This window comes from Phyllostomus discolor, chromosome 3 (assembly GCF_004126475.2).
Source record: "Phyllostomus discolor isolate MPI-MPIP mPhyDis1 chromosome 3, mPhyDis1.pri.v3, whole genome shotgun sequence".
Classification (NCBI taxonomy): domain Eukaryota; kingdom Metazoa; phylum Chordata; class Mammalia; order Chiroptera; family Phyllostomidae; genus Phyllostomus; species Phyllostomus discolor.
Genome location: NC_040905.2, coordinates 205061712 through 205302378, shown reverse-complemented (window position 1 = coordinate 205302378; position 240667 = coordinate 205061712). Strand labels below are relative to the sequence as shown.

Here is a 240667-nt window from a genome sequence, read left to right as displayed (position 1 = left end):
CCGAGGAGATGATCCCTGCACTGCGTCCCCTGCAGTTAGAGGACTAGCAGCCGAGAGCCCTAAAAGCCAGGGCCTTTGGGAGCAGCTGAAGCTGCAAACAGCCTGCTCCGTGAGTGGTCTGCCCTGACTGCCGCTGAGCTCAGGCCTGGCCTTGTGCCGGCCGGGGGCGGAGTTCCCTGTGGTCGTCAGAACAAGGAAGGTCCTGTTTTAGTCAGACTCACACTGATGCCGCACCACCCAGTGACCACCACTGTCTCCGTGTCACCTGGGAGGCCTGGAAGGGAGGTGGGTGGTGGGTGAGTGAGTAACGAGCGCAGAGCCAGGGTGAGTTTCAGTGTCGGTGTGAGTGTCTGAGCATCCTGCATCCTGCACAGAGCAGGGGGCGGGTGCTTCTCACAGAGCAGCGAGTCCCTTCCCTTCCAGTAGCATCTTCCAAAGAGTTTTAAGGCAAGAATTTGAGTTGAGTTAGTTGTAAGAATAGATATCCTTTCTCACATTATCATTTTAGGTAAGAGCTAACAGCTTCCATTGATGCCTGAAGAGTGAACTTTGGAGATTTTTAAAATAGCACCCTAATGCAAATTAGGTTATGTAAGCTTCACAGCACAGCTAGAAATATGGAATAGAAACTATGTGGGAATCTGGACCAAAGAATTTCTCCCCTCCAGCAAATTCCCTTGGGGCTTGGGAATTAGGTGAGTTAATACACTGAAGTGCTTTGAATAGTACCTGGCACGTGGTAAGTACCCAGGAACCGTTGACTGTCCTTCCCTTGGTCGGCTGAGGTGACAGTATGTGAGGGAGGCCAGGCTGTGCTGGTGGTTAGCGCGGTAGCTTGGAAACAGGTGTGTGGCCTGCTTGGGGGCAGCTGCGTTTGTTCCTCGGTGCCGACAGGTGTGGGGTGCGCCCCGTGTTGGGCAGAGGCCTGTCTTCACCATCTGGAGCCTAGACAGGAAACAGAGCAAACATTTGGTGGGAGCCGGTGTGAGGAGGTCACTGCGGATCGTGCTGGATGAAAGCGCTCCCTCCTTTCCCGCGGCGGTGGTGAAGCCATCGGCCGGTCTGCTGCCGGGGCTCCACAAATGCCCGCTTCGGGACCGAAGTGTGCTTAAAACGGCTGCGTTTAAATTACCAACTCGTTGATTCCAAGTTTCCTACCAGTGCTTCAATGAGAAAAAAGAGTGTGTTTGGTTACAGCTCGCCCTGGAATCCAGCTTTCAGAGCGCACCAGGGTTTGGCAGGTAGGAGGCAAGTTACTAGAAACCATCGACAAAAAAGAGGAGTTTGAGTGGTGTGCCCAGAAGGCTTTTGACTTGGGTGCTTCTCTGAACAGCATTCCTGCAACTTCTCTCTCCGTTTGCTTCAGCATTTTGAGGGGAAAATCTACACTCGTCACTAAGTAAAGCCTCCCTTCTGTTAAATTTTTTTAAAAAATTTTATTTATTGATTTTAGAGAAAGAGGAGAAAGAGAGAAACATTGATTTGTCATTCCATTCATTGATGTATTCATTGGTTGATTCTTGTGTGTGCCCTGACCGGGGATTGAACCCACAAACTGGGTGCATGGGCATACCGCTCTAACCAACTGAGCTTCCAGGCCGGGCCCTGTCTGTTAATTTTAGGAAAAAACCCATCTTCCAACCTGTACATCTGTCCATTCTACCCACTTCGCTATCCATCTAGGCATTTGGTAAGTTGCTTTTCAGCATAAGGAAGAAGTGGGTAGGAGGTGACGCTGTTGAGTGAAGGGCAGACCTCTCCCTGTCCATTCCGGGCCGGCACGCGCCGTCTGTGGGCTGCGGGAGCCTGTGAGGGAAGGTGCGGAGGTGTGTCCCTGTCTGCTGGTAGAGGCGCTGAGTGGGGAGTGCAGATTGAGTCCCGTGATGCTCTCAGGTTATAAGAACTGTAGATGGGGGCTATTACCTTTAAAAAAATAAGATAGATTTGCATTCTGTTCAAGATATTCTTAAGCCTGAGATATTTGTATAAACTGATGAACCGATAGAAGTTACTCCTTTCCTCAGCTGTGGCTGTTTGGTGGATTCATTGCCTCATGGAGCCAGCGTTGAATGCAGGCCTCTTTTTTACCTCGGCCAGTCAGTTCATATTTTATTATTTGGTCCTTTTAAGGTGGGTCTTGGTCTTTCTTGGCAGAACTTTGCCATTTCTACACGGTGCTGGCTCTGCTGGTGGGCAGCGTGGAGACTGCTGTCATCGGCCTGCCCATGCGGTTTAAGCAAGTCTGACTAGCACGTCCTAGCTGGAGATGTACGATCCTGAGTCACGTTTTTTGCCGCTCACGGACTGCAGGAAGGAACGGGGTTTCGTTGGCAGCTGTGAAGACATCTCTTAGCACCACCTAGGAGCTCAGTTTTTCTCAGCTTTGTTTCAGTTTCTCCTATCTTGATTCTTTTATACAATTTGCATGACTGGTCTCTGCATTCAAATGTCAGCTAATTGTCCTAGGTAATTAAGTTAACAGTAGTCTTCAGTTTAGGTCATTTTGGGCTATGGGCAGTAGTAGACTGAAGAAGTAGGAATGGAAGGAAAGAAGGAGAGGAAAGGAAGATGCTAAAAATGGTCTATTGTGTGCACCAGGCACTTGGACAGTCTTTGCAAACAACCTCTGGAGGTGGTGGTATCCCTGTTTGACAGATGAAAAAACAATGAGGCTCAGAGCTGAACGCTGGAGTCAAGAATGAAGCCCAGCTCTGCTCAGAGCCAAAGCCCCTTTCCAGGAGCGGTGCGGTGGATTACCAGTCTGGGAAGGGAAGTGGGGGCGGGGCAGTGGGCGGGGCCCAGTGCAGCTGCAGCGGGCCGAACACCCTGCAGGGGCTTTCAGGATCTTTTGAGCTCAGGGGCTTAGAAGCTGTCCTAGACTCCTGGGCTGGAACCTAGGCTCTGTCTTCACCCCATTTTACATGAGATGCCCTTGTGTAAAATAGGGTGGTTTTCTTTCAGACCAATTGAGAAAACTTACTTAACAAACTAGCAAGATAGACTCGAAGACTAAGGTGTGGCTGTATAAACTGAGGAAGCTGTTGTATTTGAAGCTTGTTTTTGTTTGAGTGTCAATGAGAAATTGAAGTAGACTTTTATTTAGCTCGTCTCTGAGTACACTCTCTGTGGCCTGAGGTTGGTGACGGGGATGTCTTAAAAGATCTGAGCCAGACTCTGAAGGAAGGCTGGGAGGCTCAGTCTCACTGGGCGAGAGGAGGGGCGTGGAGGGGCAGCCACCCGGGTTTGGGTGGAAGTGCAGGGAGTGAGTGCGAAGGGCAGACCGCAGTGGCCTGTTCTGATGACCGCAGTGTTCCCAGGCTGGCCTTCAGGGCGGGCTGCCAGCCTGGGGTCAGGAGGCTTCCCTCTGGGTCAGCGGTGCTTGGGCGATGGCCTTCGGTCTCTGGCTGACTGAGTGGCTCTGGGGACTGGCCTGCTCTTCTGCTGCTGCAGACCACCCCCCCCCCCCCCACCCGGCTCCTCTGCTGCGCGCCTGCGAGGTCTCCGCTGGGGTTCAGTGGGCGTGGGAACAGACGCGGAACCCTCTTTCGGGGAAGATACCCTCCCTCACCCCAAGTCGTCATCCTTGGCAGCTGGCCTTTTTTCTGAGCCACCTGCCATAATCCTGGAGTGGGGCAAGAGAAAGGAACTTCTTTTTCTTTATTTTTACTGTTGACACTGTTGACATGTTCCCATTCCCCCACCCCCCACCCCTTTGCCCCGGGCCTCCCAGCCCCTTCCCTTTGGCTATCACCACCATTGTCGGTGTCCATGAGTTACAATGTATTTTCTCTTATTCCTTGGCCTTCTTACATCCATTCCCTCCCTCTTTTAAAACCTAGGTGGTACGCAGCCTAGAGCAATGACTGTGTGTGAGGGAGACTGAGTATGTGGCATCTGTATAGGGGACGTTTTAGCTAAGCCCTCTGCTGGTCACCTCTGTGTGTCCGGCTCCACCCCCGAGACCTGGAGGGGGAGCAGCGCACGGACTGTTCCCGCCTCTCGGACAAGGAGATGGAGGCCCGGAGACCTCCCGACCACCCAGCTTGCTTGTGGCAAATTTAGTGGCTCCTGATTGGTAAATTTTTAACCAAATAGAAAAAAGAACATTTCTCCTGCTGTTTTTAGGGTTAACAGAAGCCCTTTCATAGGGATGAGATTTGAACTCCACCACAGTTGTGGGACCTAGAAGTTTCCCTTTTACAGATGAGGAGATGGAGGCTTAGCCAAACTAGGTTGCCCCCAGGTACCCAGTTAGTAAGCGGCCGGGCCCACCCACCGTGGTTTCGGGCCCAGCACTGGTGGTGTGTGCGACTGGTCCGGACTGCAGCCCATCCCAACTTCTGAGCCCCTTGGTAAGCTTCCTCTCCCCTGAGGTATTCTCCTTAACGTCTCTTGACTTGAAACAGAAACAAAACAAGCAAAACCAACCCACCTCGTGCCTTCACCACCGCCCATGGGAAAAGAGAGGATTCAGACGTCACTCAGCTGTTGGTCTGCTTGCTCCTGGGCTGGTCGCCTCAGGCCGGGTGGTGGTGGTTTGGTGCCAGCCTCGTAATCGGTGGGTCCCACACACCGTCTTTGTGCTGCACCGGACCCTGCAGTGAGGTGCAGACCGGGCGATGCCGCCTGGGAGAGCGCCCGGGGCTGGGACGGCGGGGAGTGTGCTTTCTGGGTTCGGCTGCCTCCCCATTTTAGCTGTTGGCTGCCATTTGTCCCTGGCTGGGTGTTCAGTGTGTGCACTAACCAAAAGGCCACCCCCACAGTGACACATTTCCCCACGCGCTCTGATGCTGGGATCTCACTGGACCTTCCACCGTGTAGTCTCAAACTGCTCCCCTTTCCTGCATCCTACCTGCTGCAGTGGCTACACTAACATGGGGGGGCCACACCCTCTGGGGGGTGGCACCTGAGAAATTCAGGAAAGCCGTGAGCCCTTCAGAGTGAGATTCAGTGAGGCCGAAGAGAATGTGGGCCATCAGCTACTTTTAAGGAGTTCTAGTTTGTTGTGTTATGTGGCTCCAGAAGGGTCAAGACGGTCTTTGGAAGCCAGCTGGGCAGTGTGAGCTGCAGTGTGCCTCCCGTGCCGGGACACGGGGCTGCCCTGGGAGTAGGGTGGTGAGGGTGCTCTCCGGGGTGGCTGAGCCAGAAGCACAGAAGCACAGAGGAGTTTCTCCCACGGTGTGACGGGTGATGTTGCCAAGACCACAGGTTCCCTCTTGGGCACATGGATTTATCCAGAAACGTTCCCTGTCACCTATTGCTACTTACCGGGGTGTTGAAGGAGGAGGAACAGTTAGAGAAAAGGTCAGAGTTTTCAGACAACTGAGCAGAAGGTGACAGCACCGACCAAGTTGGAGAACACGGGGTGGCGGGATGGGGGGGGGGGGAGAGGACGCTCAGGGCTTGGGAAAGCTCGGCAGTAGGTCCCGCACTGTCCGGGATGGAGGGGCCCTGGGAAAAATCTTCTGAGCTGGGCAGGGGTCTGTCTGCCTTGCAAGTGGTGAGATTGCAGGAAGGGGCCGTGGCCTCCAGGGGCAGCGCAAAGGGCCTTGTTCACGGAAGCTGTCTGGTCGGAGGGTTAAGCAGCAGGTGAGGTGTGGGGTGTAGGGCCACTTCAGCGATCGTCATCTTCCAAGACGGGGTGAGAATTCGGGAGGGTAGGTTTGGAAGCATCAGAAGGGGGAGGCAGAGGCTGTTGCAGATGCCCAGGTGAGGGAGAAAGGACGACCACTGTGGGCCACTAGGGGCAGGAGAGGCAGGGATGGCGTTTCCTCATGGGCCAGGGTCCGCCCCACACCGAGGAGGAAGGTGGGCATGGCAGCACCCAGCCGGGGGCCGAGGAGCCCCGTGTCGGGAAGCAGGTGCCTGCTCAAGCCCTGCTCCGGAGCCGAGGTTCAGTCTGTGAGTGGGACCGGGACGGGGGAGGCCGGAGCGAGAGATGCTGCCTGGGGCAGGAGGGAGTGACGGGGTGGGGGGATTCTCTATTTGGGCCACCAGTGGGGATTCGCTGGGCCCCACTCTCTCAGGGAGGGGGCTCTTGTGCTCTTGTGTTTTGGCAGCAGGCAGGCAGCTTTGTAGGCTGGTCAGTCAGCATCTCACCCTCTCCCCGAGTTCTGCTCCGCTGAACTCGCCAAAGGGAGCGGCAGGTGCTGGGTGTTCCTCCACGCACGGGCCTTGAGCTTTGTAACAGCCATGTTTTGGTTTCTTGACCTGGACAAGGGCTGGAGCTCATCTGATCCAACATCTGTAGGACGGGGTCTCCGGCCAGTGGGAAGGCAGACTTGCTTTCCAGAGTACTTTCAGGAGGGCAGGAAATAGGAAATTGTGCGGTCACTAGGGCATTTGTTTGGGGATATAGGTGTCTGTCTGGGTCCTGCCCCCATGGGGTCACCCTTGACCAGGCGGGCAGGGAGATCCGAGGAGGGGTCAGGGTGGTCGCCTGCACTTCTGTATTTGCGTAGCTCTGTTGGGGAGCAGGACTGAAGAGGCAGCTGTGGTTTTGAGTCCTTTAGGTTGGACCTATGAAAGGTCCCAGGTACACTGAGACACTGACAACCCATCAGCCTTTTGGGGGTAACCAGAACCCCCAGGCCAGGTGTCTCTTAACTAGTGGCCTTTTTGTTTACCCCTGTGGGCCAAAGAATATCGGGGGTTTTTTTGAGAGCCACAGTGTGGAAATACAGGGGAACACTGCTTTAGACGTGTCCATGGAAAAACTGTTTCTGTGAAGGGCCAGCCGCGCCGGGCTGTGGCCCTGGGCAGCGATCTGTAGGTGCTGCCATGGCGGGAGCTCCTGCCGTCTGCCAGCGCCCACCCAGCCTCCCACAGAGGCTTCCGGACCGGAGTGCGCCCTGGGGGGGGGGGGGGCAGGGAGGCCCGTCTCTGCCTGTGAGGACCGTAGGTTAGATTTTGAGTGAGAGGTGGGCTCCAGCGGGAGGGCTGGCGGCATAAGACAAAGTGCAGAAAGGGTGTCAGGGAAGTCCCAGGTGGCAGGTGTTCAAAGGAGAGGGGGACCGGCTGAGTCGGGACAGCCAAGCAGGGAGGCAGCTGGGGAGAAGGGGATGGGCTGGGGGCCCGGGCGAGGGAGTGCTGGGCTGAGAAGCAAGGGCTCCCATGCGGGGCGGTGAGCCAGCGAAAGGTTTTGCTCAGGATTGTAAAGGGACCACAAGTGCACTTTTGAAATGTCACTCTGGTCATGGAAACCAGGTCTCTGGTTACAAATGGTGTTTTTCAGTTTATTCTGGACTTGTCAGCTGACAGCTCGGTTCCCGTCAGGGTTCAAGGCCCAGAGTTGCAGTGTTTCCAGCCAGCGGTGTTGGTGGGCTGGTAAGTGCCACACTTTTCAACAGGTAGTTTGACAAGATCTTCTGTCTCCAGGTGTTTGTTTTGTCGCTGTCCTAAAAACCATTTAAAAGGGCAAGACAAGTGTAACATTCTGTCTCAAATCTAATTTTGGCTTAGGGTGTTCGTTGATGTGTGAGGGTGAAAATGCCAGGAAGCCTGTCCCTTGCTTCAGACCGAGGCAGGAAAGCTTGATGGAGCACGTGCACTTCCTCTCCCTACGTGGGCAGGCCTGCGGCCAGCACATCCAGAGGGGTGGCGCTCTGGAGTTCCAAGAAATCTACAAACCACCAAGGCAGGGAGCGTGGGGTTCATCTGGAAGCAGGTGTTGCTCAGGTGCATCACAGATGGCTCTAGGCCAGGCTTCCGGGTGAGTGCGGGGGAGACTGAGGCACACCAGACACCCCCTAGGTGCTCGCCCCTAGGTGCTCGGTGTAGTCGGGGCAGCAGAACGCACCCTAAAGGTGTGCAGTGTTCTCCACTCCCAGAGCACTGTGCCTTCCCTCAGTGAGGTTTCTGGGCAAGTGGATCAAGCTCTCCCAGCTGTGTACTGCGAGCCGGCTTCCTCACGGCCTGTGGACACTCGGGGGCAAGCCAGGAGGTGAGGGGTAGGGCAATGCCCTGAGTGGGACAGACAGGTGTACGGAGGGTATAGACAGGTGCACCTTGCTCAGAGGGCAGCCCTCCAGCCCTTGGTGGAGGCTTAGGAAGGTGTTAGGGTGTCTGGGTAGGAAATCACTGAAAACTTAGGGAACTGGATGCCACCTGCTCTGAGTGAAGTTAGGTCTCGTCTTCGCCGAGAATCTGTGCCTTTAAGGTGCACTGGCTGCTCTTGGGCTCGTCTGGCTCGCTCTTACGGGGGATCTGACAGCAGGTGGGAACAGTTCTGAGGAGCAGCACTCCTGGTGTTTCTAGAGGGGTTTCTGGGCTCGTGGGGCGGGGGAAGACCAAGGCTGGGTCTGGCTGTGCTGTGACTCTGCTCTCCCGGGGAGGCTCTGGGGTGCAAGGCCCGAGTCATCATCTGACTCCCTTCCTGCTTGGGGGTGGGGTAGGCGGGGGTAGGTGAAGCCGAAGTATTTCTGCTGCTCCAGCAAGTCAGGTTCTTTTCCTTTTTGTTCATGGAAGGGAGTTTTAGATAGCAAAGACGCCATGAAAACATTCCCTCTCCACAGGGAATTTAATTTAGAAAAGTTGCATTGCAAGTGTCCGGCCTCTTTGCCCCTCTTTGGGCTGAGCGCTGCTCCTGTCCTCCTCGAGAACGGGGATCCTGCTGCACCCCTACGGCTCGAGAAGTGTGGTTGGTGGGTCAGTGGCGAGACGCGGGGATCCGGGTCTGCTCGTGGCGCTCCCCCAGCCTCCTCGGGACACCCTCAGTGCCTCCCGTGCTGTCATTGGACAGGTCCTGTCCCTTACCCTAAAGGCACCTCATGCAGCAGCCCTATACCGTCAGGTGGGGCTCCCAGTGCACCCCTACTTTGTAGAGGTGACACTGAACATTGCTCGTTCCCTTGCTGTTTCTCAGCTGTGGGCCCTGCCATGGCTCTGGGGGAGGTGGCTTAGCTCCTGTTCATTACTGACTTCCCTGGGCAGAAGGACTTGTTTTTCAGAATACAGCTGGGGAGCCAAATCGCAGGCATCACAGGGCCTCTCCCAGGAATCACAGGTGGCTCTGCTGTCTCCACCCTCCAGACAGACTTCCCCTCCAGCAACTGGAGGCGTCCCAGTGAATGCTTGGTCCAGGTGGGCGTCTTCGTCCCTCATTGTCTTCTGAGTCAGGAGCCACCTCCTGTGGCAGACTTCACGCACTTCAGCCCTTAGCATCTTTGAACTCAGGCCTTTCACCAGGGACCCTCCTGCCGGCCTGTTGTGCTGAACCTTTGGTCTGTGTAAGTGGCTAGTCGGGGTCCAGCTGCATCCTCAGAAGACAGGTCTCCTGAGGCTGTCCTCGTTAGGGCGAGGGCACTTTGAGGGGAAAGGGGCTGGCTTGGGGCTTGTCTCATCTGTTAGCCCCGCAGCCTGTGCATCCTGGTCTCCCTGCCGCATAGTCTTCCTGGAGAGGGGCCTGTGGGACTTGCTTCTCACCCCCTCCACGAACAGACAGCTCTGTGTGGGAGGGCGGCAGCCAGCCTGGTGTGGGGCTTGCCTCCCAGAGGAGGAAGGCGGCCTCGCTCAGACCCGGCGGTCGGGGGTGCCGGAAGCGTGGAGGAGACTAGTGGTCCCCTGCTGCACAGCTCCGCACACCCCAGCCAGTGCACTCTCAGCTGTAGCTCTCTCACTCTGGTCTGGTGGTGGCCAAGGTAGTTTTTAGAAATTTAAAATACCTATCTATCTATCTATTTACTGTTTTTTTTTCTGAATACGCAAGTGTAAATAGTATAATTTGCAGTGCAAAGTCCTCGGCAATAACTTTGTTGTGTACTATGTTAAAAAAACAAACGCTGGAAACTGCGAGCACCATGGATGGCCCTTCCCCTCGGGGTAGCGGCGTGTCGGACTCTGAACTGTCAGCGTGGTCGAAGCAGCAGCCTGCGTGTGTGGACTGTCACCAGTGCCTCGCCCAGAGATGCCCGGCCTTGCTGCACAGGGACTCTGCCACCCAACCTCCACAGGCAGCGCCTTCGCACTGACCACAGTGGACTCTGCCCTAGACTGGCCCCATCTGGCTGCTGCCGACTGTCTGTACTGACCTGACGTGTTGCGTTTTCCCCACTTGGATGAGTAAAAATAAAAGCTTCTGTCTTAAGCAGGACCTTCTCTGGTTAAATGAAGGTGCTGATTGAAAAAAGGGTCAAGTGCACGACCGCTTTCCTGGCACTTGGCACTCAATGGCTCAGTCCATGTGGCAGGATCGTCCCTTCAGGCAACGGTGTGAGGGGCAGGTGCTGACTTCCTGTTCACTGCCCTCTATGCTAATGGGCCCTGAATCTTGAACTTCAGAACCAACCAGGTGCTTTTCACCCCCACCCCCTGCATCCTCTCACCCGTTCCTTAGGATTGGCACCACCCAGACCTTACCGCTCAGCACACTAAGGCTCAGAGAGAAAGGGACGTGCCCGAGAGAGAAGCTTCTAAACGGCACCAGCAATTTGAAAGCAAAGCTGAAGCTCTTCCTCCCCAAGCTTCAGCCGAGAGCTGTGTCGACAAAGGCACTGGGTGGCTTTGCTTCATTTTGTAACTCAGGGCCCGCCTTCTCCCTGGCACACCATGAATTTGGACTTCCAACAATGCCAGAACCGATGACCCTGTGACCCCACCTTCATGCCCGCTTTGTGGGCTTGAGGGGGAAGGGGGAGCCAAACTTCCTGATGCTTGGACCCTGAAAGTGAAGGTGGACGTGGTAGAAAAGGTTGAAATCACAAGTGAGCCTTTCACCCTTACAGGATGTTGTACACCTGTGAACACCACCCCAACTCAGAGGGGTGGTCTGACAGCTGGAGGGAGAACACGTGAGAGGAGCAGAGCTTAATGGGAGCTCGGCAACCCCTTGCACAGACGAGGAGGTGTGGGGAGGTGGAGCCATGGGTGCTGCCGGGGCCAGGACCTTCTCTCTGGGCCCCGTTTCTCCACCTGCAAGACAGGGAGAGCTCAGTGCTCCCTCGTCTTGTTCAGGGAGCGAGGGTCTCAACCATCCTGCGGTCCACATCTGATTTTGTCCTCCTCTCTGACCCTCTCCACACCCCAAGTCCGAGAATCTTAATTTGAATCCCAATGTCCACATCAGGCCATCTCTTGAGCAAGTGACTACTTCACACATTCATCAGATGACAACATGAGCTCCCAGAGACCAAGCAACTCCCCTGGTGTAGCCTCTGGTTTTCACAGCTGTTGGCCAAGTTTGGAGCCGGGAGTGCCCCGCCCTCCCTGCTGCTGGGGCCTGGTCAGAGGTCAGCACTCCAGGCAGCCGCCCTCCTAGGAGCCTTTACGGCAGGTGCTGCTTGTGTCGCCCTCTGAGCTGCCTCCTTCCTCCTGAGTTCAGCAAGGCCTCAGAGAGCCGCTCGGGCTCACCAGGGCTTGGGAGGGGTCCCCTCTGCTTGTCATGTGCTCACTTACCCTTTGCGCAGGCCTGAAAGCAGTTGAGGAAGAAAGGTGGCCACGGTCAGAACCAGGATCCGAGTTTCCCAGCACGACACCTTACATTCTTCCCACCACAGTTGCCACCAACCACCCGCCCTCCCCCGCCTTCCCTTCACAGCCAGGCTTCTTAAAATCTACACTTGCTTCTCCACTTCCTCCCCTCCCACCTGTCAGCACACTGCACCCCACCCCGAGCACCAGCGATTTCCCAGTTGCCCAATCCAATGAGCCTTTCCGGTCTCCCCCTCACCCCAAGGCAGAGCTCGCTGTCCTCTGGGAGTCCACAGCCCACTCCCAGCTCTGTGTCCTCTCTTCCCCGAGTGGCAGTTTCTAACCTTACTCCCTTGCTTAACCTGGACACCCCTGCACAGTGTCCCCCACCCTTCAGCTCCTGTGCCCAAGTAGGGGTTCTGAACCAGGGGCATTCGTGCCCCTGAGCTCCACCCCAGGAACACCTGGCGTAACTGGAGACATTCTGGCGGTGACAACTGGCAGTGGGGGCTGTGCTGCTGCCATCTACTGGGTGGGCCCACGCAGTTCCTGAGAGTGTGGGTCCTGGACCTCTCCAGCCTGTATCTCCCAGGTGAGCTCAAATCCACACACTGGAGCTCACTCTATCTCCCTGGTGTTGTTCCCTTCCCTTTCTCTCAAGTTTCAACTCTCCAGGAATTTTTCTCGAATCTGGCTTCCCTAACTTGTCACCTCTTTTCAGACTAAGTTTCTTCTGTTTCCTCCTGAAGGACTGACAGGCAACTTACAAAGATTTTTTTAAAGGAGGTTGGTTTAAAACCTCTCCAGTGGTCCCCCTTCAAAAGCCTCGGCCTGGATGGCCCCGACCTATCTACTGGCCCCGTCTCACCTCCCAATGCACTGCCTCAACTGACTACAATGCGAACTACTGTTCCTTCCACCGAAATACTGTCTTTGCTTCAGAATCCAGCTCTCAGGGCAGGAAACTGTGTCCTTGCCAATACACAACCCTCCCTGTTCCTGCAGGATCCCATGCACCTGCTACAGCATTTAGTGTACAGGTGCAATTATTCTTAACCTGGGTCTCAGTATAACTAGGGGACCTCCCCGGGAACAGGACCCACCTGAGCCACGGGAGGCCCATGGCCCCCGCTGCTGGGGCTGGGCACTGCCGCAGTGGCGAGGACTGCGGCCTCGTCCCTAATTCCTAAACACGGGGAATCCAGGGAGTGGCAATGCCTAGAAGAGGCTGCCCTCCTGGGCTCTTGCCCTGGTTGGCCAGAATGTGGATCCCAGAGATAGACCACCAGCCTAGGAGTGGCAAAAAGATCCCCACGGTGCTCTGGAGCCTCTGGCATGGCCCAGGCCCCTCGCTCGGCATTTGCCCAGCTTCAGGGGGGCTCACTCACCACTTTCCCTTCTGCATCTCAACCCACTTCTATCCAAAGGCCAGGCGTAGCTGGGGTCCTGGAGGGCAGGTAGCGTGGGGTGGGCCCCATGGGGTTGGGGAGCACTGCTCTTCTTCCTGCTGCAGAGAAGGGGACGGAGTGGTAAGGACAGCAGAGGATTTGGGAGCCTCATCCCACTGCAAGGGTTTGTGTGGGAGACACCAGTGAACAGAAAGGAACTTTCTCAACGGCTCTGTCCATGCCACCACTTGTGAAGGTTTTAGCAGAGCATGCTGGGACCCCGGGCACTCCACCTGCCTTTCTGCTCTTCCCCTATTTCACCAGCACATTCACATTTTGGGAGGGAATTCCCACTCCCATCTCAGTCTGGTGAGATGCTTTTGCCTTTTAAGGCTTAACTACACCCTTAGGATTTCCCTAAACCTAAGCCTCAAACAAACAGTGCCTCACCGTGACCGTGACTGCAGAGCTCCCGACGAAGGTGCAGGCACCAGCCTCCCAGGGGACAGCCCGGCTTCTCATCCCACGGACCTGTCTCCCCTCCGCTGTGCGCAAAGGGCCTGAATGGAGGAGCTGCCTGAGGCTCACACACCGCATGTGGCAGCACCGAGGGTGGTCTCTCCTGACTGCTGGGGGTGGGGAGGCAGGAGCATGTAATGATAGAACTGGTTTTTACAAAGCAGTGCTGTTTGTACCAAAATATTTAATGAATATGCTGTTAAAATAAAACCAACAGAAGAAATAGTAATACAATTTTACTGGTTTATATTTCAATTCATAAAGTTAACACACTGTAACTACCCTAACACAATGTCCACGCACCTAGTTTTAGAGGGGCTTATAGCTGTTTTGGTAACTAAACAAGAAAGACACAGAAAGTGGGACGGGGGCGGGACGGTGAACGGAGTAGGGGTTGCCACTTGTTACCTCCTTGTCATCACAGATGACTTCAGCAAGTGTCAGTACAGCCAACAGGGAAAGATACAACGCAACCCAAGTGTCTACATAGAAACCAGCGCCTCCTGTAACCAGCTACCTCCACACCACACGAAGACGACAACGAACCATCTGCAAGACAGCCTGTCAGCACATCACTATATAAATTAAAAATCTTTTTTTAAAAAAAGGTGCTAAAACCTGCATTCCATAGTTTAGAAGTGAGAACTTGCAGCCCATGTGAACAGCGAGGTTTGCAGCTGGCCGCACTGCAGGGAGGGCCTGGCAGGCAGGGACACGGGCCAGCAGGGTGATGCTGACGTGTGCATCCCACACATGTACACGCACACACAGCTCAGGGTCCGTCTCGCTCACACGAGCTGTTGTGCAAAATGCCTGGAGTCTGGAAGTGAGGGAGCTCTGCGCAGCGCTTCCAGTGGCAGGGAGGAGAGCAGAGCCCAGCAAACCTTGAGTGAGATCAAGTGCCCAAACAACCACAGAAGTAAGCTGTGCAGACCAGTCCTCGTCTGGGGTTTAAACACTGTTATCTGGGGCGTCGGGAAAAGGTGCTATATACATATATACACACATACACACATGACACATCGAAGAAAGGAGGATTTGTCCACGTTACGATTAATCCAGTCTCACAGTCAGTCACCCAGCCCAGTCCTGTGAAGTCATTTTGGCCGCTAACACTAAAAAACAACAGGAACCATGAGAATTGCATAGAATTGATCAGAAACGTGAATAATGCCAAAACCAAAAACCTGTGTGTCGTATAGCTGAACGAGACGAGGTGGTTTCAACTGCAACCGTGAAACCCTCCTATTTAAAAAAAGTGCTTCTCCACATCTGCCCGGAGGACCCTTGGCTGGCACTGACGCAGGGAAGAATTACTTGAGTTACTGATCCTCTGCCCTAACCCACCCACCACAATATATATATATATATGTGTATATATATATATGTATGTATATATATATATATAAGACGTCTATTAAAAAAATTAAAGGTTTAGGAAAAAACCAACAGCCTGAAAGGATCCCCACCCCCAACTTGGATAGTGTCAGTCCAGCCTGGGGGCTGGGTGAGGCCTGGAGGTCACCCTGGAAGCGGTTTCCTGGTGCGACCGGCACAGGCCTGTTAGTGTCAGCAGTTAGGAGAGCCTCACCCTGAGGCCGCCTGCTCCGTGAGCTCTGGTCCAATGACCTACCAATATGTTTCTATGAATCGGACTTAGGTTCAGTCTGGTCCTGGGACATGCCACAGAATCACACATCTGGCCAAAGAAGGCAACCAAAGGTGTCGTGTTTTCTGGCGGTGTCTGCAGGCTGCAGCTGCTCTTAGCATGTCTCTTTCCCTTGAACCCCAGTTGCTGTCTTTATGGAGCTCAGTGTTCGGTTAAACCACGTCTTCTTGGCTGCCTGCACCTCATTCAGAGCAAGGCCCAAATGGTGCTCCAAGTCCTGCAAGATGAAGGGAGACTCCATGAGGGTCCTTGGCCTCAGAGCGAGCCAAGGCCAGAATTCCGTCTGTTCACTGTCGAGAGGCCTCTGGAAATTCCCCCAGCCCCAAACCGGCCCAGAAAGACCTGGAATGCCTAAAGCTGTGGGAGCTTTCCTAGTTAAGCCCTCCTCATTTCTTGCTAGTCTTAAAACCACCCCCTAAATGAGCGTCTCTCTCTCTCTCCTGTCCACCCACTACACACCAGGCAGATGGGGCTCCGCCCCAGCTGAGGCTGCTTCACAGATTTCCAGAAAGAACCTTTAAAGTCTCCACTCCCAAGCAAGGCATTTGAAATGTCAGTCTGGTCCTGCAGACTCTTCTAGCTCAGCACCCACTTACACCCCCACTTCCTGGGGCTCTGCACTGGGCCAGCCCTTGGCCCACTCTGTACCGCGCACTGCGCCCCGCCCTGCCCCCAGGAACGCCCACTCTTCTTTCTCTTTGCAGCTGCAAGACCTTCTACTCTTTGACCACAGCTCAGACACTGCTGCCTTGGTGATGCCCATCTTGACTGTCCTGGATAGTCCCGTGAGCCCAGTCTTAGCTCCGCAGCCCCCGCATCCAGAACAGAGCCTGGCACGGAGCGGATGCCCAGTGACCGTGTGTGGCACGAGGCCAGGCCCAGGCTGTAGTCCTGAACTTGGTCCCTTGTGCTCAGCTCTGGTGTGGATGCAAGTAGCCGTGCAGTGTAAGGATGACCAAAATAAGCCCCAGTCCCTGCATCAGGAATGGAGGTGCAGATAAATTAGGCAACATGCCCCAAGTCACAAAGCTAGTTGAGTGACAGGAGGTGGGGCATAAAACCCAGTCTTTGTCAAGTCCTCGGACACTGTGCTGTGGCAGCCCTTTCTGTGCAGCATCTTCAGGCCTCAGGGCAAGTGGGCAGTGAGGGGCCCTCATCTCCTCCACCTGCTCGTGAGGGGCCTGATGGACAAATCTCACTATGAAAAAGTCCAGTCCTCCGGATAGGCCAAATAGTACATGAACATCTGCTGGTAAATAACAAGTAATGGGCTTCTTCCCTTCGGGATCATAGTCCAAGTTTAAAAGGGAAGAGAACCACAACCCATAAAGATCATTCCCGGTGCGACCAGCCCCCACCTGGAAACCCCTCTCACATGGCCGAGTCCCACCGCACTGAGCAGGAGCAACCCTAGGGTCGCTGGGCCTGGGGCAGGGCGGGGCAGGGCGGGCCAGTACCTGTATCTTACACTCGGCCTCCACCAGCTGCAGCTTGGTCTGCGCCAGCTCCAGTTCCATCTCTCTCAGCTGGTTCTTGAGCGTCTCCTTCTCCTCGTCTGTGTCCTCATCTACAGCTTCCTTAGCTGAGCTGCTGCCCTTCACGCGCCCTTCTTTGTTGAAAAACTCTCGGCAGCGCTCACAGTCATCCACTTTTTGCTGAAATTGAAGGTAAGATGTGAAGAGACAAGAAGAAACTGGCCCTTCAGAAGACGCCAGTATCCCCCTCCTGGGAAGCCGAGAGGCGGCTTCTCAGCGGGGCCCTCCAGCTCCCGAAACCTGCTCTTAGCGAGCGGGCAGACAGCCCGTGGGCACAGCCGCCTGCAGCACAGACGGAAGGCCATCGGACTGTCCTGACGTCTGGACCCAGTCATCTCCCATCCAGGAGCCTCGACGAAGAAAGCGAACAGTGCCTAGGTAAGACGGACGCACAAGGGTTTCACTGCAGAATGAGGCCAGGAGAAGGGGGGGAGCTGCCCACCGCCTGGGAGAAACTTAGCACACTGCGCAGCGCTCACGCAGGAAGTGCGCGGCCCCCGAGGTCAGTGCCGAGTCGGTCCTGACACGGCGCAGCAGGAACGGGCGGGCCAGGACACGCACGCACACAGAGAGCAGTTCACGTGCGCGCCCCGGCCGCCCAGCTGTCTGCAAGAAATGCCGTTTTACCTCCTCGAAGGCAACGTGCTGCCAATGATAGACAACAAGCCGCCAGCTAGAGAGCACGCCCCAATTTCAGAGATGTGCGTGAGAAAAAACGCGTCTTAGAATGAGCGAATTTTGCTGTGGTGCGCAGAACAAAGGCGGAAAGAATACACACCGAAGTGTTAACAACAGTGATGTTATCTGTGGGTAACGAGAGTGTGAGGGTTTTTTTTCTTATTTACTTTTTTTTAAATCCTCACCTGAGGATATTTCATTGCTGATTTTAGAGAAACAGGAAGAGCGGGGCGGGGAGAGAAACACCGGTGGGTTGCCCGGCGCATGCTCCCCGACCAGGGGTCTGCCCCGAGACCCTTTGGGCTGCAGGACGACGCTCCGGCCGAGCACCCGGCCAGGGCGTATTCACTCTTATCCTCCAAGTGTCCTGCAGTGAGTATTACTGGTTTTAGAGTCAGAAAATAAACTATATTTAACGAACAGCGACTGCTGGTTGAACACTCCTTATGATGGGGGCCGGGTGTCCTCCCGCTGCAGGTGACATGTCGTCCTGTGCACACACGGCCGTGAGCACGCAGCTCTCCCACTTCCCTGTCCACTGAGCTGTCAATGCGTCAGGAAAGCACTGCACAGTGACTGCCTCATCTTAATAAAATCGGGTAAGTATGGTAAGACAAGCACAGCTTAAAGAAACTGCCAAGTTACTCAAGTCCTCCAATTGGCAACAACTGTACACTGGGAATTCAAGTCCTTGTAGCACCTGGACCATTATGGCAGCAGAAGGAACTGGGCTCTGGGGGGCGTGTCCCCACCTCAGGGGAAGTCCGCACCCCCGACTCCTGTGCTCCGGGCACTCCCTTCCCACATGATGACGCCTGGAGAGCGGGTGGCACTCACCCTGCGGTTTGCGAAGCACCCAGAGCAGGACGCTACCCACACCTTCCAGAACAAGGGCCCTCGCGCTTCGGTGTCCCGGGTCTCTCCCGTACTCCCCCTCAGAGGAGGCAGGCACAGTGCCGGCTGCCCCCTGCTGAGCCAGGCCGTGGCAGGTGCCCGACCAGGTGCTGGGCAGGTCCTCACTTCTGGAATCAAAGCAGCGCCCCCGTCCCACGCCAGAATCTGTTGTGCTGACCACAGCAACAAACTGAGCTAGGTGCTATAGAATTTCTTCGGTAAAGGGAGACTTACCCGAATTTTCTCAATTTCCAGCTTATTAGTAGTCTGCTGCTTCTCCAGTCTTTCACTCAACTGAGAACAAATCTAAGGAAACAGAACGTTTTAAGCAGTGCCACTCCTGCTCCACGGGGGATGGGGACGAGTTCTGTGGGGGCAGCTGGACTACGCTACGCGGGGTGCGGACGGCCCCCAGCAACCGCCACCGCTCAGGAAAGCGGGGCTGCGGGCGAGCAGAGGCTCCTTGGGCTGCGCCACCCCTGCGTGCCTCGGCCGGGCAGTGCGGGAACTGACCAGCCCCACGACTAGCCCCAAGCGCAGTGGGCACCGGTTTCCAAACCCTCGCAGACCCACTCGCCAGAGCGGGAGCCCAGTGCAGGAAGGGACAAGACTAGTTCAGGCATGTCCTTAGAATGCAAACAGCCAGGGAGAGCACGGGCCCGCGTCACAGGACCACACAGGACCCTAACACTGGAACTGGAAGCCGAAGGCCCCCAGGAACACAGTGCGGCCCGCTGAGGTGCCTCCGAGCCTGCAGGGCACGCACCACACCCGGCACTCCGCCAACACGGCCGGAGAGCGGGGCCATTCCCCTCCTTCTGGAGTTGAGAACCAGAGGCTCCTGGGTGAGGAGGGACACATTTCATGTGGACCGGCAGGGCTGCCGGGAGCACAGCCCAGTTCCAGGGTCCATGGACCCACCTGCTTGTAGTCACCGATGATGGAACTGTTTTTTTTAATCTCAGACTCTGCCTTGTCAAGCTCCCGCCGACACATTTCCTTTAACTGCGTGCATTAAAAAAGCAGAAGTGAGTGTTTTAAGGAAAATACAAAGGGCTTTCCAAAAACTGCCTCAGCAAACTCTGGAAGGGCTCCGATTCGCCCCTCTCCCTTCCCTCTGGCAGCGCTAACCCCGGCTCTTGAGGCCAGGAGGGGGAGAGACGGTGGAAGCTTCCAGAAACACCCACCCCCAACTCCAGACCGGGCTTTTGCTGAAGTTCCTCCCTGCCCGTGCAGAGGCTGCAGCACCGGCCGCAGAGGCAGCCGAGCTCACTGAGGCCAGGCTTCTTGGGGAACTGGCCTCAGGCCAGTTCCGAGAGTGCCCTGTGGCCTGGCTCAGCCACCCTGACCAGGGCCAGAGGGGTTACCTTTGTGGACCAGCGAGGGGGAAGGGAGGGGACTGCCCCAGGCACCAGCACCCAAAGCTCCTCCCACGGCTGCGCCTCTGCCCCAGACACGGCAGAGCTGGCTCAGATAGCCTTCCAGGGTTTGCCTGGTGGGGTCATGTCAGTGACAGCCAGGCATTTTAGGTCTGCTTTCCTTCTGCAGAAATGCTAGCCCTATTCTTTGTCGCACTCGGGAGCTGACACACAGGAATTTCTCCTGCCCAACCAAAGACGGGCTTTGCCCCACTCGCCTCCTACGCTTTAATTATTAAGCACCATTATCTGCACACAGTCAATGAGAGAGGCCTCTGGAGAGAAATGGGAGCCAGCTGTCTCCGGGTTCACCAGTGCCAACCACCAGGCATTTGCAAGACACAGAGGCGGAGGGAAGGGGAGGGGCGAGGCCCCCTTACCTGAGCAGACTCTTCCTCCAGCCGTCTTTTCTCTTCTTCTGCATCAATCAGCTTCTGTTTGGTCATAAGCAGCTCCTTGTTCAGTGCATCTGCCTTTTCCTCAGCCTGAAACATTTAAGAGCTGCCGTTACCGAACAAGCATTGAGAACCGGAAGGGGCGTGAATCACCCAGCACAATCCCATTTTAAGATGAAGGGGAAGCTGTGATCCAGTGGGGGGTAGGGGTGGGGGGAATGACACGCCCAAGGTCACACTGAGACTGGACTCACACCCAAGTGCCTGGCCCAGGCTCTGGCCCCGAGGTAGGCAGGGCAGTGGTTAGGGGCACGGCCTCTGGCACCCGACAGCCTGGGCTCCACTGCACTGCTCCCCGACCACGTGCCCCTGGCCAAGGCACTGAGAGGCTTTCCGAGCCTCGGGCCCCTGGCCTGACGGACAGCGTGCGGAAAGGCCTCGGCACGGTGCCTGGCACGGAGTGAGTGCTCACCAACAGTAAGGACAAATTCTGGTTTTCCTCCTCCAAGCTCTCAGTATTTTCTCTGCTTCATCAAACAAGTTCTGCATTTCACTCTGTTACTTGATAATGGAGGCCCCCCCTTTCCAGGCATTCTATTTTTATTAGCTGAAATGGCCATCCTCCACCCGTTTTTTCTAAAGCACACAGAGCTCTGGAGAGCAGATCTCTGGGTCCCAGGGAGCAAGTCCCAGTGATGTGAGTCTCTGACCCGGGACACTCCAGGACAACTGAAGGACAAACGACAGGGGCACGGCAGAGGGCGGTCCAAGAGATGGTGGCGTCTCCCAGTGACAGAGCCCTGGGCACAGAGGGGCTCGGCCGGCTCCTTGTGCACAGCCGCCTTGGACAGTGAGCGGAGGTCTCCCTGAAACGACACCCAGTGACTCGGCGGCACTGAGCCCTGCATTCTCCCCAGGACCCTGGGTCCTCTGATGCACCTTCTCTGGGGGAACAGGTTCCAGGGGGCTGGGCCTTAAAGGGAGAACAGAGAATGGCATGCCATGAAGCTCCAAAGGCCGTTCACTGCTGGCAAACTGTCATGCACACAACAAAACGGGGTCCTGCAGGTATGGCCTGTGTTTTCTGGGGGGTGGCTCCTCACCTCCCCAGCCCTCCAGGAGAAATCAAGAAGGAAACAAAAAACGGCAGGAAACAACTATCAAAGAGAATGAAGTCCTCTTGGAGATCCGGTGTCACTTTAATCCACACCACCACCCATTCCCTCTCCCTCCCCTCCCTGGACTCCATCCTCGCCTCCTGGGGCACCCACTTCTGCTCCCTCATTTACTGGTCGCTGCCACCACAGGGCAGGATGACTAACACGAAGGCTGACTCTGAGAAGAGCGGGACAGCCCGGTCACGGACTCTTCTAACTCGACCTTCCCTGCTCACCCTGACCCCCCAAGCTCTCTCCGTGCAGAGCACAGCAAGAATCCAAGAGCAGGTCAGGCCACCTGAGCTCAGGCCCAGCACTTGGGCCGCTCCTCCAGGGAGGGGGCACAGCACGTGCTGCACAGCCCTCTCCGGGTACGTGAGTGCGAGGACGAACACCTGGTGCCGATGAGCACAGATCCAGGCTCCCACTTCCCGTCACGCAGGACTCACAGGGATCAGGTGTACCCTCCCACTGGAAACGACAAATGTGGACCTGTGTTTCCCAGGAGAAAGAAAACACACAAGGTGAGCCCTGCCGCCGGCCCGGCTGGCTGCCCAGAGGCGCGCTGTGCACCGAGGGGCAGGGTGAGGGTTCCACGCAGAGCGAGCCTCACAGGGTGAAGTGGGCAGAGACGCCGAGGAGGCCGGAAGCTGTGAGACAGAGCTCTGGGGATGAGCATGCTCTGGAACAGCTAGTAATTTAAGGCACAGAGAGTGGTGAATGAAATCATGAAGGAGAAAAAAAAAAAAAGCAAATACAACAAACGGATAACAAATAGCACAGTGGTAGACTTAAATCCACCATATAAATAATTGCATTACATGTAACTGGTCTAAACATTCCAATTAAAGGGAGACAGAGGATCAGACTGAATTTGAAAAGACCCACCATGGCCGGAGCCTCACCCCACACCCCGAAAGGCTGCAGGTTTGGTCCCTGGCTGCAGCACATGCAGGAGGCAACGGATCAGTATTTCTTTCTTACATCGCTGTCTCTCTCTCTCCCTCCCTCTCTAAAATCAATAAAAAGCATATCTTCAGGTGAGAATTAAAAATCCAAAAAAGCAAGACCCAACTATACGCTTGCTACAAAAACCCATTTTAAACACAAAGACACAGAGGCGCCAAGAGTGAAAGGGTGCTCCGTGCAGTACCGCAGAAGTAGAAGTGGCTGCATTAGTATCAAAGCAGATTTCAGAGCAGGGCATCACCAGGGATGAAAAGGGGGAGGGGCATTTCATAAAATAAAACAGTGAGAAGGTGTAACAAGCAGAAATGTATGCGTCGATTCCAATTCTAGGAAATGAAAACTGAGACAGCTGAAAGGAGAACTGTATCAACGCTCGATGGGAACCACGCCCACTGCCATCTCAGCGAGTGACAGGACACGCGGGGAGGGAACAGAGTCCGGGGAGGGTCTGACAACACGCAGCCAACCGCACTGAACGACGTTTATGGAACATGCCACCCAACCACACACACCCACCCACACCCACACCCACACACTTTCCAGGTGCATGCGCGACATGCAACTCGCCCAAAGAGACCCTATGGTTCTCTGATCACAACTGAATTAATCAGAAATCAACTAGAAAAATCCCTAATAGTTGAAAACTAAACAGTACACTCCTAATTAATTCATAGGTCAAAGAAGAAATCACAAGAACTAAATGAAAATAAAAACACAGCATATCAGATGCGGGATGCAGCTGAAACAGTATTTTAGGAAGATTTATAACATAATGCTAATTTCAGAAAAAATGGTCCAAAATTAATGTTCAAGCTTCCTCTTTAAGAAGCTACAAAAAGCAAATTAAACCAAAAACAAAGTAAAAGGAAATAATAAACAACAGAAATAAAACAAACAAAACAATACCAATGAACCCAAAAGCTGGGTTTTGAAGAGATCAAACAGTGGACAGACCCCGAGTCAGAGGGACCGGGAGAAGAGGAAGAGGACACGCCTGGGCAGGGATGGGAGACCCGCCCCCGCCCCGACAGGTGCTTTAGCAGCAGCAGAAGGAGGAAGTGTCGGTGACTCGGCGCCTCTGCATGTGACAACCAAGATGAAACGAATAAATTACTGGAAAAACACAAATTGTTCAAAGAAAAACATGAAGAATTAGAAAATTTGAATAGCACATATCTAAAAATAAACGGAATAAATATTCTTTGCAGAAAATTACTCATAGTTAAATAACTTCTAAGAAAAGTCCAGGCCCAAGTGGCTTCATTTGGGAATTAAATCAAAGGTTTAATCAAGAAAACAATTCCACATGAAGTACTTAAGAAAATAGGAGGGAACCACTTTCCAGTTTATTATCCTGATGTTAAAACTAGACAAAACCATTCAAGAAACTCTAAACCAATACTCCTCATAAACGTAAAAATCTTTAACACAAATGGAAGTCTTTAATAAAAAATGGAAACTCCACACTTCTTAGGGGTGCAAGGGTGGTTTACATTGAAAAATCAATTTATTTTACCATATTAACAGAATCAGGAGAAACAGCAAATAACCACCCCCACGGCTACGGGAAGAGCACCCGAAAACTCCCAGCAAAGAGGAAGAACGGAGGACCTTCTGCACCAGGCCTCTGGAAGAGCCGCGGTGCCACCTGCGAGAAGGCGGAGGGGCCCACTCGTCCTTCCGCATCATTCGGAAGGTCCCAGTCAGGGCAGATGCAAGGGAAAGAGGAACGAGACCCAAAAGGAGGTAAAACTGTCTTCATTCAGAGACGATATGACTGTGTACGTTGGAAACGCTCACACGTAAACCAAAAAGCTCCCAGAGTCATCAGTCACAGCAGGACCCAAGGGCACGAATTCAACTGTATTCCTAGAAATTAGCAATAAATGACTGGAAATGTAATTTAAAAAATTGTTTATAATAGATTAAAGTTATGTGCAAATTTTATAAACTGAAAACTAAAAGAAAAGAAAAAAAGCTAAAATTGAAAATGACCTAAGTAAAGGAAAATTGTACTCATGCATTGGAAGGTTCAGTTACTGTTCAGAGGTTAATTGTCCCCAAGTTGATTTATAGATGCAACCCCACTCAAAATCCCAGAAGACTTTTATTTCTAAATCGGAAGTTGACACACCGATTCTCATATTTATAGAGAAATGCAAATGATTTAAAACAGGTGAACTATTTATTGCAAAGAACAAAGCCAGAGGGCATGCATGACCTGGTTGCTAAGACTGGAGACTGTGGCGCTGGTGTGAGGACACAGGGGCCAAGGGAGCAGACACAGAACTGGGGAGACCTCGTGTGGAGGGTCAGCGGATTTTTGATAGAAAGAAATTCAATGGGTCGAGTCTAGCAACCTGCTCAAGGTCACAGAACGAGAAAGCGGAAGAGGATGCACGGTCACACGCGGGCAGGGGGCTCTCACAGGGCACCGTGCATGTGCAGAGAGGCGGGGCCGGAACTGACACGCTCAGACACGCTCCCGCCAGCCCTGGGCCGGGGCCTTGCACGTGCCTCTCTCAGCTGGAATTTCTCAACAGCTGCTGTGCAGGAGGAGAAAAGTGACAGCTGAGGAATAACAAAAGTGATGTAAAATCGACGGAAAATACAAAGAGTGGTCTGGAAACCCTACAAGCCACATACCAGAGCTTTTCTCCGGGTTGCAGAAAGGGAAGAGTTGAAAGGAATGAAGAAGTTCTTTTAAAAATGTGAGTCCCTGAAGTCAAAAAAAGGTGAGAGGACCACACCCTTCACTTCCCCACCTGGTCCTCAGTGCTGAGTGAAAAGGAGGACGGGACAAGAACTCGCTGGGAAAGGGGCTCACAGTTCCGTTCAGTGTGGGGAGTCCTACTCCTCTGGGCCCAGTCAGGGCTGGAAGCTCCGGTGCTGGGCTTCTGCGGTTCAATCCGAAGGCTCTGCCACTGGCAGTGTTGTGCCCCAGGTGCCGAAAGGGGCGTCATGAGTGCATCCCTCAGACAACACTGGCGCTGTGACGGTTTAGTAAGGGGGCAAACAAAGCACTTCGAGAAGCGCCCAGGGATCGGTGCTGAGGGAACGGCAGCTGTTCCGTGACAGCGTCACTGGTCCCCCGGACGCGTGTTTCTGATGGAGTTCTGACACCGAATCACGCTTCTTGCTGCCCATTTCTTTTGGAGACAGTGTGGCGCTGGAGAAAAGGCCTGGGCTGGGTTAGACCCCTGGCTCTGCTCCTTCCTGGGTGCCTTCATTTCCCCGGGCCTCAAGCTTTCCTGACTGTTAAGAAAATCCTGACCCGTCAATGGGGCTCCTTCCCTGTCCTTACACGGCTGAGGTGCAGGTACGGAGGGTTAGCCAAGCACTGACCAGCACAGCGCCCACACGCAGATCAGCAGTGCGGGGAGACCTGTACTGTTCTCACTCGTCCTCACCCCAACACCAGGAACGTAACCTCGTTCTGACGACTGCGTCCAGGTGACACGACCTGAAAGGAAGGGTCGCACCGCCTAGGGTCAGGCTTCGGGAACAGGGAAGTCCAGGAACAGAGATGCCAACTGCAAACCCACCTGGAACTTCAGCATTAAGTTGCCTTTTAACACAATCTCACTGGGGAACACACAGCTCCTGTCCAGGACCCGTTTTCTCTCTCACCCCCCGCCGCGTGGAGTCCCTGGCAGGCGCTGTGGCCCAGCCTCAGCAGTCCCTGCTGAGTGTGCCCGGCCTCCTCCGCTCACTGGGCAGAGACGCCTGGCAGGTGAGGGAGTGATTCACACCGCGTTGCCACAAAGAAGAGCACAGGGCAGGCTGGGAGTCTGCAGCACGGGGAGGAGCTGCGACCCCAAGGAGGAGGCTGTGTGGAACCAAAAGGCAGTGAGACTGCCAGATTCTAGTTACTGAGTGCTCATGACCTTGAAATGCCCTCCCCGCAGAAACTGGAAAAAGGAGCCTTCCCAGTTTCCCATGGCTATTTGTAGTTGACAATGAGACACGCAGAGGGAAGTGACACTGCCTGTGTGTGACTTTATTTTTGGCGGGGGGGGGGGGGGGGGGGGATGGAGGCTTTTCACATCCACCAAATCCTGTAATTCTCTGTATACCCTGGGACACAGCCTTTATTCTGCACCAACTCCTTGCCAGGCATTTTTCTCTACTTGAAAGCAGAATAGTTGGTATTAGAACCCAGGCCTGTTTAAAACTTCCTACTCCACTATTCTACTTCTAAAGGGAAGTACGAAGAATCAATAGTACACAGTATTTTCACACACACACCTGGTAGATGTCAAGGCCCTTATGAGGGTCGCAGACCCTATGGGGCTCACCGTACCGCCTCAGTCCCCTACAATCCCTCAAGAGCCTGCGCCTATTTCTAGAACCTCAGGAACCCAATGAGCAGGAAGGTGATCTCAGGAGCCTCACAGGGAGATCTAAGGCAGGTGCTGGCACACGACGGCCCACACGCCAAGTCCACCAGTTCCCGGAGACTAGGTCTGGCTCGAGCACGCCGTGCTCACTCGTGCACTGCCTGCCGGTGGCTAGTGCTGTGCCAGCGGAATGGTTCCAGAGTAGCAAGAGAGGCCGTATGGCCCACCAAGCCCATCCCTTTACAGAGGAAGCCTGTAGCCTCTGACCTGAACCATGAGTGAGAGGCTCCACTTCTAAAGGAAGCCTGAGGTGTAGGAAACGGACAAACCCCCTCCAGGAAAGCTGTTACCTACAACGTTTAAGAATCAGAGAAGCAAAGAAAAACAGCACACCTGCCAACAGAAACTACGACACCAAGCTTCTCCGGCACTGAGCTTCCTTACCGTTGGCAGCGCTCAGTCACAGGCACAGAGTACACAAGACAGCAAAGTCTGCTCTGGTTTTAGGGGAGGTTAAAAAAATCACGGTGATTAAATGCCGCTGCCAATCGTGACAGCTGAGAATTAGCCAGAAGGTCCCTTAATCAAGCACTGCTGAGAAAGAAGTTCAAGGACCGAGTGTCTAAGGAGTGAAGAGTGTGGCAAAAAGGACTTCTCGGGATTCTCGCCGATCCGTAAGGGGAAGGAGGAAAGGAATGCCGACATGGGCCGGTCCCAGGGAGGCAGCGAACCAGAACAACAAGCACTATCCCTCACACAGAGCTCAGCGATTAAGAGGGAAGGCCGGTGCTGGATACAACGTATCCCTTCAGACCGACTACTTACGTTATCCAGGTCCTTCCGCAGCGCGATCTTGCTGGTCACCAGCTCATGGGCCAGGTCATCGTTTTCCTGTTCCAACCTCATGTTCGCTTCTTGCAGACGCCTGTTCTCCCGCTGAGGGGTTCAAAGGGACCAGTCAGAGACACATAAAAATCAGATGAAAATGACAGTTTCTCAGGGCTAACCCTCAAGGCTGCTTCCTGAGTCCTATGGGAACTGGGAGAGACACGGCTGTTCCTGATATGCCACCAATCCATAATCTCTTATTTTCTGTCTTCACCGGAGAATGCTTAACTGACTCAAGTGACCCTGTCAAGTTAATGTCTTATTAACTGTGCCAAAAGGCCACTGAACTATAACAAACCAGGCATCTGGTTTGAAGCAAAACACACTTTTTTTTTTCATTTGCAAACTCAAATTGAAACTTGAACCAGAAACAGTGGAACTGAAGTTTAAAAATAATCCGACAAAGCCACTCTGGGCACCATTACAGGAAAGGCTGCAAGCTCTGCCCCTCACATCAGCCACAGACGCACCTCGAACCGCTCGATAGGGTCCTCCTGCTGGGCCTGCTGCTCCCTCATGGTGTGATACTCTTTCTCGTACTTCTTCAGCTTCTTCTGACTGATCTGTGGGATAAATCACAGCACACGTTACAAAGTATCAGGAAGTGGTGGGTGCTGCAGGGTGAAGACTGCGGCTTCCCCAGTCACCATGGAAGTGCTGTTGCCTATTTTTGGAGGGAGATCATCAGATGGGATCAAAGTCCAGGACCCACAATTCTTATTCAATGACTCCTGTGTCCAGGGTTCTATGGAGGGTGATTGAACGGTTCCTAAGGTTTTTACTAACAGTGTTAGAAGGAACACGTACAGGTAGCTCCTCCTGCCTGAGTTCTGGGTCCTACTGTCCCCAATAATCATCATCACCCTTTTATTCAGTACACACCAGCATGGCTGCAAGGTGCTTTACATCTCTGACCTCGTGTCCCCTCTACACGTATGGCACTTTCATCCTCATTTTATGGGCAAATTAACTGAGGAATAAGGCGGTTACATAAATTGACTCCAGTCACTCAGGGCCAGGCAGGTCTGGGATTTGAACCCAGGGAGCTAGACTCCATCCAAGGCCCAAGCGGCAGCCACCTTGCTATCCTACCACCTTTCAACTCTACTAGCTCCTTCTGTGCTGCTTTCAAATAGGCAGGATTCCCTCCACCCTTCAAAACACAGCTCTGCTGTCCACTCGAGCTGGCTGCTCTTCCGCCCCCTCACACTACTGTCCTCTTTCTCCCAAGCTTTTTCTTACCAACCACCACTGCAAACCACACTTCTATACCCTTTGCTTCCACTGCTTCCGCCTCTCTTCAATCTCTCTAAATCAAGCTTTTGCTCTGACTACACTGTAGAAAGCACCCTCTGGAAGGCCACCAGGCAGGTTCTTTCCCATCCAGCGGGTTCTCTCTATCCCCTTAGAACCAAACTTCAAAATTCCCTGACTTTCAAGCTTTAATGTGGCCGGTCCACTCCACTTTTCTCCCTTTCTCTCTTGGCTCTCCTTCTACCTAACACAGGGATATCAAGCTCATTTTCACCGGGACCACATCAGCATCAGCCTCCCGGGTGCCTTCAAAGGGCCAAAGGTAATTTTAGGACTGTGTAAATGGAATTACTCCTTAACTAGGGGCAGGGAGCTCAGTGCTACCGCCAGGCAGAAACTGGGTGCCGGGCCGGATGAAACAAGGTAGAGGGCTGGGTTTGGCCCACGGGCCTCGTGTTTGCCACCCGTGCCCTAACAGGCTGTTCCCCCTCTTTCACTAGTTGGCTCTTCTCGTTCTTCAGTCTGGACCATAACCAAGGGCATCCTTTCAAGATGCAAGTCTTAGTCTTTTGTTTGATTCCTTCCTCTAAACCACTGACCCATCCTCTTGGGTTGTTTTTAAATTACATTTTAAGTAACTATGAAATATAAGAAATACAAAACCGATGAAACAGGTGTGTGCAACTTAAGGAATGGTCACAAAGCTTATGCTCATCCCTTCCCACAGCTTCAATAATCAGTACTACGCTGAGTCACACCCTTGAGGTGCCAGCGGCAGGTGACTAAGGAACTCCGAGCTAGTCTAGCCCAACTTCGTTTCACAGAGGACACGACCGAGACCCAAAGGGCCGGGACGGGTTCAAGTCCGCAGCACCTCCAACGCTCGTCCCCTGACTCCCTTCCCCTCTCGTCGTGCCGCCTGCTCTCCTCCTCCCCCTCGCTCGTCGGGATGCGCCCAGGCCTGCTTCAGCCAGAGCCGGCTCCTGCAGTCTCTGCAGCCCTGCGCCCTGCCTGCAGTCTGCAGAAAATGCCCATCAAGCAGCTGGGGAGAGGCTACACTCGCGAGAGTGACGTCTTCCAACTCAGACCATCCACGGTTTAAGGCCAAAGCCGAGGTAAACGTTTACAGTGTGTGTGGCGCACAGCGAAAGCACCTAAACGCGGCATCTGTGTGATCGGTAAGTGTATGAACAATCCTCAGGGAGCATCGTCGAGAGAAACCGAATGAGGTCTGTGGGGGCAAACACCGCCTGGGTAAGTGACAGGAGGGTGGCGGGGATGAGGCCCCCTTAGTGCTTCACCAAAATCAGCAGCACCTGCACCAAATCCTCCCAAACCTCCTCACGGCTCTTCGGGATCCTCCAGCTTTTCATTCTCAGGCCAGGGGAAGAAAGAAGGAACATTTCCTCCCTGGAAACATACGTTTAAAAAGGCTAATTGCAAAATAATCTCCTCCCCATCTCGCTGCCCCCATCGTAAATGCTGCGTTCCCAGAGCGCAGGGGCTGGCTCCCCCTCCGCCTGTGACCACTGCTCACATACGACGGGCGCCTGACGACTGTGGGCCCCTTCACCCGGCTATCGCATTGGGCTCTTGGGTGCTGGTGATGGGATGTGGGCGTCTCTTTATGTGCTTCTCCTGTTCTCCAAGTGCTCTGCACTGAGCGTAAGCTGCTTTTAGACCTAGGTAGACAAGTCAGCGCTGTTAAAATGAACTCACGCCACTGTGCCAGGCTTCTCTAAGGCGAGCTCTGCTCATCTCTGTGACGGTCCCCACTGAGGTTCTCCATCAGCGCTCATTCCGCCCTCAGGCTGCAGGGACAGAGCTCACTGGTCCAGAGTCCAGCCGTGTTTAGCAGCACCAGCTCCCTCCCGTTTCTCACTGGTTCTTGTCTCTTATCCCCTCCCTCCCTTAAACTCCTTACTCCAACCCCATCACAAATGAAAAATAAATAAAAACAACACTGCTTACAATGGGCTGGCAGCTGACCCTGACTTTCGGAGCATGGGTGGCTGCGTGCTAGAGCCAGCTACTTCAGGCTGCCTCTGAGGCCCAGGCCCCTCGAAAGAGACAGATGCCTGACACCTGAACAGGGACCGAGAGGCGCCAGCAGAAAAGCACCGATTCAAGCCTCCACATGCAGGCGCATCCAGCAGAGACCAGCACCGACCTCTCAGCCCGCCTGTCCCATTATCCATGCCTCCCGGTCCGAGCAGTGTCCCCTTCATTAGCGCCCCCGCCCAGGCGCACCGAGTGCCCGGGAGTGCTGAGCTACGCCGACCACTCTGTACAGCGCCCTTTCCAAGTGAACGCACACTGCAAGCCGCAAGCCTGGCCCTCTGCCCAGACAGGCCCTCGCCCCGGTCACCTGTCACATCAGAGCTCTGATGCCACTTCGGTAGGAACCCTCCCTGACACCTTCCCTCCACGAGGCCCCGTCTTTCCTGGACTACTCTCATAGCGTCACGGCAATTCCTCCATGGCGCCTGTCCAAGGCCACAATTATCTACTTATGTGCTTACTTGGTTGTCTGTCTTGCCACTAGGAGGCAGGCCTCACCTCCAGTGTCCAGCTCAATGCCTGGAACACAACCGGGACTCAGTAATCAGATGCTGAACAAATCAAAGCCAGCAGCCTTCCTTTTAAACTGATCAGAATGCAGAAGGGGCATGAATCTACCCAACAGCTGGGCCTGGCTGTGGGCAGTGTGTTTCGCTAGGCAGTAGCGATTCAGAGATGTGTGGAGACCACAACATGAGAAGTCTACAGGGCAGGAACTCTGATCCACTGTGAGATTCCTAAAGCCTGGCCCACAGTGAGCATGAAAACTCTTAATGAGTAGAGACAAGTCCCCACTCTTCAAAGTGCAAGGGTCATTTTGTCCGTTACTTGCTCCAGTAACACTGTAACTGCACGCAGGAAGCAGGGCAGCTGTGCAGTCAGCCCCGAGCCCTAAATCACACCCACTGCCGAATCACCTCTGTCAGAGGCTGTGGAAACTACAGCTTCACACACAGTGGCACTTCTGCTCTCAGAGAAGATTTTTTTTTTGTTTAAATGTACTTTTATGGAGAAAATATTCTAACAGTTTCCTGGGATAAGACTGAGTTTACAATTTAGATACAGGCGATTCTGGACCCCACTGCAGTGAGTACAGAGGGTCTCAGCACCGTGCAGAGAGCTAAGTGACTGGGCAGAGGAGGCCAACACGGGGCAGGCCACGAGACCCCAGGTGTCTCAGGGATGGTAACGGTCATCGGAAGGGCAGCAGCTGCACCAAAGGCCTCGCCTTGCTGCCCGCCCTCCCGGCCTGCTGTGCTAACCCACCTTGGGCCACGTGGCAGAGGGGGAGCCAGGATGACACCCAAGGTCTCTGCCACTCCAAGGCCTGTGCCTGTAACTACTTGAAACAAATCAGCATTCTACTTGATTTTCGAGCCTTTTTATTTAATTTGTTCAAATAGTTCGGACTCAAACTCCCTCAAAGATCACTAAACAGAATTAGACATTCTGGTCCTATCATCAGGGTGTTTTTCTAAAATGCAGAAGCAAACTGATAGCAGAGAACCCAGACACAGATAAGGACCAAGGGAGACCACCTTACTGAGGACGAAAGTAGTGACCACTGCTACCCTTGCGACACCGAAAAACTGAGGGTATGGTGCAGAGAAAGAGAGCAGCCACTCAGAAGGTTCCTCGTGAAGCCCCGTTCTAAAAGGTGAGAACCAGCCAAGGAGTCGCACTGCAGCCTGGAGCTGCCGGAGGGAAGGCTGAACTCAGGCACGGTGTGCGCGCAGCTCCCGCACTGACACAGAGGCTCAGCCACTCTTCAGCACGAGGGGCTCTTGTCCCATTCATTCAATCCCTCATTCACAGTAAGACACAGTGATAATAAGCATTGACTCCAGAGTCTGAAATTCCCAGGATCTAATCCCCATTCTATCACTTATGAAATTTATACTCTTTGGGAATTTTCTGTAATTTTCTAAGCTTCATATAGACATTTGAAAACTGACCTCATGTGGTCACTGTAGGGTTAATTTGCTATGTGCAGACACTATGGAAAATTCTGGAAACATATTAAGAAGACTGATTAAGTGACTGCAATCACAGAGCTTAAAACCCTTACACACATTTAACTCCACAAATGATCTGGGCAGAGACTGAAATTCACACCAGTGTGGCTTTTAGCTCATGAATAAAAAAACGCCCCAAAGGGCAAATATTCCCAAATGACAAAGTTTTCTCCTTCTCCAAATAGCCAATGATTAGGGTTACATCAATTTGGAGATACTGCTATTTGTTTTTTGTAATAACAACTTTTCTTATAGGTAGTTTGAAGTCTAGCACAACCACTTTATGTTTGAAATAATAAATCCCAATGAAACAGTGGTTGGAAATTATGTTTCACAAAAAAACCACAACAAAAAGGTCAGGTCTTAAGCATGACCTCAGAAACCCACAGAGCCATCTCCTTCCCCACGGCTCCTGCTGCTTCTAAGCTCGCCCCGTACACCTGACTTGTTCTCTCACACACCTGTACAGACAGAAAGAAAAACTGCTCTCACATGCTGCCTGATTTGGAAACTTAAAAGACCTACATGTGACCCTCCCCCAACAAGGGACAGCACATTCATGAGTGTGAAATTGTGGTGGGACTACTGGGGCCATTCACGAACTCCTGAAGCAATCTTTAGAAAAGAAATACCCTTGAGACCTAGTACCAGAAGTGGAAACTATTTTACTATTTCAGGACACTGGCCCACGAAGAAAGAGGAAGTCAAGGGACAGCTAAATGAGTTCTGATGCATGTTGTTAAATTTTAGATGAGGAGCAGGAGATCAAAAACTCCTAAAAAAATAAGTATTTCAGTCCCATAATAAACTAAGGAAAAGGAGGGGAAGGGGAGAAGTAAAAAGGCAAAAAAGAGAGAAAAGATGGACACAAAGATTTTGAGAAAAGGCAGGCACACAGGCAGAGGGGGGAACACGGACCTTTTTGAGCAACACTCCCATCTTGTGGCCATTTTGGGCATTGCCACACAAATTTCTGTTTCTTCTGCAATGAGAAGAGGCCAGTGCAACGGAGTGGAGAGCACCGGGAATGCATACAGTCTGAGGGCCGAGGGCTTGTCACTGCCCGGCCAGTACAAGCTGGGTCAATTACTTGACTTCTATAAGCCTCAGTTTCCACAGAGGGCACAGTGAGGAAGAAATGAGACACTTCTAGAAACTATATAAATACCAGAAATAACAACACTGTAATCATTAAAGCACAAGGACAGGAAAAATAGGTATGTTCCCTGGATTAATGTGTGAGGCAAAGTAGTCCCAATTCCCACCTTAATCGGGAAGTACAACTTTGAAAACCAAGCCACAATTTAAAAATTTAAAATAATAGAATGGACTTTCAGCGAGTTAGAGTCAACGTTTCCTTTCTAAAGTCCACTCCCAAAAGTTCAAAAGCTGGTTTCCAAACCATCCCACAGCAGGACACTCCTCCTCAACCAGAGGGGGCTCCGCACCCCCAGGGGGCCATGCGCAGTCCCCGTGCTGCTGGAGGCTCTCCAAGCCCCCTGCGGCCCACAGCATGCCTGCAGGGCTGGCCAAGGGTTTTCTTATTTTTCAGGGGCAAATCACACGGTGACCGAGGTTCCTCACCAGTAACTGGCTCAACTGTTGCCTGTATCTCCCTTAATATTTGCCGGCAGTGAGCACAGCTGCCAGAGCACAACTACTAACAACTCACTCACTTGTACACACCATACCCCACCTTTCCGCAGAAAAATCGCATTCTCTCATGTCCCAGTGAATCTGTAGGCTTTCCATGCTGTGAATCGCTTTTTTAAAAAATTACTTTTTCTAACCCTGAGGGCACCCCAGCCATGCCGAGTTCTCCAGGGCCAGAAGGAATTACATATCTAACACGACATGTGTGTGCTATGCAGCCGGGTCCACCCTAACTTCTCGAAAGCACAGGCAAGAAAAAGAAGACGTTAGACACCTCCCATCTGGACTATGGAAATAAAGGATCCATATATTATTGAAGTGTTTCAAGCTAATGAAAACCCGAAAAGATAAAACCTTTAGCTGGGACCTACTTTTAAGCCTTGCTCAAATCCAGGTTAACTCTTGTTTATAAACCACGTGGTAGAAATTCAACAGCATATTCATTTATTCACTCATTCAATCAATATTTACATGCCAGACACTGTTCTTGTGCTGGGGAGTCAGTGGTAAACAAGAGATAAGGTCCCCTCTATCACAGGCTTCATTCTAGTGCGAGGGGGAATCAAATAAACGTAAAACAATGTCATACAGCAGCAAGCGGAAAGATAAGCGGGGACAAGAAGATAAGGGTGGCGGGGGTGGGGAGGGCGCTCCTCCAGACACCGTCATCAGAGGAGGCCGCTCCGGCAGCAGGATATCCAAGCCCTAGGCTGAGTGAGGCAACAGCGAAGCCACACGGACACCACAGAGAACAGGACAGGCAGAGGCCGGCCAGTGCAGAGGCCTGCTGAGCGAACACGTCCGCCTGCTGGAGGACAGCCAGAAGGCCAGGGTGTCTGAAGTGGAAAAAGTAAGAAACTTAGTAGGAGATGAAATCAGAGAGATGACTGAGAGCTCAGATGGATGGTGTCAGGCCTTGCAGGCCAAGGCTAAAACCTGAGTTTTATCCTAAGAAGCCGAGTTTTAAGCAAGGGAGAGAGGGGACCGAGAAAAGCGTGGGAGAAAACCACTGTGGAAAGAGAAAGACCAAGGAGTCTACTGACATACTCCAGGGGGGAGGTGACGATGGTGGTGAGATGCGGGTGCCAGTGACGGAGGGAGCGGGAAGTGGTCCAGCTCAGGACACATTTGGAGGACAGGGCGTGGGTGTGCAGTGTGAAGATGCGGAGTGTGAGAGAAAGAGACGCTCCGGATGACATCGAGGTTTTTTTGGCCTGAGCAACCAGCCAGGTACCACGCACTGAGACGGACACCGAGACAGCAGCAGTCTGGAGGGGAAGAGACCACCAGGAAGAGGCAGAGCCTCCTGGGTGCCGCGCCAGGTTGGGGTGGAAAGAGACTCAGACCTTCAGAGCTCACCTGGTTCTCTGCTCTGTGCACAAAGCCAGCATCCTGAAAATGTCACTCAAGTGTTTCACATCGGCTTCAAGACCAGAGAGGCAGTGATCACAGCAGTAGTTAGCAGGCACTGTGGTCAATAAGCACTCCACGAATGCTGTAGCTGACCCTCATACATAAAAGGACTGAACTGTAGTGCCTGGCATGTGGTAAAATATCATTAAAAGCTACCCATGATAGTTGTGAAGTAGGTCACATTTTTATTTGAATGATAAAGTTAATGATCATCTTCATTTCTAGAAGTTCTAGTTCCTTAAAAAAATACCCATTTTCTCTTACGGTTTCTGTTGTTTCTTGGGCTACGAGGTTGTTTTGTACCCCCCCCCTTTCAAAACCAAGCACGGAGGTCCCAGTTGCAGCTGCTGGAGGCACAAAGTCGTGCCGCGTGTCTGCGTGAGCAGCGTGAGCACCGACCACCCACCTGCGCGTCCACACTCCCTCTGACGCGCTGTCAGTCCACACGTACTGCTCCCAGCTGCTCTGCTTCAGCTGCCCGGGCATTTCTGTTTCCTTTCAAATTCATCCAGGTATTTAAACATTTCTTGGGCTGTATCTTATTTAGCATCTCCAGGTGTTTAAAGACAGGTAGCCTGAGTTAGCTCAGTCTGATATATAACTAGAACCAGAAGTCCAATGTTACCGTGCAGATGAGGGAGCCCCGAAATAACTGAGGAACCCTGAATTCAGATCTCCCTGAGGCCATGTCCACACTCTCTCCAGTGGGGGAGCTTCTCGCCCACACCTGCCCTGACACACCAATTCCTGTTTTACCCTCTGGAGTCACATACGGTAGACGTGAGAGTCTTTTATGTTCCCTATAAAACCTGAACACACTATTTATTTCGTCTCCCATTTGCCTCCAGCTGATAATCCCAAACTAAACGCCTTCAATTACTTTCTGTTCTTCAGAACAAAAATTTTATTATAACATGAACACAGGAAATGCTGTTTTTGTTTTACCTTAAAAACTTGTACAAATCACACATGCCACTGGGAGTGAAAAAAACGGTGGGTTTTGTCATGTAGTACCGGTTTCACACCAGGGAGTTTCCGACCATAGCAGCGAACACTGAAAGTTAAGGGGCAGCACAGCAGGGCCCATGAAACCTGCGGTCTGCCGCTAACTACCCGTAGGACCCTGGCGGGGAGGGCGACGACGTCTTTGTGTTCCGGTTTGTCTTCAAAGTGGGACTACGAAAACCTTTCCCAGAGCTCAAAGGCCGGGGGAGGCAGTAAGATTTAATGCACGGGACACGACACATATAAAAACACCTGGAAGGCTGAGGGGGGAGGCAAAGGGAGAGATGCTGGTCAAAGGGCGAGTTCCAGGAACCTAAGGCGCGGCACGGAGGCTGCAGGTAACAAGGCTGCACTGCAGGCTTGCGAGGCGCTCGGAGAGCACGACTTCATCATCGTCCTCACCATCGCAACCGCAAAATGGTACCTCCGTGGGAGGAGGGATGTGTCACCCAGTCTTACTGTGGACACACTCTGAAATAGATACATGTATCATATTGCCACTCCGAGTACTTTCAATCTACATAACACTGCATGTCAATTACATCCCAGTGAAGCTGGAGAAAAACAGATGTGCCCAATCTGGAATCCTGTGGATCCTGGGATCACCTTGGGCCCAGACTGTGAAGGAAAGACAAAGTGTCACAAAATACCCACCACAACTAAGAACTGCTCTGTAGTGTACATCCGGCACTTTAGATGTGTTTGTGGTTTTACTTTCTAATGTGGGAAAAGTTGTTACCCTTAATTATGTTAACTAGAAGAATTCTATTTTCTCTATATTGTATAAGTTAAGAAAGAATTACCCTGAATGAGAAGAAAACCTGTTAAAAAATTTTTTTTGAAAAAAATATTAATACAAAAGAAAACATTTTAATTTTAAATGTATTATAAATGTTGATAACTTTGAGAATAGTGATCTATTTGCTGAGCAAAAAAATTCAATTAATGCAAAAATGATTTTACCTTCATGTTGCAAGCGAGTTCCATTAGCTTCTTTGCATTTTCTTCTGAGCGATATCTCTTAGGAAGCTGAACCCTGAAGAATTTCAAGGCACCTTCGAAGTCCGTCAATAGCAAGTCATCCTTCGAAGTCTTGAAATAAAGAAAATACAACCGTGTGTAGGAAAGGCTCTTGGCTTTGAAGATACCCAAGAAGCATTCTATAATCCCAGCAGCTTTATAAACCCCAGAAGACACTCCTCAGCTTTGCCAGAGTTACCTGCACATCTCCACTCTCAGGGACAATGTCAGAGCACAGTGGCCGCTGAGACCAGATTAAGACCAAGCTATTGCCACAGAGAATGCCAGATAACTCAGCTTACGAATAAATATGTACCTTTAATAATCCAAGGGCGACGTTAAAAATAACACTTATTCCCTGAAAAAGAAAACATAAAACAACATTTTCAATGTTTACATCTGGACCGTAAAGCCATCTGTCTTAGCAATATCCCACACATTTAGAGAAACTGTAACATTAATTAAGAAATGGAATATCCTGAAAACACCCTGGAAAGTGGAAAATGCAGAGCCACCACTGAAACACCACTGAGAGGAGACTACACCTGGCCTCTCGTTCTCGTGGGAGAAGAGCTTTTCCAGCCCCGTCCTCACATCTGTACCATAAGAATGAATGTCTATAGACACAGAAACATCTACACCATATTTCTTTGTTTAACTTTAACATATGCAAAACATGAAAATCCATTAAAGAATTTATATCTTCTACCCAGCTTGAAACAAGAGTGCTCGACAAGAACACTCTTCCAAAGTGCCCTACTCTTCCAAAGCAAAACACGGGAGTCCTAAATGCGTGATCAGGAAACAACTCCTGATTTATTTTGAGCTTTATTTTGTGTGCTCCCCCCCCCCCCGCCCCGTTAAGGTACAGCAGTTACTGGGAGCCCTACGGCCCAGAACCAAATCTGCTCAGGGTTCCTTCCGATCGGTCGTCCTCCATGTCACACCGCTCCAGGAGAGGTGGGGGCGAAGGACAAACGGGGGGAGGCACTACCATCTGCTGATCAAGTTAAACTATGTACCTTCTGGGACCTCAGTTTCTATAACTGATATTCTCCCAAGGGTTTTCTAAGCTAGTTAGTTTGAAGTTTATTTAAATTACTGAGCATGCTACTGGGCTCCTAACTACCAAACAAACAGTGGTCTGTAACAGGGAGAACCAGACAATGCAAAGGTTTGAGGTTAGGAATTGGTGACATAAATTATGATGTATCCAAGTAACAACAGGGTACTTGGCAGCAAGGAAAAATAATGGTATAGTTGGGACTGTCATTTCTTATAATGTTTCAAGCTGGGTAGAAGATATAAATTCTTTAATGGATTTTTATGTTTTGCATATGTTAAGATTAAACAAAAAGAAATATGGTGTAGATGTTTCTGTGTATAGACATTCTTTCTTCTGGTATAGATGTTCTTCTTAATGAAATTAAGAGGTTAACAAATAGTATATATAGTGTAATCATATTTTAAAATAATACAGACCTGTAATATATATTTTATCATATAATATTCCATATGAAAAAATCCTATTCCACATAGAAATTATACATGCACACATACAAACACACACACAAAAGGCTGAAAGAACATATACCAAAGTGAGATTAGAAATATCTTTAAACCTCTTTGCTTGTATTTTTCTACAGTTTCTACAATAAAAATATATTATTTTTGAAATTAATTAATTTTTTCTTAAATACACCCACCTCCCAAAACCCAAAACTATACTGTCATTTACTCTAGTATCTACTTTGTTTTGGGAACAGACCCCTGAATTTATTGCAAATTTCTATCAAGCTTTAAAAAAAAAAAAACTCTCTTGCCCTGACTAGTGGCTCAGTTGATTGGGTATCATCCCACAAAGTGAAAGGCCACTGGTTCGATTCCCAGTCAGGGCGGGCCTGGGCTGTGGGCCCTGTCCTCAGTTGGGGCGCATGTGAGGCAACCAATCATGGTCTCTCTCATACATCAATGTTTCTTTCCCTCTCTCTAAAAATATAAATAAATAAAATCTTTGGGGAAAAAAAATCTCTCTTGCACATCTAAGTTCATTTCCACTTACCAGTAAGAGGTAAGTGGAAACACGGGTGGAACTTCCAGGAAGTCTCTTTTAAAAGAGAGGGCACGCACCCTCTCCCATCCCCTAATCCTTGTAGCTTAAAACACAGATCTGGTGGCTAGAGCTCTCACCAGCCACAAGGATGAGAGTCACACTCAAGGGAAGGAAGTTACTGCCAACCTCTGACTTCTAGCACCTGAGAAGTAAACCTCTGCTCAATTACTGCTGTTTCGTATGTCCTCAAAACATCAGGCAAACCTAATACTAACACAAATGTCTAATACATACATGTCTTTGTTTTTGTTTTAGCAGAGCGCCTTAAACAAAACATGACCTTTAGCTCTGGCCCAAGGAAGAGTCACTTAAACTTGGACTTCCCGGCACTGAAATAAAACTGAGCAGAACAAATTCCATTTGGAAAGAGCTGTCACAGGACAGGCACGGGAACAACCCCGAAGTGCTGTAGCCCCCGATACATACCTCACATAAAAGCAGGTCGATGATGTGGAAGACCATGTAGAGAGGGAATTTTGCAGTAAAAAGGGTGAGAAACCACTGGGAAGCGTACATGTGAGCTTCAAGGCTTATATCCAGGAAGTGGTTGTACAGGTCGGGAATGTATTCCTGAAATAGCGAACTCATTAGTTTTAGGCACATATGCAGCTCTTCAGCTCCCACCCAGGAGGCTCATAAATCTAACAGGAATGCCAAAAAAGTCACACAGTTGTGTTTTTCTAAAAACCCCCGAAGTGCTCAGAACACTTATCGTCTGGCATTGTTTGGCATTCAGCTCTCTTTTCTTATCCACACACCAGCTCTAAAGAGGAATACCCAAAATGGTGACAACTATTTGGAAAGACAGTTTTTCTTTCCAATTATGAAATGTTGGGGAGAGTTTGTTTCACTTCTGTTACACGATTCCTAACCAGTCGGCTTCAGAGCCCTGGCAAATACTGCTTGACTGAGGTGCTGTGTTAAAGGCCCCTAACACAGCCATTTGATACTCTGAGTGTTTTATGAGACTGAAAACCCAGCTCACACCCATCAGGCTCACACCTTATCAACCTTGGCATCATCATCATGCAGTGAGAAACAAACACAAACCAACCAAGCCATTCTTAACCCTGGGTGCTAAGGCAACCCTGGGTGCTAAGGCAATCCCGCTGCCCTGCTCCTCCTTGGCACCATTTCATCAATCTGCGCCTGCCCACACCATGCTCTAATCTAACTGGCAAATGCAAACTGGTTTCTCTTTTTACCTGCATGAGGCGCTCCAACTGGTAAAATTTGCAATGCAAATCTTCAAAGTTTTGCTTGAAAAGTTCCCTGAGACCATAGTCAAACATGATCTTGACCAGAACACTGAATGCCTGTTCTTCAGGCATCTGTTACAGAAAGGAAATGAGAGTGGGGGGGAAAGTCACAAAACACGTACAGAAGTTTTCTCAGTATATTAAATTCATTCTCCTATTCTCTTGTCTGGGCCCCAGGGAGTTTAGTGATATGTAGTGACTCAGGCCCATGGTCATGCTTCCTAACATTTATTCACTCAACAAAGAAATCCTCATTGATGTCTACTCTATGTCAAACACTGTTCCTGTCCTTGAGGAGCCGCCCACACAACGAGACACAGTTACTGTGGTAAGAATTAGGCAGAAAAGCCCTCAGTGGACTGAGCACCGGTCTGCGAATTGAAAGGTCACTGGTTCTATTCCTAGTCAGGGCACAAGCCTGGGTGGTGGCCAGGTCCCCAGTAGGGGGCGTGTGAGAGGCAAATGATTGATGTTTTTCTCCCTCTTTCTCCCTCCCTTCCCCTCTCTCTAGAAATAAATAAAGTCTTTTAAAAACAAAAGAATGAGGCAGAAAGAGGGTGAGAACACAAGGACAGGAAGCCTGCGTCTGCCGGGGGGAGACAGGGACTCTGCAGGAGAACAGGGCTTAAAAGAGCAGGACAGGCCGACACACAGGTGCAGGCCTTGCCTTTCACAAAGCATGAGACCTTGTAAATCACTTTACCTCCTGGCTGCCACTCCGTTCTAGTAAGAATGTCTTTCTTCCTCACAGCTGTTGGAAAAGATGGCTAGAGAAAGCTTACATTTCCTAAGGCTTGCACAAATGCTCAAAGTACTATGGTTAATACTCACAGTAATACTTAGAATACTGCAAAAACCCTACTGCTATTTATAGATGTTACCCATTGGTAATACCTACATCTTCCGTAGCTTTATAGAAAAACATTTCCCCAGGAACCTGGCAAAATGTGTGTCTAGCTTTCAAAATAGAAAGGCAGCACTGGAAATGTTATTTAAGGCTTGGAGTGACTGTAGTAATGTCAAGAAGATGGGCGGGCTTCTGTGGAGCAAGACAATGGAGGTGGGCTGAGCACCGCGATCACTGGGATAAAGCAAAGCTAAAGAGCAAATCGAATTAAGTAATAAATGAGAACGATACGGCATCTTATTGGGAAAGTTAAGGATTTCAGGCAAAGGACCAGACTCCTCCACACGCTGAGTGAGCCTGGGTCCGACCCAGAGCAGCCTGTCTGCCAGGCAGCCCATCTGCCCTCATGCTGGCATTTATTGCACACGATGGCCAACAGCACAGAAGTCAAACTGAGACACTGTGGGTCCAATCGGGAAACCCATTTTAAAGGGCTTGTGATGTAACTTATATGGAGATAGATGTCCTTGGACTGAAGTTGAGAACAAAGACTGCCCACAGAGGCTGGTGAGACTTTCAGATATAAATTCTGCCTAAAACAACAAAACAACACAAAATTTATAAACTTTATCTGCTGATGGATGTGTTAATTAGCCTGACTGCATGTTTCACAATACATGTGTATCAAATCGTCACACTGGATACACACATACACAAACACACTGGTCTTTCTCATCAATCGCACAGCTTTATCCTGTTTCGCCTGCCTACCAATACCAATAAGCTAGGTTCAGTAACATTAACAAGACAGTGGTTTTTGTTTTACTTGTACTACAACCTTGTGTTTTACTTGTATCACAACACAAAATGGCTTAAAACTCTTTCCAAAGCTTCCCCTTGTTCAGAGAAACAAAATCCAGACTTCACGGTCCAGCCCCCATGGGCACACTGGGCATGTCCATCGTCCCCCAGGCCCCTCCGCTTCCCTGTCACTCGTGATGCCCCAGTCCTGCCCTCCTGTCAGTCCCTCCCATCTGCAGTTGCCCCAGTTTCAGTGCTTCTAGATACTGTCCCATTTCCTTTTCCAGGAATGCTCTGTTCTCTGCTCTCTTGATTTTTTGCTTAAAGGCCTGAATCAATCAAATGCAATCCACTGATCTGGGTTAGAAAAAAAGCAACAAAGGACTTTACTGAGAAAACCAAATGTGAACTGTGTGTAAGTCAGTACTGGATCAGTGTGGAATTTCTCGGATATGCTTGTGGTATTACAGTTATGTCCTTAGGACATACATGCTCAAGTATTTAGCAGTGAAGTATGATGATGTTTGCTACTTTCCCAAAAAGGACTATTGATAAAGAATAAAATGTGTGTATAAAAAAATAGGAAGAGAAAATGCAGAGACAGAGAAATCAGTGTGGAAAAATATTAATCTGTAAATTAGGTGAAGAATATACAGATGTTCACCTTAAGATTTTTCCAGTTTTGCTATGGATCTAAAAAAATATCGGTAAGTTGGAGGGTAAAGGTCTTGAATGAATGAATGAATGAATGAAAGAAAAAGAGAGAGAGAGAGGGAAAAAAATGGAATGGCAATAAAGAAAGCCACCTTCTCAGCTGCCCTCCTACCCTAAAAAATAAATCCCAAAACAAATTCTAATGACAGTGGCTACTTTAGAAAAGATGAAATGTCCCCAAGGGTCCAACTAGGACTGAAGTCTACCCAATCATCCTACCAATAAAAATGAAGTCTACCCTTATACCAATTTCCAGCACTGCCACTTATGCTCACCATGTCTCTCTTCCACAAGGACAGTAAGTTAAGGAAAAGGTTTCTAGATACAGGCGTTAAAACTCATGTCCTAGAGTCTGGCCAAAGCCAATAAAAAACCACGCTCAAGTCTAAGGCTAATAAAAGCAGAGGGAGGCCATGTCTAAGCCAAAATGGAGAATCGTTTACTCACATGGAGCAGAAGAACAGCAGCGAGAAATGACTGGCCCTGGCAATAACCAATCTCTTCATCATACACAGAATAAGCCTGAAAAAAGAAATCACAAAGTGTAATGAATGCAGTCACTCGTGGGCCACAGCTGCCCTACAGGACCTTGAACACAACAACCTGGAAGATGCTGCCCACGCTCCACTGTGGCATTCTGATGGTCAATGAATAATGCAAACATTTCTCTTCAATCCCATTTTTTATGTTACAATAAATAAATCTGTCACCACGCTACCTTCTGTTGCCAAGGAGCAGGGAAGGTTAAGCAAACACCACTTCAGTACTAAAAAAAGGTCATCATATTTCCTTGTCTTTGCTCATGGTTTTCCTCCGCCTGAAAAATACGTTCTTCCTTCAGGCTCCAAACATATTCCACTCCCCCAGAATTCTCTGTCTTTTCAGTGCTTCTGTGGTACTTACTACACGTGTATGGCTGGTACAGCCCTTCCCTCACTGCACTTTAAACGTCCATCCTCTCCCTGGATTGGGAGCTCCTTGGCGGCTGGGGTGATGTCCTAATCAGCCTAGCCAGCACCTCACACATAGCAGGAACTCGCTAAACACTGTTAATATTATTCATGTTCTTTCTGGGAAAAAGTCTTTTGGCAAAGACAATAAAATACAATTCTTTCTACAATGCCAGTAATAACTGTTCTGATAAGAGGGACTATTCTGAAACTGTTTGTGGGTTCCTCTGGAATTCTTATTTTATATTTTTTTTGGCAGTGGTATATTACTACCCATCTCTCTGAACATGATCTATAACAGAATATTGACATATAACATTCCTTGTGGTTTACTCTTTGGTTGTTTAGCTGTTTTCCAGAGTCTTGTTTTTATGATTAGTATTTCTAGTTCTCATGTAAGTTGTGGTGGAAAGGGGAATTCCTATAGATTCAAGATGCTATTTCCTGTCTGACAAATTTATTTCTAATAAATCTTTTCTTGTCCACTTATTTTTTCATGCCAAGGTTCCTCTGTGTCCCAAGAAGGCTATTTAGAATTGGGTATGTTTAGAATGCAGATCACTTAGTAAAATGTTATGCTAATAATGAATGAAAATTAAGTCAACATATACATACACAGGTTTTACCATCAGAGTTTGGTGAAACTCTAGCTTTTAAAATACACATGATATAATCATGCATTCATAAATTCAGGTAAGATGCACTATAGTCCCATTATATCCCCCATTTCATCAAAGCATGTCTGATGACAGGCCCACAGAACGAGAAACACGCTTTCCCAAAGACAAGGTGTGCACCCGGCTTAGAAATGGCCTGTTCACAAAACAACGAGGCACCACTCAAATCTGTAAAAATTAACAACTGTCAAAACTGCTAGTAATATATGCAAATGCAGCTCGATGTTTATGAAGGTATCGATCAACTGCTGATGGGTCAAGAAAGGAACAGACTTCAGAGTTAGAGTCGGGCTGACATCCTATGACAGCTGATGTCTAGGTTTAGTTCTTAAACTCTTACTCATGTTCTTTATTTGTAAGACGAGAATAAAAATAGTATTTATAACATAGAGCTGATCTGTAGTTCTCAGCCCTCTCATGTCAAGTGCTTGGCTTAATCAACTGTGCTCTAGGATGAGAATGTATTGACTTTTTATAAAGACTGGAGGGGAACATATTTTCCAGGCTCACAGAAAAGCCTGAAGGAATGCCTACCCACGGAAAGTACATGATACGTCTGGGAAATGTTTGGAATATAAGGTTCATGGAGGCTGCAAAAACACGGAGGAAAAAAGGCATCTCATTACTCCAACATTTGGCGCCGAGCCCTGTGCCACACGCTGCACAAGCTAACATAGGTAAGCAACGCTTCCTGCCCTTGAGAACGTCACAGTTCAGTGGGCCAGTGTGGCAAGTCAATCAACCGGAGGGAGTACAGTGAGAAGTTCAATGAGGTTAAAGACATAAAATATTTAGGGAATAAGCCAGGATATATTGTGAAGTGACTTTAATGCTAACCCAAGGAATTGAGGATTAGGAAATAAACTTAAAAAATTTTTATTTCATTCTGTCGGTTATGGGGAAGCATTAAAGCCTTCAATGGGGGGCCAGTGAAGTAGTTCAATTCTGGGGTCATCAAAGGGAAAAAATAGGCTAGAATCCAAAGGCAGAAAGACTAATGCAAGGTGGCATTTGTGAAAATGCCAGCACCATGTGACAGAGACTTGTGTCAGGACAGTAGGCAGGCAGAAAGGAAAGTATGGCTGCAAGACACATCAGTCACACCAAACTCCACATGGCCAAAGGGAAAACTGAAAACCAACAGAGATGTGACTGTGTATCTCCAGCAAAACCACGGCATGGGGGCAAAGGAAGACTGTTAGGTGTTCTGTCTCTTTGCATTAAAACCATAGTGTGGATATCGCTGAGTCCTGATTCTAACCAAGCTAGAGCCACTGAGGGAAACCCGAATAAGGAGTGGCTACTGGATGACACTCATGGCGACTGAGAGGACTGGGTGAGGTCCCAAGGGGCCTACTTCAAAGGGGACTGGGTCACCATTGTCCTATGTACAATGTTTCTTGTATCTTCTTCCATAAATGTCTCTATTTTTCATAGCACATAGCTGGATACCTTCTGGACAGACCTTGTATTTAATTATACTATTCAACTTTTATATATGTCTGAATATTTTCATAGCATTTTCATAACACAGTTGTCCCTCAGTATCCACAGAGGACTGGTTCCAGGACTCCCGTGCATATCAAATCTGCAGATGCTCAAGTCCCTTATGTAAAACGACACAGTATTTACATATAACCTGCATCTGCATATAGGCCACAGCAGGGTATATCTGCATACCACTTCATTCTCCTGGATTCAGCATGACCCTAGGGGCATGGCAAATTCAAGTTTTGGGTTTAGGAACTTTCTGGGGTTTTTTCTTAAATAACTCTGATTTGCCATGGGTTCAATCAGCAGACGCGACACCTGCAGACACGGGCTGGGCGGCTGAGTGCAAAACTGACACTCTGGGGGAGACAGTGCAGGGTACAGCGATGAGTGGACGAGCACCTCTGTGTCGGGGGCAGACCTGTGTGAGGGGCGGGCAGGCAGGCAGGCAGAGCTGACATAATGAGGGAGAGAGCAAAGGAGGGAAAGAAGTGAGAGCACAACCAGGGGGTGAGAAGTCAAGATCAGAGAGAGCTGCACAAAGGTCACCGTGAGGTGGAAACCACAGCGCAGCGGGTCAGAGGCCGTGAGCACGGGGTTTCCCTTCCGGGAAGCTGGATGAACTGCTTATGGGAAGCACAGGTGAGCAAGGACTATAAAAGGATGACCAGAGGGGAGAATTTAACCAAAACCATAGTTTTGTGCATCTCATGGGGAAATCAAAATTAAACTCAAGAAGCATTTCTCTAAATTCTAACTGCCCTTATAGTTTAAAGCACCTTGTTTACCATTGGAGAATCATCCTTTACTCCTAGCCTGTTCAAAAACTAGTTGTTTCTTTCGCCTTTTCAGTCATAACATGCAAGTTCCTTACGGACATGTCTCGTGCCTTGACTGTGGTTCATATGCAGACATTCAATAGATACTTGATTAGCTCTGGGGGAAAAGACACAGGAACAGTAAGGCTGAAGAACTCTGGTCTCAACTCCTTTTGGCTCTGAAGTTACCAAAATCAACTAGAAAATGAGTTACCGAAGTTGAATGGTATATCATTTCCTTTGCGGTTTCCAGGCACAGACCTTTTGACAGATACCACCAGTGTTTCCCAGCATTTATTACACTGCAGTAGTAAAAGTCCACCTGGGTGGTCATCAGCACTTGCTACTATTAGACGCATCCTAGGTGCCAAGTTCATCCCTTACATTGCATGCACTGAAGAGGAGCTTGCAATGTTACAGAGCTCAACTAGTTCCACGAAACCAGTTTTTGAAAATCTAAATGTGGAGCCAGGGGACTATCATCGAAAGCCCTGATTAAAAGGGTCAAAGGAACCCTACCATTTAACTAACAATTAATTCCTGTTCATTATGGCCTAAAATCGTGTTCTTACCTTTGATTTTACAAAGCCTTTCTCTCCTTTTTTTCCCCATTCTTGAACATCAAATACAAATTACATGTTGTAGTTACCTTTTGCATAAACTTAAAGAACCAGACTGACCATTCAAAACTGAGTCTTTTTTTAAACATGAAATACCTTGCATATTTTATATAAGGAATCTTGTCCATCTCCTCCTGTGTCCTTAAAGTAGTCATGGGCTGGGAATGTCCGGTTAATATCCCGGGTGATAGCACTGTCCTGGGGAGACTCCTGTGGAAACATAAGCAAAGAAAAGGCTTAGTGATCAACCATGTACCTATTTGTTCAGGTTTATACAACATGGGCTTCTAATTCACGTGCTTTAAAATGCTGCAGGAACATACAAGGCAGCATCTGTTCAGAAGGTATCCAGTCATGTAAGATGAAAAATAGAGACATTTAATGAACAAGCTACAAGACACAAGAAACACTGTACACAGCACAATGACGCCTCAGTCCCCTTCAAAGCAGGCACCTTGGGACCTCACACAGTTCTCCCAATCGCCATCAGCTGCCCCATCATATTTTCCTGAATCTCACTGATGTTCTGAAATCTCTTCCCTTTCAAAGGTGATCTTAGTTTTGGGAAAAGTTGGAAGTCACAGGGCACCAAATCTGGGCTGTAGTAGGGGCTGAGTCACCTGAGTGACGTGACGTTTTGCCAAAAAACTCTGAATGAAATGTGATGCATGAGAAGGCACACTGTTGCGATAAAGCTGCCAATCTCCAGTTGGCCATAGCTGTGCTCTCAGGAATCATGTGAATAGTTTTCATAGAGGAACAAAACTTGATGCAGATTAATTGCTCTACCTGCTCAGTCGCTTTGAATGTAACAGTCACACAGTACACATGCTCACTCAGTTGCATCTACCACCCCCCCTGACTGGTACAGTGAAGTCATCATGGCTCACGCATGCACATTCCAGTCCACTCTCCTTGGCTGCCAGGTTACATCGATGTCGCACTAACCATTCTTGCTATATTAACAATGGCTGGACTTTTTCTGGACCAACTACCCAAAAATTATTATGCCCATAGTTATTATGTCTTCAGGGACCAACTACCCAAGCAAAGCAAAATAAAGTGTTATGAGGGAAAAAAAGATTGAAGAAAAGCAACCTATTTTACTCCATACACTTCATGTACACCTCATTCCTTCTGCAAGAAAGTGCAGCTGGTGACCTTTCTATTGTAATAGATAAAATGTGCTATTCAAAACAGAACCTGGGTATAAAAATTGTTGCTTTTAGCCCTGGCTGGTGTGGCTCTGTGGACTGAGTGCTGGCTGTGAACCAAAGGGTCACTGGTTCCATTCCCAGTCAGGGCACATGCCTGAGTTATGGGCCAGGTCCCCAGTAGGGGGCACATGAGAGGCAACCACACACTGATGTTTTTCTCTCTCTTTCTCCTTCCCTTCCCCACTCTCAAGACAGATAGATAGATAGATTCTTTAAAAAAAAAAAACAGAGGAAAACACAGGTCCAGAACTCTTAAAAAAAAAAGTTGCTTTTAACTGATCCTTTGGCAGGAAACCCATATCCTAGGGGTAAATGGCATAAAAATGTACACAGCAACCAACTCAATATGAAGCTCTTCTACCAAGTCCAGGGGATGCAAACAGGCTGTGGGAAAACATCCTTTGCTTTTGTCAATGGAGAAAAAAAAGTTGCCTCTTTTGTCATAACTTAACTGAAACTGAGTAAGTGTCAATAATGTCAGCAATCCTTCATAAAATATACCAAGCGTCCAGCTATTTCTAGTATCTTCCCCTTTGCTAAATTTTATTTGCTCATATGCTAAAGAACTGGAGCACAAAAACACAACCTTCTATTTGCACAATGCATTGTCTTCACAGCCAAGACAACAGCCTTGGTTCTCCTCGAAGAGACTACATCACATTCAGGACGCCATCCAAGAGCTTGACACTCCTGTTTCAAGATGAAAAATGAAAGTGGTATTTCTCTCTTGTCCAGTAATTTTTCTAGTCTAGCTTTTCGGCTAACTATGTTCCCAGGGTCATAAATACTTTACAGCTGTGGGATTTGAACTGACTTTAAAGTCTATGATCTTTCTTAACCAGTAATCTGTTAAAACCTTCAAAGACGTTGCCACACTGCCTTTCCAAGGAGCTTTACTGGCATGTATGACAACTCGTTTTTAATATGTTATTAACGACAGTTAAGGCAGCTCAGAACTGTGGTGATTCCCGACGGGAGGACAAAATTCAAGGTGAGACCTAAGGCTACAGCAGCTACTGCCTGGTGGCAGCTTCCCGGCTACAGCACATGGACAGGGAACAGACACAGATCTAGGGCGGGGGAGTGTCTCCTGAAACTGAGAAAAGAGAGAGCAGAACTTGGGGAGGGCAAGGTAGCTAGCATTTGTAGTTCAGAATGCTGGAGAGAAAAAGCTGAACAGAGGGAGCTGCGGTGTTATCTAGAGGGGTCCCTGTAAGTCATGAATTGTAAAACAAAAGATGATAAACTGGACTTCACCCAAATTTAAAAATTTTCCTATTCAAAACAAACGCCACTGTTAAAAACATGAAAATGTAAACCACGACCAGGACAAAATACCTTTAAAATCTATCTAATAATGAAGTTTTAACCAGAATATAACTCTTAAAGAAAACAAGGAGACACGTGATAAAAAGGGGAGAAGGGTGGTAAAAGATAGAATAGATACCCCACATAAGACATAAGTTAGCAAATAAGCTCAAGAAAATAACTCCACATCATTAGTCATCAGGGAAATATAAATTAAAAACACGACGAGACTCCGCTACACACCCACTGAATGCTAAGATGAAAAGGGTCCAGGATACTAAGTGCTGGCAACGGGTGTGAAACAACGGGAGCCCCCGCACGCTGCTGATGAAGGTGCGCAATGGTGCAAACACTTTGAAAACAATTTGAAAGTTTCTTGTAAAGTTAAACATACACTTACCATACAATTCAATTATTCCAATCCTAAGAATTTATCCAAGAGAAATGGAAATAGGAATACATGCAAAGACTTGAACTGTAATGGTGAGAGCAGCTTTATTTGTAATAACCCAAGCAGAAAACAATACAAATGTGCTCCAATGGGTAAGTGGAATTTTTTTTTTTTTAAAAAGGTGTCATGTCCATATAGTGAAATACTACTCAGCAACAAAAAAGGAAAAGCCTACTGACACTCACACAGCATGGATGGATCTCAAAAACATTCTACTAAGTCAAAGAAGCCAGACACAAAAGACTATTATCTATAATGCCATGTATATGAAATTCTAGAGTGGGCAAAATCACGGTATAGAAAGCAGAGAACTTTTTGAAGTGATGGAAATATTATCTATCACATCTGTGGTTAAATTATATTGAATCATTCACTTAAAATTGTTAAATATCCCCTGGCCGGAGTGGCTCTGGACTGAGTACCAACTGGACTGCAAACTAAAGGGTCGCCAGTTTGATTCCCAGTTGGGGCACATGCCTGAATCGTAGACCAGGTCCCCAGTAGGGGGTGTGCACGAGGCAACTGCACACTGATGTTTTTCTCCTCCTCTTTCTCCCTTCCTAAAAGTAAATAAAATCTTTAAAAAAAAAATAAAATAAAATTGAATTTTACTGTACATAAATTATGTATGAATTCATTTCCAATTATGATGAAAAAAAAGTATAAAAATGGATACTTATACAAAGAGACCCAGGATGATTCAAATGCTTTAGATTAAGAGTTTTCAGTACTACTTCAAGTATATGTACCTAAATACAAAAAATGACATAAATCCATACTTACCTCAAAGGCCTTAAAAACCAAGGGCATAGCTCCCTCAAGGGTGTCCAACCTGAGGGTCACATGCGGCCCAGGATGGCTGTGAATGCGGCCCAACACAAAATCATAAATTCACTTAAAGCGCTACTAGATCTGTTTCTGTGATTACGCATCACAATGTATTTAACGCGTGATCCACGACAAAAGGCTGGATACTCCTGCCTTTTCTTCTTCTTCTTCCAGTGTGGCCCAGAGATGCCAAAAGGCTGGATACTCCTGGATATATCTGAGTTTTAAAGCTGGCTCAGTTTCCTACTAGTTAAACAGCTTTAGGTAAGATTCTTATTTTCTCTGGCTAGCATCATCCACCTTACAAAGCTATACTAAGGGTTACATTAAATGTATGTGTAAATTATTTAAAGATACAAAGACTTTTGGGCAGTACCTGACATGTACATAGATATCACTTGATAGAAGTGAAGAGCAGCAAAATCTCCAGCAATGCTGAGAGCAGGGCCTATCCTCTGCACACACGTGCACGCATACACACACACGCACACAACTGATATATAGGATGCACACATATGCAGTACCTAGAATATATTATTTTTCATGTTTGTATCTCTTATGTTCCCTTTAAAATTATTCACATAGGGGCAGAAACAGTGATTCAGTTTTGTAACTTCCACAGAGCCCAGTCTGGTGCACGACACCAAGTCACATTTGAGAAATGTTCCCCCTGACAGTGCGAGCGCTTCTTTGAGATGGAGCAAAGCCCAGTGCTCACACGGTCAACAGCCCTTCCCAAGCAGGACCTCCAATGCTAACAATTCAGTCAAGATCTGTGTGAATGAGGCACCAAACAAAATAGGAAAGAACCTTATTAACTGAATAATTTAAAAAGACACTCCAACTAAATATCTGGAAAAAAAAAAAGCTGTGATGATTGATTTCATTAATAACTTCCAAACAGTGTGAAATATAGGCAAGAGAAAAAAACTGTCATGAGAAGCAGACCAGAGTAAAGACTCTGAAGTGATGGGAAGATTATATATAACATCTGTGGTTAAATTATATTGAACCAGTCACTTAAAATTGGTGAATTTCATTGTATATAAATTACATATGGAACTCATTTTCAATTACAATGGAAAAAACATAACGTGTCTTTTAGCTCAAAACATAATAGATCAAATCATCCTACAACTGTCAAGAGAAATAACAAGGAAAAGGGGTTACATCAGAAATATATGCTGTACTATTGTGAGTTTAGATTTTTTTTCAGCCTAGCCATAGGATATGTGAATTCTCCTGAACCCAGTTTTAATTTTAACACACACACAGAATGTGAAAGAACTACACACAGAAATGATAACAACAGGCATATACTCTTTGCTAGGGAATTAAGAAATCTTTATTGTCAGTAAGTATGTTTCATGAATAGCTCAACCAAATGGACCACAAAGAGTCCCAGCGTCAATTCTGAAACTTATCTCACCCATCAAGAAAAAATGACACTGACTTCATTGAAGCTTACAATTTTCTGCTGACAAACTTGCTATTAGTTTGACATAGGCAAAAAGAACATATATCTGAAAAGAACTGTATCCAGAATATAGACAGAACTCAGAGAAAAGAACAACCTACTAAAATGGATAAACATGTGAGAAGACACTTCATAAAATAAATTATACAAGTGGCCAACAAGCAAATAAAGAATCAGGGCAATGATGATTACAACCACAACGAGCCAGCCAGCCAAAACGGCTGCCAAAGAGAGACTTCTTGTGCAATGACAGAGAGGGCTCCTACCTGGAATACTCTGAACAGAGTAGTTTGATCAAATGGGTACTTGAAAATCAGAACTACTGATTTCAAAGTCCTGAAGGAAGGGGACCCAAAGCAGCATCAAGCAGTTTCTGAAAGGTTTTGGGGCTTGAATAAAAGAATGGGGATTTAAGGCACTAAAAACAATGATTAAGATAAATTTCACATTGATAAAACTTTCCAGAAATGATGAATAGATGTGTTATTAACTTATGTTTGGAATGTAGTTGTAAGAAATTCTGAGAAAGCTGTTACTTCTTTTTTTTTTTTTTTTAAAGATTTTATTTATTTTTAGAGAGGGAGGGGGGGGGGAGAGACACACACACACACACACACACACACACACACACACACACACACATCAATGTGTGGTTGCTGGGGAGTCATGGCCTGCAACCCAGGCATGTACCCTGACTGGGAATCGAACCTGTGACACTTTGGTTTGCAGCCCACGCTCAATCCACTGAGCTACGCCAGCCAGGGCACTGTTACTTCTATTCTTCAATTATATCTCCACTTGAATTATAGCTCCATTTCTGAAGAGAATTCTGATTTTTTAAATGTCAGATGAATTTACATATTTTATAAAACAAAAATGAAAGCTCTGAAACATGCTAAGAATGATACATAGTGGGTAAGATACACAGGAAAGTTAGAAAAATATATTAAAAATTGAGAGGAATATAGAAAGCTTCAAAATATTTTCTGCCCCGTAATCAGTCACATCAGAACAATTATGGAGATAACTTGAAAAGTATGCACAATTATTAGAGATACACGATCTGAAACTTCAAATGCACACAGGATGGAAAAATAACAAACCAAAAAACCCAGTAATATTCTGTAACTAGTCAGTTTTCATCAATCTTTCATCTCTTACCCACTGATCAATCATAGGAGGCTGCAGAATTCTAAGGGGTAAAATGCCCTTGAAAACAAGTGAATTTGAAAATTCACAGGCCGGATTTTTGATGCTTTCAAGAATAATAAATTTAGGAGCTCCATGTGAGCCAAGTGCTTAAAATATTTGGTCTTAGAAAAGATGTGGAAGACCTTATGAATAAATCCATTTGACTTACCAGAAGCCAAACTGTACAAAAATGGAAAATGGTCCAGAAATTCTAATGACAAATTTAGTAAATACCTTTCAGAATAACGACATCATTACATTTGAAAGACTTTGAAAACAAATCACAGTAACATTATGGATGACGACTCCTTCCTAAGAGGACACCAAACAAAGAGTTTGGTCAAACATGTAAACCCAAGTGCTTATAAAATTTGGGTCTGTACAATACACGTGCCTTCTATTTCTAAGGAGTGAACACAGCTAGTACAGGGAACCTACTGGTACAGTGCATATTGGATGACACTATTCATGGCCAAGCTGATTAAGTCAGCCACATACAGCCTCTCACCTAAAACGGCTTAACAAACGAGCTTTTACAAACGCACCAAAGGCAATGGTACAGAGATGTCAACTTAAAGGGAAAGGGAATGGCAAAACTAGTCAGTTGATAGGTCCTGAAAATTATTGTAGTTATGGTAGTAGTTTTTTTTGATCAGCTGGTTTTGTGTTTTGGCTGCTTCATTTAATCCCAGGAAAAATAGCTTTAATCTCCAGAGGAAAACTAATATGCCTTATGATTATGTAGTATTAACATCTTGCAAATTTTTTCTGTTAAAAGTTAGATAGCAAGTATTTTTGGCTTTGTGGGCCATTCAGTGTTCCAATTACTCAACCCTCCCCTTTGTAGAGCAAAAGCAGCTACAGATAAAATGTAAATAAACACTTTTATATTCCAATAAAACTTTATTTATAAAAACAAGAAACATGCTGAGCCCCTAGACCATGCTGCTTTAAATATACAACACCACAGTAATTTGTCATGTGCAACATGGCTGGAAAGATTTCTGTAATGACTTTAAAATACATTAGCATTCTGCTTCTGAGTGATTCCATACACACTATACCTACATAAATTATGTAATAAGCTGCAATACCTTAAAATGTATATTCCTTTAGACAGTTTTTTTCATGTAATAACAAATGTTTAAAATGCTCATTTTATAAAAATCAATTCTCAAAGTTTGTATACAATATTTCTGTATCTCTTATGTAGTAAAGGTTTAAATAAAACCCTTTAATTATAGTAGTACACCATCCCTTATATTTCAAGCAGCAATATAAACAAACAGTATACATAATAAATAAACACACTGAAACATATCAGACTGGCTAAAATAAAAAGACAATACCAAATGTTGATGAGGATATGAAACTGGAACTCTCAATTGTTGCTAACAAAGTTGTAAAACGATATAAACAACTTGGTGAATTACAAGGCAATAAAGTTAAAATCACACCTACCCAGGCCCAGCAATCCTACTCCTTAAGTATTACCCAGGAGAAACAAAAACATACATCCAAGAGAAACAAAGTATGTACAAAAATGTTCAGCATAAACTTATTTGCACTAGCCAAAAACTAGACACCCCAAATGTCCATCACAGAAAAATATTAAATTATGGTGTATTTATATATTGATAATATATACATTGCTGGAAATACTTTCATTAAAAACCGTACTCTAAGATATCAGCACTTTTAAAATTTATTCACTAAACAATACTGAGAATTAACACCTCACACCAAACTCCAAAGATTTTTCTCCCACCTTCCTATCCATACTCCTGCCAAATGGGACTACTCACTGTTACCCAAACATAACCCAGATCAATGACCTTATTGCATTTTTAAAAGGAAAAATCTAACTTTTTGTTTTCTTAGTGTAACAACAAACCCTTTTTGTTTTCCTATTTTAATAAGACTTTTTGCTTCCTTATAATGATAATACTAGTGGAAATAAGAAAAATAATTGCAGAACTCAGAAATTAGGTAGGCACATGCCTAACTTTTTAGATAATTATTTTTATGTTTACATTGCTTTGAAAATTAACTTTTACTAACTGCAAAATGTTGTGAGCATCTTTTCATGTTATCTGACAGTTATCCTGCTCTAGCATTTTTTTATCCTCCCTGGAGGACATGCATATTGATTTTAGAAAAAGGGTAAGGGAAGGAGGAAAGGGGTGAAGGTGGGGAGGGAGAGAGCAGGAGAGAGAGAGAGAGAGAAACATCGATAAGAGAAACTGTTCCTTCTTAAATGTGCCCCAACCAGGGAGGGGTGGGAGTGAAACCACAACCTGGGTATATGCCCTAACCAGGAATCGGGAATTGAACCCTCGACATTTTGGTTTAGGTGACAACACTCCAATCAACTGAGCCATGCCGGCTGTGGCTCTGCATGAGTATTTTTTTTATGATTATTTTTAAAATATATTTTATTGATTATGCTATTACAGTTGTCCCATTTTCCCCCCTTCACTCCACTCCACCCTGTACACCCTCTCCCACCCATATCCCCCTTTAGTCATGTCCATGTGTCATACTTGTAAGTTCTTTAGCTTCTACATTTCCCATACTATTCTTACCCTCCCCCTATCTATTTTCAACCTACATTCTATGCTACTGATTATTCCCCCTCTCTCCTCCTCCCGCTCCCCTGTTGCTAACCCTCCATGTGATCTCCATTTCTGTGGTTCTGTTCCTGTTCTAGTTGTTTGCTTAGTTTCTTTTGGTTTTGCTTAAGGTGTGGCTGTTAATAATTGTGAGTTTGCTGTCCTGCATTAGTATTTTTAATGCACAGTAAGTAACTTGTCACATGGATATACCATAATTTACTATGCCAAATCTCCAATTTTGGAATATTCAGGCTGTTCTACTTCCTTTGCTGTTATAAACAAGGCTGGAAGTACAGCCGTGATTCTTAAGGGGCAGGAGATGGTTTCCACAACCACTGTATTCCCCTGAAGATCCAGCATAACCCTCATGTTTTGGATTTTCACGTATTCTGCCAACCTGTCCTTCAGAAAAGCACCAATGTAGACACCACATTGGTAGAACCCTCACAGCAATTATCCTGCTGGTTTGGAACAGTCACTCAATGTACTTGTCTCGTCCTCCTTCTGGTCTATGTATCTAAGAACTGTATCCAAAGTTGCAAAGAACTACTTATAAAGTCTATTGACTCCATCCCATTCAAACTTCAATGCACTGTTTGCTTAACCCACGTGCTGACTGATTTAAAAAAAGGTACTGCCAAACACACATTTTCTTGCTCTGTCAGTTGAGATGAATTAAAAGTAGTAACACCCAGTTGCAATAAGCACACCTGGTATCAGGATCTTGGTTTCTAATTTACCAATAAAAGGAACCAGGGCTCCTTAAAGAAATGGCTGATTCTAGGGCTGTTATACACATACAGAACATATAAAAGTGTCAGCGAGTAAAGAAACCCTCCCCAATTTCCCACCACAAAAAATACAATCCCACGACCACAGGAGTATGTCAGAGGGACACAGGAGCTAAGTAGAAGAGTTCCTAGTGACCAAAACTGGGACAAAATGAGCAATAAAATAAATGAAGTAGTACTGGATTATAATCTAAAGCATAAAATGAATATCCATCAGTCCATACTTAGACAATACATGACTGAATAAATAAAGGGGAAAATGAGACAAATCTCCCATGCAGAATTCCAAATGACTTGCGTTGACACCCTGCACTCACGGAGGGTGCCCGTTCCTACGTGGGCTGTGCATAGTGAATTCCTTCAGAAAAGTACAGTGTGGAAAGGGGGGGGAGAGCAACTTGGTGGAGAAATCTGACAAGACCTCAGTCAGACCGTCAAGGTCAACATCGACAGTGGTAAATCATGTTGATAATATGTACCCTTGATACGAGATCATGAAAATTCTTCCTAAAAAATTATAAACCCCATGAGAAAAACATCAGACAGATCCCAGCTGAAGGGCATTCCATAAAATACCTGCCCAGTAAAACTGTCCAGGTCATCAAAAATAAGGAGGGCCTAAGAAACTGATACAGTCAGAAGGAGACGTGAGGACTAAATGTAATGCAGTATCCTGGATGGGGTCTGAAACAGAAGAAGGATATTAGGTAACAACTAAGGAAATCTAAATAAAGTATAGACTTCAGTTAATAATAATGTATCAATTTTGGTTCATTAATTATGAGCATATGACAAACATACCATACCAACGGAAGGTGTTAATAACAGGGGAAAGAGCGCAGTGTATGTGGGAATACTCTGTACTATTCTCACAATATTTCTGTAAATCTAAAATTGTTCTTAAAAATAAAGTTTATTAAATGAGAAAAAGCCATTATTACCTCCTTATTATACAATATGGAAATTTAGGTTTAGTGAGGTTAAGTCACCCAAGTTCACATAATGATTTGCACTTACTAGGCAATCAATAAAATGCTGGACTGAATTTGTGGACAGAAACTGGCGAAATGAACACTGTGTATAAGCTCAACAGAAATCAAAAGTAGGCTGTGTTCATGTGACTGATTTCTAGAGGATTTCTTTCTTGGCTCCAATTCTTATGTTCTTTTAGTGCATGGGATAAGGCAACAGTGAGGTTTTGTTCCTTTTTTAAATCTTAAGGTTCTTCTAAAATAATTTGCTCAGAAAAATCTAAGCAAGAGCTAATGTTTGCGCTGTTTTCTTCTCCCTGTGTTGGTTTTGAAAGTCGGCCATTAGTTCAAAACACAGTGGTACCACATTCTGTAATTTTTCTGGATGACTATTTTTATACCTTACTGTGAGAATTGGCCCACTGGGTAACTTCTCAGGATTAACAAGGTACTGGGAACTGGCGGAAACCCTTTGAATACACACCCTTTGTAAACTCAAGTTGAAAAATAGAAAGCTAAGAATGGCAGGAAGAAAAAGAAAGTACCCAAACAAAGAAAATGTAATGGAAGGTTGCCATGAGAAATAACCAGCGTGGGGAAGATCATTATTTCCACAGTGGTTTCATGCCTAAAGAAGAAGTTGAATCTTAAGACTAGACCGGAATGTTGTACATGCTTTGTTAAAAAGCCATCATGCAATTCTTAAGAAAAAAGAATAAAACGGAAATACCAAAATCCCACTCAAATCCATTATACCATGCCCTATGTTTACAACATGCTTCACAGAAAATAAAATAATCTTTTGGTTACATTTTGCTTTTAAAAAAGTCATCTACAGCTTGTCCGAAACAATTGTGGCATTCGCTTGCCAGATTTAGAAATAAGCAACAGTAACAAGAGCTAAGGCAGATCTGCAATCACTGTGCTGCGCACCTTAGGTACAGATGATCCCACAGATCTGTCTGTTGTAACAACCCTCTGAGGAGGGCTCTATTATTTCTCCCATTTGACAAAGAAGAAAGAAATTAAGTCACTTGGCAAGAAAGTGAGGAGCTGCTACTGGAATCCAACTGGTTTCTTTCTAGCCCACATTCTTTACTCAAACACATACATTGTGAAAGTGAAGAAATTCTCTTGTCAGTAGTCAGTGGCATTTATGATTCCCAATATATTAAAAAATGCTTTTGTTTTCTAGACTCCTGTAACTAAAATCAACATGACACCGATTTTGACAATTTATTTTCTTTTTACTCATAAAAGTGTTTTCTTGGATGAAGGCTGTTCACCATTTATAAAAAAAGCAGAAATCACTAAAACCCTAATGATGCACAGAGAAATATATCATGCTCTTCAACATAAAAACAAAAGGAAAAAAATACCAACATGTGGCCCTCCTAGAAGTCAATCAAAAGGGCATTTTCTGTAAATGCTGGGTGGCCTTCAACATGTATCATAATTATTTCAGATCAAAACGATCATCAGTAATCTTTTATTTATCCTGCGTTTTATTCATTTATTAGGGCTAACCAATAAAGATAGATGTATTTTTAGACCACCATATCCTGGCCCCTCAAAGAACCATCTTCACAAAATCATGCTGCTGGCATGTTTAGAGACCCTACTGAAACACACACAAACACGCCTGCTAGGGAGACCTTGCACTGCATGGGGAGGTAGGTGAGGACACCTATCTCACTCCTCAGTGCCTCAGTAATCAGAAGTCCTGTCTCCCCTACACAAACACGGGTATTTCCCCCCCGTGGACAATGATTCAATGTCCATGTTTGTTCTGGCCTCCAGGAAGTTCAGAACCAAATTCACAGCCCAACTTTAAACAACACAGGATCTCATGGCCTGTATATCTGTGTATTATATTCCTGTTCTACTCTATTTTCCAAATTTCTTTATTTACCTTCTCCTATTTTGTTGAATTTTAAGTATTCTAATAAAGTCCCTCCATACCTTAGTAATGAGAGGCACAGTATATTTTGTATCAAAAGCCCCTCAAGTCCATTCCATAGTTTGATCAACAAGAATTCTATAAATAAATAACCTAACAATGCATAACCATCTTTATCTCAAACTCAGATTTCAAGAAAATAAAACGTGTGCACCCATGCACACATACTTGTCTCGCCCCGGTGTGACCAGCCCCGCGGCTCTTCCAATCAGCGTCCTTTCCGGCCTGCACACTGTCCTTCCACACCAATGCAGTGGCAGGGGCTCAGTGGGGACTGGATTGTGGGTAGATACGGTTTTGTGTATCTATCTTGGAGATTTGCTCTTACAGGCAACAATAATAGTTCCAGTAAAATTGTCACTGAGTAACACTTAATAAAAGACTTCAAAAGTTGAACCAAAAAGAGACAAGAAACTGATCTTTAACATATTTAAATAAATTAAATAGTGTGTAGGTTTTCAATAATTAATGCTTTAAAATTTCCATTCCAAACACAAGCTCTAACACATCGCAGAGAGAGCAAACTGGAACTAGATTTCCACAACTGTGGAAGTAACGGAAGGCATTTCAGAACCTGCCACAAGCATGTGAAGATTGAAGTTGGACTTTTGACACAGAATGAAAACAGAATTTAGGTGCTCTACAGAGATCACACACAACACACTGAAGAGAACTCCAACTCTGGGTCGGGCAGTTCTGTCTCTGAGTACAGCCTCCCCCACTTCAGCTGCATGACCTTGGACAAGTCTCTTAACGAGTCTGAGCCTTAATACCCCTCTGTGAAAAATCTATGTAATGGTCTCTTTCTCACCAAATTTATGAGAAGCAAATGAGATACTGTGGGGGAAGCAGGTAGCATGAGGTCTTGTACATCAGCGGCACCTCTTTCCCATCACACTTGAGATTTATGACGTTGGCATATTTTCTACCTTGGGAGGGAGGCCAAAGGACAAAATGTGTTTGGCAGCTTTTCCCGTGTTTGGGACTCAGTGCCCTGTCGGGGATCTGCAATTCCAGATAGCATGCAATTCAGAAATTCATTGTATTTTACCAACATCATAATTTATCTTATCCAAATGAAATTATAAAGAAAAATCAGGCAACAGAAAGACACAAAATATAAATGGTGCAATACATGTTTTTTTAACCTATGAGCCATGCTAACAAAAACACCATACAGCTCAGTATGAAATATCTTCGTTGATTATCTTAAAAAAGAAAACCCAAAAAACATCATTTCTCAGAGGCAAAAATTTATTTGAGTTTGTCTATTATCTTTGCCTCATTTAGCAAAGAGCTCTTCCATTTCAAGACAATCAAGTAACCATACCAAACCCCCACTGGTACCAATCCTTATTTACTCTCTTTTTACCTTTCAAAGAGAAAACAAGTTACCCCAAGCATGACAGCTATCTATGTATGATAACCAATGCGCTACCAAAGAATCTTTATTACAGAAAGCAGGCTCCAGAAATGTTTGCCAAATTCATGCCACTAACTTTAATATATACTTTAGCACTCTATCAGCCGAAGAGTTATATACCTATAATGTTGAATCTACAGCATACGAATGTAATAAAAAATTAGGTGACTTCTTCAGAAAAAACAGCTCTTTAATAAGATAATGTACTGCTATCACATTGTTTCAGTCCAAATATGGCATGATAGTGCCATTCTAAAAATAAGCCTAAGTCCCATGTGATATGCAGCCTTTTAGCTATGTTCATTTCCTTTTAGGGCTCAAGTTTCCCACAGGAAAATAATTCAATGTTTGGCAAAACTGTCCTAAATCATGTATAGATAAGGCACAAATGCTAACTGCACTGTCAATGTTTTCCTGCTCTGCTATTGCTGATTTCCCTTCACAGGAATCCATCATGGGGAGGCCAAGGAGCAAGAACTACTGGAAAACTGGCCCCTGACAAAAGTGAACACAAGGAGTGTCATTTTGAGTTAAAAGGTATAGGGGAGGTAATTTATGAGTCAGCTAAACTACAAGCCACAAAATTATTACATACAAGGTCATATTCCAAACAAATGTTTCTGATAATTGTGATGGCTTTTAAATATTTATTTCAATAGTATTTTTATTTTATTGAGCAAAATTGCCTATCAAATGCCCTCTCGATACAGATTGTATTATTTGATTTTTTATTTGCTTAAAGATTTTATACAGCATTATGTGCTAAAAGTAAATCTCAAAATCACTCACTCATAATACACATCAATGATCAAGACCCACATTCCTCAAGCTGTATTTTTATGTAAACATATCAGTCAAATTGTGATCTTTAAGAAAGTTTGTTTCATAATGCTTAAGATACTTGGTTTTACTTTAAAAAGCTAGTTTCTTCTGAAAATAAGTCTTAAGTCAGATTTAAGTATACTTATTAAGTAGCAAACATATATAGCAGCTATAAAATGGTTCCATATATTAAAACATGACTTTTATGGAGTTCCTTGCTCATAGAAGAGTTAACAAACATTAAAATGAGAGTGTCACTGGTCACAAACATCTTCAGCAGTGTGTCACTGAACTGCATTTAGAATTCTATACAAGGTCCATGTCCATATATGCATATATATTCACAGGCTATATATAGGTGTATGTTCTGGGTTTCCACCTTTATTTACATTATATATTTTTATATAGATTTCAGGCAAACATTATGTTTCTTGAGCCCTAATATATATTAAAAAATCATGTTTGAGATTTTAACTTTTCTACTTAAAAACTCATCTTAAGAATAAATTATCAAGAAACTAGTATTTTAAAGCTATCTTATGTCATCATTAATGTATCAAGCTGTACTTAGATTTTTCTGCTAATTTAAAAACTTAAAAATTACCAGCACCTAAGTATAATACCAATCAAATCCCCTTACTATCTGTGCAGTAATTCCATCCTACATAGGTAGTAAAAGTTCTCATGGTATTCAATTGTTTTTGTTTCTCTATTTAAATTGTTGAGAAAAAGCAACTTTAAAAGGTAGTGACAACAGTTATCTCTGATTTTATTTAACCAAAAGCCTCATCTGCTAATCTCACCAGCTGTAAAAAACACTCCAGACACCAGTGAAGCTGTTCTAGAGCCACGCATTCATGTCCTTCCCCTAGCACACATTTCTGAGGTGGTTGCCAGTGAGTAAGAGAACTTTCTAAGAAGAAACTTTTAAGTTCTTTCTAAGAACTTTTAGGAGATTTTGCAGAAACAATTTATTTGATGCAAAGTACCAGTGAAAGACTATTTCAACTTATTTAATACACATCAAAATCTAAACTTTTTCTTTTTTCCCAATCCTGCTGGAAACACTCATTTTCTAGGCACTTGACAAATGTTGAACGATCCTTTGGACTCATTTCAGTGGCACCAAGAGAGGTCTGAGGCCTGGATTTCAGTCCCAGTTCTGTGACCAATGAACACTGTCACAACTCTGGGTTTCTCTTTTCCCCTCCGTGTAGGCGGAAGTCTAGATTATGAGCTTTAAGTGGTCTTCTAGTTCTGTCACTTTGGGATTCTGTATTTATGTCATTCGCCTACTCAGAAATCTTAAGCCCATCTCCAATTCCTAATTACACTCAAACCCCTTGGCACTGAGTCCAGGCCAGGCAGACCCAACTTATCTTTGACCCGACCCCCCGTTACACCTGGAGACCTCTGGTTCCCTAGGAAGATGGCAGCCCAGCTAACCCATACCGAGCGTTCACTGAGCGCCAAGCACTGCGCTGAGAGAGCCCCACGTGCATCGCCTCATTTCATCTTCTAACACTTGTACGAAACAGTGTTATTAAGACAACAGAGACTAAGAGGGGTTGCGTATCTTGCCCTAGGTCTCACAGCTAGAAAGTGGCAGGGCTAGAATTCAAACCCAGGTCTGCCTGCCTCTCAAGAATGTACTTTTAATCACTCTAGACTAAGTGGTCTCTTTATTCCTTAAGTATATAAATGGCCTCTCTCCTATTAAGGCCTTTGAAGTTTAAAATACCTTTTGCTACAATTTTACTTTTTTCCCCAACTCTTTTTTTTTTAATTTTTGGATTTACGGTCATCTTTATTGTATTTTTTTCCATTACCATTTAGTCCCCTTATGCTCCCCGAAATACAACTCTTTTTTTTCAAGTTCAACTAAATGCTATCTCTTTACTACTTCGGTCCCAAATTTCCTTTCCACCTCTATCCTGTTACAGTTCTTTACTATAAGCCCAATGACTAGTTCCTTGATGAAGCACATCCAAATACATGTATCTTAATATCCCAGAAATTGCAAGGGACTAATCCTCCTGCAGAACATCTATAAAAGCAGGACAAAATACAGAGACATCAGTTTCTTCAGGGAGCAAATCGTCAAGACAGGACTTAAGGGGTTTCTGATCCTGGAGAGAAGGAAACCCACCAAGCCGCTCCACATCCCTCAGGGCCCTTCCTCTGAGGACAAATGCTGATCTGCAGCAGGCCCTGGGAGTCCCTGAAGGATTCTGACCTTGGCAGCACTTTTACTGAGCTTCTGTGAGGCCACCACGCACAATTCTAAATACTTAAGTTGTGATAGTATCCAACTTTCATAGTAATTCTAAAAGGGAGGTATAATCCATTTTACAGACTAGAAAACCAAGAGCCAGAGATTCATGTTCTTTTAACAACCTTTGTTTTTATATAGGGGGAAAGTGATCCACAGCCTACCATAATCACAGTAACAGTGCAAAGAGCTTTACTATTATACGTCTGATCCTGACCCGAAGTCCTATGCTGGCGTCATCTTCCTTAAAGATGAGTATCCTTCTGAAGTTTAGACAGATCGAGATTACCTAATACACTGTCAGAAGTAGAATCTAATTTTAACTTCATTTCCAGTGCTCTGTAGGGTATAATACACATCGTCAGTATGATGATGTGAACAATATACGATGTTAATATAATCTAAGTAGAAATGGTTTTAAATCCTTATATCTATCATGTCATGAAGAAAGAGAGCTTTTAAAAATGAGAACATCTTTTGAGTCAGATTCTGTTCTCCAAGGGCCAGTGAAGACAGAGACCCACAAATGCCTTTTTTTTTTTTTTTTTGGTTTAGCTATAAATAAATGGCTCTGGCAGTGGGGATTTCCCAGTCTTTCTGGAAGAAATTTCAGAAATAAATCATGCTGTTCAATGCTGTATTTGCTTCCTCCCCAAAATACTGTCTTACTAATTCAATTCAGCAAGTATTTCTTGAAAACTAATAAACACAAAATGTAAAGTTTTACTTTGAAAAGATTTTACTGTTGTATTTTGTTCAAACCGATATAATCTTGTGGTAGCAAACTACTAAATCTTTCATTAAGTGACTGCAGTCATGGTGATCTGACGTGAAGATGTGCTTTTTACTTTGCAAAGGGCTTTCTTATGTCATATATTATTTGATAATTACTGGTCACTTTACTAGGGCCTTCTGTCTACTGATCCTTTGGGTTTCCTCAATCCTGTCCAGCTGGACACCTTATGGAAGCAGTAGGGGAGATGAGGCTGTAGAGAATCCTACTGACCCAGGGCTCAGCCCATCTCACATACTGCTTTCCAGGGAAATCGACCCAACACACATCTCCTTACCTAGGAACACCATACAGCAGTTTGCATTCATCCTGTGATCTCATAATACCAGATCCTGTGTAGCAGTCACTTATGTACACATACTCGTTACACACACATGCACACACCACTCACACTTGTTTGCTTTCGTGTTATTCCTTCCTGTGATGTCAAAAAAGATACTTTCCCATATCTGCCTTCTCTTCATAAAAAATAAAGTGTAAAAATCTAAAAAAATCCCCTGGCTAGTAGCTCAGTGGACTGAGCGCAGGCTGCGAACCAAAGTGTCACCAGTTCGATTCCCAGTCAGGGCACATGCCTGGGTTGCAGGCCAGGTCCCCAGTGGGGGCCACGTGAGAGGCAACCACACATTGATGTTTCTCCCTCTCTTTCTCCCTCCCTTCCCCTGTCTCTAAAAATAAATAAATAAAAATCTCTAAAAAAAAGGAAAAAGGAAAAAAATGTTGGGGTTTTTTTTTTTAAGATTTTATTTATTTATTTTTAGAGACGAGGGAAGGGAGGGAGAAAGAGAGAGAGAGAGAGAGAAACATCAATGTGCGGTTGCTGGGAATCACGGCCTACAACCCAGGCATGTACCCTGGCTGGGAATCGAACCTGCGACACTTTGGTTCACAGCCCGCGCTCAATCCACTGAGCTATGCCAGCCAGGGATGAAAATGTTTTTTAAAAATCTTAAAAAATAAAAAATAAAGAAATCCAACTGTGTATACCTATGAGGCACAGTGACAGAGTGGGTCAGGAATCAAAAAGGTCTTACAGCCTCAAAACTCAGTTTCCACAACTGTCAAGGAGGATTCAAGATCCCCCTTGCCTGCCTTCCCAGGAGGATACGTGAGACAATGAACAGGAAACTGCTCTGTAGAGGGCCGTAGGTAATGCACTGCTACCAGGCCCTCGTTTTCCACCTCAGTAGTATGTTCTAAACCTCCTGATTCTCCACTTCTGCTAAAATTTACCTGCCTTTTCCTAAATGTGGTCTACGCTCTTCAAAAAAGTAATACGCCTGCACAGTTGCGAAGGCCTGTCCGGACAGAAGTTAATAAAAACAGCAGACCTCTTACTCCTCCTGCCCTGCCTGCTCCCTCCAACGACAACCATTTTCATCTTTTTTTTTTTAGCTGTTTGTTTTTTATTTATATTTCTGAACAAAATAATTAAAATGCTATTTTCCATTTTTTTCATTGCAGTTTCCAGTATGTGGGATGACATTGTAGCTCTGTTGCAATCCCCAAGCTCATCCATCCCCCTCATCATGACTCTCAACATATTTCTGCCACAATTTTAAACCAATATTATTTATAACTCAATCATACTATGTCATAATTAGATTTCCTTTTTTAACTTTCTATTTTTCTGAAGTTGCTAACTGCCTAAATTCGTTTTCTTCCCTTCAGTATTCTATGTATCTATCACCAATTCTTCCCCGACAAACCTGAAAGAGTTTTAAATCCCTCCCAATGATATTTTCTTAAAGATACGACTCCTACTGCCCCCTCCTTCCATCTGCTCCCATTGGGACCAGTTGCTTTCCAGGTCTGCTGCACATCTAACTTGCTAGGGCTCTCCTTCCTACCACTGTGGGAACGCCTTCACCTCTCACTATACTGGAGTCCCTGTTTCCTGGGTTCTACATCTTCCTCTTTCTTGATTTCAGCTCTCATTCTGGGGAAGCCCATCTTCAGTCACTTTCTGAGAAAGTATGTAAGTAGGGAGGGTAAGTATTTCAGACCCTGCATATTTCAAAATGAACTTATTTAACTCTCACACTTAAATGACAAGTATGGGTGATCACTTTGCAAAATACTGTCAAAATCACTTTGCAATTTATTCCTTATTATCTGCTTTGTTGTGGTGGAAAGTCTAATGCTATTCAGATCCCTCTACCTTAGTTTGTTTCCACTCTTCCATCCCTACTACAGACCAAGAAGCGCTTAGGATTTTTCTTTGTTTCCAGTGTTATGAAATTTTATAATGATTTACTGTCAAAGTCATATTACATTAAGCTGGTCCTTTTTATTGTGAAAACTCATATCCCACAGTTTTGGAAAATCTTCTACTGATATTTGAGAATTTCCTTCTTTCTTGTTCTCTATTTTGTTTCTAAAAATCATGCTAGTTAGATAGTGAGCCTCTTTGACTGAGCCTCTAACTTGCCGTTTTTAGTTTGCTTGAATCTGTTGTTTCACTATCTGGCCTACTTCAGTTTTATCTTCCAACTTTTCTGAGTTTTAAAAGGTCTGATCATACTTTAAATCTCAGGGGCTCTTTCTTGTTATCTTTTTGTTTGTTTCTTTTTTTTATGGCATTCTATTTTCTTTTAACGAATACAAAAATCTCTAAAAATGTTACAGTAGAAATTTTTTTGAAGTTTTCTTCTGTGACTGACACTGTTTCTGCTTCCCCTGATTTCTTTTGTTCTGGGCTCTGTATTTTACGAGATGATTTTTCTTAAAGATTAGTGATCTCTGGCTGACTGTTAATATTAAAAGTGAAGGAGTAAAAACTAATTAGTATAAAAATAACAGTAACCTAGATTTTCTGATTCTCAGTTCAAAGTTCATTTAGACATACTATGATGTCTTTTGTCTCCAAATTTTGAAAAAAATAAAAAAAGCCAAATGATTTATTTACACTCATAAAAAATGTTTGTATTCCCAGGGTTGAAAAATATATTAATAATATATCCATTCAATATATAATATTTAGCTTTTCTTCAGCCTGAAATAAATTATGCAAAAATCAACATATAGACTGATCAATGAAGACTTTTAACAAATCTCATAGTGCACAGCTCTCCCATCCTTAAACTCCCAAAACTCTGCTCATGACAGTAAGTTTTGGTTTGCCAATAATTTATTTAACAAATCTTTTATGATACAAAACCACATAGTCAGTGAAATTAAAACATTTCGTACAAAACCACTGTGCAGATTTTTTTAAATCCTTGCCCGAGGATATATTCACTGATTTTAGAGAGAGAGGAAGAGGGAGAGAGAGAGAAACGACGACCAGTTGCCCCCTTACATGCCCGGACCGAGGATCAAACCCACAAACGAGGTCTGTGCCCAGACCGGCGATGGACCCTGAACCTTTTCGGTGCTTGAAACGACGCTTCAACCAACTGAGCCAGCTGGCCAGGGTCACTGTGCAGATTTTTAAATTAAACCTGAAAAGCTTAGAATGCTCTCAGAAACCACCTTATTATATGAGAACCTGCAACCTTGTTGCTTTATTTTCAAGTTCAAAGAGGTGGGCAATGCATTCATAGCATAAAAATTCAAGTTTTCCCAACCCTTAAAACACTGAAACCATTATTCAAGTAAAAAGGAAAAGTCATTATAAAAAGGAATTTATCCAGCAATAAAGCCTAAAGAAAACCCTTTCCAAATGGAATTTAGGGTGATTCAATAGATTCATGAAAAATTCAAACATCCATTCTGGTTTAAGGTAGTTCTTCATTAAAATGGAGCACTTGTCTTTTTGTAACTGCTTTTCTGTTCTAACAAGAAAAAAACCACACCTTTGTTAAAATAAATCACTGTATAAAAACACACAACTAATTTACAAATACAACAATTAGTATGGTCTAATTAGTATTAGTATTGCATTTTAAGGTGTACTATTCAACATAAATTTCAACATAATCGACAAAAACTTATGCTTCCTCTGATACCAGTCATATACCATATAAAGTTAAATGTACTGTCTTGCCAAAGCCCAAGGTAATTGAGTCTAAAAATATACTTTTTTTCTCATTCTGATCTAGTCAGATTGGTATTTAACCCAAACGTCATCAAATGTTGCATTAAGTATGCCAGGACGAAAAGATTACTTAAATACAAGCTCTCCAAATGTGTACCACATAGAAACTGCCCCTAGCTACAGAAGATTGTAGGATTGCACCCAAGCATGTCCCCTTCCCCCGACATACACAAGTACACACATGAAAATAAAAATCAAAAAGCAATATAAACAATGAATGTGAGAACAGAGCTGATACTTGGAAGAAACAAACCTTAGACTTTATAGAGTCCAATGAAGACAAGATAAACTGGGAAAACATGCATATTAAGCAAGTATCAGTTGGCAAAAGGGCTGGGAGCTTCATTTTTCTTTAAATTATTCTATCCACTTAGCTTCTACTTTAATTTTAGACTGAGACACTGACAGAGTCTCTAATGTAAAAAGAACAAAAAACAACAACAAAAAAACATCTCTAATAACACCTAAATTTGGCATTAGGACAAAAATGTAAAAACCTATTAACAAAAACTATTATTAAAAGAGTTGCCTTTCCGATCACTAAAAGACCAGTTTGATTATCCATTTCCAGGATGTCAAACAGAAATTTTCTGTTTTCCATGATCACAAGATGGAACCCAACTGGAGGAAAAGATTAAAAGGGTTCTCTCAGCACCTCCCAAAAGTAAAATCTACTGATTTAACTTCAATTTTCTATAAAAACTAAGTCTTTAAAATTTCCATAGTTGCTTCACTAAAAATTCTCAAGCAAGCTGTGCAAATCTGAACAGGTTGCATTCTCCAACATACATGAAAAAAAGTTTTTTTGTGGAATTATGCTACTTCAATAAAGAGGAAATGAGGACACATGGGCAATAATAAGGTGGGTGGAAACAGGAGGGAGGGGTGTGGGGGTGGGCTGGGATGGGGGTAAAAGGCAGAAAACTGTACTTGAACCATTAAAATAAAAAGAAAAAAGAGGAAATGTATGTAACTGTTTTTTTAGAATCTAACAGAAAAGGTTTTCCACTTGAAATGACAATTTAAAGACACTGCTAACTTAACTTGCAATTTCAATATGGATTCTAAATTTTGAAAACGTAGAATCAGCTTTTCTAACACTAAACATAAAGAGCAAGCAAAGTTTGGGGAAAAACTCAGAATCTTAAGTTTAAATATCACACACTAAATCACTTAAAATAAAAAATTTTAAATAGAACACATCTGAGTTTAAAATGAAACTGACATCTAAAACCTAACATAATAAAGCTGCCCTTATTTTAAAAGGGGTACAAACTTTCCCTGTATCATGATGGAAAACCAAAGCCTATCTGCCTATTTTATAAATATCCATGTCCTCCTTGGATTCAAAAATCTACTTTCACCCACGTCCCTTGGGTTTCTTCCATCTTCTGTCTCCCTGAACATCACTGTCGCATTCAGATTACAACTTTTAGCCAAAGGCAGAGATCATGCAAGTCCCCTGAAGACTCCAAAACATTAAAAGCAATAAAATAAGTAGAAGAAATACTCTTGTGCATGGAACTGCTGGGAAACCCTTCTTTCCTTTTAGTAAAATAAGTCCCTTGCTCACTTTAAGAACAAAACATCACTGCTACATATAAATACACAGCATTCTCAATTAATAATTACAGAGAATAAAAAATTCTTATAGATTTTGCTAGTACTTTAGCTTAAAAAGAAAAAGACTATTAAGGAAAGAACTGTATCCTAAAAGAGAATGACAATAAGAGACATAGATAAATAAGAATTTCTCTTATCAAAATGTGGATTTTTTAACACTGACTAAAAGAATGCTTTGAAAGAGAACTACTTGCTACTTCATTAGTTGATTCCATTTAACCACAAAGAGAATATCTCAACTAATCCCCTTCTGTTTTAAAAATGAACTAGTTAAATATACATTTTACTGTAAAAGAGAAATCTAATTCAATTCAAATATTCTCAATACATACATACACAAAAGTATGGCAAAATTACTGCAACAGAATCACTTCCTACGCACACATCTCTTTAGATCTCCATAAAGCATGGCACAAAACAGCTCAGATTTCTGTAAATTGTCCATTATTTGACTATACTTTTGCATCATGGTTCATTGCAAAATTCTAAAATTAATATTTAAGTGTCCTCATTATTCACTGTATTGAGAATTCTCTCAAGAGAATAAGACATAAAACATTTGAATTTCTAAATGACACTGTTCAAACTTGCAGTGTTATACTTTGACATATATAAACAGAATGTTAAAACCCTGGTAATTCATCACTGCATTTTAATATCCCCTGTTAAAAGAAATCAATTGCATATGAAGCCCAAACAACTGGAAAGCACCCAGAAGAGCAACTAGAAAGCGATGACTTTTTAAAATGCTGACGCTTTTCACACCCAGGTTCGGTCGTGCCAACTGGAGAGGTGTTAGATATGACTTTATTCATTTTAAATCTGAGAAGTGTAGTCATTTCCATGACATTACAAAAATTGGAACCAAGAGCAATTTATTTTCACGGTCCTGATTCTTCTGATATAAAAGTACTTTTTAAGAAAATCATTTCTGCAAACTTAGAGGTGTTTTGGATTGATCATTTGTTTCCTATTGCTTAGAGTCAAATTATCTTGTCCCAGATTTTCTAGTGAGCCAGGAATACAAAGAGAGATAAAGGAAACACATGCACACACAGTGACCCAGTATCTGAACTACTTCAGACATGGCATCCATTAAGAGGGCCTTTGCTCCTTACTGTGTAAGGGTCCTTAGCTACGACCTGACTTGCACAAGAAGTACACATGGCCCCTGAGAGGCGCTTTAGTCCCCTTTGAAAGACACTGTTGGAGAGACTATAAATGACACAGTTGCAGAAACTGTTACTAATAGCAAGCCAGGTGGTCAAGAAGGATGCGAAGCGGTTGCTGCGGCCAGTGGAGCTCTCCAACAAGAAGTAGATGATGTACGGCAACCAGAGGATGTAAAACACACTAGTAATCCGAAAGAGGACCATGGCATAGCGCTTGTCGGGACAGGCCTGCACCTCCCCAGGCTCCCCACTTTGGCTGCTGAACCGAGCTTGTCTTTCGCTGATTTCCTTTGTGTGCTGTTGGCAGATGCGAAAGATGTTGAAATAGGTGAAGCACACAATGAGGGCTGCCGGGGCATATAACATCATCACGATGAACAGGGTGAAGTAGGGGTTCGTGTGCCAGGACTCTGCACACCACCGAAACACATCTCCATGATACCCAGGTTTGCCCCAGTGGAAAAAGGAAGGCAGAAAGACCAGTGTGGAATATAGCCAAATGAGGAAAATACACAGGCGTAGTCTCCAGGGTGTAACCAGGGTGTTATAGGTTAAAGGTTTAGTGATGGCAATATATCTATCAACACTGATACAGGCCAGAGAGGTCATGGAGACACTCTTCAGAACTGATACTATAAAACCAAACACCTGGCAAGTCAAGGACTCCTCTATTGGAAGCGGGTAGTGGAGGAGTGATAAAGAAGGAACCAGGCAGCTGACCCCAACCAAGAGGTCAGCATATGCCATAGTCTGGATAAAATAACTTGTAGTGTGGTGATTCAATAAAGGTGCACAGTGAAATACAAAAATCACAATGATGTTGCCAGAAATTATCAATACAGTTAGAAACACAATAATCAACACTTCCAAAAGGCAAAAATGGACAGTTTCCAAATAGCCAAACGCCAAGAGGCAAAAAGCGTGGCTGCTCTGATTACCATCCAAGGTGGAGTTCATCTTGAGCTCAGGAGTGATCTCTCACTTCATGCTGCCCCGTGGCCGTTGCCAACAGTTCAAAGGAGCAGCTGCTGTCATTGCGGTCAGCTTTGTGTGTTTGTAATAATGCCCAAGGAGCCTCAGTCCCCAGGCTCGCGATGCTGCTGCTCTGATGCATTGCCTGCAGTGCAATTCCCCTTTAAGTCCTTGGAATAGGGAGAGCCAGCAGTAGTTGTCTGGCCAGTCCCAGATGCGGCCACAGTACCACGTTTACCGTGTACATAGTGCCAGGGGAGTAAGGCAAAGTCTGGGTACAATGTCTTCAGGCCAGTGAGGGTAGGGGGTAGGGGCAGAAGACAAGGGAAGAAAATTAGCTTCAGCAGGAGTTGTAATGAGTCTCCTCTGAACAGCTGATAGAAGAAAAGGAGAGAGCATTTTATATTTTGCATCCCAATACAAAAATCAAAGATTCTGGCTAGCTCAGGCTGGTATCACCCCTCCCATCTCACCCCACCCCGAACTACCCAGCACCCCACATAACTAATGGGTCCTTACTCTCCAGAGGAGGCGCAGCAACAGCAAGCTTTCATGATCAACATAAAACAAAATCAATTGTAGTCAGATCAATCTACCCCCATTTCCCTTTCACGGGAGCCTTTTGGGGGAGAAAAGGAATCTGCTTATTGCATTTCTAAAAACATTTTACCATAATTACCATGAATAAAATTAACTAAAATAACTTATTTTCTTGGTTCCCGTGTAATATTTTGCCTCTTTGAAAACATCTCAACAGCATTTATCTGTCTAACTCAATTTCAGAGTGTTACCTGTAATTCTGCATGCTGCAATCCAAACAAAAGCCACAAAACATCCTTAACAGAAAGCCTCGCAAAGCAGGAATGTGCCTCAGCCGGGTTTACTGCAGAACTGAGACACAGAGGGAGGGGATAAAGGAGTAGGAGGGGAAATCGGGAGAGAGGGGGCTTGGGAAAGAGAAGCAGCGGGGGGAGGGGAAAGAAAATGCCTATGCAGGCACACGCTCTGGCATCTTCAGCAGCTCATTAGGATTCATCACTAGATTTCCAGACTGCATAGTGGGGGACTAAATGAACACGCCCGCAGTGCAGGGTTTCAAAGCTGTTTCCTCGTCTGTCCGGAATCCCCCTTTTGGTAGATGAACAGAAAGAACTCAAACTGCTAGTAAGGAAAAGAGGTAGTAACTGGGACACTGTGCCAGCCAGGAATTAGACTGAAACACACTGCCAGAGGGGTAGGTAATGCTGAGAGGAAACTCCTATTTTCTTGTAGCATTTTCCCAGGGAACAAAGAGCAATGTTAAAGCATGAAAGCGTGTTGTGCATTAACAGTGCATGGCGACTGAGGAATGGTCATTCAGCAGCACGTGAAGTTCTGGCCAGAAAGCTAAAATTGCAGCATTAATTTTTCTCTCACAATTCACTGGATATTGGCCAATATTAAGAAGGATGACCACAATAGCAAGCAAACTTAAATATCAGTTTTTCAAGAAAAAACAAAGAATCTTACCCATTCTTAGTACTGCAGAAATAGTACACACACAGAAGACATTACATTTTTCCTGCATTTAACACTATCCTATGGTTTTGAGATGCCACGTCTTGCTCTAGTTCCCTGAGACACAGTACATAAATATATAAGTACATAAATATATAATAAAAGATGGAAAAGTAAAGGTACTGTTTCTACCAGGCTTGAAAATAACAGGAAGTTTCATGGTACAAATTAGCCTTTGTATCTCAGAATACACAATTTTGTTTGTGTCTACTTAAAACAATGCAAAGTGGGATTTCATTGTGGCTCTTCTGATAATGTCACAAATGATAATTTTCAGCTAATTAGAAAATGTATATTTTTATTATCTTTTCCCCCAGGTGCCTTTGGATTGTCAATTCACCCTTCTAAATAAAGTTCCAAAGATTCAACATTGCAAAAGAAAATAAACATATGTTGGTTATTTGTAAGCATTCCAGAAGGTCTGCACACCTGGGTGGAAAATGTTATGTGACCCAAGTTGCATTTTTTGTTTCACACACATGCTTTCTCACTGCAGGCAAATGACCATCCATAACCAGAACTCAATACATTACATTTTAAGATCCGAAGCACAACACTTATTGTACAAAAGCAAGAAACTCAAACACCTACTGAGAAGGAGCCCAGCAGCCACGTTTGACAGGTCCCACGAGGATACAGCAACGTGTGGCACAGTGCGAGCAGAGCCACGGCACTGAACTCTCACCTGGGTCCAGCCCTACCTCTCCTGCCACTCCAGCCTCTCTCGGACTCAGTTTCATCATCTGTGGAAAGCGTCTCACACTCCCTATTTCACGGGGTTGTTGAGAAATAAAGGAGATTTACCAATACTTATCGCAGAGGGCATATACAGCTTTACTTTCTTCTCACACAGTTCCAACAGCCTGTGCTTTCCTACCAATCACGCGGCACTGCTTGAGGCTGGGCCCTGAATCCTAAGTGCCCTCTCTCACTATGACCACCCAGTTCTAAGACACGCAGCAGTTATTTAGATACTTTGCTGAGGCTAGCTCAACGGGGATACCTAGAAAGAAGATGATATGGCATCAATTATTCCTTCTGCACAAATAATTTCTCTGCCTGTGTCTCCAGCCATGAATTCACTCCTGAGGTCCCTTCTGCATCTACAATTTGACTGCTAACACACATCTGCCACCCGGATGTCCTGTAGAGACTTCAACCACAGCACCCAAATACTGAATACAGTTTTCCCACCAAATAAGCCTCTCTTGTTTTTTCCCAACATTTTCCCAGGCATTCAAGAATGAAACTTAGGAATCATCTCGACCACTCTCTCCCTCAATGTACTGTTCTTAGGCACCATGCCCTGGAAACCTATTTCTACACCAGCTCTCAAATTCACTTCCACTTCAGTATTTAATACTTTACTTTTGTCCATCATTAAACACAGTCTAGACTTCTGGCCTTATTCCTCTTCCTAATATATTGTTTCTAATATATCTGTATCTAGTACCACATACTTGGTTTCGGTACTCTGCTGTTCAAGGCGAGTCAATGGCTCCCCACAGCCTTTCCAGTCGGCACCGCTGTGCCACATCCCCCAATCACCTTGCCCTTCAGCCAAACCATCTGCTGTAGACTTCATTTTTAAACCCCCATCTTTGAGTGCTTAATAAATAGTAAATGAAAATAAAGAATGATTTCTGACAGTTACAGTTCAATAAACAGGAGAAGCATTTGTCAGAGTAAGGAGCCCAGCCTTTTCCAACTCCTTGTGAATCTGGGCATGTAATTATTCTCTCTAAACCCAAGGTTACTTGTGTTTGAAACTACATAGTTATGCTGATAAAAATATATCACATTGGCTGATAACTTAAAATGTAATAAAATGTAATGGAACCATAAGCTGGTATATTATTGTCATTAGTACAATAACAAGTCTTCCAACTTTGTTTTTATTTGAGTAAAACTGCTCTTGGAACTGTAATCAAAATATTCACATAGAAAACTTTTTTAAAAAGCCCGATAACCACACTTCATAAAATCAGTAAAGAGTTGAATGTTTTGTTTTAAAGAAAAACATTTTCTTCAGAAGAGACAACTTTTTAATAACATGGGGGCAATAAATCTACATCCTCACAAAAATCTATACATTCATTTCCTTTTTAAAATAATGCAGTCTCATAATATATTTGATTTTTATACAAGGGAGAATAACTATTTCTGCATACTTGACTGAAAGGCAATACATTAAAAATCAACTCTAGACCTGGCTGGTGTGGCTCAGTGGATTGAGAGGCAGCCTGCAAACCAAAGGGTTGCCAGATCGATTCCCAGTCAAGGCACATGCCTGGGTTGCAGGCCAGGCCCTCAACAGGGGGTACATGAGGGGCAACCACACGTTGATGTTTCTCTCCCTCTTTCTCCTTCCTTTCCCTTCTAATAAACAAACAAACAAACAAACAAACAAACAACTTTTTAAAAAATCAGCTGTAGCCCAGGCCAGTGTGGCTCAGTTGGTTGTAGCACTGTCCCATGAACTGAAAGGTGCAGGTTCAATTCCCAGTCAGTGCACATGACTAAATTGCAGGTTCAGTCCTTCTGGTTGGGGTGCGTATGAGAGGCTACCAATCAATGTTTCTCTCTCCCTCTTTTCCCCCCTCTCAAAAAGCAATAAAGCACGTCCTCAGGTAAGGATAAAAAAATAAATAAAATTCAACTTTTATTTTTCACTGCATGGTTGGATTATAAGTGATATTTTACTTTCTTCTTTATGGTTTTATTCACTTTATGAATCTCCCAATTTCTATGTATTATTTAATCAGTTTTTTAAAAACCAGCCAAAATAGTATATAACATGTCCCTCTGGGTAAAGCTAACAAGAACACTTGGCAGCAGGATGTCCTCTCCCAGCCTCCCTGAATAGGCGATGGCAGATGAAGTCACCTCCTCCACGGGGCGCAGTTCTACTTGTCCTCATGCCATCTGAGCAACGCTCCTTCCGAGAGTCACTGGTACGCCATCAACTCGAAATGAACCCTCCGAGCCCCAGTTAAAAGTTCTTACAGAACGAGAATATAACTGCATGAAACACATGAGGCTGCCAAGATTCAACTGTTTCATTTCTGGTTAAGTATTTTCCTGATCTACAAAAATGGCAACTTTTACATATACGATTCTACCTAATACTAAAAAAATTAAAATAACAAAATGACAGAACTAAGAAGGAAATAAGGCAGAAAGAGAAACATGAAACAAAAAAGGAATACTTTTCACATTTTATATATATATATATATCTCCTTCTCCCAACTTATTTAGTGGCTTAACTATTAGACATGAGAAAGGGTCAATCTCATTTCTTCAAATTCATCAGATTCACTGCTGGGCAATGTCGCTTATTATTTGGTAAAAGTGGGCTTAAAGTTTATTTAATTCACGTATTATTTTGGTTCAGCAGATGGGGGTGTATTTATAGAAACATTACAAAACCAATTTGAGGTACTTTGATTCATCTTCTACTCCCCCCTCTTCATCTCCCACATTCATTCAGTCATCAAGAACCAAGGATTCCACCTCTGAAATTTCTCTAAAAGAGTCTCTTTCTCTATCCCTTCTGCCACTACTCCACTGCAAGTCACAATCATTTCTTGCCTAAATTCCTAACAGGTTTTGCTGCAATTAATCGTACTCCATTCTAACTATAGTAGCCAGAATGATCTTTCTAAAACTAGAAGTGGTAATACAAATAACAACAGTAACTAAGCAGTAATTCATATTTACGATGGTCGTTATCTATGGTAATTCTAACTCTACAAATAAGATACCATTATCCCATTTTACAGATACGGAAACAAAAGTCTAATGTTAAACCACCCAATGTCAATGGCTTGAATGCAGTAAGTAGAACTAGGATTTGAATCAAGACAATCTTTTTTTTTTTTTCCAAATTTCAAAATTTATTTTTCATTGTTGTTCAATTACAGTTGTCCCATTTCCCCCCCATTATTCTCCCCTGCCCTATCTACCCACCACCTCTCACATTCAATCCTCCCTCCACCCCCTGCTGTCTCTGTCCATGGGTCCTTTATACACGTTCCTTGACTTGACCCCCCCCCACGCCCCCCATTCAGGATACATGCCTGGGTTGCAGGCAACCGATCAAGATATCTCCTTTGCATAGATGTTCCTCTCCCTCTCTTTTTCCTTACCTTCCCCTCTCTCTAAAAAGAAAAAGAAAAATCTTTAGCCCTGGCTGGTGTGGCTCTGTGGATTGAGTGCCAGCCTACAAACCAAAGGGGCACTGGTTTCATTCCCAGTAGGGGGTGTGCAAGAGGCAACCACACAATGTTTCTCTCCCTCTTTTTTCTTCCTCCCTTCTCCTCTCTCTAAAATAAATAAATAAATAAAATCTTTTTTTAAAAAAAAGACAATCTGCTTTTAGATGGACACTCTAAACCAGTTTGCATATTGCCTTCCAAACCTGCCTATATCATCTGCCTGCTTAAAAAGCTTCAGTGATTTTCTATTTGCCTGAAATCTTAAATATGTCTTGTTTAGGCTTTCTAAGATCTAGCCCTTACCTACCTTTTCTGGCCTTATCTCCTTTCCCACACCATGAAATTGCCAGGCTCTTTCTCACCCTTGATCTCAAGCTTTTCCCTCTGACTTCTAACACCGCACATGCCATGCAGCACCCTATCTACCGTAACAGTGCCCCTTCCCTGGATAATTTCTGAACAAGACAGCTTTTAGAACTCTTGGATGAGAAGATTTTCTTGTCATTTTCCACACATCAGTATGTACAGCTCTCATAAAACTTTATTGTAACTGGTCAGTTCACTACCTATTTCCTCTCTAGGCTGTAGACTCCCCCAAACCAGGGAACAGGTATATTTTATTCATGGGCATATCCATGACACCTCACACAGCGCTGGCAAAGAGCTGACTTTCAAAGGTACTTTTTTCCAGTTCTTTTTTGTAATATTAAAAGGTATTTTTGACTAAGTAACAAATCCCTAATAAGACAGCATGTAATTTTGCTTTTAGATGGAAAGATCTTTCAAGTAAAACCCTAGTTTGATAACTGTTTAATTCACATGTAATTATTAGACTGATGCACATGAAAGTACCTACTGTAGATCAAAAATTGTCAAACTACAATTTTAATAGGATCAAATTTATGTTTCCAGTCTCATAATTCATGAAACCTTTCGAACTCTGGTCTGATATGACTTACAGAAACTCACTAGTGGGGACACAACTTTACAGAGATAGGATATGGGGGCTTAAAATTATTTTCACAAGTAACAATTTGAAGAAACCTTGTCTTAGGCTATCTGTGCCACTATAAAAAAACACCACAGACTAAAGGTTTATAAACAATAGAAATTAATCTCCCACAGTTCTGAAGACTGGAAGTCCAAGCATGGTATTGGCCAACTGTGTCTGGTGTGGACCCACAGCTGTCTGTCACTGTGTGCCCACAGGGTGGCAGGGGCAAGGGAGCTCTCTGGGGTCTTTTTCTAGGAGGATACTAGTCTCATCAATGAGGGCACTGCACTCTGGTACTCTTTACTTAATCACCTCAAAGTTCCCATCTCCAAATACCAACATACTGGGGGTTAGGATTTCAACATATGAATTTGGGGTTGGACACACATCAGCCTACAGTACACCTACTACAGCTATTGCTACATGGAAGCAAACAATATACGGTGGTACCTTGGGAACTCGTTGGCTTCAGAGCTTGTCAAACCTTGTACTTGTCACATTTTGATGAGAAAAAGTATTTCAGCATTCAATGCTCGCTTGCTACTCATTGCATTTGCTAGAACTTGTATGGGTCACGATGCCACCTCCCAAGAGAAAATGCTCCATCAATCGTTTGCTTACCACTCATCGGAACGGATTAACGACGAGTACTGACGACTACCGAGGTGCCCTGCAGTTTTAAAAGTCCACTCACAACCTATTTTCTTACAGACTCAGACAGCAAGAGCACTCAGTTGTGGAACAGGAGAATCATGGGCTATTTTGGAGGGCAGGACTCAAACACACTATCTAATCTTCCAGAATGCTATAGCTTAAAGGAAGACGGACCCTTTACTTCAGTAATGTCCCTCCAGAGAAGAGGAAGTGAATGGTCACAGATGCAGAACCTCATCTGAGGTCGCATAAGCTAGTGGCAGAGCTGAAACTAGCACTCAGCCTTCCTAGCTCCAAGGGTCAGTGCTCTTTTGCTAACCTGGTCCCCCACCCTACCTGGTATCCCCAGGCAAGTTCTCATGATTAAGTATTTTGAATCCTTGACTATTATCAAATCTACCAAAGAGATATTTTAATCACATATAAAACAATTTGAATAATGGTAAAATATCATGAGATACATTTAAATTATTTTTCAAGATTGGTGAAATGTGGTAAAATGTGGTGTAGCCCCCAGGGCTCCCCTGAACACTTAGAAATGTAAATATTGGTTATATGGTCTAATTTAGTTTCTATATAAAAGCTAAAAATACATGACAAAAGAGTCTTACCACTAAAGTTTATCGCTAAAACCACTACAGAAAACAATGCAAATACGTTTCGGAAAATACAAAACTGACTGAATGGAAGGAAAGAGAAACATCAGGATATGAGGTCTGTCCAGAAGGTATCCAGCCATGTAATATGAAAATTAGAGAAGATATGAGACACAAGAAACACTGTACATAGGACAATGACGCCTTAGTCCCCTTCAAATACTTTGGGACCTTTGGGACCTCACAAAGTTCTCCCAATCATCATCAGCTGCCCCATCGTATTTTCCTAAATCTCACTGACGGTCTGAAATCTCTTCCCTTTTTCAAAGGTGATTTTAGTTTTGGGAAAAGCCAGAAGTTGCAGGGCACCAGATCTGGGCTGTAGGGAAACTGAGTCACCTGGCTGACACGAGACATGATGCATGAGCAGGTGTGTTGTTGCGATGAAGCTGCCAGTCACCAGTTGCCCACTAGCTGCAGCCTCCTGAATCATCCAAATAGCTGCTATTCTACAGAAGAAATGTTCAAGCTTAACACAAAATGTGATGCAGATTTGTTGCTCTACTTGCTCAGTCATTTTGAATGCGACAGCCACACAGTATACATATGCTCACTCAATGGCATCTACCACTCCCACTGACTAGTACAGTGAAGTTGTCATTGTTTACATGCATGTGCATTCCAGTCCACTCTCCTTGGCTGCCTGGTTACATTGATGCCATGCAAACTATTCTTGTTATATTAACAATGGCTGGACTTTTTACAGACAGACCTCATGTTACTAATTAATTATTCTATTCTTTTTTTTTATTTATCATTAATTAATTTATTTATTTTTAAATCTTTACCTGAGGACATTTTTTCATTGCTTTTAGAGAGAGAGGATGGGAGAGGAGGAGAAAGAGAAAGATCAATTGGTTGTCTTCTTGCACGCACTCCAACCAGGGATTGAACCTGCAACCTTTCAGTCTAGGGACAAAGTTCCAGTCAACGGAGCCACATCAGCCAGGGCTATTTTATTTTATCCTCATCCAAGGAGATGCTTACTGATTTCAGAGAAAGGGGAATAGTGGGAGAGGAACATCTGTGTGAGAGAGAAAAACTGATTGGCTGCCCCCCACACATGCCCTGACCAGGACCTGAACCTACAACCTAGGCCATGTGCCCTGACTGGAATTGAACCCGCAACCTTTTGGTTCACGAGAGGATGCTCCAACTAACTGAGCCGCACTAGCCAGGGCATAATTATTCTATTATTAAAAGAATTCCTTAAGGAAGCAGTTTTGATGTAAATGTTTACTACTAAGCAAAATAAATAAAAAGAAAAAAAGACTCATTGACATAAATATGAAAAACAACCAAAAGAAAGAAGGGCTAGAGGATGAAACTGAAAATTAGGAGATGATAAGGTGCCCTCCATTCTCAACTCCAATTTATTTGATTCAACAGATGAGAACATATACAGGGCTTAGAACTGGGGGTAAGAGAAGACATGGAATCCGCATGGATTATTTATTAGGATTTCTTCTCTTTGCATCTAACACATTCCATCTAGAGATCAAGGTTGAGGAGCCCCTGGTCAAAGACGAAAAAGAACAAAAACCAAAGAATCTAGGAGCGTTTGGTCTGTAGAAACTTACTCCAAGAAGCCAAAGGTAGTTCACTATCAAAAAATCTATCATATGGGGCCCTGGCTGGCGTAGCTCAGTGGATTGAGCGCAGGCTGCGAACCAAAGTGTCGCAGGTTCAATTCCCAGTCAGGGCACATGCCTGGGTTGCAGGCCATGGCCCCCAGCAACTGCACATTGATGATTCTCTCTCTCTCTTTCTCCCCTTCCCTCTCTAAAAATAAATAAATAAAATCTAAAAATAGCACAATATTTTTTAAAAATCTATCATATGTTGATAGATTATAAATCGACTCAATCGATGAATTAAAGAAAATCATAGTAAGTGCTGAGTAAGCTTTGATTGAAATTCAGTAGATATTGTTAGTAAAAATTCAAAGTCAGACACAGAAGAAAATCACTTAAGTAAAATAATGTATCCCCCCCCAAAAAATGAACAGCATGCTTTCTAAAAGATTACAAAATGAAAACCATTTTAATTAATATCAGGACCTCGACAGAGATGCTAGTTATGACCACTGTTGTTTAACACTGTCTTAATGCTTCTATGAAATACAAAAACAAAGCCAAAAAATGAGTAGCTTGCATAAACAGTGAAAAAAGAAGTGAAAGTGTTTTTGCTGCTCATATTAATGCATGCCTGAAAATCAAGATGCTACTATAAAATTAGGAGGACTAATCGATATATCTAGAGGTAAATGGATAGAAAATTTTTAAAAATCAGTGTCTGTTTTCTATACTTCAATTAGCACCTAGAAATGAGAATTGGAAAAATACTTAATTTGCTATAGCAAGAACACTCTGTGATAATTCTTAGAAATAAATTTAACGGAAGAGGCACAAAACATAAATGAAGGCAAGTCTGAAGTCTTTAAGAGACATCAACAGATCTGAACAAGTGAAAAAACACACCACATTCTTCAATGTAAAAAAAAAAAATATTGCTGTAACTTACATCCTCAACTCATATATAAATTAAATGTGATTCCAATTAGAATCCTTATATAACCTTATGGTTGTGATGGTAAAATTGGAGAAAATAATTTTAAGGATTACATGGAAATTTAAATATGCAAGAATAGGTAAAAAAATATAAAATAAAAAACAATGATAAAAGACTTGCTTTACCAGATACTACAATATAACTCAAAGCCACTTTAACCAAAATAGTATTGGTAGAGAAAAACACAAACAGATCAATATACAGAACAATCTAGAAATCAATCCCAGTATTTACAAGAATTTAAGGTATCACAAAGGTGGCAGTTCTAGGAAAACAGAACACCTGGTTATCCACCTGGGAGAAGGTGAAATTGGACCAGCATCATGTGCTGTGTACAAAAATAAACTCCAGATGGATTAAATATATAAAAATATAACATATACAATAAAAACCTGGCAAGAAAATCTTGGCAACTACAATTACAAAATTGGAAGGTAGGAGAGACCTTAAGACACAATTTTCTACATAAAAATTGGAAAATGTGTGACATGAAACCATAAATAAAATCAATTAAAAATTAAGTTTTAGGAAGGTATTTATAATGAAGATACAAAGGATTAATGTACATAACATATAGAGTGTCTACAAACTGACACTTAAAAAAACTTACTGGAAAAATGTACGAAGAACATGAAGAGGTAATACATGCAGGAGCAAATCACTCAAATGTACTGGTAGCCAGGGAGTTGCAAACTACAGACAGGTAGGCATCAGTTACACCCACTGATGAGAAAAAATTAAATACAGTGATAAGTGGGGTCAACACGTCATTTTCCTACACTACTGGCAGAACTGTGAACTATTTCAGCCTTTCAGAGAAGCAAAAAGGATGTAAGTAAATTAAATATAAAAACGGAATAACCAGTTTAAAAAACACGTTACCCTTTGATCCAGCAATCACACTTCTGAGACTATTCCATAAAATTAAAAGATTTAGAACATGTATAAGGATGTTTATAGTAAAACACTATTTAGAGGCTAAGAAATACAAAGTAAATGCTTACCAACAGAACAAGGGCTGAATAAAAGTATTTAAAAAACACTTATATATATAATCAGATTTGTTTAAAAAAAATTCTGTGTGAGAATTTATCTGTATAAAGAAATTACCTTCAAGGAAAGACAGATAGGGAGGGTAATAGAAAAGGACCAGCTTTGGAGTCAGTCCTGAGTTCAAATCCTGCCTCTATCGTTTACTTCCTATTATAGCTGAGTGACTATAAGCAAATTACTAAGCATCATTGAAACCATTTCTCATTTTTAAAACAGAAATAGTGATTATACCAGGTATTTATTGAAAGGTCACTTGTCTCTGGATTACAAAAGCCACATGGAAAAATTCATACATATATTCCTTACAAGACAGGCTTGACAATTAAAGGAAAATTATGACAAAGGCTTTATCAGTTTTGTTTGCAAGTTAATTTTTTTTGGCCTGCACTCTATAAATCATGTAATTCTTTTCTCCTCCTTTAAGTTTAGTCTTTGAAGAAGCTAAGTCAAAGAAAACCTCCAGGGTAATATTACATGTGAAATTTCAGAACACAAAGCATATATCCCAAAGCAAAGAACCCAAGTCCAAAATAAATAACTTCCAAAAATTTGTGATATATATACATATGTAAGCATTATTGTCTACATGTGTATAATACTATGTACAAATCCTGCTGTCTTGGTCTGTTGGGCTGCTGTAACAAAATACCACAGATTGGATGACTTATAAACAGCAGGAATTTACTGCTCCATGTTGTGGAGGCTGAAAGTCCAAGGTCAGGGTGCCAGATGGCTGGGCTCCTATGAAGGCCCTCTCCTGGGTTGCAGACTGTCAACTTCTTGCTGGGTACTCACAGGGTGGAAGGTGGCAAAGGATCTGTCTGGAGCCGCTTTTATAAAGGCACTGATCCCTATCACCACGGCTCTGCCCTCACGACACAATCACCTCCCAAAGGCCCCACCTCCTAATATCACCACCTTGGAGGTTAGGTTTTAACATACAAATTTTGAGCGACACAAACACTCAGACCATAGCACCTCCTATATGCAAGAATGTTCATAAGCAACTTTCTTCATAATAGCTAAAAATAGGGGAAAATATCTACATTAGCAGAATACATTTTTTATAAGTGTGGTTTACTGGTGCAATGGAATACTCTCAGCAATTGAAATAATGAAAACAAAAAAGAGCTACTGATACACTGACAAAAATGGATGAGCAAAAAAAGATACAGAAAAGTACATGCTGCATGATTGTATGCCTGCATTAAAAGCAATACCAATTTGCATTAAATAACGCTGTAGTGTAAGACAATAAAAAAAGCTTTCACCAATATTATGATAGTTAAATAATTTGTATTTTCTGATCATCTACCAGCAGTTGAAACTAACATACACATCATTAGAAATCTTTTTAGGTTCTAGCCATCTGCATGATAGTAAAAGTGTAATGTGAAATATAGAGAACATAAGTACATATAAAACAATCAAATATATAAGATTTTGTGAATAGCTAATCTTTTCAATGTCATGTAATTATCAAGTTCCTACTCAAAAAAGGCATCTGCCCTGGCTGGTGGGGCTCAGTGGATTGAGCGCCAGCCTGTGAACACCAAGGGTGGCTGGTTTGATTCCTAATCAGGGCACATGCCTGGGTTGTGGGCTGGTCCTCCAGGCAAGAAGCAACTGACCAAATCTCTCGCACGTTGATGTTTCCCTCCCTCCTCCCTCTCTTTCTCCCTCCCTTCCCTTCTCTCTACAAATAAATAAAATCTGAAGCAAACAAACAAAAACCTAGACATCACCATTTTCATGGCACCAGAAAAGGAGAATACTTCATGTCATAAAATGATCTGCATGAAGAGCCACACTAAAAACCTTTAATTGGCCGAACATTTCAAAGGACTTCAAAAGAGGAACTAGAAAGATACGAGTACAACTGAGTTATGCATTCGAAACATGATTTTCCAATAAAGGGTACACCAATCAACTAGGTGCAGCTCTGCCAGCTCCACACATTACATACCCTCGTCTTCCATTCATATGCGGAGCACAATGCTCTTCCGTCCTCCCACACCTGGGAGTTCTCTTCTGAACCCATCTTAAGTGTTATGTTTCTGATCAAGACTCTCCTGTTCTCCCAGCTGAATTTATCACTACTTTTGATAGTTCCAACTGTGCGTTTTCATACTATTGTATGAAACATGCCTACCGCATGACAGATAATGCTTCTGTGTTTGACCTCCTAGCTCCAACATTATGGTTGTAATACAGGTACTCAACAGATGCTGGTTAAACAGTTATATCAACATAATAGAGGGAATCAGAATATTAGTTCCTGAAAGAAAAAAATCTGTCTAGAAATAAGATGAGAAGAAATACTAATATTTTGAGCAAATCAGTGTAATTTTCTTTAAGAAAAGATTCAGTTATCATGTTCAAATGCTGTTCTTCCCATCTAAAGGTCTTTAAATAATTTTATAGAGGTACTATTCATTTCTTATAGGGTGTTAATAGATTTTTAAAAAGAAGTCCCACTTTTTGTCACATTGAAAAAGTCACATAACATTATTGAGGGTTCTGAGAAATTTATTCACAGGCCAAGTTTGGGATGTGCATACCATTGGAAAAACTGCCTCCTAAATATAAATATTTCAAGAATTTGAGAAAACAAAAACAAAAATTAAAACCAATAACATAGTTACTAAGGCATTGCCTAACCTTGCAGAAAATTATTTTAAATTCTTGTACAAGGAATAGTTGTTACTTCACTTGCAAAGCCTTGAGGAATGCATGAACTTAAAAAAGGAATACTATACAATGTGAGAATTCTTCACTTTAGAGAAATGAACTAAAAAAGGAAATATGGTTTAAGATAACAGAACTACTGGTATATTCTTCCAACTGTAGAAACTAGAAGTGGGCCTTACCTACCAAGAGTCCATTTCTGTGACATGTGAAAGGGGTTAAAATAAACAAAAGAAAGTGTTTACACACTGCAAAGCACAACTGATCTAACTAAAGTGCAATGGAATGCAATTACTGTGAAAAAGGACTTAGGTACACAATGGTAAAGGACATCCTTTGCCAGAGGTGAAGTCAGTCAAGGGAGAAAACCTAGGCCTTCTCCTCCTTTGTGCCAAGACTAGAAATACCTTTGGGCTAGCAGTATAAAAGTTCTATTCTTATATTAGATAAAGGAATTATAAAAATTCTTGGAAATCAAATAGCCACAATGATCTTCTCATAACAAATTTCTAAGAGTATTAATGGTGAAGCTGAATCATCGTCCCCTTACCTTTGTGATGAGAATTCGGTATTTTTCTACCAGGTGGTCGTTGTTGTGACAACCTGCCAGCAGCTGCCAGACTTCTCCCCGAAGAGCCTCGGGAACACCGCTTCTTACCAAGGATGACAACTGCTTTGGCCTCACACTCAAGTTGAGATGCCTAAAAATAAAGCCAGAGTTCAGAGTACATAAAAGAAGTGTTCTCTAAGAGTATTGTTTTTATGAAAACTAAATTACTAATTTACAAACACTTAATAAAGGTCACATATTAGTAAAAAAAACAACAAACAAACATAAAGCTGTTCAACCAGATGTGGCCAAGATAACTTTAAAAGACGGTGGAAGAAAGAATTCTGCAATCTGACTATTTCCTAAGTATCTTCAAACTATTGTTCTACTTTTAAAAAAAATGAAACAGAAAGCCAAACTGGAAACCATAGCTTTATGGTTGTGGCTTATGTAAGATAAACAAAGCAAAATTCCCACCAGTGGGCACACAGCCAAAGATAAGTGCTTGGCCCTGATTCAAAATTGGCACACTGTACTTACTCTCAGTTAAAATTAAGATTTAAAATAGTATAAAAATAAATGTTTCTAGCAGCTTTTATGAATGCTTCCTTCAAGTGACTTTTCTGAATGACTATGTTGATTAAGAGGGTTTCTACTATATTGTAACATCAAAACAAGTTGTTAAAGTATTTGAACTTCATCTATCTCATCTATGAAGTGGAGGAAATAAACCTTATTCTGAAATGTTGGTAATAACATAGAAAGTGCTTTTGCATACAATCTTACTTGATCCTTGTAACAAGCATCTGAGGTAGGTGGTAGTAGTGTCTCCAGTTTTACAAATGAAGGAAAACATTCAGGGAAGTCAGTTAAATAACTGAGGTAGTCCACAACCTCCAAGACCAATAAATGTTCTATCTGTTGCATCACACCTGCTTTGTGCTTTGAAAGCCTCCATTACTGAGTCAACAAAGCAGGCTTCTGACATGAGAACTATCCTGTCAGAAGCCTCCCGTGACTATCCAATTTAAACAGAGGTTCTGACACAGAATGACCACTATCAAAACATAAAAAGGTCTGAGACTTTTCTCAAATGTTCCTGTAACTGCAGCAGAATAATGCACAGCACATTTAAAAATGGTTAATTCTGTGACGCTAGTACCTTAATGCAAGGGCTAAAGACAATTCAGTACAGTGTTGTCTTTGCTTAGGGAAAAAAAAATACATATGTATGCATGTACGTGTGTGCGCATGTACACACACACACACACACACACACACACTCCTGCACAAATAACACCCTTTTTTATTTTTTTATTACAAAATCATAAGCATGGAACTCTGTATTGTAACACTATCACACTCAAGTACACCATATGACATTTTGGGTGAAATGTTCAAATTAAAACTATAAATTATTACACCCACAGTATTATCCCACCAGCCCCACTCGAGCAGGCCTTACTTCTGCTGGAGCTTGCATACATAAATTGAAGAGCTGACAGCAGAAAGAACAAAAGCAGTTCTGCTACTTAATGCACAGATTGGTACACTACAGCTTATGGGCCAAATCCAGCCGACCACTTGTTTCTATGAATCAACTGTCGCTGAAACAGGCCTTTGTGTTTGTTCCTGCATCATCTATGACTGCTTTCCCACTACAGCCGCAGGACTGGGTAGCTGTGACGGAAACTATTTGGCCACAGAGTCTAATGTATGTGAATCTGGCCTTTTACAGAAAAATATAGACCTACCTCTAGGTTGATTTGCTAACCTTAGCTTAATTTATATTGGTAAAATTTTCAGAATAATTTTATGTCACTGATACCATTAACTTTAACTAACCATATTATTCTGTATTGACATTAGTTCTCTTACTCACTAAGAGTCACATTAAAATGAACTTAGAAAATTAGAGCTCAAAGGTATTATTACTAACAACGTCACTAAAATCGAATGTGACGTGAAATAAACCAGCTTTGGGGATGGTTTTTGATGGGGTTAAAAATTCCGGGCTTGCCATTCACTAACTGGAACTGCTGACTTCATCACTGAGCCAGTTTCCTCATCTGTAAAAATGGATACTAGTCCATCGGGCTGTGACAGCTGAGACAGCACAGTGCCTGGGATATAGCTCATTAGTAATAACTACTACTACAACATCCATTATGTTCAATTAACAGTAATTCTGAATGGCAGTTTTATAGGCTTGGATGTTATAAATAAAGAAACAGACTCAGAAGAGTTAAGTGACTTGCCCGAGACAGCCTGGACAAGACCATACAGCTTGGAAGTAGGAAAGGTAGTCTTTGAAGCCTTGTCTACCAGGCTCTACAACTCCATAATGTTGGGATACCTCCTATCTACAGAACACATATAATCATGATAAAAAAATACAACTGACTGAATTGACTGAACTGAAAATACAACTGACTGACTGTACTATTATTTCTGAAGACATAACTAAAACCAGCAAAAACAGTTTTAAACACTCTGAAGACAGTTTAGACAGATGGAAACTCAATTAATATACCTGAGGGAGCAGAAGAAGGACATCACTTAATTAAATGAATTAACTAATAAATAACGCTTGATAACAAAACAAATTCCAAGCAAGTGTATAAAAAGCAAGTTCATTAAATGAAATCTAGCAGCTAACTGCTGTATCTAAATGATTTTAAACACACTATTATGTAACCATTCAAGACTCAATTACATGTCTATTTTAGAGCAGGAACCTTTTTATACAGATAAAATTCCTGCCAGCAGCAGTACAAACACTCCGAAGTCACTGAACTGAAAATATAATTGTGACGAGAACATCAGCAGGTTTGTCTCCTGATTGCTAAAGGAATAGAAAAAATAAATGAGAACTATTCCCCTGAGGGGCTTTTGCAGAGTTCCTTTATTAAAACCACTTACGGAAAGACAAACTGTGCTTTGGCTTGCATTTATTCCTGTACACGTTTGACATTTCCCAATGTGAAGAGCATTTTACCAAAAGTGTAAGGCATTGTGAGAGTGCTGGGAGCAGATGATGCCCATTTGTAGTCCTATCCCTTAAGGGCATGAAGTTTTTTTTAAATGCTGAGACACAGTATTACTAAGAATAGAGTGAAAGGCTTCAGCAGTTAAGACTTTTGAGAAAAATCAAACCCCAAGGTAGTAGGCCTATGGGGTACTTATATGACAACCTTAATAATCAGAAACTCTGAAATAGAGAAGCGAAGCGATCACTTTCAAGCTCAGCTATTTTTTCAGCATATCCTGACACCCTACACAGAGGAAAAAGGAAACTGCATAAATGTCTCACCAAACTGACTTACCTGAGTGTCTCTGGTTTCACTGATAAATACCTAAAGGTTGTGTATTCTTTTCTGACAGTCTACCGTTGCGAATTTCAAGAACCTTGGCACATATAAACTAATTACTAAAACTCTGTAACACACCGAAACAAAATTTTCTGCCTACCCAACAAAAAAAAAAGTAAGTATAATTTTGATTCATTTACACTGGACAGCCATTGTTGTGTCAGCTGTTGTCATTTTTTAATTTGATAATCTGAGAGAAAAGAGGTCAGTGCCCTTGACTAAATAGTCAGGTTTTTTTTTTCTAAAATTTAGTGACTTTTTCTTTTTAAAGTACTTTAAAAATATTTTATTTATTTTTAGAGAAGCGGAAAGAGAGGGAGAAAGAGAGAGAGAAACATCAATGTGTGGTTGCTTCTTGTGTGCCCCCTACTGGGGACCTGGCTCACAACCCAGTCATATACCCTGACTGGGAATCGAACCAGTGGCCCTTTGGTTCACAGGCTGGCACTCAATCCACTGAGCCATACCAGCCAGGGCAGGTACTGCATGTTTTAAAAATTCTTGTGACACACCAGTTGAAACTGCTGGTCCTAGGATAGTGCTTGTTAACATTGTTGTCAGGCTCTCTTTCTTTAAGACATTATTTATTATCTTTAGAGAGGGGGGAAGAAACATCAATGTGAGAAACATTAATCAGTTGCTTCTCGCGTGTACCCAACTGGGAACAGAACCTGCAACTCAGACATGTGCCCTGATGGGGAACTTAACTGGCAACCTTTCGTTTAGTGGGATGACACCCAGCCAACTGAACCACAAAGGTCAGGGCACCTTGTCAAGCTATCTCTTGAGCTGATAAAAGTTCCTGAATTTAACAAGTATTAATAGGAAAAGTAATTGGTAGAGCAGTTAATATATATCATGTTTATAACATTCTGCTCTGTCACCTTAAGTAACACAGGAAAAATCCCAGCTGGGGTCTCATCTGTGGCTCCATGTGTTGTGTGAATGTCCTCTGTAGTTCACTGATTTATTGCATATTATCTAACTATTGTGTCTTATCTTAACCAGTCACTGGTTCCTAACCTCTTCCATATAAAGGACCTCTGTCCTTATTTATTCTCACTATAGACTCCATCTCTGAATAAATATTTCCTGCAGCAATGAGAATTTATTAGGTTTCTGACATTCTAAATGTTGATTTCAGATATTCACTAATACCCTCGTAGACTTCTAAAACAGAATGTAGAACATGAAATTCACACTTAGTTTTCTATTATTGGTTCCAAAACTGAACATAATAGAATTGCAGGTGAAAAGGAGAATTATTCTATTATAACTTACCATTTCGATAGCAGTTCTCCCCATGTTTCAAGAATTTTTTCTGCACATTCTTTGGATACATCACCAGATCCACTCAAGAGGGGTTCGTCATTATCTTCCATAAACAAAACAAACACAAAAAGATAACAGAGGTGACTATGCTAGCCAAAAGAATGACATGGAAACAGAACAAATTTGAATGACTGTGTTGGAAGCAGAAAGACATAATTTCTCTTCTTTAGAATACAGGTATAAATACCAAGAAAATAAAAGTGGTCCTACATGGAATGTTGCTGTAATCTTTTTCATTCTCTTGCTTTCCATGTAGGTTCATGTTATGTCAACTGAAGAAACGTATCATTTAATCATAAAATGACAGGACTCAAAATATGGTATGTTCCCTCTCCTTTTCCAAAGCAAACAGCTTTGTGCATGAAAATATATAGCAGTCTCATTTCCAGCAGTTGAAAAAATTACAAACCACTTAAGTGCCCAACAACAGAAGAGGAGAGATGTGCTGAATAAATTATGATACGTGTTTACAATGTAATTGCATGTCTATATTTGTTTACATAATGGTATGGCAAAATACCACACAATATAGAAACATCAAGAGCTAAATCTTCATTATGATCTAAACCAGGTTAAAAAATAGAAAATAGTTTGGAATGGACTATACCAAGATATTAATAATTATTGCCTCTGCACAATGGAATTATATTTTCTCTCTCATGATGTGTTTTTTCTCTCCTTTATGTGTTAATGATTTTCTAAATTTTCAACAACGGCATACATTAAACTAGAAAGCAAAAAAATATTAAGAAGGACTAAAATGAGTCATTTCAAATTTAATTCAAGTAATTAGGAAAAGTAAATTCAAATGTGAATTTAAAGATTATAAAACACGGAAAGACATTAAAAAAAGGACACCAGTGAAGGCTGTGAAAGGCCCTGAAAAGTGTAGGGAAAGAAGGGGGAAATAAGGACTCAGTATCTCCTTAATCAATCCTCTTTTGTTGGACACTTGGGGAGTTTTCAACTTTTTGCTACAAATAGAATCAGGATGAACATATCTTGTTGCTTTCATTGGGTATATGCCCAGAAGTGAACTTCCTGGATTTAAAAAAAAAAAAAAGCATACTTTTAAGGGTTTTGAAACTTAAATGCCTTCCAAAATGGTTTTACCAATTTATGTTTCCAGTGGTTGAGTACAATAGCACTTGTTTTCCACCAATGCTGTTTCTACATTTTCTGGTTTAACTTGCCTAAACAAAGTTTTAGAGTTTTATACACCTGATGATTACATTACAAACTGCCTTTTTTTTTTAAAGACTCAGAAATCCATGATACTTACTAAAGTATCTTCTATTAAATTTTCTTTCATTTGCCTTGGGCATTATCATCAATTTTGATGGTGAGATAGGGAAGGGGTCACATTGAATGTGAGACATCTTCTGTGGATGGATGAATAGGAAAAAGAGAAAGTCTCAAAGGCACTAAGATAAACTTGTACTTTACTATTCTGCCAAAATTGGTCCTACTTTCTAACGCCTCAACTAATTCTCTACACATTAAAATGTCAATATACTACAACTCTTTCGGGGAAGGAAGCCTCAAAAATGTACTAAAATTTACAAGAAGTGACAATTCCTTTAAAGAGCTACCCTACAAAACCTATCTATCTTACAAAATTCTTTTCTGTTTTGGATGCTTTCAACAAATCTAAATAGGAGTAGTTTGAAATCTGTGTTTAGAACTCCATGCACCTAAGGATGGGGAGTGAGCAGGCAATCTCAGGATATTTCTGAAAACCCCCTGCTCCCTCTTTATAACTGCTGACTTCCTGCCCTGTAAGCACAAATGCCTTTTGAATAAGGAGCCACTCTAGGGGGTTGCAGCCATTTCTTTTCAGGGAGCAAAAGAGATCACAATGGGACTGTTTCCCTGGTTTGTATACTGGATTAGAGGGAATTAAAAATGACATGCTACACAGTCTTCTCCAGCCCCAGTTAGCATGGTATTACATACCAGAAATTGTATTATACACGAGGGAAAAAATGTGGGGCAAAAAAGGACACTCTCCTCCTGCACAGAGCTCGTGCTCTGGTGTTCCCTGATTCTCCCATGATGCCTTTAGTCCTTATGGCTCCCTAATGAATAGTCAGTATAGGCCTTCTGAATCCCCTCGATTGTATTTAAAAATCTCCCCTGGCTGGTGTGACTTTGTGGATTGAATGCTGGCCTGCAAACTAGGGGTCACCAGTTTGATTCCCAGTCTAGGACACATGCCTGGGTTGTGGGCCAGGTCCCCAATTGGGAAAAGGGCGCACCAGAGGCAACCACACACTGATGTTTCTCTCCCTCTCTTTCTCCCTCCCTTCCCCTCTCTAAAAATAAATAAATAAAATCTTTTAAAAACATCTATGCCTACTACTCAGTATATACTATAACTAGATGCCTGTCCTAATGCTATCGTTTAGCTGGGCCCAAATTTCTTTGTAACTGGTAGATGCTCTTTAAAATCTCTATTGTGAAGATTTGAACATTCACTGTTTTCATAATAAACAGCGTCTTTCTCAGTTTTTTGCTGGTTTGTTTTTATTGCTGAACCTAAGTATAGGAGAGTTCTGTAAACTTTTACTTGCTTTGTCAGGTCGAAGACCACCAGTTAAACAGTGTAGATAATCTCAGGTAGCAGGAACAAGTCCACCTTTCCCAGTTTTAACACAGGACTTGAACGAGCTCTGCAGGGAGACTAAGTTGTCTCTCTGACTTCTCCAAAAACAATACATGTGCTTTCTTTGCACTTCAAAATGCTTTATGTGAACTAAATGCACAAAAGTGATAACAGAATAGAGCTTAGACCTTTCACTCACAGACCTGGATAAAATCCTCCCTGCTATTTTCTAGTTGTGTGACTACAGACAAGTACACTTTTCTGAGAATCCATTTCCTTATATGCGAAATAAGAATAATAATGAATCCTATTTTTTAGGGTTTTTGTGAGGATTACATAAACAGAGTATTATTTTATTTTGTAAACAAAGTGCCTATCTACCACATATTAAGTATCTAGTAATTGGTGGCCATTAATATTACTAATAAATGATTCTAAGTTGATTAGTCATAGGAAAAGTGGAAATTACAGAGAATACGGGAAGTAGGAATTTAGAACTTGCTCTAAACTTGAAAAAAGTACATATAATCATGACTGTTCTTTCTTTTAACCCAATCAATCATTCCTGCCATCTCTCTGCCATTGTTAATGTACTTTGTTAGCCAGGAGTGCCCAAACCAGCCAGACGGCCCTGCTTGAATTCTCCCTAAACTTTCCAAGTCCCAGCTCAAAAACTAACCTTTGTACGCCCCACACCACTCTCCCCACAATAAAAAATGGGTTCTTCTCTATGTTTCTAGAACACTTCTGTGAACTTCCCATGGACACATGCTTCACATGACCTTCTAGCATAATCAGCTTTTCCACCCTTAAAAATAAAGCCTTGGTACAAAATTATAAATTAGAAAATGCCTCCCAAATCTTCACTTTTCCTGTGCTCCTTCCCTCTTTTTCTCCCTGCTATGTAGTATCTATTAACAGGTATCTGCAGACTGACATATTAGTTCATAGATATAACCATTAAAAAAGAGGAAAAAACCCAACTGGTTGATTCCTAATGTTTATCAGTGTAAAAACTCAATGATGCGTAAGTATCAATTTGTGTATTAAAATAAATTGTATATTTTGTGACAGGGTCATTAAGTGGAAGCCACTTCTGGCAAATGAACTTGTCTCTATAAAATGAGCCAATGAGATAAAATATTCAAGTGAAAGCTGTGTAAATTTTACACTAAAAATGTGCTAGTACATTAAGCTAGTGCTAGACTGATTCTTTAAAGAAGAACTAAATGTAAGTCTCATTTTGTCAAACTTGATTACAATTATCTTAAAGAAGGTCCAAAGTGACTGTGTTTTGTCATGTACAATGTAGTTTTGCCCAAATTTTTGAGGGAAAAATAAGGATGTGCACTATACATGGGCAATACTAATTCTGTATCTACGTAAATGTTTTTAATTCTTTCATTTATTTTTACGTGTTAAAAATGTAACCCTAGAAAGCAATAATATCTGTATGTTCAAAAATTAATGCTAAAATTACTTTTTAACACAAAAACAAGTACTTAAACATAAATAATTGAATTAAAAAATTAAAATGGAAGATTTTTCTCCTGAAAGTCTGGGCCAAAAATGTATGTGCACAATATACACAGGAGCCCATCACATGTGGCAAAATACAGTAATCTTTTTTTGATCTCCCATGTCCTTTGCATATAGTAGACTGTCATGAGTATTTACTGAAAGAACTGCAAGTGTCATGTCACATTATCAATTCCCTAATAAAACTGTCCTCCACCCCAAACCACAACAGAAGCCCTGCCTTCAATTTACCTTCCTCTTCGTCATCTTCCGGAGGAGATGGTATCATTGAGCTCTGAGACCCGGACTGTGGCAGGCGGATCGAGGGGCTGGCTGTAGTTTTCCTCCTCTCTCTTTCTGATTCACTTTCCAAGCACACAACTTCGTATAACGTGTCAGTATTACTCTTTCTCTCCTTTTGCTTTATCTTGAAGATGAAAAAATATTATTTTATGAAGCAGTGTAATTCTTTAATAGAACACTACCTTTTTAAAAAATTATACTTTATTGATTATGCTATTACAGTTGCCCCAAGGTTTTTTGGGTTGTTTCTTTTGGCCCCCTTTATCAAGCCCCACCCCACTCACTCAGGTAATCCCCATACATGTCCATGTCCACAGGTCATGTGTTCTCTGACTACTCTATTCCCTGTGCTGTACTTGGCATCCCCATGGCTATTCTGTAACTACCAACTGGCAGTGTGTAATTGCTTTACCTTTTTCACCTATCCTCCCGACTCCCCTCCCATATGGTAACCACTGAAATGTTCTCTGCATCTATGATTCTGTTTCTGTTCTGCTTGTTTATTTTTCTTTTTAGAATTAACTGTTAATAGATATGTATTTATTGTCATTTTATTGTTCATATTTTTTAATCTTTTTCTTCTTAAAGGAGACCCTTTAACATGTCATGTAATACTGGTCTTGTGGTGATGATTCCTTTTAGCTTTTTCTTGTCTGGGAAGCTCTTTATCAGTCCCTCGATAACTCTGCTGGGTAATCTCGGTTGTAGGTCCTTGCATTTCAGCAATTTGAATACTTCTTGCCAATCCCTTCTAGCCTGCAAAGTTTCCTTTGAAAAATCAGCTGACAGCCTTACGGGAGCTCCCTTGTAGGTAACTGTTTTTCTCTTGCTGCCTTTAAGATTCCCTAACATTTGGCATTTTACTTATTATGTGTCTTGGAGTGGGCCTCTTTACATTCATTTTGTTTGGAACACTCTGTGCTTCCTGGGCTTGCATATCTATTTCCTTCACCAAGTTAGGGAAGTTTTCTTTCACTATTTTTTCAAATAGGTTTCCAATTTCTTGCTCTTCCTCTTCTCTTTCCAGCACCCCCATGATGCAAATGTCGGTATACTTGAAATTGTGCCAGAGGATTCTTACAATATCCTCTTTGTTTTGGATTTTTTTTCTTCTTGCTGTTCTGATTGGTTGTTTCTTGCTTCCTTATATTCTACATCACTGATTAGGTTATTGGCTTCATTCACTCTACTGTTGGTATCCTATATATTATTCTTTTTTATTACTGTAATCTCTGTAAACAGTGTGATCTTTGTTTCTGAATGGATTTTTTATGCTGTTGAGGTCCTCACTAAGTTCCTTGAGTATTATGAACTCTGCATCTTATAGATCACTTTCCTCCATTTTATGTAGCTCTCTTTCTGGAGTTTTGTTCTGTTCTTTCATTTGAGCCACGTTTCTTTGTCTCCTCATTTTGGCAGCCTCCCTGTGTTTGTGTCTATGTATTAGGCAGAGCTGCTATTTCTTGCAGGCTTGGCAGAGTGGCCTGATATAGTAGGCGTCCTGTAGAGTCCAGTGGCACAGCCTCCCCTGTGACCCAAGTTGGGTACTCAAGGTGTGCCCACCATGCTGGCTGTGTTACTTCCTGTTGTAGTTGAGCCTCGACTGCTATTGGCACATACAAGGTCAGCCACTGACTGTGTTCTGTCCAGGGTCACAAAGCATAAGCTACAACGTGATCTCAGATGGCTGCTCCTTGTGCTGGGCTTGGAGGTACCCAACAGAAGCCAAACTGTGAACCAAGGCAGAGCTGCTGCTAGTGCCTAGCTGGGGGCAACTTAGTGAGAGGGATGGGGCTCACTGAAGCCAGATGTTGCTTTTTTGAAATAATTTAGGAAAATATGAAGCATGAGACAAGACAAGCCATTTGTATGGAAAAGTCACTGAGAACAGCTTGGGTGGAGCAGGGCATCAGGGAACCACCAGGGTAGAGCAAACAGTGTGAGCCAGGTTGACAAAGTCTCAGATAATGGTGCCCGCCTGCCAGCTCTGTGGTTGTGGGGTGGAGGGCTCAGAAAAGGAACAATGGCCTCTGCCAGCACTCTGTCTGGGAGAAAGCTGTTGCTTAGTTCCTCCTCCTATGTCTCTGATGCTTTTCAATCTGCTGCCCCACACTGGAACTCAAAGGGAATGAATCCAAGTAAATCTGTGCATGGGCCTTTAAAAGGAACTGCCTGAGACTCAGCAGTTTCTGCCTTCCACAGCCTCAATCCCCCCTGGTTGTTACAGCCAGAAATTATGGGGACTCACCTCGGTGGTGTTACAGCCAGAAATTATGGAGACTCACCTCGGTGGCAATGGAACCCTGGGCTGGGGCACATAGTGTGGGACTGAGACCCCTTGCTCCTAAGATATCCCTCCTGATTTTTATCTGCCACAAGTGGGTATGGGACAAGCCTGTTCCGTGTCTCCGCCCCTCCTACAAGTCTCAGTGTGGTTTCTTCTGTAATTCCATAGTTTGATTCTTCTTTAATTCCATACTTGTAGGACTTCCATTCAATTCGATTTCTGATGGTTTTAAATAGTGGCTGCTCTACAGCAGAGTTGTAATTTTGATGTGGTTGTGCAAGGAGGCGAGCCATATTTACCTATGCCACCATCTTGACTCGAAGTCCTAATTGAGCTCTACTTCTGACTTCATAAAGGATGTGAGAATAGAAACTATTACTTTAAATATCTATACTAAACGTAACCTTTTCTAAATAGAAAACTATGTAGGTTTGTATTTTAAAACCCTTAGAAAACAGGACTCTAGTTCTGAAATTTTATTTATTGTCTTAAGACTGTATCATCAAATATCCGACCAATATTTAGTAAGTGTGAACTACAAAGTTAACCATTCTATATCTTCCAAACTACTTTAAGGTGTCCTTCAAGGTTTCGCATATAAACCCCTACATGAAAAAAATGTTTTAAAATACTCTGAAACAAAGTTTAGGACTAAGAAAGTAGTCATTATTTCCATGTTTCCCCCCCTGCACTCCTTCACAGCTTAAAACAGTATAGGAAACTTTTCTTCAACTGAAAGCTACAACTGTGAGGTGGGAGGAGAGATGAGTGGCAGAAAAAAGATGAACAGAACGCACAATATAAACTGTTATATATATATATATATATATATATATATATATATATATAATAAAACAGTTTAAATTGACCTAAGTTAAAAATTAAGAACAGGGAGTATAAAACTTCACCAGTACAATATTTATATATATATATATATATTAACATTCCATATTATAGCCAGTTTAAGGAGCTAGAAGGAAGAGTGAATATACAGAGCAGTAGGGAAAAGCAAACTGTAGGAAAAGACAGAGACAACTAGAAATGTGGCTACACTACATTTCTACATGTAGTGTAGTGGCTACACTACAAAGACGTACACATATAAGGTAAAAATACAGAAAGAGACAGGGAGGAAAATCAGAAGTTCATTAGGTGCAGAAATACCAGGCAGAGACTTTATCATCTCAATTTTCCTTTCGGGTTCTTAAGAAAAATCACCCCAGTCCTGGAAGGCCTAGATAATGCTGGTAACAAGTCCTTTCCATAACATCCTGAAGCAGTGTTTAATACAGGAAGTATTAAACTTTTCTGTCAAGGACCAAATAGCCAAAATGTTAGGCTATGTGGGCCAGTAATCTCTGCCATAACTACTTAATTCTGCTACCATGGTGCAAAAGCAGTCATAGACAGCAATATGGCTCTGTTCCGAAAAAATTTTATTCCAAGCACCAAGCCAGATTTGACCCACTGACTATTTTTACACAGTGTACCGACTTTGTTCCAACATGCCCACCCAAGGATTATTTAGCTTTCTCGATAAAACCAACTTTGACTTAGCTACTTACTACTAATTAAGGACCTGGATTCTGTGAAGTTACATATTAACCTGTAGATTTGTGTCCAGTAGATATGCAAATGATTTCTTTCCAACAGAAAAGATAACCCAAAGGTTACCTACAGGATATTAACCAGTTTCTTTCTAACCTACTCCTCTTTTGCTAATATTTTTTATTGAAGGAAGAACTATATAACCTCCAGTTCCTCTAAACTTACTGGTTCCATCATTACTTAATGAACAAAAAAATAAAATCTTACTGGTTTTATCATCTTACTGGTTCCATCATTACTTAATGAACAAAAAAATAAAATCTGTGACATGTTCATTCTAAATTTGGAATGACTTTTAACTTTTATATACTATACTTCAACAGGAAAATGATTTAGTTTAGTTGTTAAAAATCACTCTGAAACAGCTGAAAGATCACTTAGAGCTCTTTATCTTTAAAAAATTTTGTTGTATTTTGGGTCATAATTAGAAATGCTTTTACCTAGAAACTCTTCTGTCACAGCGACTAGAGCAACATTGCCTTTTGAAGTCAGATAAACTGAGTCAAGAACTAAACCCCAGTTGTAAGTCAAGTAGTCCAGCTATTAAAAATATTGCTCATTGTTAAAGGTAATAAATAGTACAGGGGTTCATATTATTTTTTTATGTTTTCATTTTTGTGTTTTAATTTTCTGAAATAAAATTTTAAAAGTACCCTAAAAAGGCAAAAAAGGTAGACTTAAAGAAATGAAAAGATGTCACAAGTTCTTGTATAAAATGACTGACATCATAAAGATGTCAATTCTCCCCAATAAAAATACCAATAATTTTTTCCAGAGTTACAAGGTGGAAACTGAAATGTATGTAAAAATAAACAAGCCTATATCTGGCAAAACCCACAAAAAGAACAACTGGGGAGGGAAGGCAACCCTGCCAAATATTAAAACCTATTATGTAAGGTACATAAACAGTGTAGCACTGGTACATGAATAACAGAAAAACTAATGAAAAATATAAAAAGGAGAAAGAGGGCTAACTATATATGAAAATGTGATATACAATAAAGGTGGCATCTCAAGTCAATGGGAGAAAATTAGACTTTCGAATGAATGGTACTGAGACAGGTAGATGGCCGTTTGAAAAAAGAATGACTAACATCTGTACTTGACACTATACATGAGAATAAAATACTCATATATAATTCATTAATCAAAGGTCTAAAGGTAGTAAAATGAAACCCAGTAATTTTAAAAATGTGTAAATTCCTTTATTACTTGGGAGCAGGGTTAGCATTTCTAATTATGACCCAAAATACAGAAACTTTAAAGGAAAAACTTGATAAATTCAAGTAAACTAAATAAACAAAAACAGTGTGTCAAAAAAGTCCGAAAGACCATCATAATTTAAGTCAAAAGACAGATGACAAACCAGGAGAAATAATTGCAAATTGTATCTCAAAGTGTTGACCTCTCAAATATATAAAAGGCTTCTAAAAATAAGAACAAAAGGTAAAAATCTAACTGCAAAAAATATGAAGAAACAATTCATTAAAAAGGTCACCCTTAAACATGACAAAACTGCTTATTTTCAATCATCAAAGGATAAATTAAAACTACCATTATACGCTTAAGTTTAATAACACAATCTTAAAAGCCTATGGAGAAACAGATACTCTCATTCCTAGGAATTTGGCAAATAAAATGAAATTACATAAGCAAAATTACCTTACATGCCAACAAAAATCGACTTTAACAGGAATCTACTCTACTCTCAAATGCTCTTTCATAAAATCAAAACAACACATGTACAAAGTTCAATATTGTAACAGTATTTGGATAGCAAATGATTGAGGAAAAACCCCAAATACGCATCAATAGAGGACTAGTTGAAAAGATCATGATTCATCCAAACTACACAATACTATGCAGCCATTAAACAAGAATGAGGAAGCTCTCTCTGAACTGATGGAGAATGACCTTTAGGACACATGAAGTTAAAAAAGCAAGGTGCAAGACAGTATATATAATATGCTAGTTTTTGTTTAAAAGAGGGATTAAAATACAGGGTCAGGTAAAAGTAGATTTACCCTACTTTGTTTGTATGGAAAATATAATTACCCTACAATTGTATTTATGGAAAATAACAATAATAATCCAAGAATAAACTCTTTTTGCATCCTCATAACTATAAACCTACTTCTGCCCCACCCTGTATATCAGTATTTTATTATTTTCACAAAAAGAAACATTGGAAAGATAACCCAGAAACTAATAATCATGGTTACCTATGGGGATGGGAGAAAGGAGACATAAATAAAATCAAGATTCATTGTATATATTTTTAGGTATAATTTGGACTTTTGCACCGTAAATTGAAAGGATGGAGATAAATGAACCTAATTATATGTCAAAAGGTAACATAACTATAATGAAAAAAAAATTCCTATTAACTTCTGAAGGCAATACTAATTTTATTTTTTTTAAGGGTTTTATTTATTTATTTTAGAGATAGGGAAAGGTAAGGAGAAAGAGAGGGAGAGAAACATCAATGTGTTACTGTTTTTCACATGCTACCCACTGGGGACCTGACCTGGCCCGCAACCCAGGCATGTGCCCTGACCAGGAATCGAAATGGTGACCCTTTGGTTCACAGGCTGGCACTCAATCCACTGAGCCACACCAGCCAGGGCTGAATGCAGTACTAATGTTATAATCTTACCTGGAACACTTTCAGAGCACAAAAAGAAGTTCCATGAAATCTTAAAACTTCACTCAATTAATTGTAATACTGATATTTTTTGAATGAACATGAACAAATGGGAATTTAATACTACAGAGATTCAAATAATTTCATATTATATGCCTCTATCTTCATAAATGCAAAAGGAAAAACATGCAAAAATACATAGGTACTATGGTTATATTAATAGATGTTTCTCCCCAAAATCTGTTTATGCATCTATAGAAAAGGTCAGATACATTAAATATCTGGAATCCTTTTCATTTAATCTTTACATACTGATTTTAATATACTGGTATTAAACTATGGGTTTTATTTCCAACTGAAAGAAACTTATAGCCCTGGTCGGGTAGCTCAGTTGATTAAGTGTCATCCCAATACGCCAAGATTGAGGGTTTGAGCCTCAGTCAAGGCACATACAAGAAATAATAAATGAATGCATAAGTAAGTGGAACAACAAATCAGCGAGGAAGGAAGGAAGGAAGGAAGGAAGGAAGGAAGGAAGGGAGGGAGGGAGGGAGGGAGTGGGGGGGGGAGAAAGGAACCTAAGTTGTACATAAGCTTTAGTGTGGCACTGAATATATTTTAGAGATTATGCAAGTTTATTGACTTAATATATGTATTTTAAGAATTGTGCAAGTTTATTGACACTTAATTACCTCTATCAGTAATTATATCAAATTATAAGCTTGTCCCTCTTTGGAATTTTAAATAATTGAAATCTCTATTTCATAAATCCCTATGATAATACCTTTTCTCAACAGATATTTTACACATTTATAAAGACTTTGTTATATTTTTGCTGAGAACAATAAAACAAAGACCGCATATTAAGGGTATTTCCTGCAATACAGATATTTAAAAATTCTTGGATAAAGAATAAATATATTACTGTTGTCATAACTGAAACATCCAATATTTAAAAACATATAAATGTAAAAGAAAACAAGAAAATCCTGTAATGTTCAATTACTAATGAAAATATCTGAATGAATCAACTGATTGAAGCCAGGATCACCCACAGAGGCTGAAACCGTAAGTCAGAAAGCTGTTGAGAAATAGGACATGTGGAAGCTGCCCAAGTCCCACCCCAAAGACTGCTTGGTAAATGCAAAGAGAAAACTCTACTTGCACGAAGGAAAAATCGGTGGTCACCACCTTAATCAAGTGATCACACTTCTGGGGAACAGTGGAACAGCTGATACTACGTGCCCCTGACTGAGCAGCTGAAGAACTCTAGGAGAGCCAGCACTTTCTTACGGTTTATGTTAAGGGGTACAGTGGTTTAGTGTCCACGTGTGTATGTGTCTATACACACCCCCACAGAGCAAACACAAAGAAGAGGCTCAGGGTGCCAGTATAATTACCCTAACTGCTGCCCTGTAAGACACTTGCCACATCATTTAGTCTTTCAGGTATCAGCTTAATGTCTCTCTGGCAATGAAAGTCCCATAAATTCTATAGTTTTAAGAATGCTTAGTCAGTCTCTTATTCACCTTATGTTACTGTTGGAAAATCTAGTCTTTAGGACCATTTTCTTCCTCTTTTAGTAAAATGATATCTGAAAATTTAAATCTAAGAAAGCAATCTTCCTTTCCTTACTAATTTTTAAGTTTCTTCTCTAATATGATACCATCTTAACAGAACAATTCCCACAATTGGGAAGGCTTCCAGGCTAAAAAAAGAGTTACTGAGTCACCAGATAAATTTAGTAAAAGAAAAAAGACCCAATTTGTAAATGTGTATTTTTAAAAACATTTCTATGATTATTTTTCCATACAGCAATAATAGAAACTACATAAATTTTTAAAAATTTGGTCTGTTGTTCTTTCTAATGAGAACTGCAAAGTGGTTAAAAATTTAAATTATGCTTAATTTAAGTAAATACTAAAAATATCTTACAGAGAGACAAAAGGAACATGTTTCCATAGAAAGAACCCTGATTGAGACTCTTAGAAAGCTTAGCTATGTATCTTTTTCACACATCCCATAAAATCTATTATTTTACATCTCTGGATCTATAAAATGAGAACTACCTTTACTGGATCACTAAGAAAATTATGTAAGACAGAAAAAAATGAAAGTGGATAGTGGAGTGATGGCCATAATAGGGCCTCAATTAATGGTAGCTGCTATTACTTTTTTTTTCCTTTTTTAAAAGAACTAATTTTTTCAATTGTAGTTTACATTCAATATTATTTTGTATAATTCTGTATGTACAGCATAGTGGTTAGACAGTCATATACTTTACAAAGTGTTCCCCTGATATTTCCACTACCCACCTGGCACCATCCATAGTTATCACAATACTACTGACTATATTCCATTTGTCATACATTACATCCTCGTGCCTATTTTGTAACTATCCAGGTGTACTTCTTAATTTCTTCATCTCTTTCTCCCAGTCCCCCAAACATCGTCCCCTCTGGCAATCACTTTGTTTTTGTCTAAGGGTCTGTTTCAATTTTGTTTGTGCATTTAATTTGTTTTTTAGATTCCACATATAAGTGAAATCATGATAGCTGTCTTTCTCTGACTGGCTTATTTTATTTAGTATAATAATTTCCAGGTCCATTTGTTCTGTGGCAAAATGTAAGATTTTCTTTTTTAACACCCCACAGTATTTCACTGTGTCACAGGTTTTTTAGCCACCCATCTAGTGACAGGCACTTGGGCTGCTTCCGTATCTTTGCTATTGTAAATACCACCGCAATAAACACAGGAGTGCTTATATTCTTTTGAATTAGTGTTTTGGGTTAATTCAGATACATACTCAGAAGTGGAACCACTGGGTCATAAGGGAGTTCCATTTTTAATTTTCTGAAGATCCTCTATACTATTGCTATTACTTTTTAATGCCTGAATGTAAAGGAGGAAATAAACTTAGCTCTATCTGCTCTAAGACAGCAAAAGTTGTTCAAATGCTTCTCACTCTCTCTCCCCTTTCCCACTTCTTTACCTCTAAACATAAGCACCCCCAACCCCAACAGAACTTACCTAAATAAGGAGAAAAATTAAAGATTATTCTCAGGAATTCCAGCCCTCCTCCCAGTTCCACATATAAACTTCTAGGTTTTGTGCAAAGAAAATACTTACAACTCTGCCTATGTTTAGCCTGCAACCTTCGCTGAGTCTGGAGAGCAGCGCAGCAGGCTAGTCTCAGGTACACCTATCTTTTGCGCTAGTTTACCGCGTCAAGTCATTTGCTAGGCTAATTAGATACATTACTCTAGACTGAACCACAGAAGTAATATTCCTGTAAACCCATGGAGTCTTTTAAATCCAAGGCTGTGTAACATAAGACCCCAAGCGAAAAGCAAGGTCAGAGGAATCTTATTTATGTTCGCTAAGGTAAGATTAAAGAGACAGAACTCTTTATATTCTTTGTAATTAAAGGTATCTCTTTTATACAAATTCATGTTAAAAATATCACATAATTAATTTCTCTTCATCATCTCTTATTCTAGAAAGTGTTAAGAATTATTCTCATTCATTTCCTAAACTTTCTTTTTTAATCCTCACCTGAGAATATGTTCATTGATTTGAAAGAGAGAGGAAGGAAGAGTAAAGGGAAGAGAGAGAGGACAGTGGCATCAATGTGAGAAACATCCATCAGTTGCCATCCGTACACGCCCTGACCAAGGATTGAACCTGCAACCTAGGTATGTGCCCTGATCAGAGATTGAACGTGTGACCTTTTAGTGTATGTGAAGATGCTCCAAGCAACTAAGCCACCCAGCCAGGACCATGCCCCAAACTTTTAAGTGATCCTTACAAATTGATTTTTTTTTCTGAAGCACTCTTCCCCTGGGGTAGATCTCTAAATAATCAATGCTGTTCTTATTCCATGACTTAGTGTGTTCCATTCTTCCTTCATCCCACTGAGATTCCACAGTCCCTCTCAATAATAATAGCTAAAATGTACGAAGAACATACAGTCCCAGTTGTATAGTTTCTCACTTAATGTCACAATAAAGCCATGAGGAAGATTCTATCACTACCATTTTATAGCTGAGTAAACCAAGGCTCAGAGGATTGAAGGAACTTGCTGAACACCATAAAGCTAGCCAATGGTAAGATCTAGACTCTGACTCCAGAGCCAGGTTCTAGAGCAGGGGTGTTAAACTCATTGTCACCGGGGGCCACATCAGCTTCACGGGTGCCTTCAAAGGGTCAAATGTAATTTTAGGACTGTGTAAATGTAACTGCTCCTTAACTAGGGGCAAGGAGCTCAGCGCTGCCATGGGGTAGAAACAATGCAGGGCCAGATAAAAAGAGGTGGAGGGCCTGTGTTCTAGATGATAACCCTAGGCTCATTCTCTGCTCCTCCCACAGTAAACAGGTGGAAGAACGGTACTGGAATTCAGGTGACCTTCTGTCTCTCAAGATGACACTGAAAAAAAAATTTCTATTCCTGTTATACCTGCTACCTTTTCAAACTATAACCAAAAGGATTAACATAAATACACTGAAACCAAAATAGTTATTGCTTACTTAAAGTATACTTAGTATGCTTTCCTATATATATATACTACATACAAAAGTATATATACATATAAAAATATATATATGACATATAACACTGTAATTCTATAAGTTTTATGTAAATAAAATCAATTCAACAAATATTTATTGAGAGCTATGTTTCTAGATGCTTGAGGTAAATCACTGAACAAGACAGACTAAGAAGACTGCCTTAGTAGTTTTCTGATATGGGACACAGATTAACAAAATAAAAACATGTATATTATGTAGTATACTGAAAGGTAAAAAGCCTTATATAAAAATTAAAAATGTTCAGCTGGAGGTGGGAATTGGCAGTACCACAGAAAGGGCAGGCAAATTACACTGTTAAACGGGGTAGTTATGAATTGCTAATAAATAAACCTGAGCAAAGACTTGAAGAAGATCAGGGTTTGAAGGAGGTGAATAATAGCAAGAGGGATCCAGGGAAAGAGTATTTTAGGCAGAAGAAACAGTTAACAGCAAAGGCCCTAACAACATACAGTAGAAGAAGAGGAAGAAGAGGAAGAAGAGTAGTAGAAGAATAACTGATTTAAGATGAAACAGTCAGCAGATCAGGTAGAGTTTTATAAGCCACTGTAAGGACTCTGGCTTTTAAGAAGTAAAATAGGGTTAACAAGGTTTTAAGCAGAAAACGGATGTCATCTGACCATAGGCTACTATGCTGAAAATATATCAAGAAAGGACAAAATAAAAGCAGGGAGATGAGTGAAAAGGCTACTGCAGTTAATCAAGGGAAAAACTCTGATTCAGTTGAGGAACATAATCTATGGTGGTAAAAGCGGTCAGAGTCTACAAATGTTTTGAAAGTAAACAACTTCCTGACAACGGGTATGAGGTGTGGAAAAAAAAAGGCAAAATGTTGGCCTAAGCAACTACAAGGAAACTATGCCCATGAACTGAGACAGTAAAGACACAGAGATAGAGTATTTTAAAGGTGGGAGATGAGATAATGGAACCTTTCTGGATATGGTAAATCTGAGATGTCCTGAAAGCTAAGTGAAAGAAGGGTATTTAAGTAGGGAGTGATCACTGATATCAAATGTAACTGACAGGTCAAGTAAGATAAAGACCCAGAATGAGTACTGGGTTTAGCAATTTAGGTCACTGTAAACTTGGATTTCTTTCAAAGTAATCTGACACAAAGGAAAGCAAAAAAGCAAAACAAAAAACAACAACAGAAAGAAAAAACAAACCTCAGGCAACTTGGACCGAGAAAAACTAAATGAAGGAAACAGATTTTATCTGCAACCCATCATGAGAAGATTATGGAGTTTGACTTTGACTAAACTGACAGATTTAAAAAATCAATATTCAGAAGACTATAAGAGAATCTGTATAATCTATCTTAAAAAATGTCTAATACATAATCTCAAATTACGAGACAAAGAAACAAGAAAATGTGACTCGCTATAATTCAGAATTAGCAGTCAAGAATTTTAAAAATAGTTACATATATAACTATACCCAAGGATATAAAATAAAATCTGTTGAAAATAAAAGAAGAAGAAACATTATAACAAACAAAATCTGTAAAAAAAAAAAAAAAAAAAAGGAAATTTCAAAAATAAAAAATCTGAAATAAACATTCACTGAATGAGCCCTGGCTGGCATAGCTCAGTGGATTGAGCGCGGACTGGGAACCAAAGTGTCCCAGGTTCGATTCCCAGCCAGAGTACATTCCTGGGTTGCAGGCCATAACCCCCAGCAACTGCACATTGATGTTTCTCTCTCTCTCTCTCACTCTCTCTCTCTCTCCCCTCCTCCCTTCCCTCTCTAAAAATAAATAAATAAAATCTTAAAAAAAACATTAAAAAAAAACCCCATTCACTGAATGAGTTGAAGAGAAGATTGATGATCACAAGAGAGACAAGTGAACTTTAAGACAGGTACCCTATCTTGAGGAAAAAACACATGCTTTGAAAAAAATATAGCCTTAGGGATCTATAGAGTAATACCAAAATGTCTAAAATATGTGTAACTGAAATCCCATGAGGAGAGAAAAGAGAGATGGTGCAGGGAAAAGGTTGAAAGCAATAATGGGCCAGATTTTCCCCAAAACTGTTACCAAAAAAAAAAAAAAAAGAGAGACCCAAAACATAAATTTAAAATTTCAGGAAGCCCAGCAAATCCCAAGCAAGACAAACAAGAAAACCACACCCAGTCACACTGTAGTTAAATATCTGGAAACCGAAGATAAAAAATAATCTTAAAAGCAGCCAAACACAGGAACAACAATGTAAGTGCATTCTGACTTCTCATCAAAAACAATGGGAACAGAGACTGTGGGGTGGCACCTTTAAAGCGCTGGGGAAAAAACCCTCAATCTTGCATTCTATATCCAGTGAAAATATCCGACTGGAAAGAGAAATGAAGACATTTTCAGGCGCACAGGTCTAAGAGTTTGTCTTTAGCAGATCTGCGCTAGAAGAAAAGGTAAAAGAATTTCTACAGGTAGAAGGCAAGTAAGATCAGATGGAATCCTGGCTCTTGAGGAATAAGTGAAGAGCAACAAAACTGATAAATGGGAAAAAGTAACAGACAATTTTTCCTCTAAATGTATTTAAAATACACATGATCTAACTGATAGCTTAGTTTAGTGACAAATCAGACTCAGAAGTGGTTGCTCCTTTCTTATCCCCTTCCCCGCTCCATTTACAGAAGAGTATGGTACCTGTTTTAGTTTCAAAAAGAAGTTTTCCGTAGTACTACGTTTGCTGAAGGGCCAGAATAACCTTTCATTAGGTGAGCAAACGCGGACTTTTGTCTCCAGGAGAAATCGAACAGGCTCCTGTACTTCTGTTATTACCAAATCAACAGCCGTAGTCATAAACAGCACTTTATCTAGAGAGAGAGAAGCAAGTAAAAAAATGGAAATATATTCACTCATACGATCAATGTAAAAGTAATTACTCTTATGATAAACTTTTAAGATATCTTAAGGTAATCCATTAAGAATCTAAAATAATCAGGTAAATCGCTGTTTTGAAAAGTTATTTTCCACATGGAGAATTCCTTTCTTGGATAGATTGTTTGAAGTGGGATTAGTATGAAATGCACTGTCAAACTTTTACAATAGTGATATATGGCTTTTTTAAGCCACTCTCACCAACAGTGGGGGTTCTCAACTTTTAAAATCTTGGTGAACAATGGTCACTATTTATATCCTTTATCCGTTTATCTATAATGCTAGGAATAACAAAAAAAAACGAAGGGGAAAAAATATATGCTCAATAGGAGGCACTAGTTAGGCAGATAATGTTACTTTTTCAGAATAAGATATTATACAGCCATTAAATGACATTTGGGGAGAACATGAAATATCTTGAAAAAGGTTATTTATGCATAGAACAGGGATGTCAAGCTCACTCTCACTGAGGGCCACATCAGCCTCACAGTTGCCTTCAAAGGGCCGAATGTAATTTCAGCTCCTTAACAGTTAAGGAGTAGTTACATTTACACAGTCCTAAAACTACATTCAGCCCTTTGAAGGCAACCTCGAGGCTGACGTGGCCCCTGGTGAAAATGAGTCTGACACCCCTGGCACAGAACATTTAAAAAGCTGCACAAGAAACTGGTCACAGTGGTCTCCTGTGGAGTGGAGCCCGGGGTCTGTAGCAGATTTTTACTTTTCTCTATATATCCTCTGAATTTTTAACCATGTGCATATATTACATCTCCACAAAAGTAAATAAAATTTAGAAGTCTGTAAATAAATGAATACATAAATAGAACAGGAAGCAGGGAAGGGAAAAAGAAGTGGAGAAAAATGATACTTCGTTTACACGTCAAATTTAATAAGAAACTCAAAGAATTATTAAAATTCTTTGGTTTCACTAGAATTAGGTAAGCACTGGATACTTGTCAAATAAGTGGTCCTAAGGTTTGGGTATCTTCTTGGGACTCAAATTTCTGTTATGATGTCAGCAACCTGCATTACCTTTAGGAGTTTCTTCATTTACAACTTGAAAATGCGGGGATTTTGGATTCCAGCTCCCAGTGATAACATAAGACTTTCCATCTGAACTTTTGCCCATAGATTCCTAAAGAAAATAAGAAAACAAACATTAATGCCAAAGTAAGGGGACTACAGCTCATCCTACTCCATTGTCTTCAAAATTAGGAGTTGCAAAATATAAAAGTATGAAAGAAAACCAGATTTTTTTTAATGGTAGGAGTATAACTGAATTATAATTAAAGATGTGCCAATTATTTATGTAATTGTTCCTGAAAATTTATACATAAAATAAATGCTTGTAAATCATACCAACCTGTTTAAGCATTAGAGAAATTTACTACCTAAACCTATGCTGAATTCTTCTGTGAATAATTACTACATAAGTTTTAGTTTTAAAAGTATTTCCATATAATAGAAATAATACAGTCTACTTTCATAAAGCTCACGATTCACAACTTTTCTCCTTTCTCCCCTCATCAACCCTATATGACAAACAATTATTCACTATTACCATATTTTTTGGACTATTAAGACACAAATTTCCCCCCCAAATTTGGGAGGAATAATGGTTGTTAATGCTGCTGTTGAGTTCTGTTTACATTTACATCGGTGAAATATGTTATTTATGTTATTAAATATTTACCACATTTTTTGCTTCAAAAATTTTTTTCTGGCCCTGGCTGGCGTAGCTCAGTGGATTGAGCGCAGGCTGGGAACCAAAGTGTCCCAGGTTCGATTCCCAGCCAGGGTACATTCCTGGGTTGCAGGCCATAACCCCCAGCAACCGCACATTGATGTCTCTCTCTCTGTCTCTGTCTCTCTCTCTCTCCCCCTCCCTCCCTCCCTTCCCTCTCTAAAAATAAATAAATAAAATGTTTTAAAAAAAAGTTCAAGAGCAAGAAAAACTCCCAATCTCATTTAAAAAAATTTTTTTTTCTTATTTTCCTCCTCTAAAACCTAGGTGCATCTCACAGTGTGAGAAATATGGCACATAGTCAAAAAGGTAGCAAACACCAAATCAGAAATAAATCCCCTTATTTTTACATATTGCTTTATAGCTTACAAAAACACCTTCATAATGTGCTTTGATTTTAGATTCAGATGAGATAAAGTGAAACAACCTCTATTGAGGAAACAGTGCATAGCTTAAAAAAAAGGCAACAAGAATCCCTACCAAGTCTAACAGGTGCATGTCGCTGTTGCGGACGCCTCTCCCAGGGCTCAGGAGGAGACCAAAGCACCTGCAAGAAAAGAACTGACATAAATTTGGAAAAAGAACACAAAAAAGATGTTTACATTAGGTCACTTAAAAAAATTCTTATTGAAGAATTTTGGGACAAAGGAACATTGAAATGATCAATTAGTATTGCTAAAATAATCCCTACTTTTTAAATTAGATATTAACATATAATAAAAGGCAAACATAGAGATAACAAATTCTATGTCTGCCTTTTATTATCACATTAAGTCAGCATATTTGTGGGAGATTTATGGTAGTTAATGCAAAGTGAATGAAGTAGCCACTTAATAGCCAAAAGAATTCCCAAGGGAACAGAACATTTGTAAATACATTTTTTAACATACTGTATTACACCATTAGATTGATAAAAACTAAAATTTACATTTAAGCTAAACTTACAAAAAATGTTTACCTTTCAATGGCAAGTTCTTTATTAGTTGTTTGTTGCACATAGATGACAATCTTCTTATCAATCCCTTGGCGTAGTTTAAAGCATTGTCGGTCCTTATCTTTAGGAACTGCACTGTAGAACAACAGGTTTCATTAATTTTGCAAAGTATTGTCTCGTGACATGTATTAGAACAATTTTTGTTACGTGATGAAAATCAGGCACAGAAATCACTTGATTTGATTATTTTCTGTGTCTGGTTTTCAGATTTTAACAGAAGTTTAAAAAAACATTTTTTTTAAATTACCACCTGCCCCTTGATGTGAAAATATCATGCTATAGAGAAATTATTTGTGATAAGAGGAGTCAACTGATGCAGCAGACTTCACTGTTGTCTCATTTTAAGAAACTGCCACAGACACCTCAACCTTCAGCACCCCACCCTGATCAGTCAGCAGCCGTCAGTAACAGGACAAGGACCTCCACCAGCAAAAGGATAATGGCACAGCTCAAATGATGGATGGCATTTTATGCAATAAAGCATTTTTAAATTAAGGTACGAATTTTTTTAGACATAATGGTATTGTACACATTGACTATAGTATAGTGTAAACATAACTATAGTATAGTGTAACTTTTATATGCACTGGTGAACCAAAAAAATTATGTGGCTTTTATTGCAAAATTCACTTTTCTGCAATGTTCTAGAATGGAACCTACATATCTCTGAGGCATTCCTGTAATTATAAAATTAATATTAATGATACAGTTTAAATCAGCTTAAGAAGAAAGCTGAAAATATTCTTAAAATGACATTTTACCAAAATAATCCCCTAATTTCCCACACAACACTTTTTTTTAGCTCCGTTGTTCTCAGAGGTAAACATCTTCCTATGGCAATCAGCCAGTATGCAGTAAATCTAAATTGTGTCTTATTACTATGCAATGTCAAAATTATGGCAACAGAACCATTAGACGATACTATAAAAGGCTACATGAGCGCTCTGAGTACCTACTCAAACTAAACAGTGGCTCTGAAGACATTAGTTTGAAGCGCCTCTACATTTATATAGCAACCAATTAAAGAACATTTTAAAAACACTGAGATTTAAAAAATTAAAGAATCTTGGTAAAGGAGTCTAGAAATGACAAACATGTACAAAGAAAAACTTTTGCATACCAAACTAATTATTTGTGGCTGACAGAATTCTCATCTATAACAATATACATAGGTCTCAATTTTTCAACTAGTAATCAATACACTACTTCTCTATGTTCAGTGGGTACTGAAACATAAATATTCAGTTGACTCCTGACCAACATGGGGGCTGGGGGCACCAAACAACTATCCCCCAGTGGAAAATCCATGTAAACTTAAGCTGACTCTCTGCATATGTAGATTCCCAAATATGGACTGAAAATACTGTTTTTCATCCACAGTTGTTGCACCCATGGATGCAAAACCTGGCAATAAATTGTGGGCTGACTGTTACATGTACTGAAAAATATCTGCACTGTTCAAACCCATGTAGTTCAAGGATCAACTATAATCTCAGCTGCATTTAAAATATCAACAATGGAAATAAAGTTGTCTATGGTGTTCTGAGTCTGAAGGGGAAGGGAAAAACCACATTAACAGGAAGCAGAATGTAGAGTGTGTAAGCAGGGGAAGTTTACTCACTGATCTCGGGATCTAAATTACATTCTTGGTCTTGTCATTGTACCATTGAATGGATTCAATCAGGTAATTCTACATTTAATTTCTATTGTATAAATTAAGAAACCGAGGCCCTGGCTGGTGTAGCTCAGTGGACTGAGCACAGGCCTGTGAACCAAAGCATCACCGGTTTGATTCCCAGTCAGGGCACATGCCTGGGTTGCAGGCCATATCCCCAGCATGGGGTGTGCTAGAGGCAACCATACATTGATGTTTCACTCCCTCTCTTTCTTCCTCCCTTCCCCATCTCTAAAATAAATAAAATCTTTAAAAAAAATTAAGAAACTGAGGTCCAGGCTTAACTTCTCTGGGTTTCTTTATACATTAAACAAGGACAATATTAAATAACCCAGCCTATGGAACAACGTTAGATTAAATAAGACGAAGTTCTCTGAATGGTATAAGTGAAAACATTCCACCTTGTAAGGGCTAAAGTGAAAGGCAGATGTCTGATTTTAAACATGTAAGAATTACACTTTTTCAGGCATGGAAAAAAGAGCATTAATCCTTGCCACAACACTCCGCCTATACTCATGTTATGGTAAAGCACATGGTAGAATCACTGGATAAAAGGAAATGCATTTGACAGGCTCAGATTTGACACAGAAAAGAATGCTTTTCAATGATTTCATCACAATTATGCTACACAACACTATTTTCTTCTATAACCTACAAATCTGGTAAAACCATGGGGGAAAAAAGAAAGCAAAGGCCTAACAAACATGAAAGCAAATCTGACCATGCAGGCATTTTCTGTATAGCATCTCCTTGGCACAAGGGTGAATATAACAGGGGTGTTTCTAATTGTGATCATTCTGCCTTGATTATGCCTCATTGCAGAAGGGAGTTATTCTAGTGCATCTCTTCTGAGATATCTTAGAAATCTTTCCTGTTATAAATGGAAATCACAATAGAATCTACATAAATATCTTCAATAAAGGAAAAAGTAGTAAGAAAACTGTTTTGTTTCTTAAAAAGGAAAAAATATATTACAAAGTTTACAGGGCAGGAATGCATACTGGGGGAAACACTAAGCCACAGTGTCCCCCGGCCAACAGACACAAGGCTAGAAAGAAAGCACAGAGCACCATGCCTTCTTCACACACTTCAGTGCACAAAGCAACGATGAAGCTGCATTATACACTAAACTGGCCACAAGATGGCATGACAACTCCAAAATCTTTGAAGGGAGACTAATACGAGTTACCAGTTTCCAAACAAGTTAGAGCCATTGTGCCTTTTGATGTAAAAGCAAATATTAGAAATATTTTGATGTAATTTCACATTATCTATTTTATGAAACAGTGGTATAGGAAAGAGACTTCTATATGCAACTATCGATTACAATCCCAAGAAGCACCAATTCTGTAAGACAGACTACGGAGGAAAAAAATCCAATCATCACAGTATTTCAGAGTTAGAAAAGAGCTCAGTCCACCTACCTTGTTTGATAAATAAGGAAACTACGACCAAGAAACATAAAGAAACTTGAAAAAGATTAACTGTTAACAGTAGCAATAATTAAACTAAACCTAAGTTTTTATTTCTATTCCAGAGTTCTTTTTCCTACAAGAAAGTACCATTTTACTTGAAAAACACAAACCATTTATTTCTGACCTTATATACAAGATCAGACTTTAGACACAGACTAAATTTCTCTCATTCTAATATGTTCAGATAAATTTTAATGGTAAAACTTGATTTCAATAGCCTTAAGATTTTAGATTAAATAAATAAGTAAATAAATAAACCAAACAGAAACAAAACACCCCCCCCAGCAAAACAAACAGAGCTACAAATCCAGGTGACTTAACTTGTCATCATTTCATATCAGTTGCCAGTGAATTACTTTGAGTCTGACTAAAAGAATATAGTATGACATTTTCCCACATAAAATTTTAATTCTTGAAATGTTATGGCTTACACTAAAAAAAAAACCACCCCACCAATTAGAGCAATCATTTTATAGTATGCAAGTTACATAATCTGACCTGGCATTTCCTTTGAACCCCAGATAATACAGCATGGTAATAGAACCTCAAAAAATAAATAAGTAAATAAGATAAGATGCCCTACCTAAAATAACCTTTACCATCATCTTCTTTTATTTCTAAAGACACAGAGAAGGTAAAGATGTCACTGTCAGGAGTCTGGGGTGCAGCAGTGGCTGAAAGTGGGGTCTGCTTGGCAGAACGGCGGAAGGCAGTGGCAAAACTATACAGGATCCGGCTTACCTGCAACCAGACGGTTTAGGAAACGGGCTGTTACCGCAGGAAATAAAATACTTTTATTAAGGCTGAAGAGGTTACCTACTTTGTTGGGAAGGAGTAATTCCTTTTTTTCCTATTGATTTCTTTTTTAATTACTTTACTTCAGCTTTGAGATACAACTGACATAAAATTGTAAGATATTTAAAGTGTATGTTGTGGTAATTTGATAAATGTACACATTGTAAAAGGATTCCCCCACCAATGAGTTAACATATCCATCGCCTCACATTATCTTTTTTTCCCCTGGTGAGAACATTTAAGCTCTATTCTCTTAACACTCTTAAAACAAATTTTAATTGTACAATACAGTGTTACCCACATGAGTCATCTTATAGATGGAAGTGCGTACTCATCTGCCAACTTCTCCCTGTTTTCCCAGCCCCCAGCAACCATTCTTCTACTGTTTCTATGAGCTTGACATTTTTGTTATTTAGATTTTGTATTGATTTCTTTTGGTTAATTATCTGATTTGTTATGCCTAAAGCGAGCAACACTAAACGGCCAATGAAGGAGTTTTTAAAAAGAAAATGGTTTTAAACACTAAAAATCCAACTGAAAAATTATTTTGTAAATTGTTAAGAACTATCTGAATACATTTATTAAAATAAAAGTAATTCCAAAAGTTTAGGTATAAAAGAACACTTTGCAAATGTGTCCTTGCCGAAACCAAGATGCCTATCTGACCCAGTCGAGAAGCAGCCAACTGGTCTCCTCTGACACTCTTAGCAACAAGGTTTTGGTTAACCAAACTTTTAGTTCATTCATATTTCAGTCCACCAGGCTGGAATAAACAGAACACTTGCAGAGAATTTCATTTTGCTTTAAGTGGCCATAACAAATACTGCAGTAATTCCAACACAGGTGAAATTTCATCAGCAGACAGTATGCTCTCAAGGACTTACAGCTTCTTGTATTTCACACCGGAAGACATGTATCCTGAAGAGCTCAGCATTGAAATGACTTTCAGTGAAAGCAAAACAGTCACTCTCAGGAGTTCCATCATGCCCTCTGACACAGAAGAGGATTTTGTAGATAGGGTAGTTTGCTATTTCAAAGTTTGTCTGAGGATCTAAGAGTCTGTCCAGAAAGAAAAAATATAAAAAGAGATTAGAGGGATTATGGACTATTTTCACTGTATGATTCGAGACTCATCTTTCTAGCAAGAAGTTCGTATAAACCTTTTGTGGAATGCTAACCATATTAATCTTGTCTTTTTAAAAAATATTTTATTTATTTATTTTTAGAGAGAGGAGAAGGGAGGGAGAGAGAAAGAGAAACATCAATGTGTGGTTGCCTCTTGCGAGTCTGCTACTGGGGCCCTGGCCTGCAACCCAGGCATGTGCCCTGACTGGGAATCGAACTGGCAACACTTTGGTTCGTAGGCTGGTACTCAATCCACTGAGCTACACTGGCCAGGGCTCTTAAATCTTGATAACTGACTCATATGAGGATTCCTAAAGTTACTGATTACATAATTCCAAGGTATTAAAAACTACATAATTCCCATGTTTTAGGGAGGCAATCAGAAAGGCATAAATAACATCAGTAAGCACATTTTTCTTATATACTCTGTAACTAAATAAAGACTAGAATAATGGGTAAATTAGACTACCAAAATAAATGATTAAAGCTGTGCTTCTCATCTCCTAAAAATGACCTAATCTCCTTTATTACTTAAAAAAATTAAGAGCTGTTGTGTTTGTCAGTATAAAACATGCTCTTTTGATTCATGTAATAAAGGGAGAGAGATTGTATAGAATGTTAACACTTAAAAAAAGATCATGAATTTTTAAAATGGCATTTATTGAAAAGCCAAAGGGATGACATTCATTCAACAAATGTATGTGATATCGACAACATTCCAGGCTCTGTTCTAAGCACTGGGGACACAAATATAAAAGGACTAAAAAGAAACGAGGCAATTTCAACACTAGGCACTGGCATTGATGGGGAAGGCCCAGGAGCTCCTGTGCATAATGGAAATACCTAGAACAGGATCTAATCCAGGTTCAAAGGCTCTTTGATAAAAACTCTGAGAACATGGGGCAAGAGAAACTGATTTTCTCATATCTTCATAGAATTAAAGTACACTAGAACAAAGCATAACTTCAGTTGAGAGAATGACTACTGAGCATACAGAAGTGAGTGCTAAATGAATTTTATTAAAAGATTCACATTAATAAACATAACTAACATTAGGATTTATGAGTCTTCGTAAAATACTTCCTTACTCAGAGAAGAATTGCAGATGATTGGATTAAAAATTAACTTACTAATATCCATATACAACTATAACTCTACTACCATGAAAAGCCAAAATGCTTTTGAGGGTACAGAAACATATATTCTCATACACCAGTGATAGAGGTATAAACTGGATTAATATTTCTAGGTGGTTGTTTGGTAATGTATCATAAGTAATAAAAATGGGTAAAGAGTCTCATAAGTGACTCATAAGTCTACTTCTAGAAATTTTTAAGTCTGTATGTAATGAAATTGAAAAAAAATGTAGCTAGAAAACATCTATTTATAAGAAAAGTTTGGGGGAAAAAAGTACAGATAAAGTACTTATGTGCCCATATAATAAAAGCTTAATATTATCTGCTATTAGTAGTATTTTTCTGATTTAAAAAACCTGAAGTGTCCAATATGAGAAACTGGTTACTTCTGAATAATCCATCACGTGCCACCATAAATTAAAAAATTTAATATTTATTGTTATGACAAGAGTCACAATATAAAACTGTGAAGAAAGCATGTTGTAAGATGGTACATATATTCCCACTGTTGTTAAAAATGGTGATTCTAATAGTTATGTAATTATACATGCACATAAATAGGCATATATACACATATGTTCATACAAATACATAAAGAGGGCCTTAATAAACCAAGATGTGAACTGTGTTTTTCAATGACAGAGTGGCTTTAAGTATTTTCCTGAATTTTCGCTTGTTTATGTTCTTTGATTTTTCTTAATTAAGCATGTACTTTTTATAATAAGGGAAAATATTATTTTTTAAAAGATTTTATTTATTTATTTTTAGAGAGGGAAGGGAGGGAGAAAGAGAGAGAGAGAAACATCAATGTGCGGTTGCTGGGGGTCATGGCCTGCAACCCAGGCACGTACCCTGACTGGGAATCGAACCTGCAACACTTTGGTTCACAGCCCGTGCTCAATCCACTCAGCTACGCCAGCCAGGGTTGGGGAAATGTTATTTTATATGATTAGTTAGAATTCTGTATTTAGCTAGTTATATACACATTCAATAGTTGTTATTGATTCTAGTTAGTAAAAACAATAGCTATTTCTAGAGACTTTTCTGGGTCTCAATTTCCTCATCTTAAAAATTAAGGGACTGTACTACAATAGTTAATACTTACCAAAAGGTTTTTGTAATTTCAAAAACCAGTGTTAAATTCAACACTGAACTAATGTGTCAAACTAGTATTTGTATTAAGGAAACAGAGAAAATATAAATTGTTAGGCAGACTCTCACATCAACATATTTCAATCATCCTGTGAACACTTGCGTTTCTAATATGTTACACACAACTGGAGTAGAGTATGAAAACTGTTCAAATGCATGACTATTTTTCATAAGGGTCACAATACCTAAATGACATAAATGCCAGAAGAATTAAACATTACATAAAATAATTATGTCTTTTGTTCACTATTGCTTATTTCTAAAACTACAGGTCAGAAATCTGATCAAATGTTACAAATGTTTCCAGAAACCGGTCTTACCTCACGGTTCCTTCAGACACATTCGGCACTGACAGGGTTACATCTATAGGAATCTGACGCTGGCTCCTTAAGATGGACATCATCCTCAAGGCTTCCACTTCACTCCGGGGAGCATTTACTGAGGCACAGCCTAGGTAAGTCAGCTTGCTGAAGACGACACTGTCTTCCTCGGCCACTGGTGTGAAAGGACTTGACCCTTCAGAATCTGAAAGAAATGATAATGAGATGATTATTTTAATTTTATTCGATATTTTGTTGACATGAAAACCAAGTAAAAATCTACAAGTTATATTTAGGTTCTAAAATTAAGTACTAATGAGATAATACAGAAGCCAGATACCCTAACACTAGAACTGTCACTAACACAAAAATTTTCAGGTATTGCTGTAGTATCAATCCAAACCTAAAAGGTGGCCTGGGATTCAGATCCATTGTACCTTTCTACTTCTTCTAGTTTGTTTTGACTTTGTAATTTACACTTAGGTTAAAAACAAAAAACAAAACATAAAAAATCCCACAAGCGCCTTTAGTATTTCACCTGTCTGAAAAATCCTATCTCTATCTTCTTTCTGATCTGCACTGTTATAATTATTTTCTCATCCATCATCTTAGCTACTCCGTTAAGTTCTCTCAATCCCCTTGCTTTCCTTTTCCCAATAAACACTTACAGTTTTAACACCCTACTCTTCCCAATGAGCCCTTCCAATGGCCTTTTTCCTCCTCAGCTCTTTTTCAGTCCAGCACCTCTTTCCCTAGGGCTGTCACACAGGCCTGGAGCAAACCACCTCTTTACCAAGCATCCCTACTCCGTTTGTCCAACCCTGTATGCAAACTCCTTTTTCCTAGAAGAACCTTTAAACACTCTGAAGATTCCCTCCATGTCATTTAACTATGTCTCTTTCTGTGGTAAAAATGACATACATTTCAAAGGGAATCAGAATGGTACATCTATTTAACTCTTCCATGTTTCCCTAAGACTAGAATCTAGAGATTCTAGAGAACACAGATAATGGTGTTTTCTCACTCTGAATCAAACCTACAACAGGGTAAGCACTCAAATATTAAAAACAATAACCTTCAGTTACGCAAGCAATGCAGCAATCCTAACCTCCTTGTCCAGGTTTCACTGGCAGGCTCATCTCCGGTTTTGGGAGCCCTACTAACGGCACGGGGTTAATGGTGGATGAAGCTGAGAGCGGGTTAGAGAGAGGCCCATCTCCTTCGCCATCCAGCTGCGACCTTTCCACAAGCTCCTTGTCCCCCGGCTGGTCGTCCATTGGAGGATCCATCAGCACGTCCGCTAGCTCTTTTTGCAGCTGCTGCTCACTTCCATTCCCTATGATCTAAGGGTCACAAATACATGCAATCAGCGAAGTGACAGAGAGAGGCCAAGGAGGATTCAAATGGGTCTGCATTCTAGAGAAAGTCAGCATTTCTTTTGATACAAAGACTCTTCTGAACATTTTTAACAAATAAATCAAGATCTGCAAAAAGAGCTGCAGCTGTTCTCTTAATTAATTCACAGTCTTTTTCATGAAGAAGTTTATAGTAAATTTGAGACGAATACCCAGAAATATATGTGAACAGTTTGTCAATGTTATTAAGTTTTCTACAGTGTCCTAAACTAACAACAATTAAAATATTTGTAATTTTACTGTCTGGTGAAAAATAATGCTAGTAAGAGGAATATTTGTAGCAGCATATCTTATCATTAAGAAAAAAAAAGTGTGTTTGCTTCCGAAGTTATCAACAGAAACATATACTTATTAGGTAATACATTTTCACACGTACTTTACCACTCCTGCTATATTAGAAAGTCTCTTGTATTTCTGAGAAAGACATCTCTGATGTGAACAAGTTCCTAAAGTTCTGAGACACTTGAATAAAGGTGGGGAGATGCATGTATAAAATGCTCCTGAGGAACAGAAGCAACCCATTTCAACAATGTCAAGTATTTTTCTAGAGTCATGGTGGTTTATTATTAGTTGCTCAACAAGGAAATAAACAAGAGCAAATTCGAGTACAGACTGCCCAAAGTTAAGGAAAACCACAAGTGACAAAACCCACTATGGTCATTAAATGCTTATTTAAGGAATACTAAAAAGTTTAAAAGACTTAAGTTATGAAAAGGAAAGTCACGGTAAAAAAAAAAAAAAAGAGGGGCCAATTTGGAGGCTTTGTGACAAAGAGTTAAAAGGAGTGGGGCTGTCAGGCTGTTAGAGAGAGAGAGAGGTCCTCCCAGCACAGTCAAACAGAAGCCGGGAAGCACAAGTCCAGCAAGAGAGGCAGGCACCTCTGGACTACCAAGAAACTCAGTTCAAGCATCTTTTGTAACTTACAAACTTCAAATCCCTTTGGCAGTAAATTGTGACTGAGAAACAAACAGTCTTAGGTCTTTTTGCTGACATTTTCCCAAGGAAATTCTAATATGTCAGCTACTTTTGCCTTGGAAATAAGAGCCAGACAGATGTTCAGCCTCTTAGCTTCAACAACACATCTGCTTTTGTGAACTTCATTTTACATTTAGTTACTGCTAATGGAACTACAAGTGATTCAGTCGAGTAACTGTAGCTCTTTCTTATGTCTGATCCTACACCTCCACAAGTGCAATCAAATTTATTGTTTCAGAAGGTGTGTTTTGAAAGCACCTAGAAAACAAACTAGAGCTTAGTTTCTATTAACCTTCTTCTTTCAGAACTGGAAGTGAAATACTGTACCACCGGAGTAAACAAAAGGCGGCCTAAATGAACCCACATTGTGTTCTAAGGGGACAGAGAAGGAACATTAAGCAGAGTTAAGGCCACCCTGAAAACAGATGGAGAGAAGCTACTAGACTCCATGTTTAAGCAATTAGCAATTATAACTGAGAAGGCTATCATTAAAAGAGCAAACTGAATTGAAGAGTAGACATTTTACATGCTGTGAAGTATTTTGGTTGTTTTTTTCCCCAATATAGGATATACTATAAGTAAACTCAAGTTTTCTGTTGGGCTGGTTCCCTACATTGTAATATGTTCACCAGTCATGAAAATATACCTAACCCTGAAAGGAAACATTTATACATTTGTCTTTTGTGTTTGTACATGTTTATCTTGCATTCTTCCCTCGTTTATAAAGTCTATAAACATAAGAACTGCCTTCTATTTCCTTAACTCTTCCTTAAAGTCTAAAAAAAATAATGTACACACACAAAAATGTTGAGTTTTAAAAGCTGCTTAAAATAGCAACCTAGACAAATAGCCACAATCACTTCCGTTCAAGATGGCGGCATAGGTAAACATAGCTTGACTCCTTGCAAGACCACATCAAAATTAGAACTACAGAACAACCAGCATTCAGAACCATTGGAAACTGAGCCGAATGGAAGTCCCACAACTACAGAATTAAAGAACTACAGAAACTACATCAAGACTGGTAGGAGGGGTGAAGATGTGGAATGGTCTCATATAAGTGTGGTAGATAAAAATCAGGAGGGGTATCTCAGGAACAAGCAGTTGGAGCCCCACACCAGGCACCCCAGCCCAGGGTTCTGGTGCCAGGAAGGTGAGTCCCCATAACTTCTGGCTGTAACAACCAGGGGGGACTGTGGCTGTGGAAGGCAGAAACTGCTGAGTCTCAGGCAGTTCCTTTTAAAGGCCCCCACACAGACAGACTTACTTGGACTCCATCCCTCCAAGCTCTAGTGTGGGGGCAGCAGATTGAGAAGCATCAGAGACACAGGAGGAGGAACTGAGTTGTCTGGCATCAGGGTGAGAGCTGGGAGGCACCTCTCTCTCCCAGACAGAAGTGCTGGCAGAGGCCATTATTCCTTTTCTAAGCCTTCCCCCGACAGAACCACAGAGCTGGCAGGAGGGCACCATTACCTGAGGCTTTATCAACCTGGATAACACTGTTTTCTCCACCCTGGCTATCAGTTGACTTCTCAAAGGAAACAAGCTAGAAGGGACTGGTAAGAAGTATTCAGAGTGCTGAAAAGCAAGGGCCTACAGCCAAGATTACTCTACTCAGCAAAGCTATCATGTAGAATCAGCTATCATGTAGAATCAAAGGACAGCCCTGACTAGTGTGGTTCAGGGCTGAGTGCTGGCCTGTGAACCAAAGGGTCACTGGTTGGATTCCCAGTCAGGGTACATGACTGGGTTGCTGGCCAGGTCCCCAGTAGGGGGCACGAGAGAGGCAACCACACATGGATGTTTCTCTCCCTCTTTTCCTCTCTTCCCCTCTAAAAAATTTAAAAAAATAAAAATATATTTTTTTTAAAAATCCAAGGACAGATAAAAAGACCTTCCTAGACAAGAAAAAGCTAAAGGAGTTCATCATCACCAAACCAGTATTATATGAAATGTTAAAGGGTCTTCTTTAAGATCAAAAATAAACAATAAACAAAAAATGGCAATAAATACATACCTATAACACTTGATTCTAAAAACAAAATAAACAAGCAGAACAGAAACAGAATCACAGATACAGAGAACATTTTGATGGTTGATGGATGAGAGGTGGGTCAGAGGGGTGAAAAAGGTAAAGGGGTTAAGAAGTACCAATTGGTAGTTACAGAATAGTCACGGGGATGCAAAGTACAGCACATGGAGTAGAGTAGCCAAAGAACTCACATGCATGACCCATGGACATGTTTGGGGATTGAAATTAAATAAACGTGACTTAGAATATACTGAGTGGGCTCTCCCTCCTGGGAGCATGACTGTCTTTCCCTTCACCCTCCTGTTCCCCACCCATAGGTGGGGGGGGGACATACTATCCACTCAAGTGGCCAAATGAAGGACCATGATCATCCTTGACAGCTGTCAATCCCACAGTACTGACACATCCTATTGATCCATGCTCAACTGTGTACTTTTTCCTCTTATCCCTGACAGGTTCTTTCATTTTACACAAGCCTACTGCAAAGACAGTACTTTCCATGCATTCTTTCTCTATGCTGTGACCTATCTCTCATAGTGCCATTCAAGTTACAATAGTAAATTCTAGTTCTGATCTAGCATTGCCTTTTTTTTAAAACCCTTCCATATCTCTCCCTCACTGGCGTGGCTCAGTGGGTTGGGCATTGTCCTGCAAACTGACAGGTCACTGGTTTGGTTCCTGGTCAGGGCATATACAGGGAATGCAAGCCAAGTCCCCAGTTGGGGGCATGCAAGAGGCAGCCAATCAGTGTTTCTCTTCCTCTCTTTCTCCCTCCCTTCCCCTCTCCCTTAAATAAATAAATAAATAAATCTTTTAAAAGATTAAATTAAACCCTTCCATGTTTCCTCAATGCCGATAAGACAAAGTGCAAATTCGTAACTATATTCTCTGAGTTTTTCCACAATTCTGCCCAATCTCCCTTTCCACCTCTTATCAGTCATATCAAAATACTCAACTTTCCCAGGACACAGCATAAACTTTCAAACATCTAGACTTTGCATGGACTCTTCACTTTCCTGGAAAACCCTCTTCTTCTCCTTCGTTTTCTTTGATCAAGCTAAAATTCTGTTACCTTCTCTGGCTTTATGTGCTCCCTCCTTAGGGAGAGCTACCGTATCGTTAGTATACACATTTATTCCAGCATTGCTACTTGTTTTAGAAAATGTGTGTTTAGTGAGTCCTGTGAACCAGACTAGACATTATTAGATAGCAGAGCCTGTTTCTAAATTACCTTTATATTCCCAAAGGTAAGTGTCTGGTGCATAGTATATCTGCAATACACATGTACTGAACTGAATTTTATAAATAAATGCAAAAAACAGAAGCCAAAGTAACAGGATTTTATTCAATTTGGATATAGATTTTGGTTTAGTTACAGAAAAATGAAATTTATCTGAATGATTTATTTTACCTTTGTTAAAACAACAAATACCATCATTTCCTATTATTCTGATAGTGTCATTAGGGTTTAACATTTACAATTTAAAAATATAGTACCAAATAGCATGCTGCAATTCACAAACAAAATCTTTATCTTGAAGTCCAACAAAGACTTCTAACTTAATCGGGCACAAATATAAAAATAAAAAAGCAAAGCAAATATGTATGAATAACACAACTAAGGGTCACATTTAGGTTTGTGCTCCTGTTCATATCGTTTACATGAAGAGGACGGGAGAGTTCGTTAGGGAACAGTCATGAATTGAGAGAAAAAATCAAGTATAAGGTTGCCAATTTAGAAGCTATTGTAAACATAGACACAAATGTTTATAAGGGCAGAGACCGCATGGTGAATGATTTATTCATAACTGTTTACAAAGCAATTGGTAGAAACAAATACTGGGGACAAGAACTAGCTTGTGGAACACCTCCAGGGGGCACCATTCCCATCACGGACTATGTGAACTGCATCCTCGGGTTGTGCAGAGTACAGCCTATGCAAATGTCCTCAGTAGCCCTACCTGGGCTCCACAGTAAGACAGGCCTGAGTTTGGGACATGGCTCTGACATTATTTCTATTGGTTGTGAACAAATGAACTTCTGGGAGCCATAACTGTCTCATTTCTAAAATTACATTCATATGTATCTCACAGGATTATCACTAGGGCTCAATGACACAATAATATGATTATTATGCAGTTATTTATTTCAGGCACTATGATTTTTTACAAGGCTTATCCCATTTCTTCACAATCTCTGCCAATTAGTAAGCATATAGTAGGCATCTAATTAGTATCTCCCTACCCCACTTTCAGCCTTTTCTAAACAAACTGATCTATCTACTGGAGTTGAGGTTCAGAAAAGCAAGTAACTTTTTTTTAAAGTAGTTTTTCCACTTTTCATGGCCCAGAAAATACTAAGAACACACCTACTATTCATGTACAAAAGAAGCATTACTGGGATAACATCTGTCCTTTCTAAATATATCAAATAAAGGTAGCAGCTTATATGATAAAACTGGCTACACATCTATTTCCTTGAGAGCAAAAGTACATTTATGGAACAAAGAACAAAGTGTTCCAGAGGCAACACTGAGCAGAGTCATTTCCTGGTCTTAATTTTCTACTCTAACTTCACAGCCCCCGTTTCCCCCTTCACTGCAACAATACCAACGAGGCCCCACTTGGTCCTCCAGTTATACAAATGACTTCAGTTTAGGCAGTTTGGGACACTTTGCCAGTGGAGATTTTATGTCTTCAAAGAAGTATGATTAGAAAATGACAGTGTGTGCTTAAGAAATCCAGAGTTGATAAAAAAAAAAATTAAAGACAAACTCCTGATGATCTATACTTCCCACTACCTGTTATCATATTGTAAGAAAATATAAATCAAAATGGTTCAAACTGAGTGATTTTGCTCAACTTCAGTGTAAAAGCTGAGCCATTTAGAAATAAGTACATACATTACAGTAATCATAAGCAAGGCACGAAAGATCCTGAAGTCCAATGTGGATACTGGAAGGTATAGTTACTAATCCCAGACCCACTGGCATACTCCCTCTGGGATCTTTAATAAAACTTTAAATCTCTCTGTGCCTCATTTATACACTGCAGCTGTTCCGATCACCCATCTCTTTACCTTAACTATATGAAGGAAGGACCAGAGAAAACACCTAAAATTAGAAATTATTAACATTAATATAAAAAGGAAGCGGGAGGAATAGAACACCTTGTGAATTCATCCCTAAAAAGTCAATAAAGAAATATCCCAAATATTTATGATTGTTTTGCTGAATAATGGAATAATGACTGGGTTTTACTTTTCTCATTGTCTGAATTTTCTGTATTAAGCATACATTCCTTTTATATTAAAGAAAACAAATGACAAAAAGCTATCTGCATCCTGGGAGAAAAAGAAAAGCCAGCACATAAAATTTCACTGTATGCAGTGGTCCCAGCTCCAGGCCCTTTGAAGACTTTGTTTGATCTTTCCGTGTGTCACAGACGCACTTCTTTGGGAAATTATTAATCACTCTTTAAGGCTTTGCTGAATTGCTGCCTATTCTATGAAACCTTTCTTTTCTTCTTTAGGCAACAATTGTATTCTCATATAATTCTTATCATGTCTATATTCAGCACTTCATAAATTTTACTGTGATGACATATTTACTTATGTGTCTCCCTCACCACCCTGAACCCTTTAATTAAACTGTGCATTTCTGGTTCAGTAACTCTGCTTGCTGAGTAAAAGCTCAGCATTACAGAGGACAAGATCACCTGATTCTAAAACAAGCAATATCAGAAACTGAGTCAGAAGATTAGTTTAAGCAATACTAAGGAGGAGGAGTAATTTTTGTATATGCTATTTTAATAAAACCTGCCAACTTCTTCTAAAATAGTGTCAATTGTAATTTCCAAGAAGAAAACTAGGAAGATTAAAAAGTTTTAAGAAATTCTCTAACTGAACTTTCCTCCTGATAAGTAAGTACTGCTCGTCACCGTACCACAGCCAACATCTATAGAGTGTCTCTGGCTAAGAGCTAAAGGTGTAAGGGTCCTACATCAGAGGAGTCAAGTAGCAAAAACACCACGTGTTCTGAATTTTTATGCAAAGTTCTAAGATTTTGATGTGAGTTGTCAAAACATTTGGTGAATAAAAATACCTGTGCTCTTTGTAACTACACCATCATATAAAGCTTTTCTTTAAAAGGCATATCTAAACCATTACCCGCTCCAAGAAGCCTTTCCTGACTCCTCACCCAAGCTGAAACAGGTTTCCATCCTCTCTGCACCACAGCCCCTGTTGGTAACCTCTACCACAGCATTTATCTAACTACATTGGTGTTAAAAATTAAACATAGCCATAAAAATCTCTACAGCTCCTCCTCACAAGGCATAGTCTATTTCCCTAAATCCATCCATCTGCACTAGCCTCATGACTTGCTTTGACCAAAAGAAGGCGCTACACATGACAACATGTAATTTCTAAACATCAGCCTTTGATGAAGGCCCTACAGCTTCCACATCTGCCCTAAGACCATTATGCTGTGAAGAGACCCAGCCATCACAGTCTAGCCCAGTCCCCAGCCGACATACAAGTTAAATAAGGTTGTATGAGCTGAAGCAAGAGCAGCAACACTGCCCAGTCAGTCCACAAAACCATGAGAAATAATAAACTGTTCTGAATCACTGGGTTCTGAGGTAGTTTGTTACAAAGCAAAGGCTAGGTGAAACGAGGTTTTTAACAACAGTCCTCTTCCCTAAGCTATAAGCATCCTGAGAACAGGAACCATGTTCACGTCACCTCCATTCTCATTCAGCCTTTTAAAAGCTTCTCCTCGGCTGTGATATTCTGCAGTTTCACTGTCATCCTGCTTGGGGGTCACTCTGTTATTTGAAGCTGAGGATTTGTGTCTTTTATTACTTCTAGAAAACATTCAGCTATTATCTCAAGTATTTCCTTCTCCCCCATTCTGAAGGAACTCTTAGGTATATTATATCTTAGTCTTAACCATCCAAGTCTCCATGTCTCTTAATTGGCCTTTCATATTTAATCATCTTTCTGTGCTATCTTGTGGGGAATTTCCTAAGACACACTTTCCAAGAGTTTGATTCTCTCTTCAGATGTGTCTATTCTGCTGCACCTTTAATTTCATTGGCTTTACTTTTCTTTTCTTAAAAAAATTTATTAATTTATTTTTAAAGAGAGGAGAAGGGAGGGAGAAAGAAAGGAAAAGAAACATCAATGTGTAGTTGCCTCCTGGGGATCTGGCCCGCAACCCAGGCACATGCCCTGACTGGGAATCAAACCTGTGACCCTTTGATTCACAGGCCAGCACTCAACCACTGAGCCACACCAGCCAGGGCTCACTGGCTTTATTTTCATCTGACGAAGTTCTATTTTTAGTTTGCTTAATCTTTAAAATTTTTTGATAATTTTGTTATTTTCTGATGTTTGTAAAGTTTTCTTTAAACATCTTATCATACCTACCTTAAGGTTACAGCTAATCACGGAAATGCCTGAGTTCTGGCAAGATTTGATTCTGCTCAGGTTTGCTTTCCCTTGCTCGTGAAGAGCTCTCCTTTGTATTGTATTTGTGAATTCTGGAATGTGTGCTATTCTTTATCAGGGTTACCTGTGGGAATACCATGCAGACTGGGTGGCAAGCATGTCTCCCCAGACCAGTTTTGCAATTGATTCTATCAGGTGCCCCAGGACTATTACCAACGCAGGGATATGCAGGTAGTGTAAATTCAAACCCCAAAGATATATGACAACAAGGCTATGGGTACAAATTCTCAACAAGACTCTCCCCCAAACCAGAGTTCAAGCTTCCTTACTTTCTTCCTGGGACTGCAGGCAGAATTTTTTCTCCAAGTCTATCTTTTCAATTAGGAGTAGCCCTTAGGGGTACTTTACAAGGCAATCTCAGATCCACCTACTCTCTCTCTGTAAAATCCAAGGCCTTATCTCTTCCCAGTTTAGCTGCTACCAAAACCAAAGTCCACTGGTTGTAAAGAACAGTACAGTCCCAATGTCAGCTCATATGTATTGTTCTTTCAGTTCCTCTTGGCGTTTGTTTGTTCTTTAGAGATTTTCTTTACTTTCTTATGCATACAGCTACTCAATTAAAAGGGTGTTTGCTATATTTCACCCAGCTTTGCTAAGTATTTTATACTGGCATTTTGAAATGTTCTAGGACACTCTACTTCAAAATGGGATTTCTTATCCTCAATGCCTAAAACAACACTTGGTAGATTACTAGCTATCACCCGAATATCCAACAAACCACTCAATCAGGACTTTTGGAATGGAAGAATGTAGACCTATTAAATGTGTTTTCTAAATCCAACGCAATTTGAAAATCTACCAGTGGTTGAGAAAAAGGTTCAAAAGGAGTAAGCATAGTTGAGCAACAAATTTGCAGTAATCTTGTTATACCTGGTGACAGAGCTAATAGATTTAACTAATAATAATTTTACCACTATTTCACTTACCAGTTCTTCACACAAATGATACACTGTATAGATATACTGAAATAACATGGAAATGCATAAAGGAAACATTTTAATTTGTAGAACACATTGCTCAATTTTCTAGTCTACAGAACAGAAGTATCTCTTTTTGGTAAATAAGATGGATGAGACAATAAGAAAAAGTTCTCTAGTGGAGCCCTGAGGATCCTTTCCATTTAGCATAAATGGTTCATCGAATTACAAACAGGAAGAATAAGTCAAATAATATTTCAAAAATTCATAAGAAAATTTTCAAATGGAAGAAATTCAAAAGAAGATTTATGCTGTCTTCCTGCCTATCCCAGAAACCGTTCCTGGGCTAACCCCACCGCCCCCTGATGTGCAGGAAACCCGCCTCCCTAATCCCATCAAGGAGTCTGATCATCTTTGTACCAGCAATGTACCCCTCTTCAGTGAATCATTCGTAGCACTGTATTAATAAAATCTCTCACTGAAATCTGTATCACCCTACAGCTACCACTCCATTTCCTGCTCCTCTTTTTTTTAGCAAAAATCTTTGAAACAGTGGTCTATACTTATTGCCATTTATTCCTCACTTCCCACTTACTACCCAACCTACACTAACCCTGCTAATGCTTTCATCTCTCTTTAAAAAGAAAAACAAACAAACCAATCTTCCTAAGGATTACCAAGGTTTCTTATCATTTTTTCAGTCATCATCTAAAGCACCCTCTCAGTAAAATTAAACATTCTGGTTACTCCCGCTTTTTTGAAACACTTCCTTCAATTCTCTTCCAAGGCACTTCAATCTCCTAGTTTTCCTTATAATGCACCAGTTATTTCTTCTCAGTCTTCTCTGCTGGTTTCTCTTCATCTCAATCTATAAATACTGAAATACCCCAAGAATCATCTTACCATTTATCTCTCCAGTATCTACACTTAATCTATGGTAATCTCATCTAATCCCATGGTTCTGAATACCATCTATGTACTGTTGAGGCCAGCCACAACCTCTCCGAAGCATCAATCTCAACATCCAGCTAACCCCATGACATCTAGAAACAGACATCCATAGTCACCTCAAGCATAAACTGGAACTATGATTCCCCTGCCCAATCTTGCTCTTCCTATCTCTTTGGCATCCCGGTAAATGGTACTACCAGATACCGACCAGCTCAGGCCCAAATCTAGGAAATCACTGTTTACTTCTCTCTTTGCTGCAAATCCCACATCTAATTTGCCCATCCTAATACCAATCTGCTCTACCTTGAAAATATATCCTGAATCAGACTCTGATACAGATTCATCCTCTGATACATAACCAACATTAACTCAACCTTTTGTGACTAAAGCAGCCTCCTATCTCTTCTTCTTGCCACCAGCCTTGCTCCTTTCTACCAATTCTCCACAGAGTAGCAGATATAATTCATATGCAATTCACTCATTTAAAGTGTACATTCTATGGTTTTGAGTATATTCACAGAAATGTAAAACCATGACCAAAGTGATTTTTAAAATATTTTAATCACCTCAAAAATAAACACCGTACTCCCTTAGGCATTAAATAACTATTCCCCCAACACCTCCAGCACTTAGCAACCACTAAACTATCCTCTATCTCTAAAGATATGATTATTCTACATATTTTAAATTTATAGAGTGACATACAGTGGACCCTTGAACAAGGGAGGGGTTAGGGTAGACCCCTTGTGCAAATGAAAATCATGTATAGCTTTGAATTTCCCCAAAACTTAACTATAGTTGTCCCTCAGTATCGGCAGGGGTTGGTTCCATGACCCCTCCACAGACAAAAAAATCTGTCAAGGCCCAAGTCCCTTATATAAAATGACACAGAACAAAGCATACAGTCAGCCCTCTGCACCCATGCTTTCCCAACCATGGATCAAAAACACTGTCTGAACCATGATGATATAGAGGGCCAATTATATATTTAATGAAAAAAAAATCCACATGTAAGTGGGAACATGCAGTTGAAACCCATGTTGTTCAAGGGTCAACTGTGGTCTTTTATAACTTACTTGTAACTTAACATAATGTCTTCAAGTTTCATCTGTGCTGCCGCATGTTATCAGTACTTCATTCCCTTTTACGTTATTCATCCACGTTAGTAGTGGATAAAATGTTTAGGTTGTTTAGCTCTTTAAGTAACAGTGAGGAATTGTAACTTACCCCACCACTCTTGACACTGTTTCTGTAAACACTGACTCTAATACAGAGCTTGTAGATAAATAGCACATTTGTGTAAGAATCCTAGGAACTAACTTCAAAAAGATACAGACTCCAACCTTCAGTCATCCCAGCTATGGGAGGTCTGCAGACCTTCAACCATAAAACCAGGATGACGCACACCAGACCACTGCTGGGCCAGTTTTGAGATTCTTATCAGAATAGACTGTGCTGGTCTGCACACAGAGCACTTTTCAACCCCCTCCCCTTCATCTCTTTGTTCTGTTCTCTCTCCCTCCTTACAGAAAACTCTGCCTGCAATGGGATGTTAATATGCACTTTGAGACAAGAGTCCCCACCTTCTCGAATAAATGCCTCTTTCTCACCAGTACCTGTCTCACACGTTTGGCTTTTGTTGCTGCAGGAAGCCAGATCTGCATTAGATTACGTTTACCCTAAATAAAATTACCTTATGTTGAAATATCTCCTCTCCTTCTGTGTTGTCTTCACTTTGACAGTATCCTTTATAGAACAAAAAATCTTAATATTGATGCAGTCCAATTTCATCCATTTTTTTCTTTGTTGCTTATGTTTTGGTGTGATATCTAAGAATCTATTGCCAAAACTAAAGACATGAAAATTTACCCTTATGTTTTAAGTTTTATAATTTTAGTTCTTACACTGAAGTCTTCAAACATTTTGAGCTAATTTTTAAACATGGTGTGAAGGGTACAACTTCATTCTTTTAAATGAGGCTATCTAGTTGTCCTGGCACAGTATGTTGAAAAACAAATCCCAACTGAATGGTATTGATACCGTTTAATCAGCTGATCACAGAAACAAGCTTCTATTTAATTCTCAAGTGTATTCCAGTGATCATATGCCTGTCCTTAATGTTGGTGTCTATGTGAGATGTAATTAGTGAGTATCACTCTAATTAGTGTCCTTACATTTCAGGTTAAAGAAATCATTTCAGCATTTCCTATAAGGTCTAATGATGACTGACTACTTCAGCTTAGATTTCCTTATCTTTCTCTCCATTTCTGAAGGACAGCTTTGCTGAAGAAAGTATGCTTGGTTGGCTGTTTTTTCTTTCAGTACTTTGAATGTATCATCTTAATCTCTTCTGGCCTATAAGGTTTATGCTGAAAAATCTGCATATTACCTTACGACAATTCCCTTGTAATGTGAAATTTTTTCTCTCGTTGCTTTAAACAATCTGTCTGTCTTTGATTTTAGATAGTTTTATGATAACAAGTCTTAGAATCAATTTGGGTTGAAATTTTGGGGAATCTATAAGCTTCATGAACCTGGATATCCAAATCTCTCCTCAAATTTGGGTACTTTGCAAGTAATTACATCTCTAAATAAGCTTTCTATCCATTTCTCCTTCTGGGGTTCAAATAATGCATTAATTCTTTATTTTAATGGTATGCCATTGTTCACATAGGCTTTTTTCACTTTTTATTTTTTAAAATGTGGGTTCTGCCCAAACCAGCACCCTCTCCTTTTTTAACTTTTTGATTTTAGAGTGAATAGGAGAGGGGGAGGGAGGGAGAGAGAGAGAGGGGGGGGGGGAAAGAGAGAGAGAGAAAGAGAGAGGGGGAGAGAGAGAGAGAGAGACAGAGACAGAGAGACAGAGAGATCAATTTGTTGTTCTACCTATTTATGCATATATTAGTTGATTCTGGTATGTGCCCTGACCAGGGATCAAATCCACAACCGTGCTGTATCAAGACAACACTCTAATCAACTGAGCTACCCACCAGGGCCCTTCGCTCTTCTTAAATGTTTACCTTTGTTCTCAGACTAGGTAACTTCAATTGATTACTTTCTTTTGCTTAATCTAGTCTGCTACTGATGCTCTCTATTGCATTTGCTTTCCTTGAGGTGGTAATGAGTGCTCAAGTGTGTGGTTTCTCTCAGTCCTGCAAAACCAACAGGTTGGTTTTCTGGGCATGCTTACCAGTCATCTGCAAGGGCTCACTCTCACCATTCTTGCCCTCAGGGGCACACACAGGAGGCAGTCACAGATTGGGGGTGTGTCTGGTGAGGGCCATAACACTTGGAGGTACCCATGGGCCAGCTGGGGAAATCATCAGGAAGGCATCCCCAATGGCTCATGGGTTGCCTCCCTGATGGAGTCTCCAAAGCAGTTAATATGATCCAGGATATGTTCCATCCCCAGCCATGGTTGCTATTTTCTCAGATCTGCCCCCAGGTCATGCAACTCAGAATTCCAGATGGGATGAGAAAGAAATGGGCCTCCCTGGGAGTGTCGCACACAGTTGGGGAAGCCAACTGCTCAATCCCACACTCTTACTTTTCCCTGTGGGAGAGATCACAAGCTGTGTAAGTCTCTCTTGGCACTGAGCTGTGCCACCTTGGTGTAGGGGTGACACAGGTAAAGTGACTGCCCCTTGGCCCTGGTGGGGTAGCTCAGATGGTTAGAGTATCACATTGATATGCCAAAGTTGCAGGTTTGATCCCAGTCAGGGCACATATAAGAATCAACCATGAATGCATGCGAATAAGTGGAACAAAAAAATCAATGTTTCTTTCTCTCCCATCTTCCTCCTCTTGAAAAGCCAATTAAAAGTTAGTATTTAAAAAACATTATAGAAACTGTTCCTTTGATTGTTTTCAATAGGTCCAATCTAGGATGTTTTTTGCTCGAGTACTGTGCTGGAACTTGTCTGCTGGACTGCTGGACTTCCACAAAGGTACTCTCATCTGTGACTGATTGTCTAAATCAGTGTTCTTTCAGGACAGATTGGGAGAAAAACTCCTGTACTGGTATTTTGATGACATCATCTCCTGCTCACTTCCTTCTGCCAGTTGAAATTTACTGTTGAACCTCTCTAGTGAATATTTCATTTCAGAATTGCTGTTTGGTTCTTTTTTTTTCTTTTTGTGATTTCTGTCTCCTTAATGATATTCTCTATTTACTTTGATACTATCATTGTATTCTCCTTTATTTAAGTACAATTTATTTCAGTTCATTGATCATATTAATAATGACTACTTTCAAGAGTTTGCATATTAAATCCAACATATTTTCACAGCAGTTTATGTTGCCCTTTTATGATGTATGGATTATAGTATGTTTCTTTGTATTTCTCACAATTTTTTTTTGTTAGAAACATGACATTTTAGGTTGTATCAATTCCCAGTATTGGTCTCCTCACTCTGAGACTTAGTATTTTTGATGCTTATTTGTTTAGTGACTGGCTGGCTTATTTTAGTATATTCTCGTGCCCTCATTCCACAGTGTTAAGCTGATGCTGCCCTTCTGGGGGCTCCAATTTGGATTTGCCTCAGTCATCCTGCAATGACAGTAGCTTTGGCAAGGTGCTGGGTCTCTCTCTCTGACCACACCTAGATGCTAAACGCCAGTGATTGTGGCTGACTGCTCTGCAGTTCCTAACCATGCACTCAGATATAAACTGCTCTATAGAATACAACAATCAAATTGAGATTACCTTGGAAGGGGGAGTTCCAGAGGTCAATGTTTTGAGTTCTGTTCTGATCCTAGGTGGTCTCCTCCTAGCAATTCTACAGTTAAGCCTGCATGCCCAAACAATCTACCAATCTCTTCCCAACTGACTTTCACCACAATCTCCACTGTTTTTGAGAGTTACCCTTAGGCTTGAACTTCTCCACAATCTATTGTAAAGAAAGTCAGTTCCTTTGAGAAGAGATTAGGAGCTGTGTTATGGCCCACTTCTCACTACAGGCAAAACTTCTGAGCCATAGCTGTAAGGCTGAAAGTATGGACAATGGCACACTTCTGAGTGATACCCCACCTTCAGAAGCTGAGCGCCTGCTGGGTATGGGAGATGGTACAGCAGTTCCAAGTCTACCTGACTTGCCTCTAGAGGTGTGGAACCACTGCCTTACGTGCCAGAGTCAAGGGAAGTGGAGCTCCCAGTATACTCAGAAGCACCATGCCCAAATATGGCCTCCATGCTGAGGGTAAGGGCTGGGGGGTGGGGGGTGGGGGGGAGGGAGCCCTCGCTGCTCAGTCACACTTGGCCAGCACAAAGTAGCTGGAGACAGGGTGAGAAAAGCTGCTGCCCTGCTCCTCCCTGTAGGGCATACCTCTGACTATGAGCGGGGCGGGGAGGGAGCCCTCTGTCGTCTTGACTGCAGCAACACGGAATGGAGTTCCCATACTGCTTAGCTCAGAGAGAAGGGGAATATGAAACGGATCCTGGTTCAAATACCACAGATTCTTAACCAAATTTTAGTAAGTTTCTTCAAATAAATGTTTCTTTATTTGCTTTACGTCCTTTAGAACACTTCCACAGACTTTCAATGGTGGTTTTTCAGTAACTGTCACCAGTTTTGCTGGGGAGCCGGTCCAGAGAGCTCCTCATGCTGTCATGCTGGAAGTGTCTCAGCCAATGAGCCTTTATAAAAGGTAAACCAGATCATGTCCCCATTCAAAACTCTCCAAAAATTCCCTTCACATATGTAACAAAGTCCAAAATCCTACTAAGCTCTGAGAAGTTCTATATAGTCCAGCCCCTACTTATCAATGGATCTCATCCTTTGCCATTTTTATTTAATTTATTCACAATGTTCTATCTCTGTCCTAATAAGGTAACCCTCCTTCAGGGTCTTTCTGTTTTCTGTTCCCTGTGGAAAGTTCCCAGATTTCTCCATGGCCTTCTTCCTCATTCCCCTGAAGTCTCTGCTCACGTCGTTTCAAGACATTCTCTAAAACAGTACCTGTTCCTCCTTCACTCTTCACCTACGTACTCCACTTTGATTTTCTCCGTAGCACCTAAATTCACCTTACAGTCATTTTCTTATTGGCTCAGTCTGTTTCTCCCATCAGTTTAAAGGCTCTAGGAGGACACTGGCCTTTACCTTTTACCTGTCTTATTCACCACTATATCCCCAGTATGTAGAATAGCATTTGGCACACAGTTGATACCCAATACAAATTTGTTGAATGAAAAGATGTAAGCAGGAATCAGAATGCTTTTAAAGCTACTTACATTATAAATGATGTTACTAATTAAAGTTTACTTATAGCCATAAAGAGCAGAACAATAACAGAGCATGGGAAAAGAATAGTTGTTTGGCTGAGAAAATATAAACAAACAAAAGACCCTTGCCTGGTAGCTCAGTTGGTTAGAGCATTGTCCCAATACGCCCAGGTTGAGGGTTCAACCCCCAGTAAGGGCACATACAAGAATCAACCAATGAATGCATAAGTGGAACAACAAATCAATATTTCTTTCTCTCTCTCCTTCTGTCTCTCTCTCTAAAATCAGTCAATTTTTAAAAAAGTGGCCAAAAGCCAGAAATTTAAAGTTCCATTTCAATGATCCCAAAACTCTTTTTTTATAGCACTACTGACCTGCCACTGCCCTTACACTACATAAACAAAAACAATCACCTCTAACTCAACAGGAAAGTGAAAACAATACTAAAATGACAAGCATTTATGCTATGACCACTACTTTTGACAGTAAGGGGTAACAGAAGTTTAGAAGCAATCAAATTAAAAATCCTTAATCATATATAAATTTGTCACTATCACTAATTATAAATAAAATTCTTTAGCATTAAAAAGAAAGGATATTATTTTCCATGTTCACACCTGCACTCCATATATACCTTCCCATTCAGGCTGAGTTTTGCAATGAGCTCAGCAAGGCTAAGCAAAAGAAACTTTTGTTATGGAGTTTTACCTTGAGTCCTGTTTTCTCGTCATCACTTCCATTATTTGTAGATGGTGTCTCATCTCCTTGCCTGGAAACCAAGACAAAATCTTCACTATTAAGAGTGGATACTGAGTCTGAGGAGACACTGATCTTTCCAACAGAAGCCTTGTCATCCATGACTTAAGAATGAAGCTCAACTCATGAATGATTAAATATTTTTAAAATGCCTGAAAAACAAAAACCATAAAAATACTCATATAGAACATCCACCAGATACTCAATTATGCTCTAATCTTACAAAATGCATATGGAAAAACTTTTCAAAAAAAAAAATACATCTGAAATATCTTCCCAAGACTTTCACCATTTACAGTTTAGGATTTCTATTCCAGATAACAAGGGAATTTGATGCTATTCAGAGCTGAGATATTTCGGATTTCAACTAGATAAATAAAACATATTCCCTCAAGAATAACTCTGTCTACCTACAGCAATTTATTTGACATATGTTGCAACTCTATTCTTGGCCTTTAAAATTTTAAGAGTACTGAACTTGTTTTCTGTTCTTTAGTTTGTAACACTGTACACATAAACGATATTCAAAGCACTTAGGTCAATAACTAAGGTATTCCTTACATTATTACTACTTAAATTTAAATACTAACATGTTTTTAAGAAAGAAAATGTCACATTAACATCCAAGAGAAATGAATTCAAGGCAGAGCACTTATAAATTTAAATTCTACCGTCGAGAAGTACCTTACACAGCAAGAAATCAGAAGTCCGTGAAAAACTCCACCTTCCTATCTCACAATTTCTTAGAACACAACACAAAATGAACATTACCAATAAAAGAGTTTCAAGCCAAAAATTTATAAAAACGTATCACTTATGAAAAGCCATTCAATTACTTATTGACTCCTGGAATAGAATTCAAACTCATCTACCATTTAAAATCCTAGTTCTGCATACTTCATGGCAATGTTCCCATTTGGTTGCCAAAACAGCAACAGAACAAACAATACAATGTTATACTCAAAGAATGTTAACCAATTAGCAAGAGTAGCTCTGGTTCTATGCTCATCTTGTACCTTCAATAAGTAAAGGGAGAGTAAAGAGAGTCTCTTCAATGAAGAAATCCTGATTTATGTCTTGGGTTTTTAATTGAACTTATATTTACTGAACATATGCCAAGCACTATTTTCCCTTGAAAGGCTCATACCTCAACAACCACCTGGTGACAAGAATCACACAATCCCTGAATATTATAGTTGATAGAAAGATTGCCCTGACTGATGTGGCTCAGTGGATTGAGCACAGGCTGCAAACCAGGCATTGCAGGTCCGATTCCCAGTCAGGGCACATGCCTGGGTTGCAGGCCATGGCCCCCAGCAACCACACATTGATGTTTCTCTCTTTCTCTCTCCCTTCCCTCTCTCTAAAAAAAAATAAAATAAAATAAATAGATAAAATCTTTAAAAAAAAGACACACCGTTATTTTAAAAAAAGAAAAAATTTAGAAATCATCAATAATATTAAACAAATAAGGAAATGGCAACCCCAAGAAAAGGTCATTTAACTAGGTTTAACTGAGGCTCTAATCCTGTTCTATTTAAACTAATTCCCTTGCTTAAAGGCTATCACAGCTCTACATTTCATAGGACCAAATCTAAATGCAGTGTGGCATTCAGGATGCTCTGAAATGTACTTTTGAAAACTTTTTAAAATGTAGTTTTTTTTCATCCATTCAATGAATACTTACTCTCTAGTGTATAAACAATAGACAATAATAAAAGAAAAGATTCTTGCCCCCAAAGAGTTTATGGCTTAGCTGGGAACGGAAGCGAATTGCACCGGTTAATAGGTATCGATTTAGGGTAAGAAGAACTATGGGAACAGGTTGGGAGAGGGGCTTAGACATGGAGATAAGAAGTATATTAGAGGTGATGATGTCTTTGCTAAGGATATATACAGACCGTCCCTGAGTTACAATGGTTCTGCTTAACAATTCTTCAACTTTATGATGATGTGAAAGCAATACACATAATAAATTACATGATGTACTCAACACTTTATTATAAAATAGGTTCTGTGCTAGATAATTTTGCCCAGCTGTAGGTTAATGTAAGTGTTTTGAGCACCTTTAAGGTAGGCTGGACTAAGCTATGATGATTAATAGGTTAGGTATCTTAAATGCATTTTCACCTTAGGATATTTTAAATTATGATGGATTTAACAGGACATAAGCCCATCGTAAGTGGAGAAGCATCTGTATTTTAATACCTCCACGTATTATATTTGCACTCCTAGTTATCCTCTTCCTAAAGTGGTTTCCTGTGCTTCTGCGCTCCAGCAACCACAACTTATCATTCACGATCTAATCCTCACTTTCCAAGTAGCCTGTCCATTTCCACCCCAGAGTCAAATGAATTACTTGCTTTATTTCTGTTCCCATAGCATTTTTACTTTTTTTTTTTACAATGCCTATTATGTTGTATTATAGATAATTTGCTGGTGTCTCTTGATTTAATCATCACATCACATTGAGACTTAAAGAAATGGTGTAATTTATTCAAGGCAATGGTTGTAATGTAACTGGTTAGAGGCAAAGCCAAAATCTGAACCTAGTTATCTCTGATTCCAGAGATCCTGATCTTTCTATTAAATTAGGGGTGTCAAACTTATTTTCACCGGGGGTCACATCAGCCTCGTGGTTGCCTTCAAAGGGCTGAAATAATTTTAGGACTGTATAAATGTAATTACTCCTTAACTGTTAAGGAGCTGAAATTATATTCAGCCCTTTGAAGGCAACCACAAGGCTGATGTGCCCCCCTCCCCCTGGAAATGAGTTTGACACCCCTGTATTAAATTATGCTGCCTTTCTAACGCCACAAATTTGGGTCCTGTCCCAAAACACTCAGTATTGGGTAAAGGTCTTTATCTTTTTTAGAACTTAACTTTAGGTTAAGGCTTCCATGCTTAATCTTTTATCCATTTTTAAAATTGTGACTAATAGTACGATAGCAAAGGGCCTGGGAAAGTCCTCTAAAGCTATGATCTTAAAGACGCTGACGCCCTGGCTGGCGTAGCTCAGTGGATTGAGCGCGGGCTGGGAACCAAAGTGTCCCGGGTTCGATTCCCAGCCAGGGTACATTCCTGGGTTGCAGGCCATAACCCCCAGCAACCACACATTGATGTTTCTTTCTCTCTCTCTCTCTCTCTCTCTCTCTCTCTCTCTCCCTCCCTCCCTTCCCTCTCTAAAAATAAATAAATAAAATCTTAAAAAAAAAAAAGACGCTGACAACTTTTTATAATATTCTAGACTCAAAAATAATAAACTTTGGTATTTACAATGTGGAACTGAGATAATTTGGAAGGCTCCAAGTTCAACATATTTTCCTTGTGAAGGTGACCAGAAAATAGACATTACAAGATACTTTACTGTTTGTTTTGGCACCTGAAAGTAACTAAAGTAGAAATGAGGTTTATTAAAACACTAAGCAGTACAGGATAAGTTATACAATAAGACTCCCTGTCTCTGGCCTCCACAGGCCGAAGTGAAGAGGGAGTCCAGCAGCTCCAAGGGGTTTGGATAAGGCCGCCCCTCGCCTGGCTTCTTCAATTAAAAAAAAAAAAAAAAAAAAGTGCCCCAGAACTTGGTGTAATCATGGCAAAATTCTAGAGTATTCATGACCTCTATCTCAAGACCACAAGGACTAATTTTGTTTTGTTTCTAATGTCTACTTAATGTCAGTTACCACACTGATTCTTCCTCTTTCTAATTTCTCACGGACCAGGAAGTACAAACTTCCTCCCCAGACACTGCCATTCCTCTTCCTTTCTCCATACTACCTATCACCTTTGGATACACTTTGCATTTTAAACATCTTTTTTTTTTTTTTTTTAAAGTATCATGCAAACTAAAACCTATGTTCCAGGAGGGCAGGGATTTTGTGTTTCATTAATGGCCATGCCCCTAACACCTGGAACAACAGTAGGTGTTCAAGTATTTGCTAAAGAAACAGAATAAATGGCAAGTAGAGATTTTTTTTTTAAAAGCAAGAGCCACCCAATGATAAAGACAGACCACCTTTTATAAACTGACAATAAGAAGTCATTATTTGTGATGGTAGAGCATGCAACTAAGAGTTAAGAAAATCTCAACTAGAATATTGGTTCTACAACTTACTAATAGTGAGTTTGGTCACACTGAACCTTAGTTTCCATAAGTGAAAGTGGTATATCAGCTATCTCATAAAGCCATTATAAAAATTACTAAGAAATATATATATACATATATCATTTACCAATACACATAGAACATCTTAAACACAAACACTTAGAGCTTTTCAAAAACTAACTTTCAATTTTAAAAGAATTAACAACCATCAATTGATTCAGGTAATCCAATTTAGACACAAATATCAGGCCAAAAATATATAGTTTTCCTAATTTCACATTCTAATTTGTTTATATCTAAATAAATGCAAAGAAATACTTTAAATGAATAAAAATGTCATATTTTTATAATACTTTATACATTTCTAAAATGTACATTTTTTTATCTCATTTTGTAAAGTAGACACAGTATTTTTATACCTTTTAAAATAAGATAATATATAAACGAACACCCTGGTACTTGGTAGGTACAGTTTCTATTTTTTTTAAGACTTATTTTTTAAAGAGAGGGGGAGGGAGAAAGGGGGAGAGGAACATTGATGTGCAAGAGATACAACCATTGACTGCCTCTTGTATGTTCCCAAATGGGGACCTGGCCCAAAACCAAGGTGTGCCCTGAGTGGGAATCGAACAGGCAACCTTTCAATTCGAAGGCTGGCACTCAATCCACTGAGCCACATCAGCCACTGCTGTTTTTTTTTTATACAAGTGATGAATCTAGACCCTTGTAACATGTCCATTTACCAACAGGGATATGTTGGCAAGTGCAAATTCTGGGATGTTTCCTTTTCCATATCTTCTTTAATAAGTGAAGTCACTTAAAATGATAGGCAATTTTGTTTAATTATACAGGCCCCTCCATTAAACCTAAAAGTTCACTAATGTTATACTTTTCATTACTTCATTCTTTTGTCAGTTTTATTCTTATCAACACACGAAAGATTACTACAGGAATTTTATGATTGAAAATAATGAGTCTCATGATATCAAAATTATTTATAAACTTTAGTCCAAATTCACTGGTCTATGCCATAAGTGACAAAGTTACACTTAATTATACACTTGCGCAGAAACCATAGCAAATAATTTATCTTGATCTTGCCAAATGAAGATTCATTTTCATTTTCAGTCTCCCCTAAAATGCTACAGATCCAGCTGACAGAGGCTCTTCTTACACTCCTTTGAAAGCACTCAATTCCTGGATAATCAATGTTTACTGTTTAAAAACTTGAACTGTTTTTGGACAAAATACTACTGAATATTTGTGTTGTTTCTAGTTACTATCATCATTCAGAGCAGTCACATAAAAGTGAACTTGCAGTGCCATGGATTTGCTAATGTGCAACTAGTAAAGGCCAAAATCACATCCCACTAAGTCACCTACCTAACTTGATAAAAGAGGTATGAGTGGTTACAACTGAACTTGATATGGTTAAGACAAATAAACTGCTAGTCCAGGACTCATCTTTATTCCCTTGGTTTTCTTGAAACTCTTTCTTCCTGAGGGAGTAGTATTAACTGCCTCCAACTCTACCACTTCAGGGAGATTCCCCACTCACACCGAGTAGTTAGTCCCTCTCAAACATCTGCCCCCACCACCTCTCACCCTCACGAACCCCTTCTTCTAAAAACCAACAACTCGACTTCAAAATCTAAAGATTTCTTTTCAGTTCCCATCTTACTTCTATCAGCTGCAATGAAAGTGCTAACCATTTTCTTATTTTCAAACTCTTTTCTTTTTGCTTCCATTTTCTACCTCTGACTATCGTTTCTCAGCTTTCATTTTGGTTCCTTTTCTTCTGTCCATTCTTCCAATTTCACTGGGTTCCCCTTCTTTTTCCACATTTTCCCCTGGCTACCTCGCTAGCTTACGTGTTCATACCTTCTCTTTACCTTTGACTGGCTTACAGCGGTAGAGAAAAAACAGAAGCAAGTACTTACGATACAGTATAATACAGTGCTTGGAACAGCACAGGTATGCAAAGGGTGTTATGAAAACACACAGGGCTCTGCTACATGTGTCCCATGGCCAACTCAATGTCAGTCCCCATGTGCAAAGCAGACCCCCATTCATCACACAAGCATCTTCTTCCTCATAAGTTTCCTATTCTGGTTAACAACTACTGATCCAAGACAGCAATGTCAAAAAATTCTTGACTCCTTTCCTCACTCTCCCTTCAACCTTTAACAGATTTTAGTTTCCAAATATATGCCCCAAATCTATTCCTTCATGTCAGTGACTTGTGAGCACTGCATTCTCTTTCAACTTTGTTACAATGGACGTCTCCTTTTCTAGACTCTCTAGACATTGGTTATCAAGGCCCCACAGCTAGTTCATTTTTAAAATTCAGATCTGATCATATATCCCACCCCCTCCTCAAAACCTTTGATTGCTCCTGACTGAAAACAGAAAAAGTTACGAACTCCTTACATCATTAGCTCTTCAAAATCTGGAGCCAATCTATTATTCTAGTCTTATCTCCTTCTATCAAACTATACTAGACAACTCACTAAATACATCATGCATTTTTATGCATTCAAGCTGCTGTTCTTGCCGTTTGCTAAGGTAGGAATGTGTCTTCACTTGCCCCATTACTTTTTCTCCCCAACCAGCTATCATGCATTCAACCTCCCCAACTCCCGCTGCAATATTCCTTATTTCTCTCCAGGGTTCCTAAGGCTTTTGCTTGCTCTTTAATTCTACCACAGAATTAAAGCATTTATCTCACCATAAAATGTTATACCTCTTTTCTACTCCACTCTATTGGTTCATCATTCCAGAAACAACTGCTAAGTACAAATCACATGGTACCTGGGGCTACAACAAGCACACACAGTCCCTCTGAATTACTTGTGGACAGGGATCTTAGATTTTATTCATATTGTCTTCATATTCTATCCCTGCCTACTGCCGTACTCAATAAATTTGACTGGGTGAATAATAATACTCTTTCATCCGTATGTAACTGGTAGGGTCTAACTAGCGTGAGGACAAATGACAAATACGCTATACTACGTGCACATGATTAGGGATGCAGATATGAATGCTGACTGGAACGAAGGGACTCGAAAAGAACCACCCTGCCCTGGCCGTGTGGGTCAGGTGGTTGGAGTGCTGTCCCATACACCTAAAAAGGTTGAGGGTTTGATCTCCGGTCAGGGCACATACCCAGGTTGCAGGTTTCATCCCTGGTCAGGGCATGTGCAGGAGGCAACCGATTGATATTTCTCTCTCACATCCATGTTTCTATCTCTCAAAAATCAATGAACACATCCTCGAGTGAGGATTAAAAGAAAAAAAACAAAACACCTTTGAATGTGCCTGACTGACTCTTTGGCAAGTTGCCAATTGTCACAGCCAAAAACAACAGTGAGTCACAAAACACACCTTAGGTTCCCTCTGGACCGAAACACCCTCTTATCACTTCTCTCCAAATCCCCATCATTTTTGTTGCTCAACCAGTGAGCAAATGAGTACACTGTCAGGGGATCGTAAGGAGGATGCTTAAATCACCTTGCTGAATCTAAAGTGTTCTGCTTTAACACCCAACATGGCACTAAGAAACATTACATGCATTAATAATCTTTACACTAACCTAGCCAGGTAGGTATTAACCTATTTGACAAGCTGAGGCTAGACTGGCTCAATAACTTGCTTAAGTTCACCAAGAAAATTATGGTACACAATCCAAACCCAGGTATCTAGGTGCCACTGTCCTTTTCTGAAATGTCTTTTCTCCTTGTGTTCCCATCTCCATTACCTCCGCATTCCAATGCATCCTCTCCAGTTGCTCCCAGATGTACCCTTCTAAAACACAGATCTGATAAGATTACTCTCTGCTCAGAAAAAGAACAAGACAGGAAATGGCAAAAGAATCAAATCTCAAAGATGATGTAGCAGACCAATTCCTGTGGGTTTGTAGTCCTGTAAACTAATCAAGGAGAATGTAGATAAAGAAGATAGAGTAAATAGAAGATAGAAGAAATGCATGAAAAGAAGATAGAGAATTTTCTTTAAATTGTACTGTGTTAATCTCAACTTTTTTCTTTTTTTCCCCCTCGCTCTGAAGTTTGTTTCCCTGCACTGGTTTTCACATTAATTTCTCACAGCCTATCCTTGGAAACGGCAGGACAAAGCTAACAAAACTCAGTAGAAAACAATCCCTTCTTTATAAAATAAATTACTTTCCACAACTATACTGATTGCTAAATAATAGTTGTGTTTTCCTTTAAGTCTGACTCTGAATTTGGGGGCTTTTTTTTTTTTGTTAATTACTTTAGTGAGCTAAGAGAATCATATTAATATAAGCTTTCTGAATAATTTCAGCTTAACTTTAAACAAAGAAAAAAAGAAGAAAACAAAACATTCATATTGGGCCTACTGCACTTAAAGGCAAGACAAACCGGTTTCTCTAAAAGTCAGTCTTAGGCAAATTTAACCTATAATGCCTGTGACAATTTACTTCCTTAAACTATGCAGTTATTCTTTTAGTTCAATTCTAGATGAACTAAAAAAGATCCTTTAGGAATACTGGAATTTGTAAGACAAAAGTTTTTTTTACATTTTTTAAATTTTAAGATTTTATTTATTTATTTTTAGAGAGGGAAGGGAGGAAGGGGGATAGGGAGGGAGGGAGGGAGGGAGAGAGAGAGAGAGAGATATCAATGTGCGGTTGCTGGGGGTTATGGCCTGCAACCTAGGAATGTACCCTGGCTGGGAATCGAACCTGGGACACTTTGGTTCCCAGCCCGCGCTCAATACACTGAGCTACGCCAGCCAGGAAATTTTTTAATTTTAAAAATACTTTTAAAGCTTTAATCTTCTAAAATTGTGGTTAAATACACATAACATACACTGTAACATTTTAGTTGTGTGGCGTCAAGTACATTCGCATTATTGTGCAACCATCCCCACCATCCATCACTGTAACTTTTTCATATTCTTCAGCTAAAACTCCACCCACTAAACTGTAACTCCTGTTCCCCCAGGCAACCAACATTCTACTTTCTGTCTCTATAAATTTGATTACTCCAGGGACCTCATATAAATAGTGAAATCATACCAATATTTGTCTTTTTGTGGCTGGCTTATATACTTCAAAGTTCATCTATGTTGTAGCATGTACCAGAATTTCCTTTTTTTTTTTTTTTTTAAGGCTGAATAATATTCCAATGTCTGTATTGGGTTGGCCAAAAATTCCATATAGTTTTTCTGTAAAATAAATTTTTCATTTTTACTAATAACTTTATTGATTTGGATATTTGAAGTGTATTGGCTATCTCCTACATGGTATAACGTTGATTGTTCTCAATTAATGTCTTGATTGGATCACTATTAGCTTCAACTCGTCTACCTGACCATGGAGCATTATCTAAGGAGAAATCTCCAGCACAAAACTTCACAAACCACTTTTGACATATTCAGTCAGTCACAGAACCTTCTCCACACACTGCACAACTTTTTTTTGTACATTTCAGTTGCATTTTTTTCTTTTTTTAAAGTTTAGTTAGAAAGGTGGTTTTTTTTAAAGGTTTTATTTATTTATTTTTAGGGAGGGAAGGGAAGGAGGGAGAGGGAGAGGGAGAGGGAGAGAGGGAGAGAGGGGGAGAGAGAGAGAGAGAGAGAGAGAGAGATCAATGTGTGGTTGCTGGGGGTTATGGCCTGCAACCCAGGAATGTACCCTGGCTGGGAATCGAACCTGGGACACTTTGGTTCCCAGACTGCACTCAATCCACTGAGCTACGCCAGCCAGGGCTGCATTTTTACTTTTCTTGAAATAATAAAGCATTATATGCCAAAAATGTTGTATATTTTCTTCCATCTTCAATATTAAAATGGCTACCAATTTTAATGGCTACAAATTCACCAATTTTGATTTTTTTAAATGCATGCTGATATGACAGCTGTCACAATACAATCTAACAGAATTGTTTTGAATGAAGTTGAAGACAACTAAGCACTACTAGAACCATTTATGGAAGAAAGCCGAATGAACTTTTTGGCCAACTCCATATAAAGGGTCCAGCAGAAGTAAGGCTTGCTTGAATGTGGTTAGTAGGGTACGTGTCTCACACAGATGGACAGAAATTTGAACATTTAACCTAAAATGTCATGTGGTGTGCTTGAGTATGATATCGTTATATTACAGAATTACAAGCTAATGATTTTGCAATAAAAGATTTTATAATGAAAAAGGGGGTGTTATTTGTGCCAGACCCTGTATATCATTTTGTTTATCCATTCATTGGTCAATACAAGTTTTAAAAGACTGGTTGTAACTTAATATGCTCTGTTGGGTAAAATTCACAAAATCAATACAGTAAAGTGTCTAAGACAGCCAATGTTTTTCAGAGTTATTTCTCACTTTCTCATGAGTAATCAAGCTTCATTAAGACTTTTAAAAGTTAACAGTCTGGTATAATTTTTTTTCAGACCACTGGGAGTTGAACTTCTCAGTCCTTTTTAATATGAATTGGATGATGTTGGATCTTCAGTTTTCTCATCCGTAAAAGGACAGGACTTAACCCATTTCATTCTATTGTGAATCAGTATTCAGGAAAGGGTCTGGGGGGATGCCAGGTGCTTTCCTAATCCATGATGTAAGCCTAATTAGTTCCAAGTGAAGAAATTGAGTCTGAGTCATTAAGTAGGTTACCTTAAGTTATATACTAAGTGCCAGACTTGCAATATCTGTATCTTTACACTCTCCCCTCTGTATCTTCATACCTCTAATGAAACATATAAGATGTAAGGAGAGGATGAAATGCACATAAAACTTACATTATACTGTGTTAAGTTCAATACTGTTGACACCTGAAAAAAATAACCCATGTGTTTCCCTGTGTTCCTGTGGATATTTCAGGAAACAGCACTTTAATTTTTAACAGAACTCTAGGCATGCTTCACTTCAACACAGTATCTCTGAAACGAAATATTTAAGTTATCTGGATGTCATTTCCACAATAGAAACCTACCTCTGGGAACACAGGAAAAGTAACGTATCCCTCATTCACAAGGTCAGATTATATTTCTGACCTTGCTAGTACATAGATTTTTTTTTTTAAAGATTTTATTCATTTATTTTTTTTAGAGAGGGAAGGGAGGGGGAGAGATTGAGAGAGAGAGAGAGAGAGAGAGAGAGAGAGAGAGAGAGAGAGAGAGAGAGAGAGAAACATCAATGTGCAGTTGCTGGGGGTTATGGCCTGCAACCCAGGAATGTACCCTGGCTGGGAATCGAACCTGGGACACTTTGGTTCCCAGCCCGCGCTCAATCCACTGAGCTACGCCAGCCAGGGCTGCTAGTACATAGATTTTTAAAAGTAACCGTGTCTTTACTTTTTCTGCAATGGATTTGTAAAGCATAGTAATAATTCACATTAGTATTTTACAAATATAAAAATATGAATATTTTTAGGCACTGCAGGATCATCCAAAAACATGGAGGAAAAACATTTTCCTCCTTTTAGAAAATTAGTCAAAGGTTTCTTCTCATCCACAGTGAAGAAAATGAATCTATTTCACTTGGAGCACGAGTGGCAAACATAAGGCCCGCAGGCCGAATCCAGCCCTTCACCATTATTTTATCCAGCTCGGCACCTCGTTTCTATCCAGCAGCAGCGCCAAGCTCCTTGACCCTAGTTAAGGAGTAGTTACATTTATACAGTCCTAAAATTACATGAGGCCCTTTGAAGGCAACCTCGAGGCTGATGCGGCCTCTGGTGAAAATGAGTTTGAACCCCCTGACTTTGAGTATCTTCTACCTGTCCACACTTAGATCTGAAACATTAATATTATTCATTTCTCCTTAAACTATGGAAACTTAATGTCATGCAAGCAAATTATTCGACAGATGACCGAAGCCTAAGATAAATGCAGTAAATATGGGTTCTCCTTACTATGACCTCTGATTTTCAGGGGAATGTATATAAGCAAACTAGAAATGGTTGGCAGAGGACACATGTCTTCTGCACTTTCTGATACAATGAGGCCCCAGTCACCCTGGCTGGTATGGCTCAGTGGATTGAGTGCAGGCCTGTGAACCAAAAGGTCACCAGTTCAATTCCCGGTCAGGGAACATTCCTGGGTCGCAGGCCAGGCCCACAGTTGGGGGCGTGTGGGAGGCAACCGGTTGATGTATCTCTGGCACATCCATGTTTCTCTCCCTCTCTCTAAAAACAAATAAAATCTTAAAAAAAGCGGGGGGGGGGGGGGGGGGGGAAAGGTGGCTCACGGTTACACAAGGATGGTGAGATATATGCTAAGTGTGGGCAACCAATAAACATTTTCTGAGCACCTTAACAGCACTGATACAGGCACTATGTAACATTAAAAAAAAAAAAAAGAGGGAGCCCTGGTTGGTATGGCTCAGTGGATCAAGTGCTGGCCTGCAAACCAAAATGTCATTGGTTCAATTTCTGGTCATTGCACATGACTGGGTCATAGCCCAGGTTCCCAGTTGGGTGTGAGAGGCAACACTTCAATGTCTCTCTTTCATTCTTCTTCCCTCTCTTCCTCCCTGCCTTACCCTCTCTCTAAAAATAAATAAAATATTTTTTAAAAATCAAATATTTAATTAAGTTTCACAGGTGTGTTTAATCCTATCTAAAAAGATTTTTTACTACCAAAAGCAAAAAGTTTTCTGCTGAGAAACAATAAAGATATAACCATTTCCCTTCTGCAAATATATCAGCAGGTCTATTTAGACAATCGTGTATCACAGCAAAAGGGATTTATGTGACATGTTCCTACTCTTACATTGCAGGAATCCATTTATCGTAATACTTCAACAGCACATGGGAGTTTATTACCACTATAGTACAAACATTAAAACAATTAACTCAAGGCTCTTCAGTAGTAGTATACAAATGCCCAACATTTAATCCAATTTAGCCTTGAATGCTGTTTCTTAATACCCTTGATGATATTTACAATATGTCCCCAAAGAAAGATTCTACATATCAATTTCTTTTTCTGTTACAAAGGTCATCCTCAGAAAATGGAAAACAAGGTTATAACCACAGGCTGATGGTGATAATTATCAAAATGTATGAATATTGGGAAATGGGCCCTGGGTGTTGTGGCTCAGCAGATTGAGTGCTGGCCTAAGAACGGAAAGGTCGTCGGTTCAATTCCCGGTCAGAGCACGTGCTTGGGTTGTGGGCCAAGTCCCCAGTTGCGGGTGTGCGAGAACTGACAGATGCTTCTCTAGCACACATCAAAGTTTCTCTTCCTGTCCCCCCTTCCCCTCTCTAAAAATAAATAAAATCTTTAAATATTGGAAAATGGGAAAAAGATGTTTAGAAATAGTCCAATTAGTTTTAAGAAATAACATTTTATTAAAGTTACCACAGGAACTAACTTGCTAATTGTACCATAAGAAATGCCACAATTTAATATGGAGAAAAATTTATTACCGCAAAGATTAACAGATCCTAGAGAGTAGTGATTTATAACATAAAAGCTGATGCAACCTTAACTGGGGATACATTCATTTATTAACTCTTAGACTCAAACCTCCAAAGTCAGCAGCATAACCATATATTTAATATATACTTCTCATGTTTTAGAGCTAAGGTAATATATGCTATTTAATATCATGCATGAACTTAAAAATAAGTTTAACTATTTACTGAGCCATAGAAAAAGGGTTTGGGGCAGGGGGAAGGTTAGGCCTTATAGAACTCGACTATGATAGAACAATCTTCAAAAAGTTCTCACTGTTGACTACTTCAGAGTATCAGGGTTGCTCTGGAAAGAGAAAAACTTCACAGGCTAAATTCTATAAAGTGTTCATGACTTTAAGTGTTCAAAGACTTGTCTGACCAAACTGCTGTATTTGGTCAGACCAGTCTTTGCACACAAAGAGAAACATGACTGTTAGGGTCAACAAGAGTGCTTACAATGCACTCTTTCATGCACAAGTTTAAATGTCTATCTGGTCATGGTTTTTGACTCACCAAGTTTTCTAAGGAATAATGATGTGAAGATCATCAGAAAACTGGGAGGATGGGAGGGATAGAGCAAGGTAACCAAATTATTGCAAAAAGAAACAGCTGTTACACTTTTTTCCCCATATAAACCAATAAACATGAGTCCTTAGTCTTGGATTTTCTTTCTTTGGGATATAACTACAAAAATCCAATAAAACAAGGCAGTTACACACAAAGCACCCAAATGCCATGCCCAACTCCGCTTTATGTATTTTGATTAAATTATCACTTCTTTAATATTTGAGTTCTATCTCCAAGAAAGATGAGTTTTATATTCATTTATTCCACATGCTTGAGAAGGTTAATGGTACGAGATTATATTGAAAACTACAAAGATAACATTACGAGCAGCCTATGTCAGAATCTTGGTACACTCAACAGTAGCACCAATTTAAAATAAATTGTTTTCTGAAGCCTGTAGTCAAAGGCCACTTGTTAAAACAATTACTGTGAAATGATGAGACCTTCAATGTTCGATTTATTTCAGCTGGAAACGTATTCACTAAAAGACAATGACTTCTTTAAAAGAATCCAGGCTGTAAAGCTGAGATATATTTGTGGAAAATCATGTCCCCCTCAAGTAGCTAACGTGCAAACACTTCTTTCAATTTGCAGCGAAAACAGATAGGAAGCAGGTGTCTTCACTTTTACAGTCTCATTAAAGAACCTTTAAACTGCTAGGAGAACACTATGCCAAAATGCATATATAGCAGATAAGTTAACTATTCAGACAAATATATACCTTAACGCCAACGAGTTAATTAACTGTAAACTGAATTATACAACTAAAACAACAAAAAGGAAGTGTACTAAAAATAACAACAGTTCCATTTTAATCACCAATTTGTGTTGATAAATTCTATAAAAGCTACTTGTGAATTTTAAATATTACCGATACATACAAATCAATACGGATTGAAATTTTACTAATGCAAACTAAGCCTACAAAGAAAGATCATAAACAATTTTCTCTTCTGTTCATTGCAGTTTTAGTAAACCCAATTTAAAAGCCTTCTATATACATAAAGCAGCACTCTCCACACACTTGGACTAAGGCCAACAGGTCCTTTGTTAAAAAAAAAAAACAACAAAAAAACTTGAATGTGCACTTCCTTGGCTCTTAAGCTTTTCTCAACTACTTTTCAAACATCAGTTTAATGCGACACAGTTCAATTCACCCTCCATTGTTTTTTACTTCCTAAATAAACAAAGCAGCTGGAAACACACAGGCACGCACGCTCCGGACTCATTACTCGAGTTACACATATGTGATTACAGGTGTTTATTGCAATGAAAATTATCAAATGAATTTTGAAACCTGTCCCTGACAGTTTTTCCCATTGATAAAAGTGGCAGAAACTAAAAGATCTCATACTCAAATCGGAACAGGATTTTGAACTAACGGAGAACATTTTTGCTTTCAAGATAAAGGAATCCCCAAGTAACCCTAGTATGGAGACGCCTGTTAAAAGCAGGTGCAGATGGTAACAGTCTGAATGTTATGGAACAAAGTACTATGAGGCGATGGACAGCGAACTCCTGGAAGTCGGGTTATCCCTCTGGCTCAACACCTAAAACCCCGAAGGTTGCTGAGAATGAAGGCACACCAAGGAGGTATTGGGAGCAGATATTTAAAGAAGGTGGGGCCAGTGGGATGCTGGGGACAACTTAACAGAAGGCGGGGAAAACGAAATGGCAAGGCCAACACAAGAAGGCAGATCCACACTAAATGAAAGCAAGTCTTTCAAATTAGGCGCAGCCCAGTAAGGCAGGCCGAGCACGAAGCCAGCAGAAATCAGACACAGGCCCAGCGGGCAACAGGGAGAAACTGAGGCGGACGGAATGGCCAGATTCCCACATAGGACCTACCGCAAAACAGTCAAGTCAAAAAAGACACACCAGCTTTGCTGGGAACCCAGAAGGGCTGGCGCCAAGTGCAAGACTCAGGAAGACAGACACCCACCCAAGACAGGGGGAACCGGTTTGGGCAGGGGCTCCGGGAGCCTTCCTACCTGCGCATGCGCCCTCTCCCCTCTGCCGCAGCTCTCCCTCCCCCACCCCCCAATCACAGCTCCCCTCACAACCCGGCTCATCAACCGAGATGAACGCAGTCTCGCCGGCCCAGCCTCGCGGGATGAGCACACAGCTTGGCTCCTGGCAGAGGCGTTCAGAGTTCCCCCCGAGCTTGGTGGAAGTAAAGTGGGAGAAGGATGAGAGAAAATGCGTCCCTACCCGACCCGCCGTCTCCTACGCCGCCCGCCTTCCCGGAGGCTCCGTCGCCTGGGCCTCCCTAGCCGCCCAGCCGCCCAGCCCCCGTCCTCCCCGCCCCCTGCTCACGTGAGCGCAGCTTCTTCCGCCCTCCGCCCGCCTCCTGCCCCATTTTACAGGGCCGCGGCTCAGCGGCACTGTCCCATTGGCCCAACGAGAGCCGATGAGGGCGTACTTCCTCTCCTGGAAGCCCAACCTGGGCTTTTAGTCCGCGACAGGAATCTGCGCCTGCGCGCAGTCTGCGCTGGGAGACAGTCGTAACGCCGAGCTCAGTCAGTGGTTGGGCTTGGGCAGGTAGTGGCTACGAGATGGCACCGGGGACTGAAAACAAGGCTGGGGGTGAGGGCGGCGAGCGAGCTGGGTGGCACCTGTTGAGTCTTAGGTACTACGCTAGGGATTCCTTGCTCACTTTTCATGTTTCATGTTCAGTGCTTTAAAAAAGCAGCACTTAACAGAGTTAGCGTTCCTCAACTTACCTGGCTTTTATTGAAGCTGCACAAGATGTGCCAAGGATTGTGAGGAGTCCTGAGTATCTGACTTGGCTTTACTACAAACGTGAGAATATGATTGTTCTCGTTTTACTAAGGAGTGCAGCCGAAGTTAAAGAATTCAGTCTAGAAGAACTGACTCTCAAGTCCAAGAGTCACTGGCTACAATAAAACTGCCTTGAGATTTGAGAGACAGAATATAGCACAGAAATGAACGAGGTTGTCTCAGTGTTACTCAAAAATTTGGCTGGGATTTTATTTACAAAACATTCAAAATGTGGTATATAGAACAAAGGCAATGTAATGAATTTTAAAGTCTCTTTCCTGAGTAAATATACCATACAGTCGTAAATAAAAACCATGATTACTGAAAATGCTATTTAAGTCTTGGTAATGTATAAAGTAATTCTACAACCTTTTCCTTACTCTTTTCCTTTATTAGTTCATATAGTCTATGTTCTTTTCCTGATGAGTGGCTCAATCCTGTGGATATTGCATCCAAAGCAACCAGAGTTGTTCTGTTAAGTCTTCTTTGTGACTTGTCTATTACAATAGACTTGCTGAACTCCCTCAGGAAAATTGTTTTGTTCCTTCTCTCCTCATACACTTATAATAACACACACCCATTTAAAAGTACACAAATGATATAGTACTAGTAAGAAAATAAAATGCCACGAACTCCTGACACCATGAGCAAACCCCTTTTAGTATTTTGCTAACCATACATACATTCGTGTATTTCTTGATTCATATGTACACCCCAATATGCAAATCTTACCATAAATTTTTAAACCAATTTTATTACAGAACCAGTGCAGTATCCCTTAGAGAAAAATGAAAAATACAGACAAGCTAAAATAAAAAACAAGAACATCACATTCCCACCACCAATGTTAATACTTTAATATATATCCTTTGTGTGTTGACATGTTTTTCAAAACAAGATCACACAGCATAGAAACCTACTTTATTCAAAAAACAGTATGTCATTTCAGTAAATTTCCCTCATCTAATTCCTAGATCATACTCAAATTTTCTATCAACTTAGCAATATTTTTACTGCTGGCTTTCCAAAATGTGACATTTCGGTAAATTTTGCTTTCATTTAATACCTAACTATATTCACATTTTCTGTTGCCTGCAATACATTTTTTAACAGCTACTTTTCCCAAGTTAGTATATCAAATCTAGGGCCACACATTGCATCTGGTTGTTACGTTCCTAAGTATTTTTTGATCTAGCACTTAAAAAAAAAAACTAGCCCTGGCCAGGTAGCTCAGTTGGTTAGAGAATTGTCCCAATATGGTAAGGTCACAGGATGTGGATTCAATTCCTGGTCAGGGCAACTACAAGGAATAACCAATGAATGCATACATAGGTGAAACAATAACTAAATGTTCCTTCCTTCCCTCCCTCCCTCCCTCTGTCTCACTTCCCCTTCCTCTCTCTCTCTAAAATGAATTTTAAAAAATTTTTTAAGAAAAAAATTAAAAGATACTGCCTTATTAAAGAGATTAGACCACTTTAGGCATGAATTTTCCACCTTCTGGAACTAAATAATTGCTTACTCAAGAGGGCACTGAGTTTGTTCCTCTAGACCATGAATTTACTTAAGATATGACTCCCAGTTATATCTCAAGGCTCAGTGGATTAAAGTGTATTTTGGGATAGCACATATCACATGATATGTTACATCCCATGTTCCATTACATTAGATACAATGCCAATAGTGGTGTAACTACTAGTTTAGTGATGACATACATATTGTTTTTATCTGGGAGTCCACTTTTTAAATAGACTTTAAAAGAGTATTTCAATGCCCACCAATGCCGTATTATCTTAATATTTTCACCAATTACAGAAAACTAATTTTGATTTACAAATATGCTCTACTTTTTTTGAATCCTTGCCCAAGGGTACATTCACTGATTTTAGAGAAAGGGAGAGAAAGATAAACACTGATGTGACTGTCTCCCTCACGTGCCTCAACCAGGAACAAAACATGCAACCTAGGTAGGTGCCCCAACCAGGGAATCTAACATCTAACCCACAACCTTTTGGTGCACGGGATGACACTCCAACCACCCGAGCCACACTGACCAGGGCCAAATATGCTCAATGTTTTACAGCATGTAGCTTCGTGCCTTAGAACATATGGTTAGGGTGTGTGAGCGGAATATAGGAATGGTCTGAAAGTGCCGTGGCAAGCTGGAGTCAGAACGGGAAGGTCACTGAATGCTAAAATAAGGAAAATGAAGTTCAATCTATTGACAGATGGATGCTCTTAGAGGTTTGTAAGGGCAGTGCCAACATCATATTTGGGTCCTTCAAGACATCATTCTGGTAGAAGTACAGAAAGCAGAATGGGGGTAGGGGATGGGGGTGTATATAAAACAGTTTGAAGGCTGTCTAATATCAGAAAGGCTTCAACCAGTGGAAAAGAAAATGGAAAAAAGGAACAAGTTTTGAAGGCTATTAAAAAAAATATCCTCAAGTTCATTGCTTCTTTCTTCTCCCTCCTATCTGATTTCTATCTCCTCTAACAGTTTTTTAAATTTCTGTTAAACTTTTCAACTACAGATTTCACTTTTTTCTTTTTAATAATTTCTGTCTCTTTAATTATAGTTTTAAAGTCTTTGTCTAGTAAATCTGACACCTGGGCTTTCTCAAAGATGGTTTCTATTCCCCTGGCTGATATAGCTCAGTGGATTGAGTGCGGGCTTATGAACCAAAGGGTTGCCAGTTCGATTCTCAGTCAGGGCACATGCCTGGGTTGTGAGCCAGGTCCCCAGTTGGGGATACATGAGAAGCAAACACACACTGATGTTTCTCTTCCTCTCTTTCTCCTTCCCTTCCCCTCTCTCTATAAATAAATAAATAAATAAATAAATAAATAAATATTTTTAGGAAATGGTTTCTATTGATTTGTTTTATTCCTTTAAATACGCCATACTTTCCAGCTTCTTTGTATGCCCTTGCAATTCCTATTGAAACTTGAATATCTGAAATGTAGCTCTAGAAGTCAGATTCTTCCCCTTCCCAAGGATATGCTTTATACCCAATTTCTTTCTTAAAAAAAAAAATGTTAAGGGTGTCTGTGCCAGAGATCAGGGTCAGCCTTAAGTGAAAACCAAGTACCTTTTTTTTTTTTTTTGAATCAAGGATTAACTGGCAGAGTATGATGCAGCAGCCACAGTAAGCTCAGCAGTAGGATACTGTGGTGCTCCAGCATCTGGGAGCACTTGAAGCAATACTAGTTGTGGGTCACATCTGGGATATGGGATTGTGAATGGCGACATGGCATGGACATAGATTAACTTCTCAAGAACAAGCTCCAATGTCTTTCCAATTATTTTGAGGTCTGATTCAAACTTGGATACCTTGTCATTCAATGCCTGAATATCTTTCTCAGCAGCAAGAGACTCCAATTCTCTTTGCTTTTCCAAGACCTGTCCAACAAATGCAGACAATGCATTAACTGATGACTCCAGGGACCCGAGCTTTGTCAGGATAGGATCCTCCACTGTTCTATGCTCAATGAACTCCCCAGTCAACCACTCCTCCACCCCTGTTGGAGTATCTGGATCCATCAGTTTCTCCATACCCTTACTTATCGCAGCTATCAGCAGTTGACTGACGGTCTTGTTTAGTGTTCTAAAGGGAATCCCCGGAACCCTTTGAGGTCACGACTGTCTTTGTAGAGGACTGGAGATTGCTTCGTTCTGCTCTTTGCCTTTAAGCTCTGAGACTGCAGGCGTTGATGAGGTGGTCTGTCTGCTCCCTCGAGGTTCTCATCCTCCTGGAGGCTCAGTTCTTCTAGCTCCAACATGAAGGTGGCAAGTCAGCTCAACTAAACAAAGGAATTTGTTCTCGTCCACGTGAATCTATGTTTTTATATAGATATCTTCTGAAAGCCAAGATACCTATAGATAGGTTCTGAAAAACCCATCTTGGTTTTTACTAAGCCTGCCTCTTTCCCTGGCCTCCAATTTCCCCCATTAAGTGGTTGCTTTTGAATGTCCTAATCCTTAAACATCTGGCTCCCAAATGAAATAAAAGAAAAAATTCCACACAAGCAAAACAGTTATGCTCTTTTAAATCTCCTGGAAGCTAATACACTTACTTTGAAACAATAACAGCCAGCCTCTGTGCCTGCCCCTCAGAACTGAAAAGCAGAAATCAGCAATCATAACACAGAAATCCAGTATTTAGGGAACAAGGTTGTTATTTCCCATCCTGGCTCCAGCAAGCGCCTTTGAATGTAAACATGACTGCCTGCCATGGGTTGGAGGTGTAGGAGATAGATAGGTGCTATCACACTGAAGGCTGACACTGACTGAAATTAACCTAATTTACCAACCAGCGTTCCCTGGAATATGGAAGTTTCCAAGTAGACTCCAGAGTTCCAAAACAGTTACTTCAGTTTCTGCCAGGACAATTGTTGTCTAGGTTGAGAGATGAGTTCATTGCGCTTCCTACGCCATCTGAGGAACAGAAAAAAAAGAAAGAAACATGAACAGAGGCATAGGGATCTGTGGGAGTCCTAGGAGAAGAGAAAAGAAGGAGGAGGAATAATTATCAAACTGTAGAAAGCTAATGAAAAGAATTGTGAAAGCAGTAAAAGGGAACTACTTAGTCACATACAAGGAATCCTCCATAAAATAGTCAACCAATTTCTCATCCTACACCTTGGAAGTGAGAAAACAGTAGGTTGATAATATTCAAAATGCTGAAAGAAAAAACCGTTGACAAAGAATTCTATATCCAGCAAAACTGTCCCTCAAAATGAGGGAGAAATTAACAAATTGCATAGTTAAAAAAAAAAAGCCAAGGGAATTTCTTACCATAAGTTACCACTGAACCTGCCCTTCAAAAATGCTAATGGGCCTGGCTGGTGTAGCTCAGTGGATTGAGCACGGGCTGCGAACCAAAGTATTGCAGGTTCGATTCCCAGTCAGCACACATGCCTGGGTTGCAGGCCATGGCCCCCAGCAACCGCACATTGATGTTTCTCTTTCCCTCTTTCTCCCTCCCTTCCCTCTCTAAAAATAAATAAATAAAATCTTTTAAAAAATTAATTTTAAAAAAAATGCTAAGGGGAATGCTTAGGTTGAGATGAAAAGACAATTGCCAGTAAGTAGAAGCCATATGAAAAAATAAAGCTCTTCTTTCAAGATTAATACACAAATAATCATAAAAGCAAGTATTCTGTAACTATGGTTAAGTCCATTTTTTTATTTTCTCCATTACTTAAAATACAAATGCATAAAAATATTAATCTATATTAATGGACTCAGAATGTTTAAAGATGTATTCTCTAACATCAATAACAGGAAAAGGGGACTAAGCTATACAGGAGTTTTTTGTATTGTACTGAAGTTGATATCAATTCCACAGGATCGTTATCACTTTTGGCTGTTAACAATTCTCATGGCAACCACAAAGAAAATATCTCTAGAAAATCACAGAAGGGAATGACAGGTGAATCAAAACATTTCACCACAAAAAAACTAAATAAACACAGAAAAAGGTAGTAGTAAAAAAAATGAAGGCACAACGAATTGCAAAATGGCAGAAAGAAGTCCTTCCTTATCAGTAATTACTTTAAATGCAAATTGCTAAAACTCTCGGATCAAAAGACAGAGATGAGCAGAAGAGAAAAAAAAATGATCCAACTATATGCAGTTTAGAAGAGACTCACTTTAGGTCCAAAAAGACATTAATAGCTGGAAAGTGCAAGGATAAAAACAAACATATTCAATGCAAATAGTAACCTAAGGATAGTTATACTAAGATAATACAAAACAGATTTTAAATTTTTAAAAAAAGAGCTCTGGCTGGTGTAGTTCAGTGGATTGAGTGCCAGCCTGAAAACCAAAGGCTCACCGGTCTGATTCCCAGTCCTAGGCACATGACTGGGTGGCAGGCCAGGTCCCCAGTAGGGGGAGCAAGAGAGGCAACTATACACTGATGTTTCTCTCTCTTTTCCCTTCCCTTTCCTTCTCTCTAAAAATAAATAAAATCTTTTCTAAAAAAAAAGGTTACAAAAGACAAATAAGGACATTGCATATTAACAAAGGGTTTGATTATGCAAGATGATACAAAAATTGTAAATATTTACACACCTAGTAACAGACCATCAAAATATATAAAGAAAAAATGAACAGATTTAAGGGAGGAATGAAGAGTTCTGTAGAATGAAGAGTAGTTGAAACTTCGACACCCCACTTTCAATAATGAATAGAACAACATGCATAAGATAAATAAGGAAAGAGAGAACCTGAACATCACAATAAATCAACTACACCTAACCAACATATAAAGATCTACACGACAGTAACAGAATACACATTTTTTCCCAGTTCACATAGTACATTCTCCCCACCCCCAACAGCATATTAAAAAGATTATTCATACAACCAAGATTTATCCCAGGAATAAAAGGGAATGCAAGGGAGGTTCAACATAAAATCAATCAATGTAATATATCAGAGTTTTCAAATATGAGGGGAAAAAACTCATGATCACCTCAACTGACACAAGTGACTCAAAGGCACTTGACAGATTACAACCCCTTTTCATAAGATCTCTCAGCCAACTAGTTAATAGAGGGAAAATTCCTCAACATGGTAAAGGTACTTGTGAGAAACCCACAGCTAACAATACTCAGTAGTTTAGCTTCCCCCCTTAACATCATGAATAACTTTCTCTGATGCTATTCAACATTATACTGGAAATTCTAAGAGCTATAGATAGGGAGGGGGGAGGGGTGGGGAAAAAAGGCATTCAAAATGGAAAGGAAGAGGTGAAATTACCTCTATTCCTAGACAATATAATCATGAATAGAGAAAATCCCAAAGAATCCACAAGAAAGTTAATAGAGCTAACAAGTTCAGCAAAGTTTCAAAGTACAAGGTCAACGTACAAAAACCAGATGTTTCTATACACCAGCAAGCAACAAATACGGAAAGAAATTAAGAAAGCAAATCCACTTATAATGGTATCAAAAAGAATTAAATACCCTGAAAACTAGGAAACATTGCTGAAAGAGCTAAGTATGGACAAGTAATCCTGTATTCACAGACCGGAAGACTTAAAATGAAGCTGTTTATACTACCAAAAGTGATCTATAGATTCAACACAATCTCTATCAAAATTACAAGACTTTTTTTTGAGAAATGTAAAAGCTGATCCTCAAATGTACATGGAATTTCAAAGCCATAGCCAACTAAAACAATCTCTAAAAAGAATAAAATTGGAATACTTATACTTCAAAATTTACTATAAAGGTACAGCAATTAAAACATTACGTTACTAGCATAGAGACAGAAATATAGTTCAATGTAATAGAATAGTGAGCCCAGAAATAAAACCTTACGTATACAGTCAGTTGATTTTCAACAAAGGTGCCGAAGCCCATTCAATGGGAAAGGACGGTCATTTTAACCAACATCGATGGGAAAACGCTATCCACATGCAAAAGAATGTAGTTTAAGATACAGCAGAGGTGACGACTATTCAGCATTCTGAATGTGCTTTGCGTGTTCTACCGCAATACGTCCCCCTCCCCCCCACACCCCTCCAAGAGAACCTAGTAAGCAACTGGATTGGCAAGGAGAAGGAAAAAGACTTTAAAATGATATTAAGTTTTCGGGTCGTCAGGGCTGCGTGGTGGATGATGCCGTTCACCTATGCAAGGAATACAGGAGACAAGGAGCAGGCCCGGAGATGAACGTGAGATAGTTAAAAAGTACATTAACATTAGACCAACCTATTGAAGGTGTGTGTCTTCTGGGCAGTTGGCCCTCGGAGCTCAGGAAAGCCGTCTGAGCTGGCGACAGAAGTCTGTGAAGGGTCAGCGCCGCGCAGTAAGGAACGGAAGCCACTAGAATGCGAGATCCCCCGTAAAACCTGCTTCCAGAGCCCCAACGAGGTGAGTCCATATCCCTAAGAAGAACTTACCAAAGCTTCAGGGCGGAGGTGCCCTTCAGGTCGAGGCCCAGCTCGAGAGGAGCCGTTGAGGAGCCTCAATTCCAAACGTTAAATCTCCGCACCCGAAGTCAGAGAAGCAATTGCCCGTACCTGGAGCCCTAGGCACCCCGTCCGCACTCCTCCCCGGGAGTGGAAAGTCTCTCTCGCGGCTCGGTCGCCCTTCGAGCTTTCCGATTGGCGGAGAGGACCATGGGACCAGGAAGTTGTACCTGTCCGGCGAGGGGTGCCCTTCCGGTTCCGTTGGGTCCCCCTTTGGCTCGGATTCCCTGCCCCTCCCCCTTTCCGGAGCCCCGAGGGGCCGGAGCTCCTGGCGGTGCCGACTCCTGACTGCGGCCTTCCCCTGGGTCTGTAAGTGTGGAGGCGGCCGGAGAACCGGGCAGGGGTATGGGGTCTCTCAGGATGGAGCCCCCTTGGGGCCCTGGATTGGCCAGGACCTGCACTGGGACTGGGGCCGAGGGGCTGGCCTAGGCCCGGGGGGACAGAAAGAACCCTTGGCCCAACCCACGCTGCGCCCCGCCCCTTTCCTTTCCCTCATCTGGAGTGGGGAGCTTGTGGATGCTTGTGGTACCTCCCCCTGGGACCCCAGCCGAGGGCCCAGCAGTTGGTTTGGACGCCCTACTCTGGCATCTCGCAAAAAGTGCCAGAGCTGAGGCCCCAGCAAGGCCTTAGTGCCAGCCAGCGGGAATCACTATGAGGTTACCCTTTTGCCGAGAATTCCTGCCAGTCGTCTACTGGCTAATATAGCACCTTTTATATTACTGCCGCAGTTCCAATTACTAGGGTCAACTTTGGGAGCCACATATAAACAAATAAGTGCTCCTACGATACATTGTGTAGAGTCATATGTGTATGAACTGCTCAAGGGGCAGTTGCTGGGAAGGCTAAAGAAAGTGACTTCTGAATTTTACTTCTTGCGGAAGATAAGATGAAGAGGTGCTTTTCGGGCGGAAGGAACAGTTGCAGTGTTATGAAAGAATGACCCAGTGTAACTTGTGTGGAAAGAAGATGGATGGAAAGGGGGCGGGGGTGTCCTGTGCACAGGGGAGATAATGGGACTGAGAGAGAGACCAGGCAGGCAGTGAAACGTTCAATCTTAAAGGAGATGGATAATCTTTGGAGTTTTTAAAAAGAAGAAGGATATGGTCAACTACGCACTGTAGAAAGCCGTGCTATTGTAGATGCCGGCCTACAGAACAGGCATTTCTATAAACTGATTTTGGACTCTTTGGCTAACGTCTAGTTATTCCTATTGGAGTTTTTATTTTTTTAATATCTTCACCTGAGGATATGTTTATTGATTTTAGAGAAAGGAAGGAAGAGAGAGAGAGAGAAACCTCGATCACCTACCTGCCATGCACACCCCAGCCAAGAATGGAACCCGAAACCTAGGCATGTGCCCCGACCGTGGATGGAGCCCACTGGTGTGAGGGTGGATGCTCCAACCAGCTGAACCACCGGCCAGGGCTGACGGGAGATTTTTTTGAAGGAGTAATGGGATCAGCCTAGTGAGTGGTAATGGAGTCCTGGAATCAAGTTATTAAAGTATTACTGGAAAGAAGGCAAGAGTGCTGTAGTGAATGGTGTGAAGACTTCAAAATAAATTGGCTGTTGAGAGTGAAAGAAGTCCCAAACGTGATTCCTAGTTTTAGGTTTATGGTGTTTGAAGAGCATTGATGCCATTGTCAATAATAAAGCCATAAGCATAGTGTAGGTAACAAGTGTGTTTTTTGGCTGTGTTGATTTAAAGGTCTAATGGACTGTCCAGTGTAGAGTTGGAAGTGCAGATCTATGTTGTGGCTAGAGCTAAAAGTTTGAGTCATCAGCATAGAGGTGGAACCCATGGGAATAGTTGGCATTGGGAAGATATTATTGAGATAGCATGGAATATTTTGGGAGGATGATTGCATTTATGAAACAGGAAGAAATTGAAGCTAGTAGGAGTTGGTGTAGTAACAGAAACAGAGTTAGGGAATAAAGTACAAGAATGCAGAGTTCCTACAACCAAAAAGACCCAGAAATCAAGAGAAGAGAATTCTGAGAAGGAGCCACTGGGGCAGAGTATTGAAAGAATGGGGGGAGGGGGGACTATTTTTTTTTATTAAGAAGTAATTAGTGACCTTTTAAAAAGCAATTTTAGCATAGTGATGAGGTGATGATGTATGAAATAATGGAGACCTCAACTGGTTTGGGTTAAATGAGAAAAATAAAAGGCAAAAACAGAGAGAGAAGGAGAGAGAAAAGGCCACATAAGAAAGATTTCGCAGAGAAAATGGACAGGCTTTGTTTATATACATGAGAAATGCTTATAGAGCACATTCCAGGGACTATTATAAGCTCTTTTGAAAATGAACTTAATTTTACATTTAATTTATTTTGAAATTAATTTAATTTTCCATAACAACCCTATGAAGTAATGTTACTATTTGACAGATGGGAAAACTGAAGCACAGAATTGTTCATATAACTTGCCCAAGGTCACACAGCTAGTAAGTGGTCGAGCAGAGTTTTGATCCTAGGAAGCATTGCTCTTGCTCAAGAATCCATGATTTTGTGCTACTGTAGTAAGCAGTGACTAAATATGGGAGTCAAAAGAATGGGAAAATTTTAAGCAAAGATAGGCTTATTGGTTTAAAAACAAGGAAGGAAGGAAGGAAGGCTTGGAAACAGATCCAGAAATTGAGAAGAAGGTAAGTAATAGATTTATGTTTGTTAGTATTTGATTTTTATTTCTTCTGCCTTAGATCCACTTCTAACCTGTGCCATTTTAGGTCAGTTTCTTTCACAATGAAGTCAACCTACGTCATGCTTCCATCCATCACTTACTATCTATAACAAGGTCTCCTTTTCAACTTCAGACCCATATCCAACTAGCTAGTGGATCGTTCCCTTGATGTCATGCCAGGTTCTCTGACTAAAGGATTTAAGATCAGACCCAAGATCATCCCCACCAATATTCCCCTGCTTATTGAATGGAATTCCTAGAGACATCCAGTGACTCTATCCAAATATCTTGAAGTCATCTTGACCTTTTTTGCCCTGGTCTTCACCTGCATCACCAAGTCCATGAGTTCATTGTTTGAAATAACTCTGAATTCTGTTTCTTCTCTCCAATCAAATTATTACTGTCTCTATTAAGGCCCTTGTCATTTCTATCTTTATCTGTTAGAGTAATAGCTTACTAACAGGTTTCCTTGCCTCACGTCCACTTTTCTTAGAGCCATTCTCCATGAATTTTTATTTTTGACTAATTGAGTTTTAGACAGTGCCATAGTTTAGACATTATGCATTTCAAGTGATAGAATAGTAGCCTAGGGCAGGTATTTTGAGTAGTTTCGCCTGAGGTTAAGTTTGATTAAGGTTGGCCATGAGGATGGAGATTTAGGAATTTTTAAAATAGAGAGGTAATAAAACATTGAGAAACCAGAGAGGCTTCCTGAGGAAGTAAGCCTTGCAAAAAAAAAAACACAGGAAAAAATCAAGGGCTAAGGTATGAAGGATATGCTTACATAATTTTGTGAATCCTTGAAGAACCAGCAAAAGAATGTTGGAAAACTGAAGCCAGTATTTGAGCAATTTGCCTACTTCTGTACAACACTTTAAAAAGAATTATTAACTAGATCTATAATTATTCAACATATATAGCTCTCAAAAACCAATGAGAAAAGAAAATTGCAAACAATATGTATAGTTTATATGTAAGAAACATGATTTTATTTTGTATTATTTGTGGGCAGGCACATAGAAGTGTTTTTAAAATGCAGGGAGGCACCCTAGCCCACTAGCTCAGTTGGTTAGAATGTTATACTGATGATGGCAAAGCTTTGAGTTTTGTCCCTCATCAGGGCACAAACAGGAATCAACAAATGAATGCATAACTAAGTGGAACAATAAATTGACTCTGTCTTTCTCCCTGTCTTCTCCCTCTCTCTTTCTAAAATCAGTAAATTTAAAAAAAAAATTTTTAATGGGGGAAGGGAGAGTCACTAAGGACCAAACTTAGACTGAGCACTAAGTGAAAGTTAGTTGGGAAAGAGGACTTTTACTTTATCTATAACATTCAAAATTCTTCTTATATAGAAACATATAATGTAGAGTAATAAGGAGAAAACAAAACAAAAGAGTGAAAACTTGGAAAATGTCATAAAAGTTACCCTAAAGAAAAAAAGGATTGAGGTTTATAGAGAGAAAGATTGTAGTGTATTACAACATCCTTAAAAAAATGGCGTATGGTGTTAATGAGAGATTAAGAAAGATTCCCAAGTAGTTGTGAGTGCTAAGCGATGAGGTAGAAGAGGAAACAGTCTGACATACAGCTTGGGAGATCATTGTGCAGAACAGAAAAGTTTTCCTTATCAGTAGTTAGTAGAGGCATTTGAGATAAGAAATGAGGGTATTTCCTCACTTCCCATAGGATACCAGTGAACATTGTCCAACCTAGAATATTCACTGATCCTCTTTGGTTATGTATGTTTGAACAAAGGGAGATTTTCAAGTCAGTTGACCTAATTTGTTATGGCAATAATTATGGAAAAATTGTGTAAATATAAACAAAGAGTAAGTGATCTTAAATGAGAATTATATTGATGTTTGAAAAATGGGTCATTCAAAACTTGCTAATAGAATCTGGGCAGAGTTCAGATTGAATCACAGTAACCTTGGCAATAAATGATACAGACCAAAACTGCAGCAAAGATGAAAGAGAGAGAGAGAGAGAGAGAATTTGGAAATCATTCTGAGAAAAGAATCAACAGGATGTGGTGACCAAATCGCTGTTCTATCTGATCAGTTCTTTCTTTCATGTAGTAGAAGCTCTGCTATAATCTAGAGCTATGTGAGTGGTTTTGTGAAAATTATGAATAATATCTACTGTACTTAGATGGTAACTACAGTTGGGGATTCTGTAAATCAAATATATTTATCATTTTTATTCTCTTTTATTTACAAATGACATTAAGTTTCAGCCTAGAAAGATAAATCCACAAAAGATGGGAAAATAACAGTTACAATAGGTGAGAAACCAAGGTAAAACAAAGATGAGGGAATAAAATGCAATCAGGAGTATGACTAATACATAAATGGCTTACTATTAAAGTCCTCTAGACTTGACATAGATTTACCTTTAAGTTGTACTTTTTGTTTTTTAAACATAAACCTTTTATTGAACTGAGTCCATAAAAGCATGTAAGGCATATGTGCACAGCTGCATGGCCCTGAGAAGGGAAGTCTGAATGGTTCCACAGCTGACACTCCCCCTGGGGTAAAACTCCAGCTGGCCTCGTTGTTTGACGCGTGACTTCATCTTCACTAGGCTTGGGCACAAATTGCAGCTTCACACTTTCCACCTCTCTTAAGTTGAGAAAATTATCTATGCTCTCCAAGCTTGAGTTTCCTCATATGGAGGGGGGAGTGATAATAATACCTACCTTACAGGGATTTTGAGGATTAAGTGTGTCTGTTTAGGTAAAAAAAAGCATTTAGCACTGCACCTGGTATATAGCAAGGCCTCAGTAAAGATTTGCTATAATTCCTCTAATTTTTAAAAAAAAATTAAGCCAGAAGAAAGACGATTATTTTCTCTTATTTTGTTATTTTTAAAAAGTGAAAAAGAAAAAGAAAGTTTGTTTAAAATTTGGTTTTGCCCTGGCTGGTGTGGCTCAGTGGACTGAAGCACCAGGCCTATGAATCTAAAGGTTGCTGGTTCGATTCCCAGTCAGGGCACATGCCTGGGTTATGGGCCAGGTGTCTGGTTGGGAGTGTGCAAGAGGAAATCAACTGATGTTTCTCTCACACATTGATTTTTCTTTCCCTTTCTTTCCCCTCCCCCCCCTCTGAAAATAAATAAAACCTTTGAAAAAAAAGGTTTACAGTTGTAATTACAAATAAATAATATAAAAATTAATAAAAAAATACAATAACAAACTGTTTCCTGTAGTCACAACTATAAAGTTACTTTTAAAAAAATGGTATATTGTCAAAACTAACCCTGGAAAGAAGTTTTCCACAGGGCACTCATGAGATAATATCCTGATAATGGACAGTGTTTCTACCACAGCTCACCAATAATTTCATAGGAGACATTAAGAGTTCATTATCCAGCTGGATTTTGTTGGATGATCTGTATAAAAAGTGACAGTTGGTCCTTGCCCTCAGATAATTAACAGTACATTGGAAAGAGAAACTAGTGACAGGAAACAATTAAGGGATAAACTGTGTGGCCTGGAAATGAGTTTATCAAAGGGAAACAATAGAGTGGGCTGACACGTTAAGGAAAACTTCTTAAACACAATAAATTTTCCTCATATTCTTGGACTATAGCAGACCAGTCAATGCAAGCACTTCCCTCGGATACCAGCTTGGCTGCTCCTGTTGGTAAGTTTCTTGAGGCTAATGGGTAGGAGGAAATAAAGGAAACTTCCAACTCCTCATCTTTGGAGTTTCTAGGAACAATTATCCCTATGGATAATTAATTAAAGCATTGTGGCCCTGGCCTGTGTGACTCATTTGGAATATTATCCTCTGACTGAAGGGTCACGGGTTGATTCCAAGTCAGGGCACATGCCTGGGTTGCAGGTTTCATCCTGGTCTGGGCACATACAAGAGGCAACTAATCAATGCTTCTCTCTCGCATCAGTGTTCCTCTTTCCCTTCTCTCTCTGGCTCTCTAAAAGCAGTGAAAAAAATGTCCTCGGGTAAGGATAAAAAATAAAACATTCTGAGTACTGTCATGCTGTAGGTGGAAGCTTAATGCTCATTTTGAGTGTGAGTGGGAAAAAAACTAACCTGGGGGTGCATTAAGGACAAGCTAAACTCTAAAAAAGAATGCCCCTTTTGTTTGGCTACTTTAAACAATAGCCATTTTTATAATTCTAGTTTTAAATTCAGACATTCACTCTTTCCAGAATTAATATATTAAGCTCCTGTAATTGCTAAAACTGACCAGTGATGTAGTTTTGCTGCTTTCTTTACTGATATATTCCCTGGATCTGATGGATTTTTCCTTCTTTTTTCGATATTCACCATCTTTTCTCTGATGCAACATTTGCTCCTCTACACCCCTCCTCTCTCATCTTTATAGTGATTTTTCATTATCTGTGCATTCAGAATGCCATACAAGGGAAAAGCTTTTAATTTGTGGTGCGTATTTTTGTTAACATACCTGTGCCTTATCAGTTCTCCTTTCTGAATTTTACCTTTCTTTCAATGACAATTTTATTCAGCTGAACTCCTAAGCTTAGAACCTACACATTCCTTTTTCTCATTCTCTGTATCCAGTGTGTTACCAAGTGCTATGAAATATCTTCTGTTACTTTCCCTTGCTCCGTATTACCATTTTCATTCCTTTCCAGGCTCTCTTGGTCTCAGACCTTTAATGCTTCTGCAGACACTCAGCTGGTCTTTCTAACAGCAATCCCTCCTGCTTACCAATGCCAAACAAATCCCGTGGGCTCAACAAAGACAAACTGAGCTCTGTCATTTGTTTAGTACAATACTAGGTGGCAGGAGTGCACACTAGTTTCAATGGAAGAGGGTTTGGCCAGTTACTTGGCTGCACCAAGTAGAATTTGAAGCAAAAGCAACAAGTGTTTTGCTTTAAAAGGTGAAGGTTCCCAACGTTAGCCCATTGAATGAGATGGAGATGTTTCCTTCTAATGCCGTGAAGTTTGCAATTTGGAAGGGAAGGAAGAAGTATTAAATAAAGGATTTTGAGTGTTTTTGATAGAAGTACTATGCTATGGGTCCAGTTGAGACAACTGTTAGCATGAGGAGTCAGGGAAAGGCCTCTAAGAGGAAATAAAAGAGTCAGAATTGGCTAGGAGGAGTGTTATAGACTAAAGAAATAATTGTGCTAATGCTTGGAGTCAGTAGAGTGCTGTTGTGCACCAGCGCTGAGCAATGTAAGACCTGGACTCTGCCTTCAGGAGCTTGTGTTCTGTGCACCTTTGCGTCAGTGTTATAGAAGATAAGATTATAAAGATTGGGCTTTAGAATCAGATGTGACCAGGACCGGCTAGTTTTCTCATATGATTCTCAACTACAGCTATGATGTTCAAAGTGAATTTATTGATGCATTGATATTGTAGAGCTATCTCTCAAGGATAGATCTGATATACCTACTGATCTCACAGAAGACGGGCATATAGACATGTGCCAGTTTATTATTTTGACAATGACTGGTGGACTGGAATTATGGTGGCATGTCTAGTTCAGCCTTTCCTTTAGAGATACACATGGGAAGCCAAGTTATCAGAAAATTATTTGGAGAGTATAGCATCAGAATATGGGGACTTTCTCCAAAGGAATTGCTCTGTAAAGGGGCAAATATGCAGAGAGTTTTGGCAAAAACACCTTCTCTGTAGTTGAATGGGTTATGCCAATGTTTATCTTAATTATACTCAAGAGGTTAGTCTTCATTCAGGAAACAATGGGAAGTCCCAAAAGAATATGAGGTTGGATATAATCAGATCTTGTGTTTTCAAAAGATGTCAGGTGGTGGTGCCAGAGTTGGATTAGAGGAAATAGAACCTGGAAGCCAGAGAACATTTATGAATCAGTTCTAGTTATCCAGTTGATGAGTAATGATAGATATAGAGGGGCAAAGAGGAAAGAACAGAATCTAGTAGGATTAATTAGACCTTTACTCCTACTCAGATTCCCACCAAGTGGCTCATCTTTTTTTCTATATCAAAGATTTTATTTAGCCCTGGCTGGCGTAGCTTAGTGGATTGAGTGTGGGCCTGCAAACCAAAGGGTCACCGGTTCGATTTTTAGTCTAGGGCACATGCCTGGGTTGCAGGCCAGGTCCCCAGCAGGGGGCACGTGAGAGGCAACCACACATTGGTATTTCTCTCCCTCTCTTTCTCCTTCCCTTCCCCTCTCTCTAAAAATAAACAAATAAAAATTTTTAAAAAACAAATATTTTATTTACTTTTTATATTAAGAAATGTTTCTTGAGAGAGAATTAGATTTGTCCAAAATAAAGAGGATAAACATCTCTTTAAGTTGTAAGTTTCATTTATCGCAGAAATACTTGTAGGAATAAATACACATCAGTTCAAACAAGAGTTTATCCAGGAATGGGGCAAGCAATGTCACTGCAGTTTTTTAAAACATGAAGCAAAGGTACAGTGTTTTGTCTTCAAAGAATCAGGTTCACAGTGTCATGCAAAAGAAAATAGTTGCTTCATTACTACTTGGGATATTTTAGTTTGTTTTTGAAACCTAATAGAATTCTCATTTGAGAAGAAAATAAAAAGCTCTTGGAGTAACTCAAGCACTGTTCTTGTATTAAATGTCTTAAAAAGTTGAATAAATGCCAAGGTATTTATACTGATACAAGTTCACTCCTTAGGTGCCATTGACACGTGATGTTGGCAAGGAGTAATTTTTAATGGCCTTCGAAAGCTGTTGCACTGTTTCCTCTTTCAAGGCAAATTTCATTTGGATACATACAAATAGCTATGACACCACAAATTTGGTTTTGGAAGAAAAATCCAGGTTTCTTCATTGTTTGAATTTTCTTAAATTCATCCTTTTTACATTTCTGTTCTTTAGGTCTGCCAAAATGTCTGAAAGATCAGATCTCCTTCACTTCAAGTTTGAAAATTATGGAGATTCAATGTTACAAAAAATGAACAAATTAAGAGAAGAGAATAAATTTTGTGATGTTACAGTTCTCATAGATGATATTGAGGTACAGGGGCATAAAATTGTGTTTGCTGCAGGTTCCCCCTTCTTAAGAGACCAGTTTTTACTGAATGATTCCAGAGAGGTGAAAATCTCCATATTACAGAGTTCCGAAGTGGGGAGACAATTGCTCTTATCCTGTTATAGTGGTGTGCTGGAATTCCCTGAGATGGAACTGGTAAATTACTTGACTGCTGCGAGTTTTCTTCAGATGAGCCACATTGTAGAACGGTGCACACAGGCCTTGTGGAAGTTTATAAAGCCAAAACAACCAATGGATAGTAAAGAGGGATGTGAACCGCAGAGTGCTTCTCCCCAGTCAAAAGAACAGCAGGGCGATGCCGGAGGCTCCCCAAAGCAGGACTCACCTTGTATTCATCCATCTGAAGACAGTATGGATATGGAGGACAGTGATATTCAGATTGTTAAGGTAGAATCTATTGGGGATGTATCAGAGGTTAGAAGTAAAAAAGATCAGAACCAGTTTATTTCTTCTGAACCCACTGCTTTACATTCATCAGAGCCCCAGCACTCCCTGATAAATTCAACTGTGGAAAACAGAGTAAGTGAAATAGAACAAAACCATCTCCACAATTATGCCCTCTCTTACACAGGCAGTGATAACATCGTCATGGCCTCAAAAGATGTCTTTGGGCCTAATATTCGAGGTGTAGACAAAGGCCTACAGTGGCATCATCAATGCCCAAAGTGTACCAGGGTGTTCCGCCACCTGGAGAACTACGCCAACCATTTAAAAATGCACAAACTCTTTATGTGTCTACTCTGCGGGAAGACTTTTACTCAGAAAGGCAATCTTCATCGACACATGCGTGTGCATGCCGGCATTAAACCTTTCCAGTGTAAGATCTGTGGGAAAACCTTTTCTCAGAAGTGTTCCTTACAGGATCATCTTAACCTTCACAGTGGAGATAAGCCCCATAAGTGTAACTATTGTGACATGGTTTTTGCACATAAGCCAGTTTTGAGGAAACACCTTAAACAACTGCATGGCAAAAACAGCTTTGATAATGCCAATGAAAGAAATGTGCAAGACCTCACAGTGGATTTTGATTCTTTTGCATGTACAACAGTCACAGACTCTAAAGGGTGTCAGCCACAGCCTGATGCAACACAGGTCCTGGATGCAGGTAAACTGGCCCAAGCTGTCCTGAACTTAAGGAATGATAGTACCTGTGTGAATTGAACAAATTAGGGGCTTTATGCTCAAAACTAGAACTGACCGAAAACGTGGCAATAGTCTGAGTCTTTTTAGGAGTGATTTTGCTAGTTTGACTTCTCCAAAGCCTCTGTGCAGGTTATAGGAGGGCATCAAAGTACTAACAGTCCAAACAATTTACCACTTGGAGTGGTTTTGCCTTCCTTTTACCCTCTCCCCCTTTCTGTTTTGAATTATCTTATGACTTCTGTTTTCCTTTCCCAAGGAGTATTCCATTTGTCTACCTAATATTGACTTACATTTCAGACTGACACTATTTTAGGTTTTTCACTGGGCACATTCTGAAGGAACCAACAAGTTAATAACACCACCTGCACTCCAGTAATTGATGCTATTCAGAGAAGTGAAATAGCTTTTTTGGCAGAAAAATAGACAGATATGAAGTGATAATGCTGTTGGCCTGAATATGTGATAGAACTCTGGCTGCCTATTGATAATTTGTCTATGTCTGATGAATGAATGAATCTACTTCCTACCATTTGTACTTTTCTTGGAGTTAGCTATAAAGAGATGTTTTTGGTGGTTCTGCACTCTCTTCAACAGTATTATGACCCAATTTCATGTCACTGAATTGTTCACATAGACCAGAGTGCAATCTTTTCAGCAACACCTGCAGACACAGTTAGGTATCACCATGAGGAGCATAATCAGCAAGGACAGAAGTATAACTGTACAACAGTTTTACATGAAAAGTCTTCCTCAAAAGAAGCCAAATGCTTATAATTAATGTGTAACTTCTCTGTTCATGCTTTTTAAGTCAGGATGGTTCCCAGCATACCAAAATGTGCTCAAGTATAATGGTCTCTCTAGAAAGAAACTATCTGGGAGTCAGTCTTTGGAGCCTGTTTTGGAAGGTAATCATCAGAAAGGTGTCTAGCCCTCAGAAAGGTGTTAGGCTTTCAGAGTTTTGTCCAGTGTACTCTAACAGTCTTTGAATTCTCATTTTCTCATGTACCTTGATTTCTAAAATGGATGAAAAAAAGTGGGTCACAAAATGAGCAATCAGGCTTTTTTGCATTCAGGTTTTCCTACAGTCCCACCTTGCCATGTTTGATACATTGCTGTACGAAGTTGATCTTCCAGTATGGTAAAACAGGACGAATGTTTGTCCTAAAGCACATGTTATAGTTCAGAAATAAAATATTGAGTCTCATTAGTTTCTGACCCATGAGTTAGATATAGGTAATAGGAGTGTTAGAGTCTTTAGAGAATCTTAAGAGATCATTTTCTCCACCTCTTTTTTTTTTTTTTTTTTTAAGTTGGGGTATCCAAAACCCAAAGAGGTGGCCTGGCCAAGTTTGGCCAAAGTAAATAAGTGATAAAACATGAGCTAATGTTTTATTTTTTTTCTCACTACCCCTTGATTTAAAAAAATTTAGTACGTGATGAAGAATACATTAGGAAAAAGCTCACCTTTGTGAATCCCTATTGGCTTTCTGAGACAGCCTGGATTTTGCAAACAAAATATCACAAAAGGGTTTATTTTGTTAGTTACTTTTTAGTTAAAATGAATATTACATTCTTCCCAGGCAAGTGACTGATTTGCTGAGTGTTGGTTAGGGAGGGAAAGGACAAATAAGAATAAATGTGAGAAGGATCTAAATGTGAAACTAATTTTGTCTGGAAACAGTGTTTATTTAGTTTCCATCAAGATTTTCCATTTTTATTTTTGAGTTATGGGATTGCATGTACAAATAAACCAAATACTAGGTTTAACTTGAGTAGTCAGAATTCTTAACAGTTATACTTTGATACATTTACCTGTGAATCTGATTTGAGGTATAATTTGTACCTTTGTTAAAAGATTTAAAATGAGAATAAAATTGAGTGATAAGACTAATAAGTTATCTTAAGCCCAAGGCCACTCATTATATGGTCTAACAATGCTGCCTAGCATTCTAATTGTTCTATGACCCAGCCAAAGAGTACCAATTCTATGCAACAGTGAGACACTACCATGTTAACCACCTTTTCACTATTTCCTTCAAACATCATTTTATTGCAGAAATTTCATGTTGGAGTGCTTCCTTTGCTTACATTCATGTCTATTTTTGTTACTGGTTTGAAGACTAAAAGGCATGGATTCAAATTAGATTGGTCTTTTTGGTTGGAGACTACTTCTGGGTTCATTTAGTCATTCAAGAAACATTGATTGAGCACCTACTGTTGCCAGGCATTATGCTACATGCTGAGGATATGAAGGTAAGATTGCAATGATCCCTGCTCTCACAGAGCTTACAGTTTCATGTGGTCTTAGAAAGCTAAGATATTGATTTGCTTTTATACTAGGAATAACAAAGGAAACTGCCTTGCTTTCTTTGAGCACTTAAAATCAGCATCTTGGTGGTTTTGTGTCAGTAAAAGCTATAGTTCTCATCTTTTGTAACTGCAAACCACTGAAGTGATTGACAGTCTCCATTTCTTGGCTGGAGAGGTGTTCTGTTTCTGTGAGACATTTCATTGATTTTGGTGGGATTTGACTTGTCCTTCTTTGTTTATACACGTCTTAGATTGTATTGCAAAGTGGTCAAGTTATTGACATCAAATAAGTTTTATAGGGGAAGATTTTTAAAAACTTTATTCAGCATTTGTATCGTATGGTTCCCCAAAATAACTAAATAGGGAGAACACTCTTTTTACCATAGTTTTTTTAAATTACTGTATCACATTTATTTATTTATTATTTAATTTTAAAGACAAACTCCAAACTGAAGCAGCTCTGAGGTAAATCAGATATGGTTTTAATTTGTTTTAGTTTCTTTTTTAGAAAATCTGTAAGTGGAGGGTGACCAGTGTCACTACTTTTAAATATTGTCCTAAACAAACAACCTAGAACGTTTTATTTCAGCTGGTGAATAGCTGTTCTAAACCTGTTGTATGTTAGACATACTTTGAACTACCTCTTCACTTATTATGGGGAAGTTTCCTTAATAAAAGTATGAGAATTAAAGCTCTGGTGTGATTTATTTTCTCTCCCCTCCTTTCCTTTTCAATTGTTTGAATACAGGAATGCTTTGTTCATTCCTATTTAAAACACTTATTAATCAAATATGCTGGGCTTGGCTTCAGAAGCAAATACGGGTTAACCAGACATTGTTACTAGGGTCAGTTACTGCAGTGAGAACCTTTTGACTCCAGGGTTAGAAACTGCTTTTAAGAACTGGTTCAGCATAACTGGGTAACTCAATTGGAGCGTCAACCAGTGCACCAGGAGCTGCGGGTTTGGTCCCCGGTCAGGGTGCACGCTCGGGTTGCTGCGTAGATCCCCCTGGGGGGCGGAGCAGAGACAACCGATCGGTTGTTTCTCTCATATTGATGTTTCTCTCTCTTCCTGCCTCTAAAATGAATGAGAAAAAAAAATTGGTTCAGATACTCGGATGCCTACTAAGTGCTAGACTTGGGGAATGCAAAGCTTAGTAAAGCACTGCCCTAAATACCTCTACCTAGGTGGGGTATAGATTTCAGTAACAGGGTAATAATTGCAATAATGAAGGCAGCCAAAGGGTTGACATGCTCCCAGCTGCGATCCAGCTAATTCAGGGTAGTTCACAGTGGCTTTAAGGATGATGGCATTTTGAAAGATAAATGGGAGAGAGGTTCGGACTTACGTGAGAAAAAAGGAGGGCCAACAGTTTAGATGGAAGGCCTGACTTTCCCCGGGACTGGGGAGGAGAGGCGGGGCAGGTGAGAAAGAAGCAATAGATTAAAGAAAGAAAACTTTCAGAGGTTGGGACCAAATCCTGACGGGGCAGGCATTAGTTAGGCAATCTGGACTACTGATCCCTATGGCAGTCTCCTCTCTTTCTCTGCCACCTTTTAAATTGTAGACCCAGTAAAGGAGAGGGCTCGGACCATAATAATCCGTGAGGACCTCCCAGTGACCCTGGTGCGGGGCATTCTGATAGACGCGCTGTACTCCAAATTCACGCGTCGTCTGCAATTCGGAGGTTTCGGAGAACTCACAAAGCGGAATGGCTCCCACACAGGAGACGGGATTTCCCGGAATCCCCACGCCTTTCAGTTTTCCCGGGGGGGGGGGGGGGGGGGGGGAGGCGGAGCGAGGGAAGTGAGAAAAGGAGGATGTCTTAGAATGTTCTTCCGGAACGCCCAGCCTGCTCTAGGAGGAGTGTAGCTAGTTGACACCGGATGTGTTTCCTCCCAGACTAAGTCCACCTTCCGGTCGGGCCGCCACTGCCGCGGAAATCTCGGCTGTGGTTTTCGGAGTGGGTGAGTGAACGAGAGGGAGACTGGGACAGGCGGGGAAGCCGGAGGAGGAGGGTAGCTGGGCACCGCCCGCGAGTGGCTAGACTGGTGCTGCAACCACGTGGCTGATAGGGCCTTGGTCCTGGCAAGCTTGTCTCGGCAAGACCTGTGGCGGCGGATCTTCCAGGCCACTGGGGATCCGGATTCAGTTCATCAGATGTTTCCTAAGCTGCTCCTTTCCTACTCTGTGCGGGTCCCCCGAGCTCGTTGCAGGAACTCAGGTGAATCAGGCACTATTTCGTGATGCTCTGGAAGCGACCGACTCGTACGGGGGAGACCGGAGGAGGAGGCACAGAAGTGTTAACTTGATTTGGGCCTTAAAGGAGCTAAATCACTAGCTGGAAAAAGCAACTGGAAGCGCGAGTGTAACAAGTGCAAAGGTGCATTTGGGTCGTCTTGTCTGGGTAGTGGTGGAAATTTGAATACTGATGGAGCTTCGATGAAAAATGGAGGAAAGATAAAGTTATAAAAGTGCGTAGGGCTAAATCATAAAGGATCTTGTATTTGCTAAGAAGGTTAGACTGCCCTAGGGGTAAAGGAAAGCAGAAGACAGTAGGAAAAAAAGAAAAGTTTTAAAAGATGTCAATTCTGGTAGGACCACAGGATGGTAGTTTGAAACATAGGAGACTGGTATCAAGGAGAACTGTTGGAAGCCATGGCAGTGGTCCACATGAACAGAATATAGACCTGCAGTAGTGAAGGGGATCACAAGCTTAGAGATTATATTAAGGTTTCTAATTTGGGAAACAGTAAATCTGTTTAATAGTGGGCATTAACACCACAAAGCACATAGATTTAGCCAAGGAGAATATAAACATAAAGACTGTTCGTTACAATTAAATACAATAAATGCTGTAACAAAAATATGGAAAATGTGCTATGAAATCATAGAGAAATGCATTTGAATTTTCTGGCTTTTGAGATTTCTGACTTTTGAGATGGTAGCATAGGAGTTCGCTTTTAGCACTCAGATGAAAATATGAGACTTCTTTTACCCAGTTCAGATTTGAGATCTTGTTTGTTTATTTTTACTATCAAAGCGTAGGAAAGCATTCCCTACCTTTACGTCAATGTTTGTATTTTATTTAACTTAGATTGTGGCCATGGCTGCTGAGTCGGATGTTCTGCACTTCCAGTTTGAACAGCAAGGAGATGCAGTCTTGCAGAAAATGAATCTCTTGAGACAGCAGAATTTATTTTGTGATGTGTCCATTTATATTAATGACACTGAGTTCCAGGGACACAAGGTGATTTTAGCAGCTTGCTCCACTTTCATGAGAGATCAGTTTTTACTCACGCAGTCAAAACATGTCAGAATCACCATCTTGCAGAGTGCAGAAGTTGGCAGAAAATTGTTGCTCTCTTGCTATACTGGAGCACTTGAAGTTAAAAGGAAAGAGCTTTTGAAATATTTGACTGCTGCTAGTTACCTTCAGATGGTTCACATTGTGGAAAAGTGTACAGAAGCTTTGTCAGGATATCTGGAAATTGATCTTTCTATGAAAAACAACAATCAACATACTGACCTTTGTCAATCTTCTAACCCAGATGTTAAGAATGAAGAAGAAAATGCAGATAAAGACTGTGAGATAATCGAAATTTCAGAAGATAGTCCTGTAAACATAGATTTACACGTTAAAGAAGAGGAAAGCAATGCTTTACAGTCTACAGTGGAGAGCTTGACATCAGACGGGCAGGAAATGAAGTCACCAGAGCTGTCTTCAGTTGATATAGGTTTTAAAGACAATGAAATTTGTATCCTCCATGTGGAATCTATCAGTACTGCCGGTGTAGAAAATGGGCAGTTTTCACAGCCTTGCACTGCCTCAAAAGCAAGCATGTATTTCTCTGAAACACAGCACTCACTGATCAATTCTACAGTTGAAAGCAGAGGGACAGAAGTTCCTGGGAATCAAGATCAGGGCTCATTTTGTGGGAACACTGAAGGAAGTCATGGTACAGCGAATGAGATTCAGAATATGGAGGATGTTTATTCACTGAGGCACCAGTGCCCCAGGTGTCCACGAGGATTTCTTCATGTTGAAAACTATCTGCGCCACCTTAAGATGCATAAACTGTTCTTGTGCTTACAGTGTGGGAAAACATTTACACAGAAGAAAAACCTCAACCGGCACATTCGGGGGCACATGGGCATACGGCCCTTCCAGTGTACTGTGTGCTTGAAGACATTTACTGCTAAAAGCACTCTGCAGGACCACTTGAACATACATAGTGGGGATCGGCCATACAAATGCCATTGTTGTGACATGGATTTCAAGCACAAATCTGCTCTCAAAAAGCACGTAACCTCTGTCCATGGCCGAAGCAGCAGTGAAAAGCTACCCATTCATGATCTCAAAAAGCAAAATCTATTATAATTAGAATCATACCTTGCTATGGGAGCCAGATATTATTCTGTTAGGCAAGTCTTTCTATAGAAATGCAGCATTTTGTAACATTGCATTTCCTTCTCATCTTTGGTTCTTATTTTTGGTCTATTTACACTATTCTTTCTCAACTTACACTACAACTTCTGAAGTGGGAGGCATGATAAAGCTGATGGAATGCTATCTCATCTCATACATCATATATAAATCCCAGTGGTATACCTAGAGAAATACTTTTCTTAAATATTCTTGATTCTAGTGACAGAAGATCCAGCAGTATTTCTATATTTGGGTTTTGAGTCTCTAGGTAATTGAAGGAAGTGTAAAATAATCCAACCATGTAATAACTTTCATGAACTAGGCAATGGCAAGACAAAATAAAATATAAAGTGTACTATTATTCATTATTAGTCACTTTAAAAACAGTATAGGAAATTTTTTTTAACCAACTGCTTTTGGATTACAAACTAATCACCAAGGTACCTGTTTTAAAATGTAAAGGAACAATTCATATTCACTTGGGAATAGAATTTCCTTATACATTTCTTAAAATACTATTCCCATAGTTTAATATACATATTTTATAAATGATTAATTAGGCCCAAATATCTTTGTTTTATTTAATGCAGCGGCATCTAATAATTTTTTGACCAGTAAAATACGCCATTGGCATGAAGCTCTATAAATTACTTTTTTAGGAATCATAACTTTACCAAAGATATTTGTTCTACCCTTTCCTTTTTAAAGTTTCTTATATTTTTTTGATTAACGTATAGTAAAACTGACCTTTGTCAATTTTGTATCTATGTGAAAGAAATAATGTGCTCAAAATGCTTGCAGACATCTCTGAGGTGGTCAGGTGAAGGAACACTTCCCATATCTGCTGCTTCCCACTGCTTGTTTCCTTCTTGAACAGGGATGCCCTCTGCTGAGTGATTTGTTCCTGGTACAGTTTCATTGTTTTAACACGTGTAAATTGTGCAACCACTGCTGCAATTGGGATATGGAACATCACCCCCCCCCCCCCCCCCCAAATCTCCCTTATGCTACTCTTTTGTAGTCATTTTCTCCTAACTGCCAACAGTTCTCCATTGATATATTTTTGCCTTTTCTGGAATGTCATATATGGAACCGTAAAGTATGCTCCCTTTTGAGATGCTTCTTTCACCTCGCATTATGCCTCTGAGATTCATCCATGTTGTGTGTATCAGTAGTTCATTCCGTTTTTTATTTCGAATTGTCAATACATGTTAATTTTCTTGCTATCACTAGATGAGCAGTTTAAACATGGGTAGCTGTTAGTGTCCCCTTAATTTTTAATAATAACTTTTCATTAACATTAACATGGTTTTATTTACTGTGTTGACAAAAATCTTAACCATCTTTAGAGTTTTATGGGGTATTTCCAGAAGTGTGCCAAAAGCAAAACCACAACTGCATGGTTATTTTACTGAGAGTAATATTTCAGATTGTGTGATGAGCCATTGCTCTCTAATATCCTTGTCTACGTGTAACACAAGACTTTTTGTTGTCATAACAAATTAAAATACATTGCAGGGCAAATCATACTATCTAAAAGACAGGAACTACTTTTAGTAAAGAGGCCTGACTGGATGTTTTATTCCTCTTATACTCACCTCAGCTTTATGTACAATTTCTGCTATCTTGAGTGTCTGTTGAAGTCCTTCCATGTTTTACTATGTAGTATGCTTTGTACCATTTATAAGAATTTTGGGATAATCACATGTTGATTGCTATAAATGTTAATTATCTTTTTTGTGATACTTGTGAAAAATATTTTTTCTATAGAATTTTAACTCTGGAAGAGACTTTAAAGAATTCAGCTCTCATATTAGATAAGAAAGTCGACTGCATGACCCCCCAGGTCACCAGTTAATGTCATTGGATAGGTCACCTCTTCCTGAGCGTCTCTTAAATTTATATGCAAAATAATAACTTTGATATTGTTAATTTGTAAGGTCATTTCCATGTCTAAAATTATGTGATTTTGTATTTAGATCTTCACAGTTCCTGACAACAAAGAAGAGGGGAAAGAAAAGGCGAGTTCGGTGTCTTTACAAATGTTGCTATTTGCGTGCTCCATTGGAGACGTAATTTTTCAAAAGCAAATGATGTTTTTCTTCTTCTACTGGAGAACATGATAACACAGTGCTTAATTTTCTTTCCCATTTGATCTATGATTGGCCATTTGTAGGCATGAAAACATTTTTCTATCAGAAATAGTTTGTGATTGAAATAACTTTTTTTATTTTTGCTTCCTAGGGTGAAATTTTGTTGGGGAGGGATGCAGATAAGGGTGGGTGAACAAATAGTAGTAAACTTTTTTGGGGGGTGGGGGTTGTTGCGGTTATTTTTAGGAATTCTCTATCTTTGATGTTTCAAGAGAATTATGGTTGAACTATGTTTAAGTTTTATGTGTGCCTTGTAAGTAAGGTTCTTGTGAAATTTTTTGTACGCACTTTGAGATTTTTGTGTGGGGGGAAGGGGTGTTTTGTGAAAGTGATGGTTGTTATTTATTATTATTTATTCCTGTTCTATTAGCACAGAATGATCTCAAAACATTTCTAGCAGAATGTCTGTTTGCATGATATGCTTAAACAATTTCAGGAAAATCTTTTTGAAAATGCAGGTATGACAAAGTAAAATGTTGAATTTATTCATTTAAAACATTCACTTTTAGTTGTGCTTTGATATGATGGAAAATGCAGTATGTTTATCTTCAGCCTCTTCATTTACTGCATTTTTGTATAAAAGGTTTTGGAAAGGTAGTTGTTACTTGGGTGTAAGAGAAAATCCTTTCCCTTTTTCCTTGGATGTAACTATCCTATATGTTTACATAAATAATAAACTGGAGATGGGAATGGAGAGCTTTGTGTTTTGTATACATCTGTGAATTTTAAAGAAACTATTTCTCCTGGTTATTCATTTAATCATGTATTCAACGAATATTTATGGAGTCCTTACAATATCTAGAGGTTAGGTATACCAACGAAAATTCCTATTCTCATGAAACCTAAATGTAATGAAGGGGGTCAAATTGTAAACAAATAAGTAAAATTAATATATGTTAGAGTTTGGAAATGGAGTTGGAGAAAATAAAGCAGGGAGTGCTGGGGAAGGAGAATTCTCATAGTAATTTTAAATATAGGGAGTGGTCAGGCCACCTTTGAAAAGTCTTTTCATGTAAACTGTCCCTTTAAATGGAAAACATATACATATATATACACCCAGCACTATCTAGTTGAATGTAAAACTAAGTCAAGTGAACCACCGTTGGGAACCCTTCTCTAGGATTGGCTTATACCTCATAAAGAGAAGAGTATTAAAAGGACAACAATGTATGGAAGAAAAGTCTTTGATGTGGCTATTGAATTTTTTAAAAAGCAACCATATTTATTTTAAGCTCATTGTAGTTTATAAACTACTTTTCCTATGTTTTCTAATTCATGATGGGTTAACTTCCATAGGTGCTTCTGTTGGACATCTGGTTTCAAGTGCCTTTTTCTTAATCTGTTTTTCAGTTTCTCATCAGGAACACAATACACAGTATCTGCCTTTTAGGATTATTTTGACAAGTAAGTGAAATGAAAGTAAAAATAGTAAAAGAATTTTTAGTAATATAGGACCTAGTACATAGTAAGTAGTCCATAAATATTAATTCCCGTATCCCTATTCCCAGTCTATTTCTTCCAATAAAAAAACTGAGTATAATTTCTGCCTTGAAGTTTACTGTGGAACATCCTTTAATATTTATGGAGCTATTAATGCCAGAATTTGTACTTGAATTTTGATGCCTACCAGCATCTGAGGAGCTCAGTTTTTTCTTTAATAGAGAGGCATGTGTTATTGCATGCCAAACAAATGCTTTTTTTTTTTTTTTTTAACGGAAATTGCTTGGCATCTACAGGGACTGAGGGATGGGGTCAGCATTTGATTATGGAAGAGTGATTAGCCTGTAATACAGATGTGTCGGATTTGCTAAACGGACACCACGCTTTTCATGAGGGGAGTCAGTCAGCCGCTCAAACCCATGTCCAAGAGGCTGGTTCAAGGCGCAGACGAATGTGCAGGGAGTTTCCCATAAACCCCTTTTACTTGTCAGGCATCCTAACACCACCTCCCACGGTACTCCCGGTCTCCCCGGTCACGTGACGGGGGTGTTTCGGCTCCACTACAGGAAAGCCGATGCGCAGTCCAGGTGGTAGGGGGTACAACGCTCCCTTCCACCGCCCCTACTGCCGGTCTTGCGTGATCTCGCGTGAAGTGGGGAGTATCTTCTCGCGAGATCTAGGTCAGGATCCCTCCAGGTCCGCCTCCGTGGTGAGGAGGAGGAGGCGGTGGGTGGAGGAGGAGGCCCCGTCGCGGCCTCCGCCGCCGCCAACGGGGCTGTCCCTGTAGCTCCCGATGGAGTTTGAGGTCGTGAAACCGCCGCCGAGCTCTGCCCCGGCGAGACGAGGCGCCTCTGTCGCCGAGCCGCGCCGTCGCGGGGCTCCCGGGAGCGGCCCTTAGCGACCCCGCCCGGGCCCCCTCAGGTAGGGCGGGGGCGGGCACGATGCGGCTCGGGCCCCAGTCCGGGTCCCTAGTCCCCGGCGGTCGGGCGGGAGACCGGTCTCAGCCCGGGGCCTGTGCGCAGTCGTTGCCGGTGCCCCGAGGGTTGGGAACTAAGGGCCGCACTTGACACCCGGACCGGGAGTCCGAGGACCAAGGAGGCCGCTAGCTTTGGTTGGGGTTTTTCAATACTGAGGCCTGGCGCAAATGGCCACCTCCCTTCGACTCCGGCCGAGGGGACGCCTGTGACCCCTGAGGAATCCACCCAAGCAAAGGCCAGACTTCCCTTCCTTTTCTACAGCAGTTAGTAAGAGGGGTGCTGGAGGAGGTTCTGGAGTCCAAGCCCTCTCCTGGCTTTTCGGCTTTCTGCCCTGGGGCTTCCCGAGATCCTACTGCAGGGATGGTGGAGGCGATCTGAGTGGTAAATAGGGACCCTGGCCAAACAATGCCCTGGGAGGGCCTAACCTCCTGGGGAGGGAGATGGCCGGGCCGGAGGGGTTGCTCCTTGGATGTGACGGAGCCCTGGCTTGAAACAGAGCCGGAGAATTCTGCTATGGCTTTCTTCTCTCCCTCTTTAATTTTTCCTTCTTGGGGAAGCCTCTTATAAGAGACTCTTCCACCATCTTAGAAGAATGGTAGAAAGCATCTTTGTTTCTCAGATGCAGATCTACATTTCTCTGTTCTTAGCTTTCGGGAAAGTAGAAGATGAGGGTAGCTGTCATTTACATCTTTCGAATCACAGAAGAGTTTTAAGATACCGGCAGGTAGAACCTTGACACCAAAATAGTCTCAAGTAATCACTGACACGAAGTAGCTCTAATCTCGTGATTCCCAACCTGTTTAATTTTTTTATACCCACCTACGTTCCCTTTGCATTCCTACTCTCCATTTACCCAGTTCCCCTCTTTTTAATCCCTGTTATATCCCACCCGCTGTGATTAGAATGACTTTGTATCACAAATAAAGTGCTTAAGTAATCTTTTCCATTTTTGTATTAGTCAAACTTCTAAGTTCCAACAGGAACTTCTGATTAACCTGAGAAAGCTAATGGTGCTACACTAAATTGCTATAATTTCCCAAAAGCAAAGAAACAAATATTTCAGTTAGCCCGTGGAGACTTTTTGTAGTTAAATATACAAATCTAGTTAAGGCTTCTTGAAACGTTAAGAGTTCATGGATTCTGCCATTATCGCCTTCTTTTATCTGTCTAGAGCTACAGCACTGTTGCAACATGGCATCCCTTGTCTGTTGTTTACGTCCACGTTCGATTCCTGAAAAATACAGAGACCATCACAACCTGTCAAAGACCGTTTTTTAGTATTGCCATTTTTTGGAGATTCGTGTTTTAAAAAGTGTAGAGTTTGGAAAATTGCTAGAACAAAATGTTAATATTGCAAAAGCAGATGTTGTAATTCAAACTGGCTCCTATTCTTTGAGGACTTAATTGCTGTCGTGTTTATTAGTGGATCTTTTGCGTAACTCCTGATCTATTATTACTGATGAGTTCATTTAACATGCAAGAAGACTTTATGTCCTTTTTTAATGTTTTCATTAATTCATTTTATGCTTTTGTAATTTGCTATGTCTTTTAGTTTGACAAAGTTAACAAAAATTCTTTGGGGAGGGAGTGCATTTTTCTTTACACAGAATTTTATGTTCAAAAATAGAACTTCTACGTCGTATGTAATATCTAAGAATACTAAATAAACTTACAACAGGGTCTTATCATAATAAGTACTTGCTTATTGTTTTGGACTGGGTCGAAGTTTCACTTTCTACTGATGAAAAAAGGAAGCATGAGGGAAAATAAAGCTAGGTGAAAATTAAAAATAATGTTTTGCACCCAGTACCATAACTATAAGTGACATCATTATGATCCTCAGGGCTTTATACTTTTATAAAAACCTTCTTAAGTGTAGATGTGACTTTCACCTCAAATTCTCAATAAAAGTTAGTTCTGAATGTCACTTTCTAATTTTAAGGAGCGTTGCATTGTCCAGTACTAGCTAGTAGCCAGACATAGTAGTTGAACACATGAAATGAGGCGGGTGTGAATTGAGATGTGCTGAATGTGTAAAGTGCACACCAGATTTTGAAAATGTAGTACAAATTTTTTAATATCTCAATTTTTTACATTGATCACATGTTGAAGTAATACTTTGCAGAAAATTAGGTTAAAGAAAAAGTATTATTAAAATTAATTGCACCTGTTTTTCCCTTTTTTTTAATGTGACTATTAGAAATTTTTCAGTTACTTGTGGCTTGCATTATATTTGTATTGGACAGTACTGTTTTAGAGGATCTCTTCCAAAGAATAAATCATCTGAATAAAAAAAAGACACATGCAAACCAAAAACTTCCTGACAGAGTATCCTCTTAAAAATCAGAATACTAAAAAAAATTATCCACTGGCCATTATTTGGTAGGCAGAAGAAAGTTCCTTCTCAAAAATAAGCACTTTTCAAATCTAGTCATCACTAAAGAAGCAAAACTTTAATTGGCTACATTAATTAAAATTGAAAGTTATTTCATTAACTCTTCTCATACTTAAACCCTGGCCAGGTGGTTCAGTTGGTTGGAGCAACATCCTGTGCATCAAAGGGTTGTGGGTTCAGTCCCCCTCGGGAGACTTACCTGAGTTCCCAGCTGGATCCCAGGGACGTGCAGGAGGGGACTAACCAATGTTTCTTTCATCACTGTTTTTCTCTCTCTCCTTTCCTCTCTCTTTAAAAACTCAAACATATCCTTGGGTGAGGACTTAAAAAAAAAACCCCAAAACTTCATACTTAATAAAAACCTCAGTTCAATTCCATAGTAGGTGGAAGTAAAACTGGAGTCAAAACATCTTTCCTAACTTATACTAAAGTTACATAACTAGCAGTCTTTAAAATTGTGATTGATTTCCTTCTGCTCCAACCCTTGTGATGTGTTTGAATGCTTAGTTTTAGAACTTACAGGTGATTTTAATTGGTTTTGTTTTATAGGTTAAGATCTAAATTGTACTTAGTTGTTGCAAATATAATTTTTAAGTCCAAAACTAATTAAAATCCATTTCAGTAGCTTAAGTTATTTACATAGCTGAGCTAGAATGAAAAGGAGTGTTAATTAACAGACCTGAGCCCTAATGTTTACATCTTTATTAAGAGAAATGTAAAATACTATATCTATTTAAATTATATGAAAGTGAAAGAGGCATAAACTTTATTCTGGCATTTTAAAATTAGGTGTCATAGTCATAAACTGGCTGCATAATATCTTGGCGATCTGTTATCAGAAAGTGAAAGTACTTAGCTGGTATGCAGTTTGCTCTTAAAGCAGTTTGTAACTTGTATCATATGAGAGATGTCTATTACTCTTCCTATTTATGAGTGAGTATTCATAGCAAGGAACTTACAGTCTGAAAAGTTGCTTGAGTAAAAATATGTTTAAAGTCCCACCTTTAATTTAGTGTTTCTCACTAACGTCCTTTATCTTTTTATTCTTCAAATTCTAGAAGCTAGTAACTGAAATTACTTAATATAAATAATTTAATTAGAATGATTTTCTTAAGTAGTCCCTTTATATATCTAAAGTTGTGAGCTTTGTAATCCATTTTATTTCAATTTGAGATGTTTTGGGAGCATCTTTAGGATGAATATTTCAATATTAACCATAATAAATGTTATTAGCAATTTAGGTTTCCATAGATTCAATTAAGTTACTATGGAATGTACTCATACAAATCTAGAAGTTTTCCAAATTAATATATAATCTTAGGTTGCCATTGGTCATTTAGATGCTTTTAAAAATAAGTTATAAAGACAATAGGCTATCATTTTTGATAGTTATAAAAATGTTTTCTAGGTAAATATTTACAAAGTGCCTTTTTTAAAGAAGTGAAAGTCCTATTTTGTCATTATTCATTAAGCGTTTTAATGGACTACAGAAACTTCTCTGTTTTAGGTAAACTTTTATTTTGTCTTTATTGAGAAATCTAGAATTTATTGATAATGATACTAAAGAAAAACATCTTTAAAAAATCAAACCAATCCTTATGGGGAATTTAGTTCATAATTTCTCTGTCAGATAGTTAGAATCTGACACATAGAGAAGAAAAATTACAGAGTTACTGTCAACATTTTGGCAGAATTTGTCTTGTAAAAGTATTAATTAAATTTCTACTAGAAAGTAAATTTTAATATTAAAACATCTGGTATTTTAAAACTATCAAGTGTATTTGGAATAGTTTGAAACACTCCAAACCTAATAGGTAAAAATCCAAAAGATAATATTTTTATGTTTAGTTCAAACATGAATGCCTTTCTCCTCCCTATTCCCTTCCCCTAAACACACACTAATTAACTTTAATGTAAAGTATTTCGGTTGATCTTGGAAAACTATAAGGAAAGAGTATTTGCTGCTACTATTCTATTACCAAGTGGCCTCTGATACCCTGACCCCCCAAATTAGCATTTCCAACCAGGTGGCCATTATTAAAAAAAATAGGTGCAGTTGTCTTGTTTTGATAAATATTTTATCTGCTCACATGGCTCTCAGTAGTAGATTTAAGATAAAATTTATTCTTCCTCAGAGTCCTTCTGTTCCTTGTATAATTCTGCAGCCTGGTAAGCTGAACATTAAAAATGTTAAATAGTTTCAGGGAGTGATGTGTTCACCTGCTTACTGCTCATCTCTAAAGTTGGAAGCCAACTAACTGGTTTTAAGATTGATGGCATTAATAGATGTGGCAATGTATATTAGATGCATTCCATTAGAGCTGTTTGAGGAAGTTTATATAGGGTGTTTTATACGTAGCAAGCCCTATAATTTATTTTTATAAGATATTTTTAAAACCTTAGTTTTTGTGAACATAAAAAAAGCACAATAAAGGCTAATAAAATTCTTCAATTTGATGTGGGGATATTGGAGAATCAGTTATATACCTTTCTGTCTTGAATCTGACCTCATTTTTAAATATCTGGTTTCTGAGGAACTAATATATTTGGGTTGGTAAACATTCTTGTGAAATAAACCATTGGCTGTTTAATTGCCCTAAATACCTAGATTCCTTGTTCATCTGAGAACCTTTGTCAGACTTATATAAGTTTAGTATTGGGAGATGCAGAGAATTTGTTAAATGTAAAATGTTCAAGTAGGTATCCAAAGATTTTAATTAGAGGACAGTATAGTTTTGATACTTAGTATTTTATTTTACTAAAAATCATGGAACAGACAGTTTCATCTTAGAAATAAGAATAAAATGGTTATTTTTTTCTGTGTGCCTTTTAATCATATGAAAATATAGTTTTCTCACTATAATCACAGCAAAAATAGAAATTTATATTTTGTGTTTTCCAATTTTGAATTATTAGATGTTAATATTTTATTTTTCTATATTCTGCTCATTGGACCTGATAGTTTTGTGTAATATATATTTATTAATCTCTAAATGATATGTTTTATCAAATGTATCATAGGGAACCACATTCAACATTTGTAAGACTATATATATATATATATATATATATATATTTTTTTTTTTTTTTTTACTTTGGCAGGGTATTTTGAAGTCAGCATCTTTCTTTAATTTATGGATAAATAGCTGTATCATCACAATGTTCTTTTACACCTTTATTTTCAGTACATCAGTTAGCCTTCTAATAAAGTTCTGACCAGAGATTCCTCTTGTGAAGTTGCCAAATTGAACATATACCTTTGACTGATGTCATTCAGGTGGCAAAGCTGTTTCTTCACACTTGACTCACTATGATATTGTTCAGATCAATAGTTGGCAAAGTTCACTAATTCTTAGGCCATACCTTAATATGTTTGGGGTAGTAGATATCCAAGGGAAACACTTTAAAAAACCAGCAATCAAATAATTTGTGTTCCTAAAAATGAAATGTGGAACATTAATCTGCTTATTTGATGTAGTCATTAAGAAAGCTTTGATGACTGTTATATGAGCAACCAATATAAATACGTTTACTTAAAAGGGACACTGTTACAATATTGTTTCTGGACAGAATTTCAGAAATTTACTTAATTCAGCAAGTAGACTTAAAGAAAAAGACGCTCAAAACATGTAAAGTTATCCAGAAGTATTTTAGGTTTTCAGGCTATGATGATTGACTTTATAGTCAGCTCTTGAAAGGTTAGTGAATGATATGTGACTAATTCTTACATTTGTCCATTTCCAGCGTAGAAAACACTACACAGCAAAATAATGATCTGCTAGACTGCTAACCGGAGCATCCAGCTTCCACAATGCCTGTGCAGGCAGCTCAGTGGACAGAATTTCTGTCCTGTCCAATCTGCTATAATGAATTCGATGAGAATGTGCACAAACCCATCAGTTTAGGTTGTTCACACACTGTTTGCAAGACTTGCTTGAATAAACTTCACCGGAAAGCTTGTCCTTTTGACCAGACTGCCATCAACACAGACATTGATGTGCTTCCTGTCAACTTCGCACTTCTCCAGTTAGTTGGAGCCCAGGTGAGCTTTCAAGATGTTACTAATTTGGTGTTTGTAATAATTACAGAACTTTGTTCATTAAGGGACACAAAGTATGTTTAATGATATTTGAAACAAAAAAAAATGTGTACCTGATTTTCATGATTGTATTCAGCAAAAGATTTTCTTTAAATAGTGTCATAAATCCTTATGCAAAACCATAATTTTATTATGGTTATATATTTCTTTGTGTTCAATGCTGTGGTCAAAATTTGTGTTTATACAAAGGTTGGTGGATAAGATTTTTATATAAGCTTACATAAATATTTTTATACTAGGTGATGGTGATATGAAAAGAAATGTAATCACAGTTTTGGCCAGAAAGCAACCAACTAGAACCCTCAAAGGGAGGTTTTTGTTTTTCTTTTTAATTTCACTTGACATTTAGAATGATATTATAAATGAGAAAATAAGTTGTCCGTAGGGATGTATATATTGAAAACCATTTTCCAGAGTGTCAGTATCAAATTCTGTACAGTTTCTTATGCTCAGGTGCTATAAAATTACTTTGTTGTTTATAATTGTTTTATCAAATCAGAACAAGACCCTAGATTTATAGTAATTTTCATTTAATGAGGGCCTGCTTTGTGTAGGTATTATGGTAGGCATTCAACATCTATTATTAATTCTTCCTGTAGCTTTCAGGTAGTTATTATCCCCATTTTACAGGTGAAGAAGAAGATTTTGCATGTCATGCACTACATATGAAAGCGAGAAAGTAAAGATTTTTCTGATTAATCATATCTTAGAAAATTCAATGAATTAAAATACCCCATTCCATAATATCTTTATATTTGAAATTTTCCTTTTAAAGCACAGCCTTTCTTTTCAACATTAATAATCCAGTTAGACATTCTGAAACCCAGATGCATCTGTAATCAGTCATGTGTCATAATTTAACTGGCAACATTTTTCCATGATGGTGCCTGTTGCAAACAGTGGCATCTTAGATCCAATAAAATACCGTAGACTTTTTGTTAGCTACCGTTTATTTAGCATTTGCTATAGGTCAGGTATTGTGTTTTGTCTTTTAAATAGATGTTCTCTGTCTGGGTTGGCCCTTAAAATAGCCTGCAGGTTATACAGTGTGCTTTATCTTTTCACACTCACCTACTACTACTGTCCTTGCTCTTTCTGCTTAAGCTGGCCGGCCTCCTAATCAATTGTTAAATATGCCAGAAGTATTCCCACCTGAGGGCTTTAATAGTAGTGACTGTTATCTTCGCCTAGAATGCTCATTTTTTCTCCTCTCTTACATCTTTCTTCAAATGCCCTGATTCCAAGGAAGCCCATCCTGACCATCCCCCTTAAAATTGCAATCTCTCTCTGGCACTCCCAGTTCCCCTTATTCTTATTCTAAAATTTTTACTGATCACCTTATCATACATATTTTTTATTTACTGGCTGCCTTCTCTCTTCTTCCCTAGAATGTAAGCTTCACAAGGGCACAAAATTTTGTCTGTTTAACTCACTGATAGATACCTAGTGCCTAAAACTGTGCTTGGCACATGGTAAGCACCCCATGAATACAAACATTTTTTGAATTAAATTGAATTTGTATAATGGTACAATGAAATAGGGATTGTCATCTTAGCAGATAGGGAAAATACGACTTGGAGCAGTTAAGTAATTTACTTAAGATGACTGGTAGAAGTGGCAGAATGCAGCTTTGACCTTTCATTGAGAACACTGTCCTGTGGTGCTTATATTCTAGCAAGGGGGGACAGTAAATATAGTAAGTACATAATAAGGTACTAAGTGCTAAGGGGAAAAAATCCTGGCCCTCAAATTCTACTTGTTGTTTGTTCAGAAAAAGTTGCAAAAAAATTTATGGAGAACCTGTATAACTTTCTGGAGCTTCCCCTAATATTAACATCTTTCAAAATTATGGTATAGTTATCAACCCCAAGAAAGTAACATTGATACAATAATATTAACTGCCTGCTTCTTTTTTTAATTCCTTAATGCACTTAGCCCCTGCTATTAAGTGTGATATTCTTGATTCTTAGAAAGCAGATTAACTAGGTGTTTGCCTTTAATTTTATTTAAACTACCTTGATGTATATGTCTCTGTGTTATAATTTTCTACTCACCAAGATTATTATCAAATATATAAATACATTCATCCATTTATATGTTTATATTTATATCTTAAATTTTTTTGCGTTTTTTAAGGTTCCAGACCATCAGTCAATCAAGTTAAGTAATCTAGGTGAGAACAAACACTATGAAGTTGCAAAGAAATGTGTTGAAGATTTGGCGCTCTACTTAAAACCACTAAGTGGAGGTAAAGGTAAGTTCTTCAGAAGTGTTTTTACTGGTGAGGAGGATTTGGTAACAAATAATTTACTTTGATAGATTTGATGTTGATACCTTGTCAAACCATTTTGAGTTTTGGAAAGTGAGTTTGCTTGGAGGGATCTTGGAAAACTTTTTGATTGAAAACATTTATTATATTATTTTCTGAAATAACCAATACTATTAATTTAAGAATTTATTAAACATGCAACACACTGAGTTTTATGTAATATTTGTATTTATTGATTAAGCTAATTGTGCTATAGCAGAATATTCACTTTGATAAGTCCTATTAAGACAGTTTTATGTGTTCATGTATTCATCAATCATTCATTAAATTTTACTGAGCAGTTACAGTGGTTACCATCCCTCTCTAACAAAGCCCACTGTCTACTGGGGGAGATAGGAATGTAAGTGCAATAAATTATTTTAAGTGTTGTGACAGAGGTGAAATTCTGTTTTGTTTATCACTGGATACCCAGTGATTAACACATCATAAATGTAATAAAATGTTGTTGAATGATCAGTCAAGTATTTATTCTGTACCTGCTCTGTGCTTTGCACTGTTTGATATTTTGGACATAGTGATTTTTTTTGAGAGAGAGTACCCTGTCCACCTCATTTATTCATTGATCAGATATCTAAAGAGCATGTAGTTAAGTACCATGTCCTATTTTGGTACTTGAGGTACATGATTAAATATTTATGTCCTCATAGCACTTACGTTCAGAACAGGGAGAACGTATAATAAACAGTAAGTATAATAAAAAAGACAAACTTTGTACTATGTTATAAATGATAGTTGCTATAGAAAGAAAATGACACATTAAGAGGGACCAGAAATATCAGGATGAGGCAAGAAGGGCAGATTGCAATTTGAAATAAGGTAATTAGCATAGACCCCAGTAAGAAAGTAGCTTTTGAACCTGAGATGAAAGGGGTGAGGTAGTTAGCTATGTAGGTTCCTGGGAGAAGACCTTTCCAGGTAGAGAGAATAGCCAAGTTCCTGAGGCATGCATAGCATCTTCAAAGAACAACAACAGAAAAATGAGGAGGAGAGTAGTGTGAGATAGAAGTGAAGAAACTGTGAGGCCAGACGCTTAGGCCTATAGGGCATTTTAAAGACTTGAGCATTTGCGCTGAGTAAAATTGGTGAGTCACTCCAGGGTTGTGAGCAGAGGAGTGACACAATCTGACTACTGTTAAAAGGATCATTCCAACTGATCTGTTGAGAATTCTGTATAAAAATCAAGGGTATGAGTTAATAATCAGTGAAGGAAATGAGACTTGGATATAGTCTGGGTATATTTTGAAGGTAGGGCCAGAAGGCTTTCCTAAATTAATGGATGTAGGGAATGAGAGAAAGAGTGGAGTCAATATGACTCTTGGGTTTGAGGACTAAGGGAGGTTGTCATCAATTTAGATAAGGGATACTGTAGGTAGAACAGGATTAGGTAGGAAGATTTGCCGTTCAGCTTTGGTCATGTTAAGTTTGAGATGTCAAATCTTCACTTGAGTACTATTGAGTAACTGGTTGATATATATTAAGGAATGAGATACAGGAACTGTAACTTTGGGGGTCATTGACATATGGATGGTATTTAGTGCAGTAAGACTGGGTGAGATCACCTAAGTAGTGAATGTAGAAAAGAAAATGAAAACTGGGTCCCGAGGCCCTTTAACATTAAGGAGACAAGAAGTTGCCCTGGCCAGGTGGCTTAGTTGGTTGGAGCACTGTACTGTACACCAAAAGGCTGTAGGTTCGAGGGCATGTATGGGAGGCAACAAATCCATGTTCTCTCCCTCTCTTTTTCCCCTCTCTCTCCCTCCCTCCACCCTTCTAAAATCAGTAAACATATCCTCAGTGAGGATTAAAAAAAAAAAGAAAAGGACAGGAAGAAAAGATACAATCAGAAAATAAAGACTGGAAAAAAAAAAAGAAGAAAGTAAGAAAACTAAGAGAATATGGTGTTCTGAAAGCCATGTAAAGAGGAGTGCTCAAAGAAGTCAAGAATGATGTTTGTGTTGAGTGCTACTGCAAGTAAGAGAAGGATTGAGAATTGACCACTGATTTAGCAAAGTAGAAGAAACTGTCACGGCAATTTTGGTCAAGTGATAGTGGCAAAAACTTAATTGGAATAGGTTTTAAAGATTGTGGAGAAAGGAATTGGAGATAGTGAATATAGACAATTCTAGAGGATTTCTACAAAAGAGAGGAAAAAAATGGGGCAGAGCTGGTAGGAGAAGACGGATAAATAACAGGATTTATTTTTAAGATGAAAGAACTACAACTTGCTTGTTCTTACTAATGCTGATGGAAATAGTCAAGTGGAAAAGGAAAAATTTGATGATAAGGGAGGGAGACAAGAATTGCTGGAGCAGGATCCTTGAGTCAGGAAAAGGGGTTACAGGATCTAAGATCTTACCCTTAAGCAGTGTTCTTAATGTCTTGTATAAAATTTAAAAATAGAGCTGTTAATAATCATTCCTTTTAGATTAAACTTTTCATTCCTTCAACTTTATATTTACCTTCAATAATTTTAGTAGAGACTACATATGCCAAAGATACTCTTTTTTGAGGGCTACATATAACCCAGAGGACAGGATACCTAAATAAAATTTGAAGTAACCAAGAATTAGTGTCCTATACCACGGGATAGTAATAAACAGAGACAGATTGATTTTTTTTTTAAAGCAAGGAAATTACCTTATAGAGGACTCATTAGGAATTGTGACTTAATAGTGAAATACAAATGATAAAAGTTGGCTTGTCTTTTTTAATTGAAAAAACTTTAGTTTTCTTTGTTTCCTTTTTTTCTAAAGGTGTAGCTAGTTTGAATCAGAGTGCACTGAGCCGTCCAATGCAAAGGAAACTGGTGACACTTGTAAATTGTCAACTGGTAGAGGAAGAAGGTCGTGTAAGAGCCATGCGAGCAGCCCGTTCACTTGGAGAAAGAACTGTAACGGAACTGATATTACAGCACCAGAACCCTCAGCAATTGTCTGCCAACTTGTGGGCTGCTGTCAGGGCTCGAGGATGCCAGTTTCTAGGGCCAGGTAAGACAGAGCACTATCTTGCCTTTTTTATTGGTTACCAAGGCTAGTGGATGCCAGTATCTAGAGGTAGGTGTGAATCCCCAGGCTCAACCCATCTTTCTTTATACATACAAAGCTGGACATAATTAAAGATAAACCAGTTTTTGTTGATGTAATCTATATGATAGACAGTGCTGTGGTGTTTTAGAATAAATTTCTCATTTAATCCTCAGTGTCCTTCAGGAGAGGTGACACAGATCCAGTTTTATAGGTTAGAAAACAGAGTTAGAAAGAGACCTAAGATTACACAGGTGGTAAGTAAAGGAACAGTAAACTTTTTTAAATGAAAAAATATAAAAAATTTTTTATTGTTTTTAAAAGTTGGAAAACATAGAAATTTTTTTTTAAAGAATCATCAGAGGATGATTTCTTTATAGTTACTACCAATTACATTTTGTTTAAAAAGTCTTTACCTACACCAAGGTTATGATGTACTTTCCTGTGTTATCTTCCGGAAGCTTTATTTTTTTGAAGGAAAACTTTTTTTTTTTAAGATTTTATTTATTTTTAGAGAGAGGGGAAGGGAGGAAGAGAAACATCCATGTGTGGTTGCCTCTCGAGCGCCCCCAATGGTGGACCTGGCGCACAACCCAGGCATGTGCCCTGACCAGGAATCGAACCGGCGGCCCTCTTGGTTCCCAGGCTGGTGCTTAATCCACTGAGCCAAACCAGCCAAGGCCTGAAGGAAAACTTTCTAATGATGAATTTGGACTGATGAATAGACATGTGGAAAAAGATAAAATTGAATGAATTCCTTATACTCTCCATAGGTCTATAAATTCCAAATAGGTCAGAAGTACTTATGATTAAAATGTAAAGTATACAAGTAATAAAAACAAACACAAGAGTGAATTTCTTTATAGCCTATGAATAATAAACACTTCTTGACTCCAAATCCAGAAGCAGTAGGAGAGAAGATTGATATTTGAATATATATGTATTTTTAAAATTACATTACAAAAGAAATCAGCAGAATTTAAAAAATGAAAAACTTGGTAAAATGGTTGCATTATTCACATATAAAGCACTAATAAAACTAATATAGAAGGTACTTGTAAAACCTCAAAAATACCAGCTACCCAATTGAAAAATTGACAAAAGATGTATACAGTAAATTCATAGGAAAAAGTAATATAAATGGCCCTCACACATATAAAAAGATACTGAATCTCATATTAAGAGAAATATACATTAATATTATACTAATTCTACCATTTCTAACCTCTCAGATTGGCAGAACGCAAAAGTTTAACAATATACAAGATCTGTCTAGAATGTATCCAGCCATGTAATATAGATATTTATTGAAAAAGATACAAAAAATATTATACATAGGACAGTGATGCTCAGTCCTCTTCAAAGTAGGCACCTTGGGGCCTCACACAGTTCTCCCAGTCACCTTCAGCTGCCTGGTCATATTTTCTTGAATCTCATCAACAGTCTGAAATCTCTTCCCTTTCAAAGGCGATTTTAGTTTTGGAAAAAGCCTGAAGTCTCGGGGTGCCAAATCTGGGCTATAGCAGGGCTAAGTCACCTGGGTGATTCGTTATTTCACCAAAAAGCTCTTCGAGATGTGATGAGTGGGTGCTTTGTAGTGATGAAGCTGCCAGTCTCTGGTTGCCTGTAGCTGTGGCCTTCTGAGTCATCCAAACTATCCACAGAGGAATATTCAAGTTTAACACAAAATGTGATGCAGATTCATTGCTATATTTGGTCAGTCATTTTGAATGCTACAACCACACAGTACACATGCTCACTCAACAGTGTCTACTACCCCCACTGACTACTACTGTGAAGTCGTCATTGTTCAGGCATATGCATTCCAGTCCACTTTCCTTAGCTGCCAGGTTACACTGATGTCCTACAAACCTTTCTCCTTGTATTGACAATGGCTGGAATTTTTCCAGACAGACCTCCGTCGTCAGGACTATGAGAAAATGGGTGCTTTCATCCAATAGTTGTGGGGGAATGCAAAGTAGTACAAACTTTAGAGGAATTTGGCAATATCTAGCAGTGTCACCTATGCATTTACCTTTTGGCCTCAACAGTCCCATTTCTAGGAATTTATCCCAAAAGTACAGCAAAAAAATACAGGGTGCATAAAGTTACAAAGCACTACTTATAACAGCAAACATCTGAAGCTACCTGAATGTCTGTGAATAAGAGACTGGTTTAGTAATCTGGTACACGTTTCTAATGGAGTTCTGTGCCGCTGTAGAAAGGAACGAAGCAGGTGTGTATGTTCTCCTAGGGTGTGATCTCTGGATACATTGAGTGAAAAAATAAGAACAAAGTACAGAATAATGTGCTTATTGTAGTACCTTTTACCTAAGAAAGGGAAAACTATACAATTATTATTTGTTTATATTTTCTAAAAGAAACAATGGTAGGAAAAATTAAAAATAATAAACTCATGTAGAGGAGGAAGAAACCAGGAGAAAGCAGACAGATGGAAGCTAGACCTCACTGAATGTATCTTGTTTTGTACTTTGAGCCCATATAAATGTTTTATGTAATTATAAAACAAATTTTAGTTACTAGTAAAAATATATTTTAAAAATTTAAATAAAATGAGTAAAATGAATACCAAAAAAATAAATTAAAAAGATGAAACATCTACCTGGCTGGCGTAGCTCAGTGGATTGAGCTCGGGGTGCGAACCAAAGTGTTGCAGGTTCGATTCCCAGTCAGGGTACATGCCTGGGTTGCAGGCCACAGCCCCCAGCAACCGCACATTAACATTTCTCTCTCTCCCTTCCCTCTCTAAAAATAAATTTTAAAAAAAATCTTAAAAAAAAATAAAGATAAAACATAGGGCCAAGATGGAGGCATAGGTAGATACACTATGCCTCCTCGCACAACCAGAAGAAGGACGACAAATTTAAAAACAAAAAACAACCAGAACTGATAGAAAAACTAACTGTATGGAAGTCCCACAACCAAGGAGTGAAAGAAGAAACATTCATCCAGACCGGTAGGAGGGGCAGAGTTGGGCAGCAGGGGTGGAGAGAACTTGCAGCAAGGCAGCAGCTGGAGAACTGGGTGGGATAGGCAGCAGCTGGCCAACCTGGCGGTCCCTCATTCGTGTGCAGATAAACCAGGAGGAACAACTGGGGAGCAAAACAGACCACACAACCCAGGGTTCCAGCATGGGGAAATAAAACCTCAAAGCCTCTGACAGGAAAAAACTGAGGGTTGAGGTGGCAGAAGGAACTCCCAATGTCACAAGAGAGTTCATGGAGAGACACACAGGGTCCTAGAATGTACACAAGCTCACATACCTGGGAATCTACACCAGAAGGGCCCACTTTGCTTGTGGGAAGCGGGGAAGGTGACTGAAAGCCAGCAGAGAGCAGAGCAAGTGGCACTGTTTCCTCTGGGACCCCTCCCCCTCATACAGCTACAACACAGTGATGTGGTTGCCCCGCCTTGGTGAAAACCTGAGGCTCTGCCCCTTGCTACATAACTGGCATGCCGACACACAAAAAAAATGGCCCAAATGAAAGAACAGATCAAAGCTCCAGAAAAAATACAACTAAGTGACAAGGAGATAGCCAACGTATCAGAGACACAGTTTAAAACAGTGGTAATCACAGAATTGGTGGAATATGGTCGCAAATTAGAGGGAAAAATTAAGGCTATGAAAAGTGAAATAAAGGAAAATGTACAGGGCACCAACAGTGATGGAAAGGAAACCGGGACTCATATCAGTGGTTTGGAGCAGAAGGAAGAAAGAAATATGCAACTAGAACTCAATTGAGGAGAGGCTTAGGAACCTCTGGGACAACTTTAAACATTCCAACATCTAAATCATAGGGGTGCCGGAAGAAGAAGAGGAAGAGCAAGAATTTAAAAACTTACTTGAACAAATAATGAAGAAGAACTTCCCCAATCTGGCAAAGGGAGTAGACTTTCAAGAAGTCCAGGAACTTCAGAGAGTCTCAATGAAGTTGGACCCAAGGAAGCACACCAAAATACATCATAATTACATTATCCAAGCTTAAAGATAAGGAGAGAATCTTAAGAGCAGCAAGAGAAAAGGAGACAGTTGCCTACAAAGGAGTTTCCATTAGACTCTCAGCTGATTTCTAATAAGAAACCTTGCAGTCAAGAAGGGGCTGAAAAGAAGTACTTCAAGTCATGAAAGGCAAGGACCTACATCCAAGATTACTCTATCCAGCAAAGCTATCATTTAGAATGGAAAGGCAGATAAAGTGCTTCCCAGGTAAGGTCAAATTAAAGGAGCTCATCATCACCCTGCCCTTATTATATGAAATGTTAAAGGGATTTATCTAAGAAAAAGAAGATTGAAACTGAACAGTAAAATGACAATAAACTCTGAACTATTAACAACCAAACCTAAAAAACAAAACAAAACAAAACAAAAAAAACCCTAAGGAAACACTAGAACAGGAACAGAATCACAGAAATGGAGATCACATGGAGGGTTATCAGTGGGAGAGTGGGAACAGGGAGAGAGGGGGAAAAGGTACAGAGAATAAGTAGCATAAATGATAGGTAGAAAATAGACAGGGAGAGAATAAGAACAGTGTAGGAAATATAGAAGCCAGAGAACTTATATGTGTGACCCATGGACTTGAACTAAATCGGGAAGGTGAGTTGGAGGGGGTGTGAAGGGTGGGGTGAGGAATAAAGGGGATGGATAGAACAACTATAATAGCATAATCAATAAAATATTTTTTAAAGATTTTTAAAATTTATTTTTAGAGAGGGAAGGGAGGGAAAAAGAGAGAGAGAAACATCAATGTGCAGTTGCTGGGGGCCGTGGCCTGCAACCCAGGCATGTTCCCTGACTGGGAATTGAACCTGCGATGCTTTGGTTCGCAGCCTGCGCTCAATCCACTGAGCTATGCCAGCCAGGGCAATAAAATATATTTTTTTAAAAAAGAAAACATCCAGTTGGTAGCACATTCATCAGGAAGGAATTCCCTCAGGTGACTTTAGAGCACACCATTTTGACTTTTATATTTCTGGTGATATATGTAATAAATCCTAAATTACATTCACTCATCACACTATTGATAAGTCTATTGATACTGTTAATGCCACCAGGAAGCAAGATATTCAGTATTTTCAAAAAGGTACAAGTATGAAATATAAGAATTTATGTAAAAATTCTGTAGTCTTTACATTTGAATTGACAATATAAGTTCAGACTAATTAATTTTTATTTTTCTAAAAAGAGCCTGTTCCCTAGGTCTGTCCACCGAAGAAGCTTAGAAGCAATGAATAGTAGCCATAGAACCCAGATTGTGGCCTTTAATAAATACCATTTACCAATAAAAAGAAGCAGGGTTCTTTGGATAAGGTAGAAAAGTACAAGAAGAGCTGGGGAAGTGTTGTGCTAGAAAGCAAAAAAGCTATCAGAAACTACTGGAATCTTGTCAAAAGGATGTAGAAATTAATTTGAAGGGGCTCCAACTGGACATAAATGGGACAGTTTGAACAGCAGAGTGAATGATGACTAAATGGATTGAAAATAAAAAAAGAGGGGGACTTGCCCCTAAAAAAACTGAAATTATCTTCTGTATGATAGACCCCTAGTAATACTGGCTTTCTCCGCTAGGGGGGTATCCTAAGAACTCAACTATATTGGTGTGCCAGCTGGTGGTGTTGTCAGAGGCTGCATTCAGCTTCAGTGCATTTTTTTAAAAAGACTCTTTCAGTGCATTTGCCCATTTCACAATGGGTGATTTACAGGTGTACACTTTGCTGAGTGTTCAGCAGTTTTTGACCTAAAGTGGCATGACCCCCATGCTGCATGCTCCCTATTCACCTGATCTCACCCCAAGTGATCTTTGTTTCCCTGGATGAAAAAAGTCCTCAAAGGGAAACATTTTGCCAGTGTGGAAGAAGTGAAACGAAAAATGACAGAAGCACTAAAAGGAATCAAAATTGATGAGTTTAAAAACTTTTGAGCAGTGGAAAAATTGTCTCAATAGGTGAGAGTTGCATAAATGGAGAGTACTTTGAAGGTGACAGAAGTTGAAACATGTAAGAGTAAATACACAATTTTTATAAATGAATTCTGGGTTTTAGAGGTCTTCCCTCCTATCTAAAAATCCTTGATTTTGTAATGATAGTGCAGAAAAAACTAATTGGTTATCTTTGGCAATTGCTTGGATCCTAACACATTATTCTGAAAAGTAGAAAAGGCATAGGAAAGCATTAAGCATTTTTTGCTCTCTACCAGTTGTTTTCAAGGACATTTTCTCAGGATGTGAAGGGTAGATTCCTCTTTTAGCTAATAAACTTAGAAATTGTTAAAATTAAAAATCACAAATTTGCAACATCAAATGAGTTAATGGGTGTGGACAAGAATCGTTAGTCCTTGTCAAAACCATTAGGTGAAAGGTTGCTGGGAAAACATATAGTAGATGGATAAGCCCTGACCCCACTGATCAATCTTATTATTAAAAAGGAGAAAGCCCAGCTTTATATATTTCCTGATGAATGCATGGAATAAGAAGTGTACTTGAAAAAACAACCACATTCTGAATCTAATGAAGCCTTTGGTGTACATGAAACAGATAAAGAAACATTTTAAAACACTACAAACCAAATCAAGAATGTAGGAAATTATTGAGAAAAATGATCATTTCTTCAACAAATAAACTGGATTTTCTTTTAAATGGAAGGGTGGAGAGTGGGGAGGAACTGGTATAGATTTTTGTTTGTTTGTTTTTTAAGTTAGACATACGGACTTTATTTGGATATTTAAAGAAACCAACTATAAAAATTTTTCGAGACAGTGGAAAATTCAACATGGACTGGATATTAGATGATATTAAGGAAATAGATTATTTTTTTTTTTAGACATGAAATGGTGTTACATGAAATTTGAAAAAATCCTTCTGTGTCAGAAATAGGTACTTAATTATTTAAGGATGAAATGCTATGTCATCTGGGATTTACTTTAAAAACACTTCAGCCAAAGCAAACTAGAAGTGGGTAAGAAGTAAGATGAAGTCTTCCTGGTAATAGCTGTGTTATGGGTGCGTGTTAGCTCTACTTTTGTGTGGGTTTAAAGTTTTCCATAATACAAAGTTAAATTGAAAAATGAATTTTAAAATCCACATTTAAATATAATTTAAGACTGCTTCCTTTGGATATCTTCACATGTTTATTACCTTAGCTAATAAGCTCTGGACTAGGTATCAAATATCTTTTGTTACACAACTCAACAATAGAAAGACAAACAACCCAATTAAAAAATGGGCCAAAGGCTTAAATAGACATTTTCCCAAAGAAGATACACAGATAGCCAAAAAACAAATGCAAAGATGTTCAGTGTCATTGGTTGTTAAAGAAATGCAAGTCAAAATCACAATGAGATAACACTTCACACTCACTAGGTTCTCCGTAATTTTATTTTTTAATTTTTTAAAAGATGTTATTTATTTATTTTTAGAGGAGAAGGGAGGGAGAAGGAGAAGGAAAGAAACATCAGTGTGTGATTACCTCCTGCACATCCCCTTCTGGGGACCTGGCCTGCAACCCAGGCATGTGCCCTGACTGGGAATCGAACCATCAGACCTTTGGTTCACAGGCCAGCACTCAGTCCACCGAGCCCCACCAGCCAGGGTGTTACATGAATTTTACCTTTCCAGTTTGGGCCCTGGTCAGGGTGGGAGGCAGCCAATCAATGTTTCTCCCATCAGTGTTTCTCTCCCTCTCTTTCTCCCTCCTTTTCCCTCTAAAAATAAATAACTAAAATATTTTTTAAAAAGTCCTTGATTCTAGTTACATTTTGCTACTAACCAGTTTTTAACCTTGGCCTAGTCACTTAACTTCTCTGGGCCTCAATTCCTCACTTGGAAAAAAACGGGGGGTTGAGTTTTAATGAATTCTAGATGATCTCTCAGCTCTAAAGTCCTATTCTTTTAATTGAGAACCAATGTATTTTTAACTTTCAATTTTGAAATAATTTCAAATTTGCCAAAGAGTTGAAAGAATAATGCAGAAGTCCTGGCTGGGTAGCTCAGTGGGTTAGAGCATTGTCCCGATATACAAAGGTTGCAGGTTCGATCCCCTGTCAAAGTGGGAATGCATAAGTAAGTAGAACAAGTTGATGTTTCTCTCCCTCTCTCTCTCTCTCTCTCTCTCTCCCCCCCCCCCCCACCACCCGCTTCCCTTCTCTCTCCAAAATCAGTAATTTAAAAAACGATAATGCAGGGAATTCCTGTGTACTTTTTGTCCACATTCACTAGTTTTAATTTCCTGTATTTGTTATATGCACTCTTTCTCTCTCTTTTTGAACCATTTGAGAATAGGTTGCATATTACATGCCCCTTTACCCATTAAGGAAATCCTTAGGTGTATTTCCTACAAACAAGGATACTGTTTTTATAGCATAGTGCATTCATCAATTTCAGAAAATTTAACATTGATACAATATTATGATCTATAGTTTATATTCCAGTTTGTCAGTTATCCCAAAGATGTCTTTCATGGCATTTATTTTCTAAATATTTCCCTTACTGGAAAATAACATAAATTAATACTTTCTTTAGATAAAGCATCCAGAGGCTAATATCACTTTAAAAGTGTATGTAAAATAGTTCTGACAGGCAAAGTCTCATGCATTAAAAAGTTATCATTTATTATTAGATACTGTGTATCCTTTGTATGTTATTTAATTATCAGAGTATCTCTCTGTTTTATAAAAGGACTTTTTTTTTTAACTTTATCATTGTCCAGCACATCCACAATGTATACTCTATCTGCCTAGTAGTCACTTAATAGCTGCCTTGGTTATTAAATAGACTATCAAAGTGTTTCACTGCCTGTGTTCAGTTAACCCTTCTAGCAGACTGACATTAAGTCACAGTGCCTATGTCATTGATCTCACTTCATCTCATCATGTAGGCATTGTATCATCTCACATCTTCACAAGAAGGATGAGTTACAGTACAATAAGATATCCTGAGAAAGAGACCATATTCACAAAACTTTTATTACAGAATATTATTATAATTGTTCTATTACATTTTTATTATTGTTAATATCTTACTATGCCTAATTTATAAATTAAGCTTTATCATAAGTATGTATGTATATATGTATGTATAGCATGTTCTTGAATAAGATTTTTAAAGATTTAATTTATTTATTTATTTTTAGAGAGGGGAAGGGAGGGAGAGAGGGAGAGAAACATCAGTATGTGGTTGCCTCTCACATACCCCCTACTGGGGACCTGGCCTGCAACCCAGGCATGTGCCCTAAACTGGGAATCGAACTAGCAGGCTGGCACTCAATCCACTGAAAACTCCTTAAAATTGCAAAGCCTATTGATGGTCCTACATGAGGACCTACTATGTAGGAAAAAACATGCAATACAGCTGTATTATATAATGATATAAAAATAAATAATAATACAAGAATAACCTTTGTGTTTCATGTATTCACAACTGTAAACCTGCTTTTACCCACTCCTCTATGTAAGATTCAGTACTATCCACAGTTTCTGGCATCCACTGGGAGTCTTAGAATGTATCCTCTGCAGTTACGGGGGACCACATATTTTTTAAGTAAACTGTATTTGTGTACGTGATGTCTTCTTTGTGTGCTAATTAAATACAGACTGTGGAAAACGAACCACTGTAAACTAATACCAAAGAAATCTGTGACAGATAGGATCTGCAGTGTTTCTCATTTATCATCAACTCATGTTTCTTCTAGCTATGCAAGAAGAGGCCTTGAAACTGGTGTTGCTGGCATTAGAAGATGGTTCTGCTCTCTCAAGGAAAGTTCTGGTACTTTTTGTTGTGCAAAGACTAGAACCAAGATTTCCTCAGGCATCGAAAACAAGTATTGGTCATGTTGTGCAATTACTGTATCGAGCTTCTTGTTTTAAGGTAAGTGGTGTTCAACTGTCTAAATGTTACATGCCTGTGTGTGAGGCAGAGACTTCCTGAAACGGGTGTTAACCTGTGTAGAGGCCCCCACAAATACAGAACCTTTACAAGAGTTGAAAGGAAACTGTTTTCCTTCTGCATTGATTGCATCTATGATACTGCCTATTGGAATGAGAACAAATGTTTGAAACCAAAGCTCATTTAAGTTATCTTGCTGGTTTTATAGCCCAAGAGTAAAAACAGTACAGACAGGAAAAATTCTGTTTTGTTTTGTTTTGTTTTTGGCAGAGTATTTAGTTTGAGAAAACAATTAATGATTATGGAAATGTGTTCAAGTGAGTTCACTTGTCTCCATTAATGAGGCTTGGCTACTATCTGCCTGATATTGTAGTACTTGATTTTGTGTCCTTAGGACTACACTGAAATGAATCTGTGGTTCCTCAAACATTATGTTTTTGAGATAAGCAGCCAAATTACAGAGATCATTTGTCATCCTGAATTGACTGACTAGGTTCTCATACTATGTATTACTGATTTAATGGGGTTTCCCCCCATAGGTATCATACTGATTTGTGTTTTAGATTGTAATACACATCTATAGCTACTAACAATATCTGGTGTTTGAATAACATTAGTTTAGAAATTTATTTCAATTTTATGTTCATTTTATCCTCACTGTCCTGTAGTTTAAAATGTTTAGATAAATATAAGGATATCATACTGACTTAAGTGCCAAAGGTCCTCTCTGTCAGGTGGCATTTACTCTAGCAAACTCACCAATATCAAAGGTCTTTCTCCTGACTCTATAGGCTTTGAGACCTGAATTTTGTCGGTACATGCAGTGCATTTTTTGCTCAGGAACAGCATTACTCTAAGGTCACATATGTATTGTCAGTTTTCTCAATTTGTAACAAGAAGTGCAACTCTTTTTTTCGTTGTTGATGCGGTTTTCTTTATTTTTTGAGAAGTGCAACCTTAATTGACTTGAATCCTCATGTTGAAGATGTTTTTCTTGTAAAAGAGCATCAAAAGTTTACTTGCTTTTAGCATGAAGTCAGGACAAGGGGAGTTAATGATTCTGTTTAATGTAGTGGTTCTCAATGGAAAGAACACATGAGAACCACCTATGGAGACTTTGAAAATATGCATTCTTGTGTCCCATCCCCAAATATTCTGATTTAGTGTGTCTGATGTAGCACATGAGCATTTACATATACTTTAAATTAATGTGATCTTTAGGCCAAGGGTTCTGATTCAATAGACCTGAAATTATAGTTTTCAAAATTTCATGGGTGATTTTGATGCATCTTAATAGAACTTTAATAGGACCAGGTTCTCTTAGACACCTATGTCCATCTTTCCTGTTCAGGCAGATGGGTGTGTGTGCTGCCCAGAAGGGACCTTGGACCTTACTTACATGGTGGCTAGAGGAGTGCCATCATCCTCTGGTTCTTTGGGTTTCTTTTTTCTGTTTTTTAAGATGGTAATTCCTCCTTTTGTTTCCTCAGTGTGTGACTTCTCAGTTACATTCTGCACTTTCTTAAATTATACCTAAGATCATTTTGATTAGAACTTTGGGTGCTCTAAACTTTATATGCTGTACAGTATTTATATATTCCCAAAGAGACTTGTGAACTGGTACTACTAAGTTAACTCTCAGATGACAACTTGATCTGCCCATTTTAATGTTTTTAGGGGCATATTACTGTTGTCTCATGTGCCAACAACAGCAATAGAAATAACCAGTGAAGTGGTCTGGGATATTTTCATTGTACCAATGAGAATATCATCATTTTCAGTATAAATGATTTGTCCAGTCTAAATTTCAGACCCTGGACTAATCCTGTGTATTCTGAACCCTAAATTTCAAATTTCACAGTGGCCATTAGCAAGTTTTAGTGATTCAAAAGTAAGTGTGCATCATCTCTTGTGGAAATTATTTGGCCATTGTATAATGAGACAGTTTCACTAGGACATGTGAAACTCTATAACTTTCTATTTTATCACTTAAGTGAAATATAGATTAATGCTGTCTAAATATCCTAATGATCATTTTTGTGGTGGCAGAAAAATTTCTTCATCATCATGTGGTGGTGCTAATTGGCTAAGCTGATCATGACACTTCTTTGCTTAAATGTTCTCAGTGGCTTCCCATTTTCCTCAGGATAATATCCAGATTTCTAACCATCGTATATAAGGCCCTCTATGATTCTTTTCCAGCCTACATGTTAGGCTTCAATTCTATGTGCTCAGCTCTTTCATGTTTCTGTTTTACCACTTGCTACTCTTTTTAGAATTCAATTTCTTACCCTTTTTTGCATGGGGAACTCCTATTCATTCTTAGAGACTCAGTTTATGTAGCTTTCAGCCGGGGAAAGCCTTCTCTGATACCCCTTCTCTCCCTCACCAATCAGATTTAACTTCCTTTCTTTTATATTGCCATAGAACAGTTATTTTTCAACCTTTTTCATCTCATGACACACATAAGTTAATTTCTGGAATTCTGCAGCACACTAAAAAATATATTTTTTGCCAATCTGACAAAAAAGATAGGTATAATTCCGATTCATTTACACGGGATGGCTGCTGTTGTGTTGCCTGTTGTCATTTTTAATTTGACAGTCTAAGGGGAAAAGGTCAGTATCCTCGACTAAACAGTCAGGTATTGCATGTTTTAGAAATTCTCGCCGCACACTGGGTGAAACCACTGCCATAGAGCCTTATAATAGCACCTATACCATAATTTTATGTCTCTTCCCTGACAGCTGCTGAGCTGATTGGAAGAAGGCAGGACTATGTATTAACTTATGTGTTCTGCTTTGTTCCAAAATGAATTTGTGGTAAGGACATTTTCTTCTTTGTATCATCTTTGTGTGGTATCTGATTTATAGTAGGTTCCCCCCACCCCGCACCCCTCAAAAAAACATATGGATGGGAGAAGAAAGAACAGACCTGATGGGTGGTGTTCTCCTTTCTGTTATTTAGGTTACCAAAAGGGATGAAGACTCTTCTCTGATGCAGCTAAAGGAGGAGTTTCGGAGTTATGAGGCATTACGCAGAGAGCATGATGCCCAAATTGTTCACATCGCTATGGAAGCAGGACTCCGTATTTCACCCGAGCAGTGGTCCTCACTTCTTTATGGTGACTTGGCACATAAATCACACATGCAATCTATTATTGATAAGGTTTGTGAAATTAGAGATGCCGATTTATATCATTGTTGTTACATTGGAGAGTACTGAAATCTTCTGAAGGGACTAAAGAGAGAAACAGAGATTCATTCCTATGTTTTTAAACATCAGAATCCTATAAATTCTTTTTTTGTTGTTGTTCTTTTTTAACTTTCAAAAAAACTAAGGGAAGCAAATACAGGATATTAGCATAAAAGCAGCCTGGCTTACAAAGTCAGTTATTTATCTCCCTTCTGACTCCAGAGAGTTAATATAGCTTACAAATAAAATTTTTCGGTGTCTAATGATGAGTTTCATAGGGCAGATTCTGAGGTGAAAATCTGATTCACCATTGATACTCATTCTATGGAATCTGAAGACACTTGAAAACCTATTTAGTATGTTAACTGAATGAAAGCATTTGAATAAAGATGCGTCATATAAGAACCAGAGTAAAAATCATTCTGTCTTCTGTTTGTTAGCTGCAGTCTCCAGAATCATTTGCAAAGAGTGTCCAGGAATTGACCATTGTTTTGCAACGAACTGGTGACCCAGCTAACTTAAATAGACTGAGGCCTCATTTAGAACTTCTTGCAAACATAGACCCCAACCCAGGTATGTAGGAAAATACTCATTTGCTTGTTTAATACTTTTATAATAACAAGAGAATTTTTGTTGACAAATCCCTCCTTCCCATCTCCTTGGTGGTTTATTTTAGATGCTGTTTCACCAACTTGGGAGCAGCTAGAAAATGCAATGGTAGCTGTTAAAACAGTGGTTCATGGGCTTGTGGACTTCATACAGAATTATAGTAGAAAAGGCCATGAGACCCCTCAGGTAAGCACATTTATTGTACTTGTGCTGTTATCTCTAACAAAAGTTCATCCTTAACACTTAACAAGCTGTTTGGTTAATGGACTACGTAACTCTACTCTCTTACACGTTTTTATTGTCTGTTCTTTTGGGAGACACTCAAATTGTAGTGTACCTGATAAATAATTCATAGCACAGCAACAATGTGGAGAGTATCTTGAGTATGAGTTCATTGCAGATGGCTTTGACCAAGTATAGATTGTTGATTGCTTCCAAACATTTTGTCTAATTATTTTCTAATGTGGAGAAATTGTCACTTTTTTCTTCATTGCTGTCATACAGTGATTTTCTATTTGTAAGTGTGTGGAATTTGAATTTTTAAAATATTTTCAATGTACTTTAGAAGGAGTTATTTGAGGTATAAATCCTTTATTCTAATGATAATGTCTATTTTCTAAGTTACTCTGAGCCAGTCCCTATGTTGAATATTTTACATGTATTATTTCTGATTCTCGCAGTCACCTACAAGATAATTGCTATTCCCAAGTTGAAGTTTAAAGAGATTAAATGACATATCTAAAGTCATAGTGGTTGTAAGTGACAGAGTGGGGATCAAATCTCCTTCAAAGTGATCTTTCCAATCTTCTATTGGTATGCCACTAGAAGATATTATGACATTCAAATATTAACTGAAAGATAAATGTTTCATCTTCATTAAGGTCACAGAAATAACAATGACATTTTAGATTTTGATGCAAATCATGGCAGGTATTATGAGATTTTTATTTTTTGCTTCATTGTTTGTGTAAACTTAACTCCAAGCCTAAAAGAGAGTTGTACCCTCAAGCTGACAAATAGGTATTTGTTAATTTTTCACTTTTGGGGAAATCATATTTATATATCCTGGGAAAACTTAAGTAAACAAGCTAATGGCCTTTAATGCTTTTTTGATTTTTTTTTGAAAGATTTTATTTATCTTTAGAGATAGGGGAAGGGAGGGAGAAAGAGGGAGAGAAATATCAATGTGTGGTTGCCTCTACACACCCCTGCTGGGAACCTGGCCGGCAACCCAGGCATGTGCCCTGACTGGGAATTGAACCAGTGACACTTTTGTATGCAAGCCGGTGCTCAATCCACTGAGCCACACCAGCCCGGGTCTTAATGTTTTTTTAAATTGTTGGTTTGATTTTAGTATCATAATTTTAACACAACAGTGAGTTGATAAGAAAATCTTTTGTTTTCATGTGCATTATGTTGCCTGACAAATAGATACAACATTTGAACCAGTTTCAGAGTATCCTCAGAAGGAATATCTGAAATGTCGACTCAGTGTTATGCCACACAACTCTTAACAAGAAATGATGAAATAGTAATTGTTTCAGTACGAAAATTACTTACCTAATGTGAAAAAGAACTAAAGGTGTTATCATGAAATTTTGAAGTCCCATGAGTTAATAACACCTGAAATCTCCACTTTTCCACACACCAATTTTCTTTTTGTAGCCCCAGCCAAACAGCAAATACAAAACTAGTATGTGCCGAGATCTAAGACAGCAAGGAGGGTGTCCACGAGGAACAAATTGTACTTTTGCCCATTCTCAGGAAGAGCTTGAAAAGTAAGTTATGAGAATTCTCTTTGATATGGGTTTAATTTTTGGTCATTATGAAAGTTAGATACAATCTTAAAGTTTGTGATGAGTTTCCAAGATGCAATTAAGTACCTTGTTGCTTCTGGGAGCAAGACTAACATAATGACTTATTTTACTCAGGGTTTATATTTTAGATCATTGTGTAGCCAAAATACGTGTTTCTGCTAAGCACCTTTGTAGAATGAAAGTACCCGTGTGCGATCTTAATTTGCTCAGATTCAGTTGAGGACTAACAACTGAGGCCCAGGTAAAATGGTAAAGCAGTTACATTTTATTTTTGTGCCTTTTAGTCTTTTAAAAAAGTTTTTAAACAGTGTGAGGGGAATTATAGATGATTTCAACATTGTTTTTTTAAATCCTTACCAGAGGACATGCTTATTGATTTTAGAGAGTGGGGAAGGGAGGGAGAGGGAAATATCTCTTTGTTGCCTCTCACACGCACACACCCACTGGGACCGAACCTGCAACCCAGGCATGTGCCCTGACTGGGAATCTAACCTGTGACCTTTCAGTTTACGGGATGATGCTCCAACAACTGAGCCACACCAACAAGGGCTGACTTTGGGTCATCTTCTTTTCTTTTTCTCTTCTCCTTGGGTAATTCCTTTTTCTGTGTCCATTTATCCCAAACATAAAAGTAAATGGATATAAGCTATATTATGTATTGTCTAAGTTTTTGTTGTTTTTAACCAAAACCTTCATCACTGAGGTTTGGGGGAATCACTGAGATTTCACCAAAAAATTGATCCCAACCATTCTACTGAATAACTGGTTTGTGTATCAGCTCTTAATGGGCACCTCCCTTTTGTTTTTAGACACTTCAAACTCAATTTGAGCTCCTTTTCTACTCTTGTACATCCTCCTCTTACACCTTCCATCCTGCTCACCCCAGTATACCTGGTCCAGCCAGTTAATATGTTGTATTATAGGAATTAACTTTGTCAACTTTCTTTCACCTACTTGTCTTAGTCACTAAGTTCTATCAGTTCAGCTTCCCATATATTTTTCAACTCTTCCTTCATCTTTTCATTCTTATAGTCCAGACTGTCATCCCCTTATCTTGATCCACAGTTGCTGCCTAACTGGCCTTCTTACACTGCTGTTGCCCACTCCCAATCCCGTTATTTCCCCAAATAGGGAAGACTGCTGCAAGGCAAATTGCAGACAATGAAAAACTTAAATGTATTGTCATTACCCTGTGGATAAAGATACAAAGTCTAGATTGTGGCCTTTAAGACCCTGCTTCTCTAGTCTGTACCTATCTTTCTGATATCATCTCATAAACTAATCTATTTATGTAAAAGTGAATTTTAGTTTTGGGTTTTTTTTAATTATATAATACTTGAACAATTTGGTAACAACAGAGAATTTTCTCTCCTCTTGCATGCCTTTCTCTTCATGCTACAGTTCCAACTAAATTTTGTATGGCTAATTTATCTTTACAGAGTGTACTTTATATTCCAGTTAGACAAAATATTGAAAAGGATCTCTTTCCAATCTCTCAAAGGCTTCTTTGAATACATGTATACTTTGCCTGCTATATTAATTATGTGCCTACATGCATGTGCATGCTCACATATACATGTGTGTGCATACACATAGGTAAATGATATATGTACTTTCGTGTGGTATCTATTATAGCAGAGCTTGATGTAGACTGTGTATGATATTTAGCTAGACAAACTTTATCAAAGCTGTTTCCTTCTTTTTAAATCTTTTCCCATAGCCTTTTTTTTTAGGTAAGACTCAGTGAAATATTCACCAATGTATTGATTGTTTTTAAAACAGGTATCGATTAAGGAACAAAAAGATCAATGCAACTGTAAGAACATTTCCTCTTCTAAATAAAGTTGGTGTAAACAACACTGTCACAACCACAGCCGGAAATGTCATTTCTGTCATAGGAAGTACTGAAACAACGGGGAAAATTGTTCCAAGTACAAATGGAATTTCCAATGCAGAAAACAGTGTTGCCCAGCTAATCCCACGTAATACTGACAGTGCATTAAGAGCTCTGGAGACTGTGAAGAAAGTGGGGAAGGTTGGCACTAATGGTCAGAATGCTACTGGGCCTCCTTCAGAATCTGTAACTGAAAAGTAAGTATTGGGTACAAATGCTCAGTATGAGTTACTTAGACTTTTTAGAAAGGTCCCAGTATTTTATTTTTGCTGAGGAAAAGGAGTTAATAGAATTTTTATGCAGAATGTTTCATGTAGAAAAAGCACTAAATATAAAAAATTTTGAGTTCTAGTCCTGGCTCTTAATTTGAATAGCTTTGTGACTGTAGGAAATTACTTAAGCTTGGTTTTATTTCCCTCAACTGTAAACTGAAGGGGTTGGGCTAGAATTGGCATTTTTCACACCTTCTCTCCTTGAACTTTAGGATTGAGTCCATAGAGGTGCCCGAAAGAAACAAAGTAGAAATCTAAGAAGGTGATAAGCTTCAGCCTCCAGCCCCTGCTGTTTGCTTATTTGTTTGTTTCTTTGTTTGTTTGTTTTTAGAGAAAAGGCAAGGGAGAGAGAAAAAGAGGGAGGGAAACTCTGATATGAGATAGAAACTTTAGTTGCCTTAGGCCTGCAACCCAGGCATGTGCCCTGACTGAGAATCAAATTGGCACCCTTTGGTTCTCAGGCCAGCGCTTAGTCTACTCAGCCACACCAGCCAGCACAGCAGCACCTGCCTTAATCAGAACAGTTTTACTGGGTTGGCCAAAAAGTTCATTTGTTTTTTTCCATAAGATGACTATAGTGGCGCTTAGTTGTCTTTCACTTCATTCAAAACAATTTTGATAGGTAGTATTGTGACAGCTGTCATATCGGCGTGCATTAAAAATAAACTTAACAAAATTGGTGCATTTTTGTGTAGCCATTTTAATATGGAAAATGGAAGAAAATACACAACATTTTCAGCATATTATGCTTTATTTCAGGAAAAGTAAAAACACAACTGAGACACTATAAAGATTTGTGCAGTGAATGGAATAGGTGCTGTGACTGATTGAACAGTTTAAAAGTGGTTTGCAGAGTTTCATGCTAGAGATTTCTTGCTGGATGATGCTCCATGGTTGGGTATACCAGCTGAATTTGATAGCAATCAAATTGAGACATTGATTGAAAATAATCAACATTATGTATTTAATCTGTTTTCTTTAGTTTACTCATCCATAAAATTATAGTATAATGATAGTGCCTATTATTATTATGAGGATTAAGTGACTTAACACTGCAATGTGCTTTGAGTAGCACCTGCCACATAGCACTCACTAAATATCAGCTATTATTGCCTCCATGATTGTTGGATTTCAGTAGAAGATTGAATTTGGCAAAGGGGTTGTGGTGCTTTAAGAAAAAGTTAAAACTTTCAGATGATCTGAAAAGTTACTTTTACCTCTCAAATGTCATGCTTTGGTATTCTTTTATCTTAAACTCCGAGTTGATGCATGTTCAGATTTTGTCACCCATAAATAGTGTGTATCTATTATATGCCTTCTAGGAAAAAAGACACACAGTATACTGCTGGTGATTTCATATAATAAATGATGGGTAGGTGAGCATTTGTATTTTTTATTTCATCAGTTAGCTTGTGATAGGGGAATTTGTTTATTAAAAGATCCTTACAGTCTTCCCTGGGGTAGATTTTAGAAGTGATGTATCAGAAAACATTGTCTAGTTAGCAAATGTTACTTGCACACTCATTCTGAACCCTGTTCTTGGCACTCCTGAAGGTACATGAGATGTATAAGACGTCTCTGTCTTTTAGAAACTTACGATGATACAGTTCTGGAGACAGTGTTTACATAAATGGAGAAATACCAAAGCTAGATACAAAAGGCCACATAATGTATAATTCCATTTATGTGAATGTCCAGAACAGGCAAATCCATAGAGACAGAAAGTAGATTCGTTGTTTCTAGGGCTAGGGCTTGGGGGAAGCAGGGCAGAGAGTGACTGCTAATGAGAACAGGTTTTTCTTGGTAGTGATGAAAATGTTTCACAATTAGGTAGTGGTGATGGTTGCACCTTGTGAATATACCAAAAATCACTTAAAAAGTGTAATCACTTTAAATGTATACCTTAAAAGGGTACATTATATCTCATTTTTAAAATGATGGACCAGGGAAAAAACTTTTTCAAATAAATTATTGTAAATAAATAAATAATTCCTTTAATCAAGAATTATGGATCTTCCACTATGTGCCAAACATCAGGCCAACTGGTGTAGTAATGAAAATGAACTAGACGTACTCCCTGCCTCTAAAGGTCTTCTAGTGTAGTTCGGGGGACAGATGTAAACAGATACATGTATTCTGAATGGCACTGCAATTGTTGTGTTCCAGGTGTTCTTGGAACATTAAAAAAAGAATAGTTCTATAGGGAGTTACTGTGAAAGGATTCTCAGAGGTTAAGGAGATGTGCTAGTTCCAAAAATATGTACTGTTAGGAAGGAGGGACTTCATCAGTAGAGGAAGGACACAGGCAAAAGCATGTAGGTATAAGAGAGGCTTCTGCAAAGGAAAGCCTGCAAGGTCACCTATGGCTGTAGTGATCTAGCTGTCAGACTGCAAGTTGACTTTTTCCTTAAGTTTGACTTTTTGGGATAGTTTGCATGATTTCATGAGACTATGAACCTTGTCATGGATATTATTGCCTTTTTCCTGATAACCTCTAAGGGTTTGTCATCTCAAAGTACTTGTCTATGTAAAACACTTAGCATAGTGCCTAGAATGTGCTTAATAATTGCTCAATAAGTATTGTTACAAGGAAGTCCTAATGATTTCCTTTGTTGCCTTTATTGAACTTCAAAAACTAAGTACAGCTCTAAAATACAGTGGCACCTTGGTACTAGTTAATTTGTTCTGGAACTTACGACAAGTGCTGAAACCAACGAGTACCAAACGATGAAGCATTTTCTCTTGTGCAGTGGCAAGTGCAACGAGTCCCAAGCAAGCACCAAGTGCTAGAACAATTTTTTCTCGTCTAAATGTGACAAGTACAGGGTTTGAGGAGTTCTGAAGCCAACAAGTACCGAAATAAGATGATATCTTTAAACTCCAAGCCAATACGTTTCTACATAGGAGTATTACACCACAGTTCTTTATCTTCTACATTTTAATACACAGTTACACATAGAGGTAAACATCTGCTAGACCAGTCTGCTGTAGTAGACGTAAAGGCAGCCCATTGTTCTTGTTGTTTATACTCCAGCTTTAAAAGGGCTTCTCTAGTTAGAAAAAAACCCTCTAATCTAGTTGAGATACACATATTGAGTTCCTCGTCAGTAACAAGATCATTTCATTGAGTCAAAACATGTCTAAGCTCTGCTAAAGTTTGGCTTCTTTTTTTTATCATTTAAAAGAAATTTTCAGTTACAGTTGACATGCAATACTATATTAGCTTCAGGTGTACAACATAGTGATTAGACATTTATGTAACTTAAAAGTGATCACTGGGTAAATCTATCCACTGGACACCGTTCAATACTATGATCTCATTGGCTGCCACTGACTATTCTGTAACCACCAACTTGCACTTCTTACACCCTTTCCCCTTTTCACCCATTCCCCCAACTCCTCCTTCCATCTGGCAACCATCAAAATGTTCTCTGTATCCCTTGAGTTTGTTTCCATTTTGTTTGTTCATTTATGTACTTATATTTTTAGATTCTACACATAAGTGATATCTGACTTATTTCATTTAGCATGATACCCTCTGGGTCTACTCGTGTTGTTGTCAATAGCAAGGTTTCGTTATTTTTCATGACTAATATTCCATTGTACATACATACCACTTCTTTTTAAAAAATATTTATTTATTTATTTATTTATTTATTTATTTATTTATTTTTAGAGAGAGGAGAAAGGAAGGAAAAAGAGAGAGAGAAACATCCATTGCTTGTCTTTCATATGCCCCCAGCTGGGGACCTGGCCTGCAACCCAGGCATGTGTCCTGACTGGGAACTGAACCAGTGATCTTTTGGTCCACAGGCCAGCACTCAGTCCATTGAGCCACAACAATCAGGGATATGTGTACCACTTTATTCATTCATCTATTGATGTACACTTAGGCTGCTTCCATATTTTGGCTATTATAAACAATGCTGCAACAAATGTATGGGTGTATGTGGGTGTCTTTTCCAATTAGTTTTTGGGTCCCTTTGGATAAGTACCCAGAGTGGAATTGCTGGGTCCTTCTTTGTCTTTTGTAGACTTTGTTTTAAAGTCTATATTTTGTCTTGTATAAGTATTGCTACCCTACCTAGCTTTTGTTTGTTTGTTTGCTTTCATTTAATGAAATGTCTTTCTCCATCCCTTTACTTTCAGTCTGTGTTTTTCCATCTGCAGTGAGTCTCTTGAGGGCAGCATGTGTAAGGGTCTTGTTCACTTATACATCCAGCCACCCTATGTCTTTTGGTTGGAGGATTTAATCCATTTACATTTAAAGTAATTGGTGATAGATAGTAAAGTTATTGCCAATTTATTACTCATATTTTTTATCTTATTTTTTCTTCTTAAAGAAGTTTCTTTAACATTTCTTATAATACTGGTTTGGTGGAGAGGAACTCTTTTAACTTTTGGGGAAAGTTTGACCTTTTTCTTTAAACTTTTATTAATCTGAGGGAGAGGGAGAGAGAAACACTGATTCCTTGTTCCATTTATTTATACATTCATTTGGTTGATTCTTGTATATGCAATCGAACCTGCAACCTTGGTATATCAGGATTATGCTTGTAACCAACTGAGCTTCCTGGCCAGTGCCAAAAATTTGACTTCTTAAAAACCATGATGAGATTCTTTGGGGCTGATTGCTTGGTGACTCAACAAGGCAAATCCTTTATATTTAAAAAAAAGATTAAAAATTTGTGTATTTTTCATTAGTTTAATGAATTAACCATTTAATTGGCATTTTCTTTATCCAACAGATACTTACTCTGTGGCAGGAACTGTTTCATTTGTCCAACAAGTATTTCCTTAGTGCCTTCTCTGTGCTAGGAACTGTTTTAGGTTCTGCGATGTAGCAGTTAACGAAAGGGACAAAAAGGCTTTCTCGAGGTGCTTATATTTCAGCTAACCTAACTCTTACTAGAACAACCCTTCCTTAACATGTCTGTCCTCTTTGTCCCGAAGAATAATACTGGTAGACTACACTGTTTCTGTTGAGAATTTATTGAAAAAGGATTTTTTAAAAATTTCCAATAGGGAAAATTTTTGTTCAAAGAACAAGTAGAAAGGACTGATGGGTCACTTTAGTGCATGGGATTTGTTTGGGTTTCTTTTTGCTCTCATCAGAGATCTCTTGCTGTGATGCTGTGAATTAGCAGTGTAAGGTGCAGTGAAATTCATCGCCTTATGTGTCACTATGGAAATACCTAAAGTATCTTTCTGTTAGTTTGTTTTACTATGTAATTTTATGAAAATTCCTGCTGAAGAAGACTTAGGAGTCATAGACAGTGATTTATCATTTGCTTTTTCTTAAATTTTATTTCCAGTAAAATTGGTTCTCCACCCAAGACTCCTGTAAGTAATGTAGCGGCTACCTCAGCTGGGCCTTCTAATATTGGAACAGAACTGAATTCTGTGCCTCCAAAATCCAGCCCATTTATAACTAGAGTACCAGTATATCCTCAGCATTCTGAAAACATTCAGTATTTTCCAGATCCAAGGACTCAGATATCCTTTGAAGTCCCACAGTACCCACAGACAGGTAAGTAATATTAGATAATTCTAAGGATAAAAACTGTAACATACAGAAATTGCCCTAAGAGTGTGTAATTCTACACACAAATAGCTTTAAAGTTCTCATTCTTATGAATCAAATATAGGGTCCATGGATGAGTTTCAAAGAGTTCTGTAAATTCTCTGAAATGATATGCAAAATGGTTTATATACTTAGGTGTAATTTTGGAAAGACAGTGCACAACTTACATAAATTTTGAAAGAGGCTTTAACCTAGGCTTCCAACAAGGTCAGGAATCAGTGCTGTAATTGTAATTACTTAATTCAAAACCTGTGGCAATAGATGACCTCGAAGGAACTTTACCATCCATCTGTTAATAGCTCTGTCATGTGTTTTTTAGAGAGCAATTTAACAAAGTAATGAATGTTAATGATTTTCACATAGTTGTCTCTTAAAAGGAGATAGTAACTATAGAAACTATATGTACGTTCTTTCAAAGGCAGGGGAAACTTAAGTAATGTCAAAACTCATTTTATATTCCCACATTAAAAACTACTTTAGACTTAAACCATTATAAGATGTTTGATTTTACTAAGATTATATTAAATATTCCTCTTTTTAATTTTCAAGGATACTACCCACCACCTCCAACAGTACCAGCTGGTGTGGCTCCCTGTGTTCCTCGCTTTGTGAGGCCCAATAATGTTCCAGAGTCTGCCCTCCCACCTGCTTCTATGCCATATGCCGATCATTACAGTACATTTTCCCCTCGAGATCGAATGAATACTCCTTATCAACCTCCTCCTCCGCAGCCATATGGACCAGTTCCTCCAGTACCTTCTGGAATGTATGCTCCTGTGTACGACAGCAGGCGCATCTGGCGTCCACCTATGTACCAACGAGATGACATTATTAGAAGCAATTCTTTACCTCCAATGGATGTGATGCACTCGTCTGTCTATCAGACATCTTTACGAGAAAGATATAACTCTTTAGATGGGTATTATTCAGTGGCTTGTCAGCAGCCAAGTGAACCAAGGACAACTGTGCCTCTACCAAGGGTAAGTGATGATGGAAATATCAGTGCTGTAATGTGATGGTTAAGAACCCCGGGTCTGACATCAGACCACCCAGGTATACAAGGTCTGTCCAGAAGGTATCCAGCCATGTAATATGAAAAATAGAGACATTTATTGAAGAAGATACAAGAAATATTGTACATAGGACAATGATGGTGCCTCAGTTCCCTTCAAAATAGGCTCCTTGGGACCTCACACAGTTCTCCCAATCTCCATCAGCTTCCACATTGTATTTTCCTGAATCTCATCAATGGTCTGAAATCTCTTCTCTTTCAAAGGTGATTTTAGTTTTGGGAAAAGCCAGAAGTCACAGGGCACCAAATCTGGGCTGTAGGGGAGCTGAGTTACCAGGGTGATTTGATGTTTTGCCAAAAAACTCTGCACAAGATGTGATGTGTGCATGGGCTCACTGTCATGATGAATCTGCCAACCACCAGTTGCCCATAGCTGCAGCCTTCTGAATCATCCAAATAGTTTCCATGGAGGAATGTTCAAGCTTAACACAAACTTTGATGCAGATTTGTCGCTGTACTTGCTCAGTCATTTTGAATGTGATGGCCACACAGTGCACATGCTCACTCAATGGCGTCTGCCACCCCCACTGACTAGTACAGTGAAGTCCTCATTGTTCACATATGCATATTCCGGTCCACTCTCCTTGGCTGCCAGGTTATATCGATGTTGTGCAATTAGTTCTCATTATGTTAACAGTGGCTGGACTTTTTCTGGACAGGCTCGGTATATCCTGGCTCCTCTACTTATTAACTGGGTGATTTATGGAAGTTACTTTACTTCTGTCAGTTTTTTTGTCTGTTTGATGGAAATAATAGTAATACTTACCTCATGAGGCTGTTGTGAGGGTTAAATCAGAAAAAACAGAGCTCTTAGAACTGGACCTGATACATTATTAATGCTCAATAAATGTTTGGATAGAAAATTGATGGGAAGGTAAAAAGCAATCATCAAAATACAGCAACGGGCTCTGTTTTCAGTATCCCAGCATTCACACCAAATAACTTCCCAAAACCCTAAAAGTGAGTGCTCATATTTTACTTTTAACGTAACTTGACCCCTTCATTTAAGTGTATGGAGAATAGGCTCGGATGACTTCCCTATTGTAATTTATTTTTAGTCTCCAAAGTATAATAAATTGTTTACATTATTTCCCCAGAACTGCTCCCTACATGATTAAGATTGTTTCTTTTATCGCCCCTTAGGAACCCTGTGGTCATTTGAAGACCAGTTGTGAGGAACAAATGAGAAGAAAGCCAGAACAGTGGGCGCAGTACCACACTCAGAAGGCACCTCTTGTCTCTTCGACCCTTCCTGTGGCAACACAGTCTTCTACACCGCCTTCTCCTCTGTTCAGTGTCGACTTCCGCACTGATGTAAGAAAGGTTTTGGTCACTCAATGTTGCAGGGGCAGGTCAAACAGCAGACTTTAGAGCACTGAGCCACACCGGGGCTAGCTATAGTGGGTATTTTGCAGTGGCTTGGTGTGCAGCTGAATTTAGTTCAGTCAAATTGAGTATGTAAGGACTAGGGCTAGATGTTATGGATCTCTGAAGACCATGAAGTCACAGTGGGGTGTTTTTTTTTGTTTTGTTTTGGGTTTTTTTTTTTTTCAGTTTTTTTTTTTTCTTATTTTTAAGATTTTATTTATTATTTTTAGAGAGGGAAGGGAGGGAGAGAGACAGAAACATCAGTGTGCGGTTGCTGGGGGTCATGGCCTGCAACCCAGGTATGTACCCTGACTGGGAATCGAACCTGCGACACTTTGGTTCGCAGCCTAAGCTCAGTCCACTGAGCTATGCCAGCCAGGGCTCACAGTCCTTTTTTTTACCAGAAATTCAAAATCTTTTCAGCAGTATAGTTTTCGTTATTTTTTTATTTTTATTAATAAGATTTATATCTGCCATTTATTGAGCCCCTGCTTGTGCCAGTCAGTACTTAGGCACTGTAATAAGCATTTATGTAATGTTATTTAATTCTCACAAAAACTTTAGGGGGTAGGTGTTCCCCATAGTTTGTATGTTAGGATCCTGCTCAAAGAAATTAGTTTGCCCAAGTAACAAGTTCGGCCTGTAAATAGCTGAAGTTTGAATCTTGGTCTGAGGTGTTTCTTCCCTACTGGACAAAGGTGTGGGTGGCCTGCTGTAGTGTTCCCGCTGTTGCGGCACTGCGGATCGTCGTTCTGGTCCTTGCAGAACCAGTCTCTGTGCCAGGACCATTGCAGTGCCCTGGTGTTCTCAGTACTGTTATAATTGGAGTGCACCGTTAATTTTGTTTTTAATTCCTCTGGTTTATTCTCTATCCCTAGAGGTTCTAATATAAAAAATTTTAAATCTCTTCATTGTGAAAACTTTTAAACAAAAATAGAGAGAATAATATAATAAACCTCTATGTCCCTTCACATGGCTTCCACAAGTATCAACTCAGTAAACCTTATTTCATTTGTGCCCCTTCTTCCTACTGGGTTATTTTGAAGTAACTGTAGATATCAAACATTTCCATGCATGAATATTTCAGTAAACCATTGAATTTTTAAACTAGATCCAAATTTGTCTCATCAGACTTAAATTTCTTCAGACCAGGTAAACATCTTGACAGCAGAGGGATAGGTTGGCCACTTGCTTGATAGAAAACCGTGTTTGTGTTTTATGCTATGCTTTAGGAAGTAAGAATTTCCCTGAGACTCAGATCTGCTATTAGTTAGTAATATGACTTGGGATAAGCAATTAAACCTTTTTGGCCTGGAGTGTTCTTAGCTATGTAATTAATAAACTGGATCTAATGATTCTTACAACTTTATTATTCTTGTTTTACAGTCATTCTTGGAGCCTCTTTCAAATGTTTCCAGTTTTCCTTCTAGTTTCAGGGCCGTCTTTGAATTCTTTTTGTTCTTTATTTAATGCTGTCTTGTTTATCAGTTATGTTTCCTTATGCACATACATTATTCTTTTCTCAAAATTATAAACTACTTTAGGACATGGACTGTAACCTGTGTGTCGATGTCTACCTGTTTCCCTTTTCTTTTAAATTCATTTTATGAAGCACCTCATATCAATTAATAGGCATGCTATAAATTATTTGTTGATTGGTTTTAATGGTATCTGTCTGGGGTTCCTTATGAGCACTTAAATATCAAAGTAAAAAGAGAAGGCATTCTATCTATTTCTATTAATAAATAATATAAATATAAATAGTAAAAGTACTATTTGTTTTTTATATTAGTTCTGAAGGTTTAATTCACTGGTTCTGTACTAGTTACTTAATATTAGTTACAAGTTTGTAAATTTAAGTTTCTTACTAATTGGCTGTGCCTTTTTCTTTTTCTAAATCAGCTGTCTGAGAGTATGAGTGGGACAAAATTTGAAGAAGATCATCTTTCCCATTATTCTCCCTGGTCTTGTGGCACCATAGGCTCCTGTATAAATGTCATCGATTCAGAGCCCAGAGATGTGATTGCTAATTCAAATGCTGTGTTAATGGTATGATTCAGGGGCCTGGGAGGATATTTTGCATGTTGACTCAGATTTTAGAATGATTGAATACTTTCATCTTCATTCTTGCTATATAACTCATCTGTAAGCAGCAGAGTTATATTTAGGTAAGTCTGAACTAAATCAAATTTAATGTTTAAATTATTTGAGCTCAGTTTGGTGGTTTAAAATAGATGTTAGATTATCATTAAGATCTACAGCTAGTGTTAAATTTACCAGAAAACTTAATTCCATGTCATTTGAAAGCACATGCTTATAGTACTAGCTGAAGTAATTGCCAACAGTCCTTTTACTGATTTTCTTTGGTTTATGCAGGACCTAGACAGTGGGGATGTTAAGAGAAGAGTACATTTATTTGAAACTCAGAGAAGGACAAAAGAAGAAGACCCAATAATTCCTTTTAGTGATGGACCTATCATCTCAAAATGGGGTGCAATTTCCAGATCTTCCCGTACAGGTTACCATACCACGGATCCTGTCCAGGCCACTGCTTCCCAAGGAAGTGCGACTAAGCCCATCAGCGTATCAGGTAATCCACTAACTAATGCCTCATCTGGTATGTTCTAGCACTGTGTTTAGTCCCCATTTTGTGAGGTACAGAACATTTCCCTCCATTTAACAACGCCGTGAACTCCGAATTAAATGGTTTAGCCAGGAGAACATGACAAGGTGGAAAAAATACAGATCTTTTTTGAAAAGTATCTGTTTATGTCTATATCCCAATTTTTTACTTTTCTGATCACTGTTTCTTTCTACATTTCTATAGATTATGTCCCTTATGTCAGTGCTGTTGATTCAAGGTGGAGTTCTTACGGTAATGAGTCCACATCATCAGCACACTATATTGAACGGTAAGGTTACTCATACTTCTTTAGGATTGTCTCTTCTTGCACTTTTATGTATCCTTAGTGTACAGATTCTGTACCCAATTGTTTATGAAGTGTGCTTTGCTAGTTTTAGCTATGTAACAAACTTCTGAAGTTTTACATTTGGAATGACGACTGAAACTTTCAGGGTTCATCTGTTACATGAAGCATATATAGTATATAGTCATTACTGCTTTAGTTGCTTCGCTTATTTCACTTTTATTACAATAAACATGTTTCTCTTTAAAGGGACAGATTCATTGTTACTGATTTATCTTGTCATAGAAAGCATTCCAGTACTGGAGACCTTTTAAGCATTGAACTTCAGCAGGTAGGTTCTGTGACACTCATCTTTGACTTAAAAAAAAAATAGGATGGTGGTTAGAAGCCAACTTTCCTTTTTTTTCCTCGTAGGCCAAGAGTAACTCGTTGCTCCTTCAGCGGGAGGCCAATGCTCTGGCCATGCAGCAGAAGTGGAGTTCCCTGGATGAAGGCCGCCACCTTACCTTAAACCTTCTGAGCAAGGAGATTGAATTGAGAAATGGAGAGGTAAAGAAGCAGAACCTGTCAGCTGGATGCTTAATGTATTTGTTGTTTGCTGCTGCTGCATGTAGATTTATGCCCTTAGTGCATCTTAGTGTACCTTTTTCTGATAGATGCTTGCTTTTGAAACTTAACAATAGCACTAAAATCGTGGTCCCAAATTTCTTAAATACTTTAGATCAATCACTGGGATTCCGACTTTAATTTAAAAGGGAAGCCCCGGTCTCCACAGGTATAAAAATCAGTGTTTTTTTAAATTACAGAGTGATTATACAGAAGATGCAACAGATACTAAGCCTGATAGGGATATTGAGTTAGAGCTTTCGGCACTTGATACTGACGAACCAGATGGACAGAGTGAACAAATTGAAGTAAGTAGCACAGTTAGATATTTAGGAAGCTTTATTCTATTGGCAACTAAAGTAAAGTACTTTCACACTGAAAGATTAACATTTAATTTTCTTAGGAGATCCTGGACATACAGCTTGGTATCAGTTCTCAGAATGATCAGTTGCTGAATGGAACAGCAGTGGAAAATGGGCATCCAGTACAGCAGCACCAAAAGGAGCCACTGGAGCAGAAGAGACAGAGTTTAGGTGAAGACCATGTGATTCTGTGAGTGTTAGACAGAAATCCGTAACCATGAATGCTTAGAACAAAATAGATGCAGTGTTAACTTCATTGTTGGCTCTTTTTATCCTGTGAGGGGAGGACCTTATATTGTAGGCAATGATTGGGTCAGTCTGGATTTTTAGGAGAGTAGAGCTAAATTGGAACTAACAAAGTGGTCCATTTTAGTAGCCCGAAACTTGCTTTTTCTTGAGGTAAAAATTAGTCTTTGTGCTCCAGCATCAGGTTATACTCGTCAGTCTGGTGGCCAGACTTGCAGACTACGAGATGGAGGATTAAAACCTACATGTAGGGTTTCCCTTTCTAAAAACCTTGTTAAGATTTTTGTGGCTCTAATATTGTCATTTTGTATATTACTGCCAAAATATGGGCTAATCTTGAACTTGTTAGTCTGAAATTAATCAATGTTTTAATTTTTTATTTTAATTTTTGGAAAATATAACTTTCTTAGTGATCTCTGGTAATTTTTAGTGTTAAAAAGATATGCCTTTGCTAGAGGCTCTTAAAGTTTGGTATAGCTTTTTACCTATGTTTTAAGTTTTCACCTGAAGCTAATTTGTTTTCAATGTCATTTTTTCTCAGGGAGGAGCAAAAAACAATTCTGCCGGTAACTTCTTGCTTTAGCCAGCCACTCCCAGTGTCCATTAGCAATGCAAGTTGCCTCCCCATCACCACATCTGTCAGTGTTGGCAGCCTCATTCTGAAAACTCACGTTATGTCTGAAGATAAAAATGACTTTTTAAAACCTGTTGTTGCAAATGGGAAGATGGTTAACAGCTGAAAGGAGGTTCATCTTTCAAATTTGTGACCATACCATGGAAGCATTTACACTAGCTTTTTATATATATAATATATATATTATATAATGTATATTTTTTTTAAAAAAAAGATATTACTGGGGGCATCCAGTTCCTGTGGACTCTTTGATACTTCAAGCCCTCTTGCATTAGCATTATGAAAAAAAAAAAAGAAAATTTACTAGGGTAACACGTTCACTTTCCAGAAGTGATTGGAATTTGGACATTTAACTTAAGCTTCAAGCAGCTTTTTATGAGTTTGTAGCAATCTGGTGCAGTAACTGAGCCATTTCCTATTTTAAATGGCTTCTGTAGAAAATTAACAACTCAGTTATTTAACTAGCAGGATCCTACAATGATACATCTAGTGAAAGTAGACTTAATTAACTTATTTATTTCTATTTTATGTTTCACTAAGAGAAATTTCCATCTCATTCCAGCTGCTTTATTTATCTTTTTCATGGGACTTTGCATGATTTTTTTTTTAATTTGAAGAGTGGAGTTAGATGTTCTTACCATAGAATTTTGCAGGGTTATAAACTAGCTTTCTTTACTGCATTATGTGTAGGAGTGTGGTGCAGTGCTTTTATCTGTAGCATTTAAAATTTTTTTAGTTTTCCATTTTTCAAGAATAGTTTCTGCTTTGTTAATATTTACATACAGGCTACTTGTTGAAATAATTAAATATATAACCAAGTGCCTAAGTCTTTCAGCTGATGTACTAGATATTAAATTCTCCTAAGTTATGCAGAATCGTTTTTACAATTTTGATAAATTATGCACTAATGTAATGGCAGTTTTTTAAAATGCAGATTTAAGCCTGTGCATTATTGAATCTGATGACTTGGCAAAGAATCAGGTGCTTTCAGCTTTCTTGAGAAAACCCTGTATGTAGTGTTTGCACTGACTAACAAGATGGTGTTGCTGGGTTTTTAATTTAAACTAATTACTTTGGGTGTTCATTACATTATCTTGGTTAAATATTGTTTATTGTTACTTCATGTTGGGGTTTAATTTTCCCTTTTTACTGACTGTTAGGTTGATAAGACTATGAACCATGTAATAATAGAACATTGGCTAACCTTTATTCATACTTAAAAACATGAATAATTTCTGCCCTGCTAAAATGTGACTGAAAAGTGTTTTGACTTGGCATCTGAAAGTACGCAGTATGTGCAACCAGGCATGCCCCAGATCTGTTGGAGGTAGTTTAGTGAAACCTAAAATTTCAGTCAACATTTGAAAACAAAAGCTGGGCATTCCTTTCTAATCTTACCTATACTCTGTTTTGTTTTTCCTGTTTCTTTAAGATTAGTTTGACTTTTATTATTATTTTTTTAATTAACTTCTGTGAAGTTGTTTACTCTGAAAATTGTACTGGAACATTTTAAGCCAAGCTGATCTTTCACCAGGTGTACTGTATGTAAGGGCTTTTCCTGCTAGCAAAATGCTTAAACAGGATCATGTTATTGGTCGTCTGAGCTATTTAGTTGTTTTACAAAACCACAGCATTGTATCAGATAAGATTTTGATAAAAAGTTTTGTGCACATTTCCAGGGGCGGGAGGGTTAACATTTCCCTGAAATTTCTTGATTAGAATGAGTCAATACTGGTGTTTGATACCTGTCTTAATGAACATGCTCATAAGGTGACTGATAAGTTGTAAATATACCTGAGAAACAAAGGGGTAGTTTTGATATTCTGGTGTCAGTATGGAAGATCTTACACGTTTATTTAATACTCAAGTGTATGAAGATGTTTGTAACATAACAGCACAGTAGCCTTGACTTAGTTTCCTTCGGTTAGTACTGTACCTTTTTGCCATGGCCAGTGCTCCCTGTCCCTACAAAGACGTTTATTTATTTCACTCTGTAACCTGAAATGAATAGGAACAAGAGTTTTAAACCATGTTGCGTTAACTTATTCTGACATTATAAATTAGCCTAGGATATTACAGGAACATGATTGTTATATAATTTATATCAGAACCTTTCTATAAATACGTGCTTATTACATTTGAAATGCTTCCAATGTACTTTATTTGCTGTTTGTATTTCCAAAAAGGATATGCAAACCATAATGTCTATTTCATGGATATTTAAATAGTGAGATCTTCCATGTTGAAGGTAATGTATTTTTTTTTAAGATTTAAAAATTGCTATTTTGTTACAAAATAGAGACCTATTAACAGTTTGAGAGCTCCTTATGTGCCCTCAGGGAAAGAACCCTCTGTGCAACAGAACTACGCAAAACATCTTCAGCACGTTCTGAGGGTGAATATATACTACATAAATTGATCTTGTGTATTTAACCATATCTTTTTAATTTTAAAATTGAGATTTTGAAACGTGGTTGTGCTCTGCTGGAGGGGGTTGGGATAAACTGCTTAGGTGTTTGCCTACTTGTCCAGTGAAATTACATTTGCATCAGTGTATGTATATACCTGCCAACCTTATTGGTATGTCTTGGAACATTTATATTAAAATAATGCTTGTCTTGCAGCAGGTGATCCCATAAAACAGTAACTCCCTGTTCTTAAAACCTTATTCTCATTCTAACAACATAGGAATTTTTCTGTGTTGCATCAATCTGTATTGCTTTCTTTATGTAGTAGCCATCTTCTGTTTTCTTGTGGTGGGTTTAGTGTGAAGTGAAGACATTGGTTCTCTGCCACTTTAGAAGAAAGTTCAGTGCATCTGATCTTTCCTCAAGATGGTAACTACTGATGTCACAGAGGAAGAAATACAACTCAGACATAAAATGTGACTTTAAAATTGGGGTCAGTCCCTGTCCTTTGACCCTTTTACCAATGTGTGATGTACATATGTTTGAAATCAAAGGGTATAAAGCAGTAGGAAAGGGAATTGGTGATGTTGGTACTAAATTGCATTATGTTGCCTATGTTCTAATTAGAAAAGGGTAGTCTGAGGTCTGGAAAATGGGAAATGGTGTTTTTTTTGTTGTTTTTTTGTTTTGTTGTTGGGTTTTTTTTCCACTTTTTATGTTTCTGTTTTTCAATTTCTAAGTCTTATTCTGAAGTCCATGTGCCTCATTTAGATACCATGAATATAGCATCAGTAGGTCTCTTTTGTGGTCTCATTTCATTTTGTAAATTCTGAGAAAGTTACCTATGTATTTCATCTAGTTGGTACCTGAACAAAGCATCTAGCTGGTACCCCTTTGCTGCCATGACTTACACTTTCAATACCATCTGATAAACCAGTGTGAGGCGTGAAAGTTGTGCATTGTAATTTTTCCAGAGAAGGTACTTCACTGGACCAGTGGCACTGATTTTTTTCCTAGTAGCTATTTACTCTCACAAGGGAATGATAAAAGAAACCTCCTATACTAGGACTGAAAATTTCCATTTGTGTGGATCTAGTCACTTTCACTCAAATTTCAAGTTATTGCTAAGTACAGGGTGGGCAAAAGTAGGCTCACCATTGATCATAGAATTGATGAACAAGTGTAAATTCTACTTTTGCCCCACCCTGTTATATAAAGCACATTCCAATTTTATATGCAGCCTTGAGAAAATTATAGGATGCACAGCAGTTCATAGGAATTTAAAATGGGATCATTTAAACACTTGAAAACATTGTTTTAAAAACCATCTAGCTTGCTTTTGCATTTTGGACATTAAAGCCATGGTTGTCCTGTTAACGGGTGGAATTTGTGACCATCAAATTCAGCATGTGATTTCAACTTTGAGTCTGAATATTTCTTCCCTAGTTTCTTCCAATCATTTTCTGAGCAAACTGTCACCAGTAGTGGTAACTAAACATTAAAGGGAAGAGTTACATTGCAACTACGTATTCATTAACTGGAAGAACTTTTCTTGTGTTTTAGTGAATGAAGAGTGTTGATGGGATCACTTACTGTAACAATTCCTACATGAGAACCCCTTCTGCAAGCAGAAAAATTAATATGCTCAAGGAGTATCCCATTTTCTGGATAAATTGAATAAATTTGCTAGTTACTTCTTTAGCAGTTTCCTTGTATCCCTTTGCTGGCAAGGGAATACAAGGGGTCAAGGTCACTGATCAGAATACTCCACATTTGAGTGGAGTCTTATTTTTACTCCAAGAGCAGTTATTCCCCCAAGTCTGAAATTGGTGTGTTTTTTTTTTTAATAAAAATTTAAAAATATCCTCAAACCAGTGGAACACAGACACTGGCTACACTTAGTACTGCCAAAAGCCAAGGTCATTTGCATATATTCCATCGATCTGTCAAGAATTAGGCCTCACTTTATAACCCAAGGCATGGAAGTGCATGCATTCTCTTAGCTGGGCAAACAATTATACTGTAGTTGTGATACAACACATGTGGCTTTTATTCGTACTGCACATATCCACTGTACAGCCACTTGGGAGTATCGTGGTTAGCTTGCAGCAACTGCTGTCTGCATTTATACTGTTTATTGCATATTCTTTTCCCTGGAAGTGAAAGAGAAATGTTTTTCTTGTTGCATTGATTACATTTTATAAATTTGCTTAGCTGGAAAGTTTGGGAAAAGAGGCCTGTTTGTCAATTGTACAACCGATTGTGAAGCTCTAGTGTGAATATTTTTACGTCTGTATTAGACATTTTCTTTGCAAATCTATTGTTCGATTGAAATGTAAATGAAATTAAAGATGGTGTACACCCATCATGTAAAAAGCAGGCACCATCTCTAAGATGGATTTAATGCTCATTTTTAAGGCATATACTCAGCTTCTATTTAAAACTATAATTTAAAATAATTCTGTACAATGAAATGGGGAATATATATGGGAATAAATTCTATTCCATTTATTTCAATTTGAATTTCCAAATTGTAATGTTTCCCTTTGTGCTATAGGAATAGGATTAACTGGGGGAAGGCTAGGACTTATAAGGCCTGTATATGGGGGGAGGGCAGAGATGGAACAATGAGGGTTGTGATGATAGTGAATAGCAAAGAGTGAATTCTGTGTGTTTTTGCTGTAGGACTGAAGTGAAGAGATATTAGCTTTGGCTGTTCACAGAATAGAGCATCATGATTTTCAGTGTTTGAGAGAAAATTGATGGAAAAAGTTTGCAGTACTTGACATGTATTTGCATGCACAAAATAAAATTATTTGTCCACCTTAAAAGTTGTTTGTTTAGTGTCAATATTAAGTTTATGGTGCATTGTAGTTATCTTGATTTCCTTGGTCTATTTTTTTGGCTCAACTAAGCTACCAGATATTAAGTGGAGATTTATCCATGTATACATCATTGGGAAGGATCTTACAGAAATTAATAGACCAGAGAGGTAGAAATATTCCTTAATTCAATCGGTCACTTCATTCATTCAGTGGGAAATGAGGACAAAGATAATGCTAGCAAGTCAAGGTATTGAACTCACAGTATTTCTCTTAGTGGGAAAAATAGGGCAAATACACAAACAACTAATACAAAGTAATGTTATGCAAGTGTGAAGTCAGTTCTATGGGCTCTCAGCAGGTGAACAGAAAATGGCCTGAGTGAATCTAGACACCATGTTCACTGTGCCTTGAGTAAAGTTTTACTCATTTTATCAACTGATGTATTTTAAAACCCCTGTCTGTGCTGGTCTTTAAGGTTAAAAGTCAAGGAAACATGAGCTCTTTGGAGAGAGAGAAAGAAACATCTAGAAGCCTACAGTGTGAAATGGGAAAGACCAATCTGAATAACCAGCTCAATGAACTGTGTCCCAGTGTGTGAAAACTCCAAAAGGGAAATTATGAGGTGGGTAGTGGTGTTGGTGAGCCACAGGAGGTACTTTGAAAAGTGACCCTGCGCTAGACTTTGTAGGCTGAATAATTTCACCAAGCAGAGATAAGTGGGGAGAAAACAGCCCTTCACTATAGCTATTGTGATCCTCCTTTTAAATTTGACATGTTAACTTGCCAAAGAACCCCAAAACAAGAAAAATAGTGGAATTGCTCCACCTTCCACAAGGGGTGCTGCTGGTGGTTGGAACCTGTTTTAGCCGTGAGTGTTACTGTAGAAGGAACGTTTAAGGAGCACTTCATGTGTTCCAGACACAGTAATAAGTGCTGTCAGTATATTACAATCTAGGACCATTATTGCCACCATTTTACAGATGAGGGAACTGAGGCATAGTCTTAGGGAATTTTCCCGGGGTCATACAGCTAGATGAGGTAGGTAGAGCCTCTATAAAGGACATTGAATATCGTACTAAAGACACTGCTAGCGAGCCTTGGAAGTTGGGTGATTTGAACAACTTAGGGTTTTGGAAAGATCACCTCGGCAGTGATGTGAGTCGAAGCTGGAGACAGATCAGCAGGGAGGCGAGGTCAACGTAGGGAAGAAGTGTAGAGCATGGCCAAAGCGAAGGTGGAGGAAAAGGGATGGATTTGAAAAGCAGGAGAGAGTAATTGATGGGATCTGTTGTGGGGAGAGTATATTAGACATCTACACCTTAGAGTGGATTAAGTTTGGTATAGAGTCCCAGCGCTCACTGCTGAGAACAGACTGCTGTTTGTGGAGCATGTAATCTTGCATATTTGTGAAATATGGCACCCTGGACTGACCGCTGAGATCCAGAAGGGGAAGAACCACGGATAGTTGATCCAGGCAAAGGAGAGGCATCTTAATGACAATAATGAAATTCCAGAAGGGTTTTATTTCTTTCATAGTTAATACTGGAGTAATTATCATGCAAAGACTACGATTTTTTAATAATTGAAAACTGTAGTGCAGTGGTCCAACCTGAACATTACAGTCACCTTGGGATCTTTTAAATCCTCACTTGAGGATATGTTTATTGATTTTATAAAAAAAATTTTTTTTAGCCTCACCTGAGGATATTTTTTTCATTGCTTTTAGGGAGAGAGGAAGGGACAGAGAATCATCCATTGGTTGCCTCCCATACCGCCCAGACCAGGGATTGTACAGGGCACGTATGCACCTGGACAGGGGACCGGGGATGGAGGATTGAACCTAAAACCTAGGCATGCACCCTGATGGAATCAAACCCGAAACCTTTCAGTTGTGGAATAATGCTTCAACCAACTGAGCCACACTGGTCAGGGCTGTTGATTGATTTTAGAAAGAGAGGAACGGAGAGACAGAAACGGATGAGAGAGAGAAACATTGATCGTTTGCCTCCCATACGCACCCCTACTGGGGATTGAACTCACAACCTAGGCATGAGCCCTGACCAGAGAGATTGAACCACAACCTTCTGGTGCATGGGATGGTGTTCTAACCAATGTAGTCACCCGGCCAGGGCTACCTCTGGACATTTTAAAAATCCCAAAGCGCAGACTACAACCTGGACGGATTAAATCACAACCTCTAGGAGTGGGGCCGTCAGTGCTTTTGAAGCTCCCTAGGTGCTTCCAATGTGCAGAAAAGTTAGGAAACTACTGCCAGAATGAACATAAAAGGGCTTAGTCCAGGTGCGTTGAAAACATCCGTCATCGATGTTTGGGCCCATGTAAGTTTTCAGAGACTCATTCAACAAATATTTTTTAAGAATCTACTGTGTACTAGACAATAAGGATACAGGAGTGAACTAGCCCCTAACTTCATGAAATTTGGAAGGACAAAAGAAATAAAAGATACATTTGGATGAGGAAGCGTAATACAAGCAGAATGAATACAATGCAACCAGATGATGAGATTCTGCCAGGTGAGCGTAGTAATTCTCTGCACTGTGGACAGTTTTCAGTAGGGCCGTCTACTGAACATCTCCATTGGGATCTCGAATAGACGTCTCTAACTTCACATGTCCAACTCTGAGTTTCTGGGGTTCCTCCACTCCCCAAACTACACCTCTGTCTGACCTGTTTCAGTTCCTACCCACTTGACCGCTCTCACACCCATTCTAACAGCAGATCCTCCCAAATATATTCAACGTTTGCCCACTCCTCATCACCTGGGCTCAAGTCCCAGTTCTCTCACTTGAGGTGTCACAGCCTCCTGCTCTCCCTGCTGCTGTCCTGCAGCTTAGTCTCACCACTGAAGCTGCAGGGAGTCCATTGAAGTGCTCAGTGATCATTTCACTCCCGTGCCCCAGGCCTCCGAATGCGTCTCACATCGCCCAGAGTGAAAGCCAGCCCTTGCCTTGACGCTGCTCCCTGTGCTCCAGCCACACCAGCGGCCGTGGCATCCGCCACGGTGGGCACGCCCCCATGTAGGGCCTTTACACGAATGTCCTTTACGGAGAGAAGGCTTCCCCCAGCCACTTCGATATCTTCGTGACCAGACCTCTCACTCTCTTCAGGCCTTTATTCAAAAGTCAACCTCGTAACTGGATGGAGAGTAATGGACGGGGAGGTGATCAACAGAAGTATTTGGTAAGTTTATATTCTGAAATAATTACTCATTCACAGGAAATCACAACAACAGTACAGTGAGGACCTGGGTACCCTTCACACAACTTCCCTAAAGGCGGCGTCTTACATAACTATAACATAATATCCGACCCAAGAAATGGACACTAATAACAATCTACAGACCTTATTTAGATGTCACTGGCTTCACATGCACTCATTTGCATGTGCATGTATGCATATGTGCCGTTCTATGCACTTTTATCACATGTACATTTATGAAACTGCCATTACTATCAAGATAACCGAAGAGAAGAAAAAGATAACAATTGTTCCATCACTTCAATGATCCCCGTGCCACCCCTTTCTGTTGACATCCCTCCCCCCACCCCTTAACCCCATGCTCCCACCCTAATCCCTGGAATCCACTCCTCTGTCCTTCATATCTACAACTTTCTCATGCTGGGAATGTTATATAAATGAAACTATGAAAGTATACAGAATGTAACCTTTTGAAATTGGCTTTTTTTCACTCAGCATAATTCCCTTGAGAGCCATCCAAGTTGTTGCATAATTAATAGTTTGTTCCGTTTTATTGCTTGAGCAGTATATTGCGGTATGGGTGTGTTAGGTAGCAGCCAGGAATGAGTGGCCAGAGGGAGAATAAAGCAGGACCCCCACCATTACAATCTAACAAAGAACTTAATAGAAGAGGCTAGAAGCAAAAGGGAGGCATATCTCACCAATGCACTCAGCAGCCCCAAGTCCCGTTTGATAAGATGGCCAGGTGTCCTGAGCATCACAAGCAAATATAGCACAGGAGAAGGAAGTCCTTGAGACTGTGCTGAGAAAGGGGGGGCTTCTGTCAGCTTCTGTGACAGTCTCACTGAGATTGCCAGCTGTTCTGAACATCACAAGCAGGGATAGCCCAGGAGGAAGGAAGGGCGCCCGTGTAACAAACTTCACTAACTAGACAGAAAGCCTTTACTAAGAAAGAGAGCCCTTGTAGCTGGACATTATCCCCAAGGTTTGGAAGGGGGACAAGGAAAGGAAACCTAGAAGCAGACTAAGGTATAGAACCCCTGAACCCCAACAGTCAGTGTCCTTAGATTAGCTAAGGACCTACTTGTAGCCTCCACTCAAGTGTATAGAACGAACTTCCAAACATACAACTTTATTTCCTCTCTATGTGGGGCATTTAGATGAGCTGGGTACCTGCCTGTAGTTCCATGCTCGTGTGCATTTCCTACATAAACTTGCTATCTCATTTCCACTGTGCGTGTTTGTCTCTTGCCTGAATCCTCGCGAGTGAGACAAGAACTGGGGAACAAGCTCGGGGGAGGGGGGCCTTCCGATGCACATCTCTCTCCAGTAACAGATGTACCATATTTTTTTTAAAAATTGGCCCACTGAAGAACATTCAGGTTGTTTCAAATGTCTGGCTATTACAAATAAAGCTGCTGGAAACATTTGTGTACAAGTTTTTTGTGTGGACATAAGTTTTTTTTTAATTTCTGAAGTATTTTTGAGCAAATAAACTGGTGTATTTTGTCTCCCTCTGAAGTAAATGCATAAAATGGACTATACGGACTTAACTAAGAAATGGACAACTTCCTTAAAAATACAACTTACCAAAACAGATACAAGATGAAAAGGAAATTGAAATAACTCTTGTCTTGGTTATCTATTGTCACGTGACCAATTGCCCTGAAACTCAGTGGCTTAACACTTTCTGTAGGTCAGC

The 240667-nt window shown here is 40.3% G+C and overlaps 5 protein-coding genes, 1 long non-coding RNA gene and 1 other non-coding gene across 19 annotated transcripts; 4 read left to right on the top strand and 3 right to left on the bottom strand.

Annotated features, from left to right (window-relative positions):
* Nucleotides 1-9684: 9684 nt before the first annotated feature.
* Nucleotides 9685-10293, bottom strand: LOC118499802. The gene is made up of 2 exons (XR_004902336.1): nt 10143-10293; nt 9685-10091 (listed from the first exon to the last, which is right to left on the bottom strand). It is a non-coding gene; the product is annotated as an uncharacterized LOC118499802 (long non-coding RNA).
* Nucleotides 10294-13480: 3187 nt separating this feature from the next.
* On the bottom strand, nt 13481-166129 carry RABGAP1 (RAB GTPase activating protein 1). 7 transcript variants are annotated; one of them, XM_036022181.1, is made up of 28 exons: nt 165973-166129; nt 162371-162494; nt 157592-157766; nt 141113-141312; nt 123491-123725; nt 122383-122587; nt 119534-119708; nt 118438-118595; nt 114669-114779; nt 114191-114257; nt 112999-113101; nt 111733-111902; nt 97912-98086; nt 93486-93579; nt 88834-88984; nt 48064-48177; nt 43859-43933; nt 40996-41121; nt 40217-40360; nt 37994-38035; nt 37621-37749; nt 27727-27819; nt 27194-27304; nt 19888-19992; nt 19011-19094; nt 18324-18395; nt 16440-16637; nt 13535-15199 (listed from the first exon to the last, which is right to left on the bottom strand). In XM_036022181.1, the coding sequence occupies exons 4-28, from the start codon at nt 141260-141262 to the stop codon at nt 15077-15079; spliced, it is 3210 nt and encodes a 1069-aa protein (XP_035878074.1). In that variant the 5' UTR covers nt 141263-141312; nt 157592-157766; nt 162371-162494; nt 165973-166129; the 3' UTR covers nt 13535-15076. The 7 variants fall into 7 exon arrangements, with proteins under 7 accessions (XP_028364530.1, XP_035878078.1, XP_035878079.1 ...); XM_036022182.1 differs by lacking the exon at nt 157592-157766; XM_028508729.2 differs by lacking the exons at nt 157592-157766; nt 162371-162494; nt 165973-166129 and adding an exon at nt 157487-157578 and having other exon boundaries at nt 13481-15199.
* On the bottom strand, nt 71086-77660 carry GPR21 (G protein-coupled receptor 21). The gene is made up of 2 exons (XM_028508750.2): nt 74684-77660; nt 71086-74266 (listed from the first exon to the last, which is right to left on the bottom strand). Exon 2 carries the CDS (start codon nt 73875-73877, stop codon nt 72828-72830), a length of 1050 nt encoding a protein of 349 aa, XP_028364551.1. The 5' UTR covers nt 73878-74266; nt 74684-77660; the 3' UTR covers nt 71086-72827.
* Nucleotides 166130-166223: 94 nt separating the features above from the next.
* ZBTB26 (zinc finger and BTB domain containing 26) lies at nt 166224-179873 on the top strand. Of its 2 annotated transcripts, none has more exons than XM_028508772.2 (2): nt 166224-166350; nt 175555-179873. In XM_028508772.2, exon 2 carries the CDS (start codon nt 175565-175567, stop codon nt 176888-176890), a length of 1326 nt encoding a protein of 441 aa, XP_028364573.1. In that variant the 5' UTR covers nt 166224-166350; nt 175555-175564; the 3' UTR covers nt 176891-179873. The 2 variants fall into 2 exon arrangements, with proteins under 2 accessions (XP_028364573.1, XP_028364564.1); XM_028508763.2 differs by having other exon boundaries at nt 166271-166346.
* ZBTB6 (zinc finger and BTB domain containing 6) lies at nt 166288-186459 on the top strand. Of its 4 annotated transcripts, none has more exons than XM_036022189.1 (2): nt 166288-166350; nt 182281-186459. In XM_036022189.1, exon 2 carries the CDS (start codon nt 182290-182292, stop codon nt 183562-183564), a length of 1275 nt encoding a protein of 424 aa, XP_035878082.1. In that variant the 5' UTR covers nt 166288-166350; nt 182281-182289; the 3' UTR covers nt 183565-186459. The 4 variants fall into 4 exon arrangements, with proteins under 4 accessions (XP_035878082.1, XP_028377265.1, XP_035878083.1 ...); XM_028521464.2 differs by lacking the exon at nt 166288-166350 and adding an exon at nt 181080-181150; XM_036022190.1 differs by lacking the exon at nt 166288-166350 and adding an exon at nt 181164-181407.
* A 1406-nt stretch (nt 186460-187865) lies between these two features.
* Nucleotides 187866-235752, top strand: RC3H2 (ring finger and CCCH-type domains 2). Of its 3 annotated transcripts, none has more exons than XM_028509515.1 (21): nt 187866-188126; nt 194322-194619; nt 196813-196930; nt 199759-199992; nt 209734-209909; nt 212895-213095; nt 213563-213695; nt 213799-213917; nt 215397-215509; nt 217331-217639; nt 223030-223244; nt 223848-224278; nt 225514-225684; nt 227641-227787; nt 228115-228328; nt 228566-228650; nt 228915-228996; nt 229080-229214; nt 229472-229579; nt 229675-229823; nt 230421-235752. In XM_028509515.1, exons 2-21 carry the CDS (start codon nt 194389-194391, stop codon nt 230617-230619), a joined length of 3570 nt encoding a protein of 1189 aa, XP_028365316.1. In that variant the 5' UTR covers nt 187866-188126; nt 194322-194388; the 3' UTR covers nt 230620-235752. The 3 variants fall into 3 exon arrangements, with proteins under 3 accessions (XP_028365316.1, XP_028365325.1, XP_028365344.1); XM_028509524.2 differs by having other exon boundaries at nt 187869-188126; nt 228951-228996; XM_028509543.2 differs by having other exon boundaries at nt 187869-188126; nt 229675-229804.
* Nucleotides 213363-213473, top strand: LOC114514625. Its single transcript, XR_003686087.1, has one exon. It is a non-coding gene; the product is annotated as a small nucleolar RNA SNORD90 (small nucleolar RNA).
* Nucleotides 235753-240667: the final 4915 nt, after the last annotated feature.

Bases quoted from the DNA above. Each gene is read 5' to 3' on its own strand.
- GPR21 (XM_028508750.2), bottom strand. From the start codon at position 73,877: ATGAACTCCACCTTGGATGGTAATCAGAGCAGCCACGCTTTTTGCCTC.
- RABGAP1 (XM_036022181.1), bottom strand. From the start codon at position 141,262: ATGGATGACAAGGCTTCTGTTGGAAAGATCAGTGTCTCCTCAGACTCA. The intron at 113,102-114,190 runs GTAGGGATTCTT...TATTTTCTTTAG, and splicing joins ACATGCACCTGTTAGACTTG to GAATCTATGGGCAAAAGTTC. The intron at 19,993-27,193 runs GTAAGTAGTCGG...TAAATGTTTCAG, and splicing joins TGCGGAAGGACCTGGATAAC to GCTGAGGAAAAGGCAGATGC.
- ZBTB26 (XM_028508772.2), top strand. From the start codon at position 175,565: ATGTCTGAAAGATCAGATCTCCTTCACTTCAAGTTTGAAAATTATGGA.
- ZBTB6 (XM_036022189.1), top strand. From the start codon at position 182,290: ATGGCTGCTGAGTCGGATGTTCTGCACTTCCAGTTTGAACAGCAAGGA.
- RC3H2 (XM_028509515.1), top strand. From the start codon at position 194,389: ATGCCTGTGCAGGCAGCTCAGTGGACAGAATTTCTGTCCTGTCCAATC. The intron at 228,997-229,079 runs GTAGGTTCTGTG...TTTTCCTCGTAG, and splicing joins TAAGCATTGAACTTCAGCAG to GCCAAGAGTAACTCGTTGCT. The intron at 229,824-230,420 runs GTGAGTGTTAGA...ATTTTTTCTCAG, and splicing joins GGTGAAGACCATGTGATTCT to GGAGGAGCAAAAAACAATTC.